Below are 288,358 nucleotides of genomic sequence, written 5' to 3' on the forward strand. Positions count from 1 at the left end.
TCTCCATGTTTAGTGGCTGAGCATTCACGGTAAAGTAGAGTTTTTTACGGAGAATAGCTGCCTCCAACACACTGTGAGCAGACTGGGAGAGAGAACAGAAGACACAGAAGTTGTAGGCTGGACAGAAAAATGAGACTGTACCTTCAATAATAGCCCATAATTCCTATCAAACATGGTTGTTTGTCTCGTTTGTTTCTGTGATTAACTGGCAACCCATCCAGGGTGTACCCTGCTATTCACCCAGTGGCATCTCGTATAGGCTCCAGCCCCCCCGAGCAACCCTCCAGCAACCCTCCAGCAACCCTGACATGGATTAAGTGGGTATAGAAAATGGATGGATGGATGGATGATATGCAGCCTCTAGTGGTCTTGAGAGCAGCTGCATGTGAAATGCCAAAATGGCATCCATAATGGTGGCTTAGTACAAAGGATTTTAGTCGTACTCACCATGTTTATTAACGCTAACCAAGTAGCTTTGATATTCTATAATTTATTTTATCATATATATTTAACTTTGCCCTTTTGCTGCCTGTGTGAACAGAAGCCACCCCTATAATTCATATTTAATGGTGTAAACTGATTACTTATATTTATATATTATTATTTTTATTTTTTAATTAATTAAATAATTGGTTAATTAATTATTTTTATTTATTTATATATTTTTATTTATTTATTTATTTATTTATTTATTTATTATTTATTATCATTTTTATTTTTTTTCATTTTTCATTTTTTTTTAATGCTTCTTCCACTCCCTGCTGCAATTCTTTTATTTTATGTAAAGCACTTTGAATTGTTTGTACATGAAACGTTTTATACAAATAAATTTGATTTGATTTGATTTGGCTGTTTTGATTGGACTTGGAGAGAAAACTGAGGCTCGGTGTGTAGCTGAAGAAAGCTTTTAAACATTTTATTTGAGTGATTTCATATGTTATAACATAAATCGCTGTAGCTGTTTGAAAATGACCCCCCTCTGCTAAATCATTGTTTTACAGGTATATCAGGTGTTTTTGGGGGTTGATCTTAATCTTAATTCTTTAAATACTGAATATGCCGCAGTGATGTCATAACACATCAGTTGGGACCAGATGAGACTACACTTGATGCAGAGAAAAAGATTTTTGCCTCAAACCCTAAACTGTCTGTTTTTTAAGTGCTTATAGAATTACCACAATTGCACAGTCAATGCACCCGTTATTCTTTGTTGCTTTGAAAGCTGTAATCAAAAAGATTTTGATTATTGTAAACGGCAGCATGTCATTTCAAGTGGACTGTATTACTGGCAAGAGGCAATTTGCAAGCCACGCTGGGTGTAGAGTCATCCCACTGCACAGAGAGCTCTTTTTGGCGTTATTGCTGTTATTAGCAGATACTTCTGAATCAGAGCTCCTCTTCGGTATCGATCACTCATGACACAGCTTTTTATCGCTCTGGTTGTGCCTACACGATTATTCTCTCACAAAAAAAAACACCTACATGCTGTAGTTTTATGGATGAACATTTCACCCATAAACAGGACCAAACCATTAAAGGTATGCTGGACAGCCTGCACTCCTCTGCACATGTTTATGGAATCTGGCCGCAGGGATTTTCTTTCCCATCAGACCATTACCGAGGTTTGGCAATAGGGCCCAGCTTAGGTGCTCCAGTTCATCCTTTAGAGGCTGTATGACTTTGAGATAGTTAATATCTTGCAAATTATGACCCATGTCAGAAAAAATTACAATAGATTACAATAAAAATTCAAGCCTACACATTTCACAATGCGGCCATAAACCGAAGATAAATCAATGTCACCATTCCAGAGGTTATTTGGAGTTAGAAGATTGATTGAGCGAATGAAATGATATGTTGACAAACCTTGCAAACACTTATCAGAAACTTTTGCTTCTTTCTCGCCGGGGTCGCTGCTCGCCGACGGTTCTGCTGCGTCAGTTTCAGAGAGCTATAAGTGCTGACTTTATCTGTGACTTCAGGCAAAACTCTGCTTTCACCTCATTCGCTCCCTTCTTGTTCAGTTCCATCTATTGATTCGTTTTTCCAAACCCTATTTTTCATTTCGCAAGTCTGTCGGTCCATTTTAAACCAAGCTCCTCAGTAGTTGGGATTTTAACATCCATTTTAAAGCAAAATGGCACATATGCTTCCTTAACCAAGAGTTCACGGTGGACATTGTCCATCCTTGTAAACTTAACGAATGCTCTTGTTTTGTTTGATATCAAGCAGGGGAGATTGTTACATCCCAGCCAGCATGTCCATGTGGGGCCCATAAGGTTTAAATTTGGGCTGCAGATAAGGTTCCCAATGGGTTTGTCCACAGTTAGGGATTAGGGTTACCCTAAGCCTTAAATTATTCCAAAGGCAATACAGATAAACACATCACACAAAGTAAAAGAATGTTCACATTCTTTGGCTAAATGCAAAGTCCAACTAAAGCCACACAGCACTTTGAAACCCATATGGGCAAACAGGTGGGGCCACCGTGGACACTGCTGACAAACCCACATGGGGCCCTTATCTGCAGCCCGAATTTAAACCTTATGGGCCCCACATGGACATGCTGGCTGCGATGTAACAGGATTTATTTCTGTATTTTCTCAGGTCACTGATAGACAGGATGCTAGATCTCTTGGAGAACATGAAAAAAATGGAGTCATCTTTAATGTTATCACTTTTAAAACCTAAACCTAATAGGTCTCCAAAAAAAAAAAAAACTTGACTTTTTTTTTGTAAAACTTGTCTTTTTTACACTTGGAAATATGTACTTCAAGAATGGCGAATTCATTTTGAGGAATTAATTTACAATGAGGGGTAATAATGAGAAACAGAGAGCTGTTGGATGAAGAAAGTGAGCAGAAGGAGCTTTAATGGCTGTTTAAACAGCTGCTGGCAGTTTCTAACAGTCTGTACGAGCTCTGGTCTTTAAAACACACACACCAAAGGACAATTGTTAAGCCCACACGCGCCACGACAACAGGCAGCTCACCATAATTAGTCACACACTGAGCCCGACCTGTTTGCAACACGCGCCCGCTATACGTTAAAGGCAAGATATTGGCTGTCCGGGGTTGCGTCATTTCCGGACAGGGGACGGTCTCAGGAGAGCCGCCGCTTCTCACCCAGTCCATGTAGTGCCGTCTGCGGAGGTGGTAACACCGAGCCAACAAGACAAGCACCGAGCAAACGCTTTTTCAACAGCTGGATCTACTCATTTTTAACAGTTTGACGTCATTTGCAAGTAAAACTGCGCACGCAGCGGGGATATTATGAACTCTTCGGAACGCAGGAGCACAAAAATAACTTAAAAAAAAAAAATGTTTCCCCCCTTTTTCAGCGTCGAGGAAATGTTTAGTTTTTCTTGTTTAAGTGTTTCCAGAGTACGCGCAGCTCGCTGGTAGCTCCGGTGTGGTTTCCCCGGAGCCGAGCTGCTGACGGCCAGGCGGACACCAGAGAAGCGGCAGCTCGGCGGCCACCTGACGTCCTGGAAAATAAGACGGCAGCTGATGACACGCAGGCTCAGAGCCTTACGTGGCGCATTAAGCTCTCTGGCGAAGCCGGGCGACTTTTACACGAGGCTGTGGCGTGTCCAATGTTGACGCACCGTCTCGCGCGTTAAGTTGCTGTCAGTGAAATAACTTGTGGTAACTACAAATGCATTTGTGCCTGCTAAACCATTGAAATAGTTGGACTTTTGCTGTTGATTAATCTATATATATATGTCCAGCTAATTTAGTTCTTCTGTCAGAGCCAGATATCATGGGTGTAACAGGAGTCCAAGTCCCCGCGCGGTCGTGATGCCAAGTCCCGGTGTGATCCAGCGCCACCAGCCCGGAATGCGTGCTCTGTAAGCCGCTGCAGTGTGGCGCCGCGTCCCGGTCACACCACCAGGATGAGCAACACCGACCTGGAGCGCATGTCGCTCAGCTCCTCGGCCAACTCGGTGGCTTCCAGCGCGCGGACGCTCTCGGCCAACGTGAGGAAGCTCCATAACGCGCTCAACCTGCTGCTCAACGACTTCGAAAGGGAACAGTTCATCCACTGCCTCAACGTCTACCACTCCAAGCGCAACGTGTACGACCTGGTGCAGACCCTCAACGTCATCCTCAACGCGCCCAGCAAGCGGCAACTTCTGCCCATGCTGAGGCTGGTTATCCCTCGCTCTGACCAGCTCCTCTTTGAGCAGTACACTTCGGAGGGTCTTTACTTAAAGTCGGATTTAGTTGCAAACAACGGCAACGCCGAGCCGCTGCCGCCGGGGGAGTTCCCCAGCGCCAGCCCGACGCCCTCCGGGCACTTCCCCCCCCACAACCCACCCGAGTTCCAGGTCGCGCTGCGGGGCTCGCCGGACAGCTTCAGCACCAGCAGCGATGGGACAGCTCCCCTGGTGCCGCTGCTCGGGAGGAATTTTATCCACGAGCCGCCGGGTGAGCTGCGGCAGGTCACCATGAAGCGGCACAAGAGCAACGAGGGCCTGGGCTTCAGCATCCGCGGCGGCTCGGAGCACGGGGTCGGGATATATGTGTCCCTGGTGGAGCCGGGAAGCCTGGCGGAGAAACAGGGTCTCCGGATCGGCGACCAGATCATGAAAGTCAACGACAAAGTCTTCGACAAAGTCACGCACGCTGAAGCAGTGAAGGTGAGCTGCGTATGTCTTTTGGTTTAAACACATAAAACGCTGTCATGTTGTTTTTAACATGGATGATAAATGAGGCTGAAGGCTATTTGCTCCCGTGCACGCCATGCCGCTGTCTCATGACAATTATGCGTTTGGCCTGCGAAATTAGAATTGACCGCTTCGAGATAACAAGCCATGATTTGCTGGGAATGAATTTTGTCGGCTGGGAGCAGCTTTGGTTATTTATAACGTCAGCGCGAAGGTTTTTTTTTTCCCAGCAACAGTGGAGCATAAATTGAAGATTACTACTTCGAGGAAGCTCGCATGTAATTACACACCCTGAGTGCAAGTGGTAACCATAGAGGCGCGTGTGTGTGTACGCTTGTATGGACGGAAGTTGTCCTCTGAGGCCACAAACTGAAAAATAAACACCTTATTGACCCCTCTGTGCTATTATTAATACTTGTAATGTATTACTAAATGTGTAGAAAGGCTGTTAAAAAACGCGATGAGAGTGCAGTGAGCTGTCCGTGGTGCTGAAAAATCCTCCTGGAGTTTTCTACTGTTTTTGTTTACCTTTTTTCATCACTTTTTTCATCACTACTGTAGTTCACAGGTGTTCATGGTTGTTTGGCAAGGTGCAAGTCCGTTTGAGGAGCTGTTGAATGTGTTGTGTTTACTTTTGTTTAGAGATTAGGAGTCTTTTATCAGTACATGTCCTTGTGTTATACCCCTGCTGAATTCATTGTTGCAGTGGCGTTCTGACAGTAGCCCCTGGCCAAGTGTCAGGTGCCAAGAAACAGTTGCATTCTCGCTGAGACGTTAGTATTTTAAACAGGAAAAACAAAAGCCCCCAACATCATTTTGTAAAAAAAAAACAACTAATAAATAAAGACGTTCATGTTGGGTGATATCATTGGTGATATTTATCATCTGTTTATCCAAATAGAGATTGAATGTAGCTGAAGGTTGGGGGTCAGACTGCAGATTGTAGCCTGGATTGAGTCATTTCTAACCTTCACTGATCTTGAGAAACTAATCCTGCCCCTGTGGGTTTTTGTAATTCACTTTATGTAAGGCTTAGCCATAAAACAATACCCTACCTGCAGTTAATCCAAAGTACTATTGCCTAATAAAGTTCCATGCCACTGGTCACCTGAAGGTGGAAGCTCGGCAGAGTTTAGGTCCCGATTTGCCACACATTTCCTTTTCTTGGTTCCTTTGCTTTCTTTTACCTCCTCTTTTTGTTGCTTCCCCTGCTACGAGCTGTTTTGTTTTGTGTTTGTTAGCTTGTCAGTGCGTCCTCTCATAGTGTCTGCTAAGGAAAATCCACAGATCCTGCGGTGACGCCATCATTTTCCTCGTGTTGTCTGTCGAGGTTTTTCCATATGCGTCTTTGACAAGAATGCAGAAGAACATCTGTGCAGAGATTTGAGCATGTTTCCCCCATCAGCTTCATCCACACTCGGTCATCTCTCATCTGGAGAGTTTGGTGATGTGGCTTTTAGAGAGCGGGGGTCATTCCTTGGGTTAGCGGATTTTCAGATTAAGGGGAAGTGAAAGCAAATATGAATTCAAATTTAATCATTTTCCCTTCTCTCACTTTATCTGTATATTTTTATTTAATTAGATTTCTTTCTTTCTGCTCTGTCAGCAACTCTAATCCTTGCCATCTAAATGCTTTGTCTCTTTTGATACGAATTATTATGCTATCACTGCTGCCTCTCCTGTTGTTGTTCTTTGCCTGACAGGCCAGGCATGCAGCCAGCATGGGAGGTGTCCTTTCTGAGCTAAAATCCCCTGGAGGTTATTAATGCTTTAGCTAAGTTATTTTTACGTCTTCTTAGTTTAGTCTGCACTCTCTTCTAGGCTTTTAGAACTGTAATCACTCCACCCTCTCTTGCCAAGATACCCAGGGTTGTTGTTTTCATTTGGAGTAGTGCCACGTTGAAATTGAACGTTACCACATACCTCCAGAGACCGCCTGAACAAGCAGAATATGTGTTGCCGTCTGTAGTTCTGCTCCAGAGGAAAGTTCCCGAAAGGTGAACAGCTACTCCACTTCACGTAACTTGTAATTTGCATGTCACAAAAACTTTTCACTTAAGGGAATCGTAGTCAGACTATTGAGCTGCTGATTGATTCTAAAAGCACTCTTGTCTTGCTTGTCGCCCGTGACCGATAATTGGATGATCGGTTTTGGAGTTCACATACTACAACACTTTGAATAAACATGGGCTTCTTTAATGGCCAACTTCGGGGATTTATAACCATCTTAAAACATTTTCTTTTACATTTTTCAGCGATGCGGTTTTTATTCTTGGTAGAATTCGAAGTCCGTACTGCGTCGTGTTAAAGTCTGGCAGTTTAGTCTGTAGAGAGCTCCTGCAATGTAAGCTTCTGGCATGTTTGACAGATGAAGTGCCACCACTGAATAAGCTGCTGTCTGGATGCTCGTGATGAATTCAGTTGTGACAGCGATCCATCTCATCCAGGCTCCTCACCTTGAACTGAACTCTGCTTAAACATTGTATTTGCTCTTAAAAAACCTTGAAAATCAGGTCCAATTATGAGGTTAATGCCTTATTATGTTCACTATAGGCACTCTCATCAAGTACTTTTTTCAGTGCTTGTGGTTTTTCCTCTAAGTATTTACCAGAGATTCTCTTTCCATCATCTTGGGTTGAGATTCAGTAAAAGTGCCACAGTCTCACAAAGTGTGAGTTAAGCAAAGAAAGGAGTGTTCTGGACTCATAACGCCAGACAAAGTGAGTGCTGTTATTAAATTATCATACAGACAAACCTCCTTCCTAGAAAAGTTTGGAAGTTTTCTAAAGCAGAATAAAAATGTGAATTTTTTTTTGAATTTGTTAATTCATTTGAACCTTTATTTAATGGACACAGGCGCCTTGGAAGGAGTAAGACTTTGGTGGATGCTCCTTTTATATCCAATCCTGACACCCCCACCCGGCACCAAGGAATCTCCTGATTGGAGAATCTTCCAGAACAGAATTACTTACATATTCTATTAACTTTTCTGTCTTTCTTTGCCTCTATATTTTTTTTTTCTTAGCATCAACTTCTAGTTTTGATTGTATTATTGTCACTAAGGAAACAATTTCTTTGGACCGTCTGTTTAATAAACGTTCAAATTAATTAAAAACAATGTAGATTTAATATTTTTTTCTTTTACATTTTAGGAAAGATTTTCAAACTTTTGAAAAAACTAAATATTTTTTTACATTATATTATATTTATATTTAAGTTTTTTTAATTGTTAATTGTTGTCCTTCTGTAACATTTCAAACGGAAGCATGTCACGTTTTAAAGGCAGAGCTGCCACTGCGTGGGGTCCTTAAATTCAATCCAGAGCACTGCATAATAAGTAGGTTCCTCAACTGGAAATTCTCCACAGCATGCACGTTAACAACATCAAGCAAGAAGAACCTCTGTCACAGCCGCAGAATCGGCTCCAAGCTATGAATCAGTTTATAGTGTAACAAGATTTCCTCCTGCCTCCCACCGTATAATCAACACACTTACCATTAGCAGTCTGCAGGGCTGTTCCAGGCCACCCTGCGTCCAAACCTCTAACTTGTAGCCAAGCCTTTGCATGCCAACATCCCGAGCAGCGGCCTGCTGTAGGCTCTGACTTAGAGAGTTTATACTGGCCAAATATTCTTCTATTTTTAATCCCCCTTTGCGCTGCGGTCCCTTTGCAGGTTGCCGTTATGCTCATAGCATTTCTTATGACTTCAAAACACATGGAGCCACATAAGAAAGGCAAAATGACTACAGTTATAGTTCCCTTTTGGTTCTTCCCTACACCGTCCTCAGTCTTGAACTCAATGAAATTAACAAGTACAGGAGGCAGTCTGTGGCTGATGGCAATACAAGTCTCTCCTCCTGTTGTGGAGGCTCTGGCCCGGATGAAACAATTTATGTCCCAATCCCCTACCGTGTCACATCTCCTTACTGTAGAGCACTCCAAAGGGAAGATGATAATGAAAAGCTACGTCGGGCCGGCTAAATGCTGATGTGGCAGCCAACCCTGACAGGGAACAGGGACTAAGGTAGGCTCTCTGGAAGAGTAAAGACACAGAGGCAGGGGGAAATTCAGCTGTAAGCCTGTGACACAAATATCTTATCAGCTATGATAGGGTTTGATACAGTGTGGAGAATTAAGCTTGAGTAGAAGTGTACGACAGGGAGAAATTGTAATTTTCTGAAGGTAATCTGAGACGCTGGGACTTGCTAAAATCTCACTTTTTGTGCTGTAATTAGCAACTGATCAGAAAGAATCAAACGTCCGCTTTTCAAGTCTCTACCTGCAAGCTATTCTTTGGAGTTAAGAGAGTCATAGGCAAGGCAAGGCATCTTTATTTATATAGCGCATTTCATACCACAGGCAACTCAATGTGCTGTACATAAAGACAGGGCATTTAAAAGATTAAAAATTAAAACACAGTTAAAAGCAATCAAAGAAGAGGGGGAAAAATAAAAAATAATCATTAACTAATTAGTTTAAAAGTGAAGAGTGCAGATAAAAGACTTTCAGGTGTCATATGCACAGCTAAACAGAACTGTTTTCAGCCTGGATTTAAACATTGTCAGAGCTGAGGCCTGTCTCACATCTTCTGGAAGGCTGTTCCAGATGTTAGGAGCATCAAACTGAAACGCAGCCTCTGCTTGTTTAGTCCTGACTCTGGGCACCAGCAGGAGACCCCTCCCTGAGGTTCTCAGAGCCCGAGTTGGTTCATATGGCTCTAACATGTCAGAGATTCACGAGCAGAGCTGTTTTAAAGTCTATTCTCTGAGCGACAGGAAGCCAGTGCAGAGACCTGAGCACTGGACTAATGTGGTCGTATTTCCTGGTTCTGGTCAGGACTCGAGCAGCAGCGTTCTGGATGTACTTCAGCTGTCTTACAGCCCGTTTAGAGCCCAGTGAGCAGGCCGTTACAGTAGTCTAACCTGCTGGAGACAAACGCATGGATCAGTCTCTCTTAGTCTGGTTTAGACACTATTGGTTTGATTCTGGCCATGTTTTTTAGATGGTAAAAAGCTGCTCATGTTACTGATTTAATGTGGCATATACTGACTTATTCAAGTAGGAGAAGGTAACTTAACTTCAGGGAGTTTCTGAGGGTTTCTCCAGCTTCTTTAAAGGGGGAAATACTTGTTGAAAGCGGGTTCCTCAGTGCTGAGTTGGGGCCGGGGACTGAGTCATCTGTCAAGCTGCTAAGAATCGCTGCTCTGACAGGATGACATGATGAGAGGGGGGGGGGGGGCTGAAAAATGATAACAGAGCAAATAAACCGGACCAATGCCAGACCCTGACAGGAGAATGGGAGTGATAGACAAGCTGTGCATATGTGGGGAAACTCTCCCGGCAGTAGAACCTTAAATAATTTTGCATCTCCTTCTTCCATTTCACACCCCAGACCGCCTGCTACGCTTGGCAGCATGAAGGCGCGTTTAAAACCGTTACCCGACAGCAATTTAGAGAAGATATTACTGTCTTTAGACCTGCCCTCTGCTATTGTGTGAGCGTAATTGTGTTGCTGGGTTTCTAATCACACTGAGCAGTACATACGTCTACAAATTTAGCATCTTAATGGCTGGAGGCCCCTTGATGCTCAGCATATGTGCTCATCTGGGCCGTTCTGGTGAAATCTCAGAAAAGGTGAACTGCAATACCAATCCCCCCCAAAAAAGCTGGGATGTAAATTAAATGTATTTTTAGATTTCATTCACAATAAAAACACATTTCAGATGTTGAAAGTGACCATGAATGAACTCTGGATGTGTTTCTGAGCCAATGATTTTCTCGTGTCTGTTTTTTAGTGCCTTGCTGCCTCAGGGACATTATTCAAGGCTGATTCAAAGCAAGAGGGTTCCTGGTTCGAATCTGAGCTGGGACCTTTCTGTAGAGCTTGTTCTCCCTGCGCCTGTGTGGCCTCCTCCTACAGACCAAAAAACATGCATGTTAGGCTAACTGGTGACTGTAGATTGACCCGAGAAGTAAGTGTTGGTACGCATGTTTGTTAGCCTTCATTGTCCCTGTACTGGCCTTGTTTCTGACGGACCCACTGATGGCTGGGAACGCTTTTCTGAAACTACTTCACAAACTGACACAGATGCAGTGTTTTGCAGATTGCTGAACGTCTGCCCAGCTTTACTTCTGAGAGACTCTGCCTGTGTAAGGTGCTCTTTTTCTTTATACACTGGAAAAAAATGCCCCTTCAAAAATAAGTAAGAAAAACAACAAATAAAAGACGTTTTTGCTTGAAATAAGCAAAAAAAATCTGCCAATGGAACTAGTGAAAATCGGCTTGTCAAGATTTCTTGAAATAAAATGTGATATTTAGGACTTTTGAGATAAAAGTGATCTTGAAATTAACTTAAAAACCTCTTCAAATGTAAAAAAAAAGCTTGTTTCATATGATATGTGACTCAAAACAATTTGTTTTCAAGACTTTTTCATTTAGCAAGATATTCCAGATGTATTGTCTTCAAACAAGTCCCTATATCTGGCTGAAATGGTACTTGTTAGGCAGTTGTGTCTTATATTAAGTGTCATGAGATATTTTGACTAGACATGAGACAAATATACTTGGTAAGACTTTGATTTTTTCCAGTATACCTAATCAGTTTACTGATCTGATGCCAATATTTTCCTCCTTCTGCTTCGTGCCACTTACTTTTTTAGCCTTTCATTGTACTCGTCCGAACAGTTTGGACACCACGCTGCTGCCGTTAAACAGCAGATGAGCTAATATTTTCCATCATTCGATGGGTTTTTTATGGTTTTTTTTTGGATTAAAATATCGGTTCAACAGATTTGCAGATTCTGTGTGAGGTGATGCTGTACTTCTCCTTACATTTATTACTGAGATAACCGCAATCCGATGGAGTCACACGCTGTAAAGGAGGTAATGCTTTAATGCATGGCACTGAGTATGTAAGAGCTCTCATATTGTTTAAAAAAGCAGCATCAAGAGGCCCCTGTGGAGACTCAAACCGATCTGTAAGCAGATCGAACATCTCTTTCTGCGAAGTCTCACTGGTTTACATAAGATGATGCTGTATGTCACAAGTAGCTCATTGGATGAAAGGTGCTCCTAAGTGGCTGAAAGAACAGTCGCTATAAGAGAACGTTACCTCTGTCCAGAAGTGAGCACTTTTCAGCGGCGGAAACTGGGCAAGGGCACTCCGGCTCGCTCTCAAATGGGTCACGATGACAAGATTGGTGTGCAAGTTATGAAAGTTACTTTAAAAAGAAAACTACAATGCTCCAGTGTTGCACCTGCCGGGGTTTGTCATGTTTAGATTCTTTTAAATATTCAGCGTTCAGGAGAATTTATTTAGCTGCAGCAGACACTTGAAGCTCAGTGTTGTCAGAATGAATTAGTGAGGCGAATTGAACAGGACTTTAACATTTCATTGGTTTGTCAAAGTGGGTTCAGATTGAATTCATTCATTTTAATGGCAGTGCAAATCGCTTTCAATTTGAAAGCAATTTTCATTAGTTTCATCTGATTTTTAGTCATTTTTACATATTTTTTTAATACAGTTTTGTATATTTCCTCATTCTATTTAATACAACAACAAAAAAATGACTTGAAAATGATTAAGACTTAATTACTGAATTTGAACTTTAACTAAAGTTACTTCTCAGTACACAGGTGTATTGGCAATTTTTTTCTTTATTTTTCCCATTGTGAGTTATTGATACACTCATCAGACATAACGTTACAACCATCCTCCTTAAGTCGGTCTTCCAAGAGGGCTGAGTGTGTCCTGCAGAGTCTGGTGGGTTGCAGGGTGGGGTCTCAGTGGGTTGGTCTTGTAAGTTGATTGGGGGGGGGTTACTCTGTTGTGTTCTTTGAGCCCTTCCTAAGCAGCTTTTAAGGGGCTGTCCTGCGGGGGGAGGCTGCTTTGGGGCAGGGTTATGACTAATCTGCAAAAATATTTAGGCAGGTGGCACTTTTAGGTGTTTTTTCACAACATTGTAAAAAGATGAGCAGTGTTTAGTCACTTTACACTCTCAGTGGTTTTAATGTTATGGCTGTTGGGTGAAAATCTGGCAGCTTTCTGCCAGAGTCTGAAGCTTTTAATGGCACCCCGAGGGCCACAGTTTAATGATTATCTTTATGTAACTGAAGCTGCTGACTTTTCCAAAGTTGACATTCACGATTTTTCAAGCACCTGACAAACATGTTGACAAATCTCACCGATTGATTTGGATGGTTTAAACAAAACAGCGCGACCTTCCCCACTTTCTCACCACTCCGGGCCACACTTACAACGGAAACCTTGTGCTGGGGTAAAGTCAAGGACAGTTGCAGATTATTTTTGTGCACAGCAGCTGTTTGTAAAGAAGGAGAGCAGATTGGGCTGCAGCGCTCCTATTTAACGAAATAAACGGGCGCCGCTACCCTCGAGCAAGACACTTAGCACCTCACTGCTCCGCTGGCTGACGCTTATTTGGCCCGTGGTCTGTGCTGCTGGCTGGCTTCCAGCTGCGACTGTGACGAGGTTGAAGTTTGGAGGATCAGCGCTTTGCTGTCGTCTTCTTAATCTCACACAGCTTGAGATCTCCGTCTCAAAAACAGATGTCAGTTGGGGTGGTCGGTGGCGTAGTGGGTTGAGCAGGCGCCCCATGTACAGAGGCTACAGTCTTAGCTACAGCTGGCCCCGGTTCGAGTCCCGCATCGGACGGCCCTTTGCTGCATGTCTTTCCCTCTCTCTCTGCCCCCTGCTTCCTGTCTCTCTTGAACTATCCTGTCCATTAAAGGGATAGTTCGCCTCTTTTGACATGAAGCTGTTTGACATCCCATATCAGCAACATCATTTATGAACATTTTCTTACCCCCTGCGGCCCTATTTTTGCCACTATTTTTGTCTGCACTTCGGTCTGCACGGTCTAAACAGCAGGCAGTGATACGAAGGGAGAGAAAATAGCGCCAAGCGATTGTGAGGTCTGACTTTTTCTGGAGAACGATTTTGTGATGCAAATGTATTACTCTTTTGAACGCATATTGTTTTGAGAAGCAAAACTCTTTATTTTCGGGACCCCAGCCAACTAGCCGGACTACCTTCGTCAACACCAAAATGAGGCTGGAACTCTGCTCACAGGACGCAGCAGGGGGTAAGAAAATGTTCATAAATGATGTTGCTGATATGGGATGTCATACAGCTTCATGTCAAGAGGCGAACTATCCCTTTAAAGGCATAAAAGTCCCCCAAAAAAACAGATGTCAGTTTCTAATCAGCTGCACGCCTCCCGTCCTTTGTCCTGAGACACCTTCAGGTCAGCCAGAATCACCACAAAGCAATTCTACCGTTTTGGTGGTGGTTTGACTTCTTTAAAGTCACATACTGAACCATCTCAGGGAATGTTGAAAGCTCTCCTTTCATCCTACAGACTAACATTAACACGGGGAGTAAATGTTTGTTCAGTGCAAAGTGTTTAAGGCTTCCATTCCAACAGATTCTTACCGTGTCAGTCAGAAAGTGTTTCATCCCTCCTTCTGCTGCCTTTAACGGTGCGTCTACCTTTTGAGATGCAAAATGGTAAAAGAGTATTTTGTCTGATTTAAGGTGGCAGAGAGGAATTGTCATCCAAACTTTGAGTCCAGAGGGAGGGTAAAGGGAGACGGTATTCTGCTCCAATGCTTTAAAAAGCAGAACTAAAAGAAGATGAAGGCAAAGGAAAGGGAAACAAAATAGATGAATGCGGTTAGGCGTCCGTATAACACTGGAAACGCGACTCACTCTATAAAAAAGTGAGTGTTTCCTCTTTTCTGATGGGATCTTACATATATCCATCCTAGCCAGCAAATGCAATATCTCCTCAAAGTTTAAAAAAACAAAACAAAAAAAAAAACAATTCTCCATCACTCCTCGGCTATATTCGTCTCTGTAATTATAAAGTGAAATATTTATGAATTGCTTTAATTAAGTGGGCGGGGGCCAATTGGGGCTTGCTTTGTGCTGTGGCATGTTGCACTGATGTGAACTGAAATGTTTACCGGCTTCGGATGCTTTATGGTGCAACAGAGTGAGGGATGATTTTGTTTTTAATTGCGTTTTTGGGTCGGACGTTGTCATTAGCGCGATCTGAAGCTATGATATTTCAAACTGGATGACACGTTATGCACTCATGTCTTTGTTTCCACAGAAGACCACATGCTTACTGACAACACTAACTTTTAGCTTTCGCTCCGACTCACTTTTGGATTGTTTTTTTTTTTAGTTTGAGCCCCCACACTGGAAAAAATCTAAATCTTACCAAGTATATTTTTCTCATTGAGTATCTCATTACACTTGATATAAGACACAATTGCCTCACAAGTACTATTTCAGCCAGATATAGGGACTTGTTTGAAGACAATATATCTTGTTAAATGAAAAAGTCTTGAAAACAAATTGTTTTGAGTCACAGATGAAACAAGCATTTTTTGACATTTGAAGAGGTTTTTAAGCTAATTTCAAGATCACTTTTATCTTAAAAGTCCTAAATATCACATTTTATTTCAAGAAATCTTGACAAGCCGATTTTCACTAGTTCCATTGGCAGATTTTTTTTTGCTTATTTCAAGCAAAAACGTCTCGTATTTGTTGTTTTTCATACTTATTTTTGGAGGGACATTTTTTCCAGTGCACCTCCAGGCTCCCTATTATATTATATTATATTATATTATATTATATTATATTATATTATATTATATTATATCAGTGTAACCTCACACGTGCCCAAAAAAAGACCCTCCAGTTTTAGCCTATTAGCTTTGTTTTTTTGGAACTGAGTATTTTAAGCTGTGTCCTTTCCATTGGAGTCAAATATCTCATCTTTTTGCCCTTCATTCTTATTCCTCTCTGTTTGGCCCACCTGGCATCCCTCAGACCTGTCGAAGTGACTCTACTGTAACAGCCTAATTGCTCTAAAATGGAGCCACCAAATGCTTCAGTTCACCGTGAAGGTGTCCCCAATCCATCTCGTGGCCTCTGCCGCACTAAATCACTGGAAGCAGTCATTAATATCCGGTCAGTGGGCTGAATCCCTCCATTACTGGTGACTTCTGCCTACAGTTAAGGAATGACTAATTCTATTAGTCCCCACGGTGCTCATAGTTTAACAGACTTCAGATTTTTTTTTTTTTTAAGGCTTTGGTAAGACCATTACAGTTACACCTAATGGGGAAATAAAGTCGAATTTGGACTATTGGTCTATATTTTGAGTCTTTAATGTGACTTGAGGTGAACTGAGTTGGCGCTGTATAACTGAATTGACATCATTACGTCCTGGATAGTAACACCGGCTGATATAAAAGACGACAGAAAATTTCAGAATAACACGAAATCCAAGCAAAAACACAACCGGATCATAAGATTTGGAGTTCTTATATTTTCATTGTTATAATTTCAGCACAGGCCAATAACTTGTGTGTGGCCGCCATCACCTCCGGAGGGATTTATTGAACTGAGCTTGTTGGGTATATGTCTCTCAGGCTGCGTGTTTGCCATTGTGGGAGTAATGAGACTCAGGAGGTCTGCTTTGAATATCAATGATGAGTTGTAAGGTTCCATCGCTACTTTGGTTTTTGTCTGTTTCTCCTTGACGGGTATAATTATTAGCTGCGGACGGAAAGCGGTGCGTACGCCGCTCTCATTCACTCACACAAGCTCAGGTGATTATTATCCTGTTCACAGCCAATTAAAATAGAAATTGGAGACCTTTCCAGAGTGACAGATACATGATTAAAAGTTATTTTTTTCTCTATGAGTGCTTTTATTTCCCTTTTTTTCTGCTTCTCCCCATGGTCATTTCTATTCAGGTGTCTTAAAGGTTTAAGACACCTGTCACAGCAAACAGGGTATTATTGCTATTCAAAATTCAATTTACAATAAGGTCTTTGTGTGTTGATTTTCCTTTTTTTGATTGAAATGTTTCTCATTCTTTTCAGCCTGTGTCTAATCAATCTTTGCCACCTCCCGATCCAGTTCAGACCTGTCCTACACTGTATTGAACTGCTGTAAATCAGCGATTGCAACAACATCCATAATAATTGGGAGCCTCGTTTAAGTATTCGTCCGACACATGTTAATGAAAAATGAAAAATGAATGTGGCCGGTTTATCATTAGCTGTAAAGAACTATGATTTATCAGCACAAATCCATATTTTTTCTGTCCCGCAGCCTCCCACACACACAAACTCTGCTTGACTTAAAGGAAGTGGGGTGAACTGAACACGTGTGGGCGAGCGCGCAAAGTTCTGTGCTGCTGTGCCGCATAGTTTTATGTTTGTTTTTGTTGCAATTAAGTTGCTCTGAGTGCATTTTATTTAATTCATGGTAGATTAGAAAAGTTCTGACTCCATATGTTGGGTACACCTTAGCACAAGTAGCTAAACCAACCCGTTAACCGACTGCAACATGCTTTAATCCACTGTGTAGGAGCTATTTGTTATTTTGTAACATTTGGCTCACTTATTATTTAGTTATCTTTTGGGGGTTTAGTTTGGGGAATACACCTTTTTTTTAGTTGTTTATGATATTTAGTATTGTTTGAGTTCATTTGGGTATTTATTTATGCTTTTATTTTGAAAGCACTGGTTAGCTGGGGCGCACTGGGAGAGTTAACTTAGATGGGCATGAGCAGGCACCTGGGAGGGCTAATGTTTTTTTTTCTTACCAGGGCAAGAGAGGCGGCAAAGGCCCATTGTTCTTTGTTTGTTTGCTTGGTTGGAGCAATAAACCTAAAGGAACCAAATTTTTTGCCTGGACAATGGACTCATTTTAGTTGCGTAAATTCACTCCCTAGGTGTCTCAGTGGCCTTTTGATTTAATTTAGTTTATTATGGTTTTGACATTTTTTTTAGTTTTGATTATTGACACAAGAGGACGAGTAGCCACTACACACTGTGTCTTCTGTGAGAAACAATAAGCTTTGGCAGCACACCACCCATTAGCAACAGAGCCTTTGTTATCAGTGCTCTGGGTATCTGTTACACAGGGAAGTGCTCTGCAGCTGCATGTTGCTACTTCTCCTTCTGCAACTTTAAATGATGCGTCGGCTGCACCAATGCTAAACCTAAACAAGGAAACGCCATTCTGCTGCGCTCAGTTATAGACGAGCAACGCATCATCCATAAGGAGGCTGGAGGTTTCTGATTAGCTTAGCTTGGGCCTGGTGTTGGACGCCCACTGTTAGTCACTTTTCTTGGGCTCTTTTGACTTCTTTCACTTTATTACCGTAGCTTGGGAAACCATGCACATCCAGAAGAGATGCTTGAGGGGCACCGTGTGCATGGAAAATTGATGCAGTGGGCTCCTGACCAAGCACGAGTATGTGACAAGCAGAGAGGGAGACTGGGTTGACTGCGGGCAGCCCTGCATGACTGCTTCACCAATCCTCCCTCATACCGGTATCAGCTTGGATTTAATTTGTGTCCAGTCGGGCTGGTAATAGCGATTTAAAAAGTAATAGAACACGCAGATATATTATGGTCATTGCACAATAATAAACGTATTATTTTGTGAATATGATTGAATCTCTGTGGTTTCCATGCTTAGCAAAGGCATTCGGATTGAGAGTCGCACATATTCAGGTAATTTAGCCTCCACTGCCTGATGTGTGCAACCATTCTGTGATTGCTTCACTGGAAGAGGAATTTGATAGAGTTATGTAAGCACAAGAGAGGCCGATTTGAATAATCTCCCCCTAAGAGGAGGACTTCCTGGGAGGTTTTGAAGCCCTCTGATGTGTGAGTTATCAAGCAGGGGAGGAATAAAAAACACTGGGAGTCATCAGAGAGGATTGACTGTTTCCTCTTTTTTTTTTTTTTTTTTCTTCTTCTTCTTTCCCCTAATTTAGTTCACAACAGCATATTGAGACTAAAACTAAATCCTCTTTAGTGTGTCTGTCAGATAACAATATTTCCTTCCCGGCACACACCATGATTGGCAAGCATGATCCGGTTGCTGTCTCCAGATGTCTCTTTTATGTTCGGGTGAACCAGGGAGGAGCCCTGTTGGTCATCCGATACAGCGAAGATGCCGTCTACACACACACACACACACACACACACACACACACACACACACACACACACACACACACACACACATACACACAGGCTCCCTTCATCCTACATATACCATCTGCTGTTTGCCAAATCTTTCAACACCTTGAAAAAGACACGGAAACCATTAGAGTGAAAAGGAAAAACAAGGAGCTGTGAAGGAAAATGTAGAGAATCAGCCCCGTTGCCGTGGGTTACACACTTTATCCGTACAATTAATTGATAAGGTGTTGACTCCCGAGCGCAGGTGACGCACATAATGAAGGTTCAGCTCGCACCCTTATCTGCTTGGAGGCACGTGATCAGCAGCCGGGACTCGAGGGTCCCCGAGTGTGAATAATTGAAGAGAACGGTGTCCTCTTGTTGTCTGGCTGATCGGTGGGGTGTTTTCAGCCTCTACACTCGCATTTTTCATTCAGTTAGGTGAGCAATGGAGCACCTCAGTGTTTAGTGGGAAATTAAACTTAACTGCTTAAGTAATCAGCGCTAAAGATGAGCAGCTGTGTTGGGGAGAAGGAAGTTGTCGACATGTTACTTGAAATATTTGGGGTGAAGTAAACGTGTTTTCAGTCGCAGCGATCAAAGGTTTTGTTGCTCTGCACCTCTTATTAACCTTATTATTAAGGTACGCTTCTTTTAGCCTTCTCTGAGCTACAGTCAGCGATGGTACTGGGAGTCAAAAACGAATGTAGTTTTTTATTGGAAATGATTACCATCGTTATTCTGATCAGTGGGCCTCAGGCAAGAACCGTTCGTACGCACAGATTTGTTCTTAAATCGTCCGTACGAGTGATTTAAGAGAATTTGCGCATTCACCAATCTTTTCGTATTTTACGTTTTCTTTCAGGTACAAAAAGAATTTACGAGTGAGCCAGAGCTGTCGTAGGAGTTTCGTAAAATAGTCCGCTATTATTCCAATCAAGTTTGCTTGATTAATGGATTGTATATTTAATTACTTTGAAGCAAACATAAATAAATATACATTATACCCCATAATGATGCTGACATTATTCTGTTTGACTTAAATTATGCACTAATTGAAGGTTAATTTGACCTGTATATAACAAGGTCAATGGGAAGCGTAACCAGCGGCTGACTTGGTATTAACAGCACTCGTAATTGCTTCCCATTTCTTCACTTTAATTCCACTGCTGACACTGGTAAAAATGACAGATTTTCCTTTCTGGATCTCTGAAAGCAGAACTTCAGTCTCAGAGCCCGTAAAGTTGTTCTTTTTGCGCCTTGATGCCGTTTTCATGACTCAACACTCAACACTTCCTGTCACAGGAGACAGGAAGCACAGACTTATATGGTATTATTTTGTGCGTGGAGTATGCAAATCTACTATCCTCGTGCACGTGCACTTAAATACGCACGGGTGGCATTCATCATTTACGCAGGTCGTTTACACTCTTTTTTCCAAGTTAAGAGCGTTTGTTGAATCTGACGTGGCGTGTTCGTACGAGACCTTACGAAAAAAGAAAGAGAAATTTAGAATAAAAATACGAAAATGTTATTGCATGAGGCCCATTTTCTTGTCTCAGTGACTCCTTCACTTGATTCTGTTGGGCCGGCTGTCTTTATCTGACGGTGGATCGTACAAACTCTGCTCGTCATTTACAGTTTTTTGTTTTATTTTGTGGGCTGATTAAAATCTGATTTAATGGGGAACCACATTTTTTTCCCGGGTCCAGTTATGCACCTGCATAAAAGAACCAAGTTGTTGCTGGAGACAAACCTATTATTTGATAATGTCTACATTGTAAAATACTGCAAAAAGCCCTTAATAGTCCCCCCCCCCGGCACAGCTGAAACTCTGCTAAAGCACATCTCTGTTTTGATCAAAAAGACTTTTCCAATTAAAATCATCTTACAATCTCTCAAAGGGCTCAGACGTGGCTCTGCATCTTTGCCTCCCGCTCGAGCTCAAACTCTTTGAAACTGCTCCGTGCACACAGTGGGATATTCCCACGTTGGAGGGAATAATTCTGTATCACAAATTGCTACCTGAAGTATTCTTTTTAAGATATACGTCTTCCATCATGTGTGAAACACCACGTGTTAATCGGGTCGAACAACTTGATTTTAATTGGAGCAGCGATAAGAGAGTCGTGGTAAGTGATGGAAGACGAGCAGGAAAAGAGGCCTTTGCACGCCCCGGCCAAACGTATTTCTCTTCACGTTTATGCACACTGAAATGGAAATGCCAGGAACTATAAAACATCTCGGTTAAAGGGGGAAAAAACTACATTTTTCCGTGCCACGATGAAGTGGTAAATCTGATGAACAGTAAGAAAATAAAGAAGGTTTATGGCAGCAGAATAGATACCTTCTTATGTTTTATTCCCAGCAGCGTAGACGCGGCAGACGCATAGCGCCGCGACCACCCTCATGCCATTGGGTTTCATGTAAATTCAAGTGAGACAGAAGTTACATAACGGCCCTTTTCGAGTAGTCCTTCATCAGAAATCCACATCTTTGTCCTCCCTTTTAAGCGAAAGTAGTAGAGGCTGATGTCTACCAGCGCTGTGATAAAGGGGAAATTACCCTGGGAGAGCGGGATGACTGCAGGTTCTGAGGAAGATTCAGGACTGAAGGACAATGGAGGTGGCATCACATGATCAGCATTAATTCTCCTCTGGTATTTTCCAGGGTCAAACTCGGCAGCTGCAGTCATGCTAAATGCCGTCGCGGCTCAGACACGGCGGCAGACAGGCAGTTGGGTCCATATTGAAGGCGGATGATTGTTTCATTTTCGGATTATTTCACACCGAGATGAGTTTGTATTAAGGGATTGTGGCTGTGGATGAAGCGCACAAGCGGGAAAAGTGGAACCGCGGAGATGAGAAGCAGGGGAGAAAAGAAGGGCAGAGGTGCCGAGGCAACGGGAGATTGAGCTGAAGCTCCTCATCTGTACACAGCTGGCGCCATTTTGTCAGGAGCCAATACACAATTATCACCGGTGTCCCGCTCAGTCGTCCGTGTGTCCTCCGCTGATCCATGTGATCCCTAAGAGGAGAGAATTAAGTGGAAGACGGAAAGGGCGAAAAACAACATTATGTGTTTCTCCGCATACAGCACAGACGGGTCAATACTCTATTGACTACTTTTCTTTTCTCTTTATTTTCCCAAAAGCTTTCTCTTAAATGTCAAGTGAGTTCTGATCAGTTGTGCAGCTGATGTCTTTCGTCTCCAAAACGATGCCCTATTTGAAAATTAGCTGATGTTCATGTTTATGTGTTTAGCAGACGCTTTTATCCAAAGCCACTTACAATTGGAAAAAAATATATAACATTACAGCTAACATCAAAGCTAGCAATAAGCTACATAGAAGGAGACCACAAGCAGACTGTCAGAGGTGACAGTGTAGAGATGGAGTGCAGCATAGAGGGAAGTACAGGGTAAGTGCTCAGATAGGAGATGATCTCTGAAGAGCTGGGTCTGCAAGAGTTCCTTTAAGATATTCAGGGGGGTCTGTCATTCCACCATCGTGGAACGACACTTGAAAAGAGTCTAGATTGTCTTAAGTGACAATCCTGTGACGACCGGAGTGATTGAGTTGTGACATAAGCCTTAAGACAAGAGCATTCAAGTAGATGGGAGCCGTTCCAATAAGGACTCTGTAGGCTAACTTCAGTGACTTGAATTTGATGCGGGCGGCTGAGGGTATGGAAGTTGTTCTGTTCCATCAGAGTTTGAATACAAATTTCTACTATTGAATTTTTACAGCATCAAAGTCAGACTTTGAATTTGAAAAAACCAACAGTGTAAAAAAAAAAATCAATTTCTAAAAACAAAAATTCAGTGGGAAAAGAACCAGACTCAACATTCGGGTAAACAGGGAGAAGCAATCGATCCCTGTCTCAATTCATCCAACGGCAGCCAATCAAGTTACGCTCCATTGGACAGATCAGCCATGTCCACCAACGCGGGTGATGGTGCTTCGGTGAGTGAGTTTACTTTATTTGCCATTTGTGTTAGTAAAATTGAGTAATAGATATTACTCAATATCTATTGAGCTGATCTGTCCAATGGAATTTTTTTACACAGATTTTTGTTTTTAGAAATTGTTTTTTTTTTTTTTTTTTTTTTTACACTGTTGGTTTTTCAAATTCAGAGTCTGATTTTGATGCTGTAAAAATTCAATATTAGAAATTCGTATTCAAACTCTGATAGCACAGAAAAACTTCCATATGAGGGTAGCCAGTGGAGTGGCAACAGAGCACACCGCTGCGTTCTGGAGCATCTGCAGCGGTTTCACAGCACAGGCTGGGTGAGCAGTTAGGAGGGCGTTGCAGTAGTCAAGGCGGGAGATGACCACAGCCGGCACCAGGAGCTGGGTGGCGTGCTGGGCAGGGCTCCGAACCGGTTCAAGGAACGAAAACGAAAACTGAACACGAACGGAATTTTACGAGGAACGGAAACGGAAACTAAATGGTCTTCAACTGTTCCGGAACAGAAACGTTATTCTGAAATCCACAAAACCGGTTAATAACGTTTTTTTTTCGTTCTCTATATATTTTATAAAATTTCACAAAAGTGTAGCCTTTGTCAGGGGAAAAAAAAAGACTACTTCCGGTTGTGCGTTCACTTCGCTGCTCGCTAGGCTCAATGCAGGCAGCTGTCACGAATCACTTCCTTTATCCACTACTTAGTCTAGTTATCCACTAGTTATCCACTAGTTAAAGTGATGGTTCGGAGTAGATTCACCCTAGGGTCATTTGAACCGTGACATCCAGCCAAGTAGCCCACCCGAAGTTTTTCCAATCTTGGCCGAACATCAGCTGAGTTACTGAGTTATCCCGAATAGCTTAGTACAAGCGCTAACAGACCCTGGCAGTATCTCCAAAATTACCACACTAAAATCACATGCTATGACACCAAACTTCTACAGTAGTACAAATATGGTCTGTACTCACAAAACGATGCATTTGGAAGTTTGTACATAGTCCAGGAGTAGATCAACCCTCATCTTACTTTGAAGCTCCCAGATCAAGGAAGTGACGTCGACGCAGCTTTAGCCCATCTGAATGTTTTTGGATGCTGCCGGTGATTTTATTATTTTTGGGCATAGAGCTACGGTGTAAATCAAGTGCAAATACTAATGAGTACGTCTATTCTAAGGTAAAGTCCACACGCGTAGACATGATAGGCCCGCCAAACACTGCCGGAACGATAAGAACGAACGATATTTTACGTTCCGAACCGGTTCAGGAACGATATGTTGGTGGCGGAACGCAAGAACGAAAACGTTAAACATGCCTGAATCGTTCGGAACGGAACGATTGAAAAATAATTCGTTTTCAAGCCCTGGTGCTGGGTGGCGTGCTGGGTGGCGTGCTGGGTTAGCTACGGCCTGATCTTTCTTATGTTTAGCAATGCGAAGCGGCACGATCGAGAAACGGAGGCAACATGATCTTTAAAGGTTAGTTGGTCATCAATCATGACACCCAAGTTTCCTTTGATGGAGCAAGAGATGGGGATTCAGTGGTGTAATTAAAAATGTATTTCTGACATCCATAGGTGGTGTCTGGGCTGCTGTCTCTCGCCTGGCACTTTATCGTGTTTAAAATGTTTAATTGCTGTAAAACTGTGTGCACCTTTTGCCCGTGCAAGCTAAATGAGATTTTCTGCTTTCCTTATTATATGGTGCTGCTGGGTTTCATGTTTAATCCTTTAATCTCGAGGATTGTTTGGAAAATCCATCAATTGCCAGTCAATGATGGCTGTAAAAACAGTAGCTTGATCCCTTTAAGCCTAGTTTTATCTAATTGTCATTCAACTGTTTGTGTAACTGTTTGTTTTGGCAGTTTCGGTAGATGCAGCTAAATAAGTGTGACATGCTGTCTGTAACAGTTTAAAATGGGTTCTTTGATAAGTTGTCTGGTATGTCTAGACACAAAACTGGTTCAGCCCTCAAGTAAGTTGCCCTTTCTATGCTTGGATGATCCACAGGTCAATGTTAAATGTCTTCTGAAAAGAATCAGGTACAAGGACTGGACTGACAATGAGTGGAAAAGTATGTCCAAATGATGCTTTGAAAAGCCTTCTGAAAGCCTGGGGAACCACTGCTCAAGACCATTTGAAATGATTACAAGAAAGTCTGAATCCTTGGAAGCAAAATACAAAGAAATGAGGGGTGGATCAAGACTTTTCTGTATATCAGTTCAACTAATGCATTGAATTAATTTGGGAGAACTGAACAATTTGCATAAACAGTCATCTTGTTTACAGCGATGCCATTTGCAGTGCAAACACATGGTTTCAGTATTATAGAAATAATCTGGGTGCATGATCAGTTGGCCCCAAAGCATCAAAAGAAAAGATGTTGAAAGCTATCTGGCATATAGGAACAGACTCGGCACTGCTTTCAGTCCTTTTCTACAGAATTACAAGGAGTGTGTGTGTGTGTGTGTGTGTGTGTGTGTGTGTGCTGGGCTAACATGGCGGAGAGCAATGGTTGTAATGCAGGCCTTGCCCTAAACTTCTCACCTCATTAACCTCAGCCCGGTGTGTGTGTGTGTGTGTTATCAAGCTTAGTCAGCGAGCTGAGGTGAACCTACAGTTATGAACCTCAGCGTTTGTGCAGATTTCGTATTGGAAGTGTGTGTGTTTGAATGTGAAGGGGAGGAAGTCGGGTTCAGGACCGGTCAAGCCTCGGGGAGATGTAACAGTCTCTGTGGTGCCTCTGCCTGAACCGGTCGAGAGCTCTCATGCTTTATCACCTCCACTCTCCGAGCCCAAGGCTATCAGCACCCACAGAGTTATTGCACCTCGTCCGGGCAAGCTTGCACACACGTGCGTGCCTGTGCAGGGACGCTGCACAGACCACACACTCACCAAAGGCCATGAAACTGTGCTTTTCTGTCCCTAAAATTACCATATGCAGAGTTCTGCTTGTGTCTCTGTGGGGCATTCTGTCGTTTGCGTAGAATGCATTCAGCTGCAGTGTTGCTTGATTGTAGCTTTGCTTAGGCTTTAATACATCTTGTATCTTTAATACAACACTTGATATTCTGCTTTGACCTCAGCCGGTTGCCATTAGAGCACGCTTTAGTGGAGAGCCCGTCACACTGTGAGAGGCCGGGCCCTCTGTCAGTGCTCCTTCTCTGTTTGAGCAAGAGAGGAGGTTTCATGGGAGCGATTGCTCTCACCGAGGCTCTGATAATAGCTCAGCGGACCTCTGATCATCGGCCCCCTCCGTGAAGCAATTACAGTATTCGCCACCAATTACACCCTTTCTGCCCTGGCCCTGTGTAAACTGTGGTCTCACACTTGGTTACCCACATGGATGTTTGCTCACACACATACTGAGAGAGAGAGCTTATCCAGCGGCCACACTTAGATTAAGGAATTTGTAAATGAACATCTGAACAAGCTTGGCGCAGGAAACTTGTGAATTGGTGAATGTCTAAAACAAAATCATAAAAAAAAGTTGCAGAATTTCATCAAAATTACAGCTCTGTTACTTATTACACTGGAAAAAATGCCCCTCCATAAATAAGTAAAAAAAAACAACAAATAAAAGTTTTTTGCTTGAAATAAGCAAAAAAATCGGCCAATGGAACTAGTGAAAATCAGCTTGTCAAGATTTCTTGAAATAAGATACGATATTTGGGACTTTTGAGATGAAAGTGATCTTGAAATTAGCTTAAAAACCTCTTCAAATGTCAAAAAAAGCTTGTTTCGTATGATATGTGACTCAAAACAATTTGTTTTCAAGACTTTTTCATTTAACAAGATATTCCAGATGTATTGTCTTCAAACAAGTCTCTATATCTGGCTGAAATAGTACTTGTTAGGCAGTTGTGTCTGATATCAAGTGTAATGAGATATTTTGACTAGAAATTACACAAATATACTTGGTAAGACTTTGATTTTTTCCAGTGTAAACACAAGGATGGGTTGTTGGATGGATGTTTAGGGACTGTGATGCAGCAGGTGTCAGTTTCACTGGTAGAGGGATGTGGAATCATTTTAAACACACCTCAGAATCCACTATGGAATACCTCAAGAAGTCACTGGACTTCAATATAACCTTAAATGAATAGTTCAAAAGAACGGGACATGCACAATGGTCCAATGATATCAAAGAACTAGAGGACTTTGGTCAAAGGAATGGGCAGCAATACATCAAATAAGAATATAAGGATGATGAAAATAATACTTTTACAAGCTATTAACAAGGTTTTTTCTATAGATCGTAAAGTCGCCGTTAATCACTTTGCTATCTACTGAAACAGTAATTTGATTCACACCTTTTGCATGTTACTGTACAGCTGCTTATTTTGCCTGGAGTGGTGGACGGCTCCAAGTCCTCCTCCTTCACAACCTTTCCCTCAGTCCGTTGCTCTTTGACTTTTTCTACTTCCCTCCCACCCGCTTAGTAGGGCAGTAGCGATACACTAATCTCACAATCTTCTGGATATTCAGCCAACGATTCGATACGATTTGATACGATTCTATACGATTTGATGCGATACGATTTGATACGATTTGATACGATACGATTTGATACGATACGATTTGATACGATACGATTCGATGCGATTTGATGAGATTCGATACAATTTGATATGATACGATTTGATACGATTCGATGTGATTTGATGCGATTTGATGCGATTCGATACGATTTGATACGATTTGATGCGATTCGATTTGATACGATTTGATGCGATTTGATATGATATGATATGATATGATTTGATACGATACGATACGATTTGATAAACACTTACATAATTTTCTGGGGGAAAAAAGGGACAGTGTGATTTGACATGTATCATTGCTAATTGGACTAGTGGTCCAACCTTTGAACCGGAAGGACAACACAGCCAGACAAACGGAAACAAACGAGAGAGCTGTGCACATTATACAACAAGTTTGCTTTAAAAAAATAAAATAAATTTAAAAAATCAATACTTTATCGGGAAACAAAATATCGATATATATCGCAGTATCGATAAAATTGCTCAGCCCTACCGCTTAGGGCGATGGTTTGGGGCCTAAAGCACATGGTCGGGGTTTGAATTAATGTAGATGGTAAAGTTTACGTGTAGAAAAATATACATACGTCACAGGCTGTAAAGATTTCTGCACATCTGACACACTTTGGCCCTTGTTGGATGCACTCATGCTGCTGGGTGTAACCTTTTGCTGAGTTAGTGTGGGTTCAGTTTCCCCTTTGGTCCGACGCCCCTGTCACAGTGAAAGCACGAGAACAGGTGGGAAACAGGAGGCAAGAGGACATTATGTATGTGCATGTGACAAGGAAGTCTGAAACGCCTGCCAGGAGCTGTAAACAACACCTCTGGGACGAAGCGATGGGATGGATGAGAAAACATTTAGTCAGCTTCTCTGTGACTGCTCTGGGTGGCTTCTTATTACTCATATGTTGTCCGTCCCTGATTACAATCGCTCCCTTGTTCACGCTAAACTCGCTCTCTGTCTCACGCCCACGTCTCACATTTTAAAGACTAACAAGGCAACACTTTCTTGGTGGATAAGGGCTTCGGTGAGGAATGGAGGAGAAATCACAAAAACAGAGAAAAGGCTCATCTCCTGACAGACATGGTCATATCCATCACTATCTTCTGGTTTTAAGCACCAATTATTTACCGAATCAAAAACATAAAGGTCTTGTAAAACCTTTAAAACAGCACGGAGCTTTGAACTGAAGCATTTTTCTCTGGTAACTTAGGCTGACTCCGTGTCCTACGTTACTTAATGGGATTCCAGACTGACTGTGTCAGGTTTTGATCAGGCCTCTGGGAGCTGTACCATCTGTTGTAGGACAACATATTCATTTTCACTAGAGAGGGTGGCTCTTTGTTTTTGGCTGTTATCCACTTCTAATAAAAAAGAGTGTGCAGCATGTCTGACACCTCCCTGGATGTCTGGAGGAACTGATCGGAATGCACCATTTTTAACTCTCTAAAATCTTTGTACAGGTTACAAATGGGAAGTCAAGGCAGTGCCCACTAATTTTGGTACTATGTAGAGCAGTGATACTCACTATTTTTTTTCACAAGAGCCACATTGGCAGAGCAAAATCAAGGGAAGAGCCACTTTTACGACAACATACTAAGTTCCCCTTTTGCAAATATGCTTTTCTACATATAAAACATCCCACAAAAAAAGAAACAACACAGCCAATACATTTTCAATTAAGACCACATTTACCTTAATACTGGGCTGAGCAGAAGCTGTCGTGCATGTCCTCGACTTTCTTCAGGTTGTATTTGTAGTTTGTTGTTTTAATCATAGTGAGACATTCAAGATGAGCATGGTTTTTGTGCTGGTTTTTGCCCTTTTTTGGTTAAAAACCAATCCATTGTGCCTGCATCTCACGCTGGCTAAAGGAGCTAGCGTGCTCTGCGGTCAAGTGTGAGGTGGTTTAAGTGGGCTGCGTTGCCAGGTTTAACAGTTCCCCCTTTAGGAAACACCATTAAGCCTTAATTTATACTTAATAAAAATACTTAATACTGTGCAGTATTCTCTGTATGTTATTTTAAAAAAAATATTGTTATTGTTACCATATTGTTATAAGCTACTATGCGAGTGCGAGCCGCCAATTAACGCTTGAGGAGCCGCGCAATGACTTTCTCTGATGTAGAACAAAAGATTTCCATACATTAAGGTTAAAACCGGGCTGAAGTGTTGGAAACATTTTCCAACTGGCTTGTGTAGTACGGGCTTTATAAAGTGCATTCAGCCGTCTTTAGACGCCCACCTGACATTGGCACAGTGAGTCTCGCACTCAAACTCAGGAGGGGCTAAATTTAGAGCAGAAAAGCGTGTGATATGGAGAAAAAGAAAACAGCAAGTTAAGATGTTCTGTAGTAAAATACGTTAAGATTTCTGAGGTGGAAGCTGATGAAGCTGTTTCTTGTAGATATCATCAAACGGCCCGGTTCTGCTGTACAACAGGAGGCCTGTTGGTGAACCCACGGGACGTAAATGAATGCAGCCGACAGACTCATTTCATCATAAAAGCTCCTCGCTGGCAATCGGCGCTGAGCCCACACTTCCAACACTTACTGGTGACAGTCTCTGTCCCAGCTATCATGGAACATAATCACGCTTTTAAGCTTTAACTGAGTTACATTCGAGCCATTAGAACACACTTTGTGGAAAACACACTTTCCTGTCAAAAGAAAGCAAAGAGGGTATATTTGAGGATATGTTTACCTGAATGTAATGTTATACTGTTGTGTGTTCACAGCATTATTCTGCCTGCTTGATATAAAGGGCTTAAGTTTATATAACAGAATGATTACAGGATTAAGGGCTGGATATCATTTCATATTTTTGGATCATGCTGACTTCCAATTTCTTTTTGTAAGGCTTCCGTGTTATTTTATGCATATTTTCCATCTTTCTTATTCTGAACTGTGTTGATGTCGTTGCCCCTCCATCAGCTATCCATGCTGCTGTGTGCTCAGCATGTTTACCAATCACAGGCGGTGTGCACGACTCGTGGACCGATCGCAATCTAGTCTTCTTGTGCTGTGGGACCATTCTGTCTCTTTTTTTTCTTCCCTCTCTGCAGCTGTATCCAGGTATCTCCTTATCAGATGCATGAAATATCTTTTAACTTATCTAGACTGTTGCCTGTTTTTAAATTCATTTAAATTATTTTATTTGTTTCTCTTTATATTCTTTTATGTATTTTTAATGCTTCTTGCACTCCCTGCTGCAATGCGGTGCTGACAGCTTCAGTTATCACTGTAGACCTGAGCTGTTTCTCACAGTTCAACTTGACCAGCGTAATCTTTTCGCTGTAAGTTTTTACCGTCCTGCTGCACTGGAAAAAATCTAAATCTTACCAAGTATATTTGTCTCATTGAGTATCTCATTACACTTGATATAAGACATAATTGCCTAACAAGTACAATTTCAGCCAGATATAGGGACTTGTTTTAATACAATACATCTTGAATATCTTGTTAAATGAAAAAGTCTTGAAAACAAATTGTTTTGAGTCATATTTCACATGAAACAAGCTTTTTTTCATTTGAAGAGGTTTTTAAGCTAATTTCCAGATCACTTTTAACTCAAAAGTCCTAAATATCACATTTTATTTAAAGAAATCCTGACAAGCCGATTTTCACTAGTTCCATTGGCAGATTTTTTTGCTTATTTCAAGCAAAAACGTCTTTTATTTGCTGTTTTTTTTTTACTTATTTTTGGAGGGGCATTTTTTCCAGTGTGCTGACTGACTTTTCACCAAAGTTGAAATCGGTCCTAAACATGTTACGAAGTACAGTTTCGTATGAACATGTCTGATTGAACCTTCTGATTTTAGTCACCAGTTACAGCGTTTTTACATGGTTATAACTGTCATTTTACTTCAGTCATACAGAGGAAAAGCCCCTCATTTGCACCAAACTGTCATTTTTAGTGTGTTTTTTAGGGCTGGGCAACGATTAAAATTTTTTATCTAATTAATCACATGATTTCCCTGATTAATCACGATTAATCACATTTGTACGCAAAATCCAAAAATGAATTCAAAAGTAGCGTATAGCTTTTAGCATTTAGTTTTATTTTAAATGTGCTGCCATATGAATGAAAGTGCCATAACATTTGTTGTGCAAACACACTTTTAACATCAGCATCTTTCTGTAGTTTTTATGTAGAAGCCTCGCTCCACTGTCTGTTTCCTTGAATGACTTGCTGCTATCAGTTGTGTGTTTTGCCTTTAAGTGATATTTTAGACTGGAACTACTACGCTGAGAAGACAATTCAACTTGGCTGTAAATGAAGGAGTTCTTTTAGAATTTATTTTGAAATACATGCTTTTATGTTGAAACAAGTAAAACAGAATGTTACCTGCTAGTTTATTTTTATTGTATTACTCCATGCTTCCTGGTGTTTGCTGTAACTGTGTGAATGTGATGCATTCAACAGACTTTTACAATAATAAAACCTGCGTTAATGCGCGATAAAATATTGATCGGCATTAAATAATTAACTAGTTAACGCGCCCAGCCCTAGTGTTTTTACATCAACGGACAAATCATTACTCTTTTATTTAGTATTTTTCCCTCTTAAGTTGCTCTTATTTTTCATTTTGGACAAAAGCGTTTGGCTACAAGCCAAGTACAACATACCCAGTGCAGCGAAAGCTCAGTGTCACGCTCTGGCCCAGACAATGAAGATGTTAGTCAAATTTACCCCCGCATGTATTTGCTCAGCTGGACTCCAAATGGCCAAGGCACCTTCAGCATGGAGGATGTAAATTCTAAACACACAGAAGGTAGACCGAGAGGGATGATTTAATGAAGGCAAATTTGCCCAGGCAGTTCAGTTGATTTACAGGACAGTCCAGCTGACCAAGGCTTACTCTGTGTAATCTCAGTGTGTGTGCATATATTTTTATTAGAGCTGGTGGTTTAAGGGCCTTTCAAATTTATGTCGAGCAGTTTGAGGGCCCGAGAAGCACCAAGACTTCTCTTTCCCCTCGCCTCCCTGTCTGGCTTTCTTTTGACCGGATTTTTACACAAAGTCATGAGCATACCACCCAAATCCCATGAGAGTTGAAACACTGTGTAAAATATCGTCACAATGGTGCATAGAAATGTTTTTATTGTGAATTCGAGACAGTCTGTTACCCCACCATGCTGTTGTAATGGGTGCAGTGTGTAGTTTGGGATTGTCTTGCTGAAAAATACAAGTCCTTCCCTGAAAAAGACGTTATCTAAAAGCTGTATACGCCTTTCAGGCATCTTTCCAGATGTGCAAGTTACTAGTTTCATAGGCACTAATGCACTCGCACACTATCAGAGATGTAGGCTGTGTTCGAAACCGCCTACTACATACTAGCAAACGGCATACTGATCGATCAGACAGTATGCAGAGCGTTTACCCACAATGCATTTCGCTCCTGCCCGAGCCGAAATCCGCCGGCCTGAAGCTGATTTCGCTTAAGCTCTAGACTCTGTAAACTTTAGCAACATTTGAAACATTTTCAGGCGAGAAAGTAGTCGTTTAGATCCCCAACGTGTTGAAAATCTGCCAAAATACTGGCTATTTACAATTTTGTTCCGACTAATTCGGCGCTACTAAAGCTAGCCGTAGTGAGCAACGCACTTCTGGTTATTTTCACAAAATAAAATACCCGTTGCCTTTTATCATAGGGAAAGCCATTACAATACAATTGGTGCTTTTGTTTTGAAAACAGGAAGTGAACCTACCCTCGTTGTAGCTAGCTTGAAACGGCCGTTTTGACAGGAAATGACGATCGGCGACGTCACGTTACGTTGCATCTTGGGTAGTTTGAGTATGAGTAGTAACCTCATGATGCATACCCAACATTTCGGAGAATCTAGTATGCATCCGGGAACTTAAAAAAAGTTAAAGTTAGTATGAGTAGGAGGAGAAGTATGCGGTTTCGAACACAGCCTATGATTCAGAAAAAGAAATTCAGAGCGGAACACAGAACTTTTCCTCAGTCGGTTTTAAATGAGCTGTGGTCCAAAGTAGATTCTGGTGTTCCTGGATCATCTTCCCATACGGCTTCTTCTTTACATGGTAGAGCTTTAACCTGCATGTGTGGATGGTACAGTACACAGACGATGATTTCTGGGAGTGTTCCCGAGCCCGTGCAGCGATTTGCACAAATTTGAAGGCACAGCTTTTTTTCTTTTTTTTTTTTTTTTGCAGAATCTCTGCCCATCTTTACTTCAAAGAGACAATGTTTCTCTACGGTTCTCTTTTAAAAGTCAATCATGTTACTGAAAATCGGCGTCTGCAATCTTCGGCGGAGAGTCGACCAAAATGATAAGACCGTGGCAACAAGCGGCTGAAATGAGTGGCTGGGCTCAGCCTTAGAGACGGGGTGAGCAGCTGGACCGTCTGGAGGGAGCTCCAAGTGGAGCCGCTGCTTTTCTACATCAAAAGCAGCCAGCTAAGCTTGTTCTGGCATCTGATTAGGATGCCTTTTTCCAGGCATGTCTAACTGGGAGGAGGCCCCGGGGCAGAACGCGCTGGAGTAAGGGATTATATCTCTTCTTACCTCCGCGACCTGACTTTGGATAAACGGATGATAATAGATGGATTGACTGTCCTGCTGCCAGTTAACCTAGTTAGCTGCGGCATGTTCCTCCAGCTGTTCCTCACTTTTCCAGCCTTGGTTCTAAATGTCTTTTTATTTAATTTTTTTTAGACATTTTACTGCCACCTCCATTTTAAATGAGCCTGTAGTGGCAATTGTTTGTTAAATCAAACATCCTTTGAAACGTGCCACTACTGGACTGGGGTTGGGTTTCGTACACAGGCAAAGAAAAGAAGTCCATGGTCCAATACCTGAAACTGCGTTTCGAAGGTTTATTTTCCAGTTGGCAAGCAAATGATACAGGTACAACATTCCTTTGTTCTCTGCTGCTTCTCCTACTCTGGTTAAAAAAAACCATAGCTCCACCCCAATCCATGCTGGTCCAATACCAGTCCCTATATTTATAGGGAATCGACCCACAGTTATTCTGCCCAACTTAAAACAAAGAAACAAAAAACAAACAATTATTAATCTTCAAATAAATTCTGTAAATAACCCCCCAAAATATAAAGTAACCCAAGAATAAATTTAAACAAAATTCAAAGTAAAGAAAGATAGGAATAAATAGCTCCAACAGAGCCTCCAACTATTATCCATGAAATAGTAAAATCTCTGACTTTAAACATTTGATATATTTTGTTCTGCATAAAATATTGGGGATTTGCAGAGCATTGCATTTGGTCTTTTTCTAAGTTTTACACAGCATCCCAACCTTTTTGGAATCAGGATTGTGTTAGGATGTGTGTTCGATGGAAACGGAGAAAGGAGAGGAGCTGGCGGAACTGACATCCCACACATCTGTCCGACTTTGTTTCTCCGCAGCGCCTTTCATGATGAAATGCTGGAGCAAACCAGCTGCTCCTTTGTATTAGGACATTTTTCCTTCATCACACAACTACTTATGTTTCTTTTTCCTCTTCTTTTACACTTTCTATCACATTATTGAGGAGCTTGTCAACCTGCTGGATGCAGATAAATCCTTCCATTTGGAGACATCTGTCACTTGCTGTATTACTTTGTTTAATTGTTCTATTCTATATGAAAGTGCCCTGGATTTTGACTGGACGGTTTAAAATTTTAATGTTCATAGTACGGGCTTCATGCCTCGGCCCCTCACCCAAATCTAAATCCTCCCGTATGCCTGTCTGCCAAACCACAACTCTTACCCTAATACTACTCATAAGCCAAATTCTCTCCCTCAATCAACCTCTGGAGAATCCGTCCCATTGAGATGCCAACTCTCTGCCAGGTTCTAAACCTCAAATTGGTCTTCACACAGATAAGACAGAAGTATAAGTGCAGTATGCACTAAAACACAATCAACAGCGCCAGTCGGCAGCTTATCAGCTTGAAAAACTGGTTGGAGGCAGCTTTGTCTGGAACACATTTGAATGTTTTATGCAATGATGGAAACACTTGAGGATGTTGTGCAAGAATTTGCTGGCTTTTTTCCTTCTAAGAATCCTAAACGGGAGTGTGTTTTTCTTTTTCTTTCCTGTGGCTAGCAGTTGTCATACGTTGATTTTAGCAGATGAGGAGTAGGGTGAATGAGATGAGATTTACACCCCCTCACCCAGCATGCATTTAGTTTGTCCATGTACTTTTATAACCTTGTCAAATGGAGAATGTCCAGAAAACTGTCACTTCTTTTGAAAACTGTGAATCTTTGGTGCTGACCTCATTCTGCATCAGACCAATAAAGCCAGACAATGCTGTCGGACACCTTTTTTACTGGTTGACTTGCAGTTTTTTTTTTTCTTCAAAGAAAGGACTGTTTTATAGAAAAAAAGACATTTCATCCTCTTTCCTGGTTGCAGGGTATAGGTTTGTTGAGTTTACTAAGCTTTTCGTGAGTACACGCAGATCCTTGAGGTTAAACAAATGTGTTCAGGGAAGTTCTTCCTCATAAATGTCGTCATTTTTATTTTATTTTTGACAGTTAAGGCATTGCACATTCACTGCAGGTCCTGCCAGGGACTAAATGCAGAGGATACCTTTTTAACTTAATGTTTGCCCCAGCAGATGAGTGCAGAAATGACTTGTGATGAATAACTAAATAATGAATAATTGTTTCGTGATGCATATTTTTAAGCAGTGCTTTGGAGAAGTTGGATGGAAACTGCAAAACAACTTGGCTAATTAGCAAGTTAATATTTCATAATGTCGCGCATCCCTAATTCCCATTTAAAAAAGAATTCCCGAAGACCTCCTCCTATTTATCTCTGAAATTAGGCCCAGGCCACCAGTTCGCTTTGTGATTAGACACCCCGACACTGATTATTCCAGCCACACAGAACAGGGGCAACACCACCTCCTGCTGATGACGGTTCACACAAATCAGCTAAAGAGAAGAAGCCTGTTGCAAATTATCCGTGAAGTGACATTTTTAAAAGTTTGCTTTAGATTTGCTCTGAATTTGCAGCTACTGTTGGGTTACTTAAAAGCTCATTTGTCAGTGTTCTGTGATCAAAAATGCACAGTGTTGCACGTATTTAGTTTTTAATCGAGGACTTAGTTCAGCTGCTGGCATTCAGGGTCATAAAAGTTATTTTTTTACCGAATGAGGTATTTTAGAGGATTTTCTTTTTTTTTCCATGGTTTATTTTGAAACTTTTCTTATTATATCCAGAAGGTGCAATTGAAATTCAATACAATCTGGTACAATGGTAAAAACATGAAATATCGTAAACAATGCTATAAACAATACCAACAACCCCCCTCCCACCCACCCACCCATCTGAGCTTAGGCTGTGCTAACAAAAAAAAAAAAAAGGTAAACTAAGACTAACAACAACATTTTAGAGGATTTTCTAAAATGTATATCTTCTTTTATGCTCACTTTAATTAGATTGGTTTGAAAGTAACGATTCTGGCAGATTTCATGTTTCCTCCAGATACAATTGCCCTGCACATCAGCTTAATTAGTGAGAGACTGTTGGCACATAGTGTGTCTTGAAGATTAAAAGGGATCCGAACAATGAGTTTAGGGTTTACAGCCAATTTGGCACTATTAGCTGCAATTATTTTACATCTGTCCTCTTTGTACCGCTGCACTTCCCGTATTGACTTTGATCAGAATCCCACTTTACCCGTGCAGAGCGACTCATGTGCATTCACAGTGCTGTGTTGCACCACTTCGCTGTCTCTGCCTGGGAAATATGGAACGTGATATTGTCTAAAAAGTGGGTTTCATGAGTCAGAGTGTGGCTGTTGCTCACCGGCGCTACTTCCTGTTTTACTTGTTTCAACATAAAAGCACGTATTTCAAAATAAACTTGAAAAAAACTCCTGCATTTACAGCCAAGTTGAATTGTCTTCTCAGCGTAGTAGTTCCAGTCTAAAATATCACTTAAAGGCAAAACACACAACTGATAGCGGCAAGTCATTCAAGGAAACAGACAGTGGAGCGAGGCTTCTACATAAAAACTACAGAAAGATGCTGATGTTAAAGTGATACTCCGGAGTAGATTCAACCTGGGGTCATTTGAACCGTGATATCCAGCCAAGTAGCCCACCCGCAGTTTTTTCGATATTGGCTGAACATCAGCTGAGTTACTGAGTTATCCCGAATAGCTTCGTACAAGGGTTAATGGATCCTGGTCCGTATCTCCAAAATTACCACACTAAAATCACATGCCATGACACCAAACTTCTACAGGAGTACAAATATGGTCTGTACTCACCAAACGATGCATTTGGAAGTTTGAAAATGGTCCAGGAGTTTATTATTATCAACACAAGCCTGATAGCTTCTCTGCAGCTAAAGCTGCGTCGACGTCACTCCAAGGAGCTGGGAGCTTCAAAGTAAGAAGAGGGTTGATCTACTACTGTAGACAACAAAGCAAGGCTGCTCAATTTCTCCATTGATAAAATAATTTCACAACTCTACAACATAAAAATTCATAAAAAAACATGTAGAATATAGCATATACTTTGTTGTCTACAGTAGTAGATCAACCCTCATCTTACTTTGAAGCTCCCTGAAGTGACGTCGACGCAGCTTTAGCTGCAGAGAAGCTATCAGGCTTGTGTTGATAATAATAAACCCCTGGACTATTTTCAAACTTCCAAATGCATCGTTTTGTGAGTACAGACCATATTTGTACTCCTGTAGAAGTTTGGTGAAATGGCATGTGATTTTAGTGTGGTAATTTTGGAGATACGGACCAGGATCCATTAACCCTTGTAGGAAGCTATTCGGGATAACTCAGTAACTCAGCTGATGTTCAGCCAATATCGAAAAAACTGCGGGTGGGCTACTTGGCTGGATATCACGGTTCAAATGACCCCAGGTTGAATCTACTCCGGAGTATCACTTTAAAAGTGTGTTTGCACAACAAATGTTATGGCACTTTTATTCATATGGCAGCACATTTAAAATAAAACTAAATGCTAAAAGCTATACACTACTTTTGGATTCATTTTTGGATTCTGTGTACAAATGGAGATGTCCCTCCTGACATCTCCACCAATCAGTGTACTGCCTTCTTGGACTTCTTCAACTCCAAAATCAACACTATTCACCAACAACTGGCCTCATCCTGCACCTCCCCAAAAGATCCACCCTGGATGATCACCACTGGACAACCTCTCATCAGCTCCCTCTCTGACTTCACCCCAGCATCAGAACACACCATCTCGGAATACATCAATAAAGCCAAAACCACCACCTGTCAGCTTGATCCTCTTCCCACCTCGCTTGTCAAAGCCTGTCTGCCGTCCATTTCTCCCATGATCACCAACATAATTAACTCCTCCCTCACCACTGGTATTGTACCCCCCACTCTCAAACTGGCTGCCATCACACCCATCCTGAAAAAACCTGGTGCTGACCCAGCTGTCCTCAACCACTACCGGCCCATCTCCAACCTCCCCTTCATCTCCAAGACACTTGAAAGGGTGGTTGCAGCACAACTACAGTCCCACCTCGACACAAACAACCTCCACGAACCCTTCCAATCTGGCTTCCGTCCAAAACACAGCACTGAAACAGCCCTGGTCAAAATCACCAACGACCTCCTCCGTGCAGCTGACTCCGGACTACTCACCATTCTCATCCTCCTCGACCTCAGTGCAGCGTTCGACACCATCTTCCACCCTCTCCCACCCTCTCCCACCCTCTGCTCCTGGACCGCCTGGCTGGCATTGGGATCACTGGTGCTGCACTCTCCTGGTTCACATCATACCTCACTGACCGCCAACAATTCGTCCAACTAAGGAACCACAAGTCTGGGTTTTCGGGTGTTTCACTGGGTGTCCCCCAGGGGTCAGTCTTGGGTCCACTTCTGTTCATCATCTACCTTCTCCCCCTGGGCACACTCCTCCGTCACCATGGAGTCCATTTTCACTGTTACGCTGACGACACACAGGTCTACATCTCCTCCAAACCCACCGCCGCCATCCCTCCCCCCTCCCTCATCATCAGCTGCTCAGCACCCCGGCTCTGGAACTCCCTCCCCCCACTCATAAGACAGTCAGACTCCATCACATCATTCAAATCCCAACTTAAAACTCACCTATTCAAACTGGCATACTCCCTATAACTGGACTCCGTGCACTTCTGTTTTATGTTGTCTCATGTTTTTATGCTTTTATTATTTTTCTTAATGCTCTCAGATTTTAATGTAAGGTGACCTTGGGTGACCTGAAAGGCGCCTCGAAATAAAATGTATTATTATTATTATTAAATGCGATTAATCGTGATTAATCAGGGAAATCATGTGATTAATTAGATTAAAAATTGTAATCGTTGCCCAGCCCTACTTTTTTTTTTTTTTTTAATTTTGTCTTTATTTAGGATCGTTACATGTCAATCATACTACTATCACAGGTTACACTTTTTTTTTTATAATTAGAACAGAAGATGAGGTGATATATAAAAATATAACCACAAAGGGAAAAAAACAAACACTAAAACATACAAGCAAGATGTTAATAAGCGTTTTTTCTTGTTAAACATAGGTTGGGCGTCTCGGGAGAATATACATTTTCTAATTTTTCCAAATTTCCTCAAATTTACAGTCCTGGAGCCTCACAGAGAAAGTAATTTTCTGCATTCGATAGATTTTATATACAATATCATACCACCAGCCCAGCCCTACTTTTAATACAACGTGTTGGGTTTGAAACATAACTTTGCAAAATTATATTTAATTCCATTTATTTTTGGGTGTTTTGGAAACGAATCTTAAATATATATACTGGAAAAAAATCTAGATCTTACCAAGTATATTTGTCTCATTGAGTATCTCATTACACTTAATATAAGACACAACTGCCTAACAAGTACTATTTCAGCCAGATATAGGGACTTGTTTTAATACAATACATCTTGAATATCTTGTTAAGTGAAAAAGTCTTGAAAACATCTTGTTTTGAGTCATATTTCACATGAAACAAGCTTTTTTTTTATTATTTGAAGAGGTTTTTAAGCTAATTTCAAGATCACTTTTATCTGAAAAGTCCTAAATATCACATTTTATTTCAAGAAATCCTGACAAGCCGATTTTCACTAGTTCCATTGGCAGATTTTTTTGCTTATTTCAAGCAAAAATGTCTTGTCTTTGTTGTTTTTTTTACTTAGTTTTGGAGGGGCATTTTTTCCAGTGTAAGTGTAATATAAGTGACAAATAAAGCGTATCAGCCGACGACACGGTACGCTCATGTCTTAGGTGCATATCGTCATCGGCCCTTTTTGTCCCGCAGAGTTGGTTTGTTGGGGTTTTATCGGCTCGCCCCCTGAGCCGTGCAGTCACTCAAAATGCACCCAGGAGAAGTAGGCCAGGCTCTGAGGCCAGTGTTTGTCGATGAAGTCAATATTGGTGCCAGTGCAGAACAACCCCTCTTCACTAACCACCCTGCGTTGGGCCATTAGGATCCACCAGCACAGGGAGAAATGGATTAGTTTGGAGTAGTGCGGGCCATAAAATCATCATTGCCTGACTGCAGCAGGGCCGGTCGTCAGTGCAGACGAATGCTCACGTGTGCACCGTGTGCACACATCACTGAAAAGATGCGGCCACGTATTGGAACACGCATGCACAAAAATACTTTGGTGATCAATAAGTCATTCTGGCTGAAGCTTTTTTTTTTTTTAATTTTTTTATTGCTGGTGGGTAACAGAGTGTTATATTGTTAAGTTGGAGTGTAGTTTGAGCTTAATGAGCTTTAGATAATCACTGCTGCCAGCAGGATGAAATGGGAGTGAGCGGAGAAAGGGAGATGAGTGAGCCACAGGTAACCAGATCACAGGCTTCATTTGTAAAATGGACATAAGATCAACCTACTTTTATTCTATGCCCTTTTTAAAAGGTCAAATCGTTCCTCTTTAATATCAGTCACTGCCGTCTCTCTGCCGCACCTCATCCGCTGCAGCAGCCGCACACAACCAGGCTGCATGTTTGGATTTGCTCGTCAATTCAATATCCAGTCCAAAAAAAACCCAGCACATGTGGCCAGGCTTTAATCTGCTCTACCATCCCCATGATCTCATCATCGAAAAGTTTGATTTGTTTGTTTTGAACTCCTTGGAAAATCTGCTGCTGAGCAGGTTGTGTTTGGGTGCATAAGTCCAACTAATCCTTAATATAGGTCCAGATGCTTTTTTGCCCTTCTAACTCGTGAATGCTTCTTTTTGACATCCAGTGATTCATTTTGAAAGAAGGAGCAGCTACAGCTTTATACGGATGGTTCACTTTTATCTTTATTTGAGAGCAATTCTCATTATATCTGTGTGGTGGTCTCTGTGACCCTGCTGATCATATGAAGCTGTCCTGCCCTCTGTGTGTGCACTGGAAAAAAAATCAAAGTCTTACCAAGTATATTTGTCTCATTTCTAGTCCAAATATCTCATTACACTTAATATAAGACACAACTGCCTAACAAGTGCTATTTCAGCCAGATATAGGGACTTGTTTGAAGACAATACATCTTGAATATCTTGTTAAATGAAAAAGTCTTGAAAACAAATTGTTTTGAGTCACATATCATATGAAACAAGCTTTTTTTTTTTTACATTTGAAGAGGTTTTTAAGCTAATTTCAATATCACTTTTATCTCAAAAGTCCTAAATATCACATCTTATTTCAAGAAATCTTGACAAGCCGATTTTCACTAGTTCCATTGGCAGATTTTTTTGCTTATTTCAAGCAAAAACGTCTTTTATTTGCTGTTTTTTTACTTATTTTTGGAGGGGCATTTTTTCCAGTGTGCATGCATGTCTGCCTCTACGTGCTACATTATCTGTTGTAGCTTAAATAAGTGTACGTCCTGGGTGATTCACTTACATCACTGCCAGTTTATTTAACATTTTCCTGCAAGTCAACCGACAGCTTCCTGTCTTTTTGTGGCACCATTAAGGTTTGATTTATGGGTAAAAGGCTTCCTGGCAAGGTTCCAAATTTGAGTCACATTCCAGTACAACAAATGATTTCAATCACACTCAACCTCCCATTTCGCTTTTTCTCTTTCTTTATGAAAGTGTTGTGTAGTCGTGTTTGATTTCTGTGTGTTGGACGAACAATGACAATCTAAAATCAAATCAAAGACCATGACGGAGACATGCGAGGTTGGGCCCCTCGGGATCAGTCACAGCATGCTGATTCGGCACAGTTTTAACCGCAGAGGTGCCTGTTTTCCTTTGAGCAACAACACAGTTCACATCTTGAATTTACACGGCTAAAAAAAAAAAGCTACTTTCGTTTCAGATCACTAAGGCTACATTTACGCACTTGCACATGAGGACTTGATGCCGTGTACCCGATGAAGGGGCTGGTTAGAGCTTGAAATGTACTCAAATGTATTTTGGATAGTGAGCACTCCACAGCGTTGGCAGTCCTCGAGAACAGAACCTATTTCTGGGCTCAGCACCGTGATCATTAAGGATTCACTTACTGGATATCACAAATGACGTGCACATAAAAGGCAAGAAAAAAAATGAAATATGTGTGCTGGAAAGATCAGAAAAAAAACCTTCACCAAAGGTTAATGCTCGATAATGCCTGCCTGCCTTTATCATTTTCCACTGGTAACAGTATTTATGGTCAGGAGTTTTTCCTGCTTTCTCCTCTGTGTCACGGTTCTACTGGATTCAGTAGAGTGGGAGAGGAAAAGATATGAAGTCTTCCATTTTTATGTAAAAGCTGTGAATTTTCGATCATTGAAATTAGAATATTATATAAACTGCCCCAGTCATGATGCTGCAGATCCGATTGTAACTTCCTCTTCATATCCAGCTTGTCAGGTTTGGGTGGTGAGGTAGGACACGGATGCGGACTTCAGAGGTAAAAAGTAAAACTGATTTATTATTAAAAAAAACAAAAAAAAACAAAGTTAACACAAAGCGCGGCTGAGCCGGATGACAAAAACTAGACTGAGAAAAAACAAAACATGACCATGACTGTGAGAAAACAAAAGACTTATCTTAGTATGACTTGGCTTGACTGGAGGCCTTGAGTGACGGTGAGGATCTGGCAAAGTGCATGGGGAAACCTGGAAACTAAATACTGAGGAGGGTGATTGGTGAGGGAAGTGAAGCTGATGGCAGGGCAGTAGAAAGACTGAGGTGGCATAGCATGGCAAAACCTAAAAACAAGACCTGAACCTAAAACTTAAAGGAGAACTGCGGTATCTTCAACATTAAGCCTCTTTTATGAGTCGTCTGCAATGTTTTAGAACCCCCCTCACCGCTTTTTTTAATTTTACTGCTGTCTCCGGTATTTGCCTAATTTTGATTCATCTCAACCTGCTTCAGAATGGCAAGTCATGTGCATGTCCAAAAAGGTCCGTAAAAGCACCATAAACGTCCGTTTTCAAAATCATCAACTCACCGGAGTGGTTACTGGTGTGCACTGGTAATCCATATCAAATTTCGTTGCGAAAAGTTGCTTCTGTCGTGTTTTATTTGGCAGCTCGTTCATGCTCGAACTATTTTCTTAGCGGTGGCGGAGTAATATCAACGAACATCCAGTACAAAATGTCAAATAACTTTTTTAAAGTTCCCGGATGCATACTAGATTCCCCTAAATGTTGGGTATGCATCATGAGGTTACTACTCATACTCAAACTACCCAAGATGCAATGTAATGTGACGTCGCCGATCGTCATTTCCTGTCAAAACGGCAGTTACAAGCTAGCTACAACGAGGGTAGGTTCACTTCCTGTTTTCAAAACAAAAGCACCGATTGTATGGTAATGGCTTTCCCTATGATAAAAGGCAACGGGTATTTTGTTTGTGAACATAACCGGAAGTGCGTTGCTCACTGCGGCTAGCTTTAGTAGCGCCGAATTCGTGGGAACAAAATTGTAAATAGCCGGTATTTTGTCAGATTTTCAACACGTTGGGGATCTAAACGACTACTTTCTCTCAAATGTTGCTAAAGTTTACAGAGTTTAGAGATTAAGCAAAATCAGCTTCAGGCCGGCTGATTTTGGCTTGGGCAGGAGCGAAATGCATTGTGGGTAAACGCTCTGCATACTGTCTGATCGATCAGTATGTAGTATGTAGTAGGCGGTTTTGAACACAGCCTATATGATTCTAATCAGTTCTTATGCAGACAGATATGGTAACTGAGCGCCCACAAATATCAGCGCACAATGTAGTCAGAATCCACCACTAACAGCAGAATATGTGTGTGTGCCCAACAGTTTCCTGCAGGGACAAATGATACACAGCATTGATATGAGACATCAGCATCCAGAGAAAGTAGACGGAGCATCTGTCGGCCTTTTTTATTTGATTCATAGTGACTGATCGTGTTGAATCACAGGGCCTGTGGTTGCAGTGTTTTCATTCTGCGTGTGAACACCGTACCCCGGCCTTTAAGATGCCTAGAGATGGCTTTACTCCGCCAAGAGCCGTTTGAATCATTGGATTATCATTTGCAAGCCTTTTTGTTGCCATTTTTATTTGCCATTTTTTATGCTTTTAAAACAAAAAATGTACATGATGGGTATTAGATTTAAAAAAGAAAGATGAATTACCTTCTGCATGCAGCTGTGGCTGCCTACCAAGGCGGATTTCTACGTTTTTAGATAAATAGTAGCAGTGCCTTTTTGAATATACAGTATCACCTTATTTTATTTGTTTGGCTTCAAATCAAATTGTGTCGACATCTGTGCTCCGGTGTTTGACTATGATGCTACAGTTTAAAGCCATTAAGGTGCATGAGAAGATGAAGAACCCTTTAAAGCCACGCTTGCTCGGGATGTTTTTCAGTGTAATTGGATCATTGTGTTGTTCACACTCCGTCTTCGTGGGTTCCCACGGAAGGAGGTCACACTCGTTTCACTGACTCAATCAAACAGTTCCAGCTGGCGTGCCGTTCTGGTTGGCTCGCCTGCTTTGCGGAAGAGAAAGCGGCCGGTTCTCGCCTCCTAATGGCTGTAACTCCTCCAGGTGTCAACTGCCCCCAAAATATAAAGCTTCTCAGAGACCGGGCCGTGTCCCGGAGCCTCAAAAATCACGCATTTGAAGCGTTGCTAAATAGCAACTGATGGCTGTCCATTGAGCTGTGATTTTCCTCAAATCTGGCCCAATTGTCTGCAGCCTCCAACATTTGTCAGCAATGTGACAATCAGGCCGACAATCTTGCAGTGAATTTGGCTTAAATGAGCTCCAGTGAAGCTCAACCACCAGAAAATTATGTGAAAATAGTGGCAGAAATTTGACACTCCTGTATGATTCATCCCATTATTCTATTCAAACACTGGTGAATGGAAGTATTTTTGGACACCAATCTACTCAGCCACAATCAGGTAATTATGTAATAATTGAGAAATGCCTAGGTATGACTATTCTGTATGCAGCCTACAGCAAAGAGCCGGCTTTCTTCACTTTATCGGTTTCTTTATCGTTCTCTATTCTCTCAGAGGAAGAGTCTCATGAAAGGATTTTAAACATTATTGGTGTTACATCCGTCATCCTTTTTGAAACGAGTTCAGCTCCATTCTTTCATGCAGTTACGCATAAACCTATGTATTATTCCCAGTTTTACACACAAAATGTGTCCAAATGGTGATATTTTACTGTTTCATTGAAAATACAAGCTCATCTTGAATTTGATGGCAGCGTCACATCTGAAATTGGAGCAGGGCCATGTTCCCTCTTCTTTTCCACAATGTTGCCAAAAGTATTCGCTCATCTGCCTTTACACGCACATATCTATTCTAACTGTTCTATATTTCTAATTTTATTCTTTTATTTGTTGAGTGTTGTACTTTAAGAGTGAAGTTTAACCAGAGTCAAATTCCTTGTTTGTTTACTCAAGCCAATAAAGCTGATTCTGATTCTGATGAACTTAAGCGACATCCCATTCCTAATCCATAGGGTTTAATTTCGGTTGCAATTTTAAGTTTATATATGAAGTGGATATGTTCCTATCCTGGACTCTCGCTGAGTATCTCCTTGTAAAGTGACACCTTGTGGCTCTAATTCTCCTTGAAGCGACGACTTGCTCGAGTCTCTCGGCAAAAAAGACCGTCGGCGGCTCTTTGGGCCAATTATTTCAACTGTTCACAGTGCGAGCGCGGTCTAATATTTTCATAGATGGAAATCAAGCTGTCGTATTCACACATCAATTTTTTACAAGACAGTGCTTTGCTGGCAACAGGAAGCCTATTTCTCTCCCTCCAGCAGTTTAACGCTGGAATAGACTTTTCAAGAGATGTCAGGAAATAAAATGGAATGTCTGATGGAGACATTCAGAACCTGCATGGGTCATAGAATACAGCTTTGAGTTTTCTGTTGTGTTTATATTCTGTATTTGTACCTTATTTCACTTCTAAGGATATTTTTTTCCAGATTCTTCCAATGTTGGAACATATTCATTGATGTTTTTTTTCCTCAGGCATTGATTTGGGGATCCATGCAGCTTGTGCAAATTGCATTTCCATTATGTAGTCTCTGGTGGTGTTTTCCTGCTCGCTCTGTCCTGGTCATGTGGAAACTGACAGTGGGGTACCTCACACTGTCACCTTAAAAAAAGCTGGAACAGTCACAGAACAAATACACCTGAATTTGTGCTGAGGGGCTTGAATGAAAGTGTGATGCGTGACGGCGTCGTGACGTCTCGTGTCACAGTTGTGGTGTTACGGCAAACTGACCGGTGGTGGGTCTGAGTGTGTGTCACGGGGAAAAATCCAAACTGATCAGCGTCTCGCAGAGCGGACACGTTGCGTAACGCTGTCAGGTGAGATCAGCCACACTTAGCTTACAGAATCACATGTAAAGCATGAGCCTTTGGCTTGTTACCCTACAGCTAATAACTGGTTTCTAATTGCTGACATCAGATAAACCCCGAGCTGCGATCATGCTCGTCGCATTAGTCATCGCGTGACAGATCTGTGATGTCGACACAGCGCCACGACCGTTTAGGGCTGATACCTCAGACACCCGGGACTCTTCTGGCAGCCTTCTTCCTAAACGGTAGATAGAAACGGTGTCTCTGCTGCACTTCAGGAATGAGTCTTACAGGAAGTACAGTATGCCTACATAACGGTTTCAGCGTCTCTGTTGGACTTCCAGGCTGTTTTTGATGCATTTGTAAGGTCTGCAGCTGCTGTTGGTTGCACATTGTGTTTTGAATGTGGCTCAGATGTCTGCAGAGATGGGCCTGCTCGCACACTCTTCCCTGCAGCTCTTCATGTTTTTCAAAAGCACCACCTACGCAGCTCAGAAAACGTTACAGAATCCGGGGTTGCGTGAGTGGCTGAAATGACACTAAAGCGCCCAGCAGGCAGCTATTGTGATGTCAATTTTTGGAACAAACTGCTGTTTGGGAGGTCGAGAACGGCAAATATAAACCATTCTAAAAAATGATTCTGGTTCCCAAAGAGCTTCAGGGCAAAAGGGCTGTTGGATTGAAGGTTCTTAAGTATGAAATTGAATTAAATCAATTTCACCGATTGCAGAAGAATGATACTTTATTAATCCCCAAAAGGAAAATTATACTGTCGCAGTACGAATTCCTGTTGGGGAAATTACAAAAGATTTGAGGCCACTCTGGAGCTTTTAAATGAAGCACAGCTGTAGTTCCGACTGGTGTCTTTGAGCATAATAATGGAAAATAAATAACCTCCACACAGACATGCAGTGAGCTTAAAACTTTAAAGGCAAACATTCAACGTTCAGCTTTCATACAGTTCTCCTCTGGGCTTTGGATTTGACCTCAAACATACACAGCAGGTCTGACTCCTCATCGACGTGGCCCGTGTCAGCCTGTTCATTTCTTCCAGTGGCATATCAGCAGAGCTGAGGATCTGTGTGTTATTGTCAGAGTGCCTGTTTGAGAGGCCTGTGATTTATATTTAGCAGATTACTTTGGAGAGTAATTGGGTTTGGCGGAGGGAGCTGTGTGGTGTTCATTTGGCTTGGATCCTCGTGTGGTGAGTCACACGGGGTGAGATGTGTCTTGTTGAGTCACGTCACTATTCTCTAACCTTATTTCAAAAGGCCACCGCTGAATAGTTATAATGATGAAAACACTTTTTTCCACTTCTTTTTGGCAGCTCTGCGGACTGTAGCACACGGAAAAACACAAAGCCCCTCTAAAACACTACGGGAACGCAAGGCTTTCTCTTGGTTTTTCAGTGGCAAAATTTCCATGCGCGCTTATTTCAACGCGCCGATTCGCTAGATTGTCGCCTTCATGACATAATCGGGTTTGAATACACTTGCTTTTTATATTAAAATGACAAATGTGACCTATGAAGATGGGCAGCACCATTTATTCAGCCATAAATTGAGGGAGCATTTTATTTGCTCTCGTGATTTTCCCCACATGTAACAAGGTGAAATGTCTGCTGTGAAAATGGCTTACAAGCACAGCCGCTGTTTAATGGTTTGTAGTATCAGGGTGTAATGATCTGATTTAAATGAACTACATCCTTCTACAATGTAAATTTCATTAGATTTGCATAAACTGAGCTGAGCTGGTACCATTTCGCCTTTGTTCAGTTTCTAAACACAGTTGTAGTACGTACAAAGAGAAAAATCCCAACCTTTTTCTGATGACAGATGGGTTTTTTTTTCAACGAAGACTCATTAAAATAAAGCTTCAAATGTGCCATTTTCATTTTTTATCAACTGATGAAATCTGAAATGTGATGAAATAACCTGACAGAGCAGGTTTCCTAGTTTTTGACCCAACTCTCTCATCACTTTCCTGTGAATTCACAGATTTGGGAGGTGATGAATAATTCCTTCTAAGGTGTCCTACTTATGAGCCACAATCAGACTTCTTCTCATCTAACAGTGTTCACATTATCTAGTTTATCACAAGAAAAGATAAGATGTTTTCTTTGTGTGTGTTAATGAGGAGATTTGTCTTTATTATATTACATTTCAAACGCAATTCGTATCAGTCTGTCTACTATCCAAGACCCCCCATCCCTCTCAGATTTTTCTATCTCAGACTGCATTTGTTTCTGTCTCGCAAACAGACACACACACACACACACACACACACACACACACACACACACACACACACACACACACACACTTTGGGAGTAAAATAGCTGTTGGCAAAACAATCTAAACAGTATTGAGCTTCAAGAAACCTTCTAATTACTTGTTGGTTTATTAAGTTTCCCCTTTAGATGCTCTAATGAAGCACTGGTAATTTGCTGAAAGCAACAATCTATATAGCAACAAATCCTCGTGTTGTTGCAGTATGTAAGCATCAGATTTGTTACATGCTTATGTCAGCGTTTAGGTATGTTCCCATGAGACCTACTTGTAAGGAGGTAGGATGGGATGGTTGGCAACAATAACCTGTGGACTGTCAGACACGCCAGAAAACTGTGGGTCAGATGGGGCTAAAGCTCTGGTCTGAAGCTTAATTTTTCTACTTTGCTGTCACACAGACACGAGTCGGGTTAGGCTGGGTTTACAAAGGATCGCATCACATAATATCTGTCACATAGAAAATGGAAGGAAGAAGTAGATCCTGCAGCTCAGTTTGAGGGTTTTTCTCAGAGTCTGCATATGATGTCTAATTGATTTGCAAGTCACCGTATTTGGTTTTAATTTACATTTTACGCAGCCGGGTTCAAACGTGGTGAGGAAAAAAATTCTGACGCTACATTAAAGGAACAGTGTGAGACGATTACTGACACCTGGTGGTAACGTCTCAGATGATGCATTCAGAGTTGAATTGGGAGGGGGGGGGGGGGGGGTGGAGCGGTGACACATCCTGGAATGAGGAGGATGAACCGTGCAGTTTAAGCTTGTTTTAGATGGTTAAAATTTTATTTGGAGCAGCTGCACGTCAGCAACGAGCTCAGAAAACACACAACTTCCCAAAAAACAAGCACATAATACACAACCTGTTCTCCACATTCTTCTTCTCTGTCTCCCTTGACTTGTGTTCTTCTTCTGCCTGCATGTTAGGGCAGTGGTCTGACCTTTCTGTAGAAGCATCTGCACGGCTCATAGATATGAACTCTGTCACTTTAAGATGCTAATTCAATGCTATCCATCCATAGCATTGAATTACAGCCTTCTTTGTCCGGGGACATTGATTATATTATATAATGTAACGTATTCATGCAGTTTTAATGCAGTCAAAAAACCAAAATGTTTGTATGTGTGTGTAAACACAAGCTCCTGATTTTCATACACAAATACAGACTTGAGGAAATCAGACTTGAGGCCAAAACTTTTCCGTAACACACGTGAGAAGCTTAAATCTGTTTTGCCGCAGGCTATGTCGGGGCCCAGATGGGGCCGTCTCTCTCTGTTTCTCTTCAGGCCAATTACTGTCACACTCTGTGTTTAGACTGGTGCCAGCACCCATCTGTTTCCACATCTCCTGTCCTCCCACGCCGTTTCAGACCGTCTGCGGCCGGGAGTGTTTGTGGACGAGGGAAGACGCTCACAATCAACTGACGCCCGCTGTTATACATGAGTCCGTGTCCACTCTGTCACTGAAGACCTACGTGTAATTTCCATTTGAAAACGGAGTTGTTTAGCGGTTCAAGGGATTCTGATCCTATGCCCCGAGTGACATTTTAGCTTGTTGGATCTAATGAGATGTGCTAGTTCCTGTTTTTCATCATTTAATTAATGCACTGTCTGTTGAACAACTGGGGTATTATTTATAGCTTCATCTCATTACACCACAGTCCACTGCATCACAACTTAGCAGCAGAGCAAACTGCTGTAAAAAGGATGGACTTGTTGGACTCGTGCATTTTCAACCTTGTGTCAAGAGGATTTCGCTCAACTTTCTGTCTCTTCGTGTCATCCTGTGGCTCTTATTTTTTTTAATTTTTTTGTGAAAAACAATGCAGCAAAAAAGAGATTTTTAGACTTCAGCTGAAATCCTCCTCGACTGATAACACAAATCAATGACATTTAGGAAACAGATGGTATGAGTATTGAGCTGGTGCATTGTGGTAGAAAACTGATATGCGAAGAGCTGAAAATAAGAGTGCACAGGACAGCTGCCTGCTGCTGATGGGACGGTGTAGATGGGTGTTTAAGGGTGTTCAGGAAGCGTGGTCGTACGTGTCGGACGGAGCGAAGGAGGAAGAGATGTAGATCGACGTGGCGACCGCGTGCAGATTGGCTTGTGTGGATGTGCTGTAGCCGCTGGAGTTAATTTTCTGCATAGCTGAGCACTGGAAGCATGAAAAACAGTTTGTATTGAAGGCAGATAGCAGCTTGCGAGACGGAGCGGCACTGCGGGACTCTGGAGGGGTGGTTTGACAAGATGTGGATGTCCTCGGGAGGTTACCGCAGTGCTGCGCTCTTTGAATTCAGCGGGCAGCGTTCACAACATCAAACGGGGTCAGAGAGGGAACTTTTTTCCTCTGCTTCATTTTATTGAGACATGATACGCAACTGTGTGAGAGGCCTTCCTCCCAGAAAAGGACTTGCCCCAGGAAGCATGCCTGCAGGGAGGTCAGAAGGTTGGACTCTAGGGGAGAGACTGATGATGTTGTGTATAACAAGGCACCGCTTACCATTTAAAATGATATAAAAGAACCAGGATATGTACTGTATGTGTTCCCTGCGTGCGTGACGGGTCCAGTAGTGAAATATCAAAGTTGCCATAAACGGTTCGACCATGTTTGTTGGTAGTTTTAATCTTTTAAGCTTCTTTCTGGGTTACTGGTTGTGAAAAAATTGAAAAAAGCTTTTCCTAATCCTGGATGATTTCTTTTGAGAGAGGAGAGGACAGTTGTAGGGTATGTAAAAGTTAGTCATCTGAATGATAACTTCAGGTGATCCTCGAAAAGAATAGCCCTCATGCTCGTAGTTTAGTGTGTTTTGTGTATTTTTTTCAAAAAAAAAAACCCATTTAGCTCGATTCTTTGGAATCATCAAGCTAGTGTCATCCATGATGGAAAGGATAAGTTGCGATTTTAAACTAGCAGAATTGTTTTTTGCCAACTGATATCCCAATCACCCATTTAACCTCCAGAGTGTGCACTGAGCAGTTTGTGGAGGGGAAAGATGTATTCGTATTCAAAGTGACTCGAAAATTGCTGTGAAAAAAAATCTATTTTCTTTGCTGCACTTAAAAATTTAGGCTTCATAAATGCACAAGTGCTCTTGAATGAACTATTGTCATCATTTTGAACACTTAAATAAAATATTGGTTCGTGGTTTTCATAAATCCAGCTATAAACATGGTTAATAAGGACCCACACTTGATTTTTTTCACCTCATCGGAGCCCTCAGGTAGAGTGATTAAATCACAGAGCAAATAGAATCTGAAAGCACGGCAGCTTTACGGACAGATCCTTTGCGCTTTTAATCCGAATAAATTACCGATATTGATAATAAACTTTGATTCCACACATTTTTGGGAGTCTGCCACACAAATGGAATGAAATGATGCTGCTTTTCTAAGTAATATATTTCGATCCAGCCCTACGGATGTTAATTACATCACTTCACCTCCCATTTCGACCCTTGAAACATACGCGATTATCTGTATTTCAGGTTGAGCATCTCACATTTTGGAAAAATGATAAAAGCAAAAAGAACATTTCCACTGTGCTGTGGGGATGTGACAGCAGGCTGTCTCCCTGGAAGACATTTTGACGTGTCACAGTCACCAGCAGCAATGCAGCAGTGAATTATGAAATGAAAGTTTAAGTTTCAGGGTCCTTCTAATCGCATGATGTCTCTCCATCATGCTGCCATAGCTTATCGGGCTTCTCTGCCCACTCTCAATTCCTTAGCCCTACCCCTCCAGTTTTAATAGAATTTAATAATAAGGTAGGTGTCCCTCTTCCTTTGGAAATCAAGGAGTAGTGTTCATTTAACCACTCCACATTGTTGGTAAAGCCGTACTGTTTGGTCCCTAAAAGAAAAGAAGCACATTACCCCTGCAAAACAGAGAAGAACCAAGAGGTGAAATTGTGATTGGACTTAAAAAAGAATCTTGGGAAAGGACTACCTACCATACTTCCTCTTTACTTTATCGGCTCAGTGTACCAAGCATGTATCAGAGTCGGACAGATTCAAGATTCAAAACAAAACCTGGAGTGGTGGACATAACCACTTGTGTATAGGTCTTTGGAAGGCAAACGCTGCCATATATTGCCTCTAATTTAATGGGATTCACATCAAAACAGCGTTCTTTACGCTGCAAAATGTATAAAACACTCTTTCACTGAAACGTTTGATTTAAACACAAAGCATTGAGGCACATCCACCGGTGATTTTTACCTTTAAACCTCCACTTTTTATGGTGTTTTCCCATTGGATAAAGGGTTATGGTTTGAAACTCTCTGTAAGCGAGACCTAAGCGTGGCACCAAAGAGTAAATCTGGACCAAAGTCGACCAAAGAGCTCGCCACGTTAGAACCGACACAGATCTAAAGCCTGAGATTCTACAGAGGAGCAAATACGGATTTCTCAGGAATGTTGGTCACGTCCACATGAAAAAAAAAAAATACAATCGGGTCAGATTTTATTGCTCTGAGCATGAAGCAAATTTCTGTTCCAGTTCCAGGAAGCGTTGCTTTCTCTCACGATTGGCTGAAAGGCAGCTTTCAGTTTAGGTGGAATATTTTAGCCTAGAAATTTAGACGCCCCTAGCGACCGCAAATTGAATTTGCTCCCGGGTGAGTCTAGTCAGTTGTGGTCGTTTTGCGTGGCTGAAAATCGAAACTTAATCAGGCCAATCAAATCGTGAGGAGCGGGGTCGGAGGCCGGGCTACCTCCTAGAAAATTAAATATACATTTTTCTTTGTGAGACGACATTAGACTACACTCCACCATGTACTTTCCGTTGACTATGTAATCCTTCTTCATCGCTCTGATTGGTTGTTGCGCCATCCTATTGCGTGGCGTTGAGTGCAGAGCCAACTTAACAGACAGCCGTTTATCCCGCCCACACTGCTATCCAGCTGCACTAGACCCCTGTACAGCTTTTTGCTGTAGGGGTCCAGCTTGCTAGGCTAGGAATATTTGAGATTAGCGTTAAAAGCGCCTGAAGGCTCAACCTCTCATGGCCGACAGACCATGTTTGATCTATCATGACATTCCTATCATTATATATGACACTTGAATTGATTTTTTTTTTTAAGTCTCTAAAAAGGTGAACAACTAATTATTTTTTCGATTCGCTCGACTCGTGCATGATGTCCAAAACGAGGCTCGAGCCAAAATGATCGATTTACTGAATACTCTGTAATTAAGCCCCAGTGTTCATTTAGATTCACTACATTAAATTAATTTTCTGGAGTAAACTGACAGGCCTCCCCCTGCTTTTACATTTGCAACATTTCAACAGCAAATATGAAAGGAAGAAGCACATCCAGCCATGCTCTTTCCTGCAAAGATTCCCCTTCCTCCCTGCTGCGTGCCACGAGGATCAAGCTCTACCTGCCCCCCCATCCTCTTCTTTCCTGGCATTTCCATTCTCCTTCTTTGCATTGCATGGTTTTTTTTCCCCTTTGCTGATGTTGCTCTCTGTGCACACAGAGTCCCTCTCACTGCTCCTTCGAGGTGTCCTTGAGCTCTGACACACTCTCGACCAGCACACTGCACACCTGCCCTGCATTTCTAATCTCGCTGTCAGGAGATGGATAGAAACAAACCCCCACAGAGCCCAGCGCACCAATCAGAAAAACCAAAGCATCTCTCCAGGTCAATTTAGAAACCAGTGAAAAAGTCGGGTTATAAAATATAAAAGCAGGTAGGGCTGCTGTAGCGATACACTAATCTCACGATACGATACGATACGATACACGATATTCAGCCAACGATACGATTCGATACACTTACATCATTTTCTGGGGTAAAAAAAGGGACAGTGTGATTTGACATCGTTGCTGATTGGACTGGTGGTCCGACCTTTGAACCGGAAGGACAACACAGCCAGACAAATAGAAACAAACGAACATGTCACAAACGTGAGAGCTGTGCACTTTATACAACATATTTTTTATGAACTACTTTATTTTTATGAACTCATTTTTATGAACTCACTGGGATTGTATTGTATTACCTTAATGTTCTGTGTTTTCACTAATTGTAACGTCTGACTTTTCAATAAAGTTTGCTTTAAAAAACAGTAAATAAAAAAAAAAAAAAAATCGATACTCTATCGGGAAACGAAATATCGATTATATATCGCAGTATCGATAAAATTGCTCAGCCCTAAAAGCTGGTAGGTAGATTTCATCATATCCACAGATTTTTTTTTTGGGGCCTCCAATCATGAACAACTGTACGGATTCACCACATATGTCCATCTTGAGTGAGTCTAAGTCTGAACTCTATGAGTATGATGGTGGAGAGCTTTAGTTCCGTGGTGGGAAACATGGGAATGCATGCCAACAACTTTTAGGCTGCATTTTATTCAAAGGCAATAGTTCCCAACTTCCTAAAAACAACTTCCTGATCACAGAGCTGAAATGTTGTTGGAAGTTACATTTTCTTACTCTGTTTCCTGCACAGATGCAGCTTCAGTTTTGGTTTCTTAGCACACGAACATGCAGGGTCTCCTGACATGTTTCTGTAGGACGATGTCCACCCTCCACGTCTCACTGGTGTTAATTAGCGGCAGAAGATTTGAAGGTGGGGGGAGGGTAGTCCATGGACCTTCATGCAGCAGAATGCTACTTTGAGTTGTCGTGCATAACATTCTCCCTCAATCATTGGACTTTTCTGCTTCCCTTTCCTTACTTTTAAACTGTGCTAACACCTGTGAACTGTGACAGTTGCATAAATGTACGTGTTATGGCCCATTTTTACTCTTCAGGTGTTGCAGCGGCCGTCATCTTGCATGAGTGCTCGCTGCCCGGCAGAAGACAACAGCCTTAGGGATGCATAACCTGGCAAAGATCATCACACTCATCACTCAGCTTTTTGTATTTTCTTATAAACAGAAAAAACAAACTTGCCTTTGATGTATGACCAAAAAAATAAGTTTTCTCGATACAGGAAAAAAAAAATTCTGACTAAGTTGAGGAAACAATTATGGAATCCCTCAGTTTTGAGGAAGAGATCGTACAACGACCTCGTAGTTTGCATTTCCAGAACAAATACCTAAATGCACAAATGAGTCTGCAGGAACCTCGAAGCCAACCTCCAGAAAAGCCAAATGTAAACAGAAGAAAACAAGGTTACGGTGGACTGAGGAGAAGCTGTCGTGGACTGTGGCTGATTGGATGAAGGTGATAATCAGTGATGAATCACCAATTTGCATTTGGCAAAGCAATGATGCTGGACCTTCTGTTTGGTGCTGATCCAGCGGAACATATAAAGAGGATTGCCTGAAGACAACAAGCTCATTTCCTCAGCTGACGATGATGTTGATTAACGAGGATGGACATGATGAAAAATATTGTTTTTCATTTATGGTGGTTCAGAACGTTCAGCTATTAGGTCTTTTTATACCTGACAAAGCCATTTTTTGGGCACAGTTTTAAAGTTTTTCAGAAAACCTTCAGGTTTCAGAGGGCCGTGTTAAACGAAGCCTTAGGTTTAATTGGGTCGACAGCGCAGTGCCTTCCTAAAACACGCATGTTGGATTACCATTACAAAAGATGCAGCCCACCAGTGTTTGACGAGCTAAGTTACACTGGCACCACTTTTCACTTCCCCTTTAAAAGAGAGAAACAGCAGAGCGGGTAAAGCACCAGCGCCTTACTGTTACTGGCAGTTCAGCTGTGACACATACAGGTGGTCGACCTGTGTAAACTGCGAAGACGTGCTGGTTTCTGCAGCGTTATTCATGACCACCTGTCCCAGTTAGCTGTATATTTTAATTGGCTGAGACCCTTAAGTGTCCTCCATGGGCCTGAGTGGCATCCACTCCTACTTGGCCCTGAGCCGTGCTTATTTATGGCTGCTGACTGTCGTATTCTGGCCGCTCACTCAACTACAACTGGCCCCATAGTGTCAGTGTGTTCATAAAGTCGGATTGAATAAAAGCACATGATGGCTCTTAACTTGCCAGGTACGCGGGGAACATGGAGCTCATAAAGGAGGTAAAAATGTTCTAGGGACAGGTGTTCGCTCTCATTCTCGGCGTCTTGCTTTGAATATGTAGGTCTACCTTCTCACAGCTCTTTATGCTTTAGAAATATTTTCCTTTTTTCCATTTTTAAGACCGTTCAGCAGAAAAAATGCTTTTTTTATTACCTGAATGCCTGTAGATTGTTTGGGTCTAGCCGCCCTGACTCATTTTGAGGTTTGAAGAGCTGGGGCTCAACAGGCACCTTTGGAGTCTTTACAGTAGCAGACGGGGGTGAAAGGCCTGGAGACCTGATTTATATCATAATTCAAAATATCTCATTACACTTAATATAAGACACAACGGCCTAACAAGTACTATTTCAGCCAGATATAGGGACTTGTTTGAAGACAATAGCCTACATCTGGAATATCTTGTTAAATGAAAAAGTCTTGAAAACAAATTGTTTTGAGTCGGATTTCATATGAAACAAGCTTTTTTTGACATTTGAAGAGCTTTTTAAGCTAATTTCCTTATCACTTTCATCTCAAATGTCCCAAATATCACATCTTATTCAAGAAATCCTGACAAGCCGATTTTCACTAGTTCCATTGGCAGATTTTTTTTTTGCTTATTTCAACCAAAAACGTCTTATATTTGTTGTTTTTCTTACTTATTTTTGGAGGGGCATTTTTTCCAGTGTAAGACATAAAATCAATGTCCCTTTGAAAAAGGAACGTGTAATCTGCTTGATGGTTGACCTATGCAGATGGCGCGGTGCAGCAGCCTCTACATGCAGAAAGAAAGCTGCGCTGCTTCACAGTTAATGCAGCGGCTTACATTTCACTGCTGTGAGTCCTCCCTGCGCCGAGTCACTTTTTCTGTAACAAAATACATGCAAGACTTCAGGGGAGTAGAGTGACACTGATCCCTTTCTTGCTTGTACTCATTTGCATTTCCTCCCATTTCTTTATCTTTTTCCCCCGTCTCCTTGCCCGTCTGCTGTATAAACCAAAATGAAACACTCGATAGATCAGAACAGTAACTGCAGGAACAGTGTGACAGGAAGCGCATCTCAATGTATTTGGGAACATTTCTGAAGGAGAAGCTTCCCTTTGGATTCATGTGCCGATGCACCAAGTAGTTAGTTTTTCCTGTTGCGACGTTAGACTGAATTCTCCTGCGACGGTCAGCTTTAGAAATGTTTTCATAAAAGTATGGAGAGATGGCAAATATGCCAAAAAACTTGCCATTTGTTTTATTATCCATGCTGGTGACGCAACTCCGGCGGGAGCGCTCTGTCTTTCGTCTTAAATAAGATGATTCCAGGAGGGTGAATCCCTCCTACTTTGATGATTCTCATACCTTCAGAACGTTGGCATTTGCCATCTAGCTGATGTAACCCTGCAGTCATTTAGTCATTAAATTCAATGTAAAAATGATAGGGCTGGGCAACGATTCAAATTTTTAATCTAATTAATTGCATGATTCCCTGATTAATCACGATTAATCGCATTTGTACGCAAAATCCAAAAATGAATCCAAAAGTAGTGTATAGCTTTTAGCATTTAGCTTTATTTTAAATGTGCTGCCATATGAATGAAAGTGCCATAACATTTGTTGTGCAAACACACTTTTAACATCAGCATCTTTCTGTAGTTTTTATGTAGAAGCCTCGCTCCACTGTCTGTTTCCTTGAATGACTTGCTGCTATCAGTTGTGTGTTTTGCCTTTAAGTGATATTTTAGACTGGAACTACTACGCTGAGAAGACAATTCAACTTGGCTGTGATTACAGATGACTTTGGTTCTGTCGACTCCGCCGTCTGGAAGAACTTTAAAATGAAAATGGCCGAGTATAAGTTCCGTACCCTTCTCCATGTTTGGTGGATCCGCCGATTACTTTCTTTTCCGGTTCCACAGCAGACAGCAACAGACTTTTACAAAATAAAAGCCTGTGAGCAAAAGACTTTTACAATATCAAAATAAATGATAAAACTGGGGTGGTCCGTGGCGTAGTGGGTTGAGCAGGCGCCCCATGTACAAGAGGCTATAGTCCTTGCTGCAGCTGGCCCCGGTTCGAGTCCCGCACCGGACAGCCCTGTGCTGCGTGTCGTTCCCCCTCTCTCTGCTCCCTGCTTCCTTGCTATTAAAGGCACAAAAGCCCCCCATAATAATAATAATAATAATTAAAAAAAAAAAAAATGTGTTAATGCGTTAAATGGGTAACGCAATAATAACAAGTTAACTCGCCCAGCCCTAAAAAATTTGTTTCTCATTACAATAAATTTTTCATCCTCAAACTTTACTCTAGAGCCATCCTCAAATCCAATTTTGGTAGGTCTAATACACTCTTAAGACTGCTTTTTATGTTTTATATCTTGCCAGGAGCAGCATGCTAGAATTCTGACTCAGATATTGATAGCAATAGCAAATCGGGGATTGAATTTCAGAGTGGAGTATTGGAGTTGCAGCGCATAATTTTACATATTATAACTGGTAGCCAGCACAGACACTGGCGTGGAGCACAGGAACCGCGGCGAAACTCTCCGAGACAGACCGACTACGGTCCCGGGGAGCACACACGCTGCTTGCCTCTGTCACAAGCTGTGAGTTCCTGCTGCTGTCACAGCATTTCTCTCCTCCTTTCAACATCCTTTTTATCAGACTTGTGGCAGATGAACACGTCATTATCATGCAAATGATCAGCTGTTCAGGGGAATCTGAACCTGTCTGTTTAATAAACTTAAATGTTTTTTTTTTTAGAAGGTGACATTTCCAGCTGATTTTTATCCAGTGCTGATATGTTTTACCCAACATCCGCCTACTTGCCAAACTAATAGGAAATATGGTGATGTTGCACGCTGTGCAAAGAGCTGACTCTACAAAGACTGCTATGTTATAAATCAGGTTATATACTGTTCAGCCTCGCATGAATAGTAAATTTTACACAGCTCCTCACAGGCATGTGTCAGGAACATTAATGGAAACGTGACCAGTTTATGAGTGATTGAATCCATATCTTTAACAAACTAATGAAGCCATTAATGTAATTAATTTCATATGTGAAAGAGGCTAGACGGTCAGGGTTCACTGGTGAGAAATTGAAGACATAGAATTTGTTCGAAACCGCATACTTCTCCTACTACTCATACTACTCAGACTTTTTTCCCGGATGATACTAGATTCTCCTAAATGTTGGGTATGCATCATGAGGTTACTACTCATACTCAAACTACCCAAGATGCAACGTAACGTGACGTCGCCGATCGTCATTTCCTGTCAAAACGGCAGTTTCAAGCTAGCTACAACGAGGGTAGGTTCACTTCCTGTTTTCAAAACAAAATCACCAATTGTATCGTAATGGCTTTCCCTATGATAAAAGGCAACGGGTATTTTATTTTGTGAAAATAACCGGAAGTGCGTTGCTCACTGCGGCTAGCTTTAGTAGCGCCGAATTCGTGGGAACAAAATTGTAAACAGCCGGTATTTTGTCAGGTTTTCAACACGTTGGGGATCTAAACGACTACTTTCTCACCTGAAAATGTTTCAAATGTTGCTAAAGTTTACAGAGTTTAGAGCTAAAGCGAAATCAGCTTCAGGCCGGCTGATTTCGGATCGGGCAGGAGCGAAATGCATTGTGGGTAAACGCTCTGCATACTGTCTGATCGATGAGTATGTAGTATGCGGTTTCGAACACAGCCTTAGTCTTTGTTATGCCAGGTCTATCGCAGGCAGGCTAAATTTAGATTTCTCTGTTTTATACAAGCAGGAAACCTCTAATTTTCACTGTAGACTGATTTTGTGTGGCACACTGCAACCGAGAGAGACAGAAAGAGACGGGAGGAAGCGTTCACTGGACCGGTCATTGCTGGCATCCAGTGGTTAGATGAGGTGGAGGACGACTCGTCTCCTGCTGCTGTGGTAGATGAGGCGTGAAAATGCTACAACTTCAACTACAAGTTCAGGCTAGTGAAAGAGAGGGCTTTTCTTTTTTTTTTTTTTTAAGCTTGACAGTTTAGCTCTTAAAGGTTTTTCTTTTCACTGCTAATTAATACACATGAATGACAATAAACAATTGATTTCAAATCAGGAAATAATTTTGTTACAGCAGAAACTGTAACAATAAGAGAGTAAATCATGAACAGTAGAGCTGATTCAAGGTAAATAATGAGGTTGAATGTGCCGTGTCATGGAGAGGTTAACACACTGTCGCAGTTCAGAAAGATGCCCAATAGAGGACTTTAATTAAAACAGCAAATGACATCAATGTATAGCTCAGAGAAACCATCAAGTCCAGGGAAAGTGACCAAATGCAATCTAAACTTTTAAATCTACTTCACATGAAGCATGTAAAGAGGGAATTCTCACCCATTTGGAAAAGTAAACTTCAGGCCCTGAAACTATAATCAAATCAGGCATGTTATCAAGAAGATTTACATGTGTTTTTATTGATAAATACACTCTGTGATAGTGTTATCATAATCATACAAGTGCTCTTTAAAAGCTATTAGAAATGAGGTTTGCTATCCAGTGAAAACGTATCCCGTTAAACCAGGCATCCTTGAAATGATGCAAATGATATTACTAAATATTCAGGACACTTGGGTTGTTCCATTGTTGGCTGGTTTGAATTATTTAGTTTCAGGAATTAGCGTTTGTGTTTTAAGAGTCACGTGGTGACACGGCTGTGCACATCAAAGGTGACGCAGACAAAAGGAGCCGTGTGTGTCCGCTTTCATAAAAGCACATTATAAGACCAACCTTTTACTGTGTGTGTGTGTGTGTGTGTGTGTGTGTGTGTGTGTGCATGCATCAGTGATGTCAGACCCCAGGGACCTCTTTGGAACTCTCACTGTTTGACAGGCATGTTGATCAGAAAGCTGCAGCTGCTTATTTCCTCTCTGCTCTGCGGGATAACAGCAACTCAGGGTATTAACCTTCGAGTAGGACTTTTCATATAGGGTATACTTAACGGGAAATGTAACCTTTACTGGTGCCTTTCATTTGTCAAACATAATAGAAACTGTTTGGGGGAAAGGTTGCTGTTGTTTCTATGAAATAATCCTGTTTTATTGCATTTTGTTACATAATTTATTTCATGACGATCTGCTGCATAAAATTCAATCAAGTCTCTCCAACTGAAATGATCGAATGTCCTTCATATGTCAATCTCATAAAGGGAAGGGATACAAGCTGCGAGAGGGGAATACGCCTCATATAAGCGCTGATATCATTGTCAAATCTATTATTTAATAAGCGACAAAGTATAAATTGCTTTGTTGCTCTTTGAAACTGGTTACCAGTAAGCAGTGGGCCAAAAAAATTGGCACAACTGCTACAGTTTTCTCAATAAACATCATTGTTCAGGCCATACATTTTCTGTATGTAAACTCATTTACACTCCCAACCAGTGGTGTCAATTCAGCCAAAGCTAACGTATGGCAAGGTCATTATAGTCACATGACTACAGTATCAATCAATAAATATACATGCCCAGCAAATAATCCCCACAAAAGTCTGCTATGTAGCTTATCTGTGTGCAAATGCAGTCTCACTCACACCCCAGTTACAAATGACGACATGCAAAGCAATGGACTGCATCTTCTTGCATAGAATATTCAACCCAGTCATATTCCTGATAAACATTAAAGTGTCTTCCATTTCTGGGAGATACCACATTTCAAAAGGGGATACAAGTGTTGGGGAAGATGATACTTAGATAAATTGATTGTGTTGTTCAGAATTTCATTTGTAGTTAATTTATATGGATTATATAATAGAATAATCAGTACAAATTGACACAGAGTAATTCCATAAATTTAAAAAAAGAAAAAAAAAAAAGAAAAACGAGCCAAGGTGTGGCAGCTGCCATACCTTGCCATACCCAATCACTGTCAACTGGTCACTGTCCCAGTGGGTCAGTTTTAGATGCAGAGGGTACCCCATCAAACTGGTAGAGTCATGGGACCCAACCTTGATCAAGGCTCTAGCATGGTTGCCACGTTGGCTCGCGCGAGCGGTGTTGATGACGTCACGATTTCGTGCCGGCTACATATGGTGGCACGAGTCGATGTGCCAGTAGTTGCAATCTTCTCCGTCACAGAGGTGTCGCTGCTACGTGAAGGTTACCGCTAACTACTCTACAACCACGAAAACAATGCCCCTGTCAAGAGCAGGAACACTGTCATCAATGGTACTGCTGCAGGATCTGGAAGATGAAATCTTTGTCTTTGTTTTTTCTAAATTGTCCTTTTGTCCCCCCCATTTGTCTCGGTACCTAACTTACCGCACTTACTCTAGCACTAGTTTTGCTCTTAGCTGTTTGGTTTTGGAAGGAAATGCACTTATGATTTCTTGAGACCTGAAGCTCTTTTGCCTACCGATGTGGAACACACTTATTGTAAGTCGCTTTGGATAAAAGCGTCTGCAAAATGACCGTAATGTAATGAAATGCTTAGAACCTTGCCGGCAAAAAGAATACCAAAGAGAAGATGGGATGTTCGCCCTCTGCATGAGGACCGACGGGAACTGGATGAATTCACTGTCCTCGTTAAACCAACAGAGTCTCTGCCCTCTTCTTTGTCTTCACGTATCTGTCCCGTAGCTTCTTCCTATAAAACTCTCTCTCTTTCCCCAAAGTTCTGCCAATCTCTGTCCACCAGTTTTGGGAGTTTACGTTGGTCCCTGTGCTGTTTCACTGCAGTGTCGTACAAACGCACCTCCTCACTGAGCCTCAAGTTGGTCCATCCGGTTTGTTGTTCTCAGCACAGCCAAGTTACAAAATTCGACTGGTGCACGAAAACGCGCTGCGCCGCCTTTTCATAGCGCGGGCATTGAGAACTTTAAGGGACACAGCATTAGAATTTTCTTTACCGTGGGAAACAGTAAAACAAAATGGCGGCCGCACTGCCGATATTGTCATTTGGTTGTGCTCCTGAGCATTTCTATTTCATTTCATTAATTTGATTTTATTATAAAATCGTTAATTCATTGTATGTTGTTGATAAGGTAAAAACGTTAAATCTTATATTGTTGTATAGTTACTGGGAAGTCTGCATCATTAGGTAAAAAGTGTGTAAAAGTGTCCAGGCATACAGTAGAATAAGAAAGCTATGTTAAGCAAGTTGTAGAAACAGTGCTGTAGCAGTGGTGGAATATCTTTCGAGGCTGGTTGAAGCAGCATGAGGAAAATGTGCGTTTGAGTGCACATTGTTTGTTTACAATAACCTAACAGTAATATGTTAATTTGTGAGGTTGTGTATTGGTGGATATTATGTTTAATATTGTAAAAAGAAATGTTAAAAGCCTGTTATTAAAGAGGACTGCCTGTGGAACAAACACAACTGACGGCTCTTGTCTGTACTTTTCTAGTACAAAATGGTACAAAACAGGTAACTCATCCTGAGGCCTGTAACAGATGCAGCTAACTTGCTGGTGCTGAAGTAAAACTGGGAACATGCAGCTCAAGAGCAGTTTGCTTTGCATTTGAAATTGATGCTGAAGGGATTCCTCATGCATTGAAAACTGATGCGAGAGGCTCAGACCCAGCAGCATTATGTAGCAAGGTTAAAGAAGAATATGATCACTATGTGAACCCGAGGTGGCAAAGCAAGTAAATTCACTCGATTGGAGGGTTAGGAGGCTGCGTCCGTCTTATAAATCTAGTAAATGACACGAGGTAGAAACTGGATTTGGCTTGTTTCCATGCTGGCTTGAGCAGACATATTTACAACACATTAATATATAATATCTGTGTATAGTGTGGCAGGAATTCACTCAACAAGTGGAGTGTGAAAAAAATAAAAATCCACTCGTTTGGCTCCAAGTTGTTGGGTGGGTGGTAGTAGTGGAGGCAGGGGGTGAAAGAGGGTACACTGTTAGTGGAGCCAGGTTTCCATTTTTAGACTTGCATATAAATAAGGAAACCTCAATTGGAAAGTACAGAAAAGAAAATGATATATTATCTCAGATGTTAAAGTAATTGCTGAAGAAGTGCTCTCGCCATGTTCCTCAGAGGGATGTCCACCATAATCGCAAAGTTTCTTTTTCTCCCTGGGTCCTTTTTTGTCCTTGTTGTTTCTGGTTAAGACAACTGCTTCTTCTACTGAATTACAGCCACAAGCAGCACAGCCTATTCTATCACCTTTGAACAACACCACACAGCCAAGTTTTTTTTGTTGTTGCTTCAAACCAGTCAAAGGAAACCTGCTTCAGATCCCATCGGATTAACTTTGCTACTGAGTGAAAATGAGTTCAGGCAATGTGTAAACAGTCCTGAATAGTGTTTTTTTTTTTTTTTTTTACCAGTAACAATAAGCTGGAAGAGGTTGAGCTGTCCACAGAGTGTATCACCAGCTCACCAACCCCCTGGTGACTTGGTCCACTTCACTTTTGAGATATCTGCTGTCTTGATTCAGAGTTCACATCACAGCATTGTACGACCTCGCTCTTCCCGGTCGAAACATCCCTCTTCATTAACTGTTGTCAAAGCTCAACACTATTTTTATCGGGTGACAGTCGATTGTCAATTAGAGGCTTGGCACCGGAACGTGGGGTTAACAAAGCACATAACAGAAAGGTCTCGCTCTCTCCGAAAAACACTGAACTGAAATGAACATTTCACTTGAAAAGGAAAATGAAAGACTGGAACAACACTGACTTTTGAAGTAAAGGAGGCGATGGGAATTGTATTATTAGTGTTTGAATTATTTTGCACTCTTGCAGGTACACTGCAGGACTCGATATGTGGATGTGTTTGGTGATTCAGTGACATTTTTGTGGGAATTGAACTGTGTTTCCATTCCCCTTGTAGGATTTTAGGCCATGATAATATCTCCGACTAGCAGCCTGTGACCCCTATAGTGCTGAATTAGCAGTTGTACAGTGAGTTAGCTCGCTTTACAGTTGCATGTACAAAGGATAGTTCTATCCAAAAGGTCTCTTGCCTATTTTTCTCTCTCAAAATATTTCTCTTGCAATCATTTTTGCAGGAACTGCAAATTCTACACTACAGTGCACTTATAGTCATGCATGATATGACTAATATGCACTCTTGCACTCCTCTTGTACACCTTGTATATTTTTACTTTTTCTGTGAAGAAGATTACCTACATTCATTTCTACTGCTGCAGCTCTCCAGGCATGAAACAGATCCTACCCATGTACCAAAGTAGATTTTTTTTTTTTTTTATGCCTCCACTGTCCGCCCACACGAGAACAAACTTGCATGAAACAAAGATGAATGCACAGACACAGGAAAACCCACGGACATAAATACTCACACACACTCACCGTTTAATGCTGTGTAATTAGTTCATCTTATACACAATTCAGAGACGGACTGCCTGCAGCCAAGGTGCTGGAGTTGCTGTTTTCCATTATTCATGGCTCTCCCCTGCAGAGGTGTCTTTTAGGGAAATGAGGGCAGATGAATAAAGCCCTCAGATTGACAGGCCGTTGGTACATTTGTGGGCAGTGAGGTGGCTTGTCGGCTAAAAACACCGCCCACTGACTGTCACTTGTTTGATCCCTGATATGTGTTGATCTTCCACCGTGAATACAGTGATTGAATGTGTCCTTTAGCGACAAAATGATATCTTCTGCTTCCTCAGCTGCTCTGTGCTTTACTGCTTCGCAGCAGTTAAATGACTAAGATGCACCAACCTTGGGTATTTTTAGCCTTTTTGTGCGGAAGAGTTGACATTTGACATGGTTACATTTTGTATTTTCTTCACTCTAAAGCACGCGGCCCGCCTCTGCACTCAGCAATCAGATTAATGAGTAGTAGGAATATTAAAATGAATGTTTATTTGCCTCTTCATCCAGAGTTCAATGAAGTCTTGACTCGTTTAAGCACGTATGTGCCATGAAATGATTTGTTTGCAATTTGCATATAGGTAAAGTATATTAAAAGGCAAAGCGGAAATGATTTGGAACATGGAGGTTTTTTTTCTTTATGCTTTTTTGTGTGTTTTTCTTGTCTTTAGTGCAATTTTTGCATCTTTGTGCCTTTACAAGTTCTACAAAGTTACAAATCCTACAGAAAACAGCTGTTAAAAATGCCTAATTGGCAGTCTAGGCTTTTCCTCTCTCCTTTGACAACCTCCCCATCAAACATTTTTTCTTATACTGCTGGTATAGTGGCTAAATTGGCATGCCTTAAATAAAGAATGTGCAATAGTTACAATATTGAAATTGCACAATGGAAAAATGCTCAGAACTGCAGGAGGCAAAAGAAGAAGGAATGTGGTGTTGCACCCTGGACTGTCATGCCAGAGAACCTTGAAACCTTCAAAGGTTGGATTTGAATAAATACACAGTATTTATACACAGCACTATATATATGAAAAATATTTGAATGTATAAATAAACATGGTTTGCTAAGTATTAAAACAGATGACAAAATTACACACCCAGTGCACGTTAATCCAATGCAAAGGGGGCTGTATCATTTATCTGGTGACTGCAAATCAATAGTTCCAGATTGGTGTTCTGTCACTCAATTTTGCCTCGGAAAACATTACACAATTCCTTCAACTTCATTGGTGACACTACTACGTGCAAGACAAGCGGACAAGCTTATTACAGCTGTGAGACTGAGCCGGCTGAAAATGAAGTGCGTCAGGAAGGGGACGAAGATGTAGCGTATGAGAAAGAGAACATGTAATTGTAAACCAACTCCGAACTTCCAAAACTATAAAAGAAATGAAGATGCAAATGAGGAAAATAATGGGCTTGGTTCGTACAAATATGGCGAAAAATAAGAGGAAGTTAGGGGAAAATATAAATAAAATTGGCACTGTGGAAAAACTCAGAGGTAATAATCATTAAAAACTAGGGCTGGGCAACAATTAAAATTTTTAATCGAATTAATCACACGATTTCCCTGATTAATTAGATTAATCGCATTTGTACGCAAAATCCAAAAATTTATCCAAAAGTGTGTAGCCTTTAGCATTTAGTTTTATTTTAAATGTACTGCCATATGAATGAAAGTGCCATAACATTGTTGTGCAAACACACTTTTAACATCAGCATCTTTCTGTAGTTTTTATGTAGAAGCCTCGCTCCACTGTCTGTTTCCTTGAATGACTTGCTGCTATCAGTCGTGTGTTTTGCCTTTAAGTGATATTTTAGACTGGAACTACTACGGTGAGAAGACAATTCAACTTGGCTGTAAATGAAGGAGTTATTTTAGAATTTATTTTGAAATACGTGCTTTTATGTTGAAACAAATAAAACAGGAAGTAGCGCAGGTTAGCTCCGTGAGCTTCACACAGAGACAGAGGAGCTCCTGTAACGGTTACCTGCTAGTTTATCTTTATTTTGTTACTCCATGCTTCGTGGTGTTTGCTGTAACTGTGTGAATGTGATGCATTCAACAGACTTTTTACAATAATAAAACCTGCGTTAATGCGCGATAAGATATTTATCGGCGTTAAATAATTAATAAGTTAACGCGATAATAACGAGTTAACGCGTCCATTCCTATTAAAAATGTCCTATTTTGTTTCAATAATCTGCATGAATATCAAATGTGTGACAGACCGCTAACAGGCAATATAACTTATTCTGCCACCTGAAATGTAAAGATGAAGAAACGAGGGTAGCAGTCTGGTACCACCCTGCCTAATGAAGGAATGCTTTTTACCTAATTTACATTTGCAGTCCACATTAAGCACCCTCCACTCTCTGAATTTACTGTCGTAACCGCTGTAACTCAATTTGTCTCGGCGGATCCTTTCGTAGGGCTCCTAGCTGCAGCAGTGATAATTACTCAGAACCATCCCATTTGATATCTCAGACACTTTTCCGATAGCTTTAGGTGGAACTCTCGTCTTCACGCCGGAGCTGCGTCAGTGCGCCTGCGAGCGCCTTAATTAATTCAGTGAGACCAGTGGAGTCACAAACCCTTTCCTGCAGGCACAAAATCAGCTGTTGTACAGTTCAGCACAAGAGAGGCTACGCTGGAGAAATATTCAGACATCAAATCAAAAGCAAACGCATGAATAATAAACAGGCTTCACTGGGATTCTGAATGTGTTTGATTGTGTTCATTTCTCTGAGAGAATTGTTTATATTCAGATGCAAAAAGACGTAAATGGAGTCAAGCGTGGATTAAACTGTACTGCTCTCTGTCTTCTCTCCTTTTTTATATTGTTCTCAGTTTAAGTAAGTGAGGAATGTTGGGCTTCTGTGTCCTAAATAACAGCAGCTGAAAGTCACGGTGTTCGATACAGGAGCTATGAGGGGGAGGAAAGGAGCTACAGGAAGTCTGCCTGATAAACGAAGTGTGATCAAAAGTCAATCTTTTTGAGATTCTTAGATCAGGATTTTTTTTTTTTTTTTTTTTTACTGAGATTATCACACAGTGTCTCACAGGACCGATAGTAGGCCCATACCTGCACCTGCTCCAAGAGCAGGATGGAATATGACCTCAGACGGGGGAAATTCAGAATGGGAAATGTCTTTTCGTGTATGTGATGGGACCCACGGATGGCAGACATGCCGCATCGTTGGAGTCATTTAAGCCTTCCTTAACCTCTTAACACACACTGTCCCGTGAACGGGACGCTGACGCCATTTTGTTTACAGATTTTTAACGAAATTGATGTCATACGGCATGTACACATACATATAATTGTAATGCCGCATACCGTTTGAAAGCTGAAACCGTCAGCTATCGTTTGAGCCCAACCACGAAGAACAACACTCTCCACAGCACTAACAGTAGTGTGATCTTCTCTGTATGTGACGCCATGGTATTTGCAACTGAAAACAAGGCAATTGACACTTCAGGCATAAACCTGGAAGTATTACCTTTCCAATGGTACCAAGTACATGCATGTATCTACAACCATGTGGGATCTCTGCTACTTTCAAGTTGGGTATGCCAATTTCGCAAATGAAGTTTGAAAAAGGGGGTGTGTTCTAAAGGGTTAAAAACGCCTTTGGTCCTGCTGTGAGCCAGAGTTGGTCTTTCCTGGTGATTCCTGTATCGTGTTATGTGCGATGGTTTTGCACACTGTTGTATTTATTTTACTGTTCTCATTTTATGGTACTTTTATTCATATTTGTGTAAAGCACTTTGGTATACTCCGGTTGTTTAAATGTGCTATATAAATAAATGTGACCTTGACCTTGACCTTGGAAAAGAGTTTTAAAAGTGTCAAACAATAGATTTTGCACTCTTGCCTCCTCCTTTTTTTTAATTAATGATTTTTTTAGAATATTTTTGTTAAAGTTGCCATTATTTATCTCAAAATGATAAATAGTAAATCACAGCAGCGTCTTGAATTTTTTTCTACGCAAACAGAAGGTGTTTACGGTGTTTAGGATTACCAGTTAATCACTCCATTCTGCTTGTTTTTCCTGCACATTTTCTTTTTTTAGGGCAACACCTGCGAATTGTTTTTTAGATTTGCATGAGATGTGTGTCTGTGCGGGTGGTCTTGCCATTTATTCAGGTTCAAAAAACAAACGGAGAGTACAAGATGGATTGTGGAATGGGAGGATTAGCGGCAATGGCTTCAGCAGAGCGTTGTGGATGTATTTCTCTGGCTAATGTCTTGTGATTGATGACTTGGCTCCATTAACTCTCTGTGTTTGTGTTCTTGTCAATTACTCATTAATCCTTCAAAGTGTTGACTTCATTTGGAGCCCAGACCGTCTCTCCACATCAAACACATATGCATGTGCAAGCTTGCACACGTGGCGGGGGTTGATGTGCCAAAGCTGGTTTTCAGTTATATTTCCATGACTACGGGTCATTTTTGGAAACACAGACTGCGAGGAGCGAGACAAAGAAGCAGGTGGAGAGAGTTCGGTCCAGGTTCATCTCTCAATACAGATGGGAAATGTCAGGTCGCTAGCAGATATAGTGCACAAGCTTTAAGAGCTGAGGAGGACACACAGAGAGAATACTGAGAATGCAGCCTTATGTCTTTTACTGAGACATGGCCATCGCCTCAGCACCTGCTTTTAAGATGATACATGCCAACAAAGACATTAGGAGAAGTGGCAAGAGCAAAGGTGAATGGTATTGCAGTGCTTTTAAGTAATCAATGGTATAATCCTGGAGGAGAGGATCTGTTCATTGAACCGCTGTTAGTTTACGTCCATAGGATCCACCAAGAGAGTTCCCCTGTGTTATTCTTGTAGTAGTGTATCTATAACCAAGTGCCACTGCTGACACTGTTTAGGACTTAATTAGCTACAACAAGCAACATCCCAAATCATTCATGGTAATTCCTGGAGATTTCAACCAAGTCTCCATCTCTTACAACTTTCCAACATTTTGTACACTGTTCCCACAGAGGAAATAAAAGGTTGAATTTATTCAATGCAAATGTAGAGGATGCATTCAGCTCTTCTTCCTGTCCTCCATTCGTAAAAATCAGACCATAATCTGGTTCTCCGCACCTCCAACTGTACAGCCACTGTTCAAAGGCTACCTGTCGCTGTACGTGCTTTCACAGAATGGTCTCAGGAAGCTGAAGACAGAGATGGGACCAAGTCACACATGTGCAAGTGTCAAGTATGTCTCAAGTCTTTGCTTTCAAGTCTCAAGTAAGTCCCAAGTAATTTTTTCTTACTCAAGTCAAGTCAGGTCAAAGTCACCTTATTATTGCAATTTTACCTGCAGAATCTGATCTTAATAAAGTGAAAAGACAAGATATAAGTAACTGTCAGTAAACATCATTGGCCAACGTGTCCAACCTGTCCACCCCGTATCATATCAAGCTAACGTTAGCTAACTACCAACTAGGCTAACAGGATAATATTAGCTAATTTGACAAGCACTTACTGGTCAGAATGGATCTTCAAATGACGAACAAAGTTGGAAGTTGTCGTCTGGCTGTCTGAGATGTTGATGCCGCATGTCTTGCACTGTGCTGTTCGTCTTTTGCCGTCAAAATGGTAATTACGAAAGCCGAAGACAACGACTCTCGGTCCCCCTCCCGCTGACATATTGATCCTGCGCTCCTACCGGGTAATCGATATTATTTTTTTAATCATTAATTTTATATTCAAACTGAAAACATGGACTGAATAACACTCAAGTCATTCAAGTCATCGTGTCTCAAGTCAAGTCAAGTGCCAAGTCTTTAACTTCCAAGTCCGAGTCGAGTCTCAAGTCTTTTCTTTTTTGTCAAGTCAAGTCACAAGTCATCAAAACAGCGACTCGAGTCCAAGTCACAGTGACTTGAGTCCCCATCTCTGGCTGAAGATGATCTGCGGAGATGCTTTGAGTCCACAGTCTGGAATGCACTCTGTGAGTCACATGGAGGTCGTGTCAGTGCCATTAACTTCTGTGTGGAGGCTATTATTTCCACAAGAACAGCGAGGTGCTTTCCTAGTAACAAAACCTGGATCACCACTGACCTGAGAAAGCTGCTTAACATGGGAAAAAAAAGCCTTCTGGTAGGGAGACGATGAGTTATTGAGGACTGTTAAAAACAGCTGAAAAAGAAGAAAACGGAGCGCGAGGAGGTGTCCAGATGGATGAAAATGATCACAAGCCTCAAGGTGTAAGAGGATCAGACTGATGAAAACCTGGACAAAACCAGTGAGCTGAACATGTATTTTAATAGGTTCAGTTCAACACTCAATATGATTCCCCCCACCACACACACACACACACACACACACCTGACTCTCAACTCTAAACGCATGCACACATATTTTCCTGGGTACAGCAGTGTAGCAACCCCCAGCTGGAAAAATAACAGACCTTTAGATGAAATTCTTGTTTCAAGCAGCCAATAGCAAAATCTTGGCTTGGCAAGACTGGTAATATGGCAACTACATCCATTAAAGTGTAAACATTTCTGCAGGCTGAAACAGATGAGATTTATTTTTATTTTTTTCCAATTTAAACCAAATGATTCTGTCTGCAACAGCTTAAAAAGTCGGCCAAGTTTCGCAAAGTTCCAGGGAAGATGGATTCATGTAATGACGAAGGCAGAACAGGTAGCTCGCTTCTCTGATACCAGCTACTGTGATACTGGTGGGGTCGGCTTTTGCACACCTTAAAGGGATAGTTCGCCTCTTTTGACATGAAGCTGTATGACATCCCATATTAGCATAATTTATGAACATTTTCTTACCCCCTGCTGCGTCCTGTGAGCCGAGTTCCAGCCTCGTTTTGGCGTTGCCGAAGGTAGTCCGGCTAGTTTGCTAGGGTCCCGAAAATAAAGCGTCTTGCTTCTCAAAACAATATGCGTTCAAAAGAGTAATACATTTGCATCACAAAATCGTCCCTCCAGAAAAAGTAAATGTTCATAAATGATATTGCTAATATGGGATGTCATACAGCTTCATGTCAAAAGAGGCGAACTATCCCTTTAACGTCTACTCGACCACGTCTTGGGGCTCTAATTTTAGAGCTGCCCTAAAAGTCCTGAACATAAAAACAACAGGTGTTTCCTAGAATATGTCAAATTTAGATCGCAAGTCGTACTTTTAGAAATAGTTGTGTTGAGTTGGATTATTTTTTTATTTCTTTTGCAAACATAACTGTCCCATAAAGGTGTTGGCTCTTGTGTAAAACCAATCTACTGTGGTTGACAGATCTTTCCTGACAGCGGTAAATATCCAAGGTGAAAGGCAATTTACTCGTCTGCTACCTTGGTCTTTTGTACTTGTACTGTCTATCTTCCTTTCATACATCTTTATATGTGGGTCTGCAGCTTTGTAGTTTTGTTTGTGTGACTGACAGTGTGCAGAGATGGCACCCTTTGATGCACCGGTGTCCATATGTGCATAATATATGTGAAATTAGTATGAACAAGCATTTGAGTGGCGTAGCTGCGTCATCTGCCATAAGCAAAAAGCATAAAAATGCTTTTCACAGAGGACTACTGGAGCATTTTTCCTTTTCTCTCCTAAATCTATCTGTCTTCTCGAAAAACCTCATCTGAACCGTGAAAGTGGAGACCCCCATGCTCCTGAAAATGACATCAGGATCAGCAGTTTGATTCCATTTCTGCCTCAAAGTTACCTGGTTAGCAATATCATTGTTGGATTTGCGAAAATTTAAGGCCCGTGTCTGAAATTCATTTTCTGACGTCTCATTTTCCTGCCTTTGCCATTTCCCATTTTGTTATAGATTCCGCTATTTACTGTGTTTGTTCTGCTGCTTGCAGTACTGGTGAGCGTCATCAGCCTTGGGTCACAATCAGCACTTTCTTCCCAGAATGAGCCACCATGCCACAGCTGCTTCTTTGATCACACTTGTTTCTTATTTACAGGACGGGATAGCCTGTTAGGCTCGCCGGCCTCCCTCAGCTGCCTCCATCATCCTCCATCTTTTCCTTCTTTTTCCTCACCTCATGCTGCCCTACAGTTATTCCCTGCGATCCAGCCTCTCCTTGTATCTGAACAATGTTGATTGTACCATGTTCCTCAATTTGCTGTAACGCAGTAAAGTCTCTCTTGTACGGAGCTATAAATCAAGACGATGTTCTGCACATGTTTTCAGGCAAACCGTCTAACAGAGAGGGCATTGTGCTTGGATTGAAAATACCCCACATAAAAGTCATCCCAGTAATTTAAGTTAAATACCTGCTTCACATGGTGCACGCTTTGGGGCATTTCTATCCTTTTGAATTCACTTTAAATGTAACTCTCTGTTGCATCACATACATTGATATTCTTCCCTAAAACAACTACTCCTCTAATAATTATAGTTGTGTCCCAGTTCCATAATAGAAGTGTATTGTAAGTCCTATATTTTTGCACAACACTGTTTTTGCAGTACTCTTGGGATTTTTCACATTTTCACTTTTTAAAAAATTGTATAAATTATTTTTCTTACATTTTACTTCAAGCGTTGAAAGTTGTTTTTCATTAGAATTTTTTTTTTTTTTTTAATTCTGTGACATGCAGTGGCCTGTAAAAGTATTCACCCCCCCCCCCCCCCCCCCCCCCCACCCCCTTGGCATTTTTCATGTTTTGTTGCCTCACAATCTGGAACTAAAATGGATCGTTTGAGAGTTTGCACCGTTTCATTTACAGCACATGCCTACAACTTTGAAGATGTATTTCTTATTGTGAAGCAAACAACAAATAGGACAAAATAACAGAAAACTTCAGCATGCATTACTGTTCACCCCCCCTAAAGTCAGTACTTTGCAGAGCCACCTTTTAGATTGGTCTCGATGAGCTTGCCACATCTTGCCACTGGGATTTTTGACAATTCCTCAAAGCAAAACTGCTCCAGCTCCTTCATGTTGGATGGTTTTTGCTTGTGAACAGCAATCTTCAAGTCTAACCGCAGGTTCTCAATTAGATTGAGGTCTGGACTTTCGGCCATTCCAACACATTTAAATGTTTCCCCTTAAACCACTCAAGTGTTGCTTTAGCATTATTCTTCGGGTCATTGTCCTGCTGGAAGGTGACCCTCCATCCCAGGCTCAAATCAAAGGCAGACTGACAGGTTTTACTCAAGAATATCCCTGTATTTAGCACCATCCATCTTTGCCTCGACTCGGACCAGTTTCCCAGTCCCTGCTGCGGAAAAACATCCCCACAGCATGATGCTGCCACCACCATGCTTCACTGTGGGGATGGTGTTCTTTGGATGATGGGATGTGTGACATAGCATTTTCCTCTGTGGCCAAAAAGTTCAATTTTAATCTCACCTGACCGGAGCACCTTCCTCCACACATTTGGAGAGTCAAAACGTGCCTTCTTATTTTTAACACTAAGTTGTGGCTTTTTTTTGCCGACTCTTCCATAACGCCCGGCTCCATGGAGTGTACGGCTTATTGTGGTCCTATGGACAGATGCTCCTTCAGCTCCTTCAGGGTTACCTTTGGTCTCTGCGCTGCCTCTCTGATTAAAAACTACCATTGTCATCATAATGGATGTCATTTTTCCACTCACACGCAGTTGCTCTCACTAGACATTGCTCATTAATTGAATGTTTCCGCAGTTAATTATTGACTGCATTAACAGATGTCCCATGGGCTTGTTTTTGGGGAGGAGGACAGTCTCTAACACTAAGACTTCATAAAATCCCTGCTTTTGTTTTCAGTTATTTCTCTGTCCCTGATTTTTAGCTTCACGTTCTGTGTGAGTTTGTCTGTTCTAAACTTTTATCTGAAGTCTGGAGTTGGCGCTAACCATGAAGAGGGGAGGGCAGGAAGAGGAGGAGAAGGACGTGAAAATAGGGAGAGGGAGAGTTTAATGACAAGCTTTTGATACAATGGGGGATCTTTGAGCTGACGGGGTTTAGTTGCTTCAAAATTGAAGTTATTATCTCTCGGCACAAACCAGGATTGTCAAATTGATTCAGCAGGATCGTTGTGCTCAGAGCGATTGGCCCCCTTCTGCATTCATTCACAGTCGAGTAATAATTTGAGTTGTTCCTTTGACTACATGCTAATAACTGTTTCAACGGTGGAATTCAGTTTTCCTTGCTTGCTTGAACTGTCAGAAGAAGAAGAATGAAGATAGATTACTCATTGAAGAGGAGCATGGAGGGACAGTCTTTTTGGCAGCAGATTTATATGGATCAACACCGGAAACTTTTGAAAGGGTTTCTTTTTTTCTTTAGCACTTCAGTACGCAATGAGCACAGGTATAATGGAAAATGCAATGACAAATTCTTAAAAAATGACACGGCAGCGGTGAGACATGAGCAGGTGGGGAGGGATCAGGCTCCTGCAGAGAAGGAAACTGTATCATCACTAAACAAGTAAAGTATCCTTCCGACCTCCCCGATGCTTTTTTTTTTTTTTTTTAATATTGCTGCTCAAAGTGTCTTTACCTTCAAAATAAGAGAAGATTTCCATCTTTATTGTACTGAGCCGCTAGATGGTTGACTAACGTGTTCGTAAGTCAGCATTGTTTAGGATTATTTTAAACCCGACACGAAAATGGGGATTGCTGTTGGTGTTTGCGGCGCTCAGGGACTGATCATTAAGAGCTTCAACCCTGTTCACATTGATTTCTCCAGACGACCAACCGCATGGGAATAAATTGATCTGCGGATGGATTGCACATACGAAAAGCTATCAGAGTGCAATGAGGCACAGCCTACAGCAATTTTCACTAGAAATGTGTTGGAAATCTTGTGTGTATGTATATATTTGGTCGGTGGGGGGGTGAAGAACTTCTGCAGAATGGGTCACTTCTCTCAGTAACCTTTTATTTTCTCCTTCCCTCTCACTTCGGTATCCCCTGCTGAAGCCTCGTGCTGTGTTTGTGCCCATGCATGGTAATGTGAGCAGAGTGAATGTTATGACCTCATCAAAGCATACCAAAATGCTTGCGGTGTGGATTCAGGAATACACTTTTTTTTCTTTCAATTTGTATGATATTCATGTGTGAGAAGTGCTTTTTCTTCTAAAGGACCTGAACTTCCTCCCCTCTTGTCTCCTCAGGTGCTGAAGGGCAGCAAAAAGCTTGGTCTCTCAGTGCGTTCGGTCGGGAGGATTCCAGGCGGCTATGTCACCAACCACGTTTATACCTGGGTGGACCCTCAAGGTCGAAGCGTGTCCCCTCCTCCTGACCTGCCCGAGCATCGGAGTGCCACCCTGAGGAGAACCGACAGCCAGCCGCGCAGCAACATGCAGCTTCTGCAGGAGGGAGATGAGAAGAAGGTAGAAGCACTGCATGGAGCCACAGGGCAGAGTTTAAAATGTTTCAACAATTCTCCAGAGTCCATTATCGACGAACAATATTCATGAGGAGACTTTCTCCTAGTTTTCTCCCATTTCGTTAAAACTCTGAAAGTAATGGGGCTCCTGCCTGAGTTGTATACAGTGTGTGAGGGTTTAGAGGCTGGCTCGTCATGACAACCATTGAGTCTACAGGCTAATGAAGGGCTTGAAGGCAAGCCGTTGTGGAGCCATTTGATTTGACGCTGAAGGCTGAATAGATAAAACATTCCCAGTATAGCTTTTGCTTAAAAAACGCTTTAAGTTGATCAGGTTGTAGTTGCTTTAGATGTTGAAAACTGTCTCTTCTGAGGCCTCAACCTGAGTTGCTCTTTATGTAGCTCAGAATTCCTTCCTGCTTCTCCCAACCAAGTGGGCACTTTTCATCGACAAAATATTCCTCGAGCTCCTCGAACCCTTATTCTGCACGTTTTTTAGACATGACCAAAGATCATTTCATTTCAGTGACTGTTGACCTGAATGTTTTCCATTCCATCATCTGACAGCACAAAGACTTAAATCAACATAGCAGGAGTGAATGACAGACGACATAGGAGGAACATTAAAGGATAAATAAATGCACCTTGAGACCCACAAAGTCCTATAAAACCCCATCCGCACATTTATACCCGGAGAGGAGTAGCTGTCAAAGCTTTTTAAGAGATTAATAGCCCCAGATCTTTGACATTTTTGCTGAGAGGTTCTCATTAATCTTGACATCTCCAGCTCTGTTGGTTCCAGCTGTAGTTGGTACGATGCAGATAAGCGTCTTCTAGTTAATGTGGCTGTCTTCCATTCTTTACTTCGGATAGCTGCTACCATTTATGATATCTAACCACACACAATACGTTTTTGTCTTTTTGAGCCAGTCCACATAAAACGGCTTATCTTACACATGTCCGACTCTCATGGGTTTGAGATGGGCTTCTCTTTCCCCTTCTTTCCAATAAACCCCATCCCACTGGAAGCATCTCCACGGAGTCTAGTTTAGACTAATTAACTGTGCTCTGCACAAAGCAAACTGAGGTGCAGAACTGTTGAAAGACACTTGGTCTGACAGTGATGGAGCAGCTTCACATGTGGCAAATATGCAGTCTGCTAAACATTAATTGATTTGTTAGTGAGGGAGTGGCAACTCGTGAAGTGCATCACATCAATGCAAAAAAGTATTCAAAGTCAGCTCGTCACACTCTTGAAATAGATGTATGCTGATGGTTGTTGACAGGCTTCCTTGAAACTTGAAACCTATCGGTCCCTATCTTAACATCGCTGAGGAAAAGGGACTTTTTTGTCAAGAAAATATCATTGAAATATGATTTAATGCACTTTTCCTCACAAAAAGCCTCTATAGATGCCACCCCAGATCCCATCACTTACAAAAACATGACACCGGACCAGTGATTCCTTTCAGAGCGAAAGAGCATTGAACTGATTAGCTCACAGCTGCTGATATTAGGGGACACTACGAGCCTTAAGAGCTGCAATGTGGAGCCAATAAAAGATGGCGCTGGCAATTAAAATTATTCTCAGTTCTGCATAAATGTCAGAGAACTTGAGCACCTTCATATTCCCAAAGGTGACTGGGTTGTCTCTGACAGGCAGACAAGTTGTTATTAGAATAGGAAGGCAGAGCAATATGCACAGAAGGAAAGTAAAAGTTGTGTGCCAGATGCTCAATCTACACCCAGTGGGTATATAAAAGAATGAAAATGACACTTTTTAATGGAGATATTTGCATATGTGCCTCTGTGTAGCCAAAGGGGTGCAACCAATACCCCTAGTCAATCTTTGTGTGCAAAGAGATGCATTATGAACCAAGCAATAAAAGCACAATTTGAAGTTTGACTCAGGTCAGCCATACTGAAACTCTCCCACTGGAGGCTGTAAATTTGGATGTGCTGTCTGTCCAAGTAGTTTAAAGCATTTTTATTTCAGTCATGTTATCATCGTTAAAGAGTCATAAAAAGAAAATACAACCTATTTCAATGCTAAGGTTTTACAAAGCAGAGTGAAAGGTCCTAAAGTTGGATAAATACATCCTAAGACGAACAACAACAGCTTGCATTTTACAAAAAGTAGACAAACATGCTGAAGTAGAAAAGAAAAACAGTCTTGCATCAGGTCTTTCACATTTCCAGGCATTAGTTCAGTTTCAGTCAGGTTGAGTTCTGAACTTTGACTGGACCACTGCTACCCTTTGACTCTTTTTCAGCCCCTCTGTTGTAAATTCTGATGCTGTGGCAACAAGCCCAAATCATCACTCCCCCACCTCCGTGCTTGACCGTTGGTACGAGGTGTTTCAGATGATATGATGTGTCAAATGTGGCATTGTGGCATCTCCACTTTAGTCTTATTGGTCCAAAGATGTTGTTCCAGAATGTCTTTTGGTTTGTTTAGATGCAAAATTGTAAACAAACCATATATTTTTTTTCTAATTGTGCCGTCATAAACTATGACATTCGGTATGCGAACTGAGGCGTGTCGAGGCTGAGGTGCAGCTCTTGTGCTTTCTAAACTTTCTCTGAGCGTTGCACAGTCTTACTCCTGGAAAGATCGGCTATTGTCTTGAATGTTTGTCACTTGGGAATAATATTTCACACTGCAGAATGATAATGAGGTCCTTCCCAGGTTGCTGGGCAACGATTGCTTCTCTAAGACCACTGCTGATGTCTTTCCTCCTTGGCAGTGTGTTAACACACTCCTAAACGCTTCAGAGCAGAAGACTGTCAAATTGTTTGCTTTTTTTTAGAAACAGTTACCCTCGATGACCAATTAATCAAGCATATTTGATTAGTAGCACCTGGCAGCTACTTGCCCTCCGAGTTTTTTACTCATTAGTTCCAGATTTTGTCATAGTTCCTGTTAAATGAAAAATGGCACACTGGACTACGTCATGTGTTGTTCATTTGAGGTTGCATCTACCCAGTTTTAAGACCATATTATTTTTCGTTATCTCCATCTATTCATGAAACCGTAGAAAAGATAGAGGGTGCGCTTTTGGCACATGACTGCATGATGAATCTGGTTAAAGAGAAAATCTTGAATATACATTTTTAAACCATCAGCGCGTAATGATGTGTCTCAAGAAAAATAGGGCTCTGACGTTAGAAAATTACTTTATCAAGTGAACGAACGGCTCAAGCGGGAAAGCAAATCGCTACAGAGTGACACTCTTGATGAGGTGACCTGGAGGCACTAAACAAAGAAAGCACATTATACCTCCTAGAATCCCAGCTAGTGGGTTAGAATAAACAGCAGCAGTTTTATCAGACAAATGAACCCTTCATAAACCCTGGAGCCTCTGGCACAGAGTGTAAATAGTGAGTTTTTCAAGGTATTTAATAGATGAAAGCATCGCAGAGGAGCAGGGTGCTCAATATCTATAGCTAAACTATTTTACATACACAACATTAGCTTTATCATGGTAATGTTTAAAGAGATTTATGTTCTTCTAAGTTATGGATGAATATATTAGATAATAAATCAAATAAAGAAGCAATACTTATATTGATCTAACGTATATCCTGACGGTTCTACGCTGTATTTAAGTTGTTCCTAGGACTGCCCTCCTCTGGATAGAGACCTCCGATGTTGTTCATGGGATCTGTTGGAGCCACTTTCCCAGTTTGGGGTGCAGGACCACATGGGCTCCGATTAGTTTTGGTACCAGGCCTTTTTAACTTCCTTTTTCAGCCCTCTGAATATTTTTAGCTCTTCGTGTTACTTCTTCTTGGTTTTGCTTTCACTTGGGATCACTACATCTATCAGTATTGGCTTCTTGTAGTTTGTCGGCCATTATATTATTGGGTAGGTTAGCCGGCACCAGTTTCAGTCTGGATCCGGAAGTCCCACATGACCTGGAAATTCTTTTTCAACCACCTTTGAAGGCATTTGTTATCGTACACTGTTCCAGCTACTTGGTTATGGCATTTCATGTGTTCCAAACCTATGTGCATCTTACACTCTGCTACAACATTATGGACTGTCTCAGCGGCCTGTTTGCACAGCCTGCACCTCGGGTCCTGTCTGGTATGGTAGGCCCTGGTTTCTATTGTTTTTATGCTAAGCGCCTCTTGTTGTGCCGTCTCTCAGACCGGCCTTTTCTAGGGACTGATTGGACATGCCAGCATCAGCCACTTCTTCAGGTCTGCCCCTCACTGGGTTTCAGCTGCCTTAGGCATTCGCTTAGTAATTCATCACTGGTAATTGTCTTGCTGATATATTCCCGGTTTTTGTTCTTTGTTGTTTCATCCTGGATTGTAGCCACCAGCCCCTTGGCCTCCCTCCATCAGCTAAGTGTCAGTCTCAGAGTGTTGCAGTTGAGGAACCTGTATTGTGAGGAGTTTTTTGTCTTGGTATCACTGGCTTTTATTCTTTTATCTCCACATTTTCCAAATTATGCAAGCAGGTATGTGCTAACTGTCAGGGTTAGGGTTAACAACAGGGTTAACAACGTTGTTGTTCCCATTCAGTTGACTCCTCAGGACCTGCCTTACTTTTTGTAGCTACTTGGTTGTGGCTGACTTCCTTGTAGTCTCTTTATAGATGCCATTTTCCTGTTTTTGCCCAAGATATTTGTAGCTGTGATATTTGCAGCTAACTTCTGGTAGGGTAACCCTTTCAGCTGTTATCTTCTTGCCTCACTTTAATACCTCATTTAACTTCCCTGAATGACATTTCGTTGTCCTTGCTGGGACCCTGGTGAGGTCCATCCTCCCTCCACCATTGGTGTTATCCATATAATGTTTTTTTTTTCCCACTGTGCCTTTAGCTGCCCTGTTAGCTGGCTAACTTCTCTCCATATCACCTTGACCTTAGCCTACAGCTATATCTTTTCCATTGGGGGTACTGCACCTTATGGCTTACTTTGTTCTTCTTGCTGCCAGGCATCTCTATAACTATTGCTGTGGTGTAGAGTTGGCCTATTGGGGTCTGATTGTCCCAACTGAGGTAGTATGTCATACTGCACTCACATCTAGATATTTAGAAGGTACTTTTTCTCTTTGTATTAAATGGCCAAGCAGGCTCCTGATATCCAGTTTATTTGTAATTTTCCATCTCAGATCAGCAGCCTTCGTGTTGACTTTATCAGGGTTTGTAAATGGTGCTTGGTACAGATCCTTGGATGATGGGGAGGAAACTTTACCTGACGTTTTGGCATTCTGGTCGTGACATCAGATTCTGTTTAACATTGAATACAGAGTTAGAAGTAAAGTGCAGAGAGACTGTCTGGAGTCCATTTCCACCTCCGAGTTCTTGGTGAGATGTGTCAGGACAGCTTTACGATAAAATGCATCATAATTTGCTGTGTGAATTTATGTCTGATTTATGCAGAAACACAAGTAATAGAAGCAGACATTGCCATTCATTCGGGGGCTTGCTTGGAATATCTTTAGTCTTTTATCTAATAGATGGATTATCAACAAAACATTACTTCTTCATTACCGAGTCCTTGTAGAGGTCACGAGCTGTGCCTCAGATATGCAAACCCACAGTGAGTCCCACAGTGAAGCCAACATTTACTTTGACTTTTGTGTTATTGCAGATATTATGAAACCAAAACATTTTTGTGTCATCAGCTGAATTTCTTTTATCTTCAATCTCTCAGACAGCGCTGAACAGCAGCTCTCATTCATCACTAAGTGATAATAAACATGTGTGCAAAGGATTAGGTTTAGGATACCGTAATCAAGTAGAACATTGAATTAATTATGCCAATAAAAACTTAGTAGAAAAAAGGCCTCGTGTCAGCATTGTTCAGAGATGGCATTGACCTCTCTGGGTTAAGAGAGGTCATCAGAGAGTTGAAATGTGTCAGACCAACCAGTGTTCCAGATCTTTTTTGAGAGAAATGGATGCTGTGTTCTCTTAACCAAAGTAAAAAAAGGACCATCCAGATTGAATAGACGAAGCACAAAGTCATGTACAAAGTAATGTAAGAAAAAATGTTCTTTTTGCATTTTCCGCACCGTCCCTGCTTTTTCTGACTTGGGGTTGTATTACAGTCCTTTTTAAAGAATGAATGAAAGTGGAACTCGGATACAGCGACCATCCTGTGAGGCTGGATGTGCTCTGGTGGAGAGAAAACATTGCATCATCTTTGGAAGAGTGAGTGACATTCGGCACAGTTCCTTCTGATCCCCAAATGTTTTTTTTTGTTTTTTTTTAAATAAAGGTTGTCTCAGCCACAGCTGCTGCGTTTTCTTCACCATCACACTTATGAAAAGCAGTGAAAATGTGCACGTGTGTGCTGACCTGTGCACTCTGTAAACAGCATCTCAAGAAAGCTTACGTGAATATGGACTGCCACGAGGGGTAGTTTCCCCATGGAGATGCAGCATGACATCTGATTGTTAATAAATGGACTGATCCATTCAAGAAGTTGATTTTTCTCACATTAAAATAGCTGAAGACGCCACTATTTCAGATTTGAGTGCTTTGTTTATCTGTTTATTTTGTGTCTGGTTGTCTTCAACAGGTCAACTTGGTATTAGATGATGGCCGGTCTCTGGGTCTGATGATCAGAGGAGGAGCTGAATATGCGCTGGGTATCTATATCACTGGAGTAGACAAAGGATCAGCGGCAGAGTGTGGAGGACTCAAGGTATCACTTTTATATGATTTCTTTTTTTCTTTCCTTTTACTCTCACAGACTTGTTCTCATTTTCATCTAACGTAAGCACAGCACGTCTGGTAACATTTTAAGCAACGATTTTGTTCTGTTCTTGTCACAGCAGGGTGGATATGATTTTAAAAAATGATGCATCAGATATCAGTCTTTTTTGTTATCATTTCAGTTGATATAAATATCCCATGTTTTGTTTAAGCTGCATCTGTGAAAAAGTGGAAAACAAGGCGAATGCAGAAAGAAAAGCCACAGAACTAATTAGCATACCGCCTCGCTCACTGTTGATCTTTCTGACATCCGCCTGCTCTTTTCACACTTGGCTTCAATCTGCCATCACTTGCACTTTGCACAAGGTTGCCAACTAGATCGAGTCTGCGCAGTGTCCCGTCCGGGAGATCTAGAAATCCAACCACTCGGATAAATCTCCTTCAGATGATGTCTGGACTGACAGTCTTGGCAACCCATTTAATCCCCAAACAGTCCTCTCTGTAGTTGCATATCGACTAACCAGCGAGCAGCCATTTTTTGAGAATTCAGCTGAAAAGCAACACTTAAAAGGAGCCAGGATGGAGGCCCGTGAGCAGAGCAGGTGGCTGTGATTTAGTGCAAGCAGCCTTCAGAGGTCGGGGTGTATCAGCACTGGCCTTCCTGGTGATTCAGTGTCTCTCACTGATGGCTCAGCACGTACAGTATTCTTGGAGGAATCAGAGTGGTCTCTCACATCTCCTGTTTGTACTGCCTAATGAAATTTCCTTTGACATGACAGCAGATGGAGAGCCTCTGCTACATATTGCTTTATTTTTTATATAATCCCTAATTTTTCGCTACTTTGGACTACGCTCTGTTAAGCTGTTAATCCTCTTCTTCACCATATGGACTTTAGGAACTAGTTTCTTTAAACTCTGACAAATTGGAAAGGTCCTGCGTGTTATTTGCTGGACATGATTAGCCTGGAAATAATGAGTATGAAACCAAACTGGGCTTTGATTAAACGGCTCAGAATTATGCATTTAAAACTAACGAAGCAGCATTTCCTGATGGTGTTTTTTACAGTGAGAGGAGACAGTTGGTGCCTGGGATGCTGCAGGGCAGGGATGTTCACATCCGGTCCTCGGGGGCCCGCTGTCCTGCAGGTTTTAGATGTTTCCCTGCTTTCAACACACCTGATTCAGATGAAATGGATCTCTTGAAAAGATTAAGTTCTGCACAAGCCTGCTAATGATGCATTGATCTGAATCAGGTGAGTTGAAAACATCAAAAACCTGCAGGACAGCGGCCCTGGAGGACCGGAGGTGGACATCCCTGCTGTAGGGCATTACAACAAAGGTGAGAGCATGCTGTTTATTTGCTGTGATAATTGGAAAGCAACAGCAGCTCTTGTGTTTGATGTTGCTGGGTTGATAATACCTCCAACATGGTGGCTTTTTAACCATATCGCCACAAAGTGGGGATTCAAATCCTTCTCTTTGTCATGTAGTAGATACGCATCTGTCGTAAGCACAGCTTTGCCTGGTTCGCCGACACGTTTGTGTTCGTCACAGTGACGCGGCGACAGACGGAGCGTGGCAACAGACGCACCCTATCCTGCGCTCTCGGTCTCATGCTTGTTAGGGATCAGTCCATTGTTCTGCCAATTACACAGACACCTGCTGAAGGGTCCACACAGATTCACTGCACAACGGCTTCTGTTTGAGTATTTTTAGCAACAGGCCTCTAAGTAAGACAGTGGAAAGCAAAGAGTCAAACACTCGGTGATAAGAAATGTGCCTTTTGTTATTCGATTATACTCTGTCGTATATAAGAATGCTTCAACACTTTTTTGAAGAACACGTATTGGAAAACCATCAAACCGACGCGTTTGAGCTCAAATAGCTTTGTTTTTTCTCCGACTTTCTCTCCTTTTTTTCCTCTCTCTGTTTTGCTGCCTGGTAGCTTGGGATTTAAGGTGGATTGTCTTCATTTGAAAGCACAAATAAATAAAAGCTAGAGGTTGTTCTAAAGTAGGCACACTTGCTCTTGAATCTAGGGCTTTGTGTAGGACACCAAGATCTAAATAAAGGAAATTTTTTCTGCCTGGTGCCGTGTCTTTCTGTCAGGTCCTTTTTCCTGTGATGCTCCAGTGCACACTTTGCTTTACTTGCCGTGCACTCTCTCGACAGACTTGGAGGGAGGTCAGGAGAGAGTAAGAGAATGAGGAAAAACACAGACACTGTCTCAAATGTGTGCGCATACACACACAGACGCTCAGATTGGCAGAGCATCGACGGCACAAATACAAAAAGATGTTTCTCAATTACCTCCGTATGTGTTCGTCAGCCATTAAGCTGAGCAAATGGCTTGCCTACTAATACATACTGTATCCCACAATATCCCCAAGGAGCTAATTACTTGTAGCAACCCCTCCAGTTGTCATTATCAGTGCAGTCAGTCATGGCCCTGACACTGACAATCCTGAACAAGATGAAGAAAGGCACATTCCAATTCAGCAGATATGAATCTAAGCATTAATAAGAGTTCATAAGATTGACGTATTTATGCCTTTTTGTCATTGTTTTGGTGTTTGTACTGACATATGGCAACTCTGTTGACATTTGGATGATGAGCTACCTGCTGTCTCCGAAGACTGGGTTTAAACTCTCAGCAGGGGAGAACAGATGCTCTCAGATTAGACACATCCTCTCCTCAAAGGACTTCACACTGGTTCTGGCGGGGGGATTTATAGTGTTTTCAGCAGCAACTTATTGTTTCAGTGACCATGTCTTTAAAAATGAAAGAAAGAAAAAAATCTTGATCATGTACCCAAAGAAGTATGTAGTAAACTTTTTCGACTTTAACGCATTCTGCTGCTATCTAACCTCCTCTTCGGGACATCATCGTACATGTAGTCGAACCCACTGGAGAGACGTTTTTATGTCTCTTGAACAGCGATTTTTGTCAGTTAATGCTGCCTTTTCTAAAATCAGGATACTTCTAAATTTACTGTGTTTACAAAGAGGTTGAAAAAGATGGAACTGTGTGCGTACACTGGAAAAAATGCCCCACCAAAAATAAGTAAAAAAATCAACAAATATGAGACGTTTTTGCTTGAAATAAGCAAAAGAATCTGCTGATGGAACTAGTGAAAATCGGCTTGTTAAGATTTTTTTTAAATAAAATGTGATATTTACGACTTTTGAGATAAAAAGTGATCTTGAAATTAGCTTAAAAAAAACTCTTCAAATGAAAAACAAAAGCTTGTTTCATGTGAAATATGACTCAAAACAAGATGTTTTCAAGACTTTTTCACTTAACAAGATATTCCAGATGTATTGTCTTAAAACAAGTCCCTATATCTGGCTGAAATGGTACTTGTTAGGCAATTGTGTCTTATATTAAGTGTAATGAGATACTCAATGAGAAAAATATAGTTGTTAAGATTTAGATTTTTTTCCAGTGTAATTACAAAACCGTCGGCCCATTTCAGTCTAATTGAGCGAATACATGCAGGAGTGTCATGTATGCTTTCTTTCTTTTAACATAGATATGTATAAGCAAGAGTAACTGTCATGAAACAGAGTCGGCCTTTCACATTTCAACATATGATTGGTACATTTCACCGTGCAACATGTCAGGTGCCTGACGGACACAGAATGATGTAGGAGGAGACAGCAATGAGGGCCGACTATGATAATGTCGTGCGGGATCGTCGTTATCTCTTCAAAGGCCTTCTTCAACTCAGGTTTTATTTCTACCTCATTTGTCTTTGTTATCTACTCTGGAAATGTTTCCAGTTATCTCTGAGAGTATTACGCTGTTCTCCTTATGGCTCACTGGCTCAGCTTCTGCAGATAATTTGGAGCTGGATATAGATGTCTTGAAGAGATGAAAGATTAGTGAAGGACGGAGGCATCGCTCGGTTCTACTTGGCTAGATATTATTCAAACCCAGAAATAAGTCTTCGGTTGAACTCGGCACTTGGGAGGAGTTTTGGTATTTCAAGTAAATCTTTTTATTTGTTGGAAAAAGAGCGTCTGATGCTGGATTTCTGTGCTTTGGCTGAAATCGGAGCATCCACTCTCCATCCACAGTGGAGCTGCAAACATCCTGAGGGCGCAGACTACAACCAACCGGAGATATTTCTGATTGTCAGTGCTCACCGGGAGATGCTTTCTTATAACGGTCTATGATGCTGGTGCCTTACCCTGCAGCTGACTGCTTCACTCTCTGTGTTTCTACACACTGGTTCTCATCTGGCAAGTAAGACTGTGATGGATGGCTTGAGTCACTCCCAAGAAGTCGGTGCCTTGGCCTTCGGGCTCAGGGATGAAAGTTCAACTGTGTCACTAACTAGGGTTGCAAAATTCCCAGAATTTTCAAAGACGAAAACTTTCCATGGGAATTTAAGGGAATTTAACGGGAATTAACGGAAATTTATGGGAATAAACTGGAAATTTTCAAAGTTGAAGGTTGGCTGTTCTAGGGAACTTAAATATAGTTGAGGAAAGTATATTTTAGCATAATCTTGACTAAAACAAACAGATGCCATTCCTCAATCACATGCACAGAGCACAGTGCTTACTGCACAGCTATTGAGACCACACCCCCTACTGGCACTGTGCATGCCTCCATCACATGATCAGACAGAAGATTTCTAGAAGACTGGACCACACTTTTGAGCCTGAAACACAAAGACTATTGAAGGCCCACATTTGAGCCTGTGGACTTAACTAAGTGAAGTAAGTTTTGAGTCTATTGACTGAGCAAAAATGCAGAGGATTGCTTGAAGGAAGATTTGCATGTTTAATGGGACGTTTTGGAGGAAGAGTGGCATTTTTCATTTAACATTTTGAATGGGACTTTGTGGAGATTTTTGGATGGGGGGGGGAGTACATTTTTGAATGAGTGGGGTTAGGGGATGGGTAATATTGAACCCAACACTACTGTTTTTGTTCATCCATGAAACAAGTAATTAGAACGTGTTCTACTCTACTTACAAATAAATCTGTTGAAATATCTGTTGAAAACATTTTGTATGGATGTTTTCTTATGACTTCTGTTTATATTTATGCTTGGATATAATATATTCCCAGTTAGTTCTCCTAAATTCCCATTAGTTCCCATAATTCCCATTATTCCCATGGAAAGTTTCCAATATGGAATATATCCAAAATTCCCAAGCTTAACATGGAAATTTACCGGAAATTTTCCGCCCCGTTGCAACCGTTGTCACTACAATATTTGCCTTTCAGCAGTAAAGAAAAGGAGCTTTAAAATAATTTTATTTTAATTATTTATTTTTTCTGGGTGTGCATATAGAACAGGTAGGACATAAATGCAGGACATACTTGTCCAGTTACTAAAAATCTAACGTATTACACCTCTTCCCACGTACACACTACACACTGCAGTGTGTAACCAAACACTTTAAGGAGAAGAAAGGTCAGCCCAGCCGCCTGGCCTTTTGTTGACATCTACCTGGTTCAGTCTAATTCAATTAGAGCTGGGAGGAGAAGGTTAAGCCCACTGTGATGCCAATACAGGAAAAAAGAAAAACTAAGGGAAGTAAGTGAGAAGTATTTCCAGTTTCAAGTTTCAAGTCTTTTATTGTCAGATGCACAGAACAACAAATCAAATCAAATCAAATTTATTTGTATAGCACATTTCATGTACAAACAATTCAAAGTGCTTTACATAAAATAAAAGCATTGCAGCAGGGAACAACAGAGTCGGACTGGGCACTGAAATTCTGAGGACAGGACACCGTACAGCAACTACCATAACGAGACATAACATGCCGTAACATGACCTGACATAAGTACTCTAACAATAACAATAAATAGGCAATATGGATACGACAAAATATACATTTTATGCTAATTACTAGAGCTATACTGAACATGTAATACACATAATAGCCTATGCTAATCTAAGACCTATACTAACCTAGAAACACAAGTTAAAAATACAATATTGTGCAATATTGCATGTTGTGGTGCAAACAGCAGTGGAGGTAGGCATGTGTAAAGTGTCGAGTGTGAAAGTGATGAGAGTGCGTTATAGTCCATTTAAGAGCCTGATGGCCTTAGGATAGAAACTGTTCTCCATTCTGCGAGTGCGAGACCGGATGCTTCTATACCGCCTACCAGAAGGCAGCATGGTGAACAGTCTGAAGGATGGGTGAAGGCAGTCTTTTAGGATCCTGCCAGCGAAGACATCTTGTGTTTACTCAAATTTTAGAAGATATGTCTGACTGCTTTTAGCTTATTTTCTAAAAAGCAGAACAAAAGAAGCACTATATGACCAAGAAACTTCAGAATTATGTGTGCAAGTGCTTCCGCTGGCAAAAGTGGGGGTAAGAGACAACATATCATTGCAGACGATATTATTATTTTCATCGCAACTGTTTGTGCAAATTACTGCCACCAAACAAAATGTAAATGGTTTGAGGTTAAGTTTCCAAGTCTAAAGCATCACAAGAGGAAATGGCCAGCACACTGGAAAAAATGCCCCTCCTAAAATAAGTAAAAAAACCAACAAACACAAGACGTTTTTGCTTGAAATAAGGAAAAAAAATATGCCAATGGAACTAGTGAAAATCGCCTTGTCAAGATTTCTTGAAATAAAATGTGATATTTGGGACTTTTGAGTTAAAAGTGATCTTGAAATTAGTTTAAAAACCTCTTCAAATGAAAAAAAAGCTTGTTTCATGTGAAATATGACTCAAAACAAGATGTTTTCAAGACTTTTTCACTTAACAAGATATTCAGGATGTATTGTATTAAAACAAGTCCCTATATCTGGCTGAAATGGTACTTGTTAGGCAATTGTATCTTATATCAAGTGTAATGAGATACTCAATGAGACAAATATACTTGGTAAGATTTAGATTTTTTCCAGTGCAGACTTCCTTTAGAACAGATGTGCACGGCATTCTGGGCCCATTATATGTACTTCATCATTTGATCCGATACCCATAGGCTGTTATGAGACTGAATACTCATACGTGATGCAGACCAGCCACTGATGTTAGAGTTGTTCACTCCTTTCACTCCTCTTAAAAAGCATTTCCGAACACACCGAGCATTTCAAGCCACTGGGGAGGGTTCAGGAGAAAATTTAGCTTGATTCACTTTAGCTCACAGTAAGAGATAAAAGGGTATGAAATAGAACGTGAAATTTCAACCCATGAGCTGCCTTGGTGGGTCTGCTGTAATAGGTTGGATATTGACCAGGATCCCTTTGTTACTTTGCTTTGTTACATTTTCTCTGGGCCATGTCTCTTTTTGCACTTTGAGGAGTATAATGAAGCCAGAATGCTATGAAAGTCATTTTTTGAAAGGACAGTCCCACAAAAGGGATTTTGACTATGTGAGATAAGACCCTAAATATCTTTTTTTTTTAACATATGTTTATTGGACATTTTGTTAATTTACAAACGGTGAACAAGAAGGTACAAACAAGAAAAAACAACAACGATAGTAATAGCAATAATGATTATTAAATAAAATTAATAAATAAATAAATGGAAGAAGAAGAAGAAAAAAAGGGATGTTTTTAACCACAAAACAAAATATCATTGCTTGTGTAGGAATCATGGTGGTAGAGAGATAAATAAATGAAAAATATGTGAATAAATAAATGCGTATATCTATATATACACGCACATATACATATATGTAAAGGTCTAAATGTGTATACTAAATCAAGATAGTAAGAAAAGATGGATAAATCTTCATATCAGCCATCTACTTCAATATAATTTTTCTCTAGGAAATTACAGAAAACCTTCCAGATTTTTCAAAACTTGTCAAGCTTATTTTTCACGGTGTCGCTCATCTTTTCTAAAGCCAAGTAAAAAGACATCCCTGTTAACCACTGCCAAGTAGTACAAGGTTTATCCCTTTTCCACGAACAGGCTCCTTCCTAAATATCTGCTCGAGAACTACATTTACATTTGTGCGTTGCAGCCAGCGTTAGCTTATATACACACAGCAGTGAGCTGGCAGCTTGGTAAAGACACATCGTGCTGATTCAATCCGTGGCTAAAGAATAACAGGTGTGTGCCTGTCCTTGGTGCCAGTGGGTGCACAAAACCAAACGAGCTGACATCAGCTAAAAATAAGTTAAAGCATTGCAAAAGTAATTTGCTTGCAGTGTCCTTACCCTTGTGTCTGTCCCTGTAAACAATTCATTCATGCCATAAAACAGGATGATCCCTACACTGCAGAAAGAAAATATCAAAGCCCCGTGCTTCCATAGTACAGTACATCCACGTTTGCACTCAGCAGGAGAAGCTGTGCCTCGGTGTTTGTTCTGTCTGAAGTGGGAAAAGGTGTGCCGTGATATTTCTGGCTGCTCAGCTGGAGAGCACATTCAAGGCAGAGCAAGTCATTTCTTTCAGTTCATTCTTGACATTGTGTGTGTATATATGCATAAGAAGGCTGCTCCTTCTTTCCCGCTTTTATAAATATGATGTTCAAATACAAATGACACAGCGGGATATACTCACAACAGAAAAGTGTGACTGCTATCTAAGGGGTCATTGATCACAGTTTGGTTTGTTGACATGCAGCTGGGTATCCTCATTTCCCAAACCACTGAAGAGATATAACAAACGCTGTTCTGCCCATAAAGATATGCCGTTATGGTTCCCCCTTTTGTTTTGCTCTTGACTGTGTTTTGCATTTGTATTGTGTTCACTTCTATAGACTTTTATAAGATGAACATGAACACTGAGTGTTGAGCAGAGGGACAATGTGACAGTTTACTGCCCCCAAAAAAGTACAAAACAAAGCATGTGCTAAATTTGGCACCTGGCAAAGCCGGGAGGCTCTGCTGTTGCACAACAACAGCAGAAGGAAAAGGGTGTGTTGAGGGAAATCTTCTCCATTTGTGTAAAATGTATTTCGGTCCCAGATGAGAGCATTTCGGTCCCTGCTGCCCCACCGTGTTATTCTTAATTGACTAAAGGAAATCTAAAACGAATCTCTTGCAGAGTTTGCAGCTATTTGCGTGCTTGTTCTTGTCCAATGGGCACACCCTAACACCTGTAGCTGGGATGTCACACCCAGGGAGAAGTCAAAGGGAAGAGGGTTGAGCACCTATGAATGATCTGCTGAATGCCACAAGTCACATTGGATAACTTGAATTTATTTAGACTGATTAAAAGACACAGTTTTGGAGTTTTGCATGCCTTTATTTTCCCTAATACACACGCTTGCTCTCAGAGTGAATGCACACTGACATGCTCTCTTACATTAGGAGTCACACTAAAGCAGCAGGAACAGCCCATCTGTTTCTCTGTGACGGGACTCCAGCAGAGCTCTCTCCACATTACCAATCGCCTATTGAGCCAAATGCTGGTAATTGTATCACATCTTTTTTGGCACTAAATACAAAGTCACAGCCACTGCTCCATCACACGGATGGAGATGGAGGACAAATGCAAAGGGTTTTGAGTAGGTGCCATTCTTTAATGCAAGCTGCACATTCTCTGGGAGGGTGGGTAACTGTTCTTTGGTGGTCATGTTTCCAAACTGAATGGCAGCGTAAATGGACATCTCTCAGTGAAAAAGGCAACAATGCAGAGGGAACAAATGCTCACTCGGTTTCATCTCTCTTTTGACAAAACATGTCTTGGTAGCACGTGTTTGTCTGAGTTCAGATAGGAAAACACTTCATACTTGTAGCAGAGTAAAGGCTGATAAGACTTGCTCGCTCTCACAAAATGCTAAAAGTTGAAGCACGTGTTTGCTTCATCGTGGCCATACATTTTGGGAAATGTGTAGTTTATCGAAATCTGCAAAAACATCTTGTATTTGTTGTTTTTTTACTTATTTTTGGAGGGGCATTTTTTCCAGTGTGTGCAGAATCCTCAGTGCCACATTGTGCAGAATCCTCAGTGCCACACACACTTGTGCAGAATCCTCACTGCAGCACTTTGAGGCTAATTAACAGCATTGATTTTCTCGGGGCCTAAATGAACCTGCGTGCAGAAAGCTCGGATTTAGTTAGAATTGACCTACATGTGGAAGTCACGAGTTTGTTGTGCTGTTTGCATGTGTTGCTGCTTTAATGTGGATCGAATACTTTAATACCAAAGAAGAAAATGATTTTGAATTATAAAGAATCGATAAAAGTGGGTCATTAAAAAAAAGGAATTAGAATTCATTATTTTTGCAGTAAAAAAGCACATCCTGTTCTGTTCTATTTGCAGCACAGCTGAAGAAATCATTGGATGAATTCACTTTGCTGTTTGTTAGTTTTTTACTTTCTTAGCAACAGCTTTAAATCATCCAATGAACAAATACCTTTATCTCGAGGGAGTCTGCATACTTGTTTCTGATTTTAACAGGTGAGGCTCACCTGGTAGCCTCTCTTTAAGAACTTGTTTGAGGGTCTGTGGGTTTCTGTCGTGCGAAGAAACAAGACTTTCCACAGATACCTTCTTTTTTATACAGATACAGATACTTTTATACAGATTTATATAGATACTTTCTTGTTCTAAGGAAGAAAAAAAAGTCCCATCTGTGCAGCAGCAGCTATAGAAGTTCATAACGAAAAGCAAGACACAACCAGAGCAACAGAAGCTCTACAGTGACAGCTAACTCTAGGCCTCTATACACATGGTACAAGTGCTTCATACTTTCCTTATTACTTTCCAAATCATGTCTTGACAGTCCAAAAGTGTTCACTCTTATGTAAGATCCCTCCTTGCCTGCTGAATGTGTTAGTGTGCGCACAAGTTCTCTGACAGCTCTGACAGGCGATATCATTACAGTTGTCTTCCTCTCAATGTGTGAGGGAAGCGGCTCACTCAAATACAACCCAGAAGATTCTCTCATTATTCTGCAGCAGCAGCTGTTCCGTTCTCCTGGTTGTTCCACCGAAAAGAGGTCTGATCAGGTCTTGTAACAAAAACCGACAACGCTGTCGGTTTTTGTACGCTTTAATATACCGTAGCAGGGAGTAACCAAATTAACCACTAATAAACACCCCTATCTGAAAGGCATATCCCATCGCCATGTTAATTAAGGGGATGTTGAGCTATATTCTGATTTCAAACCAAGGAGATAGCAGCACAGAATCTGACGGCACAAGACAAAAAATCTGCATCCTCTTATCTGCAAGCACTTTTTAAGTAGCTTTACCCTGGCCAAAGTTTTTATAAAAAATATAATTTTCAAGGGCCAAAAAGTATGTTGCATGTGGACTATAGATGCAAATTCTTAGAAACTGCTGTGTGAACATGCACAGAATTTGTTGAAAGTCATTTACTTTTTCTATGAGACCAACGCCTCCTCACACACTTTGCTATTATGTCTTACTATCCAAGACCACGAAGCCACAGATTTTTCTGGAATTTATTCAGTTAGATTAGCTTCCTAATAGTCTGCTGCTTCTGTTGCTGATGGTGGGAATAAACTTAAATGGCCTCTTTACTTAAAAGACAGAAAGCAGCAACAACTAAAAGAGAAAAAGTCCTGAATACAGCCATCTCGATACTGTATTCTGCACCTTTTCTGTCCAATTGCCCACCAGTGAACCTGAGTGTGGGGCTGCCGGAGACATTTTGACACATTTACACGCTGGCAGTTGAACCATCGACCTTCCGGCTGGAGGATGACTTTTGCTGCCTCCTGGTAAAAGTCCAGAGTAGGCGGTAAGTCTCAATAACAACCTGACACTCAGCCCAGACCTGTCTTTGGACCTCCAGCATTCAGGATCAGGTCTTTTTCCTGAATGCCACCTTAGTTTTGCATGTTCAAACTTTATTTTAATACAAATTACAACTGATGCTGGTGAATATGATGCCATATAAAAAGTAAAGCCATCGCCAGTTCACAAAATTTCATGGCAGTTTTTGCAGTTCTATAATTGTATGGAAACAGCCAACTGATATAACTTTAATGGTGAATCATCCAGTAGTTGTGAAAATATTTCAGTCCCAATAATAAATGTTATCTTCCTGATGGCACGGAGGGAAAGTTTGCAACCACGACTTCCTGTGCAGCAGAAGGAATTCTTGGTGGTCTGATCTTTTGCTTTTGGCCTCGAGGGTAACACTGCAATGTATGGTTGAGGGATGAAGTCTGGTTTAGTGTGACATGAGTATGCTCAGGCAGGATCTGACTGTCAAATTTGTTCTCTGGGATTCTGCTCAGCTCGTCTCCCTGCGCTCCGCTCCACCGCTGCTCCACCGCTGCTCAGGTGGCATCATTAAGACGTTCCTCCTGCTTCACCGATCAGCTCGCATTGAAAGAGCCACAGCAGGTCAAAGTTTTCAAAAGACATTTATCAATACGTGGATGTACGAGTTAGCAAAGATGAAACATTGAAAAATAACAGTTGAGGAATCTTAAAGGGATAGTTCGCCTCTTTTGACATGAAGCTGTATGACATCCCATATTAGCAAAATCATTTATGAACATTTTCTTACCCCCTGCTGCGTCCTGTGAGCAGAGTTCCAGCCTCGTTTTGGCGTTGATGAAGGTAGTCCGGCTAGTTGGCTGGGGTTTAAAAAAAAAAGCGTTTTGCTTCTCAAAACAATATGCGTTCAACAGAGTAATACATTTGCATCACAAAATCGTCCCTCCAGAAAAAGTCAGACCTCACAATCACTTGGCGCTATTTTCTCTCCCTTCATATCACTACAGGCTGTGTAAACTGTGCAGACCGAGCAGTCCCCTGCTTCCGAACAGCAAACACCGTAACAGGCGCGGCTATCGCTAGGTGGCTAAACGCATTGATAGGAAGGGAGGCAAAAATAGCGGCAAGCGATTGTGAGGTCTGACTTTTTCTGGAGGAACGATTTTGTGACGCAAATGTATTACTCTTTTGAACGCATATTGTTTTGAGAAGCAAAACGCTTTATTTTTCGGGACCCCAGCCAACTAGCCGGACTACCTTCGTCAACACCAAAACGAGGCTGGAACTCTGCTCACAGGACGCAGCAGGGGGTAAGAACATGTTCATAAATGATATTTTTAATATGGGATGTCATACAGCTTCATGTCAAAAGAGTCGAACTATCCCTTTAAAATCCCAACCTTATACATAATTGAAATTACTGAGATATATCAGACTTTGTAACAGTGAGGCCCCCACATGTCACTTATAATCCTCAATCTGCTCACGTATTAATACTGACCCTGTTTATTTAAGATTAAACTGACTAACCAGTAATGTGCAGATTACATGAGACATGTCATGTCAGTCTCATGTTTACATCAGAACCGCATAATAGACGAGTATGAATGACCCGTGCGACAGCAGGTTTAACGATAAGGAATAGCATGTAGTTCAGAAGTAAGTTTCAGCAGAGTCGTGCTGAGTTCAGCAAACAATTTAATCACAACAGACATGAAAGCTTTCTGTAAGCTCTGCAATCGTATTAATGGAGGAGGAAAAACAAGAAAACCCTGTAGCACAGTTAACAGAAAGCCAATGTTTAGTAATTTGGAACACAGTGGTTCAATTGAGTTGGGGGAAAAAAAAGAAAAGAAGAAACTGACTTTATGTTTCTGGAGGCCAGCAGTTGCTTTTAAGGACATTTTTGAAACGTGTATATGTGTGTATATTAATTTATGGATTTTTATTTTGTGTGAAAAGTGGAGCAAACACGAATCAGGTCGTAATAAAGCGCCTTGATAAGTTACACGTCTGAAGTATTTACTCAGTTAAATGAATCGTGTAAATCCTAAGCAGGATCATGGGCCGCATCATAAAATTGAAACTTTTTCAATCAGAATCGTGTTTATGGGCAAAATATGCTCATAAACACTCACCGAGGAGTGTGGTTCCTACCGCTGGCGTCTCTCAGGCAACGCAGCGAAGATGTGACCTAGTTACGCCTTGTTTCCACTTACGTGTGTTTGTTTTTTGGATTACAGATTGTGCCTCCTGGTATTCAGTGTTAGAAAATACTTCAGCAACAGGAGAGACTAATGACAGCAGTCTTCACATCCAGGTTTATGGAAAAATGTGCTTGAAATGACCAAGAACGAAAAAAAGAACTTCCAACTACGGTAATCAGAAATGAGACGTAAGGACTGCAACTGCAAAGCAAGCGGTGTGCTCTTCAAGAGCTGCAAACATCACTGAGCACACCTTCAGTTCACACCTTCAGAGGTGCAATCCTCTAAGGGAATTAAGCACTCAGATGTATCTGTGTGTATTTATTACTTCAGAGTTACCTTCTCTGTGGAATGTGTTTGTCACACTGAACCTTTTTCCTTTTTCTTTTTTGATAAAGCGCCATAAGGCTAAAGATTCTGACTTTGAATCACATCATAAGACAATCAATATGAACTTTCTCTACCATTAACTAACTCTGGTGTATGAAAATAAACTGGCCGCTAATGACCGTGGCTCAGTGGTTATAGCGGGTCGTCCAATAACCGGAAGGTTGGCGGTTTGATTCCCACTCTCACTGCTCAAAGATTGGTGAAACTGACAGCTGGAGGGGTGTCGGTCCACCTCCTTGCCACGGTCTTGAGCAAGGCACCATACCCCCATACCTCCCCGGGCGCTGTAAATGGCTGCCCACCGTTCTGGCATCTGTCTCCATGAGTGTGTTCAACAGGTGCCAACCTGGATGGCACCTGTTGAGAAATTCTGTGTATTTCCCTGTACATGACAATAAATCTGATCTTAATCTTAATCTTTTCACTGGATGGCACTCAGTGGGGTCACATGACACTGAAAGGATCCGATAATTGGCTAAATTACAATAAGAATGAGTTGAGCAAGGGTTATTGTCCTTGGATATATGGTGGTGAATGAATCGGATCATAGGCACAAAGCGTGTCATACCCCAGTATGATAGGTGGCGCTGTACCCATTCCAACTGTTGCTAATAGAGCCACTTCCTGTTGACCTCTTCACCACCAACAACAACAACCAAACTCGAGAAAGATGGCGAATGAAGAGAAAGATGAAGCTACGTCCCTCTACATTTGGTCTGTGATGAGCTGCTTGTTGCACAAACGCGATGCCCAACGGAGCATTCTCCATCGCGGTGTTTTTCTTTCCGACGGTGGCGACATCAGTAATATCGTCTTCTTTGACTTCCGGGTCACGACCCCGGGAAAAAATCTGGAGCATGCGCAGAACGCAAAGTCTGATTCACCACGTGCTTCAGCGTCTACAAGCAGGTTTAATTTGACTTTCAACCGAGTTATCTTGGGGTCTTAATCCGATCCGATCCAATTTCTTGTCAGATTAAGGTGTCTACATGCACTTAATAACTCAGTCTTATTGTAATTTAGCCAATAATCTGCTCCTTTCAGTGCCATGTGACCCCACTGACTGTTACCAGTCATGTTTACAACAGATTTGGGACATTTTGGTCATATTTTCAAACAGGCTTCTGTGTGGAGCATCTCATCAACATGAACAAATATCTGGGCAACAAGGTGCCCCGTAGCTTATTTCACTTCACCTCTGCAAGATGTGTCCTTAGCTTGGTTTTCATCCAATGGCAACGCAGATTGGAAACTACAGTTTGAAATGCTGCTTCATCATAAATGTGCATCTGGTTTTACTGCCGTTAACTGGTTTTGAGGGCATAAACCAGGCAGCATGGTGGTCTGTATAGATCAAGTTGCACACAGATGTAATTAAAAGACAAATAAGTTGTGATAAAACTGGAAAAAGAACACAAAACCAGATCAATCATCTTGGTCCCATACGACGAAAAGATGGAGAGAAGTTTTGAGGACTTCTTTTCAGCCGACCATGTGTCCATTCTTTGTGAGTCACCTTTTCAGTACATCGTAATGTATTTGCATTAGGTGTTTTCATTCCCCCTGATGTGCATCATTTCCTTTTTGAAAAGGGCAAAAAATACCTCAAGCCAAACATGACAACTCAAGAAGCAGCTTCAAACTGCGGCTCAAAAACTGTTGAAGGAAACCCGACTCATTTTACCTAAATATATCGAGTATTAAATGGAGTACAACCAATATATGACCAGCTAAAAGTCCCTCCTACAGAAACCTGCCATCAGACTCAGAGAATGTAAAATATTCTGTATATATTGAGTTTTAGGGACCTGAATGGAGAAAATCTTCTCTATGTATTGAATTCAGCTTCGTCTGCAGCTTGATCTGTGAATCAGGAGCTGGAGAGGCAGGTGGCTGAGGGGAACCCCTGATGGTGTATGGCTGTATTGAGCTTCGTTACAGACAAGAGAGGAGAAATCAGACTGCGTGCGGTGAGAGGAAAGAAAAACAGGTAATGGGGGGAAAAAAGTGTGTAAGTGAGATGTAGACAGCGAGGGTCAGAACAAGACAAATGGGGAGTTGAGGGGTGACATGAGATGGAGTAGCCATCAAGAATAGCTTGTTAAGAGCTGCACAGATATTAATGAGCAATACAAGGAGAGGAGAGGAAGCCAAAGCTTCTTATTAAATTTTAATCATTTCCACTGAAGATCTCAGACTTGAGGGAGAGGTGACGTCTAGCAATTCATCCACAAACTTAATCTCATGTGGTCATTTTCATTTCCGAAGACAACGAGTGAAAGTTGTCACCCAGAGATGACAGTGATTTTATGAGCTTTTTAATGAATGATCTGTTGGCTCCTTGGCTCGCGGTTCCCGTTGAAATCAAATCATTTCACATTTCCTAAAAGGACAGCTATATGTTAACTACACCCACCAAATGCCCAGTGTGAGCCGCACGTTAGCAAAGCAGAGGCACCTTCAGCATGACATCTGCGTCCAACAGTACAGAGTGAAAGTAACCCTCGTTAATGGCCGTACGTTCGCAAACACTAATTAAATGCATCAAACGGAACACAGTAAACTAGAAGTACGGAAACAAAGCTATCCGAAATGAATGGTAATTGTTTGATTCATGTGTCCCATTATTAGCTGTGTGCTTATTCAGTAGTTCATTGAGAGGTGCAGCATTAGAGTTTCTGCACAGTGTGTTCCCCTCCGCTCAGTTAGCGGTGTGCCCCACCTCAGCTCATCTTTTCCTCCACATCACGCTCCCCCACCACTTGTTGCTTTCCCTGTGACACGTGCACACTTCTCCTGAAACTCAGCGGGCAGTTTGCAGCGGCATCACACACGTGTCTCAGAGCAGAACAAACTGAGTGGAATCAATCAACGATTACTATGAATGAAGTCTTCCCATGAAGTGATTAATGCTTCCCTAAAAAGTGTTAATCTTGGGGGGTGGCACGGAGGAGAGGTGGATGTAACTTGTGATCTTGACTTGCATCGAAGCCATTTGATTGTTTTTATGGGAAAATAACAGATATGCGTTTATGTAAGATTAATGAACAAGATACATTTTTCGGGCTTTGATTAATGCTCAGAGAAAGATTTTAAGTCACTCTTAATTTGATTCTGAGATTCAAATACAGTTGATCTCAATCCAATCCAGAGAGATTCTCTTTCTGTAAGTAAAGGACATAAAGAGGGATCAGAGTCTTAAAGTACTCACAGAAAAAAGATAGATTTAAGTGAAAAGAGTGGCGAAGGATCTAACAAAACGGCTTCAGTGTGCTTAAAGGAGCTTTAGGAGCTCTTTTCTCTTCCTATACGGCTCTGCAGTGTGTTTCCATCTGTACTACCCATGATGCACTGAGAGCTGTCAAGTACTGTTGTGAATGCAGAATCATGTGCTTATTTTCTGCATTGTACATAAAATGATTCCTTTATATTCTTTTGTTTTTATGATTGGAACATAAAGATATATAGGATCTTTGAACTAGTCGTCTTTACATGCATTAGCCTGCTATGATGTCAGGGGTTCATTTGAATGTTTTCTGTAACAACTGCATGTAAAAGTGGACGCAATATTTCCTCCTCCTCGCTGCTTTGCGTACATCACAGCTTGCAAAACTTAAACAAGTATTTGGACTTGTCCTGTGGAAGAGGCCAGCCTGTTTTTAGTTCCGTTCCTTGAGTGACTGCATGACATTTGCATTCAAAATATGTTGACATTAAGTGGAATCTAATCTCCGCGTTATCCATTCATACTTCTTGCACCACTGGCTGCCACACAGAAACAAAGCAGAATATTTCCACCTCAATGCTCAACAATTACCGAGGTGAAAATGTTTGCAGCCAAAGAGCTCCGTTTTAATTTAATCTGTGCACCAAATGTCTTTCTAAAATGGCTCATTCAGGGTCTGCCTTGCAGACTTCGGATTTAGCTGTTTTCATTCTTTGCAGACCCTGTTTGTGGGTCCGTGCTTCACATACAGCTGAACAATAGCCCTGCCACACTATTGTCAGCAATACATTTTTACAGCTTCTTTCAAGCTCCTTTGAAGGTACACGTCTTGGTTGTGTAACGGTTGTTTAATGGCTTTTTGAACAATGGAAATTCCAGTTTTTTTTCTTTTCTTTATGGCCTTTCCTTGCTTGGAAAGCATCAAAAAGCATTAATTCCCAGATATCGCTCAGAGGCAGTCCATGGCTAGTCTTACCGCAGTATTAAAACACATCCATCCAGTAGAGGAATGTCATCAGCCATCACGTCCTTCCGGATTTGAGTAAAGTCTTTATTTGCTAAACTACGTTACTGCGATCCTGGTTAAACTCATGAGAGCATAGAGGGAAAAGAGCTGAGAAGCAGCCAGGACAGATTTATTTTTCTTTATTTGGTAGCAATTAGTGTGAGCTGAAGAAGATGGGGGATATGATTCATCACTCACAGCTTGCCAAGTGCAGCACTTTAATTTGCATTTAGGTATGTCAACAGAAGGAGAAACCATCTTGGTGGAAGAATACCTGTACAGTGGAGACTTCTTTCTGATAATCCTTTACCGCCTATTTGTCAGTCATTCTGAGTCTAATGTTTCAGGCCTTTTGAGTTGAGGTGTTTTATTATTGCAGAGTAAGATTCAGAGCTTGTGGATTTGTCTGCCAGCAGAGTAATGCCTTACACATTCAGTTAACACTGACATTACTGCAGTGGCCTTGTATTAATGGCAGAATGACATTATGATTGATGTGGTTATGGTCAGCTATCATCCCCCATTCTTAAATGAACAGGGGTGGCCTAGAACATTCAGGATGAGCCTTTTCTCACTCCCAAGACATCACACACACACTGAGGCCGGACACGCAGGGTTAAAGAAATGTTTGAACGTACCGTAGTAGAGCAGAGTAACAAAACACTATAAAAAATGCCCCTCCAAAAATAAGTTAAAAAAACAACAAATACGAGACGTTTTTGTTTGAAATAAGCAAAAAAATCGGCCAATGGAACTAGTGAAAACCGGCTTGTCAAGATTTCTTGAAATAAAATGTGATATTTGGGACTTTTGAGATAAAAGTGATCTTGAAATTAGCTTAAAAACCTCTTCAAATGAAAAAAAAAAAGCTTGTTTCATGTGAAATATGACTCAAAACAAGATGTTTTCAAGACTTTTTCACTTAACAAGATATTCAAGATGTATTGTATTAAAACAAGTCCCTATATCTGGCTGAAATGGTACTTGTTAGGCAATTATGTCTTATATCAAGTGTAATAACATACTCAATGAGACAAATATACTTGGTAAGATTTAGATTTTTTCCAGTGAAGAAACTGAGGGAAGTGAAAAACAGCAGTCGCAAGGTTTGGGATTGGGGTATCTCCCCCCTTCCTCCCCCCTGACCTCCTTATTTACCTGCTTTTCAAAGAGCGCTGCAGAAGCATTTACCATTGGTCCCGCCAGTGCTTCAGTTCCCGCTACGAAGGCAACATGCAGCTTTTAAACGGTTTCCCGTGCATTGAAAGGTGCCACAAAGGGCTCTTAAGCAAGCATGAGTAAGTTACGAGCAGATATGCGAATGTGCTGAAACTGCAGTGTGTGCCATGCTAATGAAGGAACACAGAATAAATGATGTGGCGTTTTTAAACACCTTTCTGTTTACAGTGAAGCTTTATGGAGCAGACAAATCAGCGCTATTAGGTTTTAACTACAGAAACTTTGTCATCTTTGTTTTTTTCTGTCCTTAATTTTAACATCTCAGCACATATCATTTAACGAAACTCTTGGCAAAAACTCTAATAGGCTTTTAAAATCATACATCAGTGAGACGCCACCGTGGTTCAGACAGTTTTACTTACATTTTCTTATTTTTGAACTTATATTACCTCTCTCTGCCAGGTCCTGATGGCCCCACCTGGAGCTATATACTTCACAGCTTTTTATTGTTATTGGGGAAGTTCCAGTCAAACGGTGTGTAGCATTCCACTGTGATCAATCGAGCCATGGTCTGTAGCCTTAGTTGCTTTTGCTCTCAGTATGAACGTTGCTGTGTTATCAGATGGTGACGCTGAGCAGAGGTCGTATTGCAGATGACTTTGTCATTGCAATACGACGAGGGGGGGGGGGGGGTTATGCAGGGAATAGTGCATAAAATTTAGTTCTTGTAAGTCCGAACAGGGCCAATATACTCTCAAATAGAAGTATAATGAGGGAGAGGAGGGGAACACGGAGGAGCCGATTAATGAGACGATAGAGAGAAAAAACGTCAGCAGTGACTCACCTTTAACCACATGAGGCTCCGTGCATGTGCGTGTGCGTGTGCATGTGTCTGTCAGCCAGTCGCGTCGTGAGGACACATCTTTGTTAGGTTAAAAGTCAAGACACGTAGCAAGGTAAGTTTAGGTTAAGGTTAAAGTCCCCAGTAAATGGAAATGTGAGTGTACACTGGAAAAAATCAAAGTCTTACCAAGTATATTTGTCTCATTCATAGTCAAAATATCTCATTACACTTAATATAAGACACAATTGCCTAACAAGTACCATTTCAGCCAGATATAGGGACTTGTTTGAAGACAATACATCTGGAATATCTTGTTAAATGAAAAAGTCTTGAAGACAAATTGTTTTGAGTCAGATTTCATATGAAACAAGCTTTTTTTTACATTTGAAGAGGTTTTTAAGCTAATTTCAAGATCACTTTCATCTCAAAAGTCCCAAATATCACATCTTATTTCAAGAAGTCTTGACAAGCCGATTTTGATTAATTCCATTGGCAGATTTATTTTGCTTATTTCAAGCAAAATCGTCTTGTATTTGTTGTTTTTCTTACTTATTTTTGGAGGGGCATTTTTTTCCAGTGTAACGATCTCATCATAATCAAGATAACTATTGGGAGATTAATTCTCTATATTGGCATGATCAAATTTGTTCCTCAGTAATTAATTAAATAGATTTAATAATGCTCACAAGGTTAGAAAACGTATTCGGTGTATAATTAGAGTCCTATTAATTTGTCATATACAGTCTGACTCGTTTAACCTTAGAAAATACTGAATCAGTCCTGTTATGAACACAGGATCAGTTCTGTACACAATGTACCGCATGTTTCCATCCGTTTGTAGACCAGATTTATGCTACAATCCTTTCTCCTTCCTCAACTAAAGCGTTCTTTCTACCTGCGACAAGAGAAAGAGAGGTGGTGTGTGTGTTGGGTGTATATAAGCACGGCATCTTTAGCCAGAGTCCCTGGAGGCCCTGGAGCATAAAACCCCGCTCTTTCTCAGTATTGCAGTTAATAGGCTTTTTCCAGCACAGTCACATTCTGATTTGTCAAAGTGGCGAAAGGCTCAGGTGTTTCTCATATTAACAAGAAATCTCTTCTCACTAAGCCTCCCTGCAAGCCATAACAATGTCACAGTGAGCCAGCCTGCAGAAATCCAGCAGCCGAATCATTAATTGTATTATTTACACATGCTTTTTCTCTGTGACATGTCAACATGCCCTCTACCATCCTGGGTGGGAAGCAGCTGTGGTGTATCAGGACATTCACCGAACCAGGAACTGTAATTGAGAAGAACCTTGCAGAAGCATCCTCTGCAGCCTTGAGTGTTTTTTTTTTATTTATTTTTTTTGGGGGGGGAACTACAAGCAATAAGGCACTGGGGTATGAGGAGTTTCTTCCACACTGGAAAAAATCAAAGTCTTACCAAGTATATTTGTCTCATTTCTAGTCAAAATATCTCATGACACTTAATATAAGACACAGCTGCCTAACAAGTACTATTTCAGCCAGATATAGGGATTTGTTTGAAGACAATACATCTGGAATATCTTGTTAAGTGAAAAAGTCTTAAAAACAAATTGTTTTGAGTCAGATTTCATATGAAACAAGCTTTTTTTTACATTTGAAGAGGTTTTTAAGCTAATTTCAAGATCACTTTTATCTCAAAAGTCCTAAATATCACATCTTATTTCAAGAAATCTTAACTTTTTTGCTTATTTCAAGCAAAAACATCTTTTATTTGTTGTTTTCTTCACTTATTTTTGAAGGGGCATTTTTTCCAGTGCATTCTTCCTGGCTGATCCTCAGGTTTTACTGCAGGAGTTCTGTGGGGTTCAAATCTGGGCCCTGATCTGGCCATGTAAGGACATTAAAAGCATTATCCTAAAAGCATTGCATAACTGTCTTGGCTGTGTGCTCTGTTTGAAAGGTAATCTTTTACCTTCGAGCGAGAATGTGTGCACTCTGGAGCAGGATCTTTCTTCACCGACTTCTCTCAGTTGTTTTGAGTCAAGGCCGCTGGAAAGTGTACATGAGACAGATAAGATGGTGCACTTTAAAGAGAAAGGGGCACAGGAGAGGGCACATTCTGGCATTAATCATTGCCTTTTTTCAACTCAATTACGTTGAGCTTCATTTATATAACACCAAATCACATCACTAATCATCTCAAGGCTCTTGAAAGATACAGTCCAATTCAAGGCCAAATATAATCCAATCAGTTCTAATCCAATAAAGTCAAATTCAGTCAATTCCAAATTAACTGAAATAATAACTGACTGTTCAAAGAGGTTCAGTATGTAAAAGGTGACAGTGGAGAGGAGCAAGAAACCTCCAGCAGAAACAGAATCAGGAGGAGCAGGATCGAGGTGTTTAAGGCTTTTAAGAAGGTACCAAACTGAGTGAAATGACAAGAAAGCATCAAAGTAGTCTGTAGCAGTAGTAGCCTGGTGTTTTTAGCAGAATTAAATACCAAAAAAGTTCATTTGAGCAGAGCATAATCTGAGTGTCGCTGCTATTCTATGACTACACTTCAACTGTCTGAAACATTTCCTGTTCTGGGGTAAATCTAAACACAGGTCAAGATGATTCAGTGTTTTTTTTTCTCCAAACTTTATCGACATCGGTATGTTTCTTTTTCCATTTATGTGCCGATAAGCCGAGCTGAGCTCACCGTGAACTGAGCTCCAAGACGGTCAAACATGTAAATGTCCATGAGAAGCGGATAGATGACTCATCTCTGATCCTTTATGAAATGTAAACAGCTGGAACAAACAGGCTGTAATTGGAGTTAAAATCTGCCTTTTTGTCCCCGAGGGTTCAGCACAGCCTGTCAGCTCAAATTAAAAGTGCTTTCTGTAGCGTCAGTGTGTTCTAACGGCAATGTTGCTCGTTAGCGGTGATTGATTGCTTTTGTGTATACGGCCTGGATTATTTGTAACTTGCATTGGCAAGGAAATTGCTAAAATAAAAATGATTTAGGGCAGAGGCTAATTGAATGTCTTTAGCGGTCTTAGATGGGCTGCTGTGCACAGCTGTAGGGCACACAAGTGATAAATCACTCTTAACATTTAGCACTTAAGCAAACTTCTAATCCCCAAATAAAAAGTAGCAGAATTTGGTTTTGGAAAGAAAACACTTTGTTGTTGTTCTTAACCGCGTGAATTTTTCAGCGCTGGGTCATGGCTTACTCCCAAAATATAAATAGATTTAAAAAGGTCTTTCAACTTCTGAATATTTAGTGACAAAAGTAATTAACCCATCCCCACACACATGTACAGCACTGTGATCTCAGCGAGCAGCACAGCGTCTCCTCCTCTTGTGGTGCGGTAATGGAGTCGGCTTCATAACTATGCAGCAGCCACAAAGAAAAAGAAGTAGGAGCTCTAACCAATATTAGAACATTCATTTTTTCTGGATTTCAGGTTTTCTTTTGGTATTGCTGTTTGCTAATTAATCTTAAAGTAATATGCATCTTTCTCACAGCGGCCATCTTTTGCCAAATGTTTTGAACATGAGCAGAAATCTCGTTATTCATAAATAAAGATGTATTCATTTGTCGCTGATGAGATTATATTCATTTACAGAAGTAACTCTGCCAAACGAAGAACAGAAAGCGGTAGATCGTGTCAAAGTGATGGGGAAAAGATGACAATACAGCATAAAAAAATTGCCAGAATGCAGGGAAGTAAGAGTGAGGCTCACAAATTTTGTTTGGGAAAAACATCTGAACCGTGCACTTAATGCACCACCCCTGCGGTGCTCCAAAGAAACCTGCGTTCATGATCGACTGAGCTCAGTTTGCCGGAAAACACCCGAGAAGCTCAAATGTATTCATTTCTACAATCTGCAGTTACCGTCCTTTCTGCTCGCAGAGGAAAGTGAAACGATTGGAAGGTTTGTTTAGTTAAAAGTGACATTTTGGGACCTTTTTAAACTGCTAAATGCTACTTAATGCTACTTCGGTTCTTTGTCGGTTCCCTTATCGATTCTCATTTGGAGAAAAAGGACAACAAACCGGTCGATTAGCATCAACTTTGTTTAGTTTAGAAGTAACACGAGTCATGACCTTACAAACCCAACAACGGTGAGGTCCACATTGGTCTATCATGGCCTGGGTAATTTAACTCTTCCCTGCTCTGGTGAAAGGAGAAGCTGGAGGTAGATGTGAACTGGGGGTAGTACCACCAGCCTCTGGCTCTGACCCACTCAGGCTCTGTCTCTCATGATTTCATCTAAATGTAATGCCTGAGAAGGCATTCATTTAACCTTAACCGTTACTAACAGCAGGTTTTACAATGAGGCAAATGTCGCTAATATGATAGGCAGTGTTAGTTAGTTAGTTAGTTAGTTAGTTACCTGCAGTGTTAGCCGAGGACATGCTAACGTTGCTAACGTTGCTGGGTTCAGATTCACCGACGTTAATCATTCATTCATAGTTATTGCATGTTGGTAGTATTTCCTCCCTTTGGTGAAATATTCACTTTGCAAGTTGTCCCGTTGTCGTCTATTTTAGGGATGTGTAACCAAACTTTCGAGCGTTTGTACCGCTTGGGCGCCATGTTTACTGTTGACTGCTGGCTGCACTGGACTCACCACGCAACGTTGCGTGGTGACGTCATTCGCGCCCACTGGAATCGATAAGGGAATCGTTTGCAAAATCGCCAAACGATTCCAAGGAATTGAAACACTGGGAACCGGTTCTCAACAAGAACCGGTTTTCGATTCCCATCCCTAACTATGACCAGCTCTTTTTTCAGGTGGATTTTGTCCCCCAAACACCTCTCTTAGAGTTTGTACTCCAAGTTTACTATACTGAGAGGGCATCAACTGAAGTGTGTGTACACGATGTCAGAGTTGTGACTCATACTTGTGAAACTGTTGCAACCCGACGGAGATCCCTGATTCCCCCCGGAGGCTTAAAGCTACAATAAACCAGCTCATTATTGGAGACAGAAAGCACAGCCTAAGGTGGCTCTTAGTAAGGACATCATTACTCTTTTTCTGCCTCATCCTCCGGGCTGAGATCTTTGATGCAAAGTGAATTAAACATTAAAACGCTCTGGTCTTGAACCTGTCAATGAGCAGAGAATACTTTAGTCCTGGTTGTAATTATTTTTGTTCACTGACCTGAGAACTGAGTCCTACGATGTAATTATCTCACTCTGATCTTGTACGTTTTCACCACCTCCATCTGTTACGTTGCCTCTCATTCTGACCTTTGACCTGTGAACCTGGGCGTGCGACAGTCTCTGCCTGCTCCGCCCTTGCCGTCTTGCTCAGACCCTTCCACCACGCCTCTCTCTTCCCCTCCTTCCCCACAGGTGGGAGACCAGATCTTGGAGGTGAACGGCCAGAGCTTCCTGAGCATCCCGCACGACGAGGCGGTCCGAGTCCTGAAGTCATCGCAGCACCTGATGATGACGGTGAAAGACGTGGGCCGCCTGCCGCACGCCAGGACCGTGGTGGGGGAGACCAAATGGATCGCTAGCTCACAGATTGGAGAGAGCTCTGCCGACAGCAGCATGGCAAGGTGAGCTTTGGCTGATCCTCAGGATCCTCAGCATTTTCACATTTAACAAAGTTAAAGCTTAAATTTGTATCTAAAAATCTTAAGCCCAGAATAGTTGGAAGGTTTTCTAATATGCAACAAAAACATTCAAAGCAATTTATAAAGTCATATGAGCCTTTATTCAACAGACACAAGTACAAAGAAAATCATTTTTAGTTTCCTAAATTGACTAAAATTCTATGATAACATCATACTCTCAGCGCTCTCCCTTCCTCTCTTTAACACTTTTTAATTGTTTGGCAACTGTTCATTCCTTCTGCTTACAAGATTTAATGTGCCCAACACTCTGTGGTTGTTGTCTGACTCTCCTCCTCCTCAAACGTGCCGTGCAGTTTCACTGGGAGACTAAGCACCCATATTCTGTGTCTACGCAGCCAGGCTGTATGTCATGCAGGATAAAGTCCTCAGATAAATAACCACAGACCTGTTGGGAAAAGATGTCACCTTGATACCAACACAGATTACTGGCTTTTGCACCTTTCTCGAATATCAGCCTGAATGGTATTTCTCATCTTTTTTGACCCGTGAATTATAAAAACATTTAAACACCAGAAAAAAGTTTGCTGTTTTTTTCCCCTTTCAATATAATTAATTCAGAAGTAAGTACTTTGCATTTATATAATAGCAATAATAAACCTTTATTATGTAAAAGAAAACTGAGAAAACAAGAAAACTGTTGGTCCAACTGACAGTTGGTTTGTAGTAAAAAAAAAAAAAAAGTGTAATCCTGAAAACTGGTGATTGTCTTTTTGTATTGCGTAACAAAAAATACATAAAAAATGTATTGAATTGAGTTAAATAGATATATAACAGGTGGTTTCATCATACAAAATAGATTTTGGATTTAAAATTCATTAAGTTGCTTTATTTTGGGGCTTTGGTAGGGCGGGTCATTTGTGACCCATAGGACAAGGGGAGTAAACACAATGTTAAGACTGCACAAAGGTTTAGAAGTTTGCCCCCTTTGGTGGCTGCTCCTTTTATACCCTAACCTGTCACCAACTAATTTGCAGATTGTAGGATCTTCCAGAGCAGTGTGATCTTAGTCCAGTGTAGGAATAAAGTTCTGGATTTGTTCACACTTTCTAAATGCAGTGAAATTAGTCGACTAAAACCACTGAAAATGATTTAATTTGTGCTTGTGTTTGTTGAATAAAGGTAAAAATTAATTAACATTTTCCAGATTTAAGGTTTTTTTCCTGTGCTTTTCAGCAAATGCCACCATCAGCTGAAAAACTACAATTAGCAGTCGCGTCAACACAGCAGAAAAAGCCTCATAATAAACATCAGTGGTGTGTAATGCGACAATGTGATTATATTTAGGGAATGTAAACTTCCACTGAAAGATAAGCACGAGTCTTAAGCTGCAGCAAAAAGAATGAATGTAAAACAGCACAGACATCTTGTTCTTCTCTGACTGAAATCAATATTTAACGGTCTTACGTGATCAGACTCTGTCTTCCATATGGCGGGAAGTGCATGCAGTATGCAGCTTCTGTCAGAGTGCCACACCTGATCAACTCTTTTTCTGCTCATAACCTGGAACAAATTTGCCACAACCAAATAAAAGGCTTTAAATGGCAGACTCATTTTTCTCATCATCTCAACAGCATGCGGCACATTAACCCAGCAGGTCAGAACCTGTAACTCGTGAGATGGCCAAATATTCCTGAACATAATGGCTTTTCTGGTCAAATTGTTTGAGTTAAACTGATCCTTCTGATTTTAGTGTTTCGTTTTATTTTTACTAGGGCTGGGCGAATTGACTCTTTATTATCGCGTTAACTTGTTAATTATTTAACGCCGATAACTAATTTTTCGCGCATTAACGCAGGTTTTATTTATTTATTCAATTTTTTTTAGAAGAAATTAAAAAAATTGTATTTTTTTGGGGGGGGGGGGCTTTTGTGCCTTTAATGGATAGGATAGTTCAGAGAGACAGGAGTAAGGGGGCAGAGAGAGGGGGAACAACACGCAGCCATCCGATGCTGGACTCGAACCAGGGCAAGCGAGGACTATAGCCTCTGTACATGGGGCGCCTGCTCAACCCACTGCGCCACGGACCACCCTTGTTTTATTATTTATTTTATTTTGTAAAAGTCTGTAGCTCACAGGCTTTTATTTTGTAAAAGTCTGTTGCTGTCTGCTGTGGAACCGGAAAAGAAAGTAATCGGCGGATCCACCAAACATGGAGAAGGGTACGGAACTTTTACTCTGCCATTTTCATTTTAAAGTTCTTCCAGACGGCGGAGTCGACAGAACCAAAGTCATAACACTGCCAAGTTGAATTGTCTTCTCACCGTAGTAGTTCCAGTCTAAAATATCACTTAAAGGCAAAACACACAACTGATAGCAGCAAGTCATTCAAGGAAACAGACAGTGGAGCGAGGCTTCTACATAAAAACTACAGAAAGATGCTGATGTTAAAAGTGTGTTTGCACAACAAATGTTATGGCGCTTTCATTCATATGGCAGCACATTTAAAATGAAGCTAAATGCTAAAAGCTATACACTACTTTTGAATTCATTTTTGGATTTTGCGTACAAATGCGATTAATCGCGATTAATTAGGGAAATCATGTGATTAATTAGATAAAAAATTTTAACCGTTGCCCAGCCCTAATTTTTTACATTTTTAATACTTTAGACACACCAAGGATTCTTTTCATCTTGCTCCTCACCTTTTTAACATGTTGGATGCATAAATTCCTGTAGATTCCACGAAGACAAACACCAGTTGATTTATGCTCCAGTCCCTCATTTGTGGTCATGAGCTGTGAGGAGTAATAGGAAAGCAAGTGGTGGAAGTGAGCTTCCTCCAAGTGGTGGCTGGGCTCAGTCTTAGTGACAGTGTGAGAAGCTCGATCAGCTGGGAGGGGCTCAGAGAAGAGTTGCTGCTCCTCCGCCTAAGTGGTAGGAAATTAATGGATGGAAACAAAAACCCGCACAGACTTTAATCGGAAAAAACGGAGGTAAAGGAGTAATTGTAGAACTTAATGGCTTTTTACGCCTGGTGATTGGTGGGAAATATGGTTCCAACAAAAAGAGCTGTCATTTAAAACAAGGAATGATTATAAAACACCTTCCAGAAGATGATTTCACTCTGAGTGTGGCAAAAGATGCTGGTTGTCCCGACAACGGTAAAGTTGTAAAGGGAGTGTCATGGCTATGTTTTATTTGTTCTATTTTATTCTAACAAAATGAATAAAGACTTAATGAACATCATCCATGAGAGGTGATTCAACATGTACTGGCAGGGGTGGAAGTAATTACATTAAGAGAACATAATTATGAAATGTTAAGAGGGTGAAGAGCCAAAAACAAAGCTTTGATTTGCAAGAGGGACTATTTTTCATTGGTGAAGTTTTTTTCTACATTTGTTTCTTCCCCAGAAAGAAACGGTAGTTTGAGTCATTATCTCTCCTGGACTTTGAGCTCTTCAGCTGTGTTGTAAAGACATCTCCTTGAGTCATTTCACTCAAGCAGGAGGTCTAAAAACATGACCCACATAATGCATTCAGCGGAAAAGAAAAGATCATATGGGTGTGTTTCGTGCATCTCAGTGTCTGTCCTTTGAATATATTGAAAATGATTTGTAGAAGATGTACACACTTCCCATTTTCTGTTGAAGCGATTAACACCTTTGTCAAATAATTACGGTACATTGAGTGCAGCAGGATCATAATATAGATGTGCATGCACATATAAAGACGAGTGAATCTGTCTCTGTGTGCCTCTGAGGATTATTTGTCCTTTTCATCTGTGTTTCTGCAGCTTCTCTATGGACCAAGGAGCCTCGGCTGCAGGAAAGGTGAGATTTGCAGGCAATTAAATCTTTGTATGTGCTCTAAATACAGGCCTGTGGTGTTTAGTGTGTGTTTGTGTGTAGTGTGTGTTTGTGTGTAGAGTGATTCTCAAGGGGCACGATTGTCTCACTGGCTACCCGGTTTCCTGACAACAGCAACGCTGGCCTGGAGAATGGTTTATGGAAGAGAGACAATGCTGTTGTAACTGCCCACTTTTATTGTTTGGGAATGAAGAAGCTGCCTTTCCTTTTACACATTTGATACATCGGCTTCTCCAAGTATCATATGTGCAATTAAAAGTGTCAGTTTAAACACTAAAGTGATCAGTTATAGACAGATATGGCCAAATTCTGTGATTTAGCATTTTGGATTGAGAAACTTCATGATGTCTGCATGGATTCAGGGGGCCTATGATGACTTCACTCAATGTATGGTGCACTTGAGCTGTCCTCACTAATGGCTTTGTGATTCAGAGGATATATTTCAATACTCCACCCATCTATCCATTTTCTATACAAAATTAATCCAATTTAGGGTCGCTGGGTTTGCCAAGCCCGTCCCAGCTGCCATTGGGTGAGAAACAGGTCGCCCAATGAGACAAACAACCATACACTCTCACACTCTCTCCTAGGGATGTCCTAGAGTCAATTTAGAATCACCAATTAACCCAACATGAATGTCATTGGAGGGTAGGAGGAAGCCGGAGTACCCGGAGAGAACATGCAAGCCCCACACATAAAGGCCCCAGCCAGGATTTGAACCAGGAATCATCTTAATTTATACAGCCTCTGGACAATATACTCAATTTTAAAAGCTAACTCTCATGCATAGAGTCTAAGCAGCTGTGAGATGTTACATTATTCAATTAGAGTTAATTTAGAGAGCTGGTATTTTTGGCTCCTGACAGACCTTTTCGAATGCCAGGTACAAGGATCTATCCAGGAGTAGAAGGGAGCTCTTCTACAGTACGTTGAATTTTAGTATAGAGTTACAGAGCTAATCAGATCACTTTGGATTTAAGGTAACAGACTGTGCAAATAGCATCACTTAATTGAGTATGTTACTCTCAGGCTAGTGTGGACTGTGCAGTGTTCAGTGGTCCTAAGGTTAATAAAGTATTTAACCTTAGTAACATGTTTATAGGTATTACTTTTATGTTATAAGGTATGTTATGATCAATATCAGTCATAGGTGTAGTGTAATCTATATCAGCCATCAATGCTATGGCTTTGTGTAAACAAAAGGGGATCTTCAGAGCTACAAGCTCACCAAGAACAGTTAACAGAAGGATCCCTGCAGATCGGGAAAATTCAAGCTCATCTGGCCAAGAGCTAGCTCAATTAGCTGCAGAGTTCCTGACTGAGTTCTCTTTTGGCTGAGCCACACTAGCCTGGAGTTTGCCAAGCTAGTTTTTCCAAGCGTTTGGCCAAGCATTGCCGTTTTAACAATGCTGAAAGCCATTGAAAGCAAATACATTACTATTCTGATATGTCACCTTACATGCAGTTATGTATTAATTCAAGGTCTTCTGTTGAGTCGTTATCTGATTCAAGCATCTATGGCTGAATTATCCTCGTTTTAGTAGGCTTAAACAGAGCATCGCGTAAACAGAGTCGGAATAAACAGGGAAGGCTGCTGGTGGAGATTTTAGGGGGGGCAATTAGCATATTAATAAGTCTCCATTCACGGAATGAGGAAAAAGGTGAAGAGTCAGCGCTAAGCCATCTTAGGACCATGACAGCGAAAACTTCCAAATGTTCAATTCTGAGGAACGCGTCGGTTTAAAGGGATTTGTGACTGTGATTTTAGACCAATGCAGATGCTGTGATGTTACCTTTTACTATAAAGCTGTCATTCACTCGCTCACAATAAAGAGTGCTGGCACTTTCTTTAGCCTTGACTTTGACTTTGCAAAGCAAGAGAGAGCTGGAAGAGACAGCAGCTGACGGCAGCAGAAGAGGAGGAGGAAGGTGAGCAGGACAGTTCACTTTTCATTATGGAAGCTCTGACGGACAGCCCACCCTGACAGTGCAGGGAGGCCATACAGCACCACTGTTAGGGAGAACATGGGATTGTGGCCCTGAGGGGTATTTTCAGAAGAGGGGGAGCACATTTTCTCCAGACTTGTGACTGATAAGGGTTTAAAAGAGACTTGTAAAATGAGTTTTTATCTGACAGCGGTAGTACACACCAGTGGTGTGCACAGTGTTGGCTGTGATGATTCATTTTTGGTCGAATGTTTCCTTTTCAGACTGAAAAACTAAGTAGGATCAAAAGAACCTGCAAACTGATCATGATTTATTTAATGTCGCAATATTTCCAATCAATCTTATCTGCCTAAATAACCACATGGAGTCTGTGTGTCTGTGCCAATACCTCCAGTGCCATGGTTTCATACTCATAAGGTTGAAGCGAGATAAAGGACTTGATGAAAGTAAAGGAAATGTAGTCTTTGTGGTTCCCTGGTAGAGGACGGAACTCCAGCGTCGAAGAAATTAATCAATCAAATCAATTTTCTCTTTTTATTATGAGCAAGAATCTCTTTTTTACTCAAGTTATTGTTCATTATAAAACATTTTATGATAAAAAACGTATGATTTGGTGGAACTATGACTGGACTAGATGACACTCGGCCAGAAATACTGGTTTACTGCATCTTCTCAACACTGTGTTTTTTTGTTTTTGTTTTTTTAAACCTTCTATGTGTTGCTTGTATCACTTTAGTAGAAATTCCTTTTGAATTGTTTGTTTGGCATTTCAGATTTATTCTGCAGTTTAATCTACCTTTGGGTATGACTAAAGTTAACCTAACCTAACCATGTGAAATTGAGGAGATGTGACAAAAGCCCATGGTTGGATTTGTGCCTGTGAGGATGCAGATGCATGCGACCGTTGTTGGCAAATTGAACTGACACCTGCGTGTTTATGGCTTTTTGTATTAGCCCACTCAGGCGTCTTTGCATGGCTGCTGAGAACAAATGGGTTACCAGATGAGTAATATTACTAAAAAGACATTCATTGAAAGGATTTTCTTAGCAGCATACATACCCATCACCTCTCTGTTTGGTGATAATAAAGTGGACCCCTTTCGTCATTAACATGAGGTTCAGAGCTTATTGCTTTCTATTTTTTTTTCATCTGAAGAAGAGCAGGTCATGAAGCATGGGTAATAAAACAAGAAGATGTTCAGCCCGTCTTGGGAAGACCTCTTCTGGGAACAATACTCGCTGTGCCACTGGACAAATGTCAGAAATGTTTTAAAAGCCTTAAGGCAGCTCTTTAAAATACTGGCTTAAAGACTATAGGATGAGGAGTGCCACAAAAAAAGAATAAATCTTAAAAAGAACAAAGCTATTGATAATGAAATATAAAGAGGAATTGAAAAAAGAATTCTTGTAAAAATTGAAAATGTGAAAATATTAAGGGGTATTGATAGAAAACAAATATATATGACAGCATTTATTTTGATTTCAATAGAATTTATTTAATCTTATATTGTTTTATTTTTCCATTTCCATTTCTTTTCAACATTGCTTTTGATTTAATAACATTACAGTCATTTTGCAGACGCTTTTATCCAAAGCGACTTACAATAAGTGTGTTCATTGATTTCTATGTTGCTTTTGTTATTTCTCAGTAGTTTGTACTTTTTTTCTTTATATTTTTTCTCTTTATTTCTTCTTTTTTTTTTACCAAATCACAATGCTGACCTGACCTTTTTTATGTTCTAGAATGCGCTGCTGAGGGTGGCAGCACGTTGGAGTAGCTCTGTACCTCACATTGAGATTTATTCTTTTTTCTAAATTTCATTCCTGTTTTTTCTTGGAAGAAATTGCATTTTTTTGACAACTGTTCCTTCCTGCCTTGGATGCTGTGCAGCTGGATTGATTTTTCCCAATACTTTTGTATATTTTGCTCTTTTGTTATGATGCATAACCATAGCAACAAGGTGGTTTACAACAGGGAGCAGCTGATTAACATTGGAAAAGCAGAAATAATTCGACAACTGAAGCCAGAAATCCCACTGGAATTGAAAAGGAGGCGTCGTGGATGCAGAGCAGGAGCAAAGAGGAGAGAAAGAAAGAAGAAGTTCAAACCATCTCTGCCATCCGTCATCATGGGAAATATAAGATCGTTAGCTAACAAGTTGGATGAACTTCTAGCCTTGACAAGGACTCAGGAAGAATATCAGGAATGTAGCATAATGTGTTTTACTGAGACATGGCTGCAGGATCATATCCCCGATTCCAGCGTCTCTCTGCCGGGCTTCCTGACTGTACGAGCAGATCGAGATTTAAAGAGTAGCAGGAAAAGGAAAGGGGGTGGATTGGCAGTGCTTGTCAACAACAGATGGTGTCACCCAGGACATGTTACTGTGAAGAGTCGTCTCTGCAGTCCTGACATTGAACTATTGGCAGTAAGTTTTCGTCCATATTATTTGCCAAGAGAGTTCACTAGTGTTGTTTTGGTGGCTGTTTACATTCCACCCTCAGCTGTTGCCGACACTGCATGTGATGTCATCAGTTCCGTTGTTGCTAAGATACAGACACAACACCCCAATTCTTTTGTGGCAATATCTGGTGATTTTAATCATGCCTCACTCTCTGCTACACTGTCAACTGTTAGAAAGTGGTCAAAGGAAGCTGAAGAAGCCTTACAGGGTTGTTTTGATGCAACCGATTGGATTTCTCTTTGTAAGCCACATGGAGAGGACATTAATGCCATGACTGAGTGTGTGACTGACTATATAAACTTCTGTGTGGACAACACCATCCCCACCAGAACAGTGAGATGCTTCCCTAATAACAAACCCTGGATCACCAGTGAGCTAAAGGAACTATTGAACAAGAAAAAAAGAGCCTTTAGGGAGCGAGACAGGGAGTTACTGAGGAGTATACAGAAGCAGCTCAAAGTCAAGATCAGAGAGAGCAAGGAGGTGTATAGAAAGAAGCTTGAGAGTAAACTGCAGAGGAACAAAATCAGAGATGTGTGGTCAGGAATGAAGAAGATCACAGGCCTCAAACAGAGGGAAGATCGGATGGATGGAAGTCTGGACAGAGCAAATGAGCTGAACACATTCTTCAACAGGTTCAGTTCAGGAACAAGCTCACCATCCTCCCCTCCTGTTCCCAGCCAAAGAGACATCCCACCCTCCTCTGACCCACAGTTTTCCTGTAACATCTCCACCTCCACCTCAGTCATGGATTCTTCTGCTTCCACTAGTTTGTCTTCAACCCAATCAGGAGATGCTGCTGTCCCCTTTGCCTCCCCCTCCCACTTTTCTGTTTCTAGAAGTCAGGTGAAGAGGCAGTTGGAGAGACTGAACCGGAACAAGGCTGCAGGTCCAGATGGTGTCAGCCCCCGAGTCCTGAAGGCCTGTGCAGAGCAGCTCTGTGGGATTCTGCAACACCTTTTCAACCTTAGCTTGACCCATGAGAAGGTACCACTGTTGTGGAAGACATCCTGTCTGGTTCCGGTACCAAAGAAAACTCACCCTTCAGATATCAATGACTACAGACCTGTTGCCCTGACATCCCACATCATGAAGGTCCTGGAGAGACTCCTGTTGACCCACCTGTGTAAGCAAACCAGCACATATCAGGACCCCCTGCAGTTTGCTTATCGCCATGGAGTTGGAGTTGAAGACGCTATCATACACCTGCTTCAACAAACCCACTGTCATCTGGACAAAGCAGGCAGCACTGTGAGGATCGTGTTCTTTGATTTCTCCAGTGCATTTAACACAATCCAGCCTGATCTGCTTCGTCTGAAACTCCAGAAGACTCAGGTGGAGGCCTCAACAATCACCTGGATTAATGACTACCTGACAAACAGACCACAGTTTGTCAGACTGAAGAATTGTGTGTCTAACCAGGTGATCAGCAGCACAGGAGCACCACTGGGGACTGTACTCTCACCATTCCTTTTCACTCTGTACACTTCAGACTTCCAGTACAAGTCAGACTCCTGTCATCTACAGAAATATTCAGATGACTCTGCAGTTGTCGGGTGTATCAGAAATGGACAAGAAGCTGAGTACAGAGAGCTGGTGGACCGCTTTGTGGCATGGTGTGGGAACAATCATCTCATCTTGAATGTTAACAAAACAAAGGAGATGATTGTAGATTTCAGGAGAAACAGGGTCAGATCAAACCCTGTTTCCATCATGGGAGAAGAAGTGGAGGTGGTTGAGGAATATAAATACCTTGGTGTTCATGTGGACAACAGACTGGACTGGAGACACAACAGTGAAGCCATCTACAAGAAAGGACAGAGCAGACTGTACTTCTTGAGGAAGCTAAGGTCCTTCAAGGTTTGCAGATATTCTACAAGTCTGTTGTTGAGAGCTTCATTTCCTCTTGCGTCATCTGTTAGGGCAGCAGCATCAGAACCAGGGACCTAAAAAGACTCAACAACCTGATAAGGAAGGCTGGTTCTGTTCTGGGGACGACTGTGGAACCTCTGGAGACAATAATGCAAAGAAGGATTTTGCATAAAATCAAGAGAATTATGGACAACCCTGAACATCCTCTCCATGAGACTGTTATCGGAAAACAGAGTCTCTTCAGTCAAAGGCTTCTTCAGTTTGGATGCAAAACGGACCGCTACAGGAAATCTTTCCTGCCCACAGCCATCAGCATCTATAATAACTCCTTGATTTAATAGAGCTACATCAACATTTAATTTCCCTCTGGGATAAATAAAGTATTTTTGAATTTTTGAATTTGAATTGAATTTATTCAGAAGGACATTATTATTACAGAAGGACCACTCAAAGCATTGCACACTACAAGCCACATTCACACATGCATTCATCTAGCACTGAAGCTTTTTTTTTAGTAGTCTAGGCAGTTCTTTTTTTCTATACACGCCCCCTGGGGCAATGTGGGCTTTTTGTATCTTACCAAAGGAGCTTGCAATTGGCTGATGACGACTCTACCTCTGAGCCACAGCCACCCCATCTATGATGGTGGAGCTGTGTGATAGATATTGTAATATTTATCAAAACATCTCCCAAAAATCCAAAAAGCACAGCTAAATCCCAATAATACAATCCAAAGAGCATGCATCAATAACTGTAATAACTCGATGGCATCATGCAGTAGTTTGCATGTTTCTGCTTTGTACTAGCTTTTGCATCTGTTTGCTTCCGTCTGTGCTCACTTATTATATATCTTAATAGAGTGGAACTACCAATAAAGCTGCTGTCATTTGCATATGTTTATTTATTTATTTATTTTCTGTTGCAGTGAAAGGAATCTGAATCTGCGACTGAAAAGCAGCCCATTAAGACCGTCTGTTTACCTGCGCGAGCTGTCAGAATAATTGGAAACTCTAATGATATCCTGATTTTAAAAGCACAGCACCAACGCACAAAACTACCATTCTTATAACATAAAGCCATCGAGGCTGTGATTTTGTCTCCGTCTACTTGTTTGACGATCACCCGGAGAGAAAACTCGAAGCTGCAGAATGTTTTGAGTATTTTCTTATGCAGTCCAAGGTCCCCCCTAATGCACTTAAAGGACAAAACTGAGCATGTGCACGGAGCTCACAGACAGTGCGGCTTTTCTTTGCTGCTAAATGAGCAGAGTGGAAGCTGAGAGAGGGGAAGTGCTCTAGTGGAGCAGTGCATAGCAAATCTGTCTGAAAAGTTGGTTGACGTGCACAAGTGACTCTTGGAAAAATCATCTGAAATGTAGCTAAATCTGCCAACAAATACAAAAAAATCCACTGGGGAACCCCTCCCTAACACGCTGGACAATTGTACATATAGGTGAAGTCCAGTTAACCTAAACCAGCCGTAATATGTGAGATAATCTTCAGGTCAGTAGGAACAGAATAAATATGAGACATGCTTTAAAACTGTGCTGTACTTTTTTAAAATATGTTCTCACATTTGTAATCCATATTTGTCACACTAAATGTCAAGGTTTGCTGTTAACTATGAAAGCAACTATGATAGTCACAATGCATTCATTCTAATATTCAGAAAGAAATATAGTTTACTCAGGCAATCTTTCTTCTATATATATATATATATATATATATATATATATATAGAGAGAGAGAGAGAGAGAGAGAGAGAGAGAGAGAGAGAGAGAGAGAGAGAGAGAGATGTTTTGGTTAAAAAAAACCTATTGGGAGAAAATCTTCATGTGAACATATTCATTCCAAAGGTTCCTGTGTGTTTTTTAATAAGCTTTTTAATACGTTTCTTACCCTGGGTGCCAACACTTCAACATAATTTACTGTAGACTTTATTTCATGGTCACATATTAAAGTTTGGCAGTTCAGTGTGTCGCGTGACCACGAAGTCACACCGAAGTCACATGTTGAAGAGTACCAGCTAACCGAAATGATGATCCCTTGTAATAATCCCTTGAAATAAAAGAGTACTTTCAACTTTTTGGCAACACTTTAAGGAAGACCCATTCATTTTTCAACATGACAGTGTCCTCCTCCACACACCCGGTTTCATAAAGAAAACCTTTTTTTCCGGCTTGTGTGGCAGAAGTACACCAAAGCACAACCAGGCCCCTCAAAATGGCACCGAACAACAATGCTGACGGCAGCTATTCTCTGCTTTAGCCTCCCGTCTTTGTCTTTATCTTTATCGTGTGTGTTCTCAGTATTCGTAATGCGTGTTTGAAATACTTAGCTGTCAACATGCTTTGTTTTGTAGTTAAGTTTTCAGATGCTGCAATGTAAGATCAGAAAGCCCTTTGCGTAACCATTGGTCCTCTCTACAATTCCTCCAGAAATGGAAGAGGCTCAGGATAAGCAATAACAGCCACGGTACATGCAGATGGAATGGCTGCTCTGTGCTTGCATGATATACGGTGTCTGGGGGTATTAAGAGGGTAAGATGTATAGCGGCAGGGCTTTGGGGCTCAGCAGAAGTGGGGAAGGTGATAATTCACTGCTCTGCAGCTCCTCCACGTGAGCCAAGCAGCCGCTCTTAGAGGCGACCCCCACTGCTAACTTCACACTGTGTCGGCATCGTCAGCGTAAATATTTATTTCTTCCCAGAATGATCTGCTGGTAATTGAGCAGCTTAAACAAGCAAAGCGGTTTGTGTCCTAATGTTGTTTCTTCCCTACACAGGGGCCTGTAGACTTTGTTTATCCCAGTCGGCACATCATCTGTACCCCCCCCTACACACACACACACACACACACACACACACACACACACCTCACTCTCTCCATCTCGTAATTGCAGCCCAAAGGCCAAACCAGACAGATAAGCTAATTAATTAAGGAAAGGTCACACAGCAGTTCTCAACCATTCATTTTTCTTTGACCCCATTTGGGACCTGATAGCACCAATGAATATCGTTTAAGATACAACAGAATGTCATAGAGAAAATAACACGGCTAACTTCTGCCTTTATCGGTCACACGCAGTTTGTCTGTAGCGATCACTTCCAGTAGAGTTATTTAATAACAGAGGTTTTGTTCTTTTTTAGAGAAATCTGATGTACAAACAGAAAAACAAAGGTTAAAGGGATAGTTTGCCTCTTTTGACATGAAGCTGTATGACATCCCATATTAGCAATATCATTTATGAACATTTTCTTACCCCCTGCTGCGTCCTGTGAGCAGAGTTCCAGCCTCGTTTTGGCGTTGATGAAGGTAGTCCGGCTAGTTGGCTGGGGTTTAAAAAATAAAGCGTTTTGCTTCTCAAAACAATATGCGTTTAAAAGAATAATACATTTGCATCACAAAATTGTTCTCCAGGAAAAAGTCAGACCTCAAAATCGCTTGGTGCTATTTTCTCTACCTTTGTTTCACTGCCTTCTGCCACCTGACGATAGCCGTGCCTGTTACAGTGTTTACTGCTCGGAAGCAGGGGACTGCTCGGTCTGCACTTCGGTCTGCACAGTCTAAATCAAATCAAATCAAATCAAATTTATTTGTATAGCACATTTCATGTACAAACAATTCAAAGTGCTTTACATAAAATAAAAGCATTGCAGCAGGGAAACATTAAAAATACATAAAAGAATATAAAGCGAAACAAATAAAATCATTTAAATGAATTTAAAAACAAGCAACAGTCAAGATACGTTAAAAGATATCGTGCAGATTTCATGCATAGACACATGAGAAAAGCAATGTTTTTAACCTGGATTTAAAAATGTTCACATTTGGTGAAAGTTTAATCTCCACTGGCAGTTTGTTCCACTTGTTCCACTGCTTCTCCATGTTTAGTCTGGACTCTGGACTGGACCAGCTGATCTGAGTCCTTGGATCTAAGAGCTCTGCTAGGTTTATATTCTCTGAACAGATCACACAGTCTACACAGCACGCAGTCATACGAAGGGAGAGAAAATAGGGACAAGCGATTGTGAGGTCTGACTTTTTCTGGGAGAACCATTTTGTGATGCAAATGTATTACTCTTTTGAACGCATATTGTTTAGAGAAGCAAAACGCTTTATTTTTGTGGCCCCAGCCAACTAGCCGGACTACCTTCATCAACACCAAAACGAGGCTGGAACTCTGCTCACAGGACGCAGCAGGGGGTAAGAAAATTTTCATAAATAATATTGCTAGTATGGGATGTCATACAGCTTCATGTCAAAAGAGGCGAACTATCCCTTTAATGCAGTAGGGCTTTATGAACAGATTCACTGCAAATATAGGCAGATAACTGTCCCACCAAAAACTACTGTAATGCGCTCAAAATATTAAGACTTTAATAGTTTAAATAGGTAACTGGTGGCTGATAGATAAGAAACGAATGTTATAATAGTTATAATAGTGTCGACCTGCACTGTCACGGTGAACATGCTGGATTGAACACATTTCTTGTTTGTGTGTGTCAGCCAGTCTTTTTCATTCAGGCCTGATGCACACTGACCCATTCAAGAGAACTGCAGGAACAATCTCTAAAGAATGAAGATGAAATATGTCCGCACACAGCTCACTATTGACTCTGCCAAAGAGCAGAAAGTGCATTAACTGCCTGATAGGGCTTAGGCGCAGTATAAATATAATACAGCGGTGGATCCGAAGACGATTTATAGAGCTTGTAAAGGGAACTTTAAAAGAAGTGGGTTCACCAGGACTCGTATCATGTAGATAACGATCCCGAGCAGGAAGTTTCCATTCTTGTCCATTTACGGTGAGCTGTGGGAATCTGAAGATCTTACATCTGTTCGTTTCATTTTCTCCTGTCCCAAAGAAATGGTCATTTTTTTTCCACTTACTCTGTGGGAACGTGACGTTAAGTACAGCTATACAGGCCTTTGACAGGCCTGTTGCTCGTAAAAAGTCATGGCATTAATAAATATAATACATTCTTTTGAAAAAGATAAGAGTTTTGATTTGACTGTTGTTAGAATTGATATAGAGCCTCTCCAAAGAATGACAAAGCACACTCATAGTAACAGATACCCAATCCATAATACTTCATTATTATTGGGTGATGGCTATGAGAGGAATGCCTCTTTAAAGCGTCAGTGTTTGTATCCTTCTTTGGATAGTTTTACTCACATATGCTATAAATTACATGTAATTACTTGAATGGACGTGCCAAATGCACTGGAAAAAATGCCCCTCCAAAAATAAGTAAGAAAAACAACAAATACAAGACGTTTTTGCTTGAAATAAGCAAAAAATCTGCCAATGGAACAAGTGAAAATCGGCTCGTCAAGATTTCTTACAATAAGATGTGATATTTGGGACTTTTGAGATAAAAGTGATCTTGAAATTAGCTTAAAAACCTCTTCAAATGTCAAGATATTCCAGATGTATTGTCTCCAAACAAGTCCCTATATCTGGCTGAAATAGTACTTGTTAGGCAGTTGTGTCTTATATTAAGAGTAATGAGATATTTTAACTAGAAATGAGACAAATATACTTGGTAAGACTTGGATTTTTTCCAGTGTGACATCTGCCAGCTGTTATTTGAATTTTACACAGATATCTCCTTTTTTTTCAGTAAATGTAAATGAAATGTCACCTGCCACTGGTAAGAAAGATGCATTGTGATTCCAGGCAATCAAAAGCTTTTCCAGCTGCTTTCCATAAATCAGCCGTCCTTCTCTGAGTGTAAAAGCTTAAAAATATGGATTTGGTTTTTCCTAGCGGCGTGGAAGAATTTAGCTGATGCTGTAGCTCAGAGCAAAATAACAAATGCACACACACACACACACACACACACAGAGATACTTGGAGTGCTGAGAATCTATTGCGCTACCTACCCCACCAATGAAGTCGATTAGCAGTTCCATACTGAATTAAGAGCACAGTTGTTAGTTTCACTACTTCACAGTGTGTGCAGAATGAAAACAAGGCCAGTTTGAGTGTTGATATCAATCAGTGGACAAGATCTGAGCCTCACAGCGGATGCTGCCAGCTGTTGTCGCAGATATATCCGATACGGAAAGAGAAGTACACGGTTACCACACACAGTCGTCCTCTCTTTGTCAGAAGGGAGCCTGCGATCGGGATGAGAAGCTGATGAACTGTTGTTGTGCATCAGTTTTTAATAACAGGATCCGCTCTCCAAGGTCAGACCGAATCAGTGCCACCACCACGGAACACTTGGTTTGTTATAGTGTTGGCAAGACAATCATTCCTCTTCTTTGGGATAATTTGCCTTTTCCTGTGATTTTCACAGAGAAGCCTATATGAGAAAAATCCGGCCATAATCTTGTTCACACAGATTACGGGGATGTGGAAAGTCAGGGACAACTTTAATTTAGCAAGAATGAATGAACTTGTCTGGATAAACTCTCCAGATTCAGCTCGGCATGTTCATTTTAGGTGATTGGATTTGTTTATGCACCATAGTGTAAGGATAACGCTAGCACTGAGGTGGGTTTTTTACATATCCATGCTAATCTTCAGGATCATTGTTTTATGCAAATGCTGTAAGACTAGCATCTTAAACCATGTCTTTGTCCATTTCAACTTGACATATAACAAAATAATTGATTAAGGCTGGGCAACGATTAAAATGTTTAATCTAATTAATCACATGATTTCCCTGATTAATCACGATTAATCGCATTTGTACGCAAAATCCAAAAATGAATTCAAAAGTAGTGTATAGCTTTTAACATTTAGTTTTATTTTTAAATGTGCAGCCATATGAATGAAAGTGCCATAACATTTGTTGTGCAAACACACTTTTAACATCAGCATCTTTCTGTAGTTTTTATGTAGAAGCCTCGCTCCACTGTCTGTTTCCTTGAATGACTTGCTGCTATCAGTTGTGTGTTTTGCCTTTAAGTGATATTTTAGACTGGAACTACTACGCTGAGAAGACAATTCAACTTGGCAGAGTTTACAGATGACTTTGGTTCTGGCGACTCCGCCGTCTGGAAGAACTTTAAAATGAAAATGGCCGAGTAAAAGTTCCGTACCCTTCTCCATGTTTGGTGGATCCGCAGATTACTTTCTTTTCCGGTTCCGCAGCAGACAGCAACAGACTTTTACAAAATAAAAGCCTGTGAGCTACAGACTTTTACAAAATAAAATAAATAATAAAACAGGGGTGGTTTGTGGCGTAGTGGGTTGAGCAGGCGCCCCATGTACAGAGGCTATAGTCCTCGCTGCAGCTGGCCCCCGGTTCGCGTTCCGCATCGGACGGCCCTGTGCTGCGTGTTGTTCCCCCTCTCTCTGCCCCCTGCTTCCTGTCTGTCTGAACTTTCCTATCCATTAAAGGCACAAAAGCCCGCTAAAAATTTTTTTTTTATATATTAAAAAAATAAAACATGCGTTAACGCGATAAACACGAGTTAACTTGCCCAGCCCTATAATTGATATATCTATCCACTGCAAGTCGAAACAAAAAAGGTTTTAACATGTTCGAGCGCCGTTGAAGTGTAATGTGTTTTAAAATCTGATACCAGCATAATAATTAATCATGGCTCATTTGACACGAGCCGTAATTCATCTACACAAACTGAAAAGGTTTCACACAGCACCTGTTTTCTAAAAAGCTTTTTTTTTCCTGCTCTGTGTTGTTAAATGTAGTCAAGCTAAGGCATGTGACATTTGATGGCGGCAGCTTTTTATCAGACCCTATTTTTTTCCGTGGTCGTGCTCTTTATTGACTCAGTGTCTTCAGCGGTCGCAGGCATTGTTGTTTTGTCACTGCGATAAAAGGACCAATCGGCTTATTTGGCATTTAACAAACCCAGCCACTGAACGACATCATTGATGGACGAGGTCCAGCATGTGGACCAGATGTAGTGCGTGTCCATTAACTGTAACACTATGGTTTTACAGAAGAAACTGCCCCCGTCTGTCCAAGTGCAGCAGACCTCATTAGCAGGGGACTGCAGATGTTCCACTCCAGTAGAGTGACGACCGATTTCATTAACTCCCTCAGGTGTCAATCTGCTCTCTAATCCAACACCGGTAGTCAGACTGGCTTGTGTGGTCCTGTCACTTCACTCCACTTCGCCCTTGAGTTAAGTAGCTGGGACGCGCGAATGCTTTAAGGAAATTCTGCTGGTAAGCAATGCAGTTATTAAGATTCAAGGAGGGTTGCAGCTCAATTCACCTTGGCAACTTAGAATTCGCCGGCTCCACTCAGACCGGGGCGCCGCCACGACTACAGCTGATAATACAGACGGGAAAGTTGAGGATAGAGTAAAAAGAAGGTAAAGACGATGGAAGAGTGGCGGAGCGGAACTGGGCCTGTGTCTTTCTTTTGTTCCGTCTCTACAAACTCAAGCCTACACAGACCCTGAAGCTATGACTTTGAAGTGGCGTCTTTGATTAAGGAGTTCATTAAAGAAAAGCTGCCTGCCGGCGAGCATATAACCGAAAAAGGGAAAGTAGCAGACAGTGAGGGAAAAAGAAGGAGCAGATGTGATGCTGAGAAGTTATATTGACAAGTTCTATTCACAAATGTCAGCCTGTCGTGTCACGGTATGTGGGTACACTTTATGTACTTGTTTGTTTTCTCTTCTCTCTGATCTACTTTTCTTCTGTTTCCATTCTGACTGTCCTTCCAGTCCTCTGTCATCTCTGGCATTTTATGGTTTTTCTCCTCAATCCATCTCTTATGTATGGTATCCTTTCATCCACCAGCAGGTTGTCCTTGTCATGTTAAACATTTCCTTTCTTTCCAAATCCCCATTTCTGCCTACATGTCCCACAGATACCCATGTTTCTCTCGCGATCTTACCATTCATCACTTTCAGCCTGTACAATCCATTTCTTTCCTGCTTTGTTACTGGGATTGCCAAAGCTTTTGTCATTTCAACCCTTTTTTTTCAACCTTAATCAAACCTATTTATTCCATTATTTTCTCAAAAATTCAAGGAACTTTTAATTCATGCAGATGCAGGTGTATCTGGTTGCATATTCAAAGTAAACACAAGAAACTTGTGCTTGGAAAAAATGGACCAGACTCTGAATAATTCCCTATAATCCCTATATAGACCAGTGAGCAGTGCTGACCAACACGTCATTGGGGTCATCAGGTGGGACCTCCTTTCATCAGTGTTTCATCTAGTTGGGTCCACGACACCTTCAGGAGATACCCAAGAGTCTGTTTACCCTAAGTGCTGCCCCTGCTGGGCGCCCAGCTGCTATTGCTTTTTCTAATCCAAATCCACTGAATGGACTTTACTGCCTCATCTGACACTTTCTTCACTATTTTCCTCACACTCTGTCCACTTACACCCAGCTCCCTCAACAATGAGACAACAGACTTTGCAACAAATCCTCTACATCCTACTTCCACTGGACAGATCCTAACTGTCCATCCTCGCTGCCTGGCTTCTGCCCCCAACTCCACATACCTAAGATTTTTCCTTTCATATACTGTCAGCTCTATGAAATAGACTCTCATTCTACTCCTAGACTATTATTATTATTTACCATTAATGTGATTATTTTGACTATCTGTGGCAATTATCTTACACTTATTTCTGTGTCTTTATTTTATTTTTGTGCACATGTTGGTGGTTAAGCTGTCTTGTCCTTATATAAAAGAGACTTTAAAGTTCAAGAGTCCTGTTTTTCCTGTTTGAATAGAGTTTAAAGACAAAGGACATGGAAACAACCCTGGTGTAAAACATATTTTTTTTTGTCATATTTCATCTCCACCCCTCTTTTCCCTGACCTGTACTTCCACAGGTAGTGGAGGATAGTTTTCTACTTTGCTTCATCACCCAAAAAAAATAAAAATTCTGAGTAATTAAATCATAAAAGCTTTGTGTTGTTTTTTTTTTCAACAGTCGGGGTTTTATAAAGGTGTGGCGGGCTCGCAGGTAACCCTGTCCAGTCTGGTCAACCAGTCTCGTGGCATGCTGGAGGAGCAGGCACGTCACCTACTGACGGAGACAGAGCGTCAGACAATGGGTTACTACGTGGAGGAGTATCGGGACGGACACATCGGCGTGGAGCAGCTGGTCATGGCGTTGTTTGAGCTCCTAAACACGCACGCAAAGGTAAGGTATAAGCAAATCATAGAAATGGATCAGAAGTGAATAACTGTTCCTTCTACAGGAATCTCTACTTATGCACATTCTGTGAGTGACTGCTGTGAAGTTTAAAGGTGAAGCTTTCTGAGCTTAATGAGATTTTTTCCTTCCTCTCTGGTCCGTAAATGTCTCTCGATTTTCCAAAAAAATAAAAACAACCCAGGCCGGAGCAAAATAAGAGCTCAGACTTCTTCACCAAGATTATATCGAAACGCTTCCATAAAGAAATAATTGGAGTCAAAAGGCAAAAGATTGCTGCATGTAAAGAAAAAAACAAAAAACACATTGGATCATCAGAGGCTCAATGCAGTAGATTTAACTGATTAAATCGATTCTGTCCCTGGAAACTGTTTTCTGGAGCTGACCTTTTTAAACTTTCCAGTTAGGATGAGCCTAGAGTGCCTTTTGAATGGTTATCCTGTCATGCTGTGTGATGCTTTATTCTACTCCTACTATTGATTAATTCTAAGGGTGTTACATTTGGTTTAAGCTAGTTCTGCCTGCATCTGTTCAGGCATGTGTGTGCATGTATACACTCACATGCCATTTATATATATATATATATATATATGTAAGGCAAAAATGAATGAGAGACACCTTAGTTATAAGAGGGCACTCTTATCAAAGTGATTCCAAAAGTAAGGTGTCATTGATTAGCCATACCAAATGGGTAAAATTCTGTTTAATTTTTTTAACTATTTCTGATTTCTCTTTCTTTAGTTCGTGCACAAACATGCCCGCACGTTTTCAATAAATGAGGTGCTACCAGAGATGGGGACTGAAGTCACTGTGACTTGGACTCGAGTCGCTGTTTTGATGACTTGTGACTTGACAAAAAATAAAAGACTTGAGACTCGACTCGGACTTGGAAGTTAAAGACTCGGCACTTGACTTGAGACACGATGACTTGACTGACTTGAGTGTTATTCAGTTCATGTTCTCAGTTTGAATATAAAATTAATAAATTAATTTACAAAAATAATATCGATTACCCGGTAGGAGCACAGGCTGAGAATCAATCAATCTTTATTTATATAGCGCATTTCATACCACAGGCAACTCAATGTGCTTTACATAAAGAATGGCGTCATGATTGGATCCCTACCCTGTCAATCAGTCATGCCCTCTCTACATACCTTACGTGTTTATTGGAGAGAATAAACTCATATCAGATATGCATCAACATGTCAGCGGGACCAAGAGTCGTTGTCTTCGGCTTTCGTAATTACTGTTTTGACGGCAAAAGACGAACAGCACAGTGCAAGACATGCGGCATCAACATCTCAGACAGCCAGACGACAACTTCCAACTTTGTTCGTCATTTAAAGATCCATTCTGAACAATAAGTGCTTGTCAAATTAGCTAATATTATCCTGTTAGCCTAGTCGGTAGTTAGCTAACGTTAGCTTGATATGATACGGGGTGGACAGGTTGGACACATTGGCCAATGATGTTTACTGGCAGTTACTTATATCTTGTCTTTTCACTTTATTAAGATCATATTCTGCAGGTAAAATTGCAATAATAAGGTGACTTGACTTGCCCAATAAAAAATTACTTGGGACTTTAAAGCTAAGACTTGAGACTTGCACATGTGTGACTTGGTCCCATCTCTGGGTGCTACTATTAATTTCTGAGTCCGTAGACGTTTTTTGACCGTGTCTACACAGTAAACAGAGGAAGAGCGAGGCAGGAAATCAAGGGAAGGGGGAAGAGATGATTTATGAAACCTCTCTTGGTCTTTTCCTACCTATTGGGATGACTTTTTTACTCTTCTTACTTTTCCATTTATGGTTTTAGACAATGAAATGAATATAAAATCTGAAATGCCTGACAGCCATTATCAGTCTGCTCAGCTGCAGATAAAGTTGTTATTTTACAATCGGGCCATAACAAGAAAACATAAACATGATTATAGGTTAATGACCGCTGCTGAGCATTTAGATCGGCAACAGCAGAGAGAACACATACGTGATCTTACACGATTTATCTGCAATTCTGCCTGCAGCCGTGTCGAAATAAAGTCTTTTGCTAAGTTATAAACGGTATGCTAACAACAAAATCCTTTTTAACATATAACTGTAAAATGAGTGTATTGTTTTCATCCACAATGTCCACATTTCATCTTTGTCAAAACACTTGTTTTAACTCTTTGTAGGTTTGGGGAAAAAAATCTGTAACCTCGGAGCTAAAGACTTCAGCAAAACCTAAGCAGAGGCAAAAATAAGCTCGTGGCTAATCAATAAATGTGGCGGAAAACTTGTAGAGCGTTATACTTTCTCCTCGGCTGAGTTTATATCTACAAGAAACTCTTTAAAACGTGGCCCCTCCGTATGAAAAAACAAAAAGTCTTGCCATCTGTAGCTGTTGATTTGAATAAGAATGGAAAAGGTTAGAAAGTCATCTGAAATTGTTTTGATAGTTCTGCTCACAGAGAGTCTGTAAATGGAAATGATTTGTGACTTCTCTCCCCTGGAGTGGGTGTTCAGTTTCAGAGCTGTTACATGTAACACATCCACAAGAGTGCAACCATCCAGAGGAGTCTGCATGACGTAAATGCCACTGTCAGTGGGTGTGCACGAGGCTCTCTGCAGACTACCACTTCTGCACCATTGTCTTGTGATGGACCTGCAATCCAGTATAAATGGGCCCATAGAACGCAGATAGCATAATGCAGAATTCTCTGTGGGAACTGTTTAAATGAGTCTTTAGAACTGGTTTGCATCCCTTTTTGTGTGAGTCTACCATGTTCAAGTTATAGGACCTGCTAGGACCAATGTTCAAGACTATGAATTATGTAAAAATTGCGTTCTATACCACCATGGAAACTAACAAGTGAGAAAATAAGTTCCAGGATAGAACGTCTGTTTTGCTGGCTGAAGCTCAGTAGAAGCTGGAGGATGCAGGTGCATATTGTCACATCATAATTGCTTGGAACTGAAGCAGTTCTGCACAGTTCTACAATTCTACATCCTGTCATCTTTTAGGGAGTGCAGCCAAATGAGGTTCGACCAGCTATTAAAGCCAATGGCTCATATCTTTTCTCCATAGTCCCTATGAAATTGTGGTGGCAGCGGTCAATAAAGACACTAAACTTCATAACGGTTTACACTGTGTTTGACAGTCATGTCTCTTTCCAAACTTTTATATTCCTCTTTTGACACAGTAGATATTAAAATGAAAGCTGGGGGAGAGTAGGGCCTGCACAACCACATCTGAGTCATACGAACACCTTTTGAACTTTTCTCATTGTCGCACAACATTTTTGCAGCATTTCCAAGGGACGTTAAACTGAATGGAGTCGAAGCACAAATGGAGTGTTGCACCAGATGCCATGTGCCATCGGCAATAAAGTTTAACCACTTGAAAAGAGAGGTCTCATCTGGCTGAAAAATCCAATGTACACACTGTGGAGTGCTCATTTCAAGATGCCACATCACAGTTGTATCCGTGTGTGTGTGTGTCGCATATTGGTCCATAATTGGATTTTAAAGTTAAATGTGAGGTCATAAAAGTGGAAATAGATTCCCAGTGTTAAACCCTGATATTCAACAGGAGTAACAATGAACAACTCAATGTCAGCAAAGCAAATTCTAAGTTATTGAATAAGATAATTGTGAGATATACAGCAGTTCATCCTGCTTTAAACTTAATCTTTGGTTTTGGATCCCACGTTTTGCCTCATGCTTTTGTCTCCAATCCCCTTTCTCGCCGCAGTTCTCTCTGCTGTCAGAGGTACGAGGCCTGGTCGCCCCGCAGGACCTGGAGCGCTTTGACGGGCTGGTGCTTCGACGTGAGATCCAGGCACTAAAAGCCCGACAAGGGACAGCTGGAGCCACGGCCATGCAGCCGGACTCCCTGTCCATGGTGTCGTATCCGGACACACTGACGTCGTCCTCAGCCAGCTTCATGACCAACACCACCCTCAGCTCTGCACGGGTAGGCTGGCCTTACTAAAGAAGTAATTACCTGGCTCCTCTTCCTTTAATCTGCACTCTTAAATCTCTGGAGATCAACAATGGGGACTCTGTAATCTGTTTGAGCCCATCTCCTCTTTTGAAAAAAAATGAAATTAAGGGGTGAAAATACCTTATTTTGTGGAGGGATTTGGGTGATGTATCTATTTCTGATCTGCTTTGCTGTCAGTCTCTTTGGAGTGCAATTTTTGTTTGGCTGTCCACTCGCTCCCCTGCTCCTGTCAGCTTTGACTGTGACACAGAGTTGGAGATTGCAGGGATTTATTTCCATAGAATATTTATTTCTCTAAGAAATATCCTGTTCCAGTTGGACTTTGTCAGGTAGCACAGTAACACATTTGTCCGCCCACCTGTTGAGACTAAAAAAAAGTCTTTTCAGCTCATATTTGATAAGTTGTATTTTTTTTTCTCATTCTTTTCCACCTCAGTAACCCACTCACTTCCCACCTCACCCGCTCTAAAACCTCCCCCTTTCTCCCTCTTTGTAGGAGAGGCTGCTCTGGCTGATAGATATGATGGAGGTAGGAGTTACAACTGAACGTGATGAGTGCTTTTCCGTCACAGACCCACACACAGAGTACACGTTAGAACAAAAAGATGGAAGATGTGAACAAAAAAGAAAGAAAAAACACATCTTGTTTTTTTTTTTTTTTGCTTTTGCAGTGAATTTGTTTGCAGTGCTTTTTCTTTCTCTCTTGGCTTAAATGGAAACTGTGGCGCTTTTTTGACTCAGTTAAACTCCTAACAGAATGGATTGTGAACTGCAGGGCTCAAAATTGTGTAAAATCTGGTTGGGTTTGTGGTTTTTTTGTGGATGAAATTCCTATTACAAAGAGAAAAGATGGCTGTTTCCGTTTTCAGTACATATTTCAACTCCCCTCTCCCCATTTTTCACTTAAGTTTCATGACCGAAACAGGCGGTGACGACAGTCGTTGCAGTAAATCCATCAGACAGACACATCTGTGACACTAACCTAATAAGCTTAATATTTTTTATATGACACGCCATAGCCACTCCAGTATTTCTCCTGCCAAGCAGTTCAAGGCTGCGCCAACAGAGCAAAGCAACACTAGATTCCCACCTTTTTTTACACGTGTATTTCTCCTGAAACTGTGGATATAAAAGATGGAAATAGCCAATGTGATGCCACCGATTGGTTTGTAACCATTTGGATGACTTGAGTTTGTGATTGGCAGTTGCCGTTGGTTTTTAGGGAATTTTAAACTGATGAACGTGGCGTTATTGTGGCGACATTTAACACGTTTTCTTTTCCCTCAGTGAACAGCGTTACACTCTGTTTCACCTGGACCAGACACGAGTGTAACGTCTGTGTCTCTATCTCAGCCGTAACCCCTGGACAGGTTATCAGTCCATCAAAGAGAAAAATCACAATTCAACCTAACGCGCATGTTTTTGGGGACTGTGGGAAAAAGCCAGAGTACCTAGAGAGAACCCACACATGCATGGGGAGAACCAGGAAGCCTGGATCTTGTCTGAGAATTTAAAGTGATGTTGTAGTGGTCTTTTTCTTGCATTATTTATGGTAGTTTAGATTTTGTAATTCCCTGAAATTGCTTTTAGAAATGCTCGTGACTCATCCTGCTCTTGGGTATTTTTTATTAAATTTGCATTCAGGTAGGCGATGTCTGATCAGGCCACTGGACCGGTCAGAGCAGACTGGCTTTTTCAGGGTTGGAGGACCCCCCCTAACTTCTGTTTTAGTTGTGATTGTTTTGATATTACACAAACATCACCGCATTAGCTGTTTTATGGGGACTTAAACAGTTTATTCCTACTGTAAAACCAGCCCCAAGTGGCTATTTGAACAACTGCAGTTTGTGGCAAATTTGGACACTTTTTTGTGTTTATGTTGTCATGTTTGTTTTTCATTATGGCTGTGTTTGCTGGAAAGCTTTTTGCTCTTTTCAGTTTTTATACGGGCCAGCAGCTCAAACACATGAGAAGGCACCCACATCCACGCACATAAAGGCAGAATCTGAGCTGACAGCAGAGATAAGCTGTTGACTAGCCTCAGATCCATCCACCAAACACTCCTTTTCTTTCAGATGCCTCTGCCTTTTCACTTCCCTTTCTGAGAAGAAACATTTACATATATACGGGAGTGACTGTGTATGTGGTGATCTGTATTCTTCCCCATTATGTATGTGTGTCTGTTTGGGCTGTTTTGGACCCATGGGTGACTACTGCCACTGCTGTGCAAAGCAGATTAGAGAGCTGGGTGGGTTTGGGAGGATATAACCACTGAATTTCTGAGTCACTCTCAAACCCAGGTATATAGTCAACTGCCTACCAATGCACGCATTCACACACATGTGTTCGTATAGCGGACTTTGAGAGTAGATTTTTGATTCCCGAACCTTTACCAAACCCAACTAAAAACAGTGAAACTGTGAGGTAAACCCAGAGCAGCCTATTGTTTTTAATCCAGCTGTGTGAGATCAGACGGCACAGCATTTCCTTTTTAAAGATGTCATTCCGTGCAATCATACCGTCAGCTCCCGCTGTGACTAAACTATGAGAGACTTGTCAGACTACAAATAGAACTGGAGGTGGTCTGCAGCCTCTCAACGGGGAAAAGAGGAATGTCAACATCAGAGGCATTTGAAGTGTCAAGGAGCACGATGCAGCTGCTGTCACGTCTGACAAAGGAAGACGCGTCTCCCACAGTGGCAAACCACTGCTCCCTGCGTTTGTGCCGCGGATTATAATTGTGGATGAACACAATCGCAGGTAAAGTATATCTGAGGCAGAGTGCTCTGACTGCTTACAGTGCATAGCGGCGTCTCGGCGTGTAGAAAGTCGATTGACTCTCGTGATAAATGGATTGGATGTAAGTGCTTCACATGCGGCAACGAGGGGTAATTAAGCTGAATGGATGGGGCTTTTGTTTTGGTTTAGTGGCAGAGTTAAATGAAGGGCAACGTTTCTCTCAACTCTGTTCCCCTGCCCTGAAATCACTGGCAGATCTACTCCAAATTACCTTCCCTCTGCCACGCCACGATTGGGCCTTCAAATCCTGCTTTGAAGCGAGATGATGGTTCTTTATTGATTTCACAGCGTGTGTGTTTTTCTTGTGGAAGAAGACATGATGGCTGTGAGTGTGAGTGTGTGTGTGTGTGCACGTCTTCTTAATTTGTCCTCCTCTCGGGGCGCTGCGACTGCAGAACAAACATGAGCCGAAGTGACGTCTTTCCATTTTTTCTGCAGAAGATGTGGAAAATCCACAAAATCTAATTTGGCACTTATTTTTGGATTAAAAGGCGTCTGTGTTTTAACGTCTGCTGAAAAGCTGCCTCCCACTCGCTTTAATCACAGCCCAACTCCTCTGTTTTTCTGTCATCACCCCCCCCCCCCCTCCTTCTCCTTTACCTCTTCCTCCTTTTTCTTTCCTTCATCTCTCAGAATGACAGCGTGGCGGAGAGCAATGAGGAGGATCATCCGGAGAGCCTGAACACGCTGCTGACTGACATCTCTCTGGTGAGTTAGGCAGACAGGCAGTCACAGCCCTCCTGGATTTAGCCTGAAAAAGATGGATACGGCAGTGGGCACCGAGGAGGGGATGGGAAAAGATAGGTAAAGTGAGGAGAATGCAATAGAAGAGCTCGAGACATGGGTGACCTTCAGGCTTTGTAGGTGAAGTGGAACAAGTGTTTGCGCCAAATAAGAACAAAAGGAAAGAGAAGCCGAGTAAGTGCCACTGAAGCCTTTCTTCATCTTTTCCTGGAAGAGAGATGAAACCAATAACTCTTCCTCCTCCTCTCAAACTAACACCATGGAGTGAGAAAAAAAGATTGCATGGCAACCTTATTCTAAGAAGCTAGACATTATTATTTCTTTATTATGATCAGCAGCAAGTAAGAGTGAGGTTACATAGAAGTTTGTTCAACTTGCCACTCATACATTATTATTGTTGGGTTATTTTTCGTTTTTTTTGTCTCACTCCATGCACCATAAATACACTCATGTCTCAGTGTTTATTCATTCCACCGATCAGTTTGTGTTTGATAACTTTTGCCTGGAAACGCAGGAGACCAGCGGCATCAAACCAGCAGGCAGCGACGTCATCAAGCCAACTATTACTGCTGCTGAAGCTGGCGGAGCGCTTCATTAAGCATCTAATGCAGCTGTATGAATGCGATGGAGCGAGTGAAGTGTGAAGTTTAAACTCTGCTTTTTATTATATGTGTACATGTTTTGGATCGTTTGATACAGCTCTCTTGTTTTTCTATTTCTAACAAAGTTGCTTGTTAAAACAAAACAAATTGTTGACCTGTCTATGTATTGTACATAAATGCAGCAGAATGTGTCTCTTTCACCTAAATAACCCCCAATTTCTTTTTTTTTTCCATTTGCCTCCAGTGGGGCTGAATTTTCTGTGGATTGAAAAGAAAACTACTTATTTTTTAGTTTATTATGTTTGGAAGGCAACAAAATCAAATCAAATGAAAAAATCAAATGAAAAAATCGAAAAAAAAGAAAAAAAAAAGAACTTGTGAACTGACTCGCAGAGATCTCCTCTGGAATGAAAATAAAATGAACCGTTAACAGTGCCTGAATGTCTTGGCGATGTCTGCCTCACCTCAAAGAGCAGCCGTCCTGTTCTGCACTGACTGGAGGAGTCCAGAGCATTGTGCATCACATAATGCTGTGAAAACTGTCAAATTCCTGCATAAAAGAAAATGTCTTAGCCTAAAATAAAACTTAATTTTATGTTAGTCTGTATTAGACCCATTTTCACAGATTATGCATGTTACAGAAATGTATTTCCTTAAAGCTACATGTGGAAATGATTGAATCTCAGAGAAGGAAACCCACAGATTTCTTTAGAATGTGAGTCAGATATCCATCTTAACAAGATGAATAAGCCAAAACCATTTGTCTTCTATGTAAGAGGAAAGAAAAAAATATATTTTAAAGAGTTTTAAAGGATGAGACGGAGGTTGCTTTTCTATTCTTCAGTGGAAGATTATTCCACAGATTTGGAGCTCCGACGACAAACACTCCAACACCGTCTGACTGCAGCCGCGCTCTGGGGAGCAGCGGCTGGTCCACAGATCTGAGAGCATGAGCACGACGAGGAGGCGTGAATAGGTTTTCAATGTAGGATGGGGCATGGCCAGTCAATAACCTAGAAACATGCAATGCCGTGTAGCTACAAAAGGCGAGAAAACATGGTCATATTTTCTAGCTCCTGCACAAACTCCAGCTGCAGCCTTTTGTGCAATCTCGATGCGGTTCTGTGATTTTTGAGGCAAATCAAATTTCACGAGATATTGAGTTATCTAAGTAACATAAATGGGTGAAGACAAGTGCGTGAATAAGAATTTCAGCATCGTTGAATGAGAGAATCCAAAATTTTGGCATTTCATGTGACTGAAATGTTTTGAAAAGTTGAGCTAAGAATGAAGCAACATTCCTTTCTTATTAATGTAATAGTTCATTTAGTTCATTTTTTTGCCTCACGAGTGAGTTGATAGCCACAAGATATTTGGGTTGGAATTACAGACTCGCTCCGCTTCCAGGGTCCAAATACCATGTTTTCAGTCCTGCAATAATTGGAATTACTGGACATCAAGTGTGTTAATCCAGAAAAGAAACGCACTCCACTCCACTGACTTTAGTGAGGTTAAGGTGATCAGAAAATATTTAAACATGGCAGTGCTATTCAGTGTAATTATTAGATTATTGCTAAAGTGATGTGAATGTAAACATAGCCACTGAAATGGAGCCCAGTTTGGAACTTGCTTGGAGTAACAGTCTCAAAATACCTTTGTGTTCCCACAGTTTCATAGAAAATCAATTTTACATGGTGGAGCTGGACCTAAGCTTGTGAATGTTGGCAGTAGGCATCAGCTAAAACACCTGACTGTGCTTCAGAATAAAATTAAATGAACACCCCCTTATTTTACGTCAGCGCGGCCTGAAATGAAACCTTTCCAGATATTTGTTTTAGTTTTCAGCTTCTTGTGTATATGGTTTTTGTATCGCTGTGTTTTGCGTACTACTTACACCCTTAATCAGTGATGATGAACATATGCTTTCACTTCAGGATGACGTTCAGTCCACCACAGCTGAGCCTCCCCCTTCCTTCAAGCCTCCTCCCCCTCCGGGGGCGCAGAGGCACCCAGGTAGACGAGATCTTCTCAACAAGTGCCCCTCATCCGAATCCTCCAACTCGGGCTTGTACTTCACAGCCCCGCCCTCTCACAGCAAAGAGCCAGGACACGCCCCTTCCTCACCCTCAGTACACCACAAACGAGATCACCCGAGAGACCCGTCTCGGGACTATGCTGCCATCAAAAAGAGAGAGCCCTCTGCACCATCCAAGAAGGAAAAGATAACATCCGCTCAGTTGGCCACAGTCATTCAGCACAACATCGGCCCTTTTCCGAGGGTGCAGTCCCCCAGCAGAGGCGCCAAACCCGCTGCCCCATCCCCTTCACCCCCGCCGCCACCGCCACTCCCCGCTCCTCCCCCTCCCCTTAAACCATTGTCCATCTCCAAAGCTTCTCAGGCCTCCTCCCCAATCTCAAAACAGCATTTTGTTACAGTGGAGGTGCACAGACCCAACGCAGAACCCGACGTGAATGAGGTGCGGCCGCTGCCCCAAGCTCGAGGTAAGGAACTTACAGCTCCGGGTGTGTCATAAAGCATCACTTCAGAGCCTGAAATATATCAAGGATGAAGAATTTTGGACAACAGCTACAACTGCAGTTATTCCTTTAGAGATTTCTTTCTTTTTATGGGTAAAGTAAGTAAACAGGTCAAGTGAAGAAGTAGTTTAATTTCAACGTGTAAATCCTGTACTTGGTTGTGATAGTTCATGTTTTTTTTTGGGATCGCTTCATTCTATGTGTTGAATCAGGACTTAGTGAATGTGAATTAAAATAACAGGATGCATTGTTTGTGCAAATTATGTTCATCGTTTCTTCTTCAGTATGCATGATGATCAGAATTGATCCTGTTTAAGAGATTTATATGTGCAAAAAAAGCACAAATGAAACCATCAGATGAGATGAACAAAAAAATCTAATCATCACCAAAAATACACGCTGTCTGTTCTGATGAAGGGATAAATATTGTGTGTGCAAACTCTCTAAATATGTATTTACTTGTGCTTAATGTGCTGAAATGAGCAATTACCCAGAACATTGTGTCCGATAGCTACTGTATGCAAAACATCACTAATCTTAATGAGCTTTTAATTCTGTGCGAAATCAGGTCATTCCCAACGAAATCTAAAACCTGTTTATCTGTGAAATATTCATGTTTGTTTCAATATCTTACTAAAATAAGAAAGCTCTTAACATCGATGTGCATCAACGGAACAGAATGAAGTTGTGATTTACATGCAAAGCAGTGTGTAGTACGGTGTAGTATGTTGACATTCCCTGCCTGCCTCCCCTCAGGTGGCGCCCTGTCTCAGCTGTCAGACAGCGGCCAAACCCTCAGTGAGGACAGTGGTGTGGACATAGCTGAGACAGGACACATCGGCAAAGACAGTAGCCCTCATTCCTCACGCACACGCCTCCCCCGAGACACCCAGGGAGGTGGAGGGGACAACCCCTCCAAACCGGTGAGAGGGTGATTCAGACCAGCTGTGAGCTAAAGATGGAAGGATGAGGGAATTCATTGTTACCCTGCAGGGAATTTGACTTGTATCTTCTGTCTTTGTGAGGACATGTTTAACTTTTAAACCTTACTTGACTGTTTTGGACACTGGGGTCATCTTTGGAACGTATCGAAACATCGAGAACAAGAGTGATGGAGACATTTTGCAAACTGGCAGTAGTTTTATAGTTTGGACGATTTGAAAAATACAACTTTTTACATCCACTTTTGCATTTTAGGCCTGCAACACATTCCAAAAAGGGAATAAAAAAGGGAGAGGAGAGAAGTTGAGGGCTGTCAATGAGGTATTTAAAAAAAAAAAAAATGGTGTCATATCAAACGGGTGATGCAAGGCTGAGTCTTTCATAACGATAGATCGGCTACAGATCTCCAGTTTGTCAACAAATGTATGATAAAAACACGTTTTTTTTCAAAATTTTAAAGAGATTTGTTTATTCCCCTTTTACAGTCCATAATTTCATTGAATAATTCAAGAAATCCGTCGGAATTCTTCGTGTGTAAAGAGCAAAGAGCAAGATTAAGTTGGGCGCCCATGACCTCTGATCCGTCAGCTGGCACTGCAGCAATAACCGTTGCTCATCAGTTGCCGAGGCAACTTTACTGTGCAAAAAAATAAGCCTTATTCTAACCTTTTCAAGAGGTGGCGTCAACTTCTCTGGGCTCGGAGGCATTACACATCACACAGTGGAAACGAGTGGTCTGATCAAACCAGTCAGCACTCGATCAGACATCAAGTGCTCCAGACCAAAGTCAAAGAAGAACCAGGAGGTTCAGATCGTCATCAGCATCAGGTTTGGGGTGGCATCAATGCTCATCTGCTCTTCTAGGATGGCAGCTTTAATGCAGAAAATTTCAGAGAGATTTTAGACCATTTTTTGGGGGCTTTTGTCAGATAACGTGTGGAGAATTATTAAACAAATAAAACAACGACAACTCTGTACTGTTTCACAACACGAGACGTGTTTCCAGGACAAATAAATGTGTTTTACAGGTCTAAAATGCACAAATGGATGAATACGATGACAAATTAAATATAGTTTTTGTTAAATTTGCATCATCCAAATGGAGGTAAAAAGAAAAGAAAAAGGTTCTATTTGTTTGGGTCACTTTATCAACAGAATGATGTCATATTTTGGGTCATTCCTTTGGAGATGGATTTTTAGTTTTCAGTTGCTGTGTGTAGTAGTTAATATTGGACTGTACCATTATTGTCCTGCCTGAGGGGACCACAGCGATCCATAGAGCCAGTTGCACCTATATTATACAAAGTGCTCGCTTTCATTTATTGGGTGTAATATCTTATTCAATATGTTATCGTAAACAATATCATTAGCATCACTCATTATTTATAAGCTATATTTATTTATATATATATATGTATATATATATATATATATGTATATATATATATATATATATATATATATATATATATATATATATATATATATATATATATATATTTTCCTCGTAAGCCAGCTGGGGTCAGTAGATGGCATTGTTTGCTATCTGCACGCCATTACGAGCGGCCTTTTTAGGATACTGAAGACAAATGAACATGACTAACATTTCAACATATCCTAACATCTGCAAAGGATGTTTTTTTTTTTTTAATTAAAGGGTAAGGATTGCATGATGTCAACACGGGTCCTCACAAATGCAGAGGTACAAATGTGAGTGTGTGTCAATTGAAAAGAAAAAAGAGAAAAACAAGCCAGGAGTTACAGGTTGTTAAATCAATTTGCTTTACTGCTAATTCTCCCCAGAGTCTGCTCTTAATCCTAACTGTGATCTCTTCTCTCCTCCCTCCGTCTGTTTCCTTTGTCTCACTCATGGCTTAATTTCTCACTCATGTCATTCATTCAGTCACACGCTCCATCATCTATTCAGTCAGTCGCCGCACTGTAACGTAATGAAACCCGAATAGCTCTCTGGTCCTCATTGATTGATGTCAGGAATAACAAGCAAGAATGGCAGTAGTCTTGATTGTTTATGATGAGAGGGCTGTTAAGCTGTTTTCTTTTTTTTAGTAGGGATCACTTGCAGGAAAATTGAAGGATAAATGGACTGTGTATCATAAAAAGCTCCAATGAATCAAACTTTTACCTTCTGCTGTCCCCTGTGTGTCATGGATAGAGTGCTGAAAAGACATTTTTAAGCATTGATATGATTCGTCAGACAGAACACAACCTACAGCATAATTGTGGGCAGCTGTCAGCATGTTTGTTGTGTAAATACATATATTTCCTGTCTTTTGTAAGGAAAAATGAGCGGTTTTCACACAGGAACAATGATGGATGACTATGGAAACTGCAGTATCAAACTGTCTGTAATGCCAGTTGTTTTTGCCTTCCTATTAATGCCACATGCAGTTGAGCATATCCACAGTATAAACAAGCAAGCAGAAAACTGCAGAAAACGTAGCCTTTATGAACAGTTGCTGAGCTTCTCTGTTATTACTGGAGAGCTCGCTGGCATGGTAAACTCCACAAATCTGGTCCAAATGTGGTGAAAATGTGCATTCTCCCATGCAGCCGCTTACAGAACTGTGTGAAAACAGGTTCACTTTGTGATTAGGCATCCTGCAGGTGGAGAGCAGAGGCTGTTTTCCACCCAAATATGTCCCCATGGGCCCTGTGTTTATGCAGAATGAGATAGCCTATAATTAGATTAGTAGAATATGTTACCTCTGGTGAGAGCAACTGCAAGTGAAGTGTAAAAAAAAAAGGAATAATTGAAGGCGACAGTTGCGGTTGTGTTGTGACAAAAGAAAGTATCTGAATCCTTGCTTGTGAGAACATTTGGACCAGATTTGTGTAACGTCACCACAGCAACCGGCTAAATGGCATCCACTGGGGTGACAGTCGCATTGTGAGACACGATGTATTCTAAACGAGTTCGCCATGATTGTTTTAACCTTAACCAATAATGTCTTACTCTGTCGAGTATTCTAGTCTCAAGATTACTGTTTACAATTTCAGTTTGTTTGTTTTTTAAATGGAAAGGTTTGATCTAAACTCTGAGTAGAAAGAGACCATTTTGTCTCTTAGTGATGGTTTTTGGCAAAAATTGAGGCCAAGCTATGAGCCAAGTATGGTGTCAGGTCACAGGACTTACAAAAAACTGGATCGGATGTATCCTCTCATGGCCACTCACTGGAGATTATGCCCCTAACTTCCCTCTCGTCCAGCTGAAACATGTTAGATCCCCCATAGCTTACACAGAGAAGCTTTACAAGAGCTGGAATGAAGATAACAAAGTCGTGGAAAAGTTAATTAAAGAGTTTTCTCCCTTTTTTTTTGGCTTCTGATTTGTGAAGCTGTTAACTCGATTGTCATTCATGAGTTTGTCTTCAGAACGGAATATGTACATGTTGATATATAGTCGTGGCCTTAGTAGGAAGATTCATTTCTGCTCAGAGAACACAAACAAGAGCTGACGAATATATATGCAAAGTGCCACAAAGGGGAAGTAGACAAACAAGGGAGGCTGTGTGATGGCGTGAATATATTTCAGTTTGTGAATGTTGTGCATTGTTTTTTTTTACATATCATAACTTGTGTAATCTCTCTCTCTTGCTTCAGCCGGGGCTGTTGGAGCCCACCTCCACACTAGTGAGGGTGCCAAAGACTGCCAGCACCCTTGGCATTGCCATTGAGGGCGGAGCCAACACTCGCCAGCCGCTGCCACGAATTGTCACAATACAGGTGAGTCAGGAAGAACATGAAATACTGCCAGAAATAACCTTCTACCAGACCGAGTTCCCCTCACTAACATGCAGTCAGCAGTATTTTTTCCTTGTGTTCCTTATCCTGGCAGCATTTTGGATTCTGTGCCATAGAACCAAACGCCCTCCTTTTTAGTTGGGATAGAATGTCCGAATTCACGCTTCACCTGACTCTCAGCGTAATTTTGTCCTCTATGATGATCGTAACATGACATGAAAAAGACTTGATTGCCTGATTAAGGCAGTCATTTAGGCTGATTCAGTTGGTTCAGTGTGTGTGTGTGTGTGTGTGTGTGTGTTGTTTTTCGACTTGGTGGGGACCTTGACCTGACTGGACACATACCTGTGGGGACCTGTTTACCCCATTGGGCACAACCCCATTAGGTACCCTAAAACAGTGTTTACACATGCCCTATGCATTTTTCTCAAAAGTCCCCATGACATCAATTTCAAGACCAAATATAGCTGCAAGCAGCGATGGGGGGGGGGGGGGCTAGCAGCATGGCACAATAGGCAAGGCTACGGCTGCTCAGGAAGGCGTCATGAGTCCATGCACCAAGTTTGGCATCAATGCATCGGAGAAATGCGGCCTAACGTCCTGTTTGCGCGTCGGCATAGAGTTTGACTGGCTGCCACAGGCAAATGGAAGCGAAATGAAAAAATCCACATGATAACTTTGGTGCAGCTTGGTCTGAAGATTCAATGTGTCAAGTCCCGTGGAAATCGGATAATCTGCGTGACCTTAAATGCTTTTTGAAGGTTTTTGATAAAATTCAAAATGGCGGAAAATCCAATATGGCGCAAATTACGTCATGAGAAGCGTTGACCTCGTCTGCATCCAGGAATTCCAACGGTACCTCATTTGTGAAATTTGGACCAAAGGGTTCAAAGATATGAGGAAAAATGCATTTTTGCGACATATAGCGCCACCTATGGGCCAAACGTCACCAAACATAGTGGGCCTTTCGAAGACGTGGTCATGAGTGTGTGTTAGAAGTTTGACGTCATAACATCAAATGGTTGCCAAGATATGACCTCACTTCCGGTTTGGTTGCGTTGCCGTCGAGTTTGATTGGCTTTTATGGAAAAACGGAAGCCTAATTAAAAATTCCACACCATCACTTTTGTGCGGCTTGGTCTGAAGAGTCTATGTGCCAAGTCTCATGAAAATCGGACAATCTGTGTGACCTAAAATGCTTTTTGAAGGTTTTTGATAAAAATCAAAATGGCGGAAAATCTAGTCGGACTCAAAATGACGTCATAGGATGTGTTGGACTCATCAAAATCCAAGGATTCCAACGATGCCTCATTTGTGAAATTTGGATCAACGAGTCCAAAGTTATGCAGCTGAATGCACTTTGAACTTTGACATGTTGGTGGCGCTAGAGAGTTCACTGTTGGGGCATGAAAATTCAGCTTCGCTGCTAGGCCCCCAATTCAGTGTGAGTGTATGATCATGTGCCCCGAGTAGTCGCACAGATTGTTGCAGCCCCCACAAGGATAAAGGCAGGAGGCAGAACAGCAGAATGTGTAAATCACCTCTTTATATAAAGATAAAGGTTTGGCTCGGCTCCAGTGTGTTGATGTTTAGCTCAATGATGCCACTTTATGGTGGCCGTTACATATAAAACAGAAGTTACATTTGCAACGTGTCTCCTGACTATGAAGAGTGAAATCCAAACATTGGAAGGTAAACCAGAGCAAACTGCGACTGTGTGTGCATGCATATATACACACACACATGTATGTATGTACAGTTGTATGTGCATTTGTCTGCCTTAGTTTGAACTATCTGCAACACTGATAATTTTCTAAACAAGAAGGACAGAGCGTTACAGTTTAATGATCAGAGCAGTGCCCAGCTATAGACTTTCAAAGCTGTCTCTCAGCCTCCCACTCCACAGAGGTGGTGATTGGAAAAAAAAAGGAGGGGGCTGGCTGATTGCAAAGGAACGGATAAAAGGTTTGGAAATCAGTGTATTCAAAATCAAATGGGGCGCTGGAAGAGAGGACAGCAAGAGAGGAAAGGATGCCAGAAAGTGAGAGCCGTGGTAATAAGCCGGTGAAGGATGAGGGGCCTCTTTAATGATGAGAAAGGCGGTGTTTGGATTCGTGGAGGGATGCATTATTTGGGCATATGCAGGTTGTTTGTGCGACAGGAGGGCCGTCGTGGGGAGGGGAACTGCTGTTGTCGCCATCAGTGCTTGTCAAACAAAACTACAGACAAATGTATGAATATGGAACGACGTGTTCCCTTCCTTTGAAACTTTCATCTATTATTTGTTTCTACTTGGAAAATGTTATATCAGAGCCGGTCCTTTGATAGTAGTGTATTCCTCAGCGGACAGCGTTTCTTTTCTCAGTTCTGTCAGGGACAACAAGGCACCAGCTCCATAATGAATAGAAAAGGAATCACAAAGTTTTTATGTCATGGGCACTTTGTGACAGAGACGAAGGTTTTTGAGACTCGGCTTTTCAGGACAAAATAAGCCTTAAAAAGAAATGAACAAAGAGTATTCAGTACTGTGTATGCATTCATTCTTTTGCCTCACAGATGTGCAACCAGGGGTGGACTGTGGCCAAAACAAAATAAACTAAAAAAAGTCCCGGGAGCTTGTTTCTGTAAGGCCCGATTTAAGGACAAAGCATTGGCTGAGGGTCTGGGTCTTTGTAGAATTTCCAATGCAAGTACAGCACATTGCTAAAGTAGCCATTAGGAAACATTCATAAAAATGAGAAAATCACCTTACCTGAGCGCTTGAGTAGAATAGATAAATTAAAGAGCACATAAAAGCCTCGGCAGAGTGGCTGAATGGACCATGAATCTGTGCTTTAAACAGATCATTGCTCCAGCAAAACTTTGACCCACTTTGCCTAAACTACTATATAGAGAGGGAACAAGAAATGATTTACAGGTCATGTAAATAAAAATAGTTTTAAGTGACGGTAAAAATTTCCATCTGCACAAAAAACAATATAAACATTACAAACTTCCTGGTCCTGCAAAATGATGACGGTACAGTTGACGCATTTATTAGTAGCATTATATTACGTGATGTAGACAGAAGCCAGTGTAGCTACAGCAGGTTGGGGATCGACCTTAACTAAATCAAATCAATAATATCTTATGGATCCCCAAAAGGAAATTATATTGTTGCAGTGTTAAAAGATAAAACCACATAAAAATCAGCAGCTCACAAACTTTAGGTATCTTGAGGTGTAGCAGAGAGACGTGTGATTAAGATCTTCAGAGATCACCGTGAGTGGACGACTTCTCTGATGATGTCACGTTGGCAAGTTTATTTGTACAGCACAATTCAACAACGAGGCGATTCAAAGTGCTTTACAGATACATTAAAACTGTAGAAATAAAAAGCATGATTTAAATTTGAAACAAAAAAGAAAAAAATAAGAACAATAGATAAAATCAGTAGATAAAAATAACCTCGATATATTCTTAAGGCGATAGTAGGCTGACTTTGTTACTGCCTTAATGTGTTTTTCCAAGTTTAGGTCTGAGTCCATCACTACACCCAGATTTCTGGCCTGGTTGGTAGGTTTTAGGTGTACAGATTGAAGCTCTGTGGTGACCTGTAATCGTTTCTCTTTGGCTCCAAAGACGATTACCTCAGTTTTGTTTTTGTTTAGCTGGAAATGGAACTCTGTCAGTAAACAACACGGACAGAAAGTTGGAGCCAACGGTTCAACATCCAGGGTCCCGGAACACTCCCTCAGTCATATGTCCAGGATTACACCTTCTCCAGTTAACAAGCAATCCCTCCTGCTTTGCTGTCACCTTGCAGCTGTTTTTGTCTGTCCGTGTGGTATTTCCCACGCTGATCAAGTAAAGAAATGATTGTTCCGACTTCCGACTCCTTTCTCCCCACTTTGTTCCTGCCCTCCATCCTAGAAATCCCCCGTTCAGCTTATCTGGATTTGGGGTCTTACCCAAGGCATTGTTTAGGCTTTGGAGAGCCGCTCTCACATACAAACAACTTCCCTGTTGTCATTGTTACGCATCATAACAAATAACAAAAATAAATAAATTCCCAGCACAAATCATTTCAGCAGCATCCAAACCAGCATAGAATTTATTATTTTTTTTTTATATATATGATATGAAGAAAGACAGAATACGTTCAAAGCTGTAACTACAGAAAAACCCCAAAAAGCTGTCTGATTCATGTCTCATAACTGATTAATACCTCGACTTAACTTTAACGTACCTGCTGGGAGCCCCTTCTGTTCTTATCCGTCAACCTTTTAGCACAAACTCTGCATTTGGTTCTGCAGAGTTTCCATGCAAGCTGACCTAAAAATGCATTTTGTTCAACCTCAGTTATCCAGCAGCCCATCAGAAAAAGCTCCCGGCGGCCAGTTTGCCCCTCTGATGTAAAGTAAAACACAGATGGCAAAGAAGTTACACCTCAGAGATTCAAGCCCACAGGAACTGCACTGGAAGACTAATGAAAATAAAAATGCACTTCATTACAGTGGATAATAGCACAGAGGAAAGAGGCGTTCTATCACTACTGTGGTGCTTTAGAGGGAGAAAATATGATGAGGCCCAATGCAGCTACCCGAAGCAAGGTTAATTCTCATCTTGTGAGCTCAGTTTACCACATTTATAGATAATTCAAACTGCTCAAGCCAGTATTTTTTAAATCAGTTCAGTTTAATCATGAAAAGTTTACTTCTGCTTCTCACTTTTGGATACGTTTCCATTAAAACTTTGATTTCTCTGACTGCAGACTGTATTGACTGCAAGCAAGAAGCAAAAGCCCACAGGCTACAAGCTACATGTGTTCCTTAGTAACAATATTAGTTTCACAGTCACTGTACAGGAGACACGTGGCGGCCTTGAGGTCACTTGGTGTAGCAGAGGAAGAGGATTTTCTGCATATCCAGGTTTCAAGGTGGAAAATGTGCTCCGACGTCCGGGGAACACTAACTCAGTCTTATTAGGCCCGTTAGCAAGGCGCACCTCCTCAGCAGTTCTCACAGTCAGGACCAAGCATCAGAATAATAAACTAGCTTTGGGGTAGGAAAACAAAAGGTTTCATTTTGGTTTTGGTTTTCCACCGGGCAGCTACTCTATCCAGGGAGACCAATGATTGAATCCCATCAAAGCAAGTGCCCCTTTCAATACAGTCTGCCTGCACTATTGAAAGTGAGCACATTGGAGTTGTGATGCAGCAATCCACTGTATTTCCTATCTCTCCCGGCCTCAAGGGTCTGGTCTCAGGTCACCTCAATCTCGACTTCTGAGGATAAAGCAGAAATGTCGCTGCTGCTGGTCAGCCGGCTGCCTGCTATCTGTCACCATCACCACTCCTGCAGCGACAGCTCTTCCTCATTGCCATCTTCCCAATATGACGAACAACAGCTTCCACTTGCCCTGGGTAGTTTTTGTAGAAAAAAAAAAAAAAAAAGAGCAAACAAATGCCATCCATCCATCCATCCATCCATCCATCCATCCATCCATCCACAAATGGTTCTCTTTTATTAATCTCAATTGTAAATCTATATTCTCATGCACAAACCTGATTTCCACTCCCATCTTTAAGCCGTTAGTGATTGCATAAGAACAGAGCAAAAAATAATGAATGGATAAAATGAACAAGGAGTCAGCTCTGTAGGTTCAGAGCAAACAACTCTGAGAAATACAATATTCAGATTACAAAATGAACATCAGCTTACAAAAGGACAAGATCAGGGCGACAGGAGGAAGTACGGCAGCCCCGGCTTTATGTGCAGTGGATGAACAACTCTGGGTGCAGATGATCGGGGGGAAGTCACAAATGTGGTTGATCGCAGATGTTGGCTTTGGAAGTTTTCTTTGTCAGGGTAAAGGAAACATAAATCTACTTTCTGAGTTTGTCACTTGAGAAGGAAATTGTGCTGTAAAACACTCACCCAAACGATGATTAGAATTCAAATTCAAATGTTTACATTTAAATGTGAAATTACAAACGCACACAGTGGGTGTTCACTTGACAACTCATTCCAGCTGTTGGAAGGAGTTACAAACATCGTTAAATGTTGTGCAGCTTAGTTGACATGGTGGGTATATGTTGCCAGTGATTCAACAAAGACACTGGTACTATATCGGTGTTCCGTGGGGGAAAGACAGAGACTCAGTTCAGCACTATCGTCCTGTCTGTTGAATCCTATTAAACACCGCAGCCCTGGGTAATAATTTGTAAAACTTTCTGGTGAAAAATGAGGCAGGTGTTGGTGGTGATCATCAGTTCTCTTTCACTAAGGCTCCGCACAACATCAATCCACTGAGCGTCCACTGACCGTAGTCTGTCCCCAAACTTTGGTTCTCTTCTGTAAGTATGCAGCCCTACAGTCTGTGACACGGGGTACATGATTGTTAACTTGGCTTTTCAATACACCGGGGTACAGATCTGCTGTGTTGCCAGATCTGCAGTGGTGCTGCATTTAAGCTTCACCCTTTACTAGATTAAAACCGTTTTTCTTGCTTTATTCCCCCCGTGACATCAAGGGAAGACATTTGAAGGCGGAACAGTTTGCTAGCTAGTTGCAGTTCTGACTCTAATGCATCATAGTAGGTCAGTTTACAACATTCCAGTGTTGCGAGTGAGGTCTTGAACATCCGCTGTGTTGTGGAAATGGGATTTTAGATTGCCTCATAGCAACAGTTTCCCTGCAAATCTCTGAATGAACTTTACTCAAACATTCAACAGGCTTTAGAAACCTAAAGCAGAGCATGAGCCAATCTTGTGCCAATCTGTTCCATTTTTGTCAACCCATCGCTAAGGCGTCTGGCCTTAGGTGTAGAAAGGCGCTGCTGGTATTTTTTAGTCAATCACAGCCAAGCAAACAGATGTCAGCAGTCAAAACTCACAGGGAAGAAAATCCAAAACTGACATGACCAACATTTTCGCATCTTATTCGACACGTTGATGAAGGTAAATTACAGGAATACCATCTCAGTTAATGTTAAATGAATAAATAGATCAATAAAAACTTGAATAGATATGCCTATGAAAGAAATCCTGACATAAACAGAAATTAATATACAGAAATGAGATGAGGCATCTCAAGGGGCTATCCTTGAAATAAACAAATATAGAACTGATATAACAATAGACACATGTTATAATTTGCAATGGATTTATTTATTTATTTTGAATTTTAGGGGACTTTCTCCATTTTTTAAACGTGACATCCATTTCCCAGATCTGTCAACACTTCTGACTGGTGCTGCTGCTTCATTTCAATATAAGAAACGGAAATAAAGGTGTTGTTAGATCATTTATATGTACTTAGTGTATCTGTTCTACATTTTTATATATTATCATTTCTCAAATGTATTATTCTGGATTTATTCCGTAAACATTTTATTCATTTTGACTTGCCTATTTATTTATTACGGTGTGTATTGACTGATAATATTGATTGAAAATGCATCAGATACATTTCTTCTTAGCATAAGTTGCATTTTTATTTACTTTTTCTACGAAGGAGGAGAGTCAAAGCTGACAGACTCACTGCTCTTATATTCAATATTGCTGCCCTAATCATGTGAGCCAGAGGCAACCAGCAAGCAGCGAGGAAAACTGTCAATAATTTACAAATTGGGTTTGCCCATCAAATAAATTGTCCAGCAGTTCAGTGCAGTTCTGGTTTGGTTTGAACAGAAAAACTTTGACCTCCTTTGTTTTTGTTGGGGGAAGGATTAACTTTTCCGACACCTGCAGTTCAGTCGATCTCAGGCTAATAGACCAAGACCCTCACCCAAGTTGTGTAGGTTTGTGGTGGCGTGGGCGAGAGTGTTTAATGTCTTATAAACACCACACAGGTGGACGTTACATTTTCTCTCTATAACTTCTACTTCCACTGCCATAACTGAGGTAAATTATGGACGGCAGAAAATGTCCAGAGTAGATGTACAATCACAGTTACTCCCACAAAAAGTGATCTGAGTGGCTTTGACTGTAAAAGGTGCCTATGATCTTCAGTTCCGGCTGAAGGAGGGAAAATAAAGAAACCGCAGTCAGAGCTTCATCACTTAAGGCTGTGCAGATACAGGTGGGTATGAAAAATGACCAAGGATTTGTTTTGTGGAGGGCAGGCTTCACTGCCAAGAACCTGAGACTTAACAGACAGAATTTCTAATTATGTTTTCAGTAGCACATAATCGCCTGTAATTTCATTCCATTAGCTCACAATTCACCCTTCATTTCTACATATGGTGCTCAGCCTCCTTCTCAGAGCCCACCATGCAATGTTTCTAGCCCTCAATAGATTAAAACTGCTTTTTATACTTTCATGAATAAGAGCTGGCGGGTTCTCTTAATAGCTCTTAAGGACGTTTGTTATTCAGTCGGGTACAATGTGTGACAGCTCTGCCCTTGTTACCACCAAAGCTTTCGCACTTGTCCTTCACTGATGAAAGAAATGCGGCGAGGCCCCTTCAGTTAGCTGCCTCAGAAGCTTTCCCTCTTCCCCTCTGGGACGCTCTCAAAGCTGGTTCCTATGTGGGCCAACTCGATTTTAAGTAAAAGAAGAAAAAAAAAAGCCCCATTCTACTAAATTAGATAAATGGAGGTAGGAGTCAATTACTGTGATGTATTACAGGGGTCAAAGTCTCGGCCACTGAGGGCACTGAGAGTGCTGGCCCTTTGTCCTGATGAAGGGTGACACGCTTTCTCACACAATTCAACTTGTATAGCAGTTAAGGTTAAAGTTTCCTATAACAGGGTTTGTGGTGGAGGATGATGTTGGGGAATGATTCTCAGAAAGAGTCTGGTATCTGGGGGAAAAGTTTCAAATTAAAAAAGAAAGAAAAGCTTTTGCTGATAACACTTCAGTTTGGTTTTAGAATTGAGTTTTAACCTTTTAGCATTAACTGAGTGGGATATTGCCCTGCATGTAGCATTTAATTTATTTTATTTCATTAAAAATGAAAGGATTAGAGGTACTGTTGGGCCTTTTGTGGAGTTTGTTGATAAAGATAAGTCTGAGCATGTGTCTCTGTATGAAACAGTCCCATTTTAACCTCAGACTCTATAGAAGAGTGTTGCCAGTCTGGAGAAAACATTCCATTTTGTTCATCACACACTTTCCAAAAGCGCGGTCCTGCATATTTTAACTGCAGCTGTGTTGACTGGATATCAGTGTTCTTAAGTATGTCCTTAAGCACTTTACAATTTAAAAAAAAAAAAAAAAAAAGTAAACTTGGTTTAATTTTTCTTCTGTTTTTCTTCAACGAACATGTGGGGCCACAGAGGAACGGACCAAAGAAAACCAAACTATCAGCCTCTGCCAAATGTTCCAGACTTCTAACGAAAACATGTGATATGTTACATTTAAAGTGCTTTTTTTCATTTCAGCTAATTCACTCATTAAACAAAAATAAGGATCTCAAACTCTGTCTATTTCGGGGCAGCACAGTGATGCGGTTTCCTGGTTCGAGGTTTGCACGTTCTCACCGTGCATGCACAGGTTCTCTCTGGGTTCTCCGGCTTCCTCCCACCGTCCAAATACATTCAAGTTTAGCTCATTGGTGATTCTAAGCATGGCTGTTTGTCTCTGTGTGGCCCTGCCTCTTGCTCAATGGCACCCGGGATACACTCCAGCCCCCCTGCAACCCTGACTTGGATAAAGTGGGTATAGAAAATAGATGGATGGGACCAATTAAAGTAAAAACTTCAAAGTCAGTGACATTTCTTGGTGTTTCTTCTTAAATATTGAAGTATAATTTTCATCATTTGTGAACATGCATCCAGACAAAGATGGTACCCAGAAATTACATATGTGTCCTCTCACTTTACGGCAATCTCAAATCTGGGAATTTCATCAAATCGGGTTTTTGCTTGAGGCCCGTTTCCTACGACTTCTATCACTGCTTTGTTTTAAACTTTAAACATATTTTCTCTGTCTGTCTTTGTCTCAGAGAGGAGGTTCGGCTCATAACTGTGGCCAGCTGAAGGTGGGCCAGGTCATCCTGGAGGTAAACGGGGTTTCCCTGAGGGGCCGCGAGCACAGGGACGCCGCACGCCTCATTGCTGAGGCCTTCAAGACCAAAGAGAGAGACCACGTGGACTTCCTGGTGACTGAGTTCAATGTGGCTCTATAGCTGTGAGCAGGAGGAGAGAGTACGACGATAACGGTAGCACCCGAGGAGTTCAACAGCAAGATGACACAGAGACATCCAACCATCTACTGAATAAATGGCACAACTCTTAGATGAACTGAAACAAACCACCAACTGATCGCATTACTTTCACCCTGGACTTCTTCCAGGAATCTCCTCCACGTGTTACCTCTCCACTGTGACACCTTTAAGCACTGCAGTGGAAACTGGTGAATCTCTACCTTTTGTTTGTTCTCTCAGTGTTTTGGCTGTTTGAAATCCACTGGATCCTCTCATAGCACTGTCCCACGCTCCCACGTTTATTTTTTTTCCTCTTATATTTGGTTCTACCTGAGAAACAACTGTACAGCTGACCGCTTAACGCTTGACTTTACAAGTTTGGATTTGTACTGTATATAAAAATGGACAAATGTAGATACAGATGGATATATACTGTACACATAAAAATGCTCCTATATGAATTAAAAAAAACCTGTAACCACAGTTGAGTCGTCAATATATGGCAATATAGAGTAAACGAATGGCCTTTTTAGCATTCTTACTGACCTGTCACACATTCACTTTAGATTCATATCAGACATAAAAACACATTACATACTCATAGTCGTAAGATCCCAGTTTAAAATGTTCTATCCAACAGGTTACAAGTGAGGAACAACGATGTTAACAGGTGTAGGTTAGGCATGTTAGAGGCGTGTTAGAGGTGTGTTGGAGGCGTGTTAGAGGTGTGTTAGAGGCGTGTTAGAGGTGTGTTAGAGGCGTGTTAGAGGTGTGTTAGAGGCATGTTAGAGGCGTTTTAGAGGCGTGTTGGAGGCGTGTTAGAGGTGTGTTAGAGGCATGTTGGAGGCGTGTTAGAGGTGTGTTAGAGGCATGTTAGAGGCGTGTTAGAGGCATGTTAGAGGTGTGTTAGAGGCATGTTGGAGGCGTGTTAGAGGCATTTTAGAGGCATGTTGGAGGCGTGTTAGAGGCATGTTAGAGGTGTGTTAGAGGTGTGTTAGAGGCATGTTGGAGGCGTGTTAGAGGCGTGTTAGAGGCATGTTGGAGGCGTGTTAGAGGTGTGTTAGAGGCGTGTTGGGCGTGTTAACTATGGAATGTGCCAAGAGCTGGGTGGCATCCTGAGTCAGATACGGCCTGATTTTTCTTATGATGTAGAGCCCAAAGGGACACGAAGGAGAGACAGCATGGTCAAAGGACAAATTCATTGCTAATTGAGCACCACACACACTTTTGTTGGGGGGCAATTTTTATTTTTACGTTTAATGGAGCGATTGGCTGATGTGACCAATAGCTCCATCCGAGTGGAGAAAGTTGAAGGCGGCATTACTTCATCTGTATGGATATCTCAGGGAGACAAACTGGGATTCATGCTGAAATTGTGAGGAGGAGGTGGCACATACTGCAAAGAGAAAGGGTCCCAGTACAGAGCCATGGAGCACCCCAGAAGAGAGGTATGTTTCAAAGCCATAGTAAAGTATATCTAAGGAAATAAGCCAGGTATATTTAGAAATGCTGTTTCAAGGGGAAAAAAAACGTATCGGAACATGTTTAATCTCACTTAATCCCTCAATCTGTTGTTACTGCATACAAATGCCATTATTCAGTCGGTGTCATTGAGGTATTTTAATGTGTAAAACTGCTTTGAGATTACCGACAACTGTTTGAAAATAGCTACTGAAATGACACCCTTGCGCCATCCTGCTATGAGAAGTGGCATGTGGCACTAAGCACAGCACATCAGGCTTTGCACACAACAGCAGGGCAGAGTAAAGAGAGGCTTAGTTCTTGGAGTGCCGCCTGTCATCTCATTGCTCACAGTGGCTGCTGCCTGTCGGTTATTTTCAGCTTTCAGATTCAAACATCTGCAGCCTGAACTCCTGATTGCTCCAGCAGCTCTGATGCTGTATAAACAATGAGGTAATATAATTATAAACCGTAACGCTGGATCGCATTTGTGTCGGTTTTGTGTCATTTCAGATTCAATTTTAGATTTTGTCATGTGAGCAGGTAGCTAATTTCAACCCTGCACAGGAACGATAACCATACTAAGCATGAATTATTGTCTAAAGTGGGGGACTGATTTCCCCAGAAATTTCAATGACAAAAGCCAGTGCTGTCATCCCTTCAACAGGTGCACACTCCTTCACCAGCCCACTCTGGTCCAGGTCTTGAATATTTAGTTTATGTTTACCTAAAATGTTTTTGTTGATTTATGTTTTTTCCATATTGGACCCGCTCACAGTGAAAAGACTCTCCACCCAGATTGCTCAGCTTTTCCCCTGCTGCTCCCACAGCTGAATAACAATTGATGATTTTACTTTGTAATTTCCCCGTTTTAATTATATTCACCCCAAGGGGGGGGGCGGCTTTCCGAAGTCTTGCTCGGTGCAGCAGTTGCACCCATGAAGGGACTAATGAGACATTTAGAGAGTGACACTGCCAAAGATTTTTTTTTTTTAAAACACTAATTCACACATGATGTGAGCGTGCACGCAGGCTCGCATTCTACCCATTTCTAGAAAAGCAATTAAGAGATAAGCAATGAGCTATGGCTGGAGATGGAGCAAGAGACTGTCGGAGTGACAGTGAGAAAGTGACTTAAAGGGGAAAAATAGAAATAAGAAACAGAAGTAATTGTTTTGGAGATGCTCTGCTTCCTCTCAGGAAGAGAGCCGGCATGGAGAGGATGCACAGCAAACATCCTCCATGAGTCACATCGGGGTGTTGGATGAAATGTGAAGTAATTAGAGTAATTAATCTGAGTGTTATGAGCGGCAATGTGTACGCCGGCAGTTAATGGATTCAAAGAGAAAAATATGGTCAAAACAAATAGAAATGTCATCAGCGAGGAGGCAGCGGTCTGGCAGTCGGGCCTTTTTGAAGAATTCTGGCCGTGTAGCTCTGAGAGAAATTGCCATCAAAAGACTCTTCAATCATTCTGATGACAGCTGAGAGAGGAAAGCACTGCACGTTTTGCTTTCAGAGCATATCCCTGCTGCTGTCTGTTAGCAAATGCCAGCTTTTAATGGACAAAAAATAACAGTTACAGCATTAACACACAGGAAAAGGGTCTTTTTTTTTATTGTCCAGTGTGTTTGTAACTACATTGGCCAGTTTGAGCTGAGCATATGATAGAAATAAGATGCTAATACACAAAAGCTTGATGAACATTTTTTTTTTCTTGTACTAAAACAACTTTTTAGCAGTTTGAACTAAGATGCTAATACACAAAAGCTTGATAAACATTCTTTATTTTTTAAAACAACTTTTTAGCAGTTTGAACTGACTCAGTCCAGAAAACTGCAGAGGGACTATAGTAGAAACCAAGGTGTTCTCACTTTTGATAATTTTAGAGTGATGAAATTGTTCATTCAGTCTTTGATTCATTTTTAATTGTGCTTCTGGCCACCAGATACACTCAGGCCCCACACAAAGGTAATCTGAGATGAGATCCAGCCCACCAAGAGGCACTGTTGGATTCCTCATGCTGTAGGGGTAGACACATGGGAGACCTTGATCCGCTAATAAGCTTTAGCCTGGGCTTTTTCAATATGATTGTATGTCAAAAACAAGCTTCTATGCAGATTTATTGTTAATTACAAGAAAATCTGGCAAGAAATTTGACAGACATACCTGTTCCCACTCATCACTTATGCTTGGTCAGGAGTCGGAGTTGGAAAGCAAAGGTTTCACCAAATTAACACTTTTGGTCATGCAGAAGCCACCAGGAAAATAAGGGTGACATTTTTACAGTAAGATGCATTTCATTGTGTATTTCAATGCTTAATCATGATATTTTTCATTAAGTCTAATCCAAGCCAAGATTTCTGAATGCTTCTGAGAGCAGTCGTGACAAAGAGAAGAAATCAAATAACCAACTGACAGTGAGCCGTTAGCACCAGTACAAAAGAGTCCGAAAAACAAGGCGAGTAGAAAACTCCATGGACATTATTCACTCCATCGTGCTTAAAGTCGTCGTCCATGTCTTCAAAATAAATAGATAAATATCCTGCCGTGTTGCACAAAACTAGCAGTAGCAAACTCCGTGTGAAGTTAGCCGACCGTCAGAGCACAGAGTGAATGAGCTGTGCTGCAGCGGCGCGCTTGTAGACACATGTGTAGAAAGCCCCCGATAACAACAACACGGCAGCTCTGAGCTAACAGTGCAATAGTACACATTCATTCATTCATTCTTCTTAAAGTATTGTTGAAATAAAGACAGATAATGCCTTATTTAGAGGCTGTATTGTCTCTGCCCTGTTCTCTCCCGTTATATGGATATACACCGATCTCCAGTGATCTAAATATCTTCCGAAAGACGCCGACTTTCACCAAACTGTTATCGGTGAGTAGATGAAGGTATTTTATGCCAGAAATGAGGTCCAAGTTTTTAAAAAATAAAAAACGAACTTCCCCTTTAACAGCTAAGGTTCACCACAGATACCAGCTCTGCACTGAGAAGCTGCTCCTTAAAAGAAAATAAACTGAACCAGTGCCTGGCCAAGGCTTGAGAACAGCAGGCTGTTTGAGGTTTCAATCAAGTGCTTGCTGACAGACTCTGGTTTCAAGTCATCAAAAGTCAAAGAAATCCTGAGAGATGTCTTGAAAGAAGCAGTCGAAAAGATATAGCCGGCCCTGGCTTGCCCATAAGTGACAGGAGCTGGAACAACCGAGATGCCACATAGTCGATCCACCTGATTATCATCCACCTGCAAGGTTACCGCTGGGAGACAGGTATTCCAAAAGTAAAGTAGAAAACTGAGAGGGTCTCCTTGTATGGTCTTGTACATTAGTTTAAAGGAGGCTGAGGATGAGTATACTCATTCTACCAAAGCAAACACCTCTGGAGCATCCAAGGACAAAGCAGCTACCAGGATACTTTCATTATGATGAAACCATGAGGCGTAAAAGACATTCTCATACAAACTTAATATTCAGGCTGCATAAGCCTGTGTGTGTGTGTGTGTGTGTGTGTGTGTGTGTGTGAGAGAGAGAGAGAGAGTGTAACAGACATAGCAACACAATGAGGCAGATAAGATATGAGTGTGTTCCCTGGGGAATTACTCTGCTGTATGTGGAAAGAGTCACACAGATGACACCTCCTATAAGATCAAGGAAAGGGGAAAAGGAAACGTGTACAGTGCTGTGAAACAGTCTCCAGTCGCCCATCATTTCTTTACAAATTGGTAGGAAAACTACAAATAAATGCAGTGAAAACATGGAAACGTAAATGGAGATGCATAATATAAGGTAAAAACAGAATTTTTACCCTCCTGATGAGCTTGAAAGTCAATATTTGGTATGAGCACCTTGATTCCAAAGCTCTTCTTTGGATGTGGGCTGCCTTTTGTTCCGTTCTCTGCCAACATGATCCCACACTGCTTCAGTAATGTTGAGCTCCGGGCTCTGGGGAGGATTCATCCCTCCATCAGACCTGTTGCCACTGATTTTCAGCCCACTTCTTGTGTCCTTTGGCACAGCTCAGCCTTTTCTCCCTGTTTCCCTTCCTTAAGAACGGCTTCTTGACAGCCACCCTTCCATGGAGACCATTTCTGATGAGGCTTCAGCTGCAGGTCCGGATGCATCTCTCAGGTCCCGTGTCAGGCCTTTGATGGATGTTTTTAGGCTTAAATTATTCGGTGTCAAAAGAGAAAAAAATAGCCGGAAAGAACTATTGTTCAAGACCACTTTTAATAGATTACAAGAAAGTCTGGCTGCTAGGAAGTAAAATATAAAGAGATGAAGACGAACTAAAGACTTTTGCAGTTGTGTTGTGCAAAACATATAACATTGTTCTTATAGATCAGGGATGGGCAACTGGCGGCCCGGGGGCCGCACACGGCCCTCGTCCTCACTCAGTGTGGCCCGCAAATAGATCAATAATAATTTCATAATTAAAAAAAACGAAAAAAAAAACTTATAATTATACTGTTGACCGATAGAGGGCATTGTTTTGCGCCATACGCAAACAATAGCGGGGCCCGGGCCGCTTTCCGCAACAGCGAATAGGAAAGTCAAGAGCCATGGCCACTAGCAGTGGCAAAAAGAGAAAACTTGACTGAGAAAATCACATTTTTCAGCCAAAATGGGAAGAAGAGTACCTCTTCAGTTTTGTTCTTTGTTAAGAAGGAGTTCAAATTCCTTTTTGCACTTTTTTTTAAGCAAATGTTTTGTCTTTGTTGCCTATTAAGGACGTGTTAAAATGCATTTATATGCAGAAAATAGTTGTATGTGGGTGCAATAAACATACAGATATAAATTCATATAAAATGTGTTCTTATTGAGAATCATTTGTAGCGTCTTTCATATCCAATTATTCGAAGTGCGTGGTCATGTGGCCCTTCAATGATAGTGCTGAAAAAATGTTGGCCCTCTTTATCATGGAAGTTGCCCATCCCTGTTATAGATAGACATCTTTTTATTTTAAATTGCCAATAAACTACACATGCAATGTTATTGTACCGAGAGTGGAACCTTATCCACACAGCTGCTCGTTTTCCAAATGACAGAACATGCCTTCCATAAGCATTCACTTAACAAAGTAAAGGGCCGTGTATACTCTCGCAGCAGTGTGTCGCAGTTAGCTTGTCGCAGACACGACGCAGTTATTTTTTATTTATGCCTTGAAGCGTTGTCTGCGCTATGATCCCACGCCACAACGCAAGAGGGACAATCATGAACAAGCTAGGATTGTGGGTGTTACGGTTACGGAGGTCATTCAACAACAATGGCGACTGGACGAATGCGCACTTTGATTGAGATGCAGCTGATCGCTCTAGAAATAGAAGAAATATTGCTACTACTGGAGCTGGCAGAGAGGCGAAAGAATCGTCACGGTTAGCACGGTTAGCAAACCGGAAATACGCATAGTGTTGAGCGGATGTAGAGTTGACCAATCAGAGGCCTCCTTTCTCTCCTCCCTGCGGCGATGTCTGCGGCACTGTCTGCGGTGAGTTACAATTTGGGGAGGTGCACCAGAGTGTCTGCGTAAGGGGGGGGGGGCATGTCTGCGTTAACTGCGACACACACGCAGACGACCTGGTTTCCGACCATAAATCAGCCTTAATGTTAACGTTAATGTTTAAGACAGTAAGAGCAATGATTCCTACAGGTCCCTGCACATTACCCAAGCTGTTTGCATTAACTGGTGCTAAATAAGAGTCCAAATCATTTCTTATATACTTACATTTCCCTTGTCTAACGTTCAGCCGCTAAGAGTTGGAATTGAGCCGACTTTAAGGCACAATTCTTCACTTTTATATTTGAACTGGCACATAGTGGTAAAACAGATTGAAGCGGTCTGAAGCTAAGTCTTACTCAAATACGACTTTCAAACATAAGGTTTATCCTCTTAGGCAGGGACTGATGTAAGCTCAGAAGAGCTGAAAAAGGGGATGCTGCCGCCGTGTGAAGCTGTCCTCGTTGTTTTAGCGGTTTTTATGTGAGTGAGACGGTGGGGGCTGGGCTCAGAGGTCGAGGCCAAGCAGGGAGGCGGAGGGACAGGTGATGTAAGTCTGCTACTTTCATACGTAACACATGTCCACGTGTACGTTTCTTTCAGCTTTTCAGTTGGTTGTGACTTCAAACACCAAAGAAGTGTGCCGTCAAGAAGGGAAAAAGGGGATTTTTTTTCACAATTTGTTCCCTTTAAAAGGAAAACTAAATAAAGAAAACCGACTTTTCCTGTTTCTGAAGTGAATACGATTCTTTATTGGAACCCATTTACATGTAACAATCTGATATATAACGGTAACCGATAAGTATTCTGCCGTACTGCTCCAACGGTCACTATCACAGGGAAACTTTCTACTTAACTCTGAGGCCTAAAACGTGTTCTCATACAAAAACTTTCATTTGTGGCTCACACTGTCATTCAAGTCCTGTTAACCAAAGTTTGGTAGGCACAAAGTTACTCAGACAGAAGCAACCTGTGTGCAATCATTTTCAGTTGTTATTTAACAGTTTAAAAATGTAACTTTTTTTATTTAACTTTTTTTTAGATGAATCCTTCTTTCATCAAATAATTGTTGGATTTCCTGAGTTTCATGAACAGTTAAAACAAGCACGAGGAAAAGTCATCTTTTATCTTTTTTCTTTTAACTAGGGCTGGGTGAGTTAACTCGTTAATTAATGAAGGCTAGCTGCAAATTCAACATGGCAGACTCACCAGCTGTGGCCAATCGCTCATCAACCGTCAGATCCAGATATAAGACGCTCCTTCCTGGGTTCTACCTGTTCGCCAGCAGCTGCATCCCACCACATCCCCATCTCCACCCAGTGTCTCAAGGTCCTCGGCATCTCCTTCCTTCATACGACTCCGCCACCAGGTTCGGGTCCCGGGGGGGGGATATCCAGCATCTATCTCCCTATGCCGGACTTTCAAGCTCACAGCGGTTCAGCTTGCATGTCCTCAGCCGGGGCCCGAGCGCCAAAGAAATCTTGACAATAAACCTTGCAATTGTCTCCCTCTCTCTCCGTGTGAGTCTCTCCAGGTTGAATTTGACGCCAATAAATATTTTATCGCGCATTAGCACAGGTTTTATTATTTATTTTATTATTGTAAAAGTCTGTTGCTCACAGGCTTTTATTTTGTAAAAGTCTGTTGCTGTCTGCTGTGGAACCGGAAAAGAAAGTAATCGGTGGATCCACCAAACATGGAGAAGGGTACGGAACTTTTACTCGGCCATTTTCATTTTAAAGTTCTTCCAGACGGCGGAGTCGACAGAACCAAAGTCATCTGTAAACACAGCCAAGTTGAATTGTCTTCTCAGCGTAGTAGTTCCAGTCTAAAATATCACTTAAAGGCAAAACACACAACTGATAGCAGCAAGTCATTCAAGGAAACAGACAGTGGAGCGAGGCTTCTACATAAAAACTACAGAAAGATGCTGATGTTAAAAGTGTGTTTGCACAACAAATGTTATGGCACTTTCATTCATATGGCAGCACATTTAAAATAAAACTAAATGCTAAAAGCTATACACTACTTTTGAATTCATTTTCTGGATTTTGCGTACAAATGCGATTAATCGTGATTAATCAGGGAAATCATGTGATTTATTAGATTAAACATTTTAATCGTTGCCCAGCCCTAGTTTTAACATTCATTCCCTGATTCACTCTCCATGTTCCCTTCATCCACTTCCCTTTACCACCTGGACAGGGCGCCAGTCCATCACAGGGCAGACACAGAGACAAACCAAACACCCATGCACTCTCACACTCCTATGGGCAATTTAGAATCACCAGTTGACCCAACTTTCATGTTTTCGGACTGTGGGGGGAGGCCTGAGTGCCCAGAGAGAAGCCATGCATGCGCAGAGGAAACAGGCCATCTCCACACAGAAAAGCCCAGCTGATACTTTAAGTGGGAGTCAAATATCAAAACTTTTCTACACAAATACACACATACAAACCTCAAAATGGTCCAAATTTGGCCAGATTAAGCCTAATGTTCCCATTATCTTAATTAAAAAAGAAAGTCCAATACAGACTGATACAAAAAATGTTGACATCCAGCCAGCCTTTGGCTACTGTTCAATTCCAAAAATTGAGAATCATGTTCCTCCCTTTGGATCGCAGTAAAAAGTGTAATGATAATGGGAAAATGGCAGTAACTCTTGTTGCTTTCTGGATCTAATTCTATCGAGGTCACATTAACTGATGCAATCCCTTTTCTATGTTCCTTAAAGCCTTTGATAACACCAAAGTTCCTGTAAACAAGTCACTTCCTCCGCTGCCTCTATAGACCAGCGCAAGCCAAGAGAATGCCAAGCGTGGAAATGAATGCTCCACGGGAAATGAACCATCAATCATTTTATTAAACCATGTTTTTATTTGTTTTGAAACACAGACACTCTACAGGTGGAATCCTTCCTCCTCCTCACATAGACTTTTCGTGGCTTAACTTTATAATGACCCCATCTGGTAGAAACGTGTCGATGGCGGTTTGGCTCTCTCTTCGGCCTGATATTAAAAGGCCAAGCGGGAGGGGCGGATGATGGAGAGAAACGATGGAGGCAGCTGACAGTCTCATTAATCAGACCCCAAGACGGAGAGGTGGTGGCCTTGGCTCCGGCGTGTGACACGAGCTCACACAGCCACAGACTTGTTGCTTGTGTTGCAGCAGGTTGCTCAGGTTAGGGGGAAATGCAATCTGAACTATTTAAAAAAAGTTCAAATTAGAATTTACCTTTTATTTTTTTAGTATAGGGGTTCAGGCATGTTGTATAAGAGGCCCGGGACTAGTGCCCTTCAGTAATAAACTGTTGTTAAAGCAAAGCAAAATCTCACCTCTGGGCCGGGATTGATCACCTGCGTACGTTTCAGGTAGCAAACTTTTCACCTATTTGCATTAAACGGATTTATTTCTGTTGTTTGTCATAGTTTCTTGATTGAATCCTTAGAGTGCCCCCTGTTGGTTTAAAGATACCTCTGCTCACCGGCCAACAGCAACACCAAGGCTGTCCTCGGGCAGTTTGCCGCTCCACCTTGAGCCCCAGTTTCCCTGCAAATGTCTCATACCTCATAAAGCAGCCGCCACCAACTCGTAGGCTTCATCTATAGTGTTTGCCAGTTTAAACTGAGCGTAGCTTCTGCTTCCTTATGAGTCGTTGGTTTTGTCGTTTATTTCGACCTCCTGTGACGCTCTTCTGCCGCTTCCCTGTCAGTCAGTTCATCCGCTTTCTGCACAATTTAGAAGGAGTGCTGAAGTGTAATTTATACATACACTGTATTCAACTTTTCAATGAAAAATAACTGCACTAATTATTGGTTTTCTTTTTCTAATTAAAGGGATAGTTCACCTCTTTTGACATGAAGCTGTATGACATTCCATATTAGCAATATCATTTATGAACATTTTCTTACCCCCTGCTGCGTCCTGTGAGCAGAGTTCCAGCCTCGTTTTGGCGTTGATGAAGGTAGTCCGGCTAGTTGGCTGGGCCGCAAAAATAAAGCGTTTTGCTTCTCAGGCAGCAGCAGGCAGTGATAAGAAGGGAGAGAAAATAGGGCCAAGCAATTGTGAGGTCTGACTTTTTCATGGAGAACAATTTTGTTATGCGAATGTATTACTCTTTTGAACGCATATTTTTTTGAGAAGCAAAACGCTTTACTTTTTTAAACCCCAGCCAACTAGCCGGACTACCTTCATCAACGCCAAAACGAGGCTGGAACTCGGCTCACAGGACGCAGCAGGGGGTAAGAACATGTTCATAAATGATGTTGCTAATATGGGATGTCATACAGCTTCATGTCAAAAGAGGCGAACTATCCCTTTAAGGGAAAGGATGCTATAATTCTACAGCATACATGATGTTTAGGATAACAGGGGGATGCTGAGTTTGTGGAAACGGTTTCAGATCTACTGCAACTTGCTTCAATTTACAGTCAAAGAACTTGCTATTGGCTCTACAAACCCCGACTCTACCACACTGACTGGAAGCCTGATTGGTAAAAATCAGCCCAAAATCACCACCACGGGAAGTTTCCAAAGTACGATAGTTATGTTGTTCCACAGGTGCTGTTGCTCCATCACTGAGTGTTTTACATGTATGGATGCACTTTCAGGGCTGCATGGTGGTGAGGTGGTTAGCACTGTTGCTAACAACAACAGGGTTCCAGGTTTGATTCCCAGCTGGGGCCTTTCTGTGTGGAGTTTGCATGTTCTCTCTGGGTACTCCGGCTTCCTCCCACTGTCCAAAAGTATGCATGTTAGGTTAGTTGATGTCTCTAAATTGTACCTAGGAGTGAGTGTGAGCGTGTGTGTGGTCGTTTGTCTTTGTGTGGGCCTGTGATGGACTGGCGACCTGTCCAGGGTGGACTCTGCCCTTTCGCCCAATGACGGCTGGGATAGGCTCCGGCCCCCCGCGACCCTACAGTTGGATTAAGCGGGTATAGAAAATGGATGGATGGATGGGTGCACTTTCATTGACTTGAATCTGTCATCTGCTGTCTCTGCAACAGTGTGTGTCTGTTTGTAAAACCCAGTGTAACCTGTGTTTTCAACCAAGTGGCATTTTCAATGGCTCTGCAGGATTATATGTCATATGAACCTGTCTCAGCACTCTTTATGTGAGCTACAGTGTAAGAACCATAGTTCTCTTTTTGCAAATCTGCAAACTTGTGTGTTGTTTTTTATCGTTTCAACTCAAAATACCATTTCATTGCCCTTCATTCGGAAAGTTTCTTCAATTTTCACACAAAAGCAGCGAGGAAATTCAACCAAAAGGCACAGCTTTCACATTAGAAGATGTTGTTTTGAACTTTTTACCTTTTAAAAAGGTTGGCTTATAGTCTTAGGCAACTGTCAGTAATCCTCAATTCAGAAATGTGATGTGTTCTATTTTATTTCCACATGGTCACTGGGAAAAGAGGACTGAGCAAGGTTGCCCTCCATTATTCAAGCCCCTTGAAGCCTCTTTGATGGGGAAATGTTTTCCCTTATGATTTTGGATACAAACACAACTAGATTCACTGGATATTTTATTTCATTATGTCATACATGTTCTAAAATCCAAGTACTTCCACTGTCTCTATTTCAGTTTGGCCCTCTTATCTGAAGACAATTTGTCTTTGACATTTATTTTCCTGAAAGCAGTGAAGACACAGGCAATCCCTGCTATCCCTGATATTGGCCAAATTGGGGCAACTGACCATACTCTACCAATATGGACACAATGTAAAAGGCTCTACAGTCGCCTCATCCTATCAAATTTCATGTGTGTATGAAAACCTTTTGTTGGACATCAATAAAAAAGTTACATTAAATACATCAATTAAGGTTATGACAAATACAGTAAGGAGGTCTTCTTGACAGACACTTTGTGAAATTATGCCCTCTTGTGGTCGCAGCTCCAAACTACAGCCTCAAAGCTTGCCCCGCCCCTTAGAAGCACAATGGCCAATCAACACTCTGATTTAGTCTTCAAGCGTCTGGTAGGTGACCGTATGAAAAGCCCTCAGTACTGTTTGTCAGGTATCAGTACGCCTTACAAACACCACAATTCTTACACAATTTAATATAAGTTGAGAAATATGTATTTATTGGTCAGTATTACTCTATTAGATGCGTAAAAGATCGTGTGCGTCTGCTGGAAGTTGAACCAAAATGCCTGAAATTCAAAATTCAGGACGAAATTAATTCTAAAACTCTGCATCTGGTAACTACTCTGCCAGCTAAATCAGTGCCACACTCCCCCAAGACTGATAATTAGCTTTCTTAACAGTCAGGCACGCCGGGTTTGTTTTGGAATGGCCCCGTGTAACAGCCTCTAAAACAAGGTACCTCATATTTCGATGCTGAATTGTGCCTCAAAGCGGGACTTTTGTCTCTGTTAAATTTGCAAGACTCTGAGATGAGTCGTGGTAACGATAATAACTAACTTTTGAAGTGGCGCTGGCTGCGACAGCTAGCCCGCGGTTACCAACCGTTTACTTTTAACGTCATTTGTACTTCACTAAAGATCAATATTAGCCTGTAAATTTGAGTTGTTTGACTAATTCTAAAGCTTTTTGGGAGCCCCTCGGTATATTGTTTGCTGTCGGCAGTTTGTTGTGGTGTGAGTGCCATGGTGACACAGGGGTGGGTCCTTCCTCTCTTTAGTTAGGCGGTGTGCAGGGCAACAGACCCTTGATGTAAGAACCCACCGAGGCATCTCTGCAGGCTTTTCCTCATCATGCGTGTTCTGTCGGCCAAATCACTGCACATGTAATACGAGGTAAGCTGCAATGCTGTTTATGTATGCCCTGCCAGAGTTGGTTTTACCTCCACTTTTAGCTATACTTTGATTTTTTTTTTTGTTAAAAACTTATTTTCCTCACTGTGTGAGCCAGCCTGGTGGCTGCAGGACTGGATGCAAATCTGTCTTTCTCTAGATCCCTGGAGCTCCTTCTCAAAGCAAAGTGGATTGCATTTGTTTTTAAGTGTGTTTATTCTTTAGTTTCTCTTTTAATTCCAGAACATCCTCAGACTGGGGTCATATAGGGTCAGGGGCGATTTTAGGATCTGGTCTTTAAGGGTGCCCAGCCCCCCAGTGCTCACAGAGGCACATTATTTCTCACTAACTGAGGCGAACTAGTACATTTATAAATTTTGGAGCCGTATTAGTTTTGCTTTGAGTAGTGTTTTCCCCTACAACATTAAATTTTGACCTCTTCATTTCAAAAGACTGTGGCTCGACAGGGATAACAAAGAGCCTGAGACAAATATTGAAGATAACTCAACATTAATTTTGGGAGTAAAGAGTTAAAACAGAAACAAATGCTAGAAAATAAATAAAATGGTCACTAAAATAATGCATCCTTGAGCAATAAAAAAAAGTGTTTTTGCATAATATAATATTTAAAAAATGTGCTGAGCCAGGGGGTACCGAGCTATCTCACGGTGGTGCCTTGGCACCACTAAAAATACCCTAGCCTCGCCCCTGTATAGGGTCTTTTCTCCACGTGCCAAAGAAAATATGTTTTCACTTAATTGTTGCAGTGCACGTGTTATTGATAAATGACATACTTTATCATGTGCTGACTTTTCTGATTGGTCTGGCTTTTTGGTGACTAATGAATCTATCAACTTCTGATCATAGTGCAAATATGAATATGCTGAGTGGTATTGTATCCGTCTCTGCTTGTCAGTCCCTTTGCTTAATCCTCAGCCGTCCTTCTGACTCTTTAAGGGGATTAGCTGTCATATCTTAGTCACTGGGCCATCCCGTAATGATCCTTCTAGCTGTTTGTGGTGCCACCGGCTACACGTTGGTTCACTTTTGCTCAAACTTCAGCCAGTCTCACCCTCCATGCGTTGTCACGTGTTCGCCCGGCTCACTGATCTCTGTGACAGCTTTGGTCAAACTGGGGAAACTCAAGCGTGTCCCGTCTCCTCCCGTCTTTTAGTTTCGTGCTGTCATTTCTCCTCTCTGGTGCTTTCTCACGTCGTCTCTTGTTCCTCGACCTCCAGCCCACCCGTCCATCCAGGATGCAGTCTTAACCAACCTGACAGTCAGGTGATTAGTGTTGTCAGGTGGGCTGCTGTCAGGAGCTGGGTCGTCTGATACCGGGGATGTATGCCGATGATCACTGTCTGTTTACGATCAGCGAAGCCCACCCTGTGATGGATTTAGAACGGCTTAATTCCCATCCATCTGGCAGCTGAGACAAATCCTCAGTTCTCCTGGGAATGAGCCGGGAGTTTGAGCAGAGCGACAGGTGAGCTGTTTCTTTGCATCAAGCTGCACAAAACTGCAAACTGTTGGACTGGCTTTGGTTTCACTAGTTATGCTGTTGTCTGCCGCTGGTTTGGTTTTACTTTGTTCCTTTTGACTTTGGTGGCAGGGCCGGTATAGAAGTGCGAGTATTTCAGGATTTATCCGAGCATCGGCTTTCATTGTCCGTCATGGCAGGGATTTAGTCCTCCTCCTGAGTCTGTTGAACCTCCTGTGTGTCAGAGAGAGAGAAAGAAAGAAAACAGAGATGATGTCATAATTCTACCATATGCTCTAAATGTTGCTGCTCTGAAGGCAGGGGACAGAAATGTTGTCATTTCCTGTTGTTTAGTTTAAATGCACGGCGAGTTTGCCAGCGCGCTGAAGTCTGAATGAAAGGCCTGAGCGGGTCCTGAGTCCTCGTGGTTGTTTTAACACAAATTTCATTGGTCTTTATTTACCTTTAAGAGTCTCTATTTTAATTACCCTCAGTGTCCCAACTGATGGCTTAAAACAAAGATTCAAGAAGCAATGGAATCTGTGATCCAGAGTTTGGGTTTATTTAACTGCTTCAGCAGTGTGCCGATCTGGAAATATATCATGTGGAAGTTCATTCTTGTTTTCTGTCAGTTGAAATGCCCACAAGCAAATATGTTTCCTTAAATGTAGCGGAAGCAGAATAAAAAGAGGTCCAGTGGACCTGTCCTTTTCAAACGACCTTTGTTTAAGATAAGAGCCTTTTTATAATATGACTTTTTATCTCATCCGTTGCTCCCTTAGGACTTCACACAGCTGGAATTCCTCCTATTTATCTCTGCTTGGGATTTCTGTAGTATTTCTGAAAGATGCATCGTTAAGAACTAGGGTCAGCGTACCTATTAAGCTCACTTGTGACTTGTGAGTCAGTTAAAAAAAAAAACTACATCACCATTTTTTCATGGTTCTTCCAATGAAGCTGCTTGTTACATGATTTATACTTTTGATTGTACATTAAAGTAATACTATGTAACATTTCTACCTTAAAATAACAGCTTGAAAAAAATTGTGCGGCTAGAATGAGTTTTAATATTACGATTGGCCTGTCTCCTATGCCCTTCGGGGGTCTGAGTTGGAAAAACTGCGCTATGTAACTTTGCTGGAGCGGTCCGGGAGCTGAGCGGAAGTACTTCGACTTGCTTTCTGGCACACCTACCGCAAAAACAAATAGACCCCTCTCACGCTCCCAGGTACATTTGATTACTCTTACCTTCTCGGTCGACATAGCTTGCACCTTCTGACTCCTCACCGGTTCGTCAACAAACGTGAAACGTGAAAGCGAAAGGGTGTTGTATTTACGACAGTGTAACCGTACATTACCTCCAAGCCTGTTGGGGGAGCTGCATAGTGGGCTTTTTGAGAAGTTACATTGTATTGCTTTAAGTACCCATTAAGCCCATGCCAGACTTTTGACATATTTTGACAAATAAAAAATAATAAAATGAAAAATTGGTATAAATGAATTATTGACACTTCAAATGAGACATTAGACTATCATTTTAACTAAAATGTTCTCACTTCAATTGGGGCGGTATATATTAAAAATGTCTGAAAAGCAGATTTGGTGGGCTTAATAGGTACACTTACCCTAAAAGGTTTGGTGACCTTTCTTAACTGCTGAAAATGGTTATACGTTGAGTTAATTCCCTGTGATGTTCACTGCACGTATTTCAGTTGTCGCTGTCCTCATCTTGTGTTTCCAGCTCTGCCTCTTGTTCCCCTGCACAGAAGAGCAATCGATGAATCCGTGTTTGTGCATCTAGACTCTCTCCGGCTTTATGACAGTCCGTAAACCTCCTCCGCCATGGCTTTGAAAGTGGCCCTTACTTCAAAATCCAGAGAGACTCGAAACGATGAAGAAGGTCCCTGTGCCCGGTTGAGAAGGTAACTGAGGTCAGAGCTGAGGCTGTAAGGTGAATGGGAACGCAGAGAAACACAACAGCGGGGGTTCCGATCTGGACCCCCGCCCCGGCCCGCTCCTCATCCGCTCGCACTGCGATGTCCGAAGATTCTTGGGATGATGATGATGATGAAGAGGAGGACAGAAGAGATGATGACTTTGCCAGCCAGATGGATGAGAATGGCATCATTGGGCTGTCGGGGGCACTGGAAGATGTAGAACTGGGGGAAACTTATGGCGATGTACAGTGTCCTGGACCCTCGACCCCAGAGCAGGCGGACCCCAGTGAATGTGTGAGGGACAGTCCATCTGAGGAGCTGAGCTCTAACCTGAGTGAACATCCGTACCACAGCGAGTCAGCAGGAGAGGATCTACAAGCACGGCCACCCAGTGAGTAGATGGACAGGAAGTGGGCAGAAAGAGGGGGGGTGACATGCAGCAGAGGCTCCATGTGGCGCCTGCTCAAGCAGTTTAGCTACTTGGCTCTCCATCTACACTTTATTTTGATATTTTATATTATTGTTTTTAGGGCTGGGCGTGTTAACTCGTTATTATTGCGTTAACTTATTAATTATTTAACGCCGATAAATATCTTATTGCGCATTAACGCAGGTTTTATTATTGTAAAAGTCTGTTGAATGCATCACATTCACACAGTTACAGCAAACACCACGAAGCATGGAGGAGTAAAATAAAAATAAACTAGCAGGTAACCGTTACAGGTGCTCCTCGGTCTCTGTGTGAAGCTCACGGAGCTAACCGGCGCTACTTCCTGTTTTACTTGTTTCAACATAAAAGCACGTATTTCAAAATAAATTAAAAAAAAAACTCCTGCATTTACAGCCAAGTTGAATTGTCTTCTCAGCGTAGTAGTTCCAGTCTAAAATATCACTTAAAGGCAAAACACACAACTGATAGCAGCAAGTCATTCAAGGAAACAGACAGTGGAGCGAGGCTTCTACATAAAAACTACAGAAAGATGCTGATGTTAAAAGTGTGTTTGCACAACAAATGTTATGGCACTTTCATTCATATGGCAGCACATTTAAAATAAAACTAAATGCTAAAAGCTATACGCTACTTTTGAATTCATTTTTGGATTTTGCGTACAAATGCGATTAATCGTGATTAATCAGGGAAATCATGCGATTAATTAGATTAAAAATTTTAATCGTTGCCCAATCCTAATTGTTTTATCAGTAGGACCTGACAATAATTAGTCTCCTACCAGAGTGGACAAAGAAAAGCAGAAGATTCTTTCTTATTTTGGCTTCTAAAGATGATTTTTTTTAATGTAAACTTAGAGATTTTTGACTGACTGACCCACTTATGGCTAAAAAAAACATGCAAACACACAGGTATGGTCCATTGGTGTCATATAATCCTATCTTTTGTCGGGCAGTTCATGGCTTTGACCATTTTCATCATTTTATGTTCACAGTTTATGACAAATACCTGGGCATGACGGAGGAGGAGAAAGATAGAGAGGAAGAAGGGAAGACGACTGACAGAAAAAGAAAGAAACATCAGCCCACTGACCCATCAGGGCAGTTTGGATCGACAAATGCTTCGGCTAAAGGCTGCAGCAGCAAAGGACAGAATAAGCAGATCAGCTCGGTGGGATCTGATAGTGTTATAGAACCTGCTGTGGTCTCCCAGTCCACCGCAGGGGCCTCCTTTTGGCCCCACCTTTTTCATTTCACTGCTGAGGAATTGGCCACGGCCCCAGGAATAGATGCAGAAACCTTCCCAGATATGGGCTTCACAGAAAGTCTCCCTGAGGCACACTGCAGCTACACGAGCCCCAAGTCCAGTCCTCGCTGTGGGGAGGTGAAGCTCAGAGCTTCTCCTCAGCCAGCGGCATCGTTTTCTGAAAAAGCCACGTTAAATAATTCCAGCGGGTTAAGCCATGTTCCAGAATCTGAGAAGGCAGAGAAGCATCACAAGCAGCCTGTTCCCCTACCGAGGAAGACAAAGCAATGCCTTTCTAAAGCTACATATTCAAGGACTCATTCCCTCGGCACAGACAGGAGGGACTCCTCCACGTCCCAACAGCAGAACAAAAGCTGTGACAGAGAGCCGAGGACCCCCGGGGCCCGGAGCAATGCTGCCGAAGACCAAGAATCCAGGTGAGCGTCTTTCTGCTAAGCGTTTGTTGTTCAGCGTTCTTATCTTATTAGAGTTATATTAGAGAATATGGCGGCGTTGTGAGTGGCTGGCCGTCTACCTCTGCTACCTTTTTTTGTGTATTGTCATGTTTTTATTGTTTTCATCACTACTGGTGTATGATCGCCTGAGTCTTGAAAATCAGAGATTCTTTGGACATAACATCGATCCAGGACAACGATCAGACAAAGCCACCGCCACCCGTTTTGGCGTCCGTACTTTACCTATGGCATCTACCTGGTCGGTTGCCACGAAGACGTGGAAAGAGAGGTGGAGTAATATGCCGGCTGAAAGCCCACCTGGCTTCGCCCTCCACGAACAACGCTCGCCATCTGCTGTCTGGTCTCTCCGGTGATTGCGCCGGCTACGACATCCGAGGCTCCGTGGATCGCTCCTGCCGATGGCTGCTGCCGGTCGTGCCGAGGCCGGGTGCCCATCTCCCTGCCGCCGGCCCGTGAGGATCCGCAGATGAGAATCTCTGACCCGTTAACCGGGCCTCCCCATAGACATATCTGCGTTTTGTTCGCATGGCTCTCATCAACACCAGATCTGTCGCAAATAAGACTTTTATCCTAATACCCAGTAGTGTGGTGACACTTTTATCTTATTCGATTATATTCTTGTTAATATTTTAATTACTATTTTTGTTAATATTTTAATTATTATTTTTGTTAATATTTTAATTATTATTATTATTATAATTATTATTAATTATAATATATTAATTTATTAAAATGTAATATTTTGTTGTATTTTATTGCTTTCACTGTTCTTTTATTATTTTTTATTTGTTTTTACTTATTCTTCTCTTTATTTATTACCTGCTGTAAAGCACTTTGGTACATCGTAACGATTGTTTGTAAAGGGCTGTAAAAATAAAATGCATTTACATTTATCGAGCCCCGCTTTTTTTTCCATTCTCTCACGATCGTTGTTTTTATTTTTCCCAGAAAAGGATCTCTGAATTATCACACGCCCGACTTCTCCAAGGTGGAGCCCCGGGTTCATTTCCCCAAAGATGGCTATAAGCCCCCCAAGAGCAAGCATTCGTTGAGAGGGACGTCCCTGTCACCTGAGCCCCCATTAGTGTTTAAATCCCCGGCTGATATAGTGAAAGAAGTGCTGCTGAACAACACGGACCAGACGTCCGCTCCGTCAGATTGCAGCCGACCGCACACCGGCGCTGCCAACTCTGCGGTGCCCCTGGATTTCAGATGCCGGCAGCAGGCCACCACTCTGCTCGAACAGCTTCAGGTATTCGTAGAAACTAAAAGACTGTTTCGGTCTGACTGAGCCTCTTTGTAAGGATGACCCTAAAGCGATGACCTGGCATGTTATCCAGTCTTTTGCTTTCAAACTTTTAGATTTAGCCCTCAGATCTGAACCAATGCGCCACTTCACAGCCACCCATGCTCATTCCCAGAGGCAGCAATTACAGCAGCTGCCCTACTTTACATCCTCCTTGTTTCTGAGGCGGCGCGCGAGCCAAACAACAAGGCGCTGTGCAGGGGGGTACACATAGGGGAATCAGGTCTAAAGTTTGTGCTTTATTTGGTGCGCTACAGAGATTCCATGGTTTCATAAAGAAGGATTTCAAGTCATCCCTTTCGGGTTAAAATCATGGATGGACAAGAGATTTGTGCATTATGGCTGATATTTGTTGTATGCCACTGAGGCAAATCTTAGATTTGAGATGTACATATGGACCTGAAAAGGCCTTTAACCTTTCTTTCTATGAAAAAATCTCAAATGCCTTTTCATGGTCGACCCAAAGTAGCTTCAGAGCTGAATAGAGACACAGAAAAATCAAAGATTGTCTGGGACACACTAAAAGAAATCATTCCTTATACCCATCCAGATTGGTTTTGCCACCAGATCTCCTTGGATAACTGTAGTTGTGATCTGTTAGTTAGGAAAAGCTGTCATTCCCCAAACCGCTGTCTCACGCAGTCCTTGTCCAAATTGGATAACACTGCATTTTCCTCATTTTCTAAAGGTTTGTTCTTGCACTCAAAAGATTCTTGCCTATGTGGCGTGTGGCTCCTTCAGGGCTTATCTGAGGTGTCAGTCAGAAGCTAACAACTAGCTTTATTCTGATATACAAACCAGAGTTTAAAGAGAGAATACCTGAAAGATGAGACACCCATCAGTGGGATTAAGTTAAAGAAATATTCATCTATACCAGAGATACTCATTGCGCGGCTCCTCAAGCTTTAATTGGTGGCTCGCACTCGCATAGTAGCTTATAACAATATGCTAACAATAACAATAAATGTTTTCAAATAACACACAGCGAATACTGCACAGTATTAAGTATTTTTATTAAGTTTGCGTTTTTGTAGTATTAAGTATTAATTAAGGCTTAATGGTGTAACTGTTAAACCTGGCAACGCAGCCCGCTTAAACCACCGTCACACTTGACCGCAGAGCACGCTAGCTCCTTTAGCCAGCGCGAGATGCAGGCACAATGGATCGTTTTTTAATTCAAAAAGGGCAAAAACCAGCACAAAAACCATGCTCATCCTGAATGTCTCATTATAATTACAACTACAAACAACAAATACAACATGAAGAAAGTCAAAGACATGCATGCCAGCTTCCGCTCATCCCAGTATTAATGTAAATGTGGTCTGAATTGAACATGTATTGGCTGTGTTGTTTCTTTTTTTGTGGGATGTTTTATATGTAGAAATGCATATTTGCAAAAGGGGACTTTAGTATGTTGTCATAAAAGTGTCTCTTCCCTTGATTTTGCTCTGCTAATGTGGCTCTTGTGAAATAAATAGTGAGTATCACTGATCTTGATTAAAGGTACTACTAAACTGGACCCGTGTCAGTGAAAAAGGACCGTTTTAGTCCCAGCTTTCTGACGGTATGTTGCACGTTCACCAGCTTCCACAGCTGACAGTTCGTCTTAACCGGGCAAGACGTTCAGAATGAAATTCAACACAGCATCAGCCTGGGAAAAGGATGGATTTGATCATTAGTGTTACCATGTCAGGGGCAAAGAGCCCAAACCTTAGAAAGAAAAAAAGGTTGTTTAGAATAAAAGCCCGCAGAGGAGCTGTTTATTTACTGTTTTTTTTCCTCTCTCTGCAGGAAGACCACAACAGACTGCTGACGAGGTACGCGGAGGCAGAGAACACCATTGATCGTCTGCGTTTGGAGGCCAGGGTACTTGATCTGGAGCTCCAGCCATAATTTATCACTTTATAATACTGTGCATTGTGGGAAAAGAAGTACATAATAATATGCACAGATTTATTATCGATACTCACATTTTAGATATTTAGGAAGTGTATATATGACATATATTTATATGGGTGTATTGTAGTTAGGATATTTACAAACTGAAGAGTAGTTAAAAAGGGGTGGGAAACTAAAAATTTCCCATTCCTTTTTCGAACAATGTGTGGTGTTTTGTTATGTATTAGCACTTTATGTGATTGAATTATTATTATGTTTTTTCTTTCTCTTTTTCTTTCTTTTGTATGTACAAACAGTTACATACATTTTCTTTTTTATACATATTCGAAAATAAAAATCTATGAATCAATCTATCGACTATTTAGTTGATAGACGGCTTCAAAAATGATGGGCGGTTTGTAAAAACTGCACATTTTTACTAAATGAAAGTAACAACGTGGGTTTTTTGATGCAAGATTAGATTGATTTAATCGGTCATTTCATCTGTTTTTATTATTCTGTGAGAGGCAGCACACACACCAATTTAATCAGAAGTTAAGATCCAGGCTCCTAAGATAAACCAACACAGTCCTCACCTTACAAATGAAAGGGGAATATTCAAATGAACTCTGTTTCCACAGGACGGATCAACAGACAGCCAGCAGCCCAGGTCCAGACAGCGTCAGGGCAGCGCAGACAGAGCAGTATGTCAGAGCAAATGATCAGAAGTTTGATAGGAAACAGGCAGAGGAGGCAGGAGGGGCAACAACTCCTTAAAGAATTGCTGTCCTGTCTCTGTTTGAGCAGCAAAGCTCCACAATCAGCAGCACCAATTAACTGAGCGTAGCCCACCTCTCCTCCATCCCCTTCACCACAGCACAGCACCACCATCCGTCTCCTCCTGCACATTTAACATTGCACAAGCAAGGTGGGAGGAGCAGTTTACACTAAATCTGCTGTCAGCAATTTATAACTCCGGATCCTTCCTTCTCTGTTATCAGAAACTTATTCTGGGAGGTTTTTTTCTCTCTCCGGTTCGTCATTTGTTGTGACTCGGCTTCTGTCCTGTTGCTATGTGACGGGATTTATGATCTGAATTTAGGTTGTTAGGTTGGGCTATAGATCTTTCTGATCTATTTGTCTCTCACGTCTTGAGTGTAGAATAAAGTGCTCCTTTTGTTTTCTAAAAGGCCAAAGTGTCGGCGTTGAAACATTGCAGGATTTATAGAAAAGTCCCAGTTTGAGATCCATCAGTACTGTTTTATGTTTTTCGATCCATCAAATTATTGTTCATAATGTTTAATATGAAACGGACCACAGGAAACTTAACTAGTTTTAATCTGTCCTGTTGTGTAATTATTATGGGATTAGGAATTATTCCCCAAATAATACCTTAAGCTGCAGGTAAAACTTGAACTTTTCTAATTAAAAACAAATGTAGATATTTGAAACGACTGTAAAAGAATAGTTAACATCTGCGTTTAAACAGAGACGTTCATTCGCTGCAGCAGGTTTAGAGACGTGTGTACCCTCCCTATGTTTAATTTGGATTAATTAGTATAAAGTAATCTGTGCTTCATCCTCACATGAAATCTGTTCACATCTGTAAATGTGGTGTTGCATGTTGCAGGTTGAGCCACCTTTCCAGATTGCAAATTATCCAAAACTGAACTCTGCGGGAATGATAGCAGCCTAATGGCAGAAGAGATTTACTAAGAAAACTATAAATGATAACTGGTTTTCCTGTCGTGTTTCCACCAGGTAAACCTGTACTCGGACCCTCCGATGCCCGGCCACGCCGTGCATTCAGGACTGAACCACAATGCCTCAAAGCTCACGAGTTTTTCTCAGGCTCAGAGAGCTGAGATCAGCTCTGCTTCTCCTGGCCCACATGGACACGGCAGCCATCAGGGTACAGCTTTTGTGTTCTTACGGCTGCTGCTTGTGTTCGGCTCGCATCACATCATTTCTTTTCCTGTGATCTTCCTTCCCGTTGCACAGAAGGTTCAGATCCCGCTCCCTCCACCCGGAGTCCAGGCCCTCAGCCGGGACATGCTCTCCTCAGTCAGACGGACAAGTTCCTTCAGCAGGTAACTGACAAACTACCGTAAACTCCAGACTATAAGCCGCTACATTTTTCCCAGGCTTTGAGCACCGCGGCTTATAGTACAGTGCGGCTAATATATGTGTTTTTTTGGTTTTTTTTTTAAGCCGCCAGAAACATTTTGCCTCATAACATTACACCAATAAAATTAACGAATAGTTTACAGTGGTCCAATGAAATTGTGCGATAAATCAAACACACTTACACTACTAAATTATTGTAAATCGGTCATTTGTACTCACAAATTAAAGGCAATCAATCTGGCTGAACAAGATGAAGATTTTTTTTTTTTACCAGCCGTGTTACAGGGCCTGTTCAAAAAATAAAAAAAAGCATTTCTGCCACGTATTTGTGCGTTTCCGATAGGTATTTAAGTTAAAACCATCGGTGTTACGGGCACTGTTCGGGGAAAAAAAAGCATTTGCACTATGTGTTTGTTTATGTTACCTTTAGCATTTAATTACACGTTTAAAAATCCTCGCGTGTAACAGCTTTCTGTGTAAATATCTCACATTACAATGTGGACACTTATAATCCAGTGTGGCCTATACAAGCACAAAATGAATTTTCTTTTTAAAAATTAGAGGGTGCGCTCTATAGTCCAGAATTTACGGTAAAACTGATCAGGGATCAGACAGGCGAGCAGACTCGCTGAATAGGATTTTGATTTTCCTTTCAGCTGCAGACTTTTGAGGATCTTCTTAAGAATGAAAAACTGGAACCTCGTGAAAAAATCGAGGTAAGAGCAACAAAGCCAGCGTAATTAAGTATTCTACTAATAGATCTTTCCAACGGCTGCCTCATACTCAAAATAACGAGCGGGTGCTCCTCTTCAGGGTCTCTCTCGGCTCACTGAGGGGCTACGCTGCCTAGAAGGGGGCTACCTTTCAGCAACAGATGAGCACAAACTCCTGCGGCAGACGGGAGCAGAAAGCTGCCACTTTGACCCTGAACGGTAAGAGAGATGATTTCACCAATGTTTTGTGTTTCTGTGTGATTGATTTGTGTGTTCTGGATGCTTGGGCATGCATCAGGGAGCTGGAGGGGCAGATCTTTCAGTGTGGGCTGCGTGTGGATGAGCTGAAGGAGCAGGTGGAGGCTTCTCCCTCTTCCCCACCTCAGCCGATCTCTTCATCTGACCCATCCGAGGGGGAGGAAACCCTGACTCGTCCACAGGTACCAACGTCATCTTTAGAATTCTTTGTAGTGCTGCGCTGTGTTCCTGAACCAGCTTACGACTGTTAAATCTGAAGAAAACAAAAGTAAAAGAAGGTTTTTTTTGTAAATGTCCCATGTAGCCACACAAAAAATTGTTTTGCTCACGAGGAATAATCTCCAGCTGTGATCATCTCCTTTCAGACCCCCGCCGTGTCCTCAGAGGTGGAGGTGGGCTCTGAAGAAGAGACGGAGGAAGAAGAAACTTTCCCGTTTTTCTACCGCAGACCTCTGATTAGCAAACACAGATGTGTTGTGCAAGACTCCGTGAGGCCGGTGGATCAGTGAGTGGTGATTTGGGTTGTTTAAAAGGTTCATTCTTAAACAAAATGCCCCTGACATTTGAACACCTTTGCTGTGGATCTTCAGTAATGTTTGGCAATTTTCAGATTGTCAAATTAGAAACCCTGCAGCATTGTTGAATGTTTTCTTCTCCCTATGTCTGATTAACCAGCCAAAGATTCAAGGAGCATCTCAGAGTTCCCCTCTCTGCTGCTTTAAAAACTGATGAGGCCGACGGAGAAGAGCAGCCAGGTCAAGTCCGGAAAACTCCCCTACAGAGGTCGGTCCTTCAAGAAGATTACCGGTAACCTTATTTTCAGCAGCAGGACAGATGTGTGGAATACCCTGTGGGGGTTAGGGTCCACCAAAGCTGATCTAGTGCTGGTTCAGAGCCAGTGCCTACCTTAGAATCAGTACTGTCTGTTTCATACTGTTCCAGCCCCAAAACACTGGGGGGAAGGGTTACAGAGACCGACCAGCAATGTTCCCTCTAATTATTCATGTGTCTGGGCATACACACCAGCTCCCTGAGCACACTGAGGACCACTGTGAGCAACATCAGATGTGCACGCTGTGGCCACACACCAGTATCACACCTGTTCAAAACCTTGGATCATAGCAAGTTACATGGCTTATTAAAGGAATCAAATCACAGCAGCAAGTTTCATTTGTTTACTTTTAATATAAGTGATTTGGCCCACTTAAAATGAAAAAGACAAAAATCTTGTTGTTCATGAGATGTGTATTATGTTATCTGTTATATGTGAGAGTCAGGCTTGCATCCTGCATGTTTTGCAGAGTAGACCTTTCTCACTCGAAAAAGAAAAAATTTCACCCAGTTTCACCGCTTGTTCTTCTGTTTGCACATACTCAGACAGCCATTCCATCCTAAAAGAACCGCATTTCTTTTTTACTTTGGCTTGGTGAGTGGATGTGTCGCTGGCGCTGCCCGTCCGTTTCGCCATGATAAGGGGTTGGGTCTCTTAACTCCGCCGCACTGTTGTTAGCCAGCTAACCTGCACGGCACGTATGGGCAGGGCACATATGCAAGCACCATCAATGCTCTGATTGGCTGCATAGCGTAAGTAAACCGTATCGTATCATTGGCTGAACACCTGTCACTCACTGCGTTATATTGAAAAATGGTACAGAAAAACACATTATTGGTCTAATTAATTAGATTAGATTAGGTCTAGTATTAGATAATAATTAATACGTTTATGGTGAATTTTATTTTATGCGCTGCATAGATTTTCTTGTGCGCTGAGAAAGTGCGAGCAGCTTAGAGGGAACATTGCCGACCAGTCCACCAAAGATGTTGTGACCACGTTTGAAAATTCCAGATTCAGGGCAGTGTTTACTCAGCTTTATCCAAGAGAAACCCGTAAAAGGAGGAGGTTCAACATGGAGGTGAACTCACAGCAGTTGTGGAAAAACTTGAGCTCAGAGCTCTCTTTTCCTGTTTTTATATTTAGATTTTTCCAGTTGTTTTTAGAAACACCAGCTGCTGTTCATAGATCCTGCTCTGAACAATGTGCAGAATATATATTAGAGTAATGATATTCAGACATCAGTTTGCAGGGTCGCTGCACTGTGGGCCTCTACAGAAACTCAGAGTACACCAGCTGGTTCTTAGCTGGCTCTGTACTGAATCAGCCCAGAACTGGCTCTAGCACCAGCCCTGAACCAGCACTGGATCCTAACGAGTGAGTTCACACCTCGTTTAAAAATGGAACATCATACAGAGCTGTGGCCAATAAACAGGACACTGGTTATATAGTTTACGTTTCTGAGAATGTAATATGACAGATTCAGACATTAACATGATTAAGTTCGTTCTGAGACACATTAATAAAGGTTGGGATCTAAGAGGGAATAATTAAAGAAAAATACACGAGATGATGTTGGAAAGAGACATTACTTACATTACATCACTTAGACCACGTCCTTCCACAGCTTCAAGATCAAGATAAATGTAAATCAAGATAGTTTTATTTGTCACATACACAATCAAACACAGTACAATGTGCAGTGAAATTATTCCTGGTTCTGCTACCAATAAAAAGATAATTAAATATGAAATATGAATAAAAATTAATCAAAAATATAAAATAAGAACAAAAGAAAATGTATAAGGTATCTGAAATATACAGTGTTAGCAGATAGAAGTGGAGTCCAGTTTGTAAAGCGACCTACTGACTGTAAAGACAGTCTATGTACCTGACCAACTAGAAAAAAAAAGACTTGGTGGACACATTGGTGACTTTATCAAATCAAAATCAAATCAAATTTATTTGTAGCACATTTCATGTACAAACAATTCAAAGTGCTTCACATAAAATAAAAGCATTGCAGCAGGGAGTGTAAGAAGCATTAAAAATACATAAAAGAATATAAAGAGAAACAAATAAAATCATTTAAATGAATTTAAAAACAAGCAACAGTCCAGATAAGTTAAAAGATACCTTTAGTAGGGAAAAAGGTCAGTCCTTAATTTCACTGTTAAAAGAATCTGGAATATGAATAACCTCCTAATGATCAGTCGGATCTCAGTACATCCACACCGAGTCCTGACATCCTGAGTGTGTTTACTCAACTCAACTTTATTTATAGAGACTTTAAAACAGCCGTGGCTGAAACAAAGTGCTGTACATGAGTAACAACATGAAATATAAGGCATAAAACATAAGAACAATGTAAAAACAATAATAAACAGTAACAATATTAAAACAATAACAGAAACAGAGTCTCATGCTGGGTTAAAAGCCAGGGAATAAAAATGCCTGTGACGGGGCTTGTCTTAAGTGAAATGGGAGATCGTTCCACAGATCGTTTACACCTGTTCTCACAGCTGTTCACTTGGTGAACTGATAAACGGGGCCTAAAACCATGCTTTCTCCTTTCTAAATGGAACCGTTTTCATTTTGAATGATGATACTTCTGTTTGAGTTTGATAAGAAAGAGATTCGACCTAAAAGAGCACACTCAGCTGGGCTGATTTAAAACATTTTTGGGTTCTTCTCTGTTGACAGGAAATCAGAACCTCGGGACCCTCCTGTCGACACCAACAAACAGCGGAGCATCAGCTCCAGCCCTTCTTTCTGCAGCCAGTCCACCGTGCTCACCATTCTTCCTCCCCACTGCAGCAGGAGCTCAGAGAAGGGAAAGTCCCACAGCAGCAGTCTGAGCAGCCTGGCAGATCTCACTGCATCAGAGAGGAGGAGCTCCAAGGCTCAAAAGGGGAGTAAGAGGGCGCTCTCTCAGGTCAGTTGTGTTGTTAGCTGCGACACAGCAACACTGTTATTGTGTACACAACAAGGAGCCTCCAGAGTTTTCATAGATCGTGTCAGATTGGTTATATCTGTCAACAAATCCAAAGCTGACAGCAAAATTCACCTTTTAGGTCTTTGGTTGTGTACACTTTGTTGTTGTATGCTACTTATATCTGTTATAAGGTAATTATTAATGAAGTTTTTGGTGACTTGATTGCCCCAAAATCCTTTTATTTAGCTAATCATCATTGCGTATTGCTTTTGTGTTGAGCAGGACGGCGTCATCTCTCCAGAGACGGACAGCGGGTTTGTGGGTTCAGAGGGCAGTCATCGGACTCCTGTCGCAGTTCCCAGTGCTCTCCACCAGAGGGCCTCAGAGAGGTGAGAAGTCCAACACTGCCCTCTCTGCTTCCTTTACTGCACCATTTTACCTCAGTGTAACACACATATTATGGTGTTATTGTTTTCATCAAAGATGTTATCTGATAAAGATGTTTAATCAGATGTTATCTGTGTTGTTCTTCGGTATAACAGCGTATCTGCGCCTCGAGAGGAAAGCAGGAGGCCTCAGCCAGGCCCAGCTGCTGTAGCTTCTCCTTCCTCACCATCGTTCAGATGCATGGCTGAGGAGCCCAGAGCGGGCTCCCAGATCGGCCCCAACCAGCCGAGGAGAGTCAGACCGGGGCAGAGGAGACGCCGACCCACCTGCCCACCGCAGAGCTGGATCAGTCAGAGAAAAGCAAACCATGGAGCCAGTGAGTTTTGGCTGGAGAGTGACAACACTATGACTGTGTTCGAAACCGCATACTACATACTTCCATACTGATCGATCAGACAGTATGCAGAGCGTTTACCCACAATGCATTTCGCTCCTGCCCGAGCCGAAGTCAGCCGGCCTGAAGCTGATTTCCCTTAAGCTCTAAACTCTGTAAACTTTAGCAACATTTGAAACATTTTCAGGTGAGAAAGTAGTCGTTTAGATCCCCAACGTGTTGAAAACCTGACAAAATACCGGCTATTTACAATTTTGTTCCCACGAATTCGGCGTTACTAAAGCTAGCCGCAGTGAGCAACGCACTTCTGGTTATTTTCACAAAATAAAGTACCCGTTGCCTTTTATCATAGGGAAAGCCATTACGATACAATTGGTGCTTTTGTTTTGAAAACAGGAAGTGAACCTACCCTCGTAGCTAGCTTGAAACTGCCGTTTTGACAGGAAATGACGATCGGCGACGTCACGTTACGTTGCATCTTGGGTAGTTTGAGTACGAGTAGTAACCTCATGATGCATACCCAACATTTCGGAGAATCTAGTATGCATCCGGGAACTTCTCGCTTACTCAAACTTGCATACTAACTCAAAAAGTTAGTATGAGTAGTAGGAGAAGTGTGCGATTTCGAACACAGCCTCAGAGTCTCCCATTTGTGTCTGTTGTTTTTTTTTAAGACATGCTAAAGGCATTGGAAACTGGAATTTTTTTTTTATTTTGGTAGCAGCTGAACTCTAAAATCAATAGTAACACCTGTTGCTCTGATATTTTCTTCATTAATGACTTCCCCTCTCGTCTCAACAGGTCACACCGGGTCTGAAGCAGAACAGCACACCGACTCCAGCAACTCTCTCCACAGCTCCCACTTAATCTCCTCACCAGCTGCAGGCTATCACCATGACGATAGTCTGAGAGCTCTGAGCTTCAGTCAGGTTGCAGATTGCAGGTGAGTGTGTAGCTGCTGCTGCCATGGCGATGGCTGTTGGAACAGGCCTGAGTATACGTTTCCCTGCAGAGACTCTGAGGTGGGACGGGTTTACCTCGCAGTACAGGGGCTGAATGTTCCAGAAACTCTCCGTTTCCACTCAAAGACTGACTGACGCCACATTTCTGATGGGCTTATAGGTTATCAGTGGAGCTTCTGACACAAAGTTTATACTTTATGAAATGCTCATCAGTGCTGTTTGGTCATGTTATTCTATTATTTTATTCATTTCATCACAGAATCAGCTGCTATTGAACGGGGTTGCATATTAGGAGGTATCCTTGATTGTCTCCCTGCATGGTGTGGTGTTGCATGACTCTCCAAGCATGTGTGTCAGGTGTGGGATTGGCACCCGTAAAGAGACTTAATCTGGATTTTTTTTCACCTTGCAGCACTTTGGTGGTCACTATTAATCTGCATTTTGGCGTTATGAACTGAAATCTGCTGTATAAATGTTGTTTTTGTAGTTTTAAGACTATGTTTTGTGTGCTTTTTTTCTTTCTTTCTTTGCAGTGATGCTTTCCATTCACTCCAGGCTGAGGTAACCATACTGAAGGAGAGGCTGGAGAGCTACCTGAGAGCTAAGAAGGCGGTGGGCTCTGTGACGGCAGCCCCTTCGGCTCAGAGGAGCTGCTCTGGTAGCAACGCCTCTACGCCTCGCATCAGGTTGGGTTTCATCCTTACACAGAAATTGTGCTACTTATAAAGCTTATAGCTTTAGCTTTAATTTAAACACAGCCCTGCTGATTTATATTTCTGTTTTATGTTGGTTTTTAGTAAATGAAGTCATTTCATTGCTCAGGTCCGGACAGCAGTCGCGTGCTGTCAGTGGAGGAACAAGAGAAACCCGAACAGCAGATGAAGGCGAGGAGGAGTCTCCATTAAGAAGAACAACAAGGGAGAGATCGGCTTCGGCACGAAGAGAAAAACCACAACACCATATCTGTGAGTTCTTCTGAATTAACGCTTGAACTTAAAACTTAGCCTGAGAGATCCTGTGAAAGATGGGAAAACCGGGGAAGAGAAAGCTCTGATGGAAGCTTTTTATATTTACTCTGACTTTGACCTCTCCCTCAGCCGTGTCGCTTTAATGTGTGCAGGCTGCGGTTTTGGAAAATACGTGTTCTTGAGCGCAGCACGTGCCGCTCTGATATCTAAATCAGCTTTCTCAACCCACCCCGCCACAGATCCTTGCTTTGCTTTTAGGATTTGTGCTGATGACAGTCTGGATGGTCCTTTTTAGTCCAAAAATGATCAGGAACTCTGGTTTCCACTGTGTGATGCTCCGTCCCAGAAGCCTCTGAGCCCAGAGAAGTGGAAGCCTCTTAAGGACGTGGCATTGAAAGAGAATGTAACTGGAGTAATTTTCCATACCGTTTGGGTCCAAAGAGCAAAATGAACCCCTAAAACCAAGTTATTATTGCAACATATTTCTAAAACCCATCCATCTTGATTTAGATGAAAACGGGTATTCTTCTGTGGTTCTAACAACGGAGCATATTATCTTATGCATCTGCTAATTGTATTTTCAGTGATGGAATCTGTGCCGCAGCCTCGGTCCCGCGTGTCCAGACGTACTCAAACATCTGCAGCACCAGACAGCTGCTGCCCACCTGCTGTCCGCAGCAGGAGGACACAGACCCGTAAGAGCGCTGTTCCACACTTTCTCATTTCAGTCGGCGAGGCCGGTTTGAGTTAGTTTTATTCTGTTATGTTTAGATTTTCCCATAATTCTCTAATTTTTGTTTATTATTTTAACTACAAAATGAGTCAAAGCGAAGTGATTTCCTTTTTTAAACTGATTCGGCTCGTATGATGAGACCAGCTTTACCTTTCTTCTTTATCGTAAACATTATTCAGACAAATTTTACGAGTACACAGAGACAGGAGAGTGAGATCTGAGCTCCGGGAGGGTTTTACATCGAATGAACAATCGTTCAAATTTGATCAAATCAGTTGTTTTTTTTACTTTTTATTAAGTTAATATGAGTCATGAATCGATAATTAAAGTTGTTTTGGAACACGTTGTCTTTTTCTTCTTCTCTTCCCACGTCAGGGCAGCCCTTTGTGCCTGAAACAGCAGACGAACCCGACAGCAGGGGTCAGAGTCCTCTTTGTCTTCGCTGCCTGGCACATGTCGGAGGAAGTGCTGAACGTAAGCTAAACGGCAGAATACTGACCCTTGAAAAGCTAACAATTCAGCAAGGATCGCAATTTTCAGTATTCAAACAAAATCCACTTCCTGTTTTTGAACATGTTTGAACAGCTTAATCAACTTTAACCAACGTGCCTTTGGTCTTTCTGCTCTGTTAGGACCGGTGGGCTCCAACACAGATCCAACACTTCCCTCCCCCTGCTATCATCGCTGTCCTCTCAGCCTTGAACTGCACAGATGCTCTGAACCAGGTAACGTGTTCACACACAAAGTAACGGAGCAACAGAGATTTAAGCTCTGATTTAAGATGACTCTGATTCAATCGTGGCTTCCTTGAACCTGAGTTTGTAGTTAAATGTCTGTGTCACAGTCACTCTGCTCAGTCTTCTGTCTGACACACGTTGATATTCACAGGCTGCTGCAAACCAGAATCATCCAAACACCTGAACTGCCGAACAGCCCGGTCCCCTGAGAGAGCCGGCAGCAGATGCTGTGCGGCTGCCGCGCCACCTGCGCCGCTGCCGTGCACGTCGGGGTTCCCACCGCAACTCCTGTGAGTAGATGGCCTCTCAGCACGGACACGCCTGACACGGTGTGAGGAGTTAGTTTGAATGGCTTCATTAAGGTCACTCCACAGCATCTCTGCTTTGTTTTGGTCTGGCCTCTTCCTGGTTTTCTTTGTTTTAAGTCCTTCTGTGCTGCTGGAGATGTTTAGGGTCATTGTTCTGCTCATCTTCTGTTGAGCTTCTGCATCCTGCTGCTGAAGTAACGAGATGCCCACTTAGGGGGCCTGTGGCAGAGAAAACATTGAGCATTGGAGACAAGTTGTGACTAAACCCTGGTTTGATATTTCAGAGTCAGCTCGCAGTGTCTTAATGGCTAAATAACAATAAGACTGAGTTATTAAGTTCATGTATACATAGTCTGACTAAAAATTGGACCGGATCAGGTTACTCGCAGTTGGATTAAAGGGATAGTTCGCCTCTTTTGACATGAAGCTGTATCATTTATGAACATCTTCTTACCCCCTGCTGCGTCCTGTGAGCCGAGTTCCAGCCTCGTTTTGGTGTTGACGAAGGTAGTTCCGGCTAGTTGGCTGGGGCCACAAAACTAAAGCGTTTTGCTTCTCAAAACAATGTGAGTTCAAAAGAGTAATACATTTGCATCACAAAATCGTTCATCCAGAAAAAGTCAGACCTCACAATCGCTTGTCCCTATTTTCTCTCCCTTCGTATCACTGCGGCCTATGTAGACCATGCAGACCCCTGCTTCCGAGCAGTAAACACCGTAACAGGCGCGGCTGTCGGTTTATTTTTTTTAGCCCCAGCCAACTAGCCGGACTACCTTCATCAACGCCAAAACGAGGCTGGAACTCTGCTCACAGGACGAGGAATTTAAATGATATTGCTAGTATGGGATGTCATACAGCTTCATGTGAAAAGAGGCGAACTATCCCTTTAAGACCCCCAGATAACTCGGTTGATAGTCACACTAAACGTGCTTGTAGACGTAGTGAATTGGACTTTGTGTTCTGCGCATGCTCGAGATTTTTTTTCCCGGGGTCGTGACCCGGATAAGCAATAAGGTTACTGTAATCAGATTACAGTAACTTTACTGTAATCAGATTACAGTAATAAAGTTCCAGTCAGTGGGGTTACACTATAAAGAATCGGATTAAAGCATTTCCACGCTGTAACTAAAACCCTGATTTTATAACTGCAGCATCCTCTCCACTACATCGCAGCATCAGACATGCTTTGCATAATAAATCCATTCCCCTCCCCTGGGACAAACGACTGGTCCAGTTACCTTAGCAGAACTGTGCATGTAAACGTAAACGAGTGTCCTGGCACACTCCTGACAGGCCTCAGAAATGCAGAAGCTTTGATAGGTTTGTGGACACGGGCCTCTTAGGGTACCAAACTGTGTCCTGTTGGACTTTCTGCTGTTATTCTGAGGTCGTCCCCTCCTTCATGTGCGATCTACAGCTCCCTCTGTCGGTGGAACAGCACCAGAGCATGAACCTGCACTCTTTCAAACATACCATTGATCATTGTGGCCAAACGACTCCTCTCATCTGACCATAAACTTACATCCTAAGAGCTCAGAGCTTTTCATCTTCTTTGCAGCCCGAATTTCATTTAACTTCTTTTACGCTTACAATCCTCAGGTTATATTCATCGCCCGTCATAATGTCTCCTCACAAAGTCCTGGACACGTCCTCAGGGGTGAGAGGCCCTGCGGAGAGGACAGGAAGGAGAAGACGCTCGCCGTCTGTTGACATACACCCCCGCACAGACGGCTCTCTGGACAGAGCCATCAGAGCAGCCCGACACATGAAACTCACCTCCAGGCACATGGCTCGCTCTCTGGCCACAGGACTGCAGTACCAGGAGCAGCTGACTCAGTCCTAACAGCGAGTCGGTCAGCACCACCCGGACGAAGACGAGCTTTATGCTGGACCAAAGTGAATAAAACATTAAATACTCTTCTTTGTAAGTTTAATTTGGTACCTGCACCTGGAAGACTGCTTTTGAAGGTTTTCCACATGTTTTTTACTGTACATGTCATGTGGCCAAACATGTTGAAATAGATTTAATATTTATATGAAAAGATGTGCTGGCATACATTAAAATGAGTCACTTTTTCAATGATGAAGTACTGTAGATCATATTGATTTTTATATACATGAGGTAATGTAGAAATGTTTGCTTCATTTGACATGAAACATTTAGTCCTGATTTGTTTGGTGTTTTTAAGTTTTCAGTGATAGTTTATTAAGCCCCCCCCTCCTTTTTTTATAGTTATATCTGATGCTGTAAATGAAATGTACCCACTTATTGCACCTGTTGTGCTTAACCTAGTTTTCAGTGATCGATCCTCTCAAACCTCTGGCGTAATGAATCATGTGGATATCCTGAGATGCTGGATATCATCCAAAATAATCCACCTAATGTTTAAGATCTAGTTTTCTGGTATAAAAATTGCACATTTAAAGTTCAATGTGTAAAATTTGGGACGACCTCTGGACAGAAATACTATATAAAGTTAAATCTGAACACATCAGAGCTTTTCACTGAGATAAATCAATGTTATTTTCATTTTTTCCTCGTACATTTGGAAGTAGATTGTGAGACGGGGACATTGCTGCTGTGTCAGCACATTCCACACATGAACCTTTCACCTGAGTTAAACTGAATTAAATTTTGTCTTTTGATAGAACAGTGCTTCGCTGAAGCATATCATAGAACTTATAGTGTGAATTTTGTTTCTTTTTTTCTATCGTTTACATTTTGCAGGGACTCTTTTTCATGTTTCTTACAAACCAAAATAAAGGAAACTAACATTTGTGAATATGCTTTTGGATGCGTCTTCCTAACGACTCAAAAAAGACTTTAATATAATGTAAGCCAATTTATTAGACAGCCTTAGAACATATTAGGTACACATGGAAGTACTGTTTGTGCTTCAACACTCGCAAACATACAAACCCAATAAGTGAGACAGTATTAGGACACACTAATGTTTTGATATTTTCTCTGATAAATAATTTTGATATAAATCAAATGATTTGACAGTAAACCCTATACAACAGCAAAATATAATTTAAAAAAACGAACTCAAGCATTTGCATCACATAAAAGGCGTTATAGTGCAATATACAACTTGTTTGGCCAGGAAAGAGGCTAAGGAGGGATGAAATGAAAGGATATTTTTTCCTTGCAAAGCCATTCACCATTGGAGGGTTTTACATTGCACCAGAGAAAATAGACAGAAAATATAGATTTTTTTTTTTTCCCAGTTGACCACTAACAGCTACAGCTAAAACATCACAAACACGGTGGCTTCACATTGGCGTTTTAAAGGAAAATCATCACTACTGCACAGTTAGAAAAATCACCATTCAACAGTAAGACACTAAAACAGCAACATATGGCGGATACACAACACTACTCAGTGCATGGCTCATTTAAACATCGTTACTAACCAATGATAAGACTTGATCTGACGAGATACAATACTGAAATACATCTGGCCCTTAGTTTATTCATTAAACATCAGCAAGCAACGGCCTTTTCAACATTAAAAGGTGGAGTCTTTCCAAAAAAAATGGAAAAAAGGTTGTTGCAGTCTGCGCAGCCAGAGGAGGGATGATATTACTGTTCTGCTTAACCAAGCGTTTAACCAAATACTTAAACTGAAAACTTGTTTTGAGTATCACACTCCATTTGCAGATGTTCGAGTTTCAGGGGGCATCAACAAACATGATGGTTTTATCCTTAAAAATAAAAAAAATGACCCAATGATACTCTTGTAGCATTTTCCTCCTTGCCTGTCAAAACCTATGTGCAAAGCAGTTTTAATTAGAAATGTTTCCATCACAATATGCCTAAAAAAGATCAACTTAGCTTAGTGTAGCTAGCTTAGTAAGCTAACAGCAATGTAACAGCCGATTAGCAAAGAAGTGGCACGAATTGAGTGTTTTACGTGGGCCCAACATGCATGTTTTTCTACTTTTTGATACTCAAAACAATGGTTTCTGATGGAGTATTCAACCACGTCTTAGGAAATAGCTAAATGCTAACTCTGCTGCTCTCAGTACGCCCACACCTGATACACACACAGAACAATCCACACAAGTCCAAGCATGCTACTGAATACCAACATCGCAAATGGAAGGGTGGGGCTCCTCTCTGATGAAATCAATGTGTACATATATATATTGCATGGAGATATATTTTACAATATGAACCTCTCAAAGTGCAGATCCCCCCCCCCCCCCCTCTGCTTCCATTAAAACTCACACCAAGGAGGTAACCCGAAAGAAAAACAAAGAAAATGTCTACCTTTTACACATTCTAGCAGGGTTCATAGCATAAAACATGACATTTTGGTACTTTCCATTTAAAATGGCCTTCTATTCAGATATTTAATCATTTTTAAATAAGTTTATTTAGTTGCATCCCATTGTAAAACGTGAATACTTGGAACAGTTTTATTCTTTGATAGAACGTATCTTTTTTTCTTTTTTTAAATCATCTAAGTTTGTTTTTTTTGTCAAGCAAGATGCATACACAATTAATGGGTGGGATTTGGTTGGGTAGGATATGGGGTAATTTGGGTGATTGGAGGATTTTAGCTCGTCACTTCCTCATCGGGTTTGTTCATGGCCTTGAGCTGCTCCAGCAGGCTGGTGGGAGTGAAGATGTGGGTCGATCCTGGAGACACGCACACGTATAAGAACACACACACACACACACACACACACAAGCAGAGCGTTAGATCTGCGCACTGGCGAAGAAACAGACGAAAAATGTGTTTTCAGCTCTTGTAGTGAATGCCTACTGTAGATGACATTTTCGCAGAATGTTGAAAGAAAAAGAAGAAGAAGCCCAAAGCTATGAAATCATAATCAGCAGGTTGAAAATGGATCATGTGTTATAGAGTTTTAAAACCGAGCACCAAAGGTGGGAAGTCATTTTTTATGTCTAGTTTAGGTCCAGTTACAGCCCAAGGAAACCACTGGGTGTCACATTGGACCAGCAGAATCTCAGTCAGAAACATCCGAAACGGAAGATAAGACCTCACTTGGAGCTTGTGAGACTGCTGCTTATTTTTCCTCAGAAAAAAAAAAAAAACTAGGGCAATGTGAACTCTAGAACTCTTATAATTCTCTTTGTGAAAGGCTTCTGAGCCAAACCAGAGTCTATTCAACAAAGGAAAACCTGTAAAAGATCTTACACACACCAACATGCAACATGTGAAGACCAGCAGCCATAACAGGAGCTAAAACTGCAAAACTCTGGCAAGAACATCACTATAAAACATTTAATAATGAACCTTTAAGTAGAGGTTTTATCACTTTGGGGACTGTATTATCCCCTTTCCAAAAAAGTTGGAAAGCATTGAAACCAAATTCAGCTGAATCTTATATCTAAATAGGATTTTTCACTTAGAAGTTTACGGTTTTGGACGTTTTTTTTTTTGGTTATTTTTCAATACATTATAATATATAATTTTCAATAAGATGCCAGCAACACATTTAAAAAATGATTGGCTTGGGGACGAAACGAGTAAGACTATCATCCATGGTGTGTGACCAGAGAGTCTGGAGAAAAACCAACACATAATGGTGGTTATCTCTGTTAAACCTCAGACAGTAGTGCATTTAATCAGGGGTGGAAAGTAACGAATTACATTTACTCACGTTACTGTAATTGAGTAGTTTTTATGAGTAATTTGTAATTTTCTGAGTAGTTTTTGAAATGTGTAATTTTTACTTTTACTCCAGTTCATTTTGACCCAAGTACTTTTACTTCGCAACATTTGAAACCCCTCACGTTACTGAGTAAAACAAATATTTATGGTGAAAAATTAAATGCGGGCGGAAATTTGAACAGCTGTCCCGTAACTGAAAGTCAATAGCTGGGTTTCACTTGACGTCACTTCTGTATTTTCTAAGCGCGCAAACCTAAGTGGTGGGCAACTAGAGCTGGGTCCCATTGAAAACACTGTGTTTTGTCTGCCACTTTTTTTGCCCAAAATGCCTCAGTTTTGTGCCGTTTTTGGATGTTGCAATCGGTCTAACCGAGAGAAGGGAAAGGGTTACTATCGAGTACCTAAGGTAATCGCCCATAGAGGTGAGAAATGGAAAAAACTCACAGAACAACACCGTAAAAAGTGGATAGCTAACCTACGTTTACAGGGGCTGAATCTGCAAATGCTCGTGTCTGCGGTGACCACTTCGTCAAAGGTATGCGCGAAATCTAACTGTTTTGTAGTAGTGCAGTAAAGTATTATGTTGTTAAATGCCAATCAACAGTAATGTAATACGGGCTACGTTTGGGCTTTGTTTTGAAGGCTGCCCCAGCGCGTTGTTGGCTACCGAGTCAGTGGACTGGGCTCCGACGTCAGTATTTGGATATTTGGATCTCGGCATTTTATCAAAACATAAACATTTTTTATTGTTATTCCACAATGAAGTCCCGCAGGTCAGAGGGTTCTGGGGAATTGGAGGGGTACCTTGCCTGTGTGTCGGAGAGCATGGACCTGCTGAACTCCTTCCCAAACATTAAGAAGCTGTCTCTGAAACTAAACACAGGCCTTCCAGCATCAGCTGCCTGTGAGAGGCTTTTTAGTTCAGCCGGGTTGCTCTTCACTGCAAAGAGAGCAAGACTTACAGCAAAAAACTTCGAAAATCAGCTGCTGCTGAAATTGAACAAGAGCTTTTCCGGTCTAAAGTTGTAGATTATTGGCAGATTTGTGGGATCCTGTGGGCACTGTATTTTGTATAGTGGGATCCTGTGAGCATTTTGTTTTATTTTGAGATGTGGGATCCTGTGGCATTTTAGTTTGATTTGTGGTATCCTGTGGGCACTTAATTTTGTGTGCATTTTGTTTTTTTAATACTTTGATTGTAGTTTAAATTTCTTTATTCTTATCATAGTGTTGTCCATTGGACAATAGGACTGAAAATGGTTTGCACTTTATCCAATTCAATTAAATTCAAAAATACTTTATTTATCCCAGAGGGAAATTAAATGTTGATGTAACTCAATTAAATCAAGGAGTTATTATAGATGCTGATGGCTGTGGGCAGGAAAGATTTCCTGTAGCGGTCCGTTTTGCATCCAAACTGAAGAAGCCTTTGACTGAAGAGACTCTGTTTTCCGATAACAGTCTCATGGAGAGGATGTTCAGGGTTGTCCATAATTATGGTACAAGTTGTGACTGTCCTTGTGAGGAAGTATGTTCCTGAGCCCAGTTGATCTTTTGCAAGTGTGGATGTGCACTTTAATACACCTCGAAATAGATTAAAACAACTTGTACTGAATTTGATTCATAACTCATCCTTTTTTGCATTAAGAAACTGAAAGTAATTAAGTAACTTTTACTCAAATTACATTTTAAATTAAGTAATTTTGTACTTTTACTCAAGTAAATTTTGAGATGGGTAATTTTACTTTTACTCTGAGTAGAATTTAGGCAAAGTAAAGATACTTTTACTTAATTACAATTTTTCAGTACTCTTTCCACCTCTGCATTTAATACAGATGTGAGTCTACTGGCCTCTGAAGTTAAATATCTTACATGCAAAGAAAAAAAAACACAAGCTCCAGAAATGCCGCTTCATTCTCTGGAATATTTACCTGTGATCTGACCAATTCAAATCTGAATTTCTTTATACAAACTGCAGATTTCGTGTGCATTTGGTGAAAAGTGAAACGCTCTGGAGAAAGAAGGGGCGGTTCAGGGGTTAGTCTGCTGACCCGAGAGCCATTAGCACCTTCAGTTTACTACTTACACAAATGGTAAAGGGTCATGGTTGAAAATAACTTAAATAAAACAATAGAATAACTTTAAGCTCTGGGCATATCGAAGACATTGTATCATGTCCAGTCATCACAAGTTGACAGTATGCCGACTGAAAACAGCTGACGAGTCGCATCATTTTAATCTTTGTGAAGGCCAGACTCTGTTAGTAAAGCCATTCCCCTTAATAAAGTTCTCACCTTTTGTCATTCAAATCTTCTTCCTGCAAATCAAAACGAGCAATGGAAACCCGGTCATTCTTTAATGTGTTGCTGTCAATAAATTCAAAAAGGGATCTGAACATTTGGTTGGTTATCCATGTTATATATAGGATTTAGGTTATTTGCAAGTGATTGAATGTCCCAGATGTTTGGAAACAGGGCTGCATTTCCCAATAGACTGACCCAAACCCCAATGGGAAATGGCAGTTACAACTCTCACTGTACATAAATTAAAAGGACGCAATTAAAGGCTGAGTTATACCATTTTAAACCACATTTATCAAACAGCCAAGATCCAAGATCAATGTTTCAGATCCATTTAAATTCAGTTAAGTTTGTTATGCACAATAAAAGTGATCCAAAGGGACTTTACAGAAAAATTAAATAAAAAAAAAACATTTCTGTCATGCAGACTCTGGATAAACTGCTAAAAAAAAAAAAATTAAATTAAAAAGGCAGACGCAGATCCTCTTTAAACGTCACGAAATCCCAAACCAGGGAGTTTATTCTATCGTTTGACGCGAGTGTGAATAAAAGTTTTAAACTCAATAACCCTAATGAGGCCGGGATGAAACAGCTGAAGACACATTTCAGACATTGTACAAATTTGAAAGGTGCTACATGGAGTAAAGCAAACACTTTGCCAACTTTGTGTGACATTACCAGATTGGCCGATGGACTAACGGAGGCAAACGGAGGCTTTGATTTACTCCCTCGCACCTGTTCAACATCACTGACAGCAGCTAACAGGAGCTAAGTGGGTTTGTTTCTGTTGCAAAGCTGCGTGTTTCTTCCAGCTTGGTCTGATTAGTTTCTGCACCTCGTTTATACTAAACCCCATCCATCAGGTGGACATAAAAACAGAAGAGAAAGAGGCAAACTCATCTGGAGTTAGGTTGTTATGGTGAGGTGACGGGGGGGATTGGGAGTGGAGGTTTAGTGTGGGTCAACCGACTGGTCTTGCCTGCTTCTCTGCTGTTAAACACACAGCTTCGTGGGCCTTTTTTTTTTTTTCGCCCCAGAAACAACACTATGATCTTGGTTTCCAACACCACAAATTCATCAAAAGATGACTAAAAAGAAGAAGAAGAAGAAAAAAAAAAAAAAGAGTTGTTTTAGTAAGTGATGGTCATTTTGCTGAGGGAGAGCTGAAGGCAGCAGTATGCAGGGGAGCAGTCATACTGCTTATGGTGAGAGTTGCTTACTAGTTTGTAAACGATATTGCTTTAGCAGGTTAGTCAATGAGATGAATGCCAAGGAATCCTGTATTCTGTATGTAAAACAACAAGTAACAAGTCGAGGATATTCATAAACGGATGTATTATCATTGTTTCCTCTGCTGAGGAAGTTGTGTTTTGAAAGGTACCAATTTATCATCTTGAATTGTGAAACTGTTTATATATTTCAGTGGAATTTAGCAGGAATGTAAGTTCAGGAAGCACTGAGCACGTCTAACCTTAAGCTTTCAAATCAAGGGCTGTGTTCGAAACCGCATACTTCTCCTACTACTCCTACTACTCATACTGCCTTTTTTTCCCGGATGCACACTAGATTCTCCGAAATGTTGGGTATGCATCATGAGGTTACTACTCATACTCAAACTACCCAAGATGCAACGTAACGTGACGTCGCCGATCGCCATTTCCTGTCAAAACGGCAGTTACAAGCGAGCTACAACGAGGGTAGGTTCACTTCCTGTTTTCAAAACAAAAGCACCAATTGTATGGTAATGGCTTTCCCTATGATAAAAGGCAACGGGTATTTTATTTTGTGAAAATAACCGGAAGTGCGTTGCTCACTGCGGCTAGCTTTAGTAGCGCCGAATTCGTGGGAACAAAATTGTAAATAGCCGGTATTTTGTCAGATTTTCAACACGTTGGGGATCTAAACGACTACTTTCTCGCCTGAAAATGTTTCAAATGTTGCTAAAGTTTACAGAGTTTAGAGCTTAAGCGAAAGCAGCTTCAGGCCGACTGATTTTGGCTCGGGCAGGAGCGAAATGCATTGTGCGTAAACGCTCTGCATACTGTCTGATCGATCAGTATGCAGTGGGAAGTATGTAGTAGGCGGTTTCGAACACAGCCAAGGTGTAAAAGAAAAGTTTTTTTTCCCGATTTATCACTTGCAACAAAGCTACGAAGTGGAAATGTTGAGCCATCGTTAATTAGTCTGTTTTTTATGTTAAACATTCCATCTAATCCAAAGAACTAATGTTGTGACAATTAGTTAATTGTTCATCCAAAGGGAAGTTATGCTACAGAGATTCCTCTGAAAAGATTACACGTTTCAAATGTTGTCGCATCATAAGATAAAGACAGATATTTGGGGAAAACAAAGTTTTGTTGTTTTTTTTTTTTAAATGTGTGGCATATCACTTTTAGTTGGGTTGCTAAAGCATATCAGGTAGAAGGATGCTACATCGTCAGACTGTGTCTGCAGAGAGGCCTCCCGGAGGACAGAGGGCAAACTTCAGGGCGACTGAAATGAATTCTTCTGGTTTATTTCGTCTACTTTCCCCTTAAATTTGCCCTGTGTGTCGGCACCCTGAAAGTGCAGACGTTCATTCAAATCCAGCCAACTCTACAGACGAGCCATGAGCCATGTGAGCATGTGCCGGTCAAATAACTGGGTGTCAAAAGAAAGAGAAAATACACAAGGAAAAACTGAGAATGCCGCTTTGAAAAGCCAACATTAACTCAAGGATCTGTGAAAAGAAATCGCTGACAAATCAAGGTGAACTAGCTTGGTAAACTAGAGAAATGATCAGACGGTAAAAAACTGATAAAAGATGCTGGGATAGATTAAATCTGGTAAGTGTAAGAACAATCTCAAAAAGGGCCTGTGGGTGGCCATCAAGTTGTGATTTAATCCACCCAGCTGAGATGATGGGAGGAGGCAGCAGGGATGGCATCACCACCTCCCCAGACATGGCCACCAATCAGCACAGACTTCTCAGGTCAAAAATGCATGTGCATCTCAGGGCTTTTCACCCTCGGTCCTACAGATATCTTCACAAAATGTGTCCCAGTTTAAAATTTTGTGAACAATTCCAAGTTTTTTTTTGTTTTTTTTAAAGCATTCCATCAATTTCAATTGAGAGTAATGTGGGAAGCGAAGCCTGATGGAGTGGTCCATGCAGTGAGGAAGGGTGTGGATCTTCATCCCTGACGGACACAGGGAGGAAGAGGAGGGTGGAGTTACATAAGACAAGTACTGAGTGTTCAAAAAAGTGGGAGGAACTAGGAGGAAGCCCTTGTGCTGTGAAGGTTCAGAAAGGGCTTCTTTGTGCGGCTGTCTTTACTTTTTTCTGGGATTTCTCTCTCCCTCCCTCCCAATCTGTCTCTGCCTCACTCGGCTGAGGCGTCTGCGTCCTCAAAGGACACCCTAGTGGACTCTCGGAAGTCGGGGTGCTGCAGGTCCGATAAGAATTTGGTGGGGGTGAGCAAGTGGGTGGAACCTGTGGAGGAACAGAGGTGGCTTCACCACTCGTCTCACAGCACATGCCACGCTCCTCCCCCACTCTCTCCGAAAACAAACAAAAAAAAAAAAAGGGTCCAAAAACAAACCACCTGCCACACAGAGCAAACACACAAGAGACACACTCGCACACTGACAAGTTCGCACAGGACACACACACTCGCCATGTCGCACAAAATACAAGGAAAAGAAAAACTTGGAATGCACAGACACAGAAGAAGACATGGCGTCGCTGCAATTTAAAGACAACAATCGTTTGAAAGACAACAGCTGAAGCAGAGCACAACAAAAACTAACAGAACACTTTCCAGTTATAAACACAGACTGGATGGCGAAGCTTGAAGACAGATAAAACAGTACAGAGGGCCATAACATAAAGGGCTAGAATAAGATAACACATTGGACTCACTAGGTAGGTTGTTTAATGGTTAATGGGTTTTGTTTTGTGTTCGTTCCGTCGTTAAGTTAGTGTAACTTGGTCATTTGGATTCCACGTTCCAAGTTTTTATTAGCTACACTCCCTGTGTTGCTTTGAGAGTAGTTCTTCTTTGTGGATTTCTCTTAGGTCACTGTACAGAAAACTCACTGGGGAAAGGAAAGACACCAATGCTTCTTAGTTATGTGCTGGACAACAATAGTTTCTTGTTGCATAAACATAAACGCTAGCTTGGGCAAAATAGGTTTGCATCAAATCTTAGGTAGTGGACAGCTCAACTTTACCGTCTTTGGTTTAAGAATATGTTGTAATGAACAATTCTGTACACAACCCTGACATGAAATTTCATGACACAAATCTGTGCGTACCTGTTACGATATAATAATCCTCAATTTACGAATAATTAATCATCATTTGAGGCGAAAGGGTTAGGCTCGCTAGCTAGCTAGCTCTAGAACACGCTAACATTTGCAGCTCTTTATTGTGATTTTCTTACCCGTTGGGAATTTTTATCTCTGCACTGAAAGGCGCAACCTACTTATCGTTTTACTCGTTGCAATGACAATAAAAAAATCTGAATCTGAATGCCTGGTGAGCAAAAACACACCTAAGATGTCTCAACTGTGAAGTAGCAAGTAAGCACTACTTAGTTAGCATAAGAATTCTCCATTAGCTCCTTAGCTGCTCTATGAAACAACGTATGATGTCAACCATGTCAACCAATAGTGTACCGTTTCTGTGCAATACTTTTGGTGAACCACCAAACTGAAATGCAATAAAGAAAAGGAAGTTTAGGATTTTCAAACAGTACTAAGAAATTGGGGAACCCTTTCCAGTTGAATATATACTGTAATGAACCAGTGGATCATTCGGACACGGCCTTAGTTTTGCTTCTTTTGTTTGCTGGTTTCACACCTGTTGGTTTAGCTAATCACACCACAGTTCTATTCCTGCTCTCCACACCTGGTTGTAATTAGTTATTAATCACGCTCTACATATAGACTATATGTTGTTCTCTGCCTGATTGTCATCATTCTTCTCTATTCTTGTTCTATTTCATACCCTGCTCTTAAATATGTCTGGATTTTGAGTTTTAAGACTGTTTTACTATTATTATTAATTGATTAATGTGTTTTCTAAGCGGCGCTATCTGCTCATCATTGTGTAGCTTTGTGTTGTGATATTTTTCCATGCCAAGTCCAGTTAAGTCTCTGCATTTTTGGTTCATCTTTGTTTTTCGATTAACTGCTATTGCAGTATTTTTGTTTTTGCCATTTTGTCCCCAAACTAAACTGTAATGTTTTTCTTTTGTAATATTCAGAGTCAAAATAGCAGCAACGTAAACTGTAGTTTTTTATGCTATTAAATTTTAGGTACCAAGCGCTTTAAAAGTCACAGAATACACTGACAAAAAGTCAGTCTTCGAGTTAAAAACAGAAGAAAAAGGCTGATTCATATCAGTATATAAGATCTATCACGGCAAACTAAACTAGACTAAACTCTACCTCAGGTTGGAACTGTCAACTGTCCTCTCAGCTCGTTTTCTCCTCCCCACCATCTTTGTTATTTAGCTGTGTTCTAGTTCAGAGGCTTCAGAGCACCTGAGGGCCAGACCTACACTGGCACCTTTTACCTAATTAAAAAATAATGGCTCTCGGAAAGGAAAGGAGACTTTCTCTACAACATCTTCCCTCAGAGTCAGAGCCACTCCGTCCTTAAGAATGTGGTGGGCGTATCTCAGAGTAACTATTTCCACAGCCTGCTCACCAAGTCCCTTTCTCCCCCTCAGTGCCTGTGCTCTGTAGCACCCGATGTTGCACTACTCACCAATGATGGCTTCCCACTTCCCATTGGCCTGTGTGACTTCATAGGCGCAGCGCATCTCACTGAAAGACACGCCACCGATGATGAAGACCATGACACGTGGGCCGGTGCGGTACTCTCCGGGTGTCTTGTTCTTGTGCCAGTGTCCGTACCGAGCGCTGCCAGAAAGACAAAAACAGGATTCAACATTATAGTTTTGATACCACGTTTTTTTTTAAACGGAGTACAAGTACTTACCTTTTAGTACTGATATGAGTATTAATCAAGGCCATTACAGTTCTTACAATTAAACACGTTTTATTTTCTTTAGGCATATTCAACCCAAATGCAACTGCACTTTGTGCATTTTAGTCATATAAAACTACTCTTAGTGCAACTTATTGTTTTAACATTTTAACTTTCACAAACACATTGCAGGAAAATTAAGCTCCCGTCACACTGGAATTGGTTCTGTGGTATCGGAACACTCAATGAATCGGTACCGATACCATCCCTAATTTTGAGACTACATTATTTCAACCCGTCTGTTACAACTATATTTTGTGAAGACAAAATGTTTTCCTGTGTGAGAAAAATGCATTATGGGTGGAGGGGAGACACTGTTAACACGTTGTGCCCTTGTCGGTGTTCCAGAAGTGTTTTAAGGAGCTTTTAATGGATTATAAACTGCATTTACTAGCCAGGTGCCACTGTAACTGTGTCCGTCCACCAAACTGTGCTTTTAGAAGCTCTAAAAGATTACATTTATGTTTAGCTCGTTCAGGTTTTGGTTGTGACAGACTGGGGGTAATGTAAAGCTCATCTTGATCAGTTTTTCCCTCTCCTTATCGAAAATCAATTCTGTCATCAGATCTATTTTCCACGATTCTAACACAATAAAGACTTTTTTATTTTGGAAACACTGGTGTCAACAATATTTCTAAATCTATACAAGATTTGGTGTCTGTGCTCTTGTTATGTCTCAGCCCTTGTAGTGTATATTTATTGCCAGTCATCAGTAACCCCTCCTTACTCCGTTATTGATCCTCAAATTGATCTACTTTCCAAATTTACTATTGATCCAATGCCACTATTTCTGTCTTTGTAAATCAAAAAGCCACTATGGGATGTTGTGTCCGAGTACCTGACTGCAGTGGTGCTGAAGGAGGCAGAGGAGCGGGTGGAAATGTAGGGGTAGTGCTTGGTGTCCAGCTTATCCTCAATAGCATCCTGCATGAGAAAAAAAACAACAAAACAGGTCTTTGTTTGCCTAACACACACACGTAGACACAAGCACACTTGAAGAGGGGCTTCACGGATGTGTCACATCTCTTAGCAACCGTGCGTGGAGGTCCACTGGAGAGTTAGCCTCGCACAAATAAGGGGCTAAATATAGTTGGTGAAAACAAAGCTGAAAAAACTCGTGTTTGACTAAAGCTGTTGTGGGTGTGTGTTTAAGTGCAAAAGAAATAACGGAGCAGATACAAAAAAAACAGGGTGATGTTTTTGGAACCCCAGTTTAGCTTTGATCAAAGGGGAAAATATTTCTTTAAACTGAAAAACAAAGAATGCATAGTATGTTCAATAAATTCCAAGCCAACAAACCTCCATGATGTCTTTGACCAGCGGTGTCCAGCGGGACAGTTGATAGGTCTGCTCGCTCACACGCTCCTTCCTGTCCAACTTCTTTCCCCTGCGGAGGGTGGACTGATGAAGGAGGGAGGAGATAGAGGAGTGAAAAAGAACAGCGTAGAAATTAAGCTTCATCTATGAACACGTGTGCTAAACAGGACACTGTTAGAGGTTAAATCGGGTGACAAACAGGAAGACCTCCAGTGCAGTGCATTCATGTTTCGTGTGTAGGTGCAACACAAGTTGTTTTTCATGAAATGAATAAAGAGAAAGGAGTAAGAACAAGGTGAGAAAAAATGCATCAAAAGTCTCCTCAGATGAGAAGATGTAAGCAAAGAAAGACAAAGACACAATAAGATGAGAGGATCTCACGTCTGTGACGATGGGGACGCCCAGGTGGGCCATGTTGGTGATGATCTCACTGTCCTCGGGGGGAATCTGAGCATGCTGGATCAGCTTGTTCAGGTTCTCCTCCGTGATGCCTGTAAACCCACATACATGCACACACTCGTGTTTACATTTAATATGTTCAGCTGCTCTGGAATGAAGCATCCTATGGTCTGAGGGTAAAAAATTTCATTAAAAACACCTCTGTTCAGTTTAATATGACAGCATTTCATCTACTTTATATCACATATTTAACACCTTATTTTACAGTAACTGTGCAGAATGATCAAGTTTTTTCAGTCTAGCCGAATAACAAAGGTTTGTTTTTCATTTTTCTTTCTTTTTTTAAACCTGCATCCTGTGAGACAGTTTATAATTTTGCCAACCAGCTGATTTGTTTGACAAGTCAGTGACCTTTGAACTTTGATCTGAGGCTGGACAAACAAATTAACAATGTCGTCAGCACTAGTTTTTTCCAGTTGCTTCTCCTGGCCAAACTTAAAATGTTTTTAAGTCGTCATGACCTTGAGAAAGCCATCCATGCCCTAATAAGTTCAAGGTCAGACTATTGCAATGCTCTTTATGTGGGCGTCTCCCAGTCTTCTCTCAGCCGCCTTCAGCTGGTGCAGAACGCTGCTGCCCGTCTTTTAACCAACACCAACAGACGTGTGCACATCACTCCTGTTCTTAACTCCCTCCGTTGGCTTCCTGTCCTTTATAGAATTGATTTAAAACTGTTAATGTTTGTTTTTAAAGCTCTTAACGGCCTCGCCCCATCATATTTATCTGAGCTTTTAACAGTCTTGGTAGAGCTCTGAGGTCAACAGATCAGTTTCTGCTGGAAGTGCCCAGGTCAGAATACAAACCCTGGGGTGAGCGAGCCTTTTCCCAAAGCTGCCCCCAGGCTCTGGAATAAGCCCCCCGTCCAGCTGCGTCTTATTTCTGACCTGGGCCTCTTCATATCTAGGCTAAAAATCTACTTATTTAGGATTGCTTTTAATACCCAGTAGTATGATGACACTTATCTTATTTTATCTTAATCGATTTTGTTGTATTTTGTTGCTTTCACTGTTCTTTTATTGTTTTTACTTATTCTTCTCTTTGTTTATTACCTGCTGTAAAGCACTTTGGTACACCGTAAGGATTGTCTGTAAAGGGCTGTATAAATAAAGTACATTTACATTTGTTCAGTCTCTCACTGTGCAGTGGTGCTTCATTTCATTTCAACAGCTTCCTTAAGGAGACCCAGATAACTGATTGTGTGCTTGCAGGTTTCACGCAGTTCCAGATGTAGTAAAGCTACACAAACAATCTGAATTCCTAGTATTTCAACAGTTCAAACAGTAATAATACTAAAAAAGTTTAACAAAGTGAGGGACAGCTCGCTGGCTCCTCCTTACCGTTCTTGAGGAAGATGTACAGCAGGATGATGCGGATCTTGTCATATGTGGTGACATTGGCGTCCAGCAGAATGGGCACAATGGCCCTCATGGGATCTTTGATCTTCTCTCCTTCAGCATCTGTGCCCATAGCCAAATCCTGCAACAGAAAAACTCAGGTCTTATTCAAAAGGTTGGCAATAAAATTGGTCTGAGAATCATTTTTTCATTTCCCCTGCCCTCTCACCTGTTCCACACGGCACAGCTTGTCCACTGTTCCCTGGTAATGCTTCATGCAGTCCTCAGCCAGCTGCAGGTGAGTGGAGTACTGAAAAAGACAAAACACACACAGGTCAGCGTGCACATTCATGCACAAGAGAAGAGACACACTTACACACTCAAACGTGCACACACCTTGCTGAGCTCCTTCTGGTACTGAGGCATCTTCTTCAGCATCTGGGACAGATCCCTCATTGTGGTCTGTTGAAACAAAGGCAACGTTAGAGTATGGTGATGTTTTTCCAGTTGTGACACAGTTGGACGGTCTCTTTTTTTGCAATTTTCATAAATGTAGATATTATGTTAATGCAGGTTGCTCAAAAACTGCCTTTCGGGACATCAAGTCCATCATTTCATATGTAAAAAGGAGATGTTAATTAGAGACTACATAATCTGTTTAAGCTGAAAATAAGACCTCTGATCACAAAGAAAACCATGCTGATATAAGTTGATTTAAAAAAAAGACTGACAACTGTTAAATGTATGTTATCTGGATGATGAAAAATCAGCATTAGTCCATAAAATCCCCAGTATTCCCATGGAACTGGGCTACATTTTGAGGAATTACCGTGGGTTTCCAATTTTTTTAGCACCATTTTTAGCACCACGGTTAAGGTTACAGACTGTCTCCATCCCTTACAATCATACTTGGAGTGCAGTTCTTTTGCCGTGACATACCACAAAATCACTTGTTTAAACTGTACCTTCTCTCCAGTGTTCATCCTCTTGCTGGCAGAGAAATCCTTCAGCTGGCGTGTCACTTCCCTGATGACAAAATGCAAAGAAAAACAACAATGTTGTCACCATTGATTGGGTAGGAAATAAAATTGAGTGAGTATGTATACAAACAAAGAGAAAAGTACTCACTGGGACACTTCAGCTATGTGTTTGTGTCTCAGGCTGACCCACAGGTCATCGTCTTCGTGCAGAAGAACCTCTTTTGGACGAGAGTCCCCCATGCCGCTGGTCTCATACCTGAGGAAGGAAAACACTTTAGTAGGACAGAGTCATTCAGATGAAATAATTACTCCCGACACATGGATTTTTCTGTTTAGTGTTGCTCATACGTGTAGACATCGTTCTCGATGGGCAGCAGGTCGTAGCCCATGGCCTGGAAGGTGAGCTCATGCAGAACAGGGGACACAGGGTCAAAGGCCCTGTCCAAGATGATCAGCTGTGAGCGAGCCTTATCTGGACCCTGCAGCGAGAGAGACACAATGAAGCAACACCATAAACGGTATCATTTCATTTCAAAATGCTGATGAAAAAATGATTTTAAAGATACATCTCTACATAATTTGAAAGAGGCAATAAACCCTCACTCAAAGGCATGGAACTTACCTCTCCCATGGTGGGATCATCAGCCTTGTAGGCATCCAGTTTGTCCTGAAGCAGCTGGGCCAGGGTGGCATTGTCCTTGTACTCCCTGGCAGACAGACATGGCCAAACATAAAGGCAAGTAATCGCATAAAGGCAAGAAATTCAAACAAGCAAAGGGAATCAGAAGGAAGATTTTGACCTACAGTCACACATCCCACCAAAATACCAAAGTTACTGGTCTTTTGGAATAACAGCAACATAAAACCACTAGTTAATCTGACTGTTTAACAGCTGATAGCAAGAAAACCATCTGCAGGACTGACTACATTTCCAAAAAACTGAATTAAACTCAATTCAATTTACTTATTTAGCAGCAATTCACAATTTAAGTGCACTCAGGGCATTTTACAAAGAAAGCAAACACACTGAATATAAGTCCAGTTAAAATCTATTTCAGTCAAATTCATTATGAGCCAGTGCAAACCAGTGTAAACTGTATTTTTTGTGCCAATTCATAAAAGGAGCCTAGCTGTAGTCATGACAGCAATAACCACAGAGACGTACGGGGAGATTAAAGAGAGCAGAGTGAGGACAAGTGCTCAATGCATCATGGGAGGTCCCCCAGCAGTCCAGGCCTATCACAGCATAACTAGAGTCATGGCTCAGGGTCAACCAACTCAGCCACAACTACCAGCTTAATCAGAAAGGAAAGTTTTAAGTACAATCTTAAAAGGTAATGAGCACGTCTGCCTCTCAAATCCATCCTGACGGCTGGATCGACAAGACCTGACGACAGAAAGCTCTGCCTTCCATCCTACACTTCGAAACTCAAGGAACCAAAAGTAAACCTGCAGCCTGAGAGTGAAGTGCTCTGTTGGGAAAAGGTGGAAGTGGGAGGTCTTTAAGATGATGACACATTTAAGGAGAAGAATATTAAACTCTATTCTGAATTTTACAGGGAGCCACTGAAGAGAAGCTGAAACTGGAGAAAAACAGTAATCTCTCCTGCTAATGATCATCTGAACTCAGCAGAAAATGCAGCATTTTGGGTCAGCTGGAGGCTTTTCAGAGAGTTTTGAGACAGGCTGTTGATAAAGAATTCAATGAAGCAGTCCAAGTCAAGACTTTATGCCTTTAAGACATGTTGATTGCATAATGACCTGACTGATGCTATCTGGCTTCTAGATATAAATGTCATCTGTCTAGCCATGGAGCTCCGCAGGGTTCTATGCTTTGACCAATAATTTTCACTTTATACGTATATATGCTTCCATTGAGTGCGAGTGTGCATGGTTGTTTGCCTCATTTGTCTCTGTGTTGGCCCTGTGGGGGACTGGTGACCTGTCAGAGGTGCACCACGCCTTCTGCCCGATGGCAGCTGTGACAGGTTCCAGCCCTGCTCAGCGCCCCTGAATTGGATTAAGTGGGTATTGAAAACGAATAGATGGATTAACGTATAAGCTTCCATTAGAAAATAATATTAGACAGCACAACGTACTGTACTTTTCCATTGCTATGAACTGAATTCAATTCGTGGGGGGCGCTCACCCCCCCTTGTGGCCCAATTTTTAAAAAATGCATGCTAAAGTGCCCCCTTGTGAGCCAAAACGTGTGCTAAGCTGCCCTCCAGTGCCCTCTCGGGAGCCAAAAAGCGTGCTAAACTGCCCTCTTGGGAGCCAAAACGTGTGCTAAACTGCCCTCAAGTGCCCTCTCGGGAGCCAAAAAGCGTGCTAAACTGCCCTCTTGGGAGCCAAAACGTGTGCTAAACTGCCCTCAAGTGCCCTCTCGGGAGCCAAAAAGCGTGCTAAACTGCCATTTTGGGAGCCAAAACGTGTGCTAAACTGCACTCAAGTGCCCTCTCGGGAGCCAAAAAGCGTGCTAAACTGCCCTCTTAGGAGCCAAAACACATGCTAAAGTGCCCTCTTGGGAACCAAAACTCGCTAAAATGTCCTATTGGGTTGGCAAAAATGGGTGCTAAAGTGCCCTCCTGGTTGGCAAAATACACTAAATTGCCCTCTTGGGTGGAAAAAACACTCCAATGCCCTCTTCTAAGTTCTATTATTCGGTAGAGATGCCTATTGCATGTTTTTTTTTTTTTTCACGGAGCCCTCTTGGGTGAAGAAAATACATTAAACTCCAGAAGACTTTTAGGACCAAGAAACACTAAGACACATTACTGTTGCAATGACTTTTATGTTGGGCCCTTGGCTGGTCTAGATTGAGCCAGAACTATATCTCACAGAACCAAATTATCTGGTGCTAATATGGTGTTAAAATGCACTACAATATAGGAAATGGCATCTACTTCATTGAAAATGTTGAATTGAAAACCCCCTACGGATTTATTTCCTTCATACATCCATGTCGCTGCATGTTCTTCACCATCCAACGTTGAAATCCATACAGAGGCTAATCCTAACAGCAAACTGTCCAGTTAGTCTGTTTTAAGGCTATTTAATGGGCCATTTGTATCACATATAAAACGTGTCTAAAGTGCCCTCTACAGTGGTGAGGACGGACTATATGTGCCCATTTCTTCTTTCCGCCCCTGCCCTTCAAAAAGCCTCACCCTCGGTATCTGACAGCAGGGTACTCCTTCAGGGTGGCGCAGAGTGTGGCCAGCTGCTCGGCCAGCCTCTCCATCACCGGGTTCTTCAGCTGGGTCTTATGAGGGCTGTAGAAGCTGTGGAAGGCGTCTGGGTTGTCCAGAGAGTACACCTGCACACACAAACGCATAAAAAAATGTCAAATGTGCTGCAGCCCAACAGTTTTTTGTTTTTTTTATTGTTTTATTTGCTTTTTTTATTCACTTTCTTTTTCTTACATATGAAGCCTGGAAGAGTTTTTTCTTGTGTCCTCATCTTTTCTCCCCTTTCTTTCACAGTCATTCTGTTTCCTTACTTCCTTTTCACCTCTTTTCCTCATCTTTTCTATCTCATAACCTCCTTTGTTTCCTTATTCCTCTTGTTTTCCCTCTTCTTTCCGCATCACCTGTCCTTTCATCCTCTGTTCTCTTCCCTCCTGCATCACTGTACCACTCTGTCTGTCCAGAGTCACATGACCAGTAACCTCACTGTTACTTCTGTACTGCAGAAGGGTTCCTGTGTTGACCCGGCAACCATTGGCTACAGCCTGCGGTGTGGATCCTGGCCCATCCAATGGGGCGAGAGCAATCCAGTTGGGGGCGGAGCAATGAGGCAGCATTTAGCCTGGAGCAGAAAACCACCCAGTCTGAATTAATCATAGCTGACAGGAAGGGAGCAAAGCATTGTGGGCCACGCAGCATCTTCAGATAGTGAGAGGATAAAGGATGTATAGAAGGAGAGCTCTCTGAGATGGAAGGGGGGGGTTGGGATCATTGGAGGAAGGTAAAAGAAAATAAAGAAAGAGTGCAGGCAACATGTAGAAACAAAGATGGAGATGTTGGTAAAAAATGTAGAGGACAGAGTGCGAGGCAGGGAGAAAATGCACAGTCGAGGCAGCATTTTGGACATGCAGCAAGGGCGGGGAAGCAGGGAGGGAGAGAATACAATGTGACAAATGTGAGTCTTTCTGGAACAGTCTGGCAGTAAACAGAGTGGCTGGTGAGTCAGCAGCAGTGTGTGTTTGTGTTTCTCTCTTATCTCCGTCATTCTTTATCCTTCCCTGAATCAAACAGCCAGTACCCTCACTGTTACTATTCCTGTCCGTGTCCCGTGCAGCATCGCTTTCACCCCCACCCGCTTCAATTGATCTTCGGCTGCTGTCGCTCAAGCTTTTCATCTACGGATCTTTTTGCTGCCTCTCTCGTTTTCCCCTCACAAACTATCAACAGAGTCAGAGTTTCATTCATTCAAGGCCTGCTTTAAAGACTAAAGAGAGGTAAATTATGTCGGGGAAGGTAAAAACCGATCCTGTTCCTCAGATCTGCACAAGGCTTCAACCTTTTCATTTTACTTTGGCCAAAACAACAATAAGTGGTAGCAAATAAACCTTTTCTTTTGGCACAGAAAAGCCAGCATCTACAGTCAATCATCATCACTCACAGGAGGTAAACAGTCTTGGGAAATTAAAAAACATTTTGGAGCTGTAGGTGCCCATGAACAAATCATCTAAGAGGGTTGATTTACATTTTTTTTTCTCCCCTGTATGAATAATTTTGTTCCCGTGTTCAATTCAGAAAAGAGCACAAGAGCATTCAGTGTGGCTGGACGTTCACCTGAGACTCGTAGGGCAAGAAGGCGATATTGATCTCCGTCAGAGTCTTGGTGGTTTTGGAAGCGCGGCTCTTAACCAGCTCATTGAAGAGAGGATCAGGACAGGCTACGAGGGACAGAAATAACAAGTACATTTATTCTGGCTAATTGTTTGCACCAATCAGAATTGAAAAAGAAAGAAAAAGGCAAAATTATAATGAATCGTATAGAATTTTATACACAGATGGATGCCAATTTATTGGCTCAAATTGGACTTATGAGTATGAGAAACGTCACTGATTTTGTTAGGTGAGAATGAATTACTGTACATTCCTCAGATATTCATGAACAAATCTATCAAACTAGATCATCATATTCTGGTGATGCAGCAGCAAATCATTGATCGATTCGTTCATTCATACAATCTCTACTTAAACTCAGAATATGCTGACGTATAATAGAGCCAAGATATATTTAGTGGAAGGTTGCTATGGCAGTATTTTATAAAAACATTAATCATAAAGAGAAATCATGTGTTACTCACAGTCAGTGAAGAAAACATGGGATGCCTTGTATTTAGCTGAGTGAGGGTCTTTGAAGTCCCCGATGAGGGTGTGAACAGACTGAAGAAAGGAGTCAGATAGTTCCATTTAGCTAAAGTTGTTCAAGTTCAAGTGTTAAATATGTAGTATTACAGATAATACACTAGAAGTGAATCTTCTGGACATGATTTTGGGTTATGAAATCTAGTGTGTGATAGTTAAAACAAAGCAATAAATGACCAAATACAAAATCAAACACTGACATGTTGTCACAGCAGCACACGGTATTCATTTAATTGTAAATTCTTATCTGATCTTATCGTATATCTTAAAGTTTAATGATGATTAGTTTGCGAGTGAGAGAGGGATGATTTAACAGCCATGGGCTGCTGTCTTCATTCTGTCATCTAAAAACGGAGATCTGCTCACCTTCTCTGTGGGCGTGATCAGGTAAATGGCCTCCAGGCTGGGGAGGGGCTCTCGTCGTTTGTGGATGTCCTCCACGACTAAAGTGACAGAGACAGACGTGCGTACAGTTACCTACATGCACACAAACAGCTCCGAGAAGCTTTAGAGGTCATGAGCTCTTACTGGTGATGCCCTCTGTCATGATGTCCGTCATCTTGCAGCAGGACGACAACATCCTCATACTCAGCTGGTCCACAATCAGAGCCTGGCAGTGAGGGGAAGACAGTAAGTATGTAAATACTCTTCATCACTCACATTACATCTTCCTGTTCTTAAGAAGCTTATTCATTTTGACTCCAGGTTTGCTTTATGCATTATGCTAATGCAAGTCCAAGTGTTGGGTAATTCAGCTAAAAGTTCAAACATGTCAGTGGAAGTGTCAGAAAGGTAATATAACCACATTATATTGCGTTTAACGCTATAACTGGCCAGAGCAATAACTATGAACTGCTAGGTTAGCCATCTTAGCAGCAAATGCTAGCAGCCACCTAGCAGCTACGACCACTACCAGCTGTGGCCGCTAAGCTGGTTGGCCTGGCTGTTAGGTGGCTATGGAAGTTTTTCTGTGCCATCAGAGTTTGAATACGAATTTCTAATATTGAATTTTTACAGCATCAAAATCAGACTTTGAATTTGACATTTGAATTTGACATTGAACTTCTCCAATGTTCAACGTAGAACATTCAGGCTGTCTGACCTCACCTTTCTGAAACTAGAGCTGAAGCTCTCCAGATTCAAAGCAAAAATCCTCAGCCAGTGTTTTTTTTTTTTAAACACATTGGTCTTCACTTTCTATAAGATGTAGACTTTGTAAAAAATATGAGCTTCTCACCTTCCATTCTCCCTTCTTCTTGACCTTCTTGATTACATCATTCATAATCTCTGCAAGAAAACAAAACAACAACTTTGTCACACATTTGAGGGGCTGGTTGTAATTGGATTAACAGAGAATAGACTGTGTGTGTCACAGGTAGGGCTGGGTAAAAAAAATCGATTAAATCGATTTTGGATCGATTTCATTTAAAATTTGCATAATCGATTTGTAGGGCATGAGATCGATTTTTTTTTTTTTTTTTCTTTTTCTTTTCATGAATGATTTTTTTCATGAAGTTACTGGTTCCAATCCACACGGCTACGGTAAGAACCATGTGTTCCCCAGTCCAAGCAGTCATCAACCCACTAATTCTGGGCACCTGTAATTATACCTAGAACTAAGTTAGCTACCATAAAAGAAGTGCTCCCCCAAGTGGCTAAATCTAAAACTACACTAAAACCTACCTATAGGTGAGACTAAAATGGCTCCTACAAATGTATTTAATTAAGTAGGCTGTCACGTTGAATATAGTGTAAAATCTTGCTAATACTTCTTTCCACTGGGTGGCTTCAGGTGTTACTAATATAATGTAACAATCTGTTAACACTGTCAAGCCACAGCCCTTTGAAATATTGATGTCAAAATGCAACATTTTGATGTTAAATCCTGGCGCCAAGAGAAGCAGATGGAACCGATTCGGATCGAATCGAAATTAATCGATTTAAAGCCCTAAGAATCGAAATCGAATCGATCCAGGAACTTGGCGGTGATACCCAGCCCTAGTCACAGGTTCAACGTTTTTTATAAAGTTTTAGACTGTTAATGCCATTTGTTTAGTTTGATCAGCGTTATGCAACCTGTGGAGCATGGACAGATGAACCCTCCTATAGTCCCCTTCTGGTCCTGACCATGTTTTCAGAATGGAAAATGCATGACATAAGGAAAATAATATAAATTCTTTAATAACAAAAAAGTGAAAATCCCAAAAATTTAAGATGCTGGGTAAGTAAAAAAAGAATGCAATAGCTTAAAAATCTTATAAACTCAAAATATTTTTACTTTTTACTCACAACACTCACTGCTCACCATTTCATTTATAAAAGAAAAAACAATTGCTCAGCTTGAATTTGATGGCAACAAGGCATCTCAAAAAAAGTGGAACAGCAGCAGCAAAAAGCTGGAAATGTATGTAAAAATCTATGAAAACTAGTTGTGTACATTTGGAATAGCTCAATAACATGGTTGGGTATAAAAAGAGCACCTTAGAGAGGCAGAGGCTCTCAGAGAGATGAGCAGCGGTTTCAGTAGCTAATCTGCAAAAAAAATATGTTCCTACAAATTGTGGAGTGTTTTCAGAATAAAGTTCCTCTTCATAAAATTGTGAAGATAGTTAATATTCCACCATCTACAGTCCTGAGAATCTGGAGACATCTCTGTACGCATGTGGTAAACATGTCTCTGTCCCAACTTTTTTGGACACACTGTGGCCTTAATTGTGAAATTAGCTCATATTTTTAATGAAATAGTAAAATGCCCCACTCTCAGAATTTGACACGTTTCTCCGTTTGATTGTGAACAAAATATCGTTTTTTGAGATTTGCACATCATCGTGCTCGGTTTTAATTCACAACTTGCTTGGAACTTGGGATGTATCAAAAGATATGATGAAATCGATAAAAAACAGTGTGAAACACCACCAAGACTTAGATCTGTAACGAGTGACAAGTGGCAGGAAATCAAGAAAGAAAGACAATTTACTCATTAATCACAATAATCTGTATGAAAAATGGGCATTTACGTCTACCAGAAGTGTAAAGTTCTATCAGTTAACACAAGTTGAATTCAACTCAGTGAAACCTGAACTGGTTAAGCCTACTGGTTGAGATCTGAACATTCAAATGTACAAATCCTACATTGGAGGACAAACACAAGTCGGGCCTGCAACAAGATTACTGAACACAGATATAAACCAATGCAATACAGAAATCCACTTAATGAGTATATATATATATATATATATATATATATATATATATATATATATATATATATATATATATATATATATATATATATATATATATATATATATATATATATATATATATATATATATATATATATATATATATATATAAGTACAAGGGGTGAAATTCTTTATTTCTTATCCACAAGGGAGCAAAAATCCAATGCTGTGAGCTTATGACACGATGGCCATGTTTCTGCCACAGCGCCGATATTGGCCTGATGAGTGAGCCCACCATCTGCCATCTGTATTAAAATAAATCCATTTAGGGTGAACCAAAGCTGAAAATTGTGCTGGATCAGTGGGAATATATAAACTGCTAAGCTCCTTGGCCCTGGCTACAACCAGAGTCCACACAGATACTGATGGATTACCATAGATTACAAAAGGTTCGTACAGAAAAGATTACACACATCGAGTAAAGACCAGGAATGCTGGGAAGATGCTTCCAAAACACTGAATGTCACATTTTTCACAGAGCTATCGCTTGGCTCTTTGTGTGAGTACAGATCAAATGCATGTTATCCTTTAAAAGCTGCCAACTGTGTGTTCTGTGAGTGACTGAAATTTGACCGAATCCAGAAACACAGACAGACCCCAGCGTGTGCCTCGTGTGAATCGGATGAACTGCGTCTGACCTCCTGTGGGACAGAGGATCTTGGAATAGTAGGAATATCATTCTCACTAAGCGACAGAGAGAGATTCCCCAACTGAGCTTCAGTCTATTTCCAGCATCCCTTTTGTCCTGGTGTGTTAGCTGCTGTGTCGGCAAAAGAGGAAAACCAATACAAACCACAGCAGCAAAAACTAAAGCTGACAAACGAGAGCATCTGTTTTTAGTCAGACAGCCGGTGTTGTCAGTATGGAGCTGCTGATTAATGCTCAGAGAACATTAAAGCATGTTCGCTTTCATTTCTAAAAAACATCTACTTGTGTTTCACCCTCACATTGGAGGATGCACTCCGGGAAACAAAGCAGGGGTGAGGATATCCGCCACTCGTTTTCCCTTTTCCTCTGCTGCCGCTCATGTGTTTCCTCTGCTTCTGTGCCTCTCTGATAAAAGGAGCTCTCTCTCCACTGAACTGATATTTCAGCAGAAATCTGAAGTTTAGGTGTTTCTTTATGTTTAAGGAAACACTTCCCTATTATATCAACTGAAAAATGCTTTATCTGTTGTGTTTAAAGGGCAGTTTCATACAATTATTTTCCCGCTGACAACACTGCTTTACATTTTAGCAAAAAACAAACTATTCTGGAGCTACATTGTATTGACAAACTGCAAAGTAGTGCAGAGCTGAGGGGACTTGGAGCAGATGGCTGCTCCACACGACCTGTTCAGCTCCCACACAGACAGACAGACAACGGACAAAGAGACAGACACTGTTCTAAAAGTCATCATTTTGACACAAACCCACTTTCAATTACTCATAATCACACACTACCACATGCCACCCACACAGGTATCTTCATTTAAATTCCCTGATCGTTTGTTCTCTAATTGTTTATGGCGATTCCCGTAGTTTTGCACAGGATACATTGGGAAAACTTTAATAAAAGAAAAAGAGATAAAACAGTCGCATAATTCCATCCATCCATCCTTTCCATACCTGCATCATCCCAGCTGCTACTGGGTGAGGCTGGGTCAGGTCACCAGTCCATCACAGGGAAAACATAAAGGCAAAGAAGAGCAACTATGCACACTCACCACTTCACCTAACATGTAGACTGTTGGTGGAAGTACCTGGAAAAAAACCCTGCACGAGCCGGGAGAACATGAAAACTAAAAGTTCTATTCATCTGAACAGCTGAACCACATGCCCAAATTCCACATCTCAACAATACCAGCCAGCCATGAACCGGCCAGGTTCTTCTTTCATTTAAACATTTTGACACCAGCGATCTTCAAACCAACAGATGTTGACATTTGGATTTTCAAAATCATTTTTCGTCCATTGACAGTTGACCAAGCATGAAACGAGGCTGTTCTCAGCGACACTTAAACCAAACTTACAGGGACTCGGGGAGCAGTCACAAAAAGCATCTGCAGCAGGACCTGTTTTCCTTGAGCAAATAACTCCTCAGAGTGTTTAAACTGCAGGTGCACGGGCGGGGACATCTTGTTATGTCAATATAATTCATTTTCATTTTATTGAGAGGTTCAAAAGAATTGTTACAGTTTAAAACTTTTATTTCCTAATCTTCACCCAGTGTGGCACAGTTGATCATCCGGTGGATTTTAGATTTTAATAAAACTGTTAACAACATTTGTTATATTTGTGCTTACGGTCAGGATTTTATTATGAAGTTGCCACGGCAACTGCTCCCTGCTGAACTGCTCTCTGACTGAACCCATAGGCACATAGTAGTATTATAGTCAGACAGTGTTTGAAATCCCCCACAGTGTCACTGTTCGAACCACTAGATTTCCATACTCTTCCCTTTCATCTGTGCCGATCTCCAGCGTAACAAATGAAAAACTAAATGGTTAGAAAGTAAAGTTGCCAACGCACGCTCTCATGCACGATGCATGAAAACCTAAACTACATCAGGAGGAAACGACTCTGTGGATTTTTCCTCTCTGACCTTCTGATAGAGCAACAACAATACAAGAAGGCATCAGTCGGAAAGAAGGGAAGGGACCTGAACAAACACAGCGCAACAGCTGTGTAAACCAAACGGGCACAGAGGCACACACACATAAATATGTATCTATATATATATACATATATACACTCTTCAGTAACCTTTATAAACTCTTTCACGTCCAGCTTAACAGGATACAACATCCTCATGGTAGAACAAAGATGAAAGTTAAGGCTTGAAGTCTAGGTGAAGGTTTTAATTCAGATTCTGATACCTTAAAACTTCCTATTCTAACTGTGTAACGTGCAGCTGAAATGCCCGACACAGCTTCCATTTTGGCTGCTTCTCAGAGGAGGATAAATGCTGAGATCACAGAGATTCTCAAAGTAAGTGCCGTGATCATGAATTATGCTAATTCATTTCAAAATGTAGCATATCAGATTAAAGAAATATTTAGCACACTAACCAAACTCTGTTAGCCTTTTACCCAACATTTAACCACACCATAAGCACTGATGTTCTACTGTATGAGATCACTCATAAGGTTAATATTATCCTCTGCACCCAGCTTTGACTCTACACACTACGCAGCAGTAAAGAGCTGGCAGTTTCTCCCATTGCCTCGTGGTTCTCCCCCCTTCAGGGACTTTCACCTATGAGTCCATGACCCATTTTTTTCTCTGGATCTCAGCTTTGCAGCAGCATCACTCCAAAGAGAATCTGACACTCTTGATCTTAAAGGGACAGGCAGACATGTCAGCAGAGCAAACACAGAGCTTCAAAGCCAAAACTTTAACAAACAAATGACACAAAATACTTGGAAATTCACTTGAAGTCCCTCGATTGACTGTGAAGAACAAAAGAAGAAACCATCTGGCCAGATTGCTGTCATAATTATTGAACAGAACTATATGTATAACACATGATAAGGTGTCACAACAATACTACAATGGAAATGGTGGAGGTAAATAATATGATGTGAATTTTAAATAAGAAGTATCTGGGAATGTATACATCAATTTCTGACATTTCTGACACAAAAAAAGAAGAAAGTAATGAAAATTAACCTAGTCAGACCTGCCTCGAGTTGCATAATATCCTAGACCCAACCTGCACGATTTGGTTGAAAGAAAAGAGAGAAAGGGCTCATAGGTTTGGAGCTTTTATGACCTCCAGTAAAAATTTAGTCAAAGGTCAGAGGCCAAGATATGAAAAGGCTGTTAGAAAGGACCATTATCCAGAAAAATGCACAGAACAGGTTGTGAGAGAACTGATCTACAGGAGCTCAGAAGCCCGAATGCAATGATTCTCTGAAGGCAGATCCTTCTGTTACAAACACTAAGGCTGCGGCTACACGAAAACGTTTTTCACTGTAAACGATACTTTTTCTTATCGTTTCGCTGTCGCGGCCACACGGAGCCGGCGTTCCCACTACCCCAAAACGATAGTTTTTGAGAACGGGTTCCAGAGTGGGAAAGTTTGAAAACGGCCTCGTTTCGTTTCCATTGTTACAGCTAAAACGTTTTTGCGTCAGTCACACGTTGACGCTGTGAGCCAATTTTAACACTTCTCTATTGTCTCACAGCGTGGCGTGACACAGTGGCGTGTGTACTGCATCGTTTCATCGTTTTCATCCGTTTTCGTCTGGACCTGAGTCTTTACAGCAGCGCGTTTCCGTGTGGTCGCAAGAATTTTCGTACCCGTTTTAAAAAAAAACCTCGTTTCGTTTTCGTGTAGCCGTAGCCTAAAGCGGTGGACAGATCTCTGCTGAGCACTGTGTCATTCTCATGGCGTCATGTACAATTAACACCGAGCTGTCAGTAAGAGGCTTCTCTGGGGGAACATTCAGCTGTGGCCTTTTCCAACAGAGAAAATTTCACCCAGTCACCAGAGTAAAGGCTTGTGTATACTTCGCAGCAGTGTGTCGCAGTGAGCTTGTCGCAGACACGACGCAGTTATTTTTGATTTATGCCTTGAAGCGCTGTCTGCGCTATGTTAATCCCACGCCACAACGCAAGAGGGACAATCACGAACAAGCTAGGATTGTGGGTGTTACGGTTACGGAGGTCATTCAACAACAATGGCGACTGGACGAATGCGCACTTTGATTGAGATGCAGCTGATCGATCTAGAAATAGAAGAAATATTGCTACTACTGGAGCTGGCAGAGAGGCGAAAGAATCGTCACGGTTAGCACGGTTAGCGTCAGCCGGTTAGCAAACCGGAAATACGCATAGTGTAGAGCGGATGTAGAGTTGACCAATCAGAGGCCTCCTTTCTCTCCTCCCTGCGGCGATGTCTGCGGCACTGTCTGCGGTGAGTTACAATTTTGAGGAGGTGCACCAGAGTGTCTGCGTAGTGTCTGCGTAGAGTCTGCGTAGAGTCTGCGTTAACTGCGACACACACGCAGACGACCTGGTTTCCGAGTATAAATCAGGCTTAAAGGCTGAGTTATACCTCTTTTAACTGCCCTTGCGCTTGCGTTAATGGCTCGAGACGTGTATGCTTCATTTTGCTTTGTCGGCGGTTGCGTGTGCTGCGTGGCGATTCACCGCCAGGACAGTAGGTGGAGCAGTGGGTTTTTTCAATGACAAGCCTACTACGATGAAAGGAAATTCAACGCCATGACCTCTTCAGCAAGTCTCTCTTCGAGTGGGTTCATGCTTCTTCTTCTTCTTCTTCACTTTCTACCTTGGCGTTTGAAAACAGCGGTCTTTTATTAGGGGATGAAACCGGAAGATGAACACGCCGCCGGATGTGATGTAGATAGTGGCTTGCGCTCGCGTCTTGCGTGAAGTTTAGAAAATTCAGGTGACACACGCAACCTGAAACATCGCGCGTGCCTACTTAAGTGTTTACCAAACTCTACTGCTGAGGCAAATGGACGACGTTGACATAGGTATGATGCTAGTGTTGCGGTACATGAGAAGTTCGCCCAACATTGGAAAGGATTTTAAGGCAGAGGAGGAGGAAAAGGGCCATTATTGCATCCTGTGCACACGCTGCAATTATTGCCTCCTCAGCTGTTCAGAGGAGTGTCTGGGTGCGAGACCGATCCCAGGACTGGTGGGGGAATGTTGTGGCGGGCTTTGATGAAGAGCAGTGGGTCAGCAATTTTAGAATGAGCCAACAAACTTTTGATATGCTGTGCGAGAGTTTGTCCCCATTCTTCTCCTACCTAGACACCACATTTTGTCGGGCGATTCCCCTGAAAATGCGTATTTAATGACGTGTGGAACGCAATGTGTAAGAACATCCGATCTGCCTGTTTACACGGCGGTCGCATTGTCACATATCCGATTCGTATCTGATAAATTTCCACATATGAAGGAGGCCTGTATCCGATCTAAAAATATCCGAATGCATGCGTCCTTGTCCTATTTACATGGTCAAAAAACATATCCGATCTGTGTCACATGAGAGCAAAAAAATCGGAATTGGGTAACATTTAACTGATAGTGTGAATGTAGCCAAAGACTCAAACTTACTCCCAGGGTCAATTTAGAATCACCAAATAACCTAAAATGCATGTTTTTGTTAGGTGGGAGGAAGCTGGAGTACCTGGAGATAACTCACACATACACAGGGAGAACATGCTAACTCCACACAGAAAGGCCCCAGCAGGGATTTGAACCAGGAACCGAGGCGACTGTGCTAACCACCACACTGCAGCTCCAATAAGTTGCCACTGCTTTTACATCTTTTTTATTTAATTGCATCCTGAAGACATTGCAGTCGCTTAAAAGCCCTCTAAGAAACCAAATGTGGTTTCCTTCACTTCAATACCTGCTGAAATTCTGACACTGAACCAACTTGTCTAGGTTTAGGCGACAATATGTAATTCCTCGTTTAGTGGAACATAGTCTTTAAAAACCTTGGAAATTCCTATGATATTAGGTGTGTGTGGCACTGGGCTACTAGAGTTTCTATGGTGTCTGCAGCTTTAAAACGGCAATGTTTTCCCCTGGTAACTGAACTTTGAAAATTAATGGGGTATTTTCTTTGTTTTAAAGTGGAGTTGTCTGAAGTACTTACTATATTTTCCGGACTATAAATCGCACCAGTCAAAAAATGCGTCATGAAGAGGGAAAAAAAATATTTATAGTCACATTTATTTAGAAATTTATTTCACAAAATCCAAGACCAAGAACAGACCTCGTCCATGTTGATAATATGCTCCGGTGACACGTTGTGTTAGGTTACCTGCTTTTCAATTAACTCACGGAAACTGTCGACCTTGGCTTGGAAGTCTGCTGGCAGTTTCTGACACACCATTGTCCGTGTTCTGATAGAGAAGCGGTTGCGTTGCATTAAGTGGTAACACCAAGAAGTCTCGCCTCCAAAGTCATTTATATTCGTCTCCTTGGCAACTAACAGGGCGTGGAGACATAACTGCACCGTTGAAAAGCCTCTCCCGGCAGTATATTGTTCAGGCACCCACCTGTGGACTCGTTCCTCCAGCTCCGGCCATCTTGCTTTCAGCCCTCGATTAGCTTTCTTTGTTAGCATAGTTGTCATGAGCTTAATGTCATCGCGCGGCTGTAGATAGCAATTTTTATGAAATTTTTTACGTCAGTACGGAAGCCGAGAACGGCCGTGTAATATTTTTTTTATGCACCGTTATCTCGTGATAACGACTTATTATCTCGCGATAACAGAGCATAAAATAAATAAAAATCCACGGCCGTTGTTATGCCGGAAAGTGCATGCCCTGATGGTCCCCTGCTTTAAAGAGAGAATAGAATGATATAACTACATTATCATTTGTTTACCTGATTGAATTCACAGAAGCGAATTTCAATAAGTTCAAAATTGTCTTTAAAATTAAATTAATCAAATTTCATAGTTTTAGGTTCATTTTAAGATTATTTCATCTGGGCTATACTGCGTAAAGATTGATATTCATAGAAAATGTCTCCAACCGTCTTACGGGCTTACTATAAAAGTGTTAGTCACGGCCCTTACTTTGGAATATTTGTACAATAATATAATAATAGGTGAAAGAGATGCTATAAAATCTGCAATTGTCGGATTATCATAAGTGTACATGTATTATTAATCCACATGAAAAAATGAGAAAAAAAGATGAACGAATGAAACACCATTGTCAGCTCAATATTATCACTGTAACTTTATTGGATAAATGTAATAATCCACACCTGAAATGCTCCTGCGAATGAAGATGCATTTCTCGGCATAACCGTTCTCGGCTTTCGTAAGTCAGTATGAATTTTACATTTAAAAACATGTTAAATTATATATATTTTTATATAAATCCCATCGGACTATGAGTAACAGGACCAGCCAAACTATGAAAAAAAGTGCAATTTATACTCCGGAAAATACAGCATTGCATGAACAATTCACCCATGGAGGTCATTTTGATAGTCTCTGTAGTGAAAATAGTGGTGAAAATAGTTCTCATTCAAACTGCTAGAGCTCCTCTGTTAGGACTTCTTTCTTATTTTCCAAAATGAGAGAGTTCTGACAACACTGACACATTCATTTAGGTACTTTACTTTTAGGTAGGTTTTTAATAACTAGCTAATCATTTGTTCCCTAAAAAACAACAACTGTCTTGTTATATAACATCACTGATTTGACTATGTTCTCTTAAAATATTCTATAAATCTCAATATTATTGTTATTTTTCATCCTAAACTACAGTAAAATAATGTTTTACTCTACATACACTTTGAAACGTAGCTTGGTGCTGCGAGCTAATTCCTCCATCCACTGAAATTAGACCAATTAATAACCTTTGAGGAATTTCAGGGCATTAAAAAGAGTGTGTTAAGGAGGCATGTAGGTGTTTTACTTGACGGACCATTGTGTTTTAATTCATGTTTTGATCGTGGATTTTTCTGAATTGTGTTGCATATGTTGCTTATCTGGTTTTATGTAATGCAATATCTCGTAAGGTTGATATCTTGGCCATGTCTGCCCTGTCAAAGATATATCTCAAGATATATCTCAAGGGTTTTTTGATCAAAAGTGTGCTTTCAGATGACATATGACTCAAACTGTGTGCCTTCTCAGAGGTGTGTGACTGAACTGTACTCACACCTCCCTCCTCCTCCTCCTGCTGATCTAAAAACATGGGCGAGGAAGATTTGGATGGGGACTTGCTGTGCACTACAGCTCCAAATCACAGCCACTCTCCAGAGACATCTACCCCAAATTTACCATTTCTATTGGAAATCTCTTTTGACTTTATCATTTAAAGTCCCTTTAAAATATATATGTTATGCCGTGGCGACATATAAACTAAACCGAATAGATTAGAAACGCTTAGCAGAGAAGGATTTTACACTGGGAAAAATGCCCCTCCAAAAATAAGTTAAAAAAAACAAAAAATACGAGACGTTTTTGCTTGAAATAAGCAAAAAAATCTTCCAATGGAACTAGTGAAAATCGGCTTGTCAAGATTTCTTGAAATAAAATGTGATATTTAGGACTTTTGAGATAAAAGTAATCTTGAAATTAGCTTAAAAACCTCTTCAAATATATAAAAAAAGCTTGTTTCATATGAAATGTGACTCAAAACAATTTGTTTTCAAGACTTTTTCACTTAACAAGATATTCAATATGTATTGTAATAAAGCAAGTCCCTATATCTGTCTGAAATAGTACTTGTTAGGCAGTGTCTTATATCAAGTGTAATGAGATATTTTGACGAGAAATGAGACAAATATACTTGGTAAGACTTTGAATTTTTCCAGTGTAAGATATTGAATAAAACCAAAGTAAGAGAAAGTGTGGGAAAGCACTCTGTGATGCAGCAGGCTCCAACAGGTCTGCAATGGTTAGTGCGCAGTCTATAAGCCAAAATCAGAAGCATATTGGATATCAAATTCTCTCACAGTTGATGTAACAACTTGACGCATCAATATAATGTTTTCTTGGCCTGCACAGCTTGGCTCTGATACTGCAGCGATCGTCTATAAGTAGATGGTTCTGTAAATCTGTGCTAAATATGTCTCTGCTGTATGTGCGAGGGAAAGCGTGCAAGAGGAGGACTGGGAGAGCAGTCACGTGCTGCTGAGATGAGTAGGAGGAAGAGCGCGTCTGTCAGCTCTGACACAGCACTCTTCCTCAGTGAGAGAGGGTGAATACGATAACATTACGAGCCACTGTAACCCTGCATTAGAGAGCTCTGTTTTAGAGAGCGCTTCGTGCTGCGGAGCCACGGTGACCCGACGTCTCAGAAAACATTCATTTGTGTGCGTATGTGTGCAGCGTACGTGAGTGTTTTGTTGTGTTTTATGAAGGGCTGCGGGCACTGCGTCACACACTGGAGCCAGACAAGTGCGTGACGCTCTGATGTAGTGATGCTTCCAAGGTCAGTGAGACGCTTGGTGTGTGTGTGTGTGTGTGTGTGTGTGTGTGTGTGTGTGTGTGTGTGCAACTCTCTGTTTTACCCTTCTATTGCCCTTTCTTCAAAGAGCCCTACGTAGATTGTGTCATTTTACTCTTGCATGTTTCCAGAAACTTCCAAAAGAAGAGCGACATGACTCAGTTCAACATTTTGTGAAGTGCACTGCTTTCCTTCCTTTGACCAGTAAAATGACTGCAATCATTTCTACGTCCTGAAACACAGCTACAAAAAGCATATTACTATACTACTAATTACTATATTACTACTAATATACCAATATACAACTAATATATTACTAGCTGGGCACAGACACAATATCTTGGGTTAAACGCTGTGTTTTAAGAACGGTTACTGTGAGCATTGGATTTGTTTACTTGCATTTTTGTGCAGCTAACCTGGTTCATCTTCAGATAAAGACTCAACCCACAACTACTGACAGATGTCCAGTTGGTCAGCACACAGAGTATTTGTGGCCATGTAACTGCGTAGATCCTGTTTCCCAAAGTTCCCTCCATCTTCTCTCTTCCTCTTCTCTCAAATGTGCTTGTGGTTAAGTTAAGGTGAGAAAATAAGACAATAATAACTGAAAAATCCCACTGCTAACGCACAAAGTGTGGCTGTCAAAGACATACAGTAAAGGTGCTACTGAAATAGCACAAAGTCATTAAAGGGGGAACATTTCTATTCATAATTGAATAAATCAGTGAAAACTGTCAACATCTTTTTTTTTCTTTTTATAGATAATATGTTTTATAAATCAGGCAAATTAATACATGTGGAAACTTCTGTGAAAACCTTGATTGATCTATGATTGAGAAAAAGGCAAGTTTGGTCTGATGCTTCTGAAATGGAGATTTAAAAAGCAACATTTTAGAAAACGTTACATAACTTAAATGGTATAACTTTACGAATAACTATCGAATAGATAACATAGGAATCACCTCCATTACACTTGAATGAATCGCTACATGAAACCTTATGTGCAAAAGAGGCATTATCCCTTTAAATATGTGTTGATTTGCATAAATGCCCCATTGAAGAAAATTTGGTAACAAACACCTAAATGTGTATTTTGGAGGTTTCCTCACAAGACGGCCATGGAAGCAAAGTCCCCTAAATAGGTGAGTTTTTCAGATCAGATCTTAAATGGTAACTGGTCTGCACTTTCAAAGCACCTTCTATCTTTTGCCATGTTCTACAAAGGACTTCAAGCAAGTCTTACTCCATATATGCAGCACATTTTCTCCATCACACACTCACACAATGAGCAAATACGCAGAGGAGTTCAGCATCTCAGCTGAGGACACTGACATGTGGAGCTGAAAATCGAACCTCTGACCTTCTGATCTGCGGACTGCTCCATCACCTGAGTCACATATCGCCATAAATAAGCAGAAATCCTTTTTGATTAAGTGCATAACAATAATAGTAGATGGCAATGCACACTTAATGCTGTAAAAACAATGAATCAACATAAAACTGCGAAACTGTTTTAGCTTCAGTGTTGTAGCCAGAGAGCTCCTGTAATAGTCGGATTGATCAGATTTGGGTGGAAATGTGGAGTATATTTGTTTGTTAGGTTTTTGTTTCAGTTGATTTGCTGACACATACTACGGTAAAATATTTTAGTCTCATACAAACCTCTACATAAATGAATGAATGAATGAATGAATGAATGAATGAATGAAAACAGGCTTGAAGAGCAAATACATGCAAAACATAACGGTATCTGCTACAGCTGTGAAATGTTTACTTCTTTTAAGGACAGTCTGAGCAGCAGAGGAACCTAAAAATAGATGTATTGCTGCTCAGGTTTAATGAGGTCCTCATCATTCAGCCTTACTTTCCCTCTGCTGCTCCCTGCAATTGATGCTCACATTCAGGCATGAAAAGGGGAGGGTGAAACTCAGCGTACTGCCCATCCCCCCCTCTCTTTTCCCCGTCTGCTCCATCCACTGCTGCAGAGAGAGCCCCCCCACCCCCACCCCCACACACACTGTCATTGCTTTACTGCCCCCACTACCTCCACCAATCCCATCCCAGCTTCCCCTCAGCCACACAGAGTGCAGGTGTTGCCTCCTCCATCCCTGCTGTTACCTTTAGGGAGCAGGGCAGTGTTTACACTGTTCTGGAAAAGATGATTCACTCGGCACTGAGGGCCTGTATACGGGCCTGCCCTCAGTTTTTACAAACTGGGTTATGTAAGTGCCGGTTACAATGCCTAAATAATTAAAGACCACAGACCATGTGAGGATAATTGGCATGTGAAGCTGCATTGTGTAACGTGGGTGCTCAGATGGCAGAGCTTTTATCAAAACGGTGCCTTGTGGCCTAAAATCACTGTGCAAATAAATGAATATGATGATGCAAAGCATATCAAATCCAGGAATTGGCAGCTTGCAAATCATGACTTGCACCTCAACTGAATTCAAAGACATTTCCTCATCACTTATTCACCAATAAACTCCATACCAGGGCCGCTGTAATACAATATTATAGCAATAATGTTATTAAATTATTAGACTTGTGCACTATTAAGACATTTAGTGTAATATATTTTTAATTACTAAAGGTTTTTTTTTTTTTCTAAATTCTGAATATTGCAGCAAATAAGCAGATCATTATTATACTACTACTCTCATAAAGTTAAATGACATATCTTTTGGACACATCCCCCAGCAGTCATAACAATATTTTAAGCGTTTAAACTACACATATATGCATCAAAATGAATTTGGGAGCTAAACCTTTCCTCTATGAGGGGAGATCTGGCTCCCAGCCTTCATTTCACTGTAAATAGCAGAATAAATAAGGCTGCATGTTGGGTTGGGATGGGGTGTGGGCCAAAATCTTGCATCAGGGCCTGCATGCCAAATAAACTACGCTACCGAGCTGGTTCATTTTCAGAAATGTCGGTAATCAGCAGTCTGAGATCAGATCAGTCCACTACAGAGCGAGTGTGTGGACTCGGGTGGGCAGAGAGCACGTGAAGCAAATCCTGCACCACGAGCAGAGCAGAAGAAATGACGGCGGCACCTGGCTGCAGATCATATGATCTCTGTGGTTCTGATGCAGGCCTGTTTGGCATTATAACCACCAACACTTGCACCTATTGACCCTGCGGAGAATCAAGGTGCGCCTCCTTCTTTGGGCCTGAGTCAGCAGCGCGCGCGCACACACACACACACACACACATCTGCTGTTGGAGCAGCAAATGAACGCGTCTAAATGAGAAATCCGTCGCGTAAACAGTGTCCCTGCGGTGCGGCACGAGCACCGGCTGGGTTTGAGGTTTTGGACTCGGTGCCGCTTCGCCATCACAGGCCACGAAGAGGGTGAAAGGGCGATGGCCACCTTTCGCTGATGAAAGGTGGCTCAGAAGCGGAACATGCGGAATTTCTCGCCCAACTTTATCGACTGGGCGATGCGCCATTGAGGTTAAACAAAGCAAAGCGCAGTCGGTGTCAGAGAAAGGGGGTGTTTTTACGCAACCGATTTCTGCTCAGTCAGAGTGGTGAGGCCACTGGAATCAGGGAACCCCGCACATCATCCGTTAACCTCCATTCATTGATCAGTTTCACATTAAATTTGACGACATGTTCATGAAGCAGCGGAGATTATTCCTGAAATAAAGGCTGACTGAGGCTATAAGGGCGTTTTATGTTTGCCTGCAGGCTTTCCTCGCCCTGATTGAGAAGGATGTTCGAATGTTCTACAACAGGGCTAATCGTCGCATGTCAAAAACCAGATTCAGGTCCCAGTCGCTTGAAATACAATTTGCGCATCCTCACCGCAGGCTCCCAGTGATCCCACCCAGTCTCTGCAGGACATACACCTCTGTGCTTTACAATGGTGTACAATGGAGCACTAACAGCACCGCCTTCACCGTCATCATCACCATCACTCAGATGCACTAGCAACCACCCGCATCCTGCAAAAAAATGGAAGGCACACGCTGCGCCTCTGACAGGACGCAGAGCGCAGCGGCGCGTCTCATCGTCTGAGCGAAAAAGAATAAAGAAAAACTCTTACTTTCGCCGACCACCGCCTTTAATCCGATAGGTGCCATGGTGCTGCTAAGTGTTGGACCGAATGATCACTCTCTGCCTCCTCCCTGCTCTCTGTTCCTCTCTCACCGCAGCGGAGGAGCCTCCAGTTGGAAACGTCACTGCGTATCCTTCCGCATCTTCCCCGCTGTTCGTGTTGGACGTTTGCTTACGGCTGCTGCGTCTCATCAGCTCAGATGAAAACCAATGGTTGTGTCTCTAATCAAGAAACCCAACCTATTATTGAGATAAAACGTTTTATTGCGAGCAGGTAAACACGTGAATCTGGTGTGTGACCCACTGCCTTTGAAGAAAGGACACTTAACCTTTTTCATATGCAATATTTAGCTATGATGCAGATTTTAAAGGCACAGGGCTGCAGGCATGGATTCTTAATCTTATTTAACAGTTTTGAAAAAGAAAACTACTTCAGTCCGTGATCACTTTGGCTCTACTTTGCAGCAAATTTTGGGCAAATCATCACAATTATGGAGCTCAGTCAGTTTCCCATTAATGCTTGGTTATGTTATGCATTCTTCATGACAGTGAATGTGAAAGTTATTATATTCAAAACCTTCAGGAGCAGCTGTTGTTACAGAGGATATTAAATGAAAATATCAAAGTGTCTCTCCATTATTACAATAAAAGTATGAAAACACCCTTAAATTATTCATGTTTTGCTTCCAAGGAACCAGGTTTTCTTCTAATCTTTTCGTGGCCTTGAGCAATAGTTTTCACGGATGTACCTATTTTTAAGAGAAATTTGTCATTTTTTTCCTTTTTGTTGACCTATGGATCACTCGAGCATTGAATAATGGCACCTAACTCAAGGGATGAAGGAGTATTGTCTTGACACATAACAGAAAAAATTGCAAAGATTGTATCGATTACGTTGACTCTGTCATAAAAACACAGTTTGTTCCAATTTCTTTAGTTGCATCTAGTAAAATAGCAACTATAATACAGTTTAACTGACATAAAATATTATTAGTGCACCAACAAGTTGATTACCAAGGAGCTATTAGCTGAAAACTTGACATATCTCCGACACAGGAGCAGAGAGATGCATCTGGACCTTCAGCTGATCCATCTGCTGTTGGCCCAAGCCTCATCAGAAATGGGCTCCATGGAAGGGTGGCTGTCAAGAAGCTGTTCTTAAGGAAGGGAAACAGGGAGAAAAGGCTGAGCTGTGCCAAAGGACACAAGAAGTGGGCTGAAAATCAGTGGCAGCAGGTCTGATGGAGGGATGAATCCTCCCCAGAGCCCGGAGCTCAACATTACTGAAGCAGTGTGGGATCATGTTGGCAGAGAACGGAACAAAAGGCAGCCCACATCCAAAGAAGAGCTTTGGGATGTCCTTCAAGAAGCCTGCAGAACTATTCCTGAAGACTCCTTAAAGAAAGGACAGAAAGCTCGTCTGAGAGGCTTCAGGCTGTGTTGGAGAATAAAAATGCTCTTTCTAACTATTGACTTTCAAACTTGTTAGAATTGTATTTTTGCCTTTTATATTGCTTTTCCATTTATGTTTGCACATGTTTAAATAAATCGCTGCACCTCCTTCCCATTTTTCGCGCCCCTGGAACCCTGAATTCGATTAATCAGAATCAGAATCAGCTTTATTGGCCAGGTTTGACTGAACAAACAAGGAATTTGACTCCGGTGAAACTTCACTAGCAAAGTACAACACTCAACAATAACATAAAAGAATAAAAATTAGAAATACAGAACAGTAAGAATGGAATTGAGAATGGGTGGTAAATAGGGCTGTGTATGAGAATAATAAATACAGTATGTACATTTGCAATAAATAGACACTATGGGTGGGAATGCAATTGTCCAGAGGGGTGTGCGGCTGGGAGTGTCCGCCTTCTTGTTGTCCCTGTCAGTGTACCGTGGTCATGGACACCTCAACAGGTGCGAGCAAAATGCAATAATACAATTGATACAATTGAAGAGGGTGAGAATTGTGCAATAGTGCAATATTGCAATATCAGAGTAGGCAGGTTGGATTAGGTATAACCGTAGTGCAGGGGTGGAGCAGTGATTTTAAATGTGGGGGTGTTACAGGGGTGGCACATGAGCGCCACATCAAGCCCATAGACACGACGCTGAAGTTGGCATCCAATTCGCAAATTAAATGGATGGGCATAAAGGGCCATTTCACTGCATTTTTTTTGCATTTTGATGGCCCTAAACTAGGTCCTGTATGGAAACTATAATAGTTATACTGCTCAAATCTGGATGGAATTATTCTAAAGAGGCTATCGATTCATTAAAACCTTGTTTGGGATTTGTGAAACCTTTTTCTGATTTGTGAAAATGCAGAACAGGGCCATTTTACTGCATTTTTTTTGCATTTTGATCACCCTAAACCAGATCCTGTATGGAAACTACAATAGTTACACTGCTCAAATCTGGATGGAATTATTCTAAAGAGGGTACAGACTCTTTAAAACACATTTTATGATTTGTTAAAACTGTATTTGGTCATTGAAAATTCAAAAAGGTGAAATCATCTTGCTGTAAAATCCCCCACGGGTGCGACGCCCATGCCGTAGTGCAAGGCAGTTCAGTGCAATCAGACATAGAAAATGGATGGATGCATTATAGACTTTGGAGGCTAACTGACCGTTTTCACATCTTAGTGATCAGGCTGCTTTGGTGACTGATAGTGGTTAATATGACATGGTTGGGAAATTGACTGCAGTCTTCCAGGCCTCCATTCAGTGTCAGACTTTGGTTCAGGAACAAATTCTCCACAAGGCGGCAGCATAGATCCACCTTTAAGAAAAACTCCAGGTAGACCCAGAGTAAACCTTTTTTCCCTCTCTGGGATAAACTTCTCTAAAGTATGTGGCTGGCTTCATCACAATGGGGGGAAAAACTAATAAAAAAGAGACCATTTCTACACCGTGTCTTGCTTTTTCTTGCTGGTTGAACACCAAACAAAGTCAGACTGTGACAGTAAAGGCGCTCACACGGCACACGCACGCAGTGAACGCGCATGTTTCCAGGCTCCTGGTTCTGGCCACACCCGCGCAGGGCCGACAGAACACGTTGGACCAGTGATGACTCCCAGAGGGTGTGTCCAGCCGCTGTGAAAGAGAGCTGTGTTCACCTCCTCCTCTCCGGCTGGGAGTTGCCACCAGCCTGTCGTCAGTCCTCCTCCTCCTCCTCAGGGTTTTTCTTTCTTTCTTTTTTTTATTTTCTTGGAGAAAGCGGGAGGGAAAGACACGCAGCAGGGTTAGAGCCGAGCGCCTCCCGGGAGGACAGACAGAAAGGATTCCACGCGGGGTTTGCCCGGAGACTCCTGGAAATAACACTGACACCGTTTTGTTTTTTGTTTTTTTTCTTTTACTGAGAGCACAGCTGGGATATCCCCAGGATCTCTGAGGCTGTCCTGTAACCATGGGGGACGTGGTTTCCTCTCATCTGGATGAGAACAGGCGGGGGATGATCACAGGTAAGGAAGGGATGCCGCAAGGTGGGAGGGTTGAACTCTTCCAAACAAGTTGGTAACAACTTAATAAATGTTCTATATCCTCCATTATTACTGAATGCACTACCCTGTTTCTGCATTTTAGTCATTTTTCAATCCTGTTCCAACGTCCAAACTGCAAAAAGACAAAGCAAGAAACATTCCCCTGCAGTATATCAGGGCTGCTGTGCTCCCTGCTCTGCTGCGGGCCTATTTCTCAGAGATAATAAGCATGTTTCCCAAAGGGGAGCATGTTTGTATAAGTTCTGGAGTGCCTGCTATTTAAGTCTCAGACTGCTCCTGCAGGTCTGTGCAGTTTTTCCAACATATCCTGGGAGCAGGAGGCTGGAAACTCCTCCATGACTCCGGCAGGTGACTCCTGACAGTGGCAGAAACAGTTTGGATGATGCATGTTTTTCGTCCTGCGTGAAGAATTTTTCTACACTTGCACTACAGTGTCCTGCAGGGCTGTAGCCTGTTTGTGTGCCAGCGCTGGCAGCTCTGCATGTAAGTGGAAACCAAAGATTATGTTCTTGCGGTCCAGACACTCATTTTGTTTGCTGTTGTTGCTTCCTGAAAACCAGAGAGAAAAATACTCTCAGATTAAGGATGAAGCTCCCTGTCAGAGGCTGCTTCTCATAGCGTTGGATTTTCTGGAAAATTAAAGAAAGAAATCAATATATGTCAATATCTTTTGAATTCTAAGGGTCTGTGGTGTCTTCTCAGAATCCAAAAACCAAACTTTAAAGTTGTTGAGCTGAATTTTCTGTCTTAGAATGAAGATAATCTCCACTTCCTAACTTTTAGGAACCTTCAGACACATCTTATGAGCTTCCCGCTTGAGTGATGTTGACTCGGGTATCATCATGTGATGTCACGTGAGGGTTTTAGCCATTCTGCCACTCTGCAAAGTTGATATTATTGTGGTAGAAGGCAGTGGTGGAAACAAAAATATGATCTCCAGCTCTTTTTGTTTGTTTTTGTTCAGTTTCAGAGTCGAAATAAAAGGCCCTCGAGGAGATCTGAAGACTGAGAATAACTTCTACCTAAGTCTGATCTTAAAGAACTCTTTAGGACTTAAAGTTGCACATTAGAAAAAAGGCAGTGAACGGAAACAATAGGGGGTCAAGGTTTGGGAGCTCGCTAAAAAAAGGAAAAGCAGCCCTGTTTGAGGGAAGATTTTGCCGGCTCCTGTTGTGGGGGTGAACTGTTCTTCTGTACAATGAAGCCCGCATAGATGTGAGCTTCATGAAGCGGTTATCAGCCCTGCTTCCCCACCACAAGATTCAGCTGCAAACAAAGCTGTTGGATTTTGGAAAGGCGTCCTGTGGAACGGACGGAGCTGAAAAACAAGCTGAGTTTTGTTTGGAAAGAAAAGGTGCAGAATGTCATGAGAAGAACGGCCGTTAAAGCACAGGGGTGGGGATGACCAGGCACCTCGCAGTTTGAAAGGGTTGTGATACGATTATAAAATGAGAATCAATACAGGGTTTTTTATTTTCACCTACAAGGTACTTTCACAGCCAAGTAGGAGACAAACAAATAGGAGACACATTGCCAGTGATCTGGAAGGCTGTATTAGACCAGCCAGCATGTCCATGTGGGACCCATAAATGGGACCCAATTTTTAAATGCAAAGTCCAACTAGGCTTTAGTTGGACTTTGCATTTGAAACCTATATGGGCAAACACAGGTGAGGCCACCGTGGAAACTGCTGACAAACCCACATGGGAACCTTATCTGCAGCCCAAATTTAAACTTTATGGGCCCCACATGGACATGCTGGCTGGGAGTGAACATATTTCTTGGCACTGAAACACAACCAACAGAAAATAAAAACATATTCTGAGTCATTAACAGAGTAACGAGCAGAATTTTAACCAACATCCACACATTATCTGGGTGCAAAGAGCACTACAATCACTCATTCCATACTCTTATCTGAAGCATATGACTCTGTCTGCCGATCATTTGTAATGCAGTGTGCTGTTGTGGTGGCAACGTAGCATGCATCACAAGTTAGAGGCATCCTACTTCCTTTTTTATAAAATTATTCCATGACTTTGGCCCCAAAGTGTGCAACACAGGGCAAAAGATTTGTGTTTCGCTTCACTCCTTCCAGGTTAACGCCTGTTCAATGGCCCCATGATTGGCAGCTTGTTTTTCATCTTTTCTATCTAAACGTGATATTTTTTCTCATGCTGAAATGGAACCTTTTGCAGGAAAGATGAACGAAACACACCCAAACAAGAACTGAAAGGAAGTGTTACCAGGTCCGAACCAAATGCAGGGTGCCTAAAGTATTGACTTTAATCTGCTCCAATGCCTTTTGGGAAGTCAGGTCATGTTTTACTCGCTTAGCAATAGTTGTTTTTCTGGTAGAATACCTGTAACAGTTCAGTTCTAGTTCCGGAGGGAAAAATACACCTGAGGAGAGCAGTCAGAGGGAGAGGATTCAGAGTGAAGCTGGCGAGGTACAGCAGGTAGAAACATGTCACAGGGTTAACAGCAGAAACCGCTGTCTGCTTCTCACACACCCTCCCACAGTGTTGTCTCAACCAGTGACTCTCTGTAGCTCTCCTTTGTTTGCATGTGTGAACCAATAGGGAAACAAGCATCGTGTCCTAAAGTAGTCCTTTGAACCACAATGAGCATTAAAGGTATCACTGGTCCAGCTCTGCCTTAGAAGAGGGTGTTCCCCCTTTTGTGTTTGTGTCAGCGAGAGTAGTCGGTTTTTCTGTGTCCCAACGAGATGATTCCTCCACCCCCCCGGCCTAATCGCATTCTTATAAAATCACCTCCTCCCACATGAGTGTGCAACAAAACATACACTTCAATGGAAGTGATAAACTAAAATGTTAACTGCCATTTAAATCCAGTATGTTAGAGACTCCGGGGAATATACACCCACGTGCACACTGAGATGCTGCAGAAGGTGCGAGCCATTTGCTTCGTTTCTCAAAACCTAAGCAGACCATAGTGGATCCTCCTAAGTGAAACACATAAGACGGACCACCTGCTTCACAACAGACGGACCTCACAGTGAAGAAGTTGCTTCGCTCCAGGAAAAATCTCCACTTTGAAAGAATTCCTACCCTGCAGCTTTTTTTTTTCTTCAGCGCTTTTCTTCACACTCTTTCCTCGGTACTATAACTTCATACAATATTATAAACAAACTGTAAAACACAGAGAGCGTCCTCTTTTAATTGAAGTTTTACATATCAAAAAATAGCCTAAATCATCTGGTCTTTGCTAGGTTTGAAAACAGAAAACAGGTTTTGCAACCACAAAAGAAAAGAATCGAGGTGTTGCAGTGGTCCAGGCAAAGTCCAGACCTCAACCTGAGTGAAATGGTGTTTTCCACACCATTGTAAACAAATACCGACAAACTTTTAGCCATTTTTGTAAAGAAAGGAAGACAGAGCGGGCCAAAATTCCTCTACAAACAATCTGAGATACTGATAACGTCATACAGGGAACGGTTACTGTGATTTACTGCTACTAAAGGTGTTTGTTTCTGCAAACTGTAGAACCGTGGGATGTAACTCTGTCTGCCTCGTGTGTGTGTGTGAGACTTTAAACCTGTATTTCAGTATTTTTGTGCAATAATGTTCTCATAACCCCTGATCTACTTTGCTAATTGCTCGTCTGTGATCACATGAGAGTATGTCAGCTTGCAGAGGAGTCAGATTTAAAAAAAAATAACTCGCTCTTTGCTCTGGTATTTACATCCGTGTTTTAAGTATTGGCTAAAATTATGGTATTGATTATTTCAAACACATGGAATTAACCGTAAGACAAATGGCACGATTTAGTTAATAAGAGCGTTGTCGGATCAACCGTTTGAGGAGTTTGTGGGTCAGCGTAAGACATCCCGTCTCACTGATGGTGTCCGCAGCTCTTTTACAAGACAGGAAATGATAGAAGTAGAAGGCAAATGATAAGTTTGATGGAGGGATACACTGTATAACACAACTGGCTGGCTCACCTACAACATATATGTTAAAATGGAGAGCTATGTCTGCCATTAGCTGGCCTTTGTTTCAAAGTACCCACAAGTCTTTGCCCATTAAAGCCTCCCAGTCTGCTGACTTTGGCACAGCAGGACGACCGGTGGAAAGTACCACGTCTCTGCAATATTAACCAGCAGTTATCTGGTGGAAATTTACTCATGATGCCGAGGGTCCCTGTACAAAAAGCTAATTTCTTAATGGTTCTGATTCTGAAAGGAAGCCAGAAATCAGAAAAGAGACTCATATTCTGTCTCAGATAGATCTGTTCAGTGACTAAATCAATCAGAATGCCGATGGAGCACGTGTTTCCAAAAAGGAGAATTGGAATCAAAGAATAAACGCATTATATCCGAGACATTCGCAGCCAACTCGTGGATCTTTACAGTCTGCAGTGCTTGCTGTTGCTCATTTCTGCTGCCTCAGTCTCCAACCTGTCCTCCCATCCCGTCCCATCCTGTGACATGGTGTTTTTAATAAGTGTGTGTGTCCCGGTCCCTTTCTCCTCCACATTCTGTCCCCCGTCTATCCTGCCCTGTCAGCTCTTTCCTTCCTGCTCTCCCACTGCAGCCCGGCTCCCTCCTTCCTGCCCGGTTCCTTCCATAAACAGATCATAGTCAACACTGTCCGCTGCTGACCGAGCCAAACGCACTGATCGGCTCGAGGATCGACTTTTGTTTCCCGTCACCAGAATGTGGGAAAAGCTTGAGTCCCCTCCAGCAGGTTCTTGGAGAGTTTACAGGGATGCTGGGAATGCAGTGAAGAGAAACAATGACTCTGATTTACTGGAAGAATCTGTTTGTGTTTAGAAAAAGGGGATTGTAACCAACTGCACCCAATTATTTTCATTATTGAAGGATCATTTGAGAAGGACAAGTCTGAAAATAGTTAAGTATATGCTGGAGAATGGGAAATACATGTTTTTTTGGATGTTGGTTGGTGGAGACATACTAAGTTTTCAGCTTGTAGCTCTTGGGGGAATCACAGAACAGGGAACTAATTGCTTGTCTTTGTGACAGGTAGGGAGTAACAAAGTGCCTAAACATGGGATTTAATTGGTATTTAATTTAATTTAATTTAATTGGGATTTAATTTTAATTGGTTGTTAGCTGTTTGTCACCTGTAGACACAGAACTAGGTCATCCGTCGACCTTCTCTTTGCTTGAATGATTCACAGGTCAGCATAAAGTGGCTTAAAAAAACAAACAAAAGAAACCACATTCCTCTTAAAAAAAGGTCAGGTACAAGGACAAGTCTGAAAATGAGTGAAAAAGCAGCCAAAGCCAAAAAAAAAAAGCCAGAGGAAGGATTGCTCAAGACCATTTTGCAAGATTACAAGAAAGTCTTGCTGTTTGGAAACAAACTATAAGGAAATGAAGGCTGGATCAAGAATTCTGCCCAGTGCTGTAGCTATCACAACGTTATTAGAGTTCAGATGAATGACTTTACGGTCTTGGTTTGTCCATTCAGCATCCCTAAATTTCAAAATGACTAGAAATGTGTGTAAAAACTGTCAGTGTTGCCATTTTAACTAGAAAGGCATCAATCACTGGCTTGAGTATATCACCGTTTAGAAATAACAGATTCCTAGATAACAATAGAACATAGAGATTATCCAGAAGCCATGAACATGAACACTTCATTTAACCAAGCTGATGATCTGGAGCTGCCTCAAGGTTCAGCAATGTCATGCATCATCCAAAAAGGGAAGTTTTCTGACGGCCTGAATGACCAGCTTTTTCCAAACCAATACCAATAGTTTTTTTCCTTGAGTGATGACATAGATAGGCAAGATAAAAGAGTGGCTCAGGGGACATGAGATCGTAACCACACTGAAAATCTTTGAGATGTTTCGGAGAAAAGTTTACACACGTCTGACTCTCCCATCATCAGTACAAGATCTTGGCTGAAAAAAAAATATATATACAACTCGGGACCCAAAACGAATGCTCTGAAAGTGCTTGAACTCATCAAAATGAATGTGAATGATCAAAGCTAAAGACGGTCCAACAAAATATTGGAGTGTGTGACGTTTCTTTGGCCAGGCAGTGTACTTTCATATGGATTCTCACTGCAGTGCAGCTGTTAAGTTAACCAGAGTCGTGATGTAGAGAGCGATGTGTGCTGATAAGACACAAGAAATCATCTCTTTTTTCTCTCTATTTTAGATTTTAAATATTTTTAAGCTTTAAATTAGCATGGAAAAGAGACAACATGTCCCCACCACTCATCTGCATCCAGACATTTAAATAGCTGCACTGGTGAGCATTGAAAAACACGTCAGAAAGAACTTTAAGAAGACGTCTGTCTTGTTAGGAAATGTCTGATTCATTCACTCCTGACTTGTGTTGTTGGAATTGTCATCAACGTCTAATAATTTAATAATAAACCAAGTTTTATTGGTATTCATATGTATTTATTTACACAAATCTTTTAGTTTACAACAGATTTTTCTTTCTGTTACGTACATATGAAAAAGAAAACTCCAATGTTATCCATGAAACGTATAAACCGAACAATCAAAGAAATAACAGTTTGGCAAACACTCAGTCACTGGACTGTTTCTGACATTCTTCTAGATCACACTTGGACGGTTCTGATATAGCATAGATTGTTTATGTTCCACATTGGCAGGTTTAAGTATTTGCTTACAGGGCTCCATCTTTTTGAGAAAATGTCTATCTTGAGATCTTCTCCATCACGTAAAACCCTTTTCACTCTCTGCCAGGCCTGGAATTTCGTCATTTTAGGGGCAAGGCCACTTGGCCTTTTGAGTTGTCAATTTTTTAAGGGCACAAAGGCCAAAAGCCAGGGCACCAAGGCCATAAATTAAAACAATGATTTAACATATGATATGAAGTGACTACGATTGTATATGCATTTACAATACTTTTATATATACACTTATTAAGCATTCAATGGACCAAATTGCAATTAAACTTATGTGCATACAAAACTTATTCAAACATTTCATTACTCCTCAACCCTCGCATACTATTCAGGGTCACATTTTTTGTACATAAAAAAATAACTTTAAAACTGATTTATATTCATGTGAACCCTGAATCTACAAAAATGGAAATATTTAACAATTTTCTAATCGTGTTTTAGTGCAGATAATGCACAAAATTAAACACAAAACTATGTGCAGAGACTAATTATGGAATTATGGATACTGTGAAATGCTTAAACATCGTCCAAGCTCTCTGAACTGTCTTCGGATCCATCTAAATCAGTTCCATTTTTCCCTTTTCTCACAAAGTATGGCCAGCGTGTGCGCAAGCTGTCACCATGCCAGATTCAATATATTCAAAATATCATCCTCCTCCCCTCCTTTGGCAGGCATATCTTTTCTCTTCGCGGCCGGCTGTCCCAACCATCGCCACATTTTGTTAGTGTTTGCGTCTGTATTTGTACCAATAACACGCTGTCAAATAATGCTCCCCCTTCTCAATGCATTAATTTACAATGATGGAGCAGAGTCACCTAAATAAAGACAGAAGTGTCCCAAATACAAAAATCAAATGGTGAATGACACCCCATTTGTGCATAAGCTAACTGCTTGTTAATACGATAGGCCTAAGTGTTTTATTACTTTGCATGTCTTCCAAAAGAGAAAATAATCAGACGCAGGGTCGCAAAACATTATTGGCGTGAAAACGAAACTTAGAAAATCGGCTCGGCGCATGCACAAAGTGGTAATTCTCGACAAGTAGGAGAAATCGGCTGAACACCGGCGTCTATTGTATTTCCAAACCAGAGTGGCCCACTCCCCTAGTACGGCAGCCTCGGCGGTTTCTATGCGTTCCCATAGAAACTGCGCTCGCGCGTCCCGCGAAATAGATGGTAAAGTTCCTCATTTATCATCGGCCAAGCCGGCTAGTGAGTTTTTTTTAATACACGCCAAAAATAACTTTCACCCGCATTTGGCGGGTTGGCGGGTGTTAATTTAGAGCCCTGGATAAACGAGCAGCAAACGAACCTAGTCTGCACAGAGGTCTTTGACAGCTAACAACACAGCGCTAACTGCCTAGTTGTTAGCTAACTGCAACGTAACTTATCCAAGTAGTAACAAAAACACTTCAAAATATTATAATTATGTATTACCATACGAGCAAGAAATAGTAATGTTATCCATAAAATTACACTTAAAGCTGGACAAATGAAAAACTTAACGGCAAACAGGATCATCACAAAACCTTACCTCACCTCAGCCTTTTCTTGAGCGGAGAATCAGCTGGCTACGCACACGGACGCGTGAGGGGGTGGGCGGAGATAGACTGATGTCAACTGTCATCATAGACCGTCCGAGCGGTGTATTCCAGGCTCGAATTAAGCGCACCGCTGATTTTTTTTTTCTCCACCAGATGCTCATTGATCATTGAAGCCGTGTCAGAAAAGAGGCAGACATCTAAACCGCAAAACTTAGTCAGAGAGGGCATCAAGGCCACTGTGGCCTTATGGCAGATATAATTTTCAAGGGCACAAGGCCAAAGTGGGAGGGCACGAGGGCCATGGCCCTCGTGGCCCTCGTGAAATTCCTGCCTTGCTCTCTGCCACTGGGGTATTGTAGGAGGGAGCGGTTTTAAACACAAGACAGTTATCATCTTCTTAGCTATTAATAATAGGACATGTAATAGATACAGCTTCATTTTTTCCCATCTTCCCTTAGGGACTGCTCCTATGATATAAAATTGTGGGGTCAGAGGTAGATCAATGTTTAATATAGAGAATATTTCTTTCTGAATCCCTTCCCAATAGTTTTTCAACTTTGGGCAGTCCCAAAATATGTGTGTGTGGTCTTCTATCTGGTGACAATCCCTCCAGCACAAATTTGGAAGTTATGGAGGGGGTTCTAATATATCTCACTTTCAGCTTCCAATTGAATTCTTTCCACATTGGGCTATTAGTTATTTTGTGTCCCTCCTCACACACATCTTCCCAGCATGTATCTTCGATAATAACATTCATTTCTAACTCCCATTTCCCTTTTATACCAAGAGAGCTCCCCATCAACATGTAATTCGAAACCTAAACATTCTCCTTTTAAGTGTTTCACCAAATGTCTGGGAGTTTTTCTGCCTGGCAAAGACATAAGATGACCTTGTTAAAGCATTCCGCTGGGCCCAACAATCTCTCCTTCCGCTGTGTTTTAATGAAAGTGCTAAAGAAACATAATGCAGTTTGTGTTAATCGTGTAGTGGAGCAGGAGTTCCCTGATCCCGTGTGTGTCTGCGTGTCCTCTTGCAGCTCGGACCAGCGATGTGATGAAAGAGTTCAGTGACGTGTACGATCAGCAGTACGCCGTCGCTCTCTTCAACAGCGTCCGCTTTGAGATAGAAGGAGGAGGCGGCCCGCAGTCCCAGCTGCTCCACAGAAAGGCAAGTGATCAGTTGCAGTCGGAGCAGAAAGAGATCGATGCCCTTTGTCATTTTAGAAAGATAATGCCATGTATTTCATGCCAAACTATCCAAATGAGCTACGCCCCTTTATTCGGAAGTAAAACCTGTAAGGAATCCTTTTTCTTAGGAAAACTGTGTGCACATGACAACAACACACCTTTTACAGCTGACAGGATCACAGTTCTGCTGTTCGTCTATGCTTTCCTATCCAATTAAGTTTGACTAGGTCTCTAAACATATGGCTGCTCAGGTTTCTTGACCCCTTTTTGTGGCTGTATTACAGTATTGCCCAAGAGTCACCCCTCATTTTTTCATGTATTGACAGGAAAGCTGGAAACAGGTCAAACATCCCATTCCAAAGGTCTTCTTTAGGTGTTGGCTGCCTTTTGTTTCGTTCTTTCGAGATGTTGTCCCGCTCTAGGACTGCACAATATATAGAAAATGTGTTGTTATCGCAGGATCAACATGACATTTTGACTTCAAATAGGACAAACATAGGTGTATTAATGAGGGCTGCATTCCACTCCTGCTTTTGTGCACGTTCTAGCTAACTAACTAGCTCACACAGGTGTAGAAGGGGAGCAGGTCGTTTAGGCCATTGGCGTTTAGGCCGCAGTCGTTTAGGCCCCCCTGCAGTCGTTTAGGCCAGGCTACCTGAGCAGCTGAAATCTTACATTCGTTATTATTTGAAGTGGGCATTTTATTTTGAAGACGGTTTGTGCAGTTCCTCTTCCTTTCTTCACGTTCACCACTCGACATGTTTACACCGGTGCGGCAGTCACTGACGATGTAAGTTATGTTCATACTGATGTGAAATGAATGTGTACATGTTACTTACCTTTCTGATAGTGTTTTCTTGCTCCTGGTGTGTATTTGCACTCTTTAAAATGTCCGTTTCTGCTCGTTAGCATGATCGCGATTTAGCATTGTTAAGCTAACCGAATTTGTATTATACAGCATTATTGTCCAATGAATGTGGCAATGCGGATGATTATTTCCACAATTTTATGAATTTATAAATCATCATTTATTAAATAAAAAAAACGTTTCCACACTAAAGTTGGTTATTAGATAATTTACCATAGGCTACCCAGACAGACCAGTAGAGCTGACTTATATCTTATAATAACGAATGTACAGTAATAAAAATTTCAGCTGCTCAGGTAGCCTGGCCTAAACGACTGCAGGGGGGCCTAAACGACTGCGGCCTAAACGCCAATGGCCTAAACGACCTGTATCCGTGTAGAAGTAGCATGCAGCTCTCATTAATACACCTGAGATAAGCACCACTTATTGAAGTATTAGTTTATATATCAGCATTGCAATATTTAATATGGAAGCCTCTTTCCGCCAACTTAATAAAAATAAATTTAGCAATACTATCTCATAATTATGAGATACTAATTCATAATAATGAGATACGAAGTCGAAAGTATCTCATAATTTCGATTTAGTATCTCATAGTTTTGTAGTTTCTTCTTGTTTTGTCCTCCTCTTATTATCCAGTTTCCCGGACCTGAGCGAGCCTTCTGCTTTACCTCTCAGCGTTTTCTGTGCCCCTCGCATCTTTTTTTTGGTTAATGAATGCGCTGAAAGTTCCGTTTTTTTGTCTGCGTTTTCAATTACTGGAGGGAAAGTGGAGCACATTTCACACATGAGCAGAGATGCGGTTTCTGTTGTGGCAGTTCATCCGTTTTTTTCGGTTCATAATCAGCTCCTCGTCTGAACTGTCCAGCCTTTTTTTCTGATGACCCTCAGAAGGGGTTTGTAAAGCAGCTTGAAAGCAGTGAACTCTCAGGTGGGCGAATGTGTTACTTAACTTGAAATCAAAGTAAAATAAGAAAATGGACATTTTGCAGCAAGCAAACCAGTCTGTTTCAGACTCTTTTGTGTTCCACCTGCTGCCTCCGTCTCGCTCTTTTCTTCCATTCTGAGCAGGGATTATTTGATCTGAGACAGGAAATCTGGAAGCAAAGTGGGTGGTGTGCATCCTTGTGTAAACACTTTGGAGTAAAACACTCCTCCGCTGCATGTTTGGGATAAAACTCTCGTTAAGCTTTAAGAACCTCGCATCGGTTCTCACATTCAAAACGTCTGAATTGTGAAAGAAGTAAATCCCAGACGTCTCATTGACAGTGCTGGAATAAAAGAAAGTCTTAATGGATTACGGAGCCATTTTTAAGCGTGGATGTGATTTCTCAGGACCCTCTGGCAGGCCGCTCCATCTTCTCAGGGAGTCTGTTCCAGTACCTGGAGGAGAACCGGAAGTGGAGGAACCGCTTTGTGTCTGTGCCAAACAGCTACACCATCAGCCTCTATGAGAACAAAACGGTGAGTGAACGTCTGGCCGGACCAAACCGCTATTTATCATGATGATTTAAAGTTGGGGTAGGGGTTCTTTTTCTGGAGCATTTTTTTACATATTGCTTGAAATACTCTTCACACCCCCATTGCAACCAATTAATTAAAAGTTTTGACACAAAAATGAAAAGTTTTAGTGGCCTCTAGAACGTACAATCTAGGAAAAACACTATCCAATCATACTGAACGGACCGTTAACGATGATTGGATTCTGATGCCGTCTATCAAACTGCAATCTGCTCCTCCTTCCCCCTGTGCACGTACCCTTCTTCATGAACGAATTACGCATCCAGAAGCTTGGCAGGAAGCTAAACTACAGCCAGCTTGGCTAGCACCTAGCATTATTAAACGTATAGTTAGCATATACTAAATACTAAATACGGCAACGATCGATGCTTGCTGTCAGAACAGCGCTCGTGCACCGACGTCCTCGTGAACAAGCATTGCGCGTTCATGTACTCTAGAGGCGTGGCTTCGGGGGGAAAGTGAAGAAAAGGGTTGGGACTTTTGACCTGTGTATTTTCAAAATGCAGCTTCGCTGGACTTAAAATCCAGGATATCCTACCCTACCTTTAAGTATTTGTGCTAAAACTGCTCGCTCTGCCTCGTCTCTTCACAGGCACATGACCGGGGGCTGCACCCAAAGGTCACCATCGACTGTGCTGGGTACAAGGCTCTGACCTCCATGGAGGAGTACATGGAGCTGATGGACGGCAGCCTGCCAGGTTGGAAAATAACAGACAGATGCTCATCATTTCTTTGAATTGTGCAAACAGTTTGGATGCCGTGTGAGAGAGACACAAAAACAGTCAAATCCTTTAAACCCTAAATCTGATTGGGCAAAGAATGCAAAGTCAACGTTTCAAATCTTGAAACTGATTTTGAATTTGATGCAGGCAACGCGTTGGAACTGGGATGGAGGGTTACATTTCGTGGACGTAGTGTTAGCTCGATTTTTTTCTGATTTCCCGTAGTAAATCCGTCAGACCGAGCCTCGATTTCCGGGTATCTTTTGTATTTATAGCCTCATTATTTAACATAGGTTAGACATGAGTACGTTCAACATGCTTCGTCATATTCTCTGGATCAGCCAAACAATGTGTGTGTGTGTGTGTGTGAATCTTGCACCTGCTTTCCCAGGCTAATTGTTTTGTCTCACTATGCCTGGATCACTTAAGGTCATCGTGGAAAAGTACAGAGACTATTTCATTCATACAGCCCAAAGATAACACCCATTCAGTAGCGGTTTTCAGCTTACCTACTGAGATTTTCCCAGTTTCTGTGACTCTTTAGGTGAAATCTTTTACGCATTTTGGTCGGCATTATAAACTGTTCTACGTTGTTCTATCGTGTGACTCGTTGCAGGTGTCAAAGCCAAAGTGAGCAGCAGTCCGTTCATTAAGTGTGCGACCCAGTTCCCCCTCATCCTGTGGCACCCCTACGCCCGCCACCACTACTTCTGCGTGATGACGGAGAAGGAGCAGAAGAAGTGGCACGCGGTGCTGCAGGACTGCGTCAGGCACAGCAACAACGGTAAACCATCACAAAGGCACTTTGTGTGTTAAAAAAGGTTCAGATATGAATGCGTATGAAGAGTTCGCAGCAGGTTACAGTGCATGCACACCTTTTGAACGGCAGCAGTTTCTCTGTCGCAATGCTCCACCCAAGTCAATTAGTGCTTCTCTCTTCTTCTGTACCTTTGTTGTGGTTCAGATGTAGGCGTCACAGTCTGAAGCCTTCAGATGCCATCAGAGTGAGGTGTAAACACGAGTCGCAGCAGGAATTCAGTGCTTTCTGTCTTCTAAGTTTGGTTACACTTTGTTGTCATTAGTTGTCAGTCGCTTTGAGAAATATGTTGAGTATTTTACGGCCTGTTTTCACTAAGGTGAAGCTGTCAACCTTGACAGTTGATCTTTGTTCCAACCCTCCCCTTTGGTCATGAACTCTGGGGATAAATACAAGCAGCAGAAATGCTTCCCACAAATGAGTGACAGGCTAAACCCCAAGAGAAAAGGTGGGAAACTCGGTTAACCCGGAGGAACTCAAGGTAAATCTGCTTCTCTGCATCAAAAGGAGCCAGTTGAGGTGACTTTTATTTTTTATTATTTTTTTATTATTATTATTATTTTTAATTATTATTATTTTTAATTATTATAATTTTATTATTATTATTATTTATATATATATATATATATATATATATATATCACTGTGGTCTCATTTCGAGCCATGAACCGACCTGCGGTGACATTCCCGATCTGGGAGGATTTTAACTTTCACATATTTGCAGGACTCATCAGAGTGAGTGTGTGACCGACGTCAGCTGAAGCTCATTCTGACAGACTCCCGTTTCACTGCTGAATCAGTTCATTCCCTGAAACATTACAACACAGGTGTTTTACGTCAGCTGCTGTTTTCTCCTTTCATTGGACTTTTTCAGAGCTTTTGTTTGAGCATTCCATCTGTATTCAGGAGTTAATGGTACTTTGGAGGATACCGTGCTGCTTTTTGAATCCTTATTAAAGGATGTTTGTTTAATCGGGGTGGAGAACCACTCTTGATCTGTCCCTTTTTGTGTTGTTATGAATCATGAGTCATTGTGTAATAACACAGAGGGAGGAGACGTGCAAACATGATGTAACCCATCCCTTGTTGTGTCTTGGCAACACAAATAAGCACCACCTTTTAGGCATTGGGTCACCTGACTGGCCTCCTTCTGACTATAACGTCAAGTTTTAATTTCTAGGTCTGCTTAAATTACAATATTATTATACTGTGAGTCACATTTGTGCGTGTGTGCTTTACTTCAACCTGAGAATCGTGATGAGCAGGAAACAGAAGGAAGGTCTGATAAAAATCAGACTTTTTTCAAAGATTCAATGATAAACAGACACCAAGGTTCACATTAGATGGCTTGTTTGGCTGGCTGGGCCGTTGCTGTTGAGATTTTGGATCAAGCGTTGATTTTCCAGTTCACGAGGTAATATTCTACCCACACAGCATCATCTTTAAAGCATGGCACCCCGGTGCAATCTGATAAACACAGCTTATCTAAACATAAATGATGATTATTTGGATGAAATATATTAAAAAAAGGGATGTGAGGCAGGTCTGAAGGCGGTCTCTTTGAATGAAATCATTGGAACACCACTTCTTTGGTTCTCTTCTTCTTATATCCCAGCTATGCCGACCAATAAGTTCTCTTCAAGAAAGTTCTACTGGTCACACCAACTAAATAGTCCATCGAACACAATAGATATTAAAATAATTTCATTTCTTTCACAATTTATCTTCATCCGTTTTTGAGCCAGGGGTGCAGAAAGCTGATGACCGGATGCTTCTTCATTTCAATTTGCACTTTGCAGCATAAAAAAGTAAGGCTGTACATCATCAAATCAAAATCAAATCAAATGTATTTGTATAGCACATTTCATGTACAGAACAATCCAAAGTGCTTCACATAAAATAAAAGCATTGCAGCAGGGAGTGTAAGAAGCATTAAGAATACATAAAAGAATATAAAGAGAAACAAATTAAATAGTTTAAATGAATTTAAAAACAAGCAACAGTCCAGATAAGTTAAAAGATATCATGCAGATTTCATGCATAGACACATGAGAAAAGAAATGTTTTTAACCTGGATTTTAAATGTCTACATTTAGTGAAATGTAGACATTTTATGACTAAGAAGCCCACCCACTCTTGGTAAAGGCCATCAACTCCTACAATACTTTTCTATCAGGTCTCCCAGCATCCACAGTGGAGCAGGGATGTCCAAAGTCGGTCTTCGAAATAGATCTCTTCAAAAGATTGTTAAGTTCTGCACAAGCCTGCTAATGATGCATTGATCTGAATCGGGTGTGCTGAAGCAGGGAAACCTCCAAAACCTGCAGGACAGCGGCCCTCCAGGACCGACTTTGGACATCCCTGCTCCAGAGATTGTCCAAAATACAGCGGCATGTCTAATTTTCACTCGTTCAAAGGAACACCCATAACTTCAGCCATAACTTACTAAACACTACAGGCTGGGTATGTCCACTACCTCCATCTCTATGGGTTAGGCAGCGTCTGTTGGGACTACTTAAAGAGGACTTCCTCTCCACACCTTCAACACTCTAAGGTAGTTGTACGTGTTTCAGGCTTCATCGTCTGATGTAAACTGTATTGAAATGTGGCTTTGTTGCTTCTCTGTGCCAGCGGAGCATGCAGTAAGTAATATTTAAAGACGACTGTTGGTCTGTCAAAATGCCTCACCGATCAGGAGTCTGATCTTTTGACCGATTGTTGCTACGAGACTCAAGCATTAGGTTGTACTTACTTCAGGTTGTACTTACGTAAGTAAGTAAGTAAGTACTTATATTTATTTTTGAATGTAGGTATTTTTTTCCATTTCAAAAGAAGAGACAAGACTTGCCCTGAGCTGACCCTTTTGTGTTGGGCTGCACATGTCTGTGGGTGTGCACACGCACATAATTACAATGCTGTCTGCACTCTTTGAACTTCAAGGTTTAGACAGCTTTCCTCATATGTAATGAGTGCCCAAGTTACCTGTAATTGTGCTTCAACTGAGCGTGGATGGATCATGATGCACGAGGTGTCACTGTAATCATCAAGTCAGCTGCATGGAATCACTCAGCACCTGCAGAATGATGCCAGTCACCCTTGCACTGTAGTTTGAACAAATATTTCCTTGGTAAGTTGAAGTACAAACAATCCTGTACCACAGATTAATGCAGCGAAGGAAACAACATTCTGACTGTAGGCACATAACCAGGCTGACAAAGTTGCTCAACCTGATACCGCCTTATTTTCCAACTACTGTGCCAACCGATCATGCCGCTCAGCGAATACACTTATGTGTCTTCTATCGGTGCATGTTTGAAGGATCATTTTTAGCTGTTATTTTCATGTAACTAATTCAGGATAACGTTTGAACGACTGGGAAATAAAATCCCTCTCCCAACGTGTTAGGTCTATGTCACTCATTACTCCCAAACTCTATCTGTTTGGACATGCTCAGTAAATGCCAAAGTCCCTGTTGAACATTCCAGCTGTGAGGCTTGGCTTCAGGAGAATGTTGCAGGGAACAGAGCCCGCGCTGCCATTTTACTGTCCACATGATTTGTGAAAGTAACCAACGTCGTTCTCTGCGTGAATCGGCATTCATGCCTTTTGCTTGTGTTGGCACGCCCTGTCTCACCTCAGTCACAGCGGAGAAACCAGAACCAGCAGAAGACTTTTCCCTTTCCCCTGAGACGATAAATGGTTTTATGGCCTGACCCACACTCTCTCTGCTTTTTCTTCAGTTGGCTCACACACACACTCTATATGTAAAGTTGGTAGCAGTGCATAGGCTTGATGCAAAGCAGTTCTTTAGCTGAACACAGACACTATTCAGCTGGCTCTGATAAATAAAAACCGCAAGTTAAACGTTCACGCTGGTGCATCAAAGGCTTATTTGAATCCACTAAAGCACCCCTTGTTTTATCCTTAATGACTCTCCAATAAAACAAGTGGCTGCTGCTTTGGATCACCTTAACAGGATGATTTGCAAAGTGTCCTGTTAATCAGCTGAGCTAACAGGAGTCCCTCAGCACGAAACCGCTCTGCTATGCTTTCACCAAAGAGTTCGAATATGGGGGGGGCATTGTGCTGCTCAAAGATGAGCCCTTAGAGGCTGAATTACAAGCTCAGTGTTTACAAAAAATACCAAAAGCGTACTACTGAGGACTTGGAAAGTAGCTTTTCAGCTTAAGAAAGACCAAGCAACATCAGTGATCTCTGTTTGTTATCTATTTCATTTTGAAAGTATATTAATAGTGACAGATTTAGGTCTGTCAACAATTGTTTTCAATCAGTTAATCTACCAGTCTTCACCTTGATTTATCCAGTAACCATTTGTGTTATAAGGTGTAAGCCAAAAGAAGTTCTGCCCAACCATGTCGAGTAGTAAAATGTTATATCGACCAAAACTGGACTCATAATCAACCTCAACTCACAATCAAACTGAGTTATGAAATGACATTTGAATTAGTTTGAACAAATTAAGAGAATAACTGATCATCGTCTGTTTTGCTGGCTGCAGGGCATCCCAGCTGCACAGTAAAAAAACTGCTGCAAGCCATCTTTGGCCCACTGCAGAACTATCAATCATGGCTGACTTACCACCCCCACAGCTTGTAATACCAGTAACCAGCCTCCTGCTCTGATCCACAGACTTCAGACTAATTCTATTCAGCTACATCTTGCAAATTCAAAGGGCAAAAAAGAAACTGACCCGGTTTTGCAGCTGGCTTTATGAGTCCGGAATCTGACACCATCGATTTCTTGGTGCCATTAGCATCAAACCAAACAAACCACGACAGGGTCTGATGAGTTCATTCTTTCACTCCTGGACACTCGGATCTAAAATGGCATGTTAGGACTCTGCTCTGTCGTGGTTGTGATGTGTCTGCAGCTGGTGGTGTGTTGCACTTTGGGTCTGGTTCCATAGGACTGCACCATATGTGGAAACCCCACTCACGCATGTCAAGGGGAGCAGCAGCAGTGTGAGTGAAAGTGATAAATGTTTCAAACCTGCTCCACTATAAAATCAGGTGGTCAGACCATTTATATCTTTGGTATCCAACAATGTATAAACTATAAAGAGAGCAATATTTGTGGAAGTGAATGCCTGGGAACTCATCCCTGACTGCAGCTACTATCCCATGAACCAGAGCGTGGTGAGAAAGGCAGGAAGGGAAATGCCTTAAATAAAAAGACTGTGGTAAGTGCTGCCACATGTTCTATTAATACACACCACACACACACACACACACACCATGCAAATAGACTGTAATCAGCTCCATGATCTAGCTTGGTTTAGACACATGGAGAATGTTTAGACATTTTCAGGCCTCGCAGACCAGAATGTCAGATATCACACTGCAGATCCTGCACTAATACGTCCCTTAAAGGTTTACACAGGGTGACACAGGCAGATTCTGCAATGATATGACGCCTTGCAAAGATGCTCGAAAAACCCTGCTCAGTTTCTGAGATCATTTGAGATGGTTTGATGCTGGAATTGGCCGTGAGCCTTTTGCAATACATCCATCTGCACCTGTCTTTTGGTATGTTTTTATGTTTGGCACATCAAGCCCCTGTCATATCACAGATTCAGAAATTAGACTCAGGTCTGGGTTTTGACAAAGACATTTACATCCTTCCCCTTTAACCACTCAAGTGTAGGGTCATTCTGAACAGTGAACCTCTGTCCCAGTCTCAGTTCTCCAGGTGGCAAAAAACTCCTTGATATTGAAAATTTTCGTGTACTGACAAATATCCACACAGCATGAAGCTGCCACCACCATGCTTCACTGTGAACATGGTGGCTTTTTCTTTGTGCCAATAAAGTTCAGTTTTGGTCCCATCTGACCAGACCACCTTCTTCCACATGTATGGCCTGCACCGTCGGCCATCATCGACCCTTTTCATCCGCCCTCGGTATTTCTATCACAGCCTTTGCTATGATGATGTTCTGCATGCTTCTATTCGTAGCAACAATGCGTGGAAGCCTGCTTACAGTGCATAATGTGACAGGAATGTCACCTGCTTGGTGATTTAGTGACAGTAAGTTGTGAGTTTGAGGCTTCTTGCATTGTTAGATGGGCTGTTCTGAGATGAATTTGAAACGGGTAGATATCAGGTGCATCTTATAAACATCTGTCTATGCTTATTTAAAATCCAAGCCAAGATTTGTGTTTTAATCTTTTGGACATCTTATGTATGGCAGAGGAAGTGAAACTACTACATTCATGAGAGATAAGCTTTGTCACAAACACTTAGAAAGCCAATTGTTCTGGTGTTGACATGTAAATGATTAATTGCGGATGCTGAAGAGTCTGGAGCGAGCACAGTAAACCGCAAGCAATCCTTGAGATACTTTTAACTGGATTTGACCTCCACATGACGTTTGGCCACCTGTCAACCTGCCTGTGCCATTATTTTTCCCACTTTTCCCATTTTATCATGCAAAGAAAAAAGAGCCCAAACCTCTGCTTTTCAGCAGGGTTAGAGAGCTGGAGGCAGAGACGGCTTCCTGTCTGGCTCTGGTTCTCCCCCTCCACAGTTCTTGGCAACTTCCTGTCTTTGTCAGCCTCTTGTGAGTCACACACTTACAGCTACAGACGGAAAAACTTCACAGGCCCCTTTCTCTCTTTTCATTTGTTTGCACCTCAATAAAAATCAGCCTCACAACAGCTAGAACAGACACCACAGGGATTTAATCGCACATTAAGCACGTTAACCTGTCACTGAAGTGTTTGGTGAGAAAATCTTAATTTTTGTCTACTTTATTACAAACTCTGAAAGTACATTTATAGTATTTACAGTATTTTTTTGTTCCCCTGAACACACTGGGAAAAATGCCCCTCCAAAAATAAGTAAAAAAAACAGCAAATACAAGACGTTTTTGCTTGAAATAAGCAAATAAATCTGCCAATGGAACTAGTGAAAATCGGCTTGTCAAGATATCTTGAAATAAGATGTGATATTTAGGACTTTAGAAGATATTTAGAAGATATTCAAGATGTATCGTCTTCAAACAAGTCCCTATATCTGGCTGAAATAGTACTTGTTAGGCAGTTGTGTCTTATATCAAGTGTAATGAGATATTTTGACTAGAAATGAGACATATACTTGGTAAGACTTAGATTTTTTCCAGTGCATATCTGATTTTGAACAAACTTCCGAGAACCGCACGCGAGTTGCCGAGGGCTTTCTGAGCCACTTCTACCGTCCTGTCAGCTGGCAGAGACCGTAACTCCAGCAGCTGCATGAAATCTGTTCAACAAGCCGACATCTTCCTCTTTTGAAGGATGACACAGCTGTGGATGATGCACACACAGTGTGTACGTGTAGCTGATCCCCAACCTGGAAACTGTGCCCGCTGAAGTGACTCAGATATTATGGAAACTGTTTGTGTGGGATTCTCCAGAAGCCCATGGATTTATTTATTTATCTAGTCATTACAGAGCATTCTGAAACCTACCGCAGTACAAAGTAATCAAGAATTGTTTAGAAATTTAACACACACACAACCTTCCATCTTCCCGAGATGATTTCGGTTGTTTTTAATGTCACTAAGGATCTAATCTTTAGATAAATAACTAATCTTTTCTGCCCTGACAGGTCTGCCGGAGGACTGCACCGTTCAGACGCCGGCCTTCACTGACTCTGTAAGACTGTACAGACAGGCCAAAGGACACTATGGGACCTGGGACATGATGTGTGGAGCACCACCGCAGGTCAGGATCTCACATTAATCACAGCGCAACATGGTTCCCAGGCTGGCTCCTCTAAAGCCTGCAGTCATTCACAAACAACTCCGCAACACCTGTGGACTGTGTACTTAATGGGCCACACCTTAATTGTGAGTTGGATCGACACACCTACATCTGAGGGGATTGTGACTGAGAAAGCTTCTGCAGGTCATTGCGTACAGAAAAAGGGAACAGTACAGCAACATTTTCAAACACAAACATGAATGATATGGATGGACAGTTTTCTCTCATGTAACTCACAAGAATACTTTGTGTAGATCAAGAGCACACACTCTCTCCTGTAATCAGAACATCAGAATGCACCCACACAAACCTTCAAAGAGGCCATCAGCCACAGGACGCCCACCCAAACACACACTCACATGCACACAGTTGATTGGGATCTCCCTTCTGAGTTCCTTTTAGCCTCTGCCAAAGCTTATTACCTCCTTTGTGTGTTTATGGAAGTCTCCCTTTCCTCATAAACTTCAATCATTCCCAGCTGTCTCTAACATTACATCACTTTACGAAGCCAGAGAAACAATACACATGTCAACGTGTTCATAATTAACTGGGAGTCACATTAAAATGTGACATTATAGGTGGTACTACCAACCCTATTATCTTAATGTAAAGCTCTGTGATGGATATATTGAGACGGATAGACATCATCATGCAATTAAATAAGTGTACAGTTCACCATTCCACAGTAAGTGTACTGTGGAATGGCTGCCCAGCCAGTGTAACAAAATATGTGTCAATTGTACCATGAAGCTAACTTAGTGAGAAACAGTCATGTCTTTGAGATGTGAGGAAGTTTAAAGCATGACCATCTCCACAGGACCAGTGAGGACCCGGTGTTGGTTCAGGCTATAGCATTTATGATAATGAAACGTGGATAATATTCATATTATAACACTATTCACTGGGTGAAAGCAGTATATAACACTTCTGCTGATTTAAAAATGCTGAGTTTGTTTTGGGTTTATCGAATTAAACTGAATCTGAACTTAAGAAATGATGATAGCAACTTGAGAATGCAAATCTAGAGCCAAGTAATGATATAATGCTTGAATGCCATGTAGTTGTCGCACTGGTTTTAGGACGCTGGTGTTGTATATTAGTTACCAGCTCACCTTGATAACATTCTCTGTGTTATTAATAGCACTTGTGATTTAGCAGCCATGACATTTAACACTAATATGCAGTTGAAGCTTTACAGTTCTAACATGCACACAAATACCAATAGAGTTAAGTAATACGGCGCACTGGCAACAGGCAGCTTCACAGGACAAGAGGCTAACACTTAAGCGCAGTCTGAAAAACACACACAGGTGTGGGAACTCCCTCCAGCCATTAGCTTAAAGTGCTGTTTGAACCCAACAAGTGACACAAACACACACATATACGCTCAGAAATCCTCCTTGGAGCAGTAGCTACAGGACAACAACATGGTTAGACAGTTGGCAGGCTAGCTTCACTATGCTACTTTAGCAACAGAAGCTATCATGAAGTCGAGCTAAGTAACAGGCCTGAATATCTATTTAGACTGTGTGACATATTCACACGACGAAGCTGGAAAAGTACAAAGCTGCATTCCATCTAGTGAAGGGCTGGCTGTTGTATACACCTGCTAACTGTCATTGTTTACTGGGGCACCTAAAGGAACTGAGCCACAGTGTTTCACTTGTGCTTATCCTGCTGTGATAACTAGCTATGAAAATGGTCTTTTACCAAGCTTATTGAATTCTCAGGATATATAATTGAGAGATAAAGCAAGGTCTTTCTAACTAGCTAACATAAAACTTTCAAAACTTTTCCTTTTAACCATGATATTAATTGCCAAGATGTTAAGGGTTGAAGTTTTAGTAAAAGTTGATGAGCTTTCTGTGTGTTGCTGGTACCATTAAAAGCAGCCTTCCTGCTGCTTTGTGCCCAGCTGTGTGCGAGTTCAACCACCCCACTTTAGCCATGTGACCACACAGGAAAGATGGGCTGGATTATTTTTTGTTTTTCTTTGCATGCTGGGTATTTTCTGATGTCTGTCAAGTTGGCTTGTTGCCACACTGGTGTGCAACTGAAAACTGACATGGCAACATATCTAAAAAAAAAAAAAAAAAATCTGAATAATGCATTCCAAATGTCTAAATAACATTTCTACTGCATGTTATGTGCATACAGATTTTGGCTAATCTGGTGATGGAGGTTCTCCACCCTGAGCTGAGAAATGTTATCGGTCCTCGTCTGAAGGGAAAGATGCAGCAGAGGCAGAGGAACTGGATGTTGGTGAGTTTCTGACCGCTGTTTGACCGCCGAGTCAAATATTTTTTAAACCGTGTTTGCCCTTAAACAACTGTTTTCGCCAGATCTCTGATGCAGTGTACAAGCAGGTCCTGTCTCAGACCACCGGTCAGTACGATGCTCTGGCGGAGGCCTGTGAGGCCCACAGAGGGCAGCTGGATGCGAGACTGCGGACTGACATGGACCAGATCATCACATCAAAGGAACATATCAGCAGCAAGATAAGAGGTGGAGTTGTGGATTTTTTTTTCAAATACTTGTGGAAATAGATTCATAAACAGATAAAACAATTGAGTGTAACAAAAAAAAACTAAATAATATGGGTAATAGGGCACATGTGGCAATGAATAAAGAAATAAACAAGAGAAGGAAATTAAAAAAAAATAATACCACTAATGGCTTTTAAAGAGCCTGTATTAATCCAATTTACATGGTTATAATTTCAATTCTAGAGTCACTCCCTAAAAGCCCATTTGCAGAGCGAGCTGCTCTTGAGAAGTGCCAAACCGGCTACTAAGCAGACATAAGGCGAATGTGTTTCATTGTGATGTCATTACAGAGAAGAAGAAAATTAGGCACTTCAGGTAGCTCTGCAGCTTTTTGGTGTGGACTTTGCAGACCTTTTCCATGCACAAAAAGCATGGAAAAGCTCTGCTAATCTACTGTGTAACACATGATAGATTAGAGAGAAAACAAAAAAAAAACATAACATAACCTCTTTAAACAATGTACATCAGCAAAAAAATAAATAAAACCCTCATTAAATCCAATAACTTTTGGGAAACAGCTTCAAGCACGCTAGGCCTGGGGCAACTTTGTATGCAAAATGACTCGGTTCACTCTATGCTCACCATCGTGCAACAATCTTCTTGACATTTAAGTGCACCCTGCATCGTTCAACTACACGTGTGCTGCCTTGACATGTGGCTGTGGTTTCTCTGGTTCAGAAATATTTAGAACAGCAAGACACCCAGTCTGAATAAGACAACAGTGCTCAGGTTTCTGATGACTTTGTTTGGACATTTGGCACATACAGCCTTTCCTCTATCATTAAACTTCCCTCTGTATGCCCTGTTTTACCACCTGCACTTTCTCCTCACAACTTCTGCTTCGGATCGACGTCAGCTGTTGTCTTTGGGGATTTCTCTGCTATTTCCACCAGAGGACTCGAGCGGTTATCTGCTGCCTTGTCCAAAGTTAACTCAGGGCAGGCTGCTTGTTCTTTTCACGGTACCCATTGAGCTGAAGTGGTTGAGCTGCATTCCAGCACTGTGGGGACCATTTCTGACCTTAGGCCACAGATACGACTCGTCACCACTAAAACAGTGTATTTCATATTTAGGGCTGGGCGAGTTAACTCGTTATTATCGCGTTAACGCATTAATTATTTAACGCCGTTAAATATTTTATCGCGCATTAATGCATGTTTTCTTTTTTTTTACAATTAAAAAAAAACATTTGAGGGCTTTTGTGCCTTTAATGGATAGGAAAGTTCAGAGAGACAGGAAGCAGGGGGCAGAGAGAGGTGGAACAACATGCAGCACAGGGCTGTCCGATGCTGGACTTGAACCGGGGCCAGCTGCAGCGAGGACTGTAGCCTTTTGTACATGGGGCGCCTGCTCAACCCACTACGCCACGGAGCACCCCTGTTTTATTATTTATTTCATTTTGTTAAAGTCTGTTGCTCACAGGCTTTTATTTTGTAAAAGTCTGTTGCTGTCTGCTGCGGAACAGGAAAAGAAAGTAATCTGCGGATCCACCAAACCTGGAGAAGGGTACGGAACTTTTACTCGGCCATTTTCATTTTAAAGTTCTTCCAGACGGCGGAGTCGACAGAACCAAAGTCATCTGTAAACTCTGCCAAGTTGAATTGTCTTCTCAGCGTAGTAGTTCCAGTCTAAAATATCACTTAAAGGCAAAACACACAACTGATAGCAGCAAGTCATTCAAGGAAACAGACAGTGGAGCGAGGCTTCTACATAAAAACTACAGAAAGATGCTGATGTTAAAAGTGTGTTTGCACAACAAATGTTATGGCACTTTCATTCATATGGCAGCACATTTAAAATAAAACTAAATGCTAAAAGCTATACACTACTTTTCAATTCATTTTTGGATTTAGCGTACAAATGTGATTAATCGCGATTAATCAGGGAAATCACATGATTAATTAGATTAAAAATTCTAATCGTTGCCCAGCCCTATTCATATTGCATAAGGGCAATGCAGAGGTTTGACAGCTGGCCACGAGGACTTTTTAGCACGTTGCTAAAAATGGGGTGAAAACGTGTTTGTTTTTTTATTCCGTAGTGTGAAACCGAGTCATTTGTTAGTATGCACCTGTTTTTACAAACTAACAACACACACCAAAGAAAGTTCATGGACTGGCTAGTAAGAATTAGCAAGGACGTTAAAAAAAACAATGGACTTTCAAATCGGTGATGACAAAAAGGTCATTCTAGTCACGAACTGGTTACAAACACAGTATCAGCTTAAAGGTGTGTCTGAGGAGGAGTGCGGGGCGGGGGGGGATCTCTGGTGTGTCAACAAATGGGCGAGAGAAGTGTTTCTGAAAGAAAGATCAGAACGGATTTGCATATTTGTCACATCCTTTTTTCCAAGACGATACAAAACCGCATTCTGTGCATTTTACAAAAGGCACGGCAGAGGAAGAGGAAGAGGAGGGTTCAGTTACTGGACTGACCCGTCATGAAAAAGGATGTGTGGGAAACTCAGAGGTTAATAATGCAACAGTGACGACCACGTACTTTTACTTTTCCCAATTTGCAGGAATAATTGAACAAGATAAAACATGACATGCTTTGGTATCCACAATGCCAGAGCGCCCTGTAAGTGTTGTGTTCATACCGTCTGTGGTGACTTTCTACCGTCACGATTTCTTTCTAATTCCGGGCTGTGTGAGATGCTCTGTGAGGACTTTGAAAACAAGGCGAGGCCTTTACTTTCTGTCCATTTCTCTGTGATTCTGTTGCGACGTGCAGCTCTGGTGCTGCCCAAAGCAGAGCAGCTCCTGCGGGCCAGCATCCAGCCCTACATCAGCTCCATCCTGGAAGCCCTGATGGAGCCCACCAGCCGAGGTTTCTCCGAGATCCGGGATGTGTTCTTCAAGGAGCTGGTGGAGATCAGCAAGAATTCACTCAACGGAGGAGGCAAAGACAAACTGGGAGACGTGAGTCACGGTGTGAATGTGATGTGTAACTGTGGTGTGAGCTGCACACGCTGACTAATCCTGGACAATCAGCTTATCCCTCTTCTGCTCTGGTGTCAGTTTTCCTCGAATGATCCTGAAACCTTGCCGTTTCCCTCCACCGTCCGTCTCTCTTTTAGCAACTGGAGAGGCTGTCCATGCTCGCCTTCCACCCCGTGAAGATGCAGAGCTCCTACGAGAAGATGGAGCAGCTCAACCTGGAGGGGCTGCAGCAGAGGTTCGAGGTTTCGAGCCCGTCTGTGTTCATCAGCAGGGCTCAGATCCTCATGAGGGAGGTAAGACGCTGCAGCACTTCTCTCAGACCAGACAAAGTACTCCCAAATTCCAAATAACTACATAGACTTCAGCAGTCTCTACTACCACCTGCTGGACAAAAAGAATATGACCACTTGTCGAAATCTGTTCCTCTGAGCTGTTGTATGACTTTTTTTCTCTTAACTTTTGACAGCAAATGGACAATGCAGTGTACACATTTGAACAGCTGCTTCGTCAGTCTATAGAGGCTCAGGGGGAGGATGACTTGTGCAAGACCATACAGAGATGCCAGGACCGGGTTCTCAAGGTAAAACATGTAATAAAGTAGAGAAAAAAGGCAAGGCAAGTTTATTTGTACAGCACAATTCAACAACAAGGCGATTCAAAGTGCTTTACAGATGCATTAAAACAGTAGAAATAAAAAGCATGATTTAAGTTTTAAACAAAAAAGAAAGAAAGAAGAACAATAGATAAAATCAGCAGCAGTTAAAATGTGATTAAGTTTTGAAACTCAAGCTTCAGATTTGGAGCTTTATTAAAATGCAGCTGAAAATAGGTGTGTCTTCAGCCTGGACTTAAACACACTGAGTGTTTCAGCTGATCTGAGGCTTTCTGGGAGTTTGTTCCAGACATGTGGAGCATAGAAGCTGAATGCAGCTTCTCCATGTCTGGTTCTGACTCTGGGAACTGATAAAAGACCGGATCCAGATGAGCTGAGGGGTCTGGAAGGTTCATACTGGGTCAGGAGGTCACTGATGTATTCTGGTCCTGGACCATTCAGAGCTTTATAGAGCAGCATCAGAACTTTAAAGTCTCTCCTCTGATGGACAGGCAGCCGGTGTGAAGACCTCAGAGCTGGACTGATGTGCTCCACTTTTTTGGTCTTAGTGAGGACTCGAGACCAAAAAACGGACAGATCAAAAGACAAGAAAGTCAAATAAATAGATAATCTGGATGGAGTCGCTGAGCTTTATATACGTTTCTGTTCTCTCTCCCGTCAGAAATACGATTATGACAGCAGCACAGTGCGCAAGAAGTTCTTCAGAGAGGCGTTGCTGCAGATCATCATCCCCTACATGCTGCAGCAGCTCGCACCCTCCTGCACACCAGTGAGTAACACCCCAAACTGACTCCAAGTACTTTGCATAGCAGATTTTTTTAAAGTTATAGGCAGTCAAAGAGATCAGATTGCTACTTAAAGGGATAGTTCACCTCTTTTGACATGAAGCTGTATGACATCCCATATTAGCAATATCATTTATTAATTTGACTTACCCCCTGCTGCGTCCTGTGAGCCGAGTTCCAGCCTCGTTTTGGTGTTGATGAAGGTAGTCCGGCTAGTTGGCTGGGGCTTTAAAAATAAAGTGTCTTGCTTCTCAAAACAATATGCGTTCAAAAGAGTAATACATTTGCATCACAAAATCGTTCATCCAGAAAAAGTCAGACCTCACAATCACTTGGTGCTATTTTCTCTCCCTTCGTATCACTGCGTGCAGCCACCTGCCGACAGCCGCACCTGTTACGGTGTTTACGGCTCGGTCTGCACGGTCTACACAGCAGGCAGTGATACGAAGGGAGAGAAAATAGTGCCAAGCGATTGTGAGGTCTGACTTTATTTGCTGAACGATTTTGTGATGCAAATGTATTACTCTTTTGAACGCATATTGTTTTGAGAAGCAAAACGCTTTATTTTTGTGGCCCCAGCTAACTAGACAGACTACCTTCATCAACACCAAAACGAGGCTGGAACTCTGCTCACAGGACACAGCAGGGGGTAAGAAGATGTTCATAAATGATATTGCTAATATGGGATGTCATACAGCTTCATGTCAAAAGAGGCGAACTATCCCTTTAATGCTGGGGAGCCCCGCTGTTCTCGGGGTTTCCTCTCCACTGCTCCCAGTTCGGGATCTTTGTTGCGTATCTGATTGCCGAGACGTTTATCCCTCTTTCCTCAGGAACTGCCTCGCTTCAAGGAGCTCATCTTCGAGGACTTATCGCGTTTTCTCCTGGTGGAAAATATGTACGAGGAGGCGGTGCTGCAGTCTGTCACCAAAGACATAATGATGGGTGAGGGCCACAAAAGCACCGAGATTTAGAAGCCGCAAGCATAGACTGGCAATTTGATGTAATTGAGGCACATTATCCGGCCTCCTTCTAACATAACGTCTGATTCTTGTTTTGTCCAGCTGTGAAGGAGGCCGCTGTGCAGAGGAGACACAACCTCTACAGAGACAGTATAGTTCTGACCAACAGCGATCCCAACTTGCACCTGCTGGAGGAAACACCCCCGGTGGACTGGGCTGCCAAATTTGGGGGCAATGAGCCAGACGGCTCTGGCAGCATCGAAGTCGAAGGACGGGGTTCTGGGAGAAGACGCAGGCAGGTGGTGTCCATGATACAGCTGGATGGGCTGCCTTTCCCCTACGAGTCCTGCATGGAGGTCCCAGGGGTGGAGCTCATACCCGAGGAGGACAGCGAGTTCTGCGAGTGCAAAGAAGACGAGGAAGAGGAGGAAACGGATGACTTAGGCCCATCCGAGCAGCCCAAGTCTCCCGATAGTGTGAATGAAATCAGGGACTTGATTAATCCGGTGGTGGAGGTGACGGTGTCCACGCCACCGGAGAATCAGAGTGAGGTGACAAACGGGACGGAGCCAACCCCAGAGGATGGGGTGCAGGAGGAGGACGTCCCCAGCAAGTCACCGCGAGACAAGACGTCCCCGCAGTCGATCCTTCAGGAGCTGGTCGGAGGCAAGAAGCAGGAAGCGGAAAACGAGCATCAGGAGGACGCCGCCATCCGGGAAGCCATCGAGGAAGTGGAGATGGCGGTGCAGGAAGACGACAGCGACAGGATTGCCGAGGCCTCGGCTGCAGAATCGGATTCGGAGTTGCCACCACTGGTCAAAGACTCCGGCTCACAATACGACAGCGGCTTCCAGTCACCAGCCAATGAGGGGCTGAATGAGGGAGAGCCTCAGCCAATCACAAACGGTCTGAACGGAGAGGACAAAATAATCGACCCCGTTGAAGTGGAAGTGCTTTTAGCGTAGGAGCACAGGCGCTCACTTTGAGACTGGAGGAAACCACAGAGAGTAAAAAAAACCCAAACATTTAAAAACATTTAATGAGAGAGAAGCCCCCTCCGGCCCCCCACCAAAGTGGACGAATGGATGATTTACAAGGAAACAGGTTTATGTTCCATCTCAGTAAAAGTTGATGTTGTTTAAGGCCCGTCCACATCAGCATTCTCCACATTAAAACACAAATGATCTTAAAAAACGGTGTTGCAGCCGGAGAGCAGAGCAGGCGCGCTCACTGGATTTTAGCCTCTCCTCTGGGCAGCAGGGGGCATCACAAGAAGACTTCCCTTTTCATTCTGCTTTGTGTGATTATTTCAACTATGTTTTCAAGCAGTGCCGTTTATTTTTGTAAAAGTTTCCTTCGTAAACATTCCCTTTGTTTACTCTGTGAGCATTTCTCATATTTGCAAGTGGCCTCCATGTTTCAACAGTCTGCTGGAGGAAATAACTCAGAGCTCTTGTTGCTGGGTTCTTCAGTGTGGGGGGATTTGATGTACTCGTCATTACATGGTAGATATATTTAATGTTTGCTTTCCAGCTTACATTATATTCCCAATGTCTTTATACAGCTTTATTCTACATATCTTAAATCATTCTAAAACCCGTGTTCTCTTATTTAAATGCCTCTCTATAATCTGATATTTTAAGAGTGGTTTGTACTTTTTGTATCGTTTAATAGGTTTCCATGAGGCAACTGTTTAATTTGGTTCTGTGCACATCGAACAGACTCACGGTTGCATTAACTCCGTCAGGGGCAGCGGAAGAACTGTAGATGCATCGTGTGTTTTCAGACTATCAACAGAAGGAAACACCTGCGCAAACAGCAACTGTACTATATTAAATACTGAACAGGTTGTACATAAACCCTTTACAAACATGGCAACTGAATTTATGATTAGAGAGCATAACGGGAGGGAAGTTTTCCAATCAAACGTTTGAAATAAGTCACTTATTACCATAGTTTATTTCGTTCTCCTTCCATCTGCATGTCATGTTGAATGCCGAGCACACGGTTAGAAGTCCTTCGTACCCCTGCTGCCGGCGTGTTTCAGGCACATTAGTCAAGACTCTGATAAATATCCGGCACTCTTATTCCCCTGGAGGAACACCACTTTCTCCTGTTTATTTATTTTATAACCCGTGGGCTGTGTTTGCCTTCCAGGGCTTTTTTTGAATGTGTAAGACGTTATCTTCTTGAAATCTATATTTTGAAATGGATGATTAATAAAAAGATTTCGGCAGCGTTCTTCTTCTTCTCTGGTTTCTGTCAAACGAGCTTAAAGGACAGTAAATCGGGCCGAGTGATCAGATGTCTGGCGACACGATTGGTTATAAAAAAAAAAAAGTTAAATATTCTGTTTGAAAAAGAGGAGAAACATGACGTCAGCTGTTTTATTCCTTTTTTTAAAGCCTGTGGTTTATCAGCCGTTACCACGGGACGTGACCGCTGACGTACATGTGAAGATAAGTCATCAGTAAGCAAAACATGAGGAGTTTACAAGCTAAAAATCACGAGTCAGTTCCTCTAACTACCAACTTGTGACTGAATCTCAGCTCCAAGTGCAAATAAGCGTTCAGATTTCACTCCAAAACACAGAGAACACACACACACACACACACACACAAACATTCATTCCAATCAAACCTTTCACACGTGCTCTCCCACCAACCCTAAACCCCAAAAACTAAACAGCAAAAATCAGGTTGCATCGTCTCACTCCTAAGGACATACTGGTCAAATTATGGGTAATCTTGTAATACCTTCAAAATATTTAAAAGCAACAAACATCAGGAACTATAAAGGTGAGAAATCTTTATAGAAACAACAAAGACGTCATGACTTGCATCTCTGAGAAATATGGTTCCTCTTCTCTGTGTGACTCAAATCTCCCTTGTTGCATCCTACATGCTTTCCTTTTTTGTTTTAAAAAACAAGAGAAGTTAAAGCCAGCGGCGCCGTCTCACATGCAGCACTTTGAGATATTTGCAGTTTTCATAGTGAAGCAAAACTGTACCTCAGAAACAGCCCACTTCCCCACTATAATGTAAAAGAACCCCGTCCTTTATGATCAAATTTACACATTGTTCACGTGTACCGCAGGTGAAAAACTGCAGAAACGCAGAGACTTCCATATCAAGATGTGAAACAAGAAATGAAAAAAATGAGTCAATCGAGTGGTTTTCCATTTAGAAAACGGAGTGTGAGAGATCCTGTCAACGCTGCGTGGGATTCAGTTCCCGATCAGTCCGTAGGGTCACATCTGATCCAGGAGCGGGAACGAGATGAAATAACCGAGGACCGAGCCCACGATGACTCCGAGAAAGATCCAGGTGTTGTAAGACATGACGCACAACATCAGCATGTAGCCCAGGGTCACCTGCAGCATGTGGAGGACGGTCTGGACGACGTGCAGCAGCCAGCTGGAGAGAAGTGACAGAAGAAGAAGATCAGTCACACCCTGAAAAATCTGAAATACTTCATTAAGCTGCAGATTCAGTCTGCAAAGATGTTTGCTCGACACCGACTTGTTTGCATAAAGTTGAGGAGGATACAGTCTTTTTTTAAGAATATAAGACTGGATTCGCATGGACTGATGTGTACACAGAAAACGACACTGTTCATTACACAGTTATCATTTAGCAAGAGTCTGATTTTAAATAGGCGACAGAAACTCCGTTTAACTTAGAGAGGAACCCTGACCTGTTTCGGTTGCTTGGAGTCGGAGTTGGGGACTCCGCGGGGGTCAGGGAGGACTCGGAGGGGCTGCTGTCCAGCACAGAGCTGCTCTCGCTGCGGCTGGACGAAGGGGCGGCGTATGCAGACTGACGCCGGGCCAGCGGGGAGCCGCTTCCCAGCCACACCCTCCACACTTTGAGCAGCTCGTAGAAGACGGTCAGCAGCAAGACAACAAACACCGACAGCACCATCCCTAAAGACACAAAAACACCACACACAGCGTAAACACTGACGGCCAGAGTCAAATGTCACAAGAGATTGATACAAGTCAGTTATCTCAGATGCACGACACACCATTACGCTGCATCATTATTAGAAGCAGTTGTTGCTGCCCATCAATCTGGGAGGGGTTATAAGGCCATTTCCAAACTATCTGGAGTCCATCATTCTACAGAGAGAAAGATTATTCACAAGTAGGAAGCATTAAAAACAGCTGTCAATCATCCCAGGAGTGGACGTCCCAGCAAGTTCACCCCAAGGTCAGAAACCCAAGAGCTACATCTCAGACTCCACGGGCCTCAGTCAGCATGTTAAAGGTTAAAGTTCATGACGGCACAGTTAGAAAAAGACTGAACAAGTACGGCTTGTTTGGAAGGGCTGCAGGAGAAAGCCTCTTCTCTTTAAAAAGAACATGGCAGCACAGCTTAGGTTTGAGACTTCTGGAACATTTTCCTCTGGACAGAGCAGACCAAAGTGGAGATGTTTGCTCATAATGCACTGCAGCACGTTTGGAGGAAACCCAAACCACAGCATATTAGCCTGACATCAACTGCCAAGCACAGTGGTGGCTAACCACGGCTGATTAATGTATTCAAGAGTCAAATGTGAGGCCATCTGTCCGACAGCGAAAGCTTGGCTGAAACTGGGCCATCAACAGGACAATGATCCCAAACACAGCAGCAGATCTGCAGCAGAATGTGTGAAAAAGAAATGTTAGGACCCTCCTAAACGTTCATTTGTTTCACTTTTTCCCCCCTTTAAAAAAAAGGAAAAATCCAGACTGATACTGGATTTTTAGGATAAAATAAATGCAATACGGACATCCCTGTTGATTTCATCTTTAATATTCTGTATGTATACAGTTGGAGCTGCTTTGCTTGATATATGATGAGGAAATTCCCGTTCTAAATTGCTTCGATTGGCTGTTCTTTGCAGTGTGTTCCTTGAAAGATCATCAACAGCTTGAACTTTGAGTTTGTCACGGATGCAGCTTCCACTCTTTTACAGGGATTCCCTGGAAGGTCCTAATAATGGGACACATTGTTGTGCTGCCATTCTTCTTTTCTTTACTGTATCAATATGGATACTGTTTGTGCGTAACTGAGTCATTGTGTGTTGTGTCAAAGTTTTGTGTGTTTGTGTTGAAAAAGGAAAATTAATAAATATTTAAATAAATTAAAAAAAAGCAGCAAAACGCCTTCAGCTGTAAACTCTGCATCTAACGTCTTGTAGAATTTCAAAAATAAATAATCAGAGAACAAAATTAAATTAAAGCTGCAAGCAGCCTTGAGTGGGACTTGATTGGATAATGTATGTGGGAGTTATAAGCGACTTCATTTTTTGTGGCATGCATGAGGCCTCAGAGTCGACAATGTTCACAGTTATGCGGTTTGGTAGGTTTTTATGCCTCCAAGGTTAATAAGTCTAAAGCGAGCTGGGTTCAAAAAGGTTCGACGTTAACAGTTTATAATGGGGTTCAACTACTTTTAGGTGCCGAGTAATGATCGAAGTAAAAGCATTTCTAGGGAAAAAGGAACTCACAGAAGTGGTCCGACAGGTATCATGTGAGCCGGTTATACCCAAGCTGCCCACCCTCACAAAAGAGGCCTTTTCAGAACCATCCGCAGGCTGAAAAATGGAGCTCCGAGATTACACAAGCTCTACATTTCCTGGTGATATAATCAGTGTAATAAAATCTTCTCCTGGAGAGACGCATTCTGGTTACAACCTGAAACAATGTTTCTCTGACTGAGATCGCTCACATGCTTCAAACCCCTCCGTGGCTTACCTGCCGGGCCGTGCACGTCCCAGAAGTCAAACAGCAGCATCACGCTGCTCGACCAGCCGAACGTCATCTGAGAAAAGGAAAAAAAACAATGAAGAACTGCTGCTGTGTGCTGAATACTGAAGTAAGGCACCCATTGTGTTAGTAGCTTTTCTTATTATTGATCCGTTTCTGCTGCCATTGAAGTCTATGGCAGCCCCATGAACGCCATGGTAAAAAGTTGGGAAATTTGGCACACGTAATCAGCACAGTGCCAAAGTCAACCTCAAGAATTTTCAAGAATTTTCATGCCCTAACAGTGAACTCTCTAGCGCCACCAACACGTCAAAGTTCAAAGTGCATTCAGCCTAATAACTTTGGACTACTTGGTCCAAATTTCACAAATGAGTCATCGTTGGAATCCTTGGATCATCAAACTCAACGTCGACGCGCAAAACGGGACGTTAGGCCGTATTTCTGCGATGCATTGATGCCAAACTTGGTGCATGGACTCATGACGCCTTCCTGAGCAGCCAGAGCCTTGCCTATTGTGCAATGCTGCTAGCAGCTATATATTTTAATTGTTCTCTCGCGCCTAGTCTGTGCAGCATTGCAAAAAGAATCTTATTCAGCTGTTTCAGACGGACAATTACTGGACGTCTGCTTCCACAGAGGCAGACTTTGTTCTGCCCTGCTGGTGCCGACCTGTGACTGACAGAGGAATGCACTGTGTGCTCCAGTGTGCAGGCAGCAGGCAGCAGGAAGGCTCTCTGCCTGCCTTCCCGGGTAATCCACCACCTGTCTGGGCACGAGTTTCCCTCAGCAGCTGCACACTGATATGAACCCTAAAAAAAAACAGCATTAAAACGACACTATCTTACATCTGATTTGTTAGAAACCAGTCTGACCCTGTTCAGCAGCTAAAAAAAGGAGCTGATTTGAGAGAATGAAAAACATGACGAGGACATTGAGCTCATCTGTCAAACCAGCTGAGAAAACGACTTGTTTGTTTGCACTGTGAGATTAAAGCTTTTGGGACAAAGTCAAACACCATGGGGGGGGGATTTCATCTGTTTCTGGATGCTTTTCCCCACGACTTTGAGTTTTTTCTTCAGTTAGTTGTTTCTCACTTTAAGGACTCTGTCGCTGTGAAATGTGTTTGAGGTGTACAAAGCAGACGCAGATATATAATTTGCTGAGCAAGCTTTTTTGCTGTCAAGGAGCCTGAAATTCTTGGTATCTTTTTGGTTTAGTTCTCAAGGCAGCAGCTCAGCCAGAGCCCCGATTTTATACTATATACCCAGTTTGGACTTCTATTAAAGCACAAAATTCATGTAACAGTAACATATAAACACAAACTTATACATTTTATAGCTGTTGTATTGGACTGAGTCTCCTATTTATAGTCAAATGTACATTATAACAGACGTCTTTTGGTTGTATTTTTTTATGTTAAGTCGTCTCCCATTATGTAGCTCAGGCTTTTTATTTTAAAAACTAAATTAACCTTCCTTCAAGAAAGGTTTCACGAGTATGACAAGCTTTGACGGATTATCCTATGATTACCAAACACGTGGGGCCCAACAAAACTTGCGCCTGAGCTTATTTTAATGTTTTGCCGTCAGCTGCTTATGGAGAACATCACATTTAACTTTCGCCGAGTAACTCGATGCCAAACAAACGCCGACGGAGTAACATTCTACATCTAAAGTTCGTCGGTTCACGGATGAAACTACAAAAGAGAAAACTTACGGACATCATGGTGGACTCGCTGACCAAACGCTAAGACCACAGAGTCAGACAGTAATGAGCGCAGGTCCCATAACCACACTCGGGGAGGACTTCAGCTGTGCTGTCAAGACGCAGCCATTGCTTTTAAGTACCACAGCAACAGCTAGCGACCCAGCAGAACAGTCCGTGCAGCGTTACCTCGTGATTTCACACGAGAAGCAGAGGCTCACGGTTAATGGAGTTTTCCCCAACGACGTCGAGAGAACTGAATGTACCGCCAACTTTGGCTATGCTGTCGAGTATCTCCCTTTATCGAGTTGTTGTAAAGCCAATGTTAGCCAAATATGCTATGCACGTACAACCCTAACTGACCCATTCTTTGTTTATACCAAAACACAAGGGGTACAATCACGTGACCAACGGAAGTTGCCGAGTGAATTCGTCGAATTTCGGCTCCTCGTCCCTTGAATCTGTTGCTATGGCAGCGTCTAATAAAACGGTTAATTAGAGGGAGATTTGAGCATACGCATTGAAATTATTGGGAAGTTACTGTTACTTACATATATACTTTTATCTTTGTATGGTCTCTTTCGTCTTTTATGACTTTATAATTATTAATTTGTTTTATTGGTGGCGTTTTCTTATTTTTGTTAGTTTTTATGTATTTGATTGTAAAGCACTTTGTGATTTTTATCTGTGAAAGGTGCTATATAAATAAAGTTTACTTACTTACGTTTTTTAAATGCTTCTCATTTTTAAATATCAAGTTGTTTTTTGGTCTCTTTATTTTGTGGTAAAACACAGCATCTTCAGTATTCACACAAGATCTTCATGAACATTTCTGATTGTACACATTTTGTTTGGCCTTAAAAATCGATATTTATCATCTTCCAAGAGTCAAAATAAAAGGCACAGAGCTGACTGTCCACATAGGCAACAAAACACACGTCATAATTTTATTATTACTTTGTACAGTACAACTTTGATTCAGCGCTGTTACTTGAAACATTACATGTTCTGGCTGAGGTGCTACTATCAGTATATGCATACTGCACCTGTAAACAGTTTCAAGTAGAAAAATACAAAACGAGACGCCACTCATCTATATGTGAAGGGGGGACAGAAAGGAGGAGGGAGAAAACAGAACAGTGGGGCTTCATAAAGCTATAGTACCGTTTGCTCGAGAAATCAACAGAATGAGGAGTGAAAAAGGCATCGAACAACTTCAGTTTTGGAAATCAAAGAGGAATTGCACATATCTTAGAAAACACGGATAAAGACAAAGTTTTACAGAAGGTCCAGTGTCTCAAAGTCTTTCGAAGCTACATTTGTATACATCAAGTGCACTTGGCACAGTCCGATAAAGACGACACAGGAGGAGCACATCCTGATGTCCTCAGAAGAAGCAGGTCCATATCAGGCTCATGGAAGTGGTGTCAGGGGTCCAGACCGTCTAAGGCATGCGGTCACATTACCGTAGCAACACAGCAGTGGTATCTGGGGGACAATCTCAGAAAAGGGGGAAGAAAAAAACCAACATTTCCTGAAAACATGTGGGAACATGTGGAATCGGAAGCCAACATTAGCGGTTCCTTTTTTTTTTAAAGTGGCCCTTTGATTGTTTTAAAATGTGGTGATAAGGAACATTCAATACAGCAGTTGTGCTTAAGATTCTCAGTGGCTCTGGTTTCCACTTCAAATGCTGTTATGAACACATTAGATCTCGGTGATGTGGAAGAAATCCTCCGTATGAAACAACATGACAAACATATGTAAAAATCAGATAAACATATTCTGGCTGCAGCGCTGAATCTTCTTCCCCTTTTATGAGTTACATGAGAAAAAAAAAACAACAAAAAACATTCAGAAACCAGTTTTGTGTAGAACGACTTGAACAGAAGTGTGCGGAGATAACGGGCTTAGACACGCAGAAAGTCCTACGAACACACGGGAGATACGCTGGCTCGACATCCATGACCTCACGCTGTCAAAAAGTGCTGCGTTGTGCACGTTTGTCACCATCCGCCCTGACAGATCTCACCAGAACACATCAAGAAAGTTAAGGCAACAAAAGACGGAAATCCTAACATGACAGCAGAGACCTTCATTTAAAGCCAACTTATACGTCAGACCTTTTTGTTTTTTAATGCAAGACAGAACCGGTGAGTTTGCATGTCGAGCTTCAGATTTTAAGGCCCAGATGACAGAAACGTTGTACCAGCACTGACCACAGGAGGGCGCTGAGAGGCTGTCGGTATCTGAACGTGGTCTGCAGATAAACAACCCTTTGATAACAGTAGTGTTGATGGGAAACATCTAATTTCTAAGGTGGCAGCATAGAGACAAATGTGCAGTTTGTGTCTATAAACAAAGCACATCAGTGGGTGCTCAGTTTCAAACTGCTAGAGTTTTTTTTCCTCACAGCAATATATTTTCTTCTACAATTAAAAAAAAAAAAAATCCCCAGATCCCTGTTTTTCCTCAAAACTCCTGCGTGCAAGATGAAAAACAACACCTGACTTTGTTATTTAAAAAAAAAAGAAGAAGAAGAAGACGCAATAATCACAGTAAAAACCTCCACAAAGGAGTTTTTTGGGGTCCTTTCGTATTTTCGGCGCGTCACCTCAGATGGGCAGACGAACAGAACGGGTCACGCGGCTCCACCAAGGACAGCAACACACAACTGGACCACATTAACAAGCACACGTTTGGACCAACAACACCAGAACAAAACAAAAAAAAGGCCAGACCGGGAAGTCTTGTCAAAAGCAATCAGTGGCTAAAATCATTCTAAAGGCATCACAGATGCAACAATTGGTTGAAAAAGAATAATCGACCCCCCCCTACATGCTGTGTGACGATCCAGAATGCTCCTGTTAGGCACAGTGATGTTCCCCTGTTCTGTCTGACATTACCTGATGGGACACGAGGTGAAACTAAAATTCTTATAATAATAAGAAATAATCCCTTTTTGTTGCTCAGGAGAGGACAAAGACATAATCTTTAGGGTGCTCGGAGGGTGGAGCCCTCGTCCATCCTTTTTCATTCAGCACGTCTCTGTGCGGATTTGCTGAGAGGCGAGTGCAGACAGATGTTGGTGGGCGTGGCTACTATGCTTCGCCACCTGCTCGTTCTCTACTGTCCACTGTTAAAACTGGAGTTTACACTACTGCAGCTTTCCTCGTAGGAAGGTGGAGGCTCTGTAAAACACAAAGACAATAACGTCAATGACAGACGGTTGAAGCGAGGTAAGGATTTGCAGGATTACAGAGTATACATCAGTGTTAATTTCGTCAACCAGGACGATGACGAAAATATTTCGTTAACGCCCCTTTTTCCCGTGACGATGACGAGACGATGACGCACAAAATTGCTTCCAGAAAATAAAAATATGACGAGAATAAATGATAAATGATTTTCGTTAACGAGACTAAGACAAGACGAAATTTACAAGCCATGGACGAATGGGCATTAAAAAATGTAATTGTTTATAATTAATTTGTAATTGTTAATATAAATGTTTCTTGAACTTCAGAAGATTACGCGCTGTTGCCCTGTTTGTCCCTGCACGGCGCCTGTCCCACGGTGCCTCGCGCGGCTCAATCAGTCAAGTAACGTAGCCGATAGCAAGCTATAACTTAACCATAGCTAGTTCAACTTTGCAGTCCAGTCATGGCGTCGGGCTCGGATACCGGTATACGGTTTGTTGGAGCTGGGCGAAAACAACGCCTGGATGTATGGAGCCATTTAAAGGCATGGTTGGTAATCCTGTTCAGAAACACATTTTGTAATACTGGGTGAAATGGTCCGTCTGTCCTGAGAGAAATCTATACAAGATGTATTTAGAAAAAGGGACGAAAATAATCAGACCTCTGTGGCAGCTGCAGGACTGAGAAAAAGCTGACCAATCCGAGATCAGCGGGACGCTGATCTCGGATTGGAGCGCCTACAAAAACCAATCAGATGCCTCTGCTTTCTGCCTACGCCCCCCTCTGCCGGCTCCCTGCTCCGTGTGCGCATGCGGTTCTACCGGCTTTGGATGAAGCACTGACGGAATGGGGAGGGGGGGGTGGAGCTTAGAGGAGGGGACACTTTCGAATCTTGCTAGCTCTCTTGCTAGCTCTCTAGGATTACCTACCATAGCTTTAATTTACAACGCGAAGGACAACAAAACAACCTGCATGCATGATAATGATTGATCATGCCGCCGATGCCGGTGGTGGCCAAGATGAGAAGTTCTATTCTGCACAGTGTTATATAAATAAAATAGAGAAAAAGAGAAGCAGTGTGTGGAGAAGTTTTATTATGTACAGTGTTGACTAAAATGACTAAAATTTGACGAAGACTAAAATTGATTTTCGACATTGTGACTAAGACTTAGACTAAATTAAAAAAAGCTGACGAAATTAACACTGGTATACATTTATCTAAAATTTGCCTGCTGTGTAGACCGTGCAGACCGAGCAGTCCCCTGCTTCCGAGCAGCAAACACCGTAACAGGCGCGGCTGTCGGCAGGCGGCAGCACGGAGTGATACGAAGGGAGAGAAAATAGCGCCAAGCAATTGTGAGGTCTGACTTTTTCCTGGAGAACGATTTTGTGATGCAAATGTATTACTCTTTTGAACGCATATTGTTTTGAGAAGCAAAACGCTTTATTTTTAAACCCCAGCCAACTAGCCGGACTACCTTCATCAAAATTTCATGTCAAAAACTCTAAACTTTATCAGTATTTTTCAAAAGGTTCTCTGGTCGTTTGCAATGTATGGCGCTGTAATAAATATAATGTAATAATAATAATAAATAAAGGCAAATTCTGCTCCACATGTATTGATTCCGCACATACCGATCCTTCGAAAATCAGAACAATTTATTTCCCTCGTTTGTTCTTTCTTTTGGCATTATGTTTGCATATCTTTACTATATGCAATGAACGGCCTTGTTCTTGTTAGGACCTGTACCGTTACCCCTACGTTGTCCTTTGACATTTTTGTGGCTTCTGGGGGTGTCCACAGTCCACAGTGCATGGCTGTGCATGTACAGATTCGTATGGAGATTTGGTTTTAAACAGTGGTGATACAACCCACAACTGTAAGGGAGCCAAATAGCAAAAAATGTGATAGAACTGTGCAGACCGAGTGCATCAACCAACCAGGTTTGTCCACAAAACCTCAGATACCGAGACAAAAATCAGTAAGTGTGGGGCATGTTTTTAAGCACTAACCATGTGGGTAGTCACAGCTGCTGTACTCTGGAGGGAGAATGAGCGAACAGGAAGTGGGGATTGGAGTCACATTTCCCTCAGTGAAGAAAGGGATGGTGGCTCCAGTGGACAGGCAGAACAATGGAGCGGAGGCGTCAGGTCTTCCGTGGCCGGGAGGCAGCACGCCGCCCGGCGTGTGGCTGAACGCGCTGGGAGACATGGTGACCGGCTGCCCCGAGGGGTCCTGCTGCGAGTGGCTTTTGGTGGGAATCTCTTCACTGGCAACCCCCCCTGCGCACAGCTCGTTCTCTAGCTCGTCCTCCGCCGGCGGGGCGCTGGGCGTCACCCCTGCTGCCCCGCGCGCCCCAGCTGCCTCGCAGAGGCCCGGGCTGGTGGGCATGGGCCTCGACGGGGACAAGTTCACAGGTATGTTCCCGATGTAGATGGGCAAACTGACGACCGCCTCCGGGGACTTCAGGGACACCTGTAACACAAACAGGGATTGGTTAAAGGGGCTCGTATCATTTAAATCTGTGATATGTTCAGAGAACATAAACCCAGCAGAGCTCTTAGATCCAAGGACTCAGGTCAGCTGGTCCAGTCCAGAGTCCAGACTAAACATGGAGAAGCAGCATTTAGCTGTTATGCTGCAAACAAGTGGAACAAACTGCCAGTGGAGATTAAACTTTCACCAAATGGAGACATTTTTAATTCCAGGTTAAAGACATTTATTTTCTCATGTATCTGTGCATGAAATCTGCACGATATCTTTTCATTTATCTGGACTGTTGCTTGTTTTTAAATTAATTTAAATTATTTTATTTGTTTCTCTTTATATTCATGTATTTTTAATGCTTCTTCCACTCCCTGCTGCAATGCTTTTATTTTATGTGAAGCACTTTGAACTGTTTTGTACATGAAATGTGCTATACAAATAAATTTGATTTGATTAAAAAAAAAAATAGATTCTAATTTCTGGATCATCAGTGACACCAAAAAAAAAAAAAAAAAAAAAAAGGTGTTCTCACACTGCTGATTTTCACCTGCTCAGAGCACAAAATGCTCCGATTTAAGTTGGAAAAGAAAACGCATCCTTAAAGCACCTCAGCGGAGTGTTTACAGTGAACTACATGTCATAAACACACATTTATTTGTATGTTTCTATGTTTTTTTCAAATATTTCCAACATGCTTTTTCCTACAGTGGCTTCTTTACAGTTTGGGGAAGAAAGAAACAAAAGAGAAGACGTAAATATAACCTGAAGCAATGTTGATCATCACAAAAATAATACTACGATAACTAACAGGCAGTACCAGAGTGTATCATCAATAATTCAGTAGTTTCAGTCCACAGTCCATCAGTATCGTGCAGAAGGATATTATTCGCCACAGACACACACTGACCTGAATGGAATAATCGATGTCTATGAGGCTGCAGCCGGCGAGTGCTGACTGAGGAAGAGGAGGGACGATGATCTGCTCCCTCCACTCCGCGTGCTTTCCTGCCTTCACTCCGGCTCCCTCCACCTCCGCTATGGTCCGCAGGTCACACACAGGCCGCTTGGTTTTGTAGGTCACTTTCTGGCGAGACAAACGCGCAAACATAAAGACATAAAGACAGCATTTATGTTCTCTTTAGGTTTAGAAAGGCTTAACGGGCGCCCAAAACACAACAAAAAGTCTTTATCCTCACTAGCTGTGGCTCATCGCAGTAACTGACGCAGAGTATGACTCTATGAGCTGGATTCTTTTTGGGATTTTCTGCTCTATTAGCTGAACTTACCTGTATGAGACTGGCCAGCACATATCCGGTGTCTTTCCCAGACTTATTGTGGATCTCAGTGGCTAACCTGATCACCTGACCGGAGACGTAACCCCTCATGTCGCTGCATGTTTTCAGCATCAGGGTGCCCGTCTTCAGCAGGAGGTAGCTGAACTTCTTAGTGGTCACAGCAAATCTCTGATGCTACAGGGACAGAGTTGCAGGGTTAATGCTCATCTGTGTGCGGTTAAGGCTTCACTACCTTATGCTTTGCTGATTATTCATCCCTCTTAGGTTCCAGAGTCATAATGGCGAGGTAGTGAGTTATAAGAAGGAGGGAGCAAAGGAAAACATGCTTCATCTTCTGCTCTGCAGACGCCAAATAAGCCTTGATCAAGACAAAAGCTCATACGATAAAGAAAAGGCATTCCACCATTTGGCATTTTCCCACCTTCTCTATCCAGTCCATCTGTTACTCGGCAAGAATAGAAAGGATGAAACATGAGCATCGAGGTGACGAACAAGTAGAAAGGAATGTGAACCGAACACTTACTTCAACGTCAGGCACCTCGTTGAGGTTGAAAGGGTTGAGTAGGTAGAAGGGCCTCTGGGCTTTGTAGTCCTTGGAGAAGCGGGGCGTGTCAATGGCCGCCCTCACAAGGTAAGCGACCTTTCCAAAGGGTCCCTCAAAAGAAGTGGGGACAGCAACTGAGGAGAAACAGAGGCAGAAAACTTAAAAGGGGACCCTGAAGTGAGTTGCATGTGAGATGGAGCTTAGTGTGAGGTACTACAGGCCATGCATTAGCTTATTCAACCCAAGGGTCCAACAAAACCACTGGGACAGAGCGTGAAATAGTGTGAATATTAACAAAAAGCAATGATTTTAAGATCTTATAAACCGAAGAAACCAAAGAAAACATCAAAATGTTAAAAGTGAGACATTTTACTGTCATGAAAAACAGAAGAAACAAACAGAATCTATTTCACAGTCCTAAACCAACCACATCTCTACCAGCGCTGTCACTATAAATAAGAGGACTTTCAGACTGATCCCGGCACATCGCGTCCTCAACGCAAACACAACAATGATTTTGGGACTCAAGGACAAGATAGAGAAGCGGAGGAAAGGCTGGAGGGTAGGAAATTTAAGAATAGTGGGATAAAAATAACTATTTGGGGAAGAAGCACCAAGGCAGAGAGGGAGAGGGGGGGGGGGGTGTTCAGAGCCAGTGGGGAGAAGAAACTCCATCCATACACATAATCCACATATGAATATCCCAGCAGGTGTACAAAAAGGTGTTTAGTGTGTTGTCCAAATAAGAAACTAAGCATCTCAACCCCCCTCGATACTGTAAAGTGTTCCTTGTTTCCATGATCCTCGTTCAGATGGAGGGCCGCTGCTCCAGGGACAGTCTGCAGCTGCTGTCAATAACAGTTTCCCAGGAGAGACGGAGGGGAGCAGAAAACCTGGCAGCTCAAACCGAGACAGAGATGGAGAGATGGGGGACGTACTAGGCCACCTATCCCTGAAGAGACGCACAACACCCAGCGGCTGAAAGTGGCTGACAAGCAGCCCCACCTGTTCCTCCAACCCTAACTGTCGGTGACATGTTGGCCATTTAAGCAACAGCTCTTCAAGATTCAAGATAGTTTTATTTGTCACATACACAATCATACACAGTACAATGTGCAGTGAAATTCTTCCTTGTCCTGCTACCAATAAAAAGATAATTAAAATTAAATATGAAATGTGAATAAAAATGAATAAAAAATATAAAATAAGAATAAAAGAACATGTATAATGACGTGTTGACATCATGACATGTTGACATGTGAGTATTTGCGAACAAAACTGTCAATTGAGAGTTTTTCTATCAGTTTAGCGTGTGGTCTGAGCTGAATAATATACGCCGAGGGTTACTGAGGACCACAGATCTCAAAGGCAGACCCTGAGGAAGAGTGGGTCTCTCATATTCGTTCCCTAAATTGTCTTTTCTTTCTAAATTGTCTTTCCATTTGTCTAGGTACCCAACTTCCCGCACTTACTCTAGCACTAGTTATGCTCTTAGCTGTTTGGTTTTGGAAGGAAATGCACTTATGATTTCTTGTGACCTGAAGTTCTTTTGCCTACCGATGTGGAACACACTTATTGTGAGTTGCTTTGGATAAAAGCGTCTGCAAAATGACCGTAATGTAATGTAATGTAATGTAATGTAATTTGTATGATGGCGAAGGACCAACTGTCATCCCAGCTTTCAAACAAAAGGGAATCTTTTTTAAAACGTAGGCATCTTGCACTCAAAGGCTCAAAGATTAGTGAGCGTCATCACCACGAAAGAGAATGGAACCAAGGAACATCTGAGGAAGGACGGTGGACTGGAACATCTGCACCAAATATGGGTCAGAAGTAAAAATTTCCCTGATATCAAAAGATCCCGAGGCCCTAAAAGAACTCAGACAGTCGTGCAACCGCGGTCCAACCCACCAACCAGACTAAGGGGTGTGAGACAAAGAGCAGAGGATGTGAGTTAGATGTACCCAGCTGACAGGAGCATCAGGAAGGAAAAGAGCCTTCAAACTTAAACCAGCCTTCGTTTCTTTGTGCACGGCTCTGCCAGCAGCCTGGTTGCTGTGTCAGCAGGGGGCAGAAGGAGGCACTTATCACACTACATGGTAGTTAACAAGCCCTGTGCTGATGTTCTCAAGACCAAGGGCTTGTGAGGAGGGGAGGACGAAGCATGGAGGCATGAAGACCAATTAAACAGTGACTGCACAACAGGATAGGGGACTAAAAATAACCCGAGCCCCCTGTGCTGCAGCCCACTCATGAGACAGTGTGAGGAAGATACCAGACAGACCAGGTGTCAGATGTGCTCAGCTCATCTTTCTGTTATCTGTCCTTTTATACTTTACTGCCAACGCGCAGGAATTTTTATTCAACAGCATCACAAGCTTGTGTTAAAGTGGACGGGAATAAATGTGTATTTCCATGCTGAGGCATCACAAAGCGCCTGCTCCGCCCAGCCCTTTTAAACATTAACGAAAAGTCATTTCCTCACACGGAGAGTGACTAATCCGGGTGAAGAGACAAAGGCCTGAGCACTTTGGAAGTCAGCAGAGGTTATCACCTGCATGTTCCTGCCACTGGCGTCACCCGGTTCTCTGATTAAAAAAAAACAAAACAGGTATGCGAGCAAACTCTTCCAGGATCTGAGGGCGTGGCCCTGACATGCTCAATCAGATTCAGAGTTAGACTCACCTGGAAGGAGAAACTGGAAAGGGAAGCTGTGTTCGCCCGGTGACAGAGTCCCTGCAAAACAGAGGGGTGAAGAAGTCTCACAGTCAACAAGAAAATGCAAATGACCTTCATTGTGAAAACGTTGTGACATTTCTCGTGGATTTTCGTCCACATTGCTATTTCATTAACATTTCACATGTCCCAGAGAGGCCTTCAGGGCTCACCTACTTTCCTGCTGGGGGGGATTTCTGCCCCAAACAGAATTTGCTCTTCAAAGGAAACTGAGCCGAGTCGTCTTCTGTAGTTAAGGAATCTGGCAACTCAAACCAGTCAACCAGTGTCACAGGAAGTGGTTCAGGGCTTGGTGAGTAACAGCTGACACGTGCACACAGCAGAGTGCAGGCTTTTTTCTCTAAAGAGTTAAGAAAGGATTTGCAGACCCCGGCTGATCAAATGAAGCTTTTGTGTTGTCTTCTGAGCCGTCACATCTGCAGGTCACTGTGCACGGTCTTTGCTTTCAGACTACAGATAAGATACGCTCTTTCTTATTTTACGCTCGTGAAATTACCAATAAAACCCACAAAAGGCCCCGTTTTCATATTGGAACCATTTGTTCTAATGAACATGTGGAGCCTGAGTTTCAAAAAGAAGCTTCAACGGCAGCTAAATAAATTTGTCTGGGACTATTTTCAGCTGCAGATTAATACACAATCAGTGCTGCTGTGATCATTTCCAGCAGCAGAACAGTCCAAGTGAGGGTGAGGGTGAGTGTATTCACTGTCGTGGAGGAAAATGTCAGCACAGATGAAAACGATATATATATATATATACATATACATATATACACACATGTGTAACTAATCGATTGTCAAGGCAAGGCAAGGCATCTTTATTTATATAGCGCATTTCATACCACAGGCAACTCAATGTGCTTTACATAAAGACAAGGCATTTAAAAGAACAGCATAAAGCAGCCGATTCTGTCGATTCTGATATTTCTTTAATAATAATAATAATAATAATAATAATAATAATAAATTTTATTTATGAAGCACTTTACATCAACTTAATGACCTCAGAGTGCTACATTTTAAAACTAGCAAGATTTGTTGACAACATAAAATAACAACGTTTGGAGAATTCTCACACGAAACCAGCTAACTGTGGTGGTTTATCCAGAATAGAACTTTACAGTTCTGTAACTTTATATTTGGAGCATTATAAGTATAAAAAGGGAAGGAAAAAAATAAGCTTTTACTTCCCCATTAGTCTTATTAGTCTATGTCTGCGTAAACACACCAAATTCTGATTTACAAATATCTTATCCAACACTAAATATATATATATGCACTGCAGTAATCAATATCTATTAGCAGAATCTCACATCTTACTTTTAGCGGCATCAATTACATGCACCGTTTACTACTTAAATTGATACCCAGAGCATGAGAAGGCATTGAGGGCCTTTGTGTCTCTGTCACACTCGGAGCACCTTCAGCCAACCAGCTTATTAATTCACCAGATGAGCTGAAGGCCCAATTAAATTCTCCCAGACAGCAACACGTCTCACCTCATTAGCAGCGGGAACAACTTTTTTCCATCATCACGTTTACTGCAAAGCAGCACCGTGCTGCAGCAGCACATGCTCGAGAAGTTGATGAAATCAGTTAAAAGAAAAGTAAATTAGATTATATAAAGAACAGTAAGATTCTACCAAACCACTAACCCTGCTTAACCTATGTTAGAAGTTTTATTTATTATGTATTTTATTAATTTACATTTCTACAGTAGCCTTTATAGTACAATAAAGCCAAAAGGTAACACTGTGGTGCAATCTAAGCATATTTTTGGATGACTTGTGATACCGTAAAGCTTAGTGTCAGTGCACCTCTGCTCACTAAAGACACACAGACTGAAGCTTTTTAACGTTCTGCAGTTTTTCCGTTCTTGGTCGCCAAAGAAAAGGCTGGAAGGGGGTCAGAAATGAGCCTGTCTGTCTGTTAGAAGACGTACAGGACGCACCCAGATCAGGCCAGGTTAGGCGAGCAGGAGGTTACGTGTGATGAATGATCACTTTGGACGCTGGCATCCCCGTGGAAACTCTGCTGCTCGTGCCGAGTCATGTCAGCGGGGCAAATGGCTCTCAATGGGGCTCAGGACACATTTGAATTCAGACGGTTGTGCGAAAGTACCAAAAAGGTTCCACTTTTTGACTTTTATTCTTATCACGAGTGTTGGCGCTACTTTCATATGTTTGGCAAATCAGATTACTCTTGTGTCGCCTGGACCAGTCTACCTCAGATTTCTCCTCCTACTCTGGTAAAGTGCCTCCAGTGCTCTGAGAATCAAGCTCAGAAGTCCTCAAAATATCAAGAGTACTTAATATTGAAATAGTTTTTCTTCAAAGTTGCCTTTCTGGTTCTTCCTTTCAATTCGATTCAGCTTAGTTTTGCCCACATAATGCCTCAGGGCACTTGAAAGATACAGTCAAATCCAAGCCTATGAGAATCCAATTAATTGTAATCCAATAAAACCAAATTCAATGAAACCAAATTAGTCCTATTCATGTCATTCCAATTAAAAAAATTGCCTGGATCAAGAAAGCAGCAGACTGCACTGAAACTTGTCTTCGATTCAGTCCCCTGTCCTGAGCTTGCACACGGTTTCAGTTTGTAAGTTCATTTTTATTCAGAAATCCTGCGGTGGTTCTGTTGTAAACATGCTCCAAACACACGGATGTCAGTTCCTCTGCAGAGGAACCACAACGCCACCGACGGCAGCAGGAAGATTTTGCTTCCTGATGGTGATTAACTGAGAACAGTGACAGGATGACGAGCCGACATCAACCGTCAGGCGTCTGTGGCATACCACATTATCAGTCAGCCACAGCGAGCGTCGCTGGCTTTGTGCAAGTGTGTGCGCGGTGATCCTCTGTCACCCTTCCTGTCTCACTCTTCCCATTTTGGGGAGAGAATAGGATGAGGAGGGGGGGGGTACTGCAATGATAAAGGGGAGAACAGAGAGGGGCTGTGTTGTGAATTCTTTATGCCCTTCTTCTGTTCTGTGTCTGACGCTCAACACTTACACTACGTGGGTGGTTATGTGTTGAATACGGGGCTAAAACAGCTAAATGTGCTGGATTCCATCTGACAATGATTCCTTTGCTTTGTTGAAAGCCATCAGTCCTTCACAGCAGTGTGTCTTCCCTTCCAAGAAAAGCTCCAACAAGCTCTGCCAGGCTGTCTGAAGCTCTGTTTAGTCCAATCTCAATGTGTTTTGTACAATATTTCAATGAAAATGAACAACAGGTGTACTCTCCAAATCTAGTTGTAAAAGTAACAATGGCGCTGAATATTCCAGGATATCTGGAGAATCGTTGTTGGCTGAAACATCTCATTGAAAATGGGCCTTTGTGTTGTTTTCAGCCGACTTATTCAATGCAGATCTGTGCGATCTGTTTATTTCACAAACTGTATACTGTACACCTTACTCCTCACTATCAAGCAATCATAATTTCAACGTTGAGGCCAGATGTTGCAGCTGCTGCTTTCCCCGTGCCTCAGATCAGCTGAAACACTCAGTTTATTTAAGTCCAGGTTGAAGACACACCTATTTTCAGCTGCATTTGAATAAAGCTCCAAATCTGAAGCTTGAGTTTCAAAACTTAATCACATTTTAACTACTAATTTTATCTATTGTTCTTATTTCTTTCTTTTTTTGTTTAAAATTTAAATCATGCTTTTTATTTCTACTGTTTTAATGCATCTTTAAAGCACTTTGAATCACCTTGTTGTTGAATTGTGCTGTACAAATAAACTTGCCTTGCCTTTCATCTATAATAAGCTGCATACTGTCGCTGTCACCAGTGACAGAATCGATACAGAATTAATATATGGACTACAGTGAAGTTAAAGGACTAAGTAGCATGAACTATACTTATATTAGTGTGAGAGCCGTTTCCAGCCGCTTTTCAACCAGTTTATTTCGTGCTCCACAGGGTGATTTGCATTGTCAGCACATCTCCCCCCTTAGCTGGGGGCTGTATCGTTTAGACAAAGATAAGATCACATCACATCATATTCGCAGTCGAGCGGGACCTCAGTGCCTCAATCAACCCGTCCTCTTTGGAGCGTATCCAACCATCTCACCTTGGACACACTCCTGGACACCCATGGCCATAAACGTGCACATTTTTGTCCTGAAATGCTCTGCAGTGGGAGTAAAAGACTTCTTTGGTTCAGTGTGTCCTGTGACCGAAACAATGTCAGAAGTCTATTTATATCAAACCAAACTTCTAAAGGCTGAGCTCCAACAGAACTGTTTTGGCCCACAACCAGGTGCTGCTTTCAGCCACCGTACAGCATTCCGGCGGGGTTAAATTACTCTTGAATGAACAGCTTGGCAAAGAAAAAAAAAGTGTTGAGAGCAAACTGCTAAACCTTCCGCACTGTTAGCCCTTCAGATGAAAAAAAAACAAACACTTTAATCTTGGTCACCTTTGTCAGCAACAGACAGCATGCTGTTGACGTACTGCTCCTCCAGGCTCCAAGAGCTGTCGTGGACTTTGTTGGAGATCCCACACGAGCCATGACAGTTCACCTTGATGGCTGCGGAGAGAGGAGGGAGAGTCAGCGTGCTGTCTGAAATGCCTTATACTTACACTAATGACACTTTAAATGCGCTCAGTTACAAATAAGAAGTACTTCTTTATCAGCAGTACATCTGCAAAAACAACACTAATTTCCCAGAACCTGAAAGTAGGTCAATCGATCCGATCGGTTAATATTTTCTCATTAACTTCCGCAACAACCGTGTCGCAGAGCCACCTTTTATCAGCAAAAAAAGGTGAATTTTAATCACAGTTCTATTAGAAAGTTTTTTTAAAGTAGCATTCAATGTTAATTTTATGTTTACGGGAAAAAAAGAAAAAGGCACCACCTTCTGAAACATGATCCTACAGCCCGATAATCGACCAAATAGATGAAAAGCACATCTGAAAGACAGCTCCCTTATTTACCTAACGAAGTAGAAATGCATACAGGAATGTAAAAAATAGGCGAATCTAAAAAGAGAACGAGGAAATAAATGGCCTTTTTTAGCCATTTACATTATTTGTATTAGCTTTGGATCATGGCAGTTTCAGTCCTCCATTTATTTGCTGTTTTAAAGAGAAAAATAATCTATTAACATTGAAAAATCAAGTTTGGAAGGGAAAAAAAGAAGTAGGCCTCATCACTCAGCCCTGCAGAAAACGCCAGTCCAAAGTCAGATATTTTCATGTTTGACCAACCATTAGCGACATCTTTTACTCAATAAAGGAGTCGAATCTGAGACAAAATACTTCTTCAAAATGCTGCTTCTACTCTCCTTTGTTACTTTTCTGTTAGTTCTCTAAACTCTAAACCAACAGCTCTATGTAAACTAATCAGCACGAGAATGGGACAGCCTATGGAATCGTTTTAACTGCTGCTGTTCGCCTCTGCTGCAGTAATGCATAAAGCACGAACAGGAAGTGGATGGTGTCTGTGAGGAATAACTTTATTAGGAAGCTGCTGTGAGACGGAAGAGGTTTGTAAAATCATGGTAGCCTCAGATTGGACTGGGCTGCGTTGGTTGTGCTTCACCTGCAGCATAAAGTCAGGTCTGCATTTTGAAAATTAAGCAAATTATGTAAAAGCTAAGGTCAAAGCGACCGACATGCAAGCTCACTCACTTTCAGCCAAACCTGAATGCAAATGATGAGGTGGGCACAAGATAGGGTGGAGTGTGCAGCTGCCCCTTTTCTCACGCTTATCTCAGACTCTGAGGGAGGATAGTATCTTCTTTAGTCTGCACAAACATTGTCACGCTAATATCGCAACTGACGTCAACAGCACACCGACAGTGAGGAAATATGCTCAGGTCAGCGTCAGGGGACTGCAGGTTCAAGTCTGAACACAGCTGTTCTCTTCCTCTGGGTCTCACCCCCGCCTCCTCCTGCCTCAATCTCCACTCAGTCTCTCTCCTGATTTGTCTGTGAGGAAATGATAACTCTGATAACACACAAACAAACACACACTAAAAAAAAAAATGTGACAGACGCCACAGGATTAAGCAGAAAGAGGGCGAAGCCTCGGCATTATCTCCAGAAAAGCAGACAGACAAACACAGAAAGGGCTAATATTGATGGAAATGTTTGGCCACCGATCTCACCGATCCGAAACCGTTTTTTGCTTCCTTTGCTTCACTTTCTACAAAAAAAAGATTCAGAAACACCTCAAACGCAGCTCTTGTCTAATGAAAAACATTAAAACAGCCCATTAAACAACCCAGAAACACAGACTGATCTAAAAATGACCACACAGTCACACCCATGCAGGACTCTGTGCTGGCATCAAAGAGCATACTCTCACTCACACACACACACACACACACACACACACACACACACACACACACACACACACGCGCGCTCTCAGAGTGGCAGATGGCTGAGCTCTCCACACCAGCAGGGCTGCTGGCACAATTTAAAGTAAGAGGATGGACCTCAGCTACCGGTAAAAAATAAATAAAAAAACGTTTGCCCCTTCATCCAACTGACGTCCATTTTTTTCGGTCATTAACTAAACTCTGCAATCTGCTCCTCTGACCATCTGTCTCATTCCTGAAAAACAATAGCAACATTTATTCCAGCAGACCGTAAATCAGGCATTTATGACGGAAAAGAACAGCCATTTCTGCTTGGAGATAATGTTTATAGCAGTCTGATCTGGAATGGGAAAGAGCTCAGCTCAGCCCCTGAAAGGTCAGTGCAGAGATAATCTGTTAATATCCCCAGCAGCAGCAGCAGAGCTGAATGGGAGTAGTTCTGTCACAAGAGAGAAGCTGGTTTCCTGTCGCTGAATGCTGAATAACGGGCCGGCCTTTCCACAGAAAACATGGATCCCGTCCAGATGCAGACATGATGTGTCATCGCGTTCCACCGCAAGAATCCCAGAGGGACGGAGCACAAACCAAAACTTCTCTTTAAAAGTGTTTTTCCCTGCATCCAGTACGATCATATGTCCGTGTAAGAATGTAAAAAGCATCCAAGCTGACAGATGTCATCAAACTACGCGACACTGAATCTGGTGTCACGTAAGAGGGCACATGGGGAAACACATGGAGGGGGTAAGAGAAAAAAAACTGAACAAACAAACAAAAGCAACACAGAACAAGCTGTAAGACCAAGAAGTAAAAAGAAAAAGTAGAGCCATCTTATCTTTGTTTTTCAAAGCAAACAACGGTGCAGATAAGTGTCATCATCTTTGCAGGCTGAGGCCTCAGATAAAGATCTTCATTTCCTCTCTCAGCATGGCTTCCCCTTTGAGTTAACCGTCTAAACATCCTTTCTGAACATTTCACTTCCCAATAACGTAGATTTTGATGAGACCAAAGAAAGCAACAATCAAACAAAACCATAAAGGGGATTTT

At 41.7% G+C, this 288,358-nt stretch overlaps 6 protein-coding genes across 7 annotated transcripts in view; 3 read left to right on the forward strand and 3 right to left on the reverse strand.

Moving 5' to 3' along the window:
* Positions 1-3,116: 3,116 nt before the first annotated feature.
* Positions 3,117-156,763, forward strand: whrna (whirlin a). The gene is made up of 13 exons (XM_075455977.1): positions 3,117-3,647; positions 3,752-4,642; positions 77,585-77,803; positions 84,339-84,464; positions 110,293-110,501; positions 114,315-114,351; positions 130,558-130,770; positions 134,521-134,742; positions 138,205-138,279; positions 140,852-141,419; positions 142,212-142,378; positions 146,019-146,141; positions 156,090-156,763. The coding sequence occupies exons 2-13, from the start codon at positions 3,896-3,898 to the stop codon at positions 156,270-156,272; spliced, it is 2,889 nt and encodes a 962-aa protein (XP_075312092.1). The 5' UTR covers positions 3,117-3,647; positions 3,752-3,895; the 3' UTR covers positions 156,273-156,763.
* Positions 156,764-169,480: 12,717 nt separating this feature from the next.
* On the forward strand, positions 169,481-191,992 carry akna (AT-hook transcription factor). The gene is made up of 24 exons (XM_075456513.1): positions 169,481-169,568; positions 169,891-170,005; positions 173,224-173,810; positions 174,862-175,549; positions 176,537-176,840; positions 178,686-178,760; positions 180,534-180,684; positions 180,774-180,862; positions 181,556-181,615; positions 181,713-181,831; positions 181,911-182,052; positions 182,236-182,375; positions 182,546-182,677; positions 185,406-185,637; positions 185,920-186,026; positions 186,180-186,400; positions 187,220-187,361; positions 187,914-188,066; positions 188,203-188,345; positions 188,897-189,043; positions 189,457-189,555; positions 189,714-189,806; positions 189,970-190,108; positions 191,645-191,992. The coding sequence occupies exons 3-24, from the start codon at positions 173,438-173,440 to the stop codon at positions 191,967-191,969; spliced, it is 4,074 nt and encodes a 1,357-aa protein (XP_075312628.1). The 5' UTR covers positions 169,481-169,568; positions 169,891-170,005; positions 173,224-173,437; the 3' UTR covers positions 191,970-191,992.
* A 957-nt stretch (positions 191,993-192,949) lies between these two features.
* On the reverse strand, positions 192,950-230,959 carry stxbp1a (syntaxin binding protein 1a). 2 transcript variants are annotated; one of them, XM_075456451.1, is made up of 20 exons: positions 230,821-230,959; positions 214,820-214,869; positions 214,111-214,192; positions 213,949-214,025; positions 213,522-213,600; positions 213,001-213,104; positions 211,372-211,520; positions 208,824-208,908; positions 208,550-208,680; positions 208,350-208,457; positions 208,187-208,247; positions 207,618-207,683; positions 207,451-207,531; positions 207,225-207,363; positions 205,810-205,919; positions 205,411-205,512; positions 204,950-205,035; positions 203,830-203,984; positions 201,391-201,546; positions 194,685-194,774 (listed from the first exon to the last, which is right to left on the reverse strand). In XM_075456451.1, the coding sequence occupies exons 1-19, from the start codon at positions 230,855-230,857 to the stop codon at positions 201,437-201,439; spliced, it is 1,812 nt and encodes a 603-aa protein (XP_075312566.1). In that variant the 5' UTR covers positions 230,858-230,959; the 3' UTR covers positions 194,685-194,774; positions 201,391-201,436. The 2 variants fall into 2 exon arrangements, with proteins under 2 accessions (XP_075312567.1, XP_075312566.1); XM_075456452.1 differs by lacking the exon at positions 201,391-201,546 and having other exon boundaries at positions 192,950-194,774; positions 230,821-230,958.
* A 3,015-nt stretch (positions 230,960-233,974) lies between these two features.
* On the forward strand, positions 233,975-264,997 carry niban2a (niban apoptosis regulator 2a). The gene is made up of 14 exons (XM_075455090.1): positions 233,975-234,297; positions 243,573-243,703; positions 245,927-246,055; positions 246,705-246,810; positions 247,451-247,618; positions 255,257-255,372; positions 257,569-257,673; positions 257,754-257,916; positions 260,691-260,878; positions 261,037-261,192; positions 261,366-261,479; positions 262,174-262,281; positions 263,131-263,242; positions 263,362-264,997. The coding sequence occupies exons 1-14, from the start codon at positions 234,243-234,245 to the stop codon at positions 264,222-264,224; spliced, it is 2,514 nt and encodes an 837-aa protein (XP_075311205.1). The 5' UTR covers positions 233,975-234,242; the 3' UTR covers positions 264,225-264,997.
* A 1,218-nt stretch (positions 264,998-266,215) lies between these two features.
* On the reverse strand, positions 266,216-271,087 carry slc31a2 (solute carrier family 31 member 2). The gene is made up of 4 exons (XM_075455091.1): positions 270,728-271,087; positions 269,000-269,066; positions 266,956-267,184; positions 266,216-266,675 (listed from the first exon to the last, which is right to left on the reverse strand). Exons 1-4 carry the CDS (start codon positions 270,734-270,736, stop codon positions 266,510-266,512), a joined length of 471 nt encoding a protein of 156 aa, XP_075311206.1. The 5' UTR covers positions 270,737-271,087; the 3' UTR covers positions 266,216-266,509.
* A 2,071-nt stretch (positions 271,088-273,158) lies between these two features.
* The window catches only part of arrdc1b (arrestin domain containing 1b), a 27,160-nt gene continuing 11,960 nt past the window's right edge, over positions 273,159-288,358 (reverse strand). Inside the window, exons 2-8 of the mRNA XM_075455683.1 lie at positions 285,403-285,513; positions 280,928-280,978; positions 278,222-278,376; positions 277,690-277,872; positions 277,311-277,487; positions 275,929-276,391; positions 273,159-273,906 (exon numbers count right to left, since the gene is read on the reverse strand). Of these exons, the coding sequence (XP_075311798.1) occupies positions 273,842-273,906; positions 275,929-276,391; positions 277,311-277,487; positions 277,690-277,872; positions 278,222-278,376; positions 280,928-280,978; positions 285,403-285,513 (1,205 nt within the window). The 3' untranslated portion in view covers positions 273,159-273,841. The remainder of the gene's footprint in view (positions 273,907-275,928; positions 276,392-277,310; positions 277,488-277,689; positions 277,873-278,221; positions 278,377-280,927; positions 280,979-285,402; positions 285,514-288,358) is intronic.

The sequence above is a fragment of the Odontesthes bonariensis genome, chromosome 22 (assembly GCF_027942865.1).
Source record: "Odontesthes bonariensis isolate fOdoBon6 chromosome 22, fOdoBon6.hap1, whole genome shotgun sequence".
Lineage (NCBI taxonomy): Eukaryota > Metazoa > Chordata > Actinopteri > Atheriniformes > Atherinopsidae > Odontesthes > Odontesthes bonariensis.

Bases quoted from the DNA above. Each gene is read 5' to 3' on its own strand.
- slc31a2 (XM_075455091.1), bottom strand. The intron at 267,185-268,999 runs GTAAGCCACGGA...TTGTGTCTTTAG, and splicing joins GGACGTGCACGGCCCGGCAG to GGATGGTGCTGTCGGTGTTT. The intron at 266,676-266,955 runs GTCAGGGTTCCT...ACTTCTCTCCAG, and splicing joins ACTCCAAGCAACCGAAACAG to CTGGCTGCTGCACGTCGTCC.
- stxbp1a (XM_075456451.1), bottom strand. From the start codon at position 230,857: ATGGCACCTATCGGATTAAAGGCGGTGGTCGGCGAAA. The intron at 208,458-208,549 runs GTATGAGCAACA...TTCCTTCCTCAG, and splicing joins ATCGAGAACGATGTCTACAC to GTATGAGACCAGCGGCATGG. The intron at 208,248-208,349 runs GTGAGTACTTTT...TTTTGTCATCAG, and splicing joins CACATAGCTGAAGTGTCCCA to GGAAGTGACACGCCAGCTGA.
- whrna (XM_075455977.1), top strand. From the start codon at position 3,896: ATGAGCAACACCGACCTGGAGCGCATGTCGCTCAGCTCCTCGGCCAAC. The intron at 77,804-84,338 runs GTAGAAGCACTG...TGTCTTCAACAG, and splicing joins AGGAGGGAGATGAGAAGAAG to GTCAACTTGGTATTAGATGA. The intron at 134,743-138,204 runs GTAGGCTGGCCT...TTCATCTCTCAG, and splicing joins CCACCCTCAGCTCTGCACGG to AATGACAGCGTGGCGGAGAG.
- akna (XM_075456513.1), top strand. From the start codon at position 173,438: ATGGGAACGCAGAGAAACACAACAGCGGGGGTTCCGATCTGGACCCCC. The intron at 182,376-182,545 runs GTGAGTGGTGAT...CTGATTAACCAG, and splicing joins TCCGTGAGGCCGGTGGATCA to CCAAAGATTCAAGGAGCATC. The intron at 188,346-188,896 runs GTGAGTTCTTCT...CTAACAACGGAG, and splicing joins AAAACCACAACACCATATCT to CATATTATCTTATGCATCTG.
- niban2a (XM_075455090.1), top strand. From the start codon at position 234,243: ATGGGGGACGTGGTTTCCTCTCATCTGGATGAGAACAGGCGGGGGATG. The intron at 246,056-246,704 runs GTGAGTGAACGT...GTCTCTTCACAG, and splicing joins GCCTCTATGAGAACAAAACG to GCACATGACCGGGGGCTGCA. The intron at 246,811-247,450 runs GTTGGAAAATAA...GACTCGTTGCAG, and splicing joins GATGGACGGCAGCCTGCCAG to GTGTCAAAGCCAAAGTGAGC.